At 42.5% G+C, this 287,426-nt stretch overlaps 12 protein-coding genes, 1 long non-coding RNA gene and 2 other non-coding genes across 21 annotated transcripts; 6 read left to right on the forward strand and 9 right to left on the reverse strand.

Annotated features, from left to right (window-relative positions):
- Positions 1–66,818: 66,818 nt before the first annotated feature.
- Positions 66,819–87,770, reverse strand: LOC116353080 (GTP-binding protein Di-Ras1-like). Its single transcript, XM_031786275.1, has 2 exons — positions 87,435–87,770; positions 66,819–70,585 (listed from the first exon to the last, which is right to left on the reverse strand). Exon 2 carries the CDS (start codon positions 70,529–70,531, stop codon positions 69,935–69,937), a length of 597 nt encoding a protein of 198 aa, XP_031642135.1. The 5' UTR covers positions 70,532–70,585; positions 87,435–87,770; the 3' UTR covers positions 66,819–69,934.
- A 1,496-nt stretch (positions 87,771–89,266) lies between these two features.
- On the forward strand, positions 89,267–125,527 carry LOC109902352 (APC regulator of WNT signaling pathway 2). The gene is made up of 15 exons (XM_020498637.2): positions 89,267–89,346; positions 100,184–100,345; positions 103,577–103,667; positions 103,811–104,123; positions 104,317–104,425; positions 104,889–105,002; positions 105,298–105,384; positions 112,931–112,999; positions 113,349–113,736; positions 113,856–113,954; positions 114,089–114,228; positions 114,347–114,424; positions 114,573–114,689; positions 114,824–115,038; positions 116,758–125,527. Exons 2-15 carry the CDS (start codon positions 100,205–100,207, stop codon positions 122,339–122,341), a joined length of 7,545 nt encoding a protein of 2,514 aa, XP_020354226.1. The 5' UTR covers positions 89,267–89,346; positions 100,184–100,204; the 3' UTR covers positions 122,342–125,527.
- On the reverse strand, positions 103,435–104,957 carry LOC116353081 (uncharacterized). The gene is made up of 2 exons (XR_004202411.1): positions 104,867–104,957; positions 103,435–104,111 (listed from the first exon to the last, which is right to left on the reverse strand). It is a non-coding gene; the product is annotated as an uncharacterized LOC116353081 (long non-coding RNA).
- Positions 124,826–139,287, reverse strand: LOC109901529 (receptor expression-enhancing protein 6). 3 transcript variants are annotated; one of them, XM_020497519.2, is made up of 8 exons: positions 138,986–139,274; positions 137,535–137,628; positions 137,255–137,393; positions 136,695–136,863; positions 133,825–133,970; positions 131,209–131,255; positions 126,835–130,488; positions 124,826–126,269 (listed from the first exon to the last, which is right to left on the reverse strand). In XM_020497519.2, the coding sequence occupies exons 1-6, from the start codon at positions 139,116–139,118 to the stop codon at positions 131,211–131,213; spliced, it is 726 nt and encodes a 241-aa protein (XP_020353108.1). In that variant the 5' UTR covers positions 139,119–139,274; the 3' UTR covers positions 124,826–126,269; positions 126,835–130,488; positions 131,209–131,210. The 3 variants fall into 3 exon arrangements, with proteins under 3 accessions (XP_020353108.1, XP_031642137.1, XP_020353109.1); XM_031786277.1 differs by lacking the exon at positions 131,209–131,255 and having other exon boundaries at positions 138,986–139,287; XM_020497520.2 differs by lacking the exons at positions 131,209–131,255; positions 133,825–133,970 and having other exon boundaries at positions 138,986–139,262.
- lg13h19orf25 (linkage group 13 C19orf25 homolog) lies at positions 126,085–126,970 on the reverse strand. Its single transcript, XM_020498638.2, has 2 exons — positions 126,835–126,970; positions 126,085–126,269 (listed from the first exon to the last, which is right to left on the reverse strand). Exons 1-2 carry the CDS (start codon positions 126,968–126,970, stop codon positions 126,085–126,087), a joined length of 321 nt encoding a protein of 106 aa, XP_020354227.2.
- Positions 139,288–142,703: 3,416 nt separating the features above from the next.
- nwd1 (NACHT and WD repeat domain containing 1) lies at positions 142,704–162,093 on the reverse strand. The gene is made up of 20 exons (XM_031786278.1): positions 161,415–162,093; positions 158,002–158,087; positions 157,743–157,859; positions 156,983–157,331; positions 155,380–156,724; positions 154,738–154,941; positions 154,359–154,518; positions 153,342–153,459; positions 153,014–153,178; positions 152,473–152,670; positions 152,159–152,281; positions 151,812–152,017; positions 151,378–151,641; positions 151,134–151,251; positions 149,432–149,580; positions 148,584–148,863; positions 145,836–146,212; positions 145,537–145,713; positions 145,327–145,432; positions 142,704–145,164 (listed from the first exon to the last, which is right to left on the reverse strand). Exons 1-20 carry the CDS (start codon positions 161,521–161,523, stop codon positions 144,857–144,859), a joined length of 4,959 nt encoding a protein of 1,652 aa, XP_031642138.1. The 5' UTR covers positions 161,524–162,093; the 3' UTR covers positions 142,704–144,856.
- Positions 162,094–162,261: 168 nt separating this feature from the next.
- Positions 162,262–182,613, reverse strand: thop1 (thimet oligopeptidase 1). The gene is made up of 14 exons (XM_020498635.2): positions 182,453–182,613; positions 176,396–176,602; positions 175,594–175,742; positions 175,137–175,244; positions 173,231–173,333; positions 172,485–172,642; positions 172,055–172,190; positions 168,644–168,786; positions 165,473–165,699; positions 164,992–165,193; positions 164,399–164,585; positions 164,100–164,228; positions 163,810–163,946; positions 162,262–163,556 (listed from the first exon to the last, which is right to left on the reverse strand). The coding sequence occupies exons 1-14, from the start codon at positions 182,463–182,465 to the stop codon at positions 163,395–163,397; spliced, it is 2,061 nt and encodes a 686-aa protein (XP_020354224.1). The 5' UTR covers positions 182,466–182,613; the 3' UTR covers positions 162,262–163,394.
- LOC116353195 (small nucleolar RNA SNORA16B/SNORA16A family) lies at positions 172,811–172,946 on the reverse strand. Its single transcript, XR_004202563.1, has one exon. It is a non-coding gene; the product is annotated as a small nucleolar RNA SNORA16B/SNORA16A family (small nucleolar RNA).
- Positions 182,120–186,693, forward strand: LOC109902351 (small glutamine-rich tetratricopeptide repeat-containing protein alpha). Of its 2 annotated transcripts, XM_020498636.2 has the most exons (12): positions 182,120–182,691; positions 183,454–183,602; positions 183,728–183,831; positions 183,913–184,003; positions 184,146–184,245; positions 184,421–184,525; positions 184,636–184,771; positions 184,874–184,936; positions 185,156–185,193; positions 185,341–185,526; positions 185,757–185,879; positions 186,003–186,693. In XM_020498636.2, the coding sequence occupies exons 2-11, from the start codon at positions 183,503–183,505 to the stop codon at positions 185,866–185,868; spliced, it is 1,035 nt and encodes a 344-aa protein (XP_020354225.1). In that variant the 5' UTR covers positions 182,120–182,691; positions 183,454–183,502; the 3' UTR covers positions 185,869–185,879; positions 186,003–186,693. The 2 variants fall into 2 exon arrangements, with proteins under 2 accessions (XP_020354225.1, XP_031642139.1); XM_031786279.1 differs by having other exon boundaries at positions 182,559–182,691; positions 183,728–184,003.
- Positions 186,694–188,458: 1,765 nt separating this feature from the next.
- LOC109902349 (zinc transporter ZIP3) lies at positions 188,459–192,105 on the forward strand. The gene is made up of 3 exons (XM_020498632.2): positions 188,459–188,704; positions 189,219–189,558; positions 189,790–192,105. The coding sequence occupies exons 2-3, from the start codon at positions 189,349–189,351 to the stop codon at positions 190,528–190,530; spliced, it is 951 nt and encodes a 316-aa protein (XP_020354221.1). The 5' UTR covers positions 188,459–188,704; positions 189,219–189,348; the 3' UTR covers positions 190,531–192,105.
- Positions 192,106–197,669: 5,564 nt separating this feature from the next.
- On the forward strand, positions 197,670–214,398 carry LOC109902943 (excitatory amino acid transporter 5). The gene is given in 12 exon segments (XM_020499627.2): positions 197,670–197,902; positions 199,963–200,042; positions 200,858–201,073; positions 205,296–205,338; positions 207,382–207,589; positions 209,310–209,409; positions 211,245–211,407; positions 211,409–211,479; positions 212,171–212,365; positions 212,743–212,877; positions 213,106–213,208; positions 213,599–214,398. Coding segments are annotated over 12 exon segments (1,638 nt in total). The 5' UTR covers positions 197,670–197,734; the 3' UTR covers positions 213,755–214,398.
- Positions 214,399–225,314: 10,916 nt separating this feature from the next.
- On the forward strand, positions 225,315–237,366 carry LOC109902348 (hippocampus abundant transcript 1 protein). Of its 2 annotated transcripts, none has more exons than XM_031786280.1 (12): positions 225,315–225,377; positions 228,286–228,381; positions 228,508–228,570; positions 228,662–228,789; positions 228,898–229,012; positions 229,248–229,466; positions 232,934–233,047; positions 233,424–233,495; positions 234,822–234,934; positions 235,045–235,142; positions 235,424–235,590; positions 235,929–237,366. In XM_031786280.1, the coding sequence occupies exons 1-12, from the start codon at positions 225,354–225,356 to the stop codon at positions 236,133–236,135; spliced, it is 1,416 nt and encodes a 471-aa protein (XP_031642140.1). In that variant the 5' UTR covers positions 225,315–225,353; the 3' UTR covers positions 236,136–237,366. The 2 variants fall into 2 exon arrangements, with proteins under 2 accessions (XP_031642140.1, XP_020354220.1); XM_020498631.2 differs by lacking the exon at positions 225,315–225,377 and adding an exon at positions 227,294–227,608.
- Positions 237,367–245,967: 8,601 nt separating this feature from the next.
- Positions 245,968–259,928, reverse strand: LOC109902347 (lipoamide acyltransferase component of branched-chain alpha-keto acid dehydrogenase complex, mitochondrial-like). 2 transcript variants are annotated; one of them, XM_020498630.2, is made up of 11 exons: positions 259,821–259,928; positions 258,349–258,475; positions 258,097–258,172; positions 257,761–257,942; positions 257,429–257,556; positions 257,001–257,253; positions 256,495–256,661; positions 254,625–254,702; positions 249,235–249,426; positions 248,901–248,972; positions 245,968–248,617 (listed from the first exon to the last, which is right to left on the reverse strand). In XM_020498630.2, exons 1-11 carry the CDS (start codon positions 259,863–259,865, stop codon positions 248,450–248,452), a joined length of 1,488 nt encoding a protein of 495 aa, XP_020354219.1. In that variant the 5' UTR covers positions 259,866–259,928; the 3' UTR covers positions 245,968–248,449. The 2 variants fall into 2 exon arrangements, with proteins under 2 accessions (XP_020354219.1, XP_020354218.1); XM_020498629.2 differs by having other exon boundaries at positions 258,349–258,478; positions 259,821–259,926.
- On the reverse strand, positions 248,714–248,852 carry LOC116353204 (small nucleolar RNA SNORD94). The gene has a single exon (XR_004202572.1). It is a non-coding gene; the product is annotated as a small nucleolar RNA SNORD94 (small nucleolar RNA).
- A 13,084-nt stretch (positions 259,929–273,012) lies between the features above and the next one.
- LOC109902345 (RNA 3'-terminal phosphate cyclase) lies at positions 273,013–278,685 on the forward strand. Of its 2 annotated transcripts, none has more exons than XM_020498628.2 (11): positions 273,013–273,965; positions 274,083–274,183; positions 274,701–274,844; positions 275,097–275,220; positions 275,450–275,508; positions 275,597–275,738; positions 276,018–276,139; positions 276,482–276,540; positions 277,709–277,803; positions 278,017–278,121; positions 278,245–278,685. In XM_020498628.2, the coding sequence occupies exons 1-11, from the start codon at positions 273,924–273,926 to the stop codon at positions 278,341–278,343; spliced, it is 1,092 nt and encodes a 363-aa protein (XP_020354217.1). In that variant the 5' UTR covers positions 273,013–273,923; the 3' UTR covers positions 278,344–278,685. The 2 variants fall into 2 exon arrangements, with proteins under 2 accessions (XP_020354217.1, XP_031642142.1); XM_031786282.1 differs by having other exon boundaries at positions 273,486–273,965; positions 277,709–277,825.
- Positions 278,686–287,426: the final 8,741 nt, after the last annotated feature.

Below are 287,426 nucleotides of genomic sequence, written 5' to 3' on the forward strand. Positions count from 1 at the left end.
CTGCATATGGCGCAGGAACCACTGACTCGATGCATTTTCCTATTATCAGGATACCTTCTGGTAACTCTTAAATGGTTAGGACAGCTCATGAGGTGTCCTAAATATCTGTTGACTAGGTCTGACTTTTATGACTAAAGAGGCTTCATGCATAGCTTTTATTTTTATCCATAAGAGTCGGAGGAAAATGCATCTATTCCAATTTCCTACTCTAAGAAGCTCTTATGTTCTTACAATGACTTTAGCCTTAAGATGCTTTTGGGAAACCAGGCCCAGGTATTTCTCCCAATGCAAAGTTTTAATTCTTGACTGTTTTTTTTCTCCAAAGGGGAATAGTGCTAAAATATAAAAGCATATCAACAACCTGAAATTGCCTTCACTATAGTTCATCTCTATTTATTTGGAGGACTCTGAGGAAGTCGTCAGATTCCACTCAGGCTCCCGAGGGGCGCAGCGGTCTAAGGTACTGCATCTCAGTGCTAGAGGCGTCACTACAGTCCCTGGTTCGATTCCAGGCTGTATCACAACCGGCCTTGATTGGGAGTCCCATAGGGCGGAGCACAATTGGCCCAGCATTGTCCGGGTTTGTCTGGGGTAGGCCGTGATTGTAAATAAGAATTTGTTCTTAACTGACTTGCCTAGTTAAATAAAATAAAAATAAAATAAATCAATAGCGAATTGGCTCTTCAAACCTTGCATGACCATCTGTGGACTAGAGACATACAGTATAATGGCAGTGAAAATGTGAAGGAGGCGACTGGAGTGGAGATTGGGGTAGACTCACTGAGTCCCTTCTGTCCTCCACAGCAGCGGAAACGCAAAGCACAGAACCTATCGGAAGCATCCGCTTACTGGTTAACACTGGCTACCGCTCTCGCCCACACATGGAGGAGGAGGAGGAGGGGGAGGGGGAAATGAGGGGAGAAAGAAGGAAGAAGGATGATTGTTAAGCACAGTGGTGATGTGGAGCAGGGTTGGGGATTTTGCCACAGAGATTTAATGAGCAAGCTCCCGGCTGAACCACCACGACGCATGGTCTATTCAAACAAGCTGCACTCCTAACGGAACGAGAGGGAGGTGCTTCCACGACACACACTTGTATTGCTCCTGATGGTCAAACAATGTGCAAACAGCTTTTCATGTCAAAACAGTGGCTCAATACTCGCTGTGTGTTATACAGCTGTAACACAAGCCTTGCAACAAAATGTTTTATAAACCAATGTGCAATTAGGATTGTCTATGCAATCCTTGACCAGGGCTCATATAGGGACTAGGGTGCCATTTGGGACCCGGCCAGACAAAACACTAACGACTGCATATAGAAACAGCTCACAACTGTGAATCTGTTCAGTAGCCATTTAGAATGTGGCACAAACTAGATCTTTTTTTCCAGAATAATATATTAGCTAAAACACCCAGAAAACAGAACAAATGAATGTTACGGTGACCCTAATTCCTAACCATTAAAACCTACCAGGACCTTTTTAGGAACCAAGGACAATTAGCTGGCGACACATGGGTGGGTGTGGGCGAGGGGGGGCAGAAGGCTACACAGCGATAACTCTGCCAAGTAGTGCCAACAGCTGCAGAGATGCTGGCTGTGATAACCGTGTGTGTGCGGTGTGTGTGTGTGTGTGTGCGCGTGTGTATGAGAGAGAGAGAGAGAGAATGACAAACCACATTCCCTCCACTCTGCTGCGACTCTGTCAGTAGAAGTGTGTGACCCAGAGACCGGTGCAACCATATAAGGAGAGAGGAGGAAATTAGACCAGGAAGTGGGAAGTCCTGCTTGTGTGGAGCCACGTGGTTTCCAGTATTCTGATGCGGTCACTGACAAACATGGGCCGACACACACACACACACACACACACACACACACACACACGCACACACACGCACACACATACACAGCAAATAACTGCATCTGAATACCACGCGTAGCTTACGACTGCCAATAAAAACATTTCGCTAAAGTCAATTGCAAGAACAAGACAGCTTCCTTCAACCTTGGACAACCGTTTGGGCAATCAGGTTAATTAGTGCATTTCCAATAATGACACTAAGCACTGTGTTGCAATCTTAACAGTACTGCCATGACGTACAATGTCCGCAATAATTGTAATGCTCACACGATGTGTGCGCGCGCCTGCCAGCCTGCCTGTCCATCTGTGTATGCGAGTGCATACTGTATGTGCATGTCTGTGTGCACGTGTACACACACACACAAATATGTATACAGAGCCAGACACGCACTGTATGCCTGGCTTGGCCTGTCCGTGGTTTGGCTGGAACATAGCAGGGGGCCAGCGTGGCTGGGCTGTGCTCTATAGACCCCTTGTGCATGCAGAGATGACACAGACCAGTCAAGGCAGCCACTGACGTCTCCAATCCCAGAGTCGACGCACCACGGCTGGGCACCCAGCCACCCCGCCTGCCCCTGCTCCAGCACTGACTCCATGCAGCAGACCTTGAGACGGACATACAGTACAGTACTAGATGACCCAGGGTCTACTGACAATAAATGGGACACTACCAGTTCAGTATCTCTTCCTTGTCTATGGTCTTAGTCTTATCACAAGGGCTACAGCATTGGCTGTCATTCATTCAGACTCAAGCCTTTATCCAGGCTTAGGCATAGTTCTCGACGCAACAATTCAGGAAATGTATTTTGACTGAAAACAACATGAATTGGGGTTCATTATCTGTATTTTTGCAGAAGGGTTAACTATGTTTTTGAAGGAGGTACATTCAATTTCCCATTCATTCATTCCCTGAATTACACAGTTGAAGTGAATGGAGCATATCCTGTCCTTCAAATGGGCATTGCCGATGTGTACGTGATAGGTTCCTAAGGAAAATAGGAAATGTCCGTCCCTCTGAATGTTACAGTAAAGATGTCAAGAATCAGGATTGTGTGTGCCCCAGTTTGTTCCTCAGAAGGGAGGCTTGTGTTTGTAAAAGTCAACAAGCTGATAAGATAAGACCTCAGGCCCAGTTCAACAGACTGGCTGCTGGCTAGTTGTCTGCGTTTCTGAGTCAGACAGAGCACTCGTATCATGCTGTGAGAATGTAGGCCTACATTTGAATGGATTAAATCAACAAAACCATATTTGACACCATTTCATTTCTATTCAACAATGATTCTTTCTTACTCGTTCATTTGATTAAATTAGGGCACTTGTCGATACGGTTTTGCCAGGGGGTATCTGTTCTGCTATGTTTGCAGGTGTATGCATGTTCATGCATGGTGTGTGGGGGTTGCTTTGCCAGCATCATTGTGAGTAAACCAGACAGAAAGAACAACATTGACCTTCAAAAGGTAACCTTTTCTCACAGTAAATAATCCACATCGGTAGACCTCAAGTTGAGTCACAATAGAAAGCCTCATGGAATCCCTCTCTCTTTTTTGTCCGGATGAAATATCATCACATTTGAGATCATATTCAGAGATGAGCCGGCAGGCAAAGCCCACTCCTGCCTGCCCACTCACAGCGTCATTCACAGACCGCGCTAGAATCTTCCTCTACGGTGCAGCTGTAGTCAACCACACACACACACACACACACACACACCCATACTCTCTCTCGTTCTCCCACGCGCAAAGCGCCCTCTGGGGGCTGTATAACTTTTGAGATTATAGACACCCCTCTTCACACTCCCACCCCCGCTAATTGTTCTCTTTGACGTACACAGGCGTGCTGGGGTGTGAGGATGACACACAGGCACAGGCTATGCCTAATACCATTGTATTATCACTGTTGAAACCATTGTGTGATTCTGCTTGTGTTCTCAGCCATCTGCTAACACTGTCCTGCTTACCGGCGCAGTATTTCACTCAGTATAGTGCTGAGATAAAGCAATGAACAATCTTTGGAGCTTTCTACCACGTACAATTACTGCTGCACAAGTGACACCTGCACTACAACAGAAATGTAGAAGAAACATTCGATTCATGTATTAACAGCAGCAGAGGTCAACCGAAATAAGTTGTGTTCTGTCCTTACAATTAGCACTTACAACCCTGCACCCAAAGAGAGCATGCGAATCGTTCACCGACACATTAGCAATCTATCAGTCCAAATCCAATGTATACCCGGGGATCACAGCTGCTAATTAGCTTGACAGCTTGTACAGGTTGTGCACGGTCCAAACCAATGACTAAAACAAACAAGTCTCAGCTGTCTTCATCTCCTCAATTGCTGACTTAAATCAGGGGGGGGGGGGGGGGGCAAAAGACACTCACTCTGATCATGCCTTTCTCTGTCGTTGCTCATCATGCTGTCCCGTGTGCTTTCTTGCTCTCCGACGTAGCCTGTGTCACCTTCCGCCAGGCCAGAGGTTTACAGGTAAACACGACCTGTGCAACGCTGATATGGATCCTGATTGCACCTGATGGAGGGAACTTATATTAATGAAGACACATATAGGCATACTGTGCATACTGTACATATATTAAACAATATGGCCATTATGAACACGCAACAATCAATGAGAAAAAAAAACACAACTACACACACGCCAAGATATACAAGATACTGTACAAGAAATCATGAATTACCGTGCAATAAAAACAGCTCTGTACTGAGTTACTGTACTGTAAAAACAGTTATGTACTGAGTTACTGTACTGTAAAAACAGTTATGTACTGAGTTACTGTATTGTAAAAACAGTTATGTACTGAGTTACTGTACTGTAAAAACAGTTATGTACTGAGTTACTGTACTGTAAAAACAGTTATGTACTGAGTTACTGTACTCTAAAAACAGCTCTGTACTGAGTTACTGTACTGTAAAAACAGTTATGTACTGAGTTACTGTACTGTAAAAACAGTTATGTACTGAGTTACTGTACTGTAAAAACAGTTATGTACTGAGTTACTGTACTCTAAAAACAGCTCTGTACTGAGTTACTGTACTCTAACAACAGTTATGTACTGAGTTACTGTACTGTAAAAACAGTTATGTACTGAGTTACTGTACTCTAAAAACAGCTCTGTACTGAGTTACTGTACTGTAAAAACAGTTATGTACTGAGTTACTGTACTCTAAAAACAGCTCTGTACTGAGTTACTGTACTGTAAAAACAGTTATGTACTGAGTTACTGTACTGTAAAAACAGTTATGTACTGAGTTACTGTACTGTAAAAACAGCTCTGTACTGAGTTACTGTACTGTAAAAACAGTTATGTACTGAGTTACTGTACTGTAAAAACAGTTATGTACTGAGTTACTGTACTCTAAAAACAGCTCTGTACTGAGTTACTGTACTGTAAAAACAGTTATGTACTGAGTTACTGTACTGTAAAAACAGCTCTGTACTGAGTTACTGTACTGTACCCCTGAGACACCCCCAGGGAGTAGGGTAACAGCCAGGGTCCCCATTGTACCGCACCACTGGAGCAATTGGGGTTAAGTGCCTTGCTCCAGGGCACAGGGACAGATTTTTCACCTTGTGGGCTCTGTGATTCGAACGATCTTTCAGTTACTGTCCCAATGCTCTAAACTCAAGGCTCCCTGGGGACAGCTCACGAGAACCGTGGCTAGGGTGACAATGTCAGCCGAATGCCCGTGTGGAAATAGGAATGCAACATGAGCGATAAGGGAGGAAGAAAACGAGCACGGTCTCAGCATACAGCAGCTCTAGCCTAAGAACAACAACCACCGGTAGAGAGAGAGAGGGAAAGCCCAACTGAGGCAGGCTCAGGGCTGGTGTGTATGTGTGTGTGTGGTCTTTCACGTGTGATATGATGAAAACTCACTTCTACACACAGACACACACACACACAGTTCTGTACTGAGTTACACTGACCACACACACATTTGCAATAGATTGTGCAATAATAGTCCAGTTGCAGAAGTCATGGAGCGTGTGTGTGTAAATAGGATGATTGTAATGTCCGGGGCTTCAACCAGTAACCTGGCTACTGGTCCACCTAACCTATAACCTCTATCCTCCTGGCTGTTGGCCGACTCGTAAAACGAGCCTGCTCTAGTCCTTTACTAATGCTAACTGCTACTCCAGTGATAGCATCTTTAGAATATTATTACCACACAACAGAAGTCCCTTGCTCTGTTTTCGCACCTGTCAAGCATCATCTTGTGGTCATTCTTATAGTAAGGGGGGGGGGGGGATTCCAGAAAATGGCATTGGGACTTTAAGTAACTCTCCCTTTTTGACTCAAACCGTGGAGCTAAACATCTGTCCAGTTCTACTCGCCCTTCTTTTCAAATAAACACCTTGCACCTTGAGCCTGAGGGGATTTCCATGGTCTGTATGCTGGAAATCACACTGTCTTGGTCTGACAGAATCAGAAAGTGGATAGAAGGTCTTTTTTTTCTTCTTCTATGTGTGCAATTAATCAATGAGAGCTTCATTTCAATCAAAAAATCTTTTAGAAATGTAAGGTCTATGTTAAATTAACAATTTATATTAAATGAACAATCTCAACTCAAAGTGTGCAGAGAAAGTGTAGAGTCTTCAGACCATGGTGCAAATTACAAGGGAGCCAGGGGGGACTCAGCTCCCCTGAATGAGACATTAGCTCCCCTAAATGCAACATAAGTCAAACTTTTGGAGGGTTTCCTAAATAATGCCAATTTCAACTATTCGCCTATTTGTTTCAAATGCAGTGGTAAATCTGTTTTACAGTAGTAGTACATTTGAGTAGTAGTAAATATCACAGCACTTTGTGACATCGGCTGATGTAAGAAGGGCTTTATAAATACATTTGATTGATTGAGTGGTCTCCAAGTACCTCTTGAAGAATATTGTTGTTTAAGGGTTACTTCCAATTTGGCTCAGTCTCGCTCTCCCTCGCCCTATCTCCCTCTCCCTCGCCCTCTCTCGCTCTCCCTCGCCCTCTCTCGCTCTCCCTTCCCGCCAGTTCAGAGCGGGAGAAAAGACACACACTCTTCAACCTTTTCCCTCCACAGCCCTCCCTCTCTTTCTGTTTCCCTCCCCCTCTCTCTCCCTCCCTCCCCATCTCCCCATCTTAAGTGCTCAACTTCTATTACCAGCCCATGTCAATACAGTCCCACTCCCTCAGATCATTACAAGTCAATATCACTGCCTCAGTGGCTCCTCTCAAGCCTGAAGACACACTCAAATGTCCACTGTGTCTGTTTTATTGCTGTTGAATCACTCCGTGCCCCCAATACGGGGGTATAACAGATCCCGAGCTCCAATACAGTTGTAATATCGGTGATTCAGGGCCACAATTTTGCCGATAGGAATTTACTCACAGCCGCTGACGTCTTTTCAGACTCGAGTGCACAGTGATTCAACTAAGAGAAAGCCTTAAAGGTCCCAGCTGACCAGGAGGGAGCCACAGTATGATTGTGTTGTAGCTCACCGTTCCTTCTACATATTATCTGATATCTGTTTCAGATGGAACTTTTTCATGTTGGGCTCATTCTTTCATCATAAATGCTAGTTACAATGAAATTGTTATTTTTTAAAATTATTATTATATATATTTTTTGTTACAGTGAAATTATGAACAGTTTATCAATAGATTGATGTTTCCTGTTATGCCTAATGGGATTCTACCAGTCTGTAAAAAAAGTGTTTGCTAGTGGTATTTCCCATGAAATGGTTTCTCTGAAAATACAACTAAAATGAGACGTTAACCTTTTCATGAAACTCGCATTCATACCATGAAACTCGCATTCATGGGTTCAAGAGCATCACACAAAATGCTGCAACATACAATGTCAGCACAGTGTTGAGTTTTTTTGTATTAAAGCAGTTAGGCCACCTCCCCGCTCCCCAAGGAAATACAGAACTGATGGTGGCTGGTACGTGAGCTGGACGTGTGTGTGTGTGTGTGTGTGTGTGAGTGTGTGTGTGTGTGTGTGTCTATACATGAGGTTGCAGATAACGCTTCTGTCCAACATTGATGACATCAGAGAGGGACTTTGGGTCGGAGCTGCTGACGTCATTATGCGCTCACTGTCATACTCAGAGAAGAGGAGGTGGGCGTGTGTGTGTTTGTGTGAACGAGAGAGAGAGTCACACCTGGGGCAGAGAGAGATACATATTGAGTAAGATGGTGAGGAAGATGCAGGGGAGAGACAGAGACAAAAATGAGAGAATGGTAGAAAAATAGTGCAAGAGAGTCAGGATGCCAAGTACCTCCAGGCCATGCATGACTCTTACTCCTACAGTCAGTTCAAATGACCATTGACTTATGTGACCTGCTGGGCCCCTGGGGGTAAGGCTGATCTGTGGTCAGTATGGATGAGCAGCCATATGAACCATATGAATGGGAGACATGGCTGCAATTTGAATTCAGTCAGTGGCTTTAATCACCCCTTCACTATATCAGAGAGAGAGAGAGAGAGTGTTCTGGGCAGCTTAGAGTTGTTACCCTGGCAACAGACCTCTGCCTATCCAATGCATTTTAAGAATTGCATAATATGTGTGTGTGTGTCTATGTGTAGAAGTGAGTTTTCATCATATCACACGTGAAAGACCACACACACAAATACCCATATCTTACTTAAATTATTTTGTATTCTTCTATTATATTTTTGCTACATTTGTATCCTCTTTTATTGTTTTTTTAACTCTATAATTCACTTAAAGTAAAGCTCTATAACTTTTTATAATTTCAGCCAGTAGTTTTAAAAGGGATGCGCACCATTTTACAAATGGTGCCGAAGAACATGGCTGACGTTTTACATTCTCCCAACCAATTGTGCTATTTTGTTAGTTTTTTTGTGTAACTTATTTTTTATCTTATCGTGTACATAATGTTGCTGTTGCCGTCTCTTATGACAGGAAAGAACGTCTGGACATCAGAACAGCGATTACTCACCGCGGACTGGAAGAAACATTTTCCGAGTCCAACGAGAAGGATATCCTGCTTTCACTGGAACAGGCCCAGATCCTTTTGCGTGAAGAAAAGACGCAGGAAAAGGGGCTGCAGATCGTGCAGCCTTCTGAGAATCCACAGGCGAGCGAGTAAACTCCTACTGCCATCCGTTCTTCTTGCTAATGTGCAATCATTGGAAAATAAAATTCATGACCTACGATTAAGATTATCCTACCAACGGGACATCAAAAACTGTAACATATTATGTTTCACAGAGACGTGGCTGAACGACGATACAGACAATATAGAGCTATTTTCCATGACCCGCAGAACAGAGGCGCTACCTCTGGTAAGACGAGGGGTGGGAGTGTGTGTCTATTTGTCAATAACAGCTGGTGCGCGATGTCTAATATTGAAGAAGACTCAAGGTTTTGCTCACCTGAGGTAGAGTACCTTATGATAAGCAGATGACCACACTATCTACCAAGAGAGTTATCATCTATATTATTCGTAGCCGTCTATTTACCACCACAGAACGAAGCTGGCACTAAGACCGCTCTCAACCAACTCTATAAGGCCATAACCAAAGAAGAAAATGCTCACCCAGAAATGGCGCTCCTAGTGGCCGGGGATTTTAATGCAGGCAAACTTCAATCTGTTTTACCACATTTTTACCAGCATGTCACATGTGCAACCAGAGAGAAAAAAATCCTAGACCACCTTTACTCCACACACAGAGATGCATACAAAGCTCTCCTCTGCCCTCCATTTGGCAAATCTGACCATAATTCTATCCTCCTGATTCCTGCTTACAAGCAAAACCTAAAGCAGGATGTACCAGTGACTCGCTCAATACGGAAGTGGTTAGATGATGCGGATGGTACACTACAGGACTGTTTTGCTAGCACAAACTGGAATATGTTCAGGGATTCCTCCAATGGCATTGAGGAGTACACCACCTCATCGACGTGCATCGACAATGTCGTCCCCACAGTGACTGTACGTACATGCATGACAGCATCAGCTGTTCTGGATGACTGTGTGATAATGCTTTCGGTAGTTGATGTCAACAAAACCTATAAACAGGTCAACATTCACAAAGCCGCTGGGCCACCAGGACGTGTACTCAAAGCATGCGTGGACCAACTGTCAAGTGTCTTCACTGACATTTTCAACCTCTCCCTGACCGAGTCTGTAATATCTACATGTTTCAAGCAGACCACCATAGTCCCTGTGCCCAAGGAAGCGAAGGTAACCTGCCTAAATGACTACCGAACTGTGGCATTCACGTCGGTAGCCATGAAGTGTTTTGAAAGGCTGGTCATGGCTCATATCAACAGCATCCTCCCGGACACCCTAGACCCACACCAACAGAGCCACACCCGCCCAAACAGATCCACAGATGACGCAATCTCAATCGCACTCCACACTGCAATTTCTCACCTGGGCAAAAGGAACACCTACTGTATGTGAGAATGCTGTTCATTGACTACAGCTCAGAGTTCAACACTATAGTGCCCACGAAGCTCATCACTAAGCTAAGGACTCTGGGACTAAACACCCTCCTCTGCAAATGGATCCTGGACTTCCTGATGGGCCGCCCCCAGGTGGTAAGGGTAGGCAACAACACATCTTCCACGCTGATCCTTAACACTGGGGCCCCTCAGGGGTGTGTACTTAGTCCCCTCCTGTATTCCCTGTTCACCCACGACTACGTGGCCAAGCACGACTCCAACACCATCATTAAGTTAGCTGACAACACAACAGTGGTAGGCCTGATCTCCGACAACGATGAGATGGCCTATAGGGAGGAGGTCAGAGAACTGGCAGTGTGGTGCCAGGACAACAACCTCTCCCTCAATGTGAGCAAGAGAAAGGAGCTGATCGTAGACTACAGGAAAAGGCGGGCCGAACAGGGCCCCATTAACATCGACGGGGCTGTAGTGGAGCGGTTCGAGAGTTTCAAGTTCCTTGGTGTCCACATCACCAACGAACTATCATGGTCCAAACATACCAAGACAGTCGTGAAGAGGGCACGACAAAACCTTTTCCCCCTCAGGAGACTGAAAATATTTGGCATGGGTCCCTGACTCGATACCGGTGCCCCTTATAATATAGCCTCGTTATTATTATTCTTATTGTGTGACTTTTCATTTTAGTCTACTTGTTAAATATTTTCTTAATTCTTCTTGAACTGCATTGCTGTTTAAGGGCTTGTATGTAAGCATTTCACGGTAAAGTCTACACTTGTTGTATTCGGCGCATGTGACTAATAAAGTTTGATTTGAGAGTTTGTGTTTACTCCTCGTTTTGTGTGTACTACATCATCCAATTTGTATAAGTTACGTTGTTTTTTTAAGGGGTGGGGTGGGTTGCAATTTGTATTATATGTTACGAATCCAATTAGTACAAGTAACTCATTTGTTGTGCTTAACTCTAACTCTGTCTGTTAGATATTTAACAAAGAACATTATGCACATCTGCAATATATACTTCCGAGTGTGTTTACTCTAACAAGACTGCATCCTTAATGACTTTTCAATTGCTGTTGCAGTGTCCAGAGGTGATCCTGCAAGTAAGCATTTTGTTGCGCTGCATACTCCCCCGTATATTGTGTGATATGAATAATAAACAAGCTTTAACTAGAGGGCTGCTGGTTCATGATTTCAGGTACAATCCACTGCTGTGCCACTGTGCCCTTGAGAAAGGCACTTAAACCCCACAGCTAGGGCGATGCAAGAAGCAAAGTCCTGCCTCATTCCACACACAAACTGGCGTTGCATGAATCAAAAATGCATCCATTGTAAGAGAAGAATGCCTCAGCAGAATAGGACGACTGCATACGGCGGAATATACACCAAAGTGTCTTTATTCTAAACAATATTCTAACCCTTGTTAGAATAAACACACTCGGAAGTATATATTGCAGATGTGCATAATGTTCTTTGTTAAATATCTAACAGACAGAGTTAAGAGTTAGGAGTGCAGTAGGCAAAACTAACACACAAAAAATATCAAGAGGGATCATGACATCTTGTGCTCTATGGAATGGGCAACTGTGGGTAGGTACTGACTCATTATTCCAATGGGAGACCTTTAAACTGGGCCTGCAATCCATAATGACTAGTATTGTTGGCTACAGTTGGGTTGTGCACAGTTCACTCCTCCTCTCCTCCCCTTCTCTCCCCTATACAATTGCTCTACCCCTCTGCTCTTTTTCACCCTGGCTCTCTGCAAAGAGTAGATGAGTCACACTGCCTGCCCCTGAGAGGGGTGTCCTCCTTGACACTTCATCACTGACTGAACACATGAGTGAATACACACACACACACACACACACACACACACACACACACACACACACACACACACACACACACACACACACACACACACACACACACACACACACACACACACACACACTCTCTACTTCTTTCCGGCAATCCCCTTTCACCCTCTCTTGCCCTTTCCCTCCACATTATTCTCTCTATCCTGCCTCTCCCCTCTCTTTTACCTCGACCAGCACTGCTCTCCCTTTCTATCTTTCTTTCTTTCTTTCTTTCTTTCTTTCTTTCTTTCTTTCTTTCTTTCTTTCTTTCTTTCTTCTTTCTTTCTTTCTCTCTCTCTTTCTTTCTATTTCTTTTCTTCTTGCTCTTTGAATGCCAGACGTGCACTCCAGTGAGACGTCCTTCTCATCAAGGTTATGGATGGGTTACTGTGTGAGTTTTTATTCCCCTTAAAACAGCAGCTTCAGTTGTGACTAAGAACAATAATCTGTGGCCTACTCTGTAACTTAACCTGTTTCTGTTTCTACTCTGGGCATTAGGACCTACGTGTCATTTGTACTTATTCTGTGCATGAATTGTATTGTGTACACACATCCAGATGCTCAGCTCGTTTGTGTGGTTTTGGGAGAGGTTCTCGGGAATATTAATGTGGACAGGTTGAGGTTATCGGGACAGTATTATGCCCAGTTTTAAATAATTCCATAACAAAATTAGGCTGTAATGATGAGAGCATACAACTATTGACTATGAAAGTGTGCTGTTTTCTGCTGACTTAGACAGCTCGTGTCATAAAGCAGGTTGGATGATTTGCATACAGGGAGGGTCCGGGGAATCTGGTCACAATGCAGACGCAGTGGGCGGATAAGAGACACCTTTTATTACCATGTGTAGACGCAACAAATCTCGATCACATACTGATCGGATCATCTTGATCGGATGACGTCAACCGCATGTTAATGTAAGGTGTGACCACGGCTTCTGAAGCTTCTGCACTAATTAAGGGCCAAAGGTGAGGAAGTGATAGGTGACCTGTTACCTTTGAACTCCTGTAAATGGATGATTCAGGTGGAGAATTATCGCACCAAAACACTACCCTGTCCTATAGCTAATTGAGGTCTTCTTCATTCAAAAGCATTTCAGAGAACCATTTCAATCTAGTCTTATGAATGATGAGAAAAATAGTAGTTGATTGCATAGATGTAACACATTTCGCTGGGTCTCAAAGCACTTTACCTTGCAACAGAGGAACTATCCTTGTTCACTACAAAGGCACGCCATTTTTAACATTTTAAATATCTAATTCTGTTTCCTACTGAATATGGGTGTGCATTGTGATCTTTCAGGGAGGCCAACATTTGTAGTGGTTATCTAATGACAAATGAAGGGAGAGGAGGTTGAGATTGTTTGACTTGCACACATTCTGTTCTGATATTGATAATGGTCACATGATGGGGGCAATGACTTCATTCTACGTCCTGGATTGTTTGCTCTTAGTAGCCTATAAAAGGAGACAGTGATAAATGCTAATTATCAATCCATTAAAGACACATTAGCTTGGAGACCTATGAGAAAGACCAGGCGAAGGGAATCTGGGACACACTAGATTGTTTTGAAAAGAGCAAAATATGTCAAACCAACCAGTGTCTGTGGTGTATCACAGCTACTTTAAGCAACATAACTTAATCATGAATAAGGAAGAGAGAGTCAAATGTGAATTGCTTAGCTATATAAATAGGACAGGGAAACACAAGTTAAGTATATTAATTAATTATTCATTGCACTTACAGAAGATAAGCACCATTATCATTGCAAAATTAGCATCACCATTCAATTGGGCACTCCGTACCACCACACACAACAAGTCTCTCAGAAGGCAGCATAAGGTTTTTCAACAGAAGAGTCTGCAACTCCCATCAAGACAGACCAGCATTTCTCACACTTTTAGAAGTTTATTCAGCATCATTTAGTCTAAGGAGTTTTCACACCTCTGCCCTGGAAGAGGCCAACACAACCGTTCACACACCACATCCAACCCCCTTCTAACCTCCTTCTCCCTGTGCCCCTACTCTGACCTCTCTGGCACCCCCCCACCAGCTGCCCAGGTGTAAACATTTTGCACCTCTTCGCTCACTGAAGAATTTACCAGGGCAGACATGCCTTTTTTCTCGTCCTGGGAAAACCCAACTTTAGTTTAACTGAACTTACAAAGGCAAAACAATATTGTCTGAAACAACAGCTTGACAACAACTTGAAAGAAAAGTGACTTTAGCTGAAATAATCTAAATCCCTCATTACATTTTGTATGTTAGGCATTTAGCAGTAGCTCTTGTGCAGCGGCTATTTAGCTTGTATGAAAACAGGTCTGCTATTAATGCATTGGCTAAATCCAGCTAAAACATTTAAGTAGAATGGTTCTAGAAGCGCAAGTGATTAACACAAGGAGTAAATTCAACATTAGGCATCCACATATGTCTGCCCGGCCGGGGCGTATATGTGGATTAGCTTGAAGGAAACAACTAGCGAATTAGCGTTAGCACTGATTAGCATTAGCATTAATATGCTCATTAGGTGATGATATATAGATGACTCTGACACTCTTGAATCCACTAAGGTTAAAGGCAGTAGAAATCCAATTGAGCCTCAAGGAGGGTACGCTAGCCATGCTACAAGGCCCAGGAGTTACACTAGCTAACATGTTGTGTGCACTGCAAAACTGTGAAGAGAAGTTAGGAAACTAGCCAGACCAGTCATTGCGGAGGGTTGTTGTGTTCTTGTGAATATTTTTCATAATTCATAGACATTGTTACGTTTCTCAAATGCCGAAAATCCAGTGTTTTTATATCAAAGCGTTTTGTTATATTTTAGTATTCTGTTATGTATATAAAGTGTAATATTGGGATGCAAACTCAAAACTGAATACATTTCAACTCTATATCTGACATGGTACAGGTGTCTTTTATTTAAAGACCATAACAATGCATGTGAGGTGTATACTTTTGTTTTAAAGTAGATTTGTTTAAGACTACCAAGAAACCCTCTGTGTGACCCTTTTACTGCAGTAAAAGGTTAGAAGCTACAGTGCCTTGCGAAAGTATTCGGCCCCCTTGAACTTTGCGACCTTTTGCCACATTTCAGGCTTCAAACATAAAGATATAAAACTGTATTTTTTGTGAAGAATCAACAACAAGTGGGACACAATCATGAAGTGGAACGACATTTATTGGATATTTCAAAAAAAATAATAATAAATCAAAAACTGAAAAATTGGGCGTACAAAATTATTCAGCCCCTTTACTTTCAGTGCAGCAAACTCTCTCCAGAAGTTCAGTGAGGATCTCTGAATGATCCAATGTTGACCTAAATGACTAATGATGATAAATACAATCCACCTGTGTGTAATCAAGTCTCCGTATAAATGCACCTGCAATGTGATAGTCTCAGTGGTCCGTTAAAAGCGCAGAGAGCATCATGAAGAACAAGGAACACACCAGGCAGGTCCGAGATACTGTTGTGAAGAAGTTTAAAGCCGGATTTGGATACAAAAAGATTTCCCAAGCTTTAAACATCCCAAGGAGCACTGTGCAAGCGATAATATTGAAATGAAAGGAGTATCAGACCACTGCAAATCTACCAAGACCTGGCCGTCCCTCTAAACTTTCAGCTCATACAAGGAGAAGACTGATCAGAGATGCAGCCAAGAGGCCCATGATCACTCTGGATGAACTGCAGAGATCTACAGCTGAGGTGGGAGACTCTGTCCATAGGACAACAATCAGTCGTATATTGCACAAATCTGGCCTTTATGGAAGAGGCTTGGCTCTCTCATTCGTCCCAGGCTTTTGGGAGGGAGGGTTGACAATGAGCTGGATGTAAGTAATGTTCCCATGAATGCATAAGAATGCATATTCCTACTGTATGCATTCAACCTCCATTCATCTATGCCAGAAGTGACAGCAACAACACCCAAATGACACCATTCTAATTTCCTGACAATGAGCCACGCAAGTGGCAACATGTATTGCATCGGTTATCAAAGCCATCGTTGGTGAGATAATTTTCTGAATATATAGGGGGCACGTAAGGACTAACGTCGGACTAATACACAGAAGAAAAAAAAGTAAGCTAGTAACATTAAAGAGAATGCCGACTCCTTTCATCCAGAGCAGTGGTTCCCAAACTTTTTATGGTCCCGTACCACTTCAAACATTCAACCTCCAGCTGTACCCCCTCTAGCATCAGGGTCAGTGCACTCTCAAATGTTGTTTATTGCCATCATTGTAAACCTGCCACACACACACACGTACGATACATTTATTAAATATAAGAACGAGTATGAGTTTTTGTCACAACCCGACTAGTGACAAGAGCTCTTATAGGACCAGGGCACAAATAATAATATCATAATAATCAATCATTTTGCTCTTTATTTAGCCATCTTACATATAACAATAATCCAGTTGTTTGCACATTTGGCATTGTCTGTAAGCTTGAGTTAATTTGCACACAAAAAAATCATACAATGATCGAAAGACCTGTGTGTTGTCTTTGTTAATGCAGACAGAGAAGAGCTCCAACTTCTTAATCATAACCTCAATTTTGTCCCCCACATTGAATATAGTTGCAGAGTCCCTGTAATCCTAGATTCAGATCATTCAGGCAACAAAAAACATCACCCAGATAGGCCAGTCGTGTGAGAAACTCGTCATCATGCAAGCGATCAGACAAGTGAAAATGGTCAATAAGGAAAACTTTAAGCTCGTCTCTCAATTTAAAAAAAAGTGTCAATACTTTGCTCTTTGATAACCAGAGCATTTCTGTGTTGTAAAAGCGTTACATGGTGGCTGCCCATATCATTGCATAATACTTTAACAAAGTTAACCATTTTCACTGTAGTGTCCAAAACGTATTTCAAGCTGTCAGGCATTCCCTTGGCAGTAAGAGGCTCTCGTGGATGCTGCAGTGTACCCAAGTGGCGTCGGGAGCAACTGCTTGCACGCGCGTTACCACTCCACCTTGTCTCCCTGTCATGGCTTTAGCGCCATCAGTACAGATACCAACACATCTTAACCACCAAAGTCCATTTGATGTCACAAAGCTGTCCAGTACTTTAAAAATATCCTCTCCAGTTGTCCTGGTTTCCAGTGGTTTGCAGAAGAGGATGTCTTCCTTAATTGACCCCCCATAAACGTAACGGACATATACCAGGAGCTGTTCCAGGCCCGCCACGTCTGTTGACTCATCCAGCTGTAACACATAGAATTAACTGGCTTGTATGTGAAGCAGTAATTGTTTCAAAACATCTCCTGCCGTGTCACTGATGCGTCATGAAACAGTGTTGTTTGATGAAGACATTTTCTGTATAGTTTTTTAGGCCTTTTCCCCCAGCATTGTCCCAGCCATATCTGTGGCAGCAGGAATAATTAAGTCCTCCATAATAGTATGGGGCTTGCCTGACCTAGCCACTCGGTAGCTCACCATATAAGACACTTCTAGCTCCTTCTTATTAATGGTATATGTTGCTTTTATATGTCTCACTCTCAAAAGTCATCGTAATTCTCGCTCAAAAAACTCCCGTAGCTTATTTTTCAAATTGGCATGTTTTGTTTCTAAATGTCTGCACAAGAGTAAACTTTCATTGTGAGATAGTACTTTTGCATATATAACACTGTGCCTGAGGAAAGGCACTACTCCCAATATAATTGAGCCTCAAATCAATGTTGTTCTCATCATGTTTGCGCCTCTTCGATGATCCAACGTCCCTGTCTGGTTTTTGGTGCTTTCCCGGGTAATGGGGCAGTAGCTATTTGGCTGCATCAGATTCACAACTGTCAGTGTCCATGCTAGCTAGAGCTAGCAACAAATGTAGAATTACTGATGCTAGCATTGGATGTGCTTGTGGAAGCAGAACAACTTGTGTCGTCGACAGGTGCAGGTGTAGTAATGCTGGTAGTAGCAGTACTACCAGTAGAGCTGGTATGTGTCTCTATGGATGCGGGCCTTACTTTTTATAAACCATTTATCAATTTTCGAGCAAACGGAATGAGCAGCAGTTACGTTTGGCTACATACACATTAGTGGTTAATGTGATTAGATGTGATTTATTTGACTAGGTTACCTGTATTTGACATTGGGTTGTTATTTCGCTGAACACTAGATGGTTTAATTTGATTATTGGCAGTGAAACGAAGCTACTCAGGCGAGAAAAAAAAACATCACCCAAATGTATAGCCCCGTTGGAAAAGCTAAATGGACTGTTTGAAAATGTTTTAACATTTTATTTGGCGTACCCCAGATTGGGAATAGTAGGTTAGTAGGTGAACAGCTAAAATGTCACGTTACAAAGATGTCTGCAGTGACAGTTAATTAAGCAATAATGCCTAAGAAACCACAAATTATCGTTTCATTCGGATTGTTCTTATGATTCGATGTTGACGTCAATAAATAATGATTTAATAAATATCCAATAGGCCTACATAGGCAACAACTATTATGGTTGGCGAGTTTGATCTAACCAAGCTAGTAGGTGATGTTAATAGTGACGTTTTCGTTGATGGCACATGAGTGGAAGAACTGTCCATGGTCCTGGCACTGTTTGGTGACAGCCAGTGTTTTCCTCCTCTTTGCTGGCATGGGAGAGATCGCATTTGTAAAATGATACATTGTTGGACAGGTCTTAGAGGTAGACAGGTATGTAATATACAACCCCCAACTGTTGCAAACCAGATAATAGCATGAAAATGTGTAGATGCTCTTTTCCCGTTGCGGGGAGAAACATTAAACACGTCATGGTATTTTGCAGGAGTTGATGACCCACAACTCCAGCATATCAACCAATCAGCATCCAGGATCCAAACAACCTGTTTTATAATGAGTAACAACCTCCATGCAATATCATACCGATTCCTCACTGATAATGCATGTGGAGCCAAATCATACAGGGATATTGAAATGATTTCTGCAACAGTTTTACTGAAAACTTTCCACAATGAGGAGCCTAAAGAGAAAGGTCATGTTGATATATATATGATCTGCTGTATTTTATTTAATATTCGGGCATCTCGGGAAATATCTTTCTGGGGAGATAAACACTTCAATGCTCTCAGGGTCCACCACTCTTCTGAAGTCTTTCTTTTGTTTGTGTTCTTTTGTGAGAACATCTCGTACACAGGGGCACTTGAGGGGCCTTGAACATACATAGATACCCCCTGAGCTTCTGCACATTTCTTGAACCTACGGTACAAGTCCTCGACACGCACACCACGTTTGTTCAAATTGGTGAGAAAAGATTTCACGGAAAACAGGGCGATAAAAAAGCAAGGGCTTTCAGAGTTCAAGATGATAAAATACGAATCCTTGTGGATGAAGATATCATTTGAATACTAACTTTGAAGCGGTCTTTGGGTAACGTAAAAAAGTGCCATTTACAGAATATGAAGTTCCAAAAATATGAACCTATAAGCAGACCACCTCCACCACTAATGGGAGGCCATGAAAGGCCATGCTTTAAATATCAGAGCAAAACCCCTGGCGACTCCACTGTACAAATACCAGTCTGGCTGGAAACTCTGGAGCCCGCGGGACAGTGATGCACAGACAGCAGTATTATTGGCTAACACCAACGACGACAACCGTCAGGCAAGCAGGCAGTTGTCAAATGTGGCACTATATTTACACACACACACACACACACACACACACACACACACACACACACACACACACACTCACACACACACACACACACACACACACACACACACACACACACACACACACACACACACACACACACACACACACACACACAGGGCTAGTGGTAAGGCCTGCTGACTTGCGACCATGTTCGCGCCCGGGTGAAGTGCACGCTGATGGTTTCCAGCTGTAAGCTTGAAACAGTGATCTACTGTATAAATGACAGTGCTGAATAATTCATGGCACAGTCTTAAACCTCAGGCTTTGTAGTGGTAGCTGGACTTTTATCAAACTCTAAATGTTTCGGTGTGAGTTTGACCCTCCCCTCTTTCACTCCCGTTTAATTGGGGCATGGAGCAGGCAGTACCACACACACACACACACACACACACACACACACACACACACACACACACACACAGTGACCCCCCCCCCCCCCCCCCCCCCCCAGTGTGTGTGTTTGTGCATGTACCCGTGGTACATATGTGTTTGTGTACGGAAGAGAGTGTGTCTGTGCAAATAAGGGCAGAGAACACCATGTTAGCTAATGTGTCATCTGGGAATGCTTGGGGACAAACAGCTCTGTTCCATTGTTGATTGATGGGGACATGATTGCTGCCAGGAAATTTCGACAGGTACATAAACATGAAGGAAGTTAACAAAACTACTACACTATAACTACACTTATCCAGGCCACCAAAGTGAATTGAGTGTTGTTGGTAGAGATCAGAAAAAATCTGAATGAACTGAAACTTGAGTACACAGGGTTTTGTTGTCATCAACAACATCAGGGGGTATGAACACAGGCATACTCCTACCCACACACCCACACACACACCTGGTCTGCAGGGGAACCAAGTTTTCAGCAAGTACGGTCAGCTCACCCAGAGTTCACCATAGGGGATGGGGGAGGGGTGTCCGTTCCTGTGGCTAGTCCTGGGAAAAGTGCCTGCACCCTGGCTAGAGGGCGTCAAAATCAACCAGCCAGAGGCCCCCCTGCCTCCAGGGAGCGGACCCCTCAGAATTTCACACCTCCAACTCTGGGTCATGGGAGAGCCAGGGGAACACTACAGACCACCGTGACATCAGGAACTAACCAGGGCCTGTCTGAGAGAAGAAATGAAGTGCACTAACCTGACCTGAATCAGAGTGGAGGGAGCGAGTGGGTGGGAGGGAGCAAAGGAGGAGCTAAAAAGGAAGTGAATGATGGAGGGAACGTAGGAGGAGAGATGGAGGAAGGAAGGGAGAGGGGTGCAGGGGGGATATTCTACTAATGATGGAAGTGGGGGTTAGGGCACCCCACCCAAGGAGGGGACAGTGGGGGGGGGGGGTTGAAGTGTGGGAACCAGCACCCCTCGAAGGAGGAGGGTGAAGCTTGACACGGAGGCCTGAGAAGAGACACGGCTTCTTGTTGATCTAGCTGATAGAGGCTATTAAGGCTGGTAGACGGATTTATGAGCAGGCGGGGCTGGACAGGCTTGATTGGGCTTGGCTGGGAAGGACCCCTGGTCTTCTCATCTCAGAGAAACATAGAGAGGTACACACAAGACACAGCAGGTTCAAGCTACTAGGGGTTTTTCCCCAAGTTCACTGGTGTAGATTATAGATGTTTAGGGTATCTCTGGGTGACATTTTCTGTTGGCTTGAATGCTCAAAAAAGAAGGCATTACTCACAATCCTTTTCATCGGGATTAATCATCAAAACCTCTCAATTTACCATGTCACAGAAATGGTGGCACTGAAATGGTGGTGATAATTTACGCAGTAAATAGTGCAGTAAATAGTGAAGTAAATAGTGGATAAACCATAGGCGATGTGCACAATACAATCGTGAACTGCAATATTCCAAACTCATTTTCCCTTCCCCTCTTTTTAAATGTGATGGTTGTTTTCACACAGAAAGGTTGAATAAGAACACATTCTCTGAGGGCGCTTATAGGTGGCCATAATAAAGCAGTCCGTTTCACCAGTAACTGTTACAGACACGGTGTTCTGCATGCCAGAACTCTTTTCAGTTCCACTTGGCATCACCATATGCCAGCTAAGTGGTGCCCACGCTTTGGGAGTGCCAGGCAGGCACCGTAAAGGAGAGTTGACCCCTGTGCCATGGCCGTAGGTGGGCAGGAAGGCCAGGCGGTGAGACGTGGTGCTCTATGTGCCGAGAGAGGGTGGGAAGGAAGTCAAAGACAAGCACACCCTGTACAGAATGTTCCTATAAAGGCTCCCAGATAAAGTAGCACCTGATACGAGCCTATGAGACTGTGGGTGTGGGTGTGGGTGTGCGTGCGTGCGTGAGTGTACATGAGAGCATCAATCGAAAGTGGGTCAGAAGTGACTAATGACCAGCCTGCATATAATTCTAGATCCATCTAAAAATAAAAGCCAATAAATGAGTCCTCGTGGAAATGAGATGCCCCTCTGACAGCTGAGCTGAGGTCAGTTTGGCCAGTCTTGGCTTGGGAGAGGAAGGTCGGTGGGGGAGGGTGGTCTGATTTGAAGTAAGTCTGTACACAGAGCCAGCCTCTGTGTGAAAGACTTTCCCAGAACCATCCAACATTGAACATAGAAAAATAGCTGTAAAATCCTGACTTTCTTCAAAAAGGGAGGAGAGTAAGTACAGACAGACAGACCAACTTGGACTCATTGGTAGACGTAACATAGTTAAAGTATATTCAACAACCCCAATTAGTATAATAAGTTAGGTTTTGCATGGTATGTATTAATTGTGGATGTCCATCATCCATTTGGTATGACATGTTACGAATTACAATTCGTACGAATTACAATTTGTTGTTGCTAACATTAGCTAGGTGGCTAATGCTAACATTAGCAAGGCTAGGGGTTAGGGTTAGGAGTTAGGTTAAAGGGTTATGGTTAGCTAACATGCTATGCAGTCCCTGATGAGATTCGAACTTGCAACCTTTGCGTTACGAGACGTTCGCCCTTTGGGTTGCCGCATATCGACCCAGCAAAACCACCCTACTTTCGTTTCGCCTTAAGAAATCTTCTGTCTTATGTAACCAAATTAACTCATTTGAGCATTTCGGGATTTACATTTACTATGTTACGTCTAGTCTATGAGACCAGGCTGGACAAACACAGACAGACAGGCAAGCACACACACAGAAGGGAAGTTGAGTGACGAAAGATTCAAAGATGAGTAAAAACTACTGGAATTCTCCTTACCATGAAACTCCCTGTGGGTCAGGGAGCAGATTTACCGGTTGATACCACCCTCTAACCGACAACATAATTTCCCTCATTTTTTACCCTCCCTTTCTCCCTCTCCCTCCCTCAAACCCCGCCTTTTACAACCTTCCCTCCTTCCCTCTCGGTCTTGTTCTAAGCTCTCTTTTCCTCCTCCCATCACCTCTCTCCCCCCTTTCCCTCTCTCACTGCCTGCCCAGTCCCAGCAGACCTTGCCCTAGCTGGCAGTGTTATGCCGCTCTGGACTTCCCGCGCCTTGCCTTTCCCGCTCCTGACGCTCTGGTGTCAGGTTTCCTTTCAGTGTCTAACGACTCACGTGGTTGGCCGTGCCGGCCAAACGGACGTTTGGAACGAGACAGGAATGAATGACGGGAGGGGAAAGGACTCGTGGAGCCAAGAGGCTAAGCGTCTCCACCGCTAATATAACTGTCAGGAAGGCCACACTTGTTAAAGTTCAAGGCCACGCCTGAGAAAGAACAAAACAAGTAAAGCCCGCCTGACAGAAGTTATCAGATCCAATACACCAGTCGCATACCACAAAACCTTAGTCTTCTGCTCAGGGGAATGCTAGCACCACTATCAGTACCTGAATTCCGGCATCATCATATAGTCAACGAGATTCCACTTGCTATGACATGGGAAACGCTGCGCATTGTTGAATCTGCACTCTTCTCGTCACAAGACCAAAATAACATTCACAGTTTCAATGAAATGTCATGCAGCGTAATGACATTTGCCTCCAGCATTTTTTTCTCCAGCCAGGGTTGATTCTTGACTGCTATTTCCAGTATTCTCTCTCTACCTTCTGTCCCCCAAATCTGACCACCGCATCAGCGCTTTTATCGAGCCTGACTACAGTACTAGTCTGGCTAGCTGCCATCCGTTCTTTCCTGAAATACTTAACTTACAACTATTCCAGTCCAATGCAGCAGCCATTCTTTGGACAGGAGGTGGTCGCATTCCATTCTCATTGGACAATTCAAACGGCTCAAAACAAGTTGGCTTGCAGCTGAACAAGACAATGCAGACCCTTTTTTTATGGTGACTGACTGACTTTGTCTTTCCGAACATCATTCCAACATTACTACTCAGCGTCAGTGACATCATGTCACACTTTGCTAATAGCACAGGCTAAATGTCGTTGCTTCCTTGGTGTGCTAGGGCAGATGAGTGGGAAATGCTGCGTATGACTTCCTTCTGACATTCTATTCAAACCTTGCTAGGTGTGCAAGATAGCGAACTGAATTGACGAATCGGTGCTTTGTAAGCAGGACGGCCATATTGTTCTTTAGGTGGCACTGTAGATTTTATATTTTAGTTTGATTCTGGAGATACTCTGCTGTATACTATGTCAACCAACATCATGTGCATATACAGTATAATGTCACTGCTTCTCGCTCTCAGAGCTTGTATGGATGCAGTGAAATCTCTTCCATACATGTTTTCCTTAGATGGACAATAACTTGACATAACATATAAGCAGACATGATAGCTGATGCTGGGTTTTCAGTATGGTTATGGACTAACCCCAAAGTATATAGACGAATCCTGCAATGGCAACACTACGATGGTTCAAGTCCCTAGGCTTCCTAGATTAGTTGAACGATACTGCTTGGAAGTGCATAAGCTGTACTTTTTCACCCAAACCCACGGGGGGGGGGGGGGGGGGGGGGGGCTGTGTACATAGGAGAGGCATGCACAGATCAAGTTCAACCAGCCCCTCCATCCGCGGGAGCCAGGTAAGCGTTCCGCTCAGAATACGGCTCAACACGTGGCATGTAAAAGAAAGAGAGGGAAAGAAACAAGTGTAGCCTGAAGCGGCTGGGGAGAGGATGTGAATGCAGCCTGCCTGACACCCTCTGGCTCACAACGTCCTCACATTCCCGCCAATAGAACACTGGGAATGCACACGCAGTGCCTGTGTGGACCCCAGGGCTTGTCAACAGACTCGCTCCATTAGAAACCACCACCACAATCCAAATGACGGTGCCTGGAGCAGGGACACACAGTTCTCTTGCTGATGCACTTAACAATAACGGCTGGAATGCATGCAATTCTTAAACAGGGTCGTGTCTCTCGAGATTTCCCAGAGATATAAATAACAGTATATCTGTTCATTTACAGTACATCCCCAGGAAGAATGACGCCTTTTTCTATATAGTCATTTTCACATTTTCATACTTTTATAGAATGTTTGGGAATGACGTAGAGTAAGGCATTTGTGAAAATTCTACATCGATATAGAGTGGGAAAGCGGCCGTGAGGTTGGACAATTAATAGACAATGCAGTAAATAAAACCTAATAAAAATGTGTCAATCTTGTCCAAGGACGGGATGCTACACAGACCGGATGCTACACAGACCGGTGCGCCATAGCCAATCAGAGCAACTGTAGGCCTATAAGCCATTTGCCACAAGGGCCTTGCCATAATACACTTAGACCTGGGCAGTGTGTTTATAGGCAGTAGCAACAGCGCAACTTTAGACCATTACAATGCATTCGCCAAAAGCCACAAAATGCACCTGAATTGATTTCTGCAAATATATAAATACCACAGGAGTCCTCTTACATTTGGGAACTTACAGCCCTATTGATCAAACAAGCGTGAAAAGGTAGGCTCTCTCTCCCTCTCTAAGATCAACAACTAATGTTAGCCAGAGCGATATGAGTTAATATCAAGCGAGGCAAGAGTAGATAAACCCTCAAACTTTTTCAGTTGTATAGTGAACACAAATATAAACACAACATGTAAAGTGTTAGTCCCACGTTTCGTGGGCTGAAATAAAAGATCCCAAAAATGTTCCATACACACCAAAGGCTTATTCCTCTCACATTTTGTTCAGAAATGTGTTTACATCTCTGTTAGTGAGCATTTCTCCTTTGTCAAGATAATCCATCCACCTGACAGGTGTGGCATAATAAGAAGCTGATTAAACAGCATGCTCATTACACAGGTGCACCTTGTGCTGGGGACAATAAAATGCACAGTTTTGTCACACAACACAATGCCACAGACCTCTCTGTGAGGGAGTGTGCAGTTGGCATGCTGACTGCAGGAATTTTACCAGAGCTGTTGAGTGAGAATGTAATTTAATTGCTCTACCATAAAACGTTTTAGAGAATTTGGCAATACGTCCAACCGGCCTCACAACTGTAGATAACGTGTAACCATGCCAGCCCAGGACCTCCACATCCGGCATCTTCACCTGTGGGATTGTCTGAGACCAGCCAACCAAGACAGCTGATAAAACTGTGGTTTTGCACAACCAAATGATTTCTGCACAAACTGTCAGAAACCGACTCAGGGAAGCTCATCTATGTGCTCGTCGTCCTCACCAGGGTCTTGACCTAACTGCAGTTCGGCATCGTAACTGACTTCAACAGGCAAATGCTCACCTTCGATGGCACGCTGGAGAAGTGTGCTCTTCACGGATGAATCCCGATTTCAACTGCACCCTGGCAGACAGGGTGTGTGGCATCATGTGGGCAAGTGGTTTGCTGATGCCAATGATGTAAAGAGCGTGCCCCATAATGGAGGTGGGGTTATGGTATGGGAAGGCATAAGCTACGGACAACGAACACAATTACATTTTATCAATGGCAATTTGAATGCACAGAGATGCCATGACGATATCCTGAGGTCCATTGTCATGCCATTCATCCGCCGTCATCACCTCATGTTTCAGCATGATAATGCACAGCCCCATGTCGCAAGGATCTCTACACAATTCCTGGAAGATGACAATGTCCCAGTTCTTCCATGGCCTGCTATCGTATTTCAAGGTAAGGCCCAAATGCAGACTGTGTCGAACTAACAATTATTTACTACAGCAACAGGCGCAGGCAAACGACAGGTCAAGGCAGGCAGGGGTCGATAATCCAGAGTAGTGGGGCAAAGATACAGGATGGCAGGCAGGGTAAGGACGGGCAGAAAAGGTCATACAAAAACAGGAACAATCAAGAGACAGGAACAGAGGGGAAAACACTGAAAGGCTTGACGAAACAGGAGACAGGAGACAAAGGGCTGTGAGACATGGGTTTAACCCTGGGTGGATAGCCATACCTTCTGCCTGAGGATCCGGGGTCCGATGGAGATCTGCTTGTCTTTTTTTTTTATATATATTTTTTTTACCCCTTTTTCTCCCCAATTTCGTAGTGTCCAATTGTTGTAGTAGCTACTATCTTGTCTCATCGCTACAACTCCCGTACGGGCTCGGGAGAGACGAAGGTTGAAAGTCATGCGTCCTCCGATACACAACCCAACCAAGCCGCACTGCTTCTTAACACAGCACGCATCCAACCCGGAAGCCAGCCGCACCAATGTGTCAGAGAAAACACCTTGGTTAGCGCGCACCGTCCCCGGCCCGCCACAGGAGTCGCTGGTGCGCGATGAGACAAGGACATCCCTACCGACCAAGCCCTCCCTAACCCAGACGACGCTAGGCCAATTGTGCGTCATCCCACGGACCTCCCGGTCGCGGCCGGTTATGACAGAGCCTGGGCGCGAACCCGTACAGCGCCCTTAACCACTGCGGTACCCGGGAGTCGCAATCTGCTTGTCATTGATACCTGGGAAGTGGAATTAAGGAGGGCCGACTGGTCTCTCCTCCAGGTACAACGACAGCGACAGACAAACATCTGGGCAGAAAGTATGCCGATCTCTTCCTCCAGCTCAGGGAAGACTGGGGTGTAACCCAGAAGAAAGGCTGGCCGATGACCCAATGAGGGTGCTGAACGCCTTCCAGAACCTGGATGAGAACTGAGGACCCCGGTTGGAGATCATGTCCATGGGCAGTCCATGGACTCGGAAGACGTGCTGCACCATAAGCTGGGCCGTCTCCTTGGCCGAGGGTAGCTTGGGAAGAGGAATGAAGTGGGCGGCTTTGGAAAACCGTTTGACCACAGTCAGGATGGGAGTGTTGCACTCAGACGGGGGGAGACCCGTGACAAAATCCTGGGATATGTGGGACCAGGGACGTTGAGGGACAGGCAGTGGTTGCAGAAGACCAGCCGGACTTGCTGAGGAGTCTTGTTCTGAGCACAAACCGTGCAGGTGGCAACAAACGTGGCGACATCTGGAACCATAGTAGGACACCAAAAGCGTTGTCGCACGAAGGCCAGGGTTCGATAGAAGCCCGGGTGGCAGGCAAGCCTGGAGGAATGGGCCAACTCCAGAACCTCGGAGTGGACAGCGCAGAAACACCCGGTTATCTGCCCCCCCCCCCCATCACCAGGCATGAAAGATGGTTTCGGAGTCCAGGGTGGCTATAGCGGCGAGACAGGGCATCCGGCTTGACGTTCTTGGACCCAGGCCAGTTAGAGAGGGAAAAGTTTAACCGGGCCCATCTCGCTTGCCAGGAGTTAAGGCGCTTGGCAGTGCAGAACTAGTTTTTGTGGTCTGCCCACACAATGAACAGATGTTCCGCCCCTTCCAGCCCTTCCAGCCAGTGCCTCTATTCCTCCAATGCCATCTTCACCGCAAGAAGCTCTCGATTCCCCACATCCCCTCTCTGTGACGTTGAGGCGGTGGGAGAATATGGAGCAGGGATGCAGCTTAAGGTCCACGGCAGAACGTTGGGTCAGGACATCCCTCACTCCGACATCCGAAGCATCGGCCTCCACCACAAACTGACAGGAAGGGTCAGGATGAACAAAGATAAGAGCAGTGGTGAAGCGGTGTTTGAGGTCCCGGAACACCTGGTTATTGGCACGTGGAGCACGTGTTATTGGGGGGAGCGGGAGAAGACAAGGACGTCATCAATGAACTGGTTCAACACGTCGCGGAGAACATCCTTTACTAGTGCCTGGGGCGTTGGTGAGGCCAAAAGGCAACACCAGATACACCAGATACTTCAGCCAACGTTTGGACCCCCTCCATAAGACCAGGAAGCAATTCCTTGTGCCTACTGATGGTGGCTCCTTGGGAGGAGATGGTGTTGCGCAGCTGGCCCGGGTCTGCGGGGTCAGTCAGCCAGTTCGTAGTACCACATTCCAAGGTAAGACCTTTCTTTTTAAAGGTATCTGTGACCAATAGATGCATATCTGTATTCCCAGTCATGTGAAATCCATAGATTAGGGCCTAATGAATGTATTTCAGTTGACTGATTTCCTTATTGTAACTCAGTACACTTTAACTCAGTAATTTAAAAAAAATGGTTTCATGTTGCATTTATATTTTTGTTCAGTGTAGCTATAAAAGGTCAATGTTTTTACTCTCAGTACTGTTTAAATTAGCTACTATTTGAGTATATTTTCATTAAAGTAACAGTACTTATACTTAAGTAAGATATTTCAGTACTCTTTCCACCCCTGACCTTGAGAATTCAACCCTGTGGGGATCTTCAAGTACCATTGACTTCAAGAAGAAGATGAGTCAAGGGCCTATACCCGGCCAAAATGGGTCTGGTACAGCCTATATATCAACATAATTTAAAAGCATGGTTTGGCCTTTTGGCATATTTAACACTGGTATGGGAGAACACTTTTGAGAACAGCCATTATGATGACACTAAGCTGTCATTGTAATGATGCATCTATTAAGATACCTAAATATGAGCTCTTGCATAGCATGACTGCACTATAGATATGCTATGGATATATTTCATTAACCTTTTAATAATCAGACACAAAAGAGATTTTGTAATACCTTTTTATCAAAAAGATAGGAATCAAAAATATTGGTACCCGTTTTCACTACCTCAACTTGCGAGGATCACGTCACTGAACCTTCTTCTAAAATGTTTTATGAGATTGGAGACGACATTGGGAGGAATCTTAATCATAATCAGACACCTTATCAATAGCTACAGCTCATGGTCCTCCTGGAATCAGAAGACCCAAGCTTTGCAGGCTAGCTCAACCAGCATCAAAGCCACTCCAAGCACTGGAGCCGAGGGAACTAGCCTTAGCCTAACAGCTATGCTAATGCTACACAGGATACTATGAGCTTAGTCAAAAATTAGACAAGAGCACTGGCTCAACTGAGTCTAGCCAATTCATGTCAACACACTAAAATGTTTGCTTGGCTTAGCATTAGCTCAGCTATTTTACTGCCACTAGTTTACTGCTATTCATTAAAACAAATGATGAGAGTTATGGTTCTCAGGAATTAGACTCTCACACACATGCAATGTGACACGTTCTGGGCATTTATCTAAATAGCATGCCTTATATATGTGTGTGTAGATGCAGCTAAGTAGGGTACATCCTCATCAATATCAGTACGACTCCTTACATGCAAATGGCTTGAGATTGTCATGAGTTATAAATGAAAGCATATAGATATGCAAAGCATGTAAAATCAGCTTGTATTTGTTTGAATTAGGATTGGATTTGAATTGGGATTGGATATATTACACTGAAAACTGGAGTTAGCCCCATATCAAGGTGAACTGTATTCCTCACAAAGGATGACGATGCACATTTGGCCAAAACGTTAGCACGCTGACTAACAGGTATGCCTAGCAACTCAGAAAGGAAACCGGAGCTGATAAGTGCAGCAGGAAGCAAATGAAATAGAAGAAATGGTTTATTCTGATGCAATTGGACACACACCCCTCTTACAGTAAAGCTAATAGTGAATTGCCTTCTGTAGAAGGGAGGGTGTACTTCCAGGAACTGATACTGTTTGCTGGAGTGTTGTTGCATAAGACCATATTTTTTTCTCTTGCAACCCAGTCTATGATTTGTCATGTCCACAGTCAGTTTCAGCGGCGGAGTGGAAAAATACTGCTGTACGAGGACAAACAAACTCTGGCTTTTGTATATACATTTTATAATCAGAGTAACTACAGAGAAATAACCAATGTAATTACGCTGGGCTACAATAGAGCAGAAAGAGAGAGGGGATCCCTGTGAGAGTGGTGTGTGTGTTCTGCAGGGAAGCATTGTTTGGCTCAGCAGATACCTAATATATATGACTCTCTACCTGTGTGGTTGTGTGGAGTGGGAGAGAGTGGGAGTGCGAGAGAGTGCGTGTGTAGGTGTGTGTGAGTGTGCGCGTGGTAGCGATTCAAATTTTTTATATTTTTTTAAACGAAAGGTTAGATTACACATGTTGCTTGCCTCTCTCAAACACACACTGACCGACAAGCGTGGGTGGAAGTGCGTGCGGAGAACAGAGAGAGCCGTGCAAAAGGGTAGAGAGAGTAGGAGGAGGGAGAGGAGACGGTATCTGTTGCCTCATCCTGTATTCATATTAATCCATCGTATCCATTATAACACAAGGCGAAGGATGAAAGTGTCCAGTGCATCTGTGAAGAATCTTACTCACGGCAATCCAGCATGTCGAATAAAAACAAAGACCTTGACTGATAGCAGAGAGAAACACGGCCTCATCCACGTCGACAGCACCACAGTGGAGACGGTCAAAAGGTCCTCGGAGTCCACATCACTGCGGACCTGAAAATGTTCCCTCCACACTTACATTGTGGTAAAGAAGGTGCAACAGCACCTCTTTCACCTCAGGAGGCTGAATAAATGTGGCTTGGCCCCTTAAGTCCCTCAAAAACCTCTACAGATGCCCCATCGATAAAATTCTGTCAGGCTCTATCACCGACTAGTACGACAACTCTGGCGCCTGCAGCCGCAGGGCTTTCCAGAGGGTGGTGCAGTCAGTCCAACGCGCCCCCGGGGTCACACCGCTTGCCCTCCAGGACATCTACTGCGCCCGGTGTCACAGGAAGGCCAACAAGATCATCAAGGACTTCAGCGACCCGAGCCACGGCATGTTCACCCCACTACCATCTAGAAGGAAAAGGCAGTACAGGTGCATCAAAGTTAGGACAGAGAGATTGAAATAAAGCTTCTATATTCAGGCCATCAGACTGTTGAACATCACTAGCCGCCTACCACCCGGTACTCTACCCTGCACCTTAGAGACGGCTTCCCTATGTACATGGAGTCATTGAACACTGGTCACTTTAATCATGTTTACATACTATTTTACCCACTTCACATGTACATACTGTATTCTAGTAATGGCTCATCCTATATAACTACTGCTGTACACACCTTTTCTATTCATATACAGTCCATATTGTCTATGCACACTATTTATTTAATATATATTATATATATTCCGGACTGTGACTATTTCTTATTTTTGGGGGTTAATGTATTGGCTAGATACTACTGCACTGTTGGAGCTCTAGACATAATCATTTGTCTGCACCTGCGATAACATCTGCAAACCTGTGTACGCGACCAATACAATACAATTTTATTTGATATTTTTTGTGATGATGTAGGAAAATGCTTGCCGACATATACGGTAAACAAGTAGAGTCAGAATGTTCAACTTAAAAGTCGCGGAGTCATCTCCTCACCCAGGTGGGGAGGGAGGAAGGTGATATAGGTCAGAGCATTCCAAGGTAAACAACCCTGGTAGTATCACTACCCAGACTATGAGGCAACTCAAGTGCAATGCACCAGAATCTGCCCTCAGCAACAGCTAGCGAATGAAAGGGGTTTCTCACTTAACCACACAGAAGAGTAATGGGTTTTTCCCCCTGAGAGAGCAAGAGCAGGATAACTTTTCTCCATCTGTCCCTTTCTGTAGTGATGTGACTGTGCAGCTTATTAACTGCTGCCCTCACCCTTTCCAATTCGCTCTCTCTGTGTTAATGTTGGTGTGCTGCTCAGCAGCTGCTACTTTACAGTTTTTAATGCTTGTTTGTTTAACCTGAGTGAGTGGTTAAAATTAAAAAAGGGTTGTTTGAAAGTACATCTCGTTCTCCCTCTCTCCTGGGGGAGGGATGTGTTTCCAAGAAGGGGCGATAGGGGAGTGTACACCCTATGCAGTCTGCGTGCCCTCATTTCCATGAGGCCAGCCAGCGGTGGTAGTATGTGTGGTTCAAGTCAATTGAACGGGGAGGCAGCCAGCCAGCGAGCCTAGTATGTGTGAAAGGGAAAACAACATGCATCAATATGTGAGGAATCTAGACAGTACCCAGCTTGCACAAATCATCCTGAGAGCTTTCTTAGAGCTTGGTTGACCGATGGGTATTTTGCAAACGACCTTCCTACAACTTTCTGGGAATGGTGCAGGATAGTTGCATGGCTTTTGAACATTCTCCGCATACTTAAGGAACTTCACAAAAAAACATGATTCTCTTGGTATTTCATTCCTTTAACAGAATGTTTCCTAAGTTCAAACATGGTTACAATTATTAATAATGTTGGTATGTTCTAGGAATGTTCTCCAACTGGTTTGACATTGGGGAATGTTCTCAAATGATTCATAACGTTAAGAAACAATGTTCTTCTGTGGGAATTTCAGTACTTTTGTGTAACGTTTCCTACAGGTTTTACTCGTGGTTCTATTTAAAATCTCCGGCAAGCACGTAACCTTCTGGTAACATACGTCTCTTAGAGCGTGTTTGTCATTTGGTTATTTTGCATACAACTTTCTCAAAACAGTCTTGGAAGGTTGCAGGATACCCAGCTAGCATATAACGTTCTGAGAACCACATGTTTCTTAGCTGGCAATTTCAGTACTTCAGCATAAGGTTTTCTACAGGTTTCCTCACGGCTCTATTTAGTCATGTTCTCAGAACTTTCCATCAATTTTTTTTTCTTAAACACAAGAAAACATTAGTAACATTGTAAGAATGGTATTTAAAAACGTAAACATTCCGTTCTCAGCATCAACCAAATCAAATCAAATCAAATCACATTTTATTTGTCACATACACATGGTTAGCAGATGTTAATGCGAGTGTAGCGAAATGCTTGTGCTTCTAGTTCCGACAATGCAGTAATAACCAACAAGTAATCTAACTAACAATTCCAAAACTACTGTCTTATACACACAAGTGTAAGGGGATAAAAAATATGTACATAAAGATATATGAATGAGTGATGGTACAGAGCGGCATAGGCAAGATACAGTAGAACTCTCTATAAGGAGTGTGCTCAGGTGTGTTGGCCACGCCCACTAATGGGCCACACTGGAGCTTGTTTCCTTTGAAATGGAGTCTGTTTGAACAGACAAATGAACAGCTTTGTATGAGTAAAAAAACCATGGCATGCTAGCTCCATCCTGGTGGTGCATGGATAGAAAACAGAATATCATAGGTCAGAATCTCACTGATGCTGTGGCCCAATAAAAATATAGATGTGTTTGCATGATTAATGCCTAAGCAAATTAATTTCCATGTGTCCTATCTTTGTTTGGAGTTCAAAACAGTTGTATGTATGCTAGCCAAGTTTTTAAAGGTCTTATTGAAATATTCAGTGAAAGTTTTAAGGACGTTATTCAAAAACCTCCAAATAACCTTCACATTTTGTTCAAAACATTCACAACATTTATTGCACATTCTCAGAACGTTTTTCAAATGACCTTCACCAACCTCGAATTTCCATTCTCAGAACGTTAAGAAAACCTCCCAGGAAAACTTTCAGGGAACCATAGTCAGGCTTAGTTCCCAGAACCAATGGGAATCCAAAAACATACAACCCCACACCTTCCAAGGAACCAAATGTGCTAGCCCGGGTAGCTAAAGTCTCATCGCTAACCAGGCATCTCCTTCACTCTCTCTCTCTCTCTCTGGGGGGGATTGTTTCCTGTGGTGGGATTCTAGACGGGGCCCCAAACCGTCTGTTAGTTGCCCCCGTTGAGTCACAGTCTACGGGTGAACTGATGTAATAGGGCAGGAATCCGGCCCATACACTGCCAGTCTAGACAGCCTGGCCCGCTCCCTCAACCTGAAGTGGAAAACAATAGTCTGGGAAACAAGCTCGGCCAGGGGGTTGCCATTTTGTGGTGTTATATCGCCCCCCTGTGGCTGCTAGGTGTATTATGTTGGATGACCTCAGTTCTTGCAAAAACAGGTGGAATCATAAAACAGTCAAATGAAAATCACCAATCATACTATAGAAATACAGATATATTCCCCCTTTGTGGTTATGCATATTTTACAGTATTTATAGTAACATTTGCCTTTTAAGGGAAAACCCACAATAATCCACCCTCCATCGCTCCTTAATTAAGGGGCAGCAGGTAGCCTCGTGGTTAGAGTGCTGGGCCAGTAAGTGAAAGGTTGGTGGATCGATTCCCCGAGCTGACAAGGTAAAAATCTGCCATTCTACCCCTGAACAAGGCAGTTAACCCACTGTTCCTAGGCTGTCACTGTAAATAAGAATTTGTTCTTAATTAATTGACTTGCCTAGTTAAAAAACTCCAAAGACCTTTAAAATGCCTATATAAATGTCAGTAGCTGTGCATTCTGATGAGTCATTGTGACCATTATCCTGCAGCATCTGACTGGAACAGAGCTCTTACTGCAAAGAGAGCATCTCCAGGTAATGCTTTCATTAACACCTAACAGCTAGCCCTCCTCCCTAACAGCCTACTGGAAAATTGATAACCCACATGTACAGTGCACACACACACTTCCTGGAAACTCAGAGCTGTCGGGAGAGGGGAGGGTTACGATGCTGGAATTTCCTCACACTCTTCCCTGCAATGCAATTGCAGCATCACGGGAGATAGCAGTGCACCATAGTGGAGTAAGCTGATAGGATGGACCCATCTTGTGGCTGGCCAATCCCTGTGCAGTGCACAAACAATCAGAGAGCAGCCGATAGAATCCAAATCGGAAAAGGGTAAGGAGTTTCCCGGTTATTGATGTTACTGCAGAAAATGCTGTGTGTTCTGCAGAGGCGGTGTTTGAGTTGAGGTGACAGATCAATATCTGTGTGTGTGTGTACTACGCAAGTATGTTTGTGTAGGTGTGCATGTGGGACTGTTATCACTGATAACAGTCTTGTTTTTTGTTTTGTGTTCCAGTACTAGTAGGGGCAATTACAGTAAATAAAAGTCAGCCTCTGCCAAACAAACCAACAGAGGAAAGCACTAAATGACAAAGCACTGGGCTGGATTTCAGGAAGAGTTGGGCAAATAAGAGGACAGAAAGAACAGTCCACGGCTCACCAATTTGGGTTGGTGTCAAATTACAAATTAAAATGAGGGGTGAAATCCTCATAGATAGATAAATGCATTTGTAAATGATTGAAATGGTTGAATTTAAATCAAATTGGCCTCGACTAAGGTCACAAACAAAGGTATAAAGGGGCAGCAGGTAGCCTAGTGGTTAGAGTGTTGGGCCAGTAACCGAAAGGTTGACGGATCGAATCCCTGAGCTGACAAGGTAAGAATATGTAGTTCTGAACAGGGCTGTTAACCCACTGTTCCCCAGTAGGCCGTCATTGTAAAAGATAATTCGTTCTCAACTGACTTGCCTCATTAAATTGTAAAAAATAAACAAACAATCAGATTTTTGGACAATGCATAGGCCAAATACAACAGCGCAATGCATTGGAAAACTGGCCTAAGCCATTTGGATGGAAATGGTGTTAAGGTGTAGTCACCTCCGGCATGTGTACACAAAGTCAGAGGGCCTGCCTTTTACAGGTGGGGCTCCCGAAAGAAAAGTCTGGTATATAGCCTCTCCCACCCCCTAACCACACCAGCCCACCTCAGGAAAAAGACAGTGGGCCACCAACCGACAGGGCAGGAGAGCACTTGCTTTGTGAGAAAGAGACAAAGAGGTAGAGGGCCAGAGTATAGTGAGAGGTAGGAGAAGGGGTGTTTTTCATCCCCACCTCTCTGTTGTTTTTGAGGACTATCACGGGCTATAGGAAAATGGAGAACCTGCTGTGAATTGTTCCAAACAATTCCAAAAAACTTTAGTGCTGGGGACATGTGATGGTGTCCTAAAAGAGTTGTAATATTTATTTGTACATTCATCCATTTTCAATGTTTATGGCAATGGAATGCATCATCAATGCAGAACTCTTCCAACATAACTGGACAGTGGAGATGAACTTGTATTTTTTCTGCTGCTTTTCTGGACTAGTCTCGGAAAGTGTCACATAAAATGTGGGTTTTGAACAGCCTGCTAGTTTAAAAATGAGCAAATACGAGTTATGCAATAAGACAGAGGTGCTGTGTCTGACGTTGGAACTGAACTCTGTTGCCATGATACCACAGCCACATCAACACATTCTGAAAAAGGGGCACCTAGGCTTATACAGTAGCCTTAAGTGGTTGGCTTTAATCCCAGAGCCTCCCACAAACATTTTAAGGGAAAAAACACACAATAAAACATTTCTCTGACAGAAATCTTTGCCACACGTTGGGGTTTCTATGGTGAAAGCAACAACAAATTCATTTGCAGGGTTTGCAGTGGTCTCCCAAAATGACACAAAAAAACCTTTAAGAGTTTCCTCCACACTAAACTCTCCACAAGAGATAAACTCTGAGGTTGGTGGTATGACTCATTTTGCACACAGCAAACGTGACCTGCATAGTCAGCGGACAGCCATATATTCCTATCATGACCAGAAATACTACACTTTTTCCTCAGCAAAAGCCTCCTTTTTGGGGAGAAACCCCAATTTGCTAAATCAATTTCTGGGAATAGTGGAACACCCCACGGTACCAGTTCGGTACCAGTTGATGCCCTGGTGCGACTTCTGGCCAGCGATGGCGAGTGTGTATTGTGACCCTGAAGCATCTAGACACGTGTGCGGGGTGGGGGTGGGGGGGGGGGGGGGTCATGTTCACAGTTATCTGACCAGGCAGCAGCAGCCATACTGACGTCGGTGCAAGTCAAGGAGGAAATGGAAAAACACATCATGTACCTAATGGTCAATTCTTCTGAGGACAGACAAACAGCTCTTTGCTACCATTTATGACGAAGATGTTATCAGACAATGTTTTATCACTCCCATACATTTTGACCTTGTACTCCGTAAAAATGTATAAAAATAAACTACTACGTTAGTGTGTACATACATGTTACACACACACACACACACACACACACACACACACACACACACACACACACACACACACACACACACACACACACACACACACACACACACACACACACACACACACACACACACACACACACACACCAAAGCTAGAACACTCCAGAACACCAGCTTAGATTACTTACACTACAGCCAATCATCACAAACAAATAAACAAACATGGGTGTCTGTCCGGTCTGTCTGTCTTCATGACTCAGCACCGATCCACTAACACGCTGAGCATCGTGTCACTACAGGACACAGGACACTCAACAACACATCAGAAAACCTTGAGCAAGAGTCTAACAGGCTACATCAGCAAGTTCCCAACTGCCGAGAGAGAGAGAGAGAGAGAGAGAGAGAGAGAAAAAGAGACAGAAAGAGAAACAGAGGGAGAGCGAGAATGAGAAAGAGAGGCTGACATGCTCCAGACCTCCACCTTTGACATCATCCTCCATAAATTTCCTGGTTCCCTCCCCCTGAGTGACGATCAGCGTGCGCACAGCAACAACAACTCGAATGACAGGCCTCTCTCACAAGTTACATACGTAATCTTCATCAAGGCCTGTTCCAAGCTCAAAACCTATTACAGAGACCAACTGGATGTGCAGATTTTTATTCCAGACATGCAATAACACAGCCGTTAGGAGGTAATAGAGGTCTATGCGGCTGATTAGTCGAATCAGAGCAAGAATGGAACAAAATCCTGCACAACGAGTTGCGGTCCTTGAGGAGGACTCCGCGTTACAGTAAAAGGTTGTAAAGGTCAGCAAAGGTCAAGAAACTCTTCCCTTTTATTGTGCCTTAGACCACTGCACCACTCAGGAGGCAAGAACGTTGTTTCTTAATTAACCTTCTCGAAACAATTTCAGAACATCCCTTTAAATAGAACCATGAGGAAACATGTAGGAAACGTTATGCTGAAGCACTGAAATTCTCACAGAACTACTGTATTTTAGAACATTCCCAATGTCAAATCAGTTGGAGAACGTTCCTAGAACATTGGCAAAATTGAAATGAAATGTAACCACGTTTGAACTTCTGGTAAAGTAATGAAATAAGTAGAAAATGACATTTTTTTGGTCAAGTTTCTTTAATGTGCTGAGAACATTCCAAAGCCAAGCATGTATTTATGCCAATTAATCATAGCACAACCATGCTCTCACCAAGCTCCAAGAAGCATTTGGTTCTCAGAACGTCACGTGCTAGCTCGGTTGATTTGCATCTCTGTCCTTATACTTTCAAATATTGAAAGTATTTATCTCCTTTTCTTTAGAGTTTACCATAAGAGCAGTGCAAAATAAAGGATTGGCCTTCACCTACATAGCCCTTTGAAACCCACTGAGGAGAGAAGACGCTAAGGGGCCTTTTCAGACAGAGTTTGGAAAGCAGCCTAACCCCCCAGTCTGAGTAGAACTGGAACCCATCATGTTGTAATTGTCTCCGATTGCACACGGCTGCTTCTTACGCCACTACCAAACACTAGATAATGCTGAGCAAAGGTAGTGAGGTCATCTCATCCAGATACACACTTTCTCACAGACACACACAAGCAGTGAGCACACACACACCCAGGGTGGCTAATAGAACAGCTGGCTTCCATTTAGCTCTGGCTTGGCCTCCCTGTACCTCACCCTGGGCCGTTCCACTGTGCCTGGCCCCTGATGGCTCAAAGATGTGGGTAATCTACAACTCCAAAACAGGGGGGGAAACACAATGCAAGACTGTATGTGTGTCACAGAGAGTAGCTCCTTTCTCATCCTGCTGACACACAAAGCCTGCTCTCACAAGTGGAGAAACAATTATGGGTTGTTGATTTTTCTTTGTTGCACTGCTCTGATGCAGATGTGTCTCCCAGACTCCCACAATGCAAAGCCCTCCTGGTGTGGAAAAAGAGAGACACACACATACAGACACAGACAGTGGCGTCATGCCCATTTCAGTGTTGTGGAGTAGTGAACTACATGTAGTTCAACCAGTAATATAGCAACATTTTTCAGTAGCTTGGTGGTAGTTGAACTAAATTAAAATCTTTGTAGTGTTTTCAGTAGTTAATAACGTTTTTGCCATGTAGCGGTGTAGCGAACTACTGGAACTACACACAACGTTTTTTGCTAAAATAAAATACGCAGTGAAGTAGGCAATAATTTCAGACCTGCCTAATTCTCACTTGAAACATATTTTGTATGTGTTTTAAAGGTTAAATTACACATTCTGTTAATATCCGACTCTGATCTGATCTACAATCTGTAGTCTATGACATTTCAGATTTAGATATGATCATTTATCGCAAGGTAGTTTGGATGTAGTGAACTACTTTTTAAAAGTAACTTTAATTAAGGAAACCACATTCTTAAGGAGTTGCTTTAGTGTAGCTTAACTTCCTCCAGTGTGAAGTAATTGGTAGCTTGGTAAACTATATTTTTCAGAGTAGCTTCCTCAACAATGGCCCATTTATCCACTCCACTTGTATGCTAAAAAAACATTGGCGATACTGTTTATTTTATGCCTAATTACCCAATGCATGTTTCAGAAATGTGGAGTTTAGTAGCTGCACTACCTTTGTAGCTATGGCCTGCGTATTTCTGTCTGTAGTATTTTTTCCAGTCTGTGTGATGGATAGCGAGTGCCTTCACTGAAGGGGGGAAATCAGGCACTTGTTGTTTTGTCCTCTTGACAGAACAGCCAGGGCCTAGCCTTGTCTGTATGGCGTGTCCTTGCGTCACACCACCATCAACCGTGCTACCCTACTGTCACCCGAGTAACCGTGCTTGTATTACTGCAACAACAGTTACAGTTCATGAGGAGAAACATCTAAGAAAAATAAAGCCACTTGAAGCCTTCATATTTACTCAAACTGTCCTTACCCTAGGAACTTGCTGTGGACTGGAGCCATGTTTTTAATGCTTTATGTAATGAACATGACAGGGAGGTAAACAAACATAAGCCGATATCTCAATCTGCTTCTGGGAAGCTTTACAGTCCGAGTGGCGGGAGGCTCGTATACTAAGAACAAGTAGAGCAAGTGGAGGAGCACGTATTGTAGACTTAAGCCTCGGGCCTGATGCCAAGACGTCTGAGAACTGTGGTTGTAAAGAACGTCATTCACGACCTCGTAGTTCATCTTGTTCACACCTAGCCGCCACATACAGTAGGATATTGATCACATCAAGACCGTTCGCATGGGGCTAAGGCAATGTAATGGTTATGAGTCATGAATTTGACCCTACTAGAGTTGCCGTAGGAATTGTGACGATTGCATTAGGGCACAATATTCAACATTGAAGTGTTGTAACAAGACAACACTTGAAACAATGTTGACGTCGCCTAATGTCACTCAATTATTCGTTGCAACACATGATAGGGCAAACTGAAACGAAAGCAGACCAGAAAGTTAACGGTCAATGGCATAAAACTGTCATTAATGCGACCCTCTCGTTTCTTGCATTTCCAATCCTAGTCTTAACGGACTTGTGAGAACCATGTATGGGCAACTAAACCCCAATGCTTCAGTTCAGCATTTACAGTAATCATTATCTACCGAGGGATTTCTCTGTGGAAAGAGAGCACTTCCCTGAGCTGGGCTTGTATTTACTGCTTACTGTTTCTTTTGCACCATAAACCCAATTCCCAGGAGTCCAAACCTTGAGCTTTCCCTCAATCAGAACAAACTGTACCGAGCCTCTGAGATAAAACACAACAGCACATCTGCATGGCTGTGTTGTAAGCAGAGGGGGAGAGTCTGTTAAGATGTGAGCTGAAACCGTATGCACTAGCAGGGTTGACATTTTAACATCCAGCCTACTAGTTAGAGTTGAACTGAGTACAGAGTCAGCTGATCCTAGATCTGTGATTGAGGGCAAATCTGCTCGAACCTGCCTTCCTTCCGAGCAAAGCCTGTGTGCTAAGTGTTCATTACCTATAAAGCCATTCCACACACACACACGCACACACACACACACACACACACACACGCACACGCGCACACACACACACACACGCACACACGCACACACACACACACACACACACACACACACACACACACACACACACACACACACACACACACACACACACACACACACACACACACCCACACACACACACACCTCTGAAAGAGCCTGAGTCACTGTATCCTCCCTCTATCACCATCGACACACACATAGGAACTCTTCCTCTTTAATCATTACCACATCCTGGATGAAATGATGTTCTCCTTCAACACAACGGGAGATAAGAGGCTACACTACACAATAGGACACACGTGCATGTGCGTGCGTGTGTGTGCGCGCACTTGTGTGTCTGCACGCTTAAAGGGGAAATCAGCAGTTGCTACATCCATTTTGGGACTTATAAAATGAATGATATGTACCCATGGATTCTTGAAGATATAACTTCAAAAGAGCTGAGTTTAACTGTCGTACCCCATCAGAACCCAAAATATAAGCTTATTTTGCTCCAATGTTTGCAACAAAGTACATGTAAACAAACACTGTATAGTCTCAAAACATGGTTAAACCCATCATTTTGATATCATGGATTGTCAGTCCTTGCAACCATAGCTCTGTCTAATGAATTTGAGAGTGGTTGCATTTCTCCAGCGCCATCCCTCAGCTTTTTATCGAAACAGTAGTGGGACGCCCTTTGTTATTGTTTCAACTGCTGATTGTCCCTTTAAGGTTATATCCTTCCTGTTTGGCCCTGTCCGGGGGTGTCCTCGGATGGGTCCACAGTGTCTCCTGACCCCTCCTGTCTCAGCCTCCAGTATTTATGCTGCAGTAGTTTATGTGTCGGGGGGCTAGGGTCAGTGTGTTATATCTGGAGTACTTCTCCTGTCCTATTCGGTGTCCTATGTGAATCTAAGTGTGCGTTCTCTAATTCTCTCCTTCTCTCTCTCGGAGGACCTGAGCCCTAGGACCATGCCTCAGGATTACCTGACATGATGACTCCTTGCTGTCCCCAGTCCACCTGGCCGTGCTGCTGCTCCAGTTTCAACTGTTCTGCCTTCTTATTATTCGAACATGCTGATCATTTATGAACATTTGAACATCTTGGCCATGTTCTGTTATAATCTCCACCCGGCACAGCCAGAAGAGGACTGGCCACCCCACATATGCTCTCTCTAATTCTCTCTTTTTTTTTTCTCTCTCTCGGAGGACCTGAGCCCTAGGACCATGCCCCAGGACTACCTGACATGATGACTCCTTGCTGTCCCCAGTCCATCTGACTGTGCTGCTGCTCCAGTTTCAACTGTTCTGCCTTCTTATTATATGACCATGCTGGTCATTTATGAACATTTGAACATCTTGGCCATGTTCTGTTATAATCTCCACCCGGCACAGCCAGAAGAGGACTGGCCACCCCACATAGCCTGGTTCCTCTCTAGGTTTCTTCCTAGGTTTTGGCCTTTCTAGGGAGTTTTTCCTAGCCACCGTGCTTCTACACCTGCATTGCTTGCTGTTTGGGGTTTTAGGCTGGGTCTCTGTACAGCACTTTGAGATATCAGCTGATGTACGAAGGGCTATATAAATAAATTTGATTTGATTTTGATTTGATTTAAGTCAAGAGCCCAGGTGTGTGCGAGTTAGGCAATTACCCCTCTCTTCCTGAGCCCACTGGGCCTTTTTTGCCCACCGACACCATGATACCATGTGTTGTGGGATGCGTCAGCTAGACCTGAAAGACTTTATGCAACAGCCGTGGGTCTGAGATGGGTGTTAGCTGGTTAGACACTTAGCGCCCCGCGCTGCACGCTAGTAGGCTAACTGAGAGATATCCGTCCGGATGTCTGTATTGTTTTGAAGTAGCTCCGAAATCAAGTGGGGCCCCTGTAGTGACGACATGATGAGATCACATGGGCAAGGGACAAAGCCCTGGGCATGGGACCAATTACACTCTCCTCTACAGCAACTCCTCTGCTCTCACTTACGCACACATGCGCACACACACAGACACAAACATACACTGACACACACACACACAGGGATATAGGTCAAGGGTCGAGGGCAATAGGCCAAACTACTAACACACTAATCACCAGAGAGTGAGATGTGCCTTACGCCATGAACCAGGAGAGGTTATGAAATTAAGAAGCTTTTGAGGCTGTGTGCAGTGGCTAACTGTGTCATTAATCATAGACTGAGCGAAGATTTACGTAGCGCTGCATGGGAACAGCACAGAAATAATCCCATTACTCTGACTGTGTGCCAGATAATGCTCTCATCATCATCATGCCACGTTTACCATGCACAGCTTCCCTGTCAGAAGACTCGGATACACATGGATCTAGTCTATACCTAATGGAATTAAATTCATTGGGTAATTGCTAAAGTCCATTATTTAGGGTCTTGATCCTAGGCCTGCTATGTCCTAAAAAACAGAGACATTTCAAACAAACATCACATCAGCAAGGCATACCCGACTCGTAGTCGTAGTCAAACACAGCAGAACAGTGGTACTCCGTAGAACATGTAGACAACAGGTTTAGACTCAAAATGACAATGGCACCATCTTGTGGGGGGCAATAAAAAATAATCATAGAGGGCCACGTTGACACAGCACGACTTCTCCCATCAATTTGCATCGCAAATCATTTCAAAAGCAAGTCCGATTTTTTTTTACACCAAGACATACAGTATTTAAGATCATAAAACAAGCCCTGCTTTATTTTACGTCCTAAAGGGGAGCGCAAAAGGTTTGCAACTCTGCGAGCGAACAGAAGCTAGTTTTCAACCACTGATGGATTGCACTCTTACCTGAGAAGCAGATACCAGTCAGCCTGACTAGTATACATCTTCTCGATTCACTTTGCCTAAGGCCACAAGCACTGAGGAAGAATTGGTGGACCACATAAGTAATTAAACGTATTACTAAACCATCCCGTTCAAGGAAGAATTAAATCTCCACTGGTTTATGTTCAGGGTTCAGATCTTCATTTCAGATTCAGAATATACTCTCAACTCTCAGGAATGATGCTTGTTAGTACTATGTCACTGTACTACTACAGCACAGGGCTTGCAGGGCAAGTTTTACAACATAAGGCAAGTACCACAAATGCAGATATTAAACGGCACAGTAATGTAAAAGTGGAAATGTGACAGATCGCCACAATACAGTGTTCTGGCCTGAAAACAAGGTAACCATGACTGAAGGCTCCAACCTGTTATGAAACAGCCCTTAGCCATGGTAAATTGGCCATATACCACACGCCGTCGGGCCTTATTGCTTAAGTAAACCATGCTGAAGTACGGATGCAAAAAACAATAACATAAAGTTACACCATGCTGAAGAGAGTATGGACGCAAACCACAATATCATCATTTCATGTCACAATATGTTATTATGTCATGTCATTCCTATTCAGGGTTGTTGTGCAGTGACATAGGTTAGGATGGCATGACACATATCAGTTTGCAAACAATGTTAAAAAATACAAAATAAATAATTGAGTTAATGAGCCGAATACAAACTTGTTGTCTTTTTTACTTTCTTGAGTAAGGCAGCTTCAAAATGCAGGTGTTTCAGCCTAGCTCAGTGCTATCTGTGGTGGTGGGGCAGCCAGCGGAAAATACAGAGCGTAGGGGTTGATCATGTTCTGTAGTTGCGCCATGACTGGCTCAGTGTTCTGTCACTCATGGGGACATTATGTCACCTCCAAATCTAAAGCTAGAGCTCGAAAATTGAAGCCCCTTGGGTGCTGCCATAGAGTTACATTAGAAGTGCCCATCCAAGAAGGCTCAAGGTCATTGGCCACAGATAAAAGTATGTCAAATCACGTTATATCTACAGTAGCTTGGATTGGACTGATCATGTCAACATTATACTTTCTAAATCTTAGCTAGCAGTCATCATCATGAATCAAGTCGACAATCTACTGGCAAATACCTTTTAATCCTTGTCATATGAAGAGAAATAATGTAGAGAAATGATAGATAAAACGCATCAGTGCTCATCGGCCATTGGACATAAACATTACACAAGTTGTTGGAAATTGCAAATTCAACAATGAGTGGTTTGGAAAGAATCGGTGGCTAATTGCAAGCATGGCAAAACAATCAGTAGCCTGTTATTCAATGGAGTGGGTGTGTGGTCCCAAGTCTGGGTTTAAGGGTCTCTTTTACACGCTTAAAAGGATAAACATTCAACATTGGCCTTGCTGTCAATCAGCGTGACTTCTGCCGTGTTCAAAACAACTGGAAACTTGGAGCTCTGGGAAATCTGACTTCAGCGAGTTCAAGACAACTGGGAACTCAGGAAAAAAGGAGCTCTAACTGGGAAAATATGTTATGAACAGACATTCAACTCGGAATTGTAAGTCGAGCTATGACCTGAAGATCACTGACGTCATCATGATTTGACCTTTTTCCAAGTTTCCAGTTTTCTAGAAAGCACCATAAATCCAGAGAATGCCAGACTTTGATGACAAAATGTGCTCACAATGGACCAGTGTGCCACCTTCCTGTTCAAGTGAGGACAGCACAATGAGGTGAGTACAAAAATGTATTGTATGGTGCTGCATAAATGATGTAACATGCCAGGGAGATATGTATACTGTAGCTAAGTGAATGACATCGCCGAAGTCGCGGATCGGTAGGATGGTCAGTTTTACGAGGGTATGTTTGGCAGCATGAGTGAAGGATGATTTGTTTGCGAAATAGGAAGCCAATTCTAGATTTAACTTTGGATTGGAGATGTTTGATGTGAGTCTGGAAGGAGAGTTTACAGTCTAACCAGACACCTAGGTATTTGTAGTTGTCCACATATTCAGAACCGCCCAGAGTAGTGATGCTGGACGGGCAGGCAGGTGCAGGCAGCGATCGGTTGAAGAGCATGCATTTCGTTTTACTTGTATTTAAGAGCAGTTGGAGGCCACAGAAGGAGAGTTGTAATGACATTGAAGCTCGTCTGGAGGGTTGTTAACACAGTGTCCAAAGAAGGGCCAGAAGTATACAGAATGGTGTCGCCTGCGTAGAGGTGGATCAGAGACTCGTGGAATCATGTCAGCTCTTTACTTTTCAGCAAGGTTCTAAACATTTCAAGGTTTTCTGAACAGCCAATGGGTCACTTTCAGCAGGCACAAAATGAGAGAAAACGGTTTGAATCTTAAGAGTTTTGAGCTAGGAATCAAATCTGAATTTGTCTAATAAGAATCATGTTGATTTGGGCAGTGCCAATGACGTCACCAGACGCGGGCTTTCGTCCTGAATGATTTTGTTTCAGTCCTGAATGATTTTGTTTCAGACCTGAATGATTTTGTCCCAGCCCCGAGTCTTTTGCCCTGCTGGGATCGTGTAAAAATAAACTAGGCTACAGTGCATTACACACTGCAATGAATACTCCAAACACAAGACCCGGTTTGCCCTGCATTTTTAGTTATGCCTGAAATCAACAAGTGTGTGTATGGTGGCACTTTAGGAGGCGGAGTCAAAATTGTTTTCAAAATCATTTTGGATTTGTCCAAAGAAATTCTATTTCGGCGCGTGCGGGTGACTGCTCATTCTCTGAGGGCGAAAGAGCAAAGATGAGAAGGGGGACCGAAGGTAAACTTTGTTAATTTGATGCTCCTATAGATACTTTTGTTAGCCTGTGATGAGATTATGACCTCACAGTAAACCAGATTAGAGTAATTTACATCATTAATGTCACCACGCACTCTGGCTTCTATTTCTGGTCAATTGCGCAGCCCTACTATTATAAACTGAACTTGCCATATGTGCTACATGTACATCTGATTTAGATTTGCACATGATTGTGGCAGGGGTTTACTCACAACTGCGTGTGTTTAACTGTAGTATCCTGCCTGCTTTCCCCATAACACACTTTCGCTGTCCAATGATGTTTATATCCTGTTGCGATGGTGCACTGCGCGGCATTGGATTCAGCTGACCTAGTCCTGCTCAAACCACTATGTTTGCATTGCAGTTTTTATTATTATTTGGGAATAGACAACTGGAAGGGGACTACTGTAGTTGTATCTATTAATCTCTGGATTTCCAATAATCGACAGGGAATATTTCTCTGCTCAGGTTAGTTTTTTTCCATCAGGCTTGTTGATGAAGGCCCCGTTTCCCACCTAAATTCTATAGGGGGCCCTTCGTAGTGGTAATTACATCTAGACATGCTCAGAGCACTAATTGTTGGTATAAATCACTTCAATTAAGACAGAGGAGCTGTAATTACATCAAAAGCTTTTATGGCTACTTGTGGGCCATGTATTATGCATGGGAGATCAAGTAAAATAGGCTGATAATATGTTCTAATGACATGACAGACTTGCTGTTTGTTAGCGCTATCAATGCAGATCCAATAACTTGACATTAACAACTTACTTTATGGCAACAATTGTCCATGGTTCAACTTCTTAGGACCCATGCATTGTATTTGATATGTTACCCATTCTTCAGTCTTACTTCAAATATGTATTTGGTTGTATAGAAGCACATACTATAAATTGTACTAAAGATATAAGGAAGGGAACTAAACACCAAACAGGAGGGATACTTGTTTCACGTTAGGAATCCCATGACATTTATATAGCCCTTCGTACATCAGCTGATATCTCAAAGTGCTGTACAGAAACCCAGCCTAAAACCCCAAACAGCAAGCAATGCAGGTGTAGAAGCACGGTGGCTAGGAAAAACTCCCTAGAAAGGCCAAAACCTAGGAAGAAACCTAGAGAGGAACCAGGCTATGTGGGGTGGCCAGTCCTCTTCTGGCTGTGCCGGGTGGAGATTATAACAGAACATGGCCAAGATGTTCAAATGTTCATAAATGACCAGCATGGTCGAATAATAATAAGGCAGAACAATTGAAACTGGAGCAGCAGCACGGCCAGGTGGACTGGGGACAGCAAGGAGTCATCATGTCAGGTAGTCCTGGGGCATGGTCCTAGGGCTCAGGTCCTCCGAGAGAGAGAAAGAAAGAGAGAAGGAGAGAATTAGAGAACGCACACTTAGATTCACACAGGACACCGAATAGGACAGGAGAAGTACTTCAGATATAACAAACTGACCCTAGCCCCCCGACACAAACTACTGCAGCATAAATACTGGAGGCTGAGACAGGAGGGGTCAGGAGACACTGACTGTTCACATGCTCAGTGGAGATTTTAGCGTGTTAATATTGGTGGGGCAAACAAAAAAAATGGTTTGGGATGCATGCCAGCAAAGCCACTACACAACAAATCACGAAATAATACATGAATTGCTCTATAACGGTGACAAACGGTGCCCATAAACCGTTAGGGCCTACATAAAGCTGTCCCAACACCTTACCACTGGCTATCAAGGGGAACCTTGTCTGGCAGCGAAACAGTTAATTTACTGCCTTTTAAAAAAAACATAGTTGATATGGCTGACTTGCTTAAACAAATGTGTTTTTTACTGACAATTGAGATGTACAAACTATGGCATAAGGGGATGACGAGCGGATAAGAAGAAATCTGTAATTTCGATTAAGACATTAACGAGCGAGCTAGGACGGACAAAGTCAATATTAACTATTTGTTCAGCACTTTTGAAATGTACAGTGACAGAATTCAGAACATGGGCTGTTCTTACAGTATTCTCCCTGTACACCAAGTCAGAACCGTAGGATAAATAAAGGAGGCATATAATCAGACAATGGAAGCTCTTACAATATTCAATGATTACATTTCTCTAAAACAGGCTATAGGGAACATGTGCACCACCTTTAGTAAGATGGCGCCGACCGATATGGCAGATCTGCTTCTAAGCAACTTTGCAGTATTTTTTTTTGCGTGTGTTATTTCTTACATTATTAGCTAGAATTTTTTGGTGTTATTATAAACAGCCGGAAACAACTTTGGGATATCAGAGCGACGGTAACTCACCAGCATTACAACCAGGAATACGACTTTCCCAAATTGGATCATTTGTTTGTACCTCCCAGGGCAATTGAACTTATTTCAGAGGCTGCTCCAAAACACCACCAGCTGAGAAGAGGTATTCGGAGTGGACTTCTAGTCTAACTCAGGAGGCGTTCACACAATCCACCGCTTCAGAGTATATTACTCGCTAATGTACAGTCTCTGGATAATAATGTAGACGCGCTCAGAGTGAGGATCTCCTTCCAGAGAGACATCAGGGATTGTAACGTACTCCGTTTCACAGAAACATGGCTCTGTGGGGTCCCTGTCCATACAGCCATCTGGGTTCTCAGTACATCACACAGACAGGAATAAAGAACTCTCCGGGAAGAAGAAAGGCGGTTGTCACGCCCTGACCTTAGAGATCCTTATTTATTCTCTATGTTTGGTTAGGTCAGGGTGTGACTCGGGTGGGAGAATCTATGTTTTCTATTTCTTTGTTGTTTTTGCCTAGTGTGGTTCCTATTGTTGTCTCTGATTGGGGATCATATATAAGTTGTGATTTTCCGTTTGGGTTTTGTGGGGAGTTATTTTCTGTTTAGCTGTTTTGTTGCATGACAGAACTGTGCGCTTAAATTTTTCTACTTTGTTATTTTGTTGTGGTGTTCAGTTCATTAAAAATCATGAACGCCTACCACGCTGCACCTTGGTCTCCTTCTTCAACCCACGAAAGTCGTTACAGCGGGGGTGTATGATTTGTGATTAATTACTCATGGTGTGATTGTGATAACATACAGAAATTCAAGTCCTTTTGTTCACCCAACTTAGAATACCTCACAATCAAATGCCGACCGTATTACCACCCATGAGAATTATCTTTGGTTGTTCCCAAATTCTCACAGTCGTGTATATTCCCCCTCAAGCCGATACCACTACGGCCCTCAAAGAACTACACTGGACTTTAGGCAAACTGGAAACCACATATCCTGAGGCAGTAGTTATTGTAACAGGGGATTTTAACAAAGCAAATTAGAGAAAAACACTATCGAAGTCTACCAACACATTGACTGTAATACTCGCACTGGTAAAACATTGGACCACTGCTACTCAACTTTTCGAAATGCCTACAAGGTGCTCCACTGGCCTCCCTTCGGCAAATCTGATCACGACTCCATTTTGCTCCTCCCTTCCTATAGGCAGAAACTCAAACAGGAAGTACCTGTGCTAAGGTCTATTCAATTGTCTGACCAATTGGAATCCATGCTTGTTTTGGTAACGTGGACTGGGATATGTTCCGGGTAGCCTCTGAGAATAACATTGAAGAATACACGGTTATGGTGACAGAGTTCATCAGGAAGTGTATAGGAGATTTTGTACCCACTGTGAATATTAAAACCTACCCAAACCAGAAACCGTGGATAGATGGCAGCATTCGCGCACAATTGAAAGCGCAAACCATCGCATTTAACCATGGTATGGTGACTGTGAATATGGATGAATACAAACAGTGTAGTTATTCCCTCCATAATCAATCAAACAGGCAAAATGTCAGTACAGAGACAAAGTGGAGTCGCAATTCAACGGCTCAGACATGAGACGTATGTGGCAGGGTCTACAGACAATCACTGACTACAAAGGGAAAACTAGCCACGTCGCGGACACCGAAGTCTTGCTTCCGGACCAGCTAAACACCTTCTTCGCTCGAATTGAGGATAACACAGTGCCACCAACGTGGCCTGCTACCAAGGACTGGGTTCTCCTTCTACGTGGCCGACGTGAGTAAGACATTGAAGCTTGTTAATCCTCGCAAGGCTGCCGGCCCAGATGGCATCCCTAGCCGCGTCCTCAGAGCATAAGGAAACCAGCTGGCTGGAGTGTTAACAGACATATTCAATCTCTCCCTATCCCAGTCTGCTGTCCCCACTTGCTTCAATATGTCCACTATTGTTCCTGTACCCAAGAAAGCAAATGTCATCATGAAGTGCTTTGAGAGGCTAGTTAAGGATCATATCCCTTTACCTTACCTGACACCATAGACCCACTTCAATTTGCTTACCACCCCAATAGATCCACAGACAATGCAAGCGCCATCGCACTGCACACTGCCCTATCCCATCTGGACAAGAGGAATACCTGTTAGAATGCTGTTAATTTATTATAGCTCAGAATTCAACACCATAGTACCCTCAAAGCTCATCATTAAGCTCGGGGCCCTGGGTCTGAACCCCTCCCTGTGCAACTCGGTCCTGGACCTCTTGACGTGTCGCCCCCACGTGGTGAAGGTAGAAAACAGCACCTCCAGTGCGGTGATCCTCAACACAGGGGCTCCACAAGGGTGCATGCTCAGCCCCCTCCTGTACTCCCTGTTCACCCATGACTGTGTGGCCACGCATGCCTTCAACTCAATCATCAAGTTTGCAAACAACACAACAACAGTAGGCCTGATTACCAACAATGATGAGACATCCTACAGGGAGGGGGTGAGGGCCCTGGGAGAGTGGTGCCAGGAAAATAACCTCTCTCTCAATGTCAAAAAAACAAAGGAGCTGATGATGGACAGCAGAGGGAGCACGCCCCTATCCACATCGACGGGACTGCAGTGGAGGTGGAAAGATTCAAGTTCCTCAGCGTACACATCACCGACGATCTGAAATGGTCTACCCACACAGACAGTGTGGTGAAGAAGGTGCAATAGCGCCTCTTCAACTTCAGGAGGCTGAAAAAATTGGCTTGGCCCCAAAAACCCTCACAAACCTTTACAGATGCACAATTGAGAGCACCCTGTCGGGCTGTATCGCCTCCTGGTATGGCAACTGTCCTGCCCGCTACCGCAGGGCTCTCCAGAGGGTGATGTGGTCTGTACATCGCAACACCAGGGGCAAACTACCTGCCCTCCAGGACACCTACAGCACCCGATGTCACAGGAAGGCCAAAAAGATCGTCAAGGACAACAACCCCCCCGAGCCACGGCCTGTTCACCCCGCTATCTTCCCGAAGGAGAGGTCTGTACAGGTGCATCAATGCTGGGACCGAGAGACTGAAAAGCAGCTTCTATCTCAAGGCCACCAGACTGTTAAATATCCATTACTAGCCGGCTTCCACCCGGTTATGCAACCCTGCACCTTAGATTTGGAATCACTGGCAACTTTAATAATGTTTAAATAATGTTTACATACTGCTTTACTCCTCTCATATGTACAGTGCCTTGCGAAAGTATTCGGCCCCCTTGAACTTTGCGACCTTTTGCCACATTTCAGGCTTCAAACATAAAGATATAAAACTGTATGGGACACAATCATGAAGTGGAACGACATTTATTGGATATTTCAAACTTTTTTAACAAACCAAAAACTGAAAAATTGGGCGTGCAAAATTATTCAGCCCCCTTAAGTTAATACTTTGTAGCGCCACCTTTTGCTGCGATTACAGCTGTAAGTTGCTTGGGGTATGTCTCTATCAGTTTTGCACATCGAGAGACTGAAATTTTTTCCCATTCCTCCTTGCAAAACAGCTCGAGCTCAGTGAGGTTGGATGGAGAGCATTTGTGAACAGCAGTTTTCAGTTCTTTCCACAGATTCTCGATTGGATTCAGGTCTGGACTTTGACTTGGCCATTCTAACACCTGGATATGTTTATTTTTGAACCATTCCATTGTAGATTTTGCTTTATGTTTTGGATCATTGTCTTGTTGGAAGACAAATCTCCGTCCCAGTCTCAGGTCTTTTGCAGACTCCATCAGGTTTTCTTCCAGAATGGTCCTGTATTTGGCTCCATCCATCTTCCCATCAATTTGAACCATCTTCCCTGTCCCTGCTGAAGAAAAGCAGGCCCAAACCATGATTCTGCCACCACCATGTTTGACAGTGGGGATGTGTTGGATAATATCTTCCCCTAAAGTAAACTGGTGTTTTGCCAAAATTATGTAAGTACTACGGTCTAAAGAAAAACATTCAAAATACGTCACCAGAGAGCATGACTTAGCCACAGAGGATCATTAGCTTGTTTTAAAAAATTGCTGTGGATTGTTTCAAATCACAAGTGTGTAAGCCTATGCTTATTTGGGAATTGCGCAATTTGGGCAGCATGAATAGCAATATGTCTAGCTGATTGAGTTGTGGCTGTCAGTGAAAAGATAATGATAATGTGTCCTGAAAATAACAGCAAATGTTGGCATAAGAAGGTGAGTGGCGAAGATATGGCTTGTCTCTCTACAGAATGCATGCACTCAGCTCTCCAGAATGTATGCACTCAGCTCTCCAGAATGTATGCACTCAGCTCTCCAGAATGCATGCACGCACTCAGCTCTCCAGAATGCATGCACTCAGCTCTCCAGAATGCATGCACTCAGCTCTCCAGAATGCGCTCATTGGTCTGCTGACAGTTATTGCGCATTCATTGTTTCATTATGTGAATAGTTAAAAAAAATTAAAAAATCCCCATTACATACATGTATGTTACCAGTAGGCCTAGTAAATATACATACTGCTAATCCACCTTCATTTGGTTACATACATTTCTGTTAATTCATGTATTAATCATAGTCATTTACCGTTTTTCATTCTGGGAGTGGAAACATTGTTTGCAAAGTTCACAATCTGTTACACTTGTGAGAAACAAGTTAATGTAGGTAAACTCCCGTTTGGCAATGTCTGATTTCTGTTTGTCTTAACTCGCCACGTCAACCACTAATAAGAGCTTCTCAGTACATGTTTTCTTCACCTTGCACAGTAAGTCAATGAAGTCTGATACAACTTTGATACAATTTTGCACTTCACTAGCAAGACAGATAGAAAGGGAGGCAGACAGGCGGAGTAGAGAGATTAACGTGATCGAAATTACCTGCATTTCCATTGGGATAATTTTCTGCTGTTTTTATTTGTTGACTTGAGGCCAATGTACTTTACTTAGTTGACATGGAAGTTATAGGCCTACTTCTGCATTGGCCTATAGGCTATCTCTGAGTTCTATGCACTCATTTCTTTAGCCGCCATTGGACCACAGTGTATCAATGTGTCCATATGGCAGAGGCTGGTGCTCTCACCTTAGTTGAAATGTAACTATTAGATTTGTATCATTGAGCTTTTTTAAAATTATTAACCACGTGACAATGATTTTGAAAAACGAAAACGTTATTATTGAATTGAAACGGTTCAATGAAAATGCACATGTAAAAATAATGATAACTGTCATGCTGATCGGCAGAAATGGTAGGATAAATAAGCTTCCCCAAACTTGAAAGCAGTGGCGGTTCTAGCTTGTATGGCTCCCTGGACGAACCCCCCCTTCAGCATACGAAAATAGGACTCATAAATATCAAAAAGAAGTAACAAAGACAAATGTTGATTTGGCACTCGAGCATCAATACATTGCCAATCCCCCAACACTGTCAACCAAGAGTCAAGACTAAACCAATTCACCTTGGTCGTGTGCAGACTGGCTTTATGTTATTCTTAACGATTTCGCACAAACCAGAAAAAAATGAAACTATATATTCACAGTAATGTGAATTAATTGTGGTTTATTTGGTAGCATTTGGTAGTGTGACTGATTTTACTAATTGCATTAGTACTGTACAAAGTTAGAGGTGCGCTCTTTGATGAATTCCCCCATTCCCACTACCTCGGGCTTCCAGTGAGGAGACCTGAGGTCAACCTACCCCTGCCCCCTTCCCCATCTCGTACTTCTGAGTGGGAGACCTTCCCAGGCAGTAGCCTGCCTATCTCACAAACTAGAATCGGGGCGCCCACTCCGACAAGGTTAATGGACCCACAGTCCCACACAGTGACATGATATCATTGACGTGACGTGCAAATGAGCAATAGAAAACCATTTGTGCAAATGTCACCTTTCCACATTTCCTTCCTGGGCGGCTGCCCATGTCGCCTATACCTAAATCCGCCACTGCTTGAAACCCATTAAAAACATGGGTGAATGGGCAAGCGTGTGCACACATAGGAGGTTCCATGGGAAAATGTGCCCGCCTATGGAAATTCATCCTGGCACTGCTGTTCGCTCCCACTTCCAGTCCGTTTACACAAGTGAAGCCTCGGTCACAATACCCATAAGCCTTCAGTTACGTTGCGCCAGATGTCATGCATTTCAATGGGGACTTCCACAACGGAGTGGAAATGCAATGCCCCCTTGCGGTTGAGGGCTCTGTTGCCAACTTTGCTTCGTCTTCAGTCCAGCCAGAGTCCATCGAAGAACAGAAAGTTACCAAACCACAGAATAAGAGTATAATATGTGGTTTTCGGTGATGGCTTTATGGGATAGTTAGCAACTTGTAAAAATAAGTGAGTACTATTTTAATAGTAAAATAGTTTCATAGGTAAATAATACACATTGGTAGCTAAGCCAATATTATATGACTGTTGCCTCCTGTTGAAGTTTATTATGATGGTAATGACGTTTGTTTTTGATTATCATTATTAGGTGGAGGTCGCTAGCTACAATGGTATCTTCAACCTAGCCTAGCTAGCTAGCTGATCTGCAGTGCAAGCTAGCTTGACTTGCTATAAAGTTAGAGAAACTAGTTGAGGAAAAAAGTTTTGGAATGTATGGTCGTAAAGGTCTCCTCCAATGAGCTATGGACATAACCTACAATCTTATTTATTTCCTTACGGTTGCCTATTTTCCGTACAGAGCCATGTACAGGTAAAGGCAGCCTTTATTCAATATTGGAACCCAATCATTTAATTTGAAAAAGTATTTTTCCTATGTGATTAAGCTGACTCCATGTGAACCATTACTAACTACACAACTCTGCAAGCTTTTTTGACAGATTTGGCTTAAGTATTGTGTACTGGAATTTGAAGCAGCCATTTATCATCACATAACAAGTTTCAGTTCAGTGTAGTTGGGAACCTACACAGTAGTAAATAAATGACGGGATAGCTGGTTACTAATTAAAGACTTTACTGGTAAATAGAGAGCATCAACAATTTCCCTTTAGGAAGAGTTCCTATATACTGATGTTCTAGGCTATATATTTTTTCTCCCTCTCCACAGATGTGTTGGCACTCTGAATAAGACACTCAAGGACAGCATCTCTGACCTGTATTGTTGCCATATTATCTTCTCAGTAAAAATGTTACATGCATTTAACATCAGTTCACTTTCCAGGGGTTTTAGCAAAGAGCTATTAAACACTTGACAGAAAGCCCCTGGAACTTCAACTCATCAGTAACCCTCAGTGGTCAAGTAGAACAGAGAAAAGAGAGAAAAGGTGAAAGCATGTCTTTATTTCTCAATTATTTTTGATTTCAGATATTTTTGTGGGCCATATCCAATCAAACCTGGTAAGAGGCTATTTAGATTCTTCATTTACACAACAAATAATGTGAAAGGGAAAAGAGCTCTGAATATATCAACTCGAAGGACCAAGCCACTATAAAAAAATATATCTTGCAGAATCTAAATAAAGACAAATCTATGGTAATATATTTTGATGAAACCCTGGATGCAAAGGCAGACAGATCTTTCCTCTCACGTAATTAACATATTTCAGAGACAAAAAGCCTAACAGGTCAACATGATCTCACCAACAAGTTGAAATGAAACATTTTAATTAGGTGAAAGATATGAGGGAAAAGCAGACAGAATGTGATTTTTTTTTTTATTAAAAGGAAATTGGCGCATAGGAGACTTTGATCAACATGTCTATTACTTTCATGGTCACCTCAATTATAAAGGTTACTTTTAGCCATAAGTGTTGTTCATCCCAAGACTAACCATGGAGAACTCTAAAACCCTGCATTGTTGGTTAAGGTCTCGTAAGTAAGCATTTCACGGTAAGGTCCTGCTGTATTCGGCACACATGACAAATAAAATAGGATTTGACTGATTTGAGAGTGTCCAATTTTGTCAGGGTTGTCCTCTCATGTACCCCAGCTGTTCTATTTTGATGTTACCTACCGTCAGGTGATTAGTGAGGCCAGGTCATTTGACGCAGCACTCCATTACTCTCCTTCTTGGTCAAATAGCCCTTACACAGCCTGGAGGTGTGTTGGGTCATTGTCCTGTAGAATAACACATTATAGTCCCACTAAGTGCAAACCAGATGGGATGGCGTATCGCTGTAGTAGCCATTCTGGTTAAGTGTGTCTTGAATTCGAAATAAGTCGGTGTCACCAGCAAAGGAACCCCCACACCATCACACCTCCTCCATGCTTCACAGTGGGAACCACTCATGCAGAGATAATCAGTTCACCTACTCTGCATCTCAAAGACATGGCGGTTGGAACCAAAAATGTTGAGTCAATTTTGACTCATCAGACCAAAGGACAGATTTCCACGGGTCTAATGTCCATTGCTCATGTTTCTTAGCCCAAGCAAGTCTTCTTTTTGGTGTCCTGATTCACACAGTTTCCTCTGAACAGTTGATGTTGCGATGTGTCTATTACTTGAACTCTGATGCATTTATTTGGGCTGCAATTTCTGAGGCTGGTAACTCTAATGAACTTATCCTCTGCAGAGGTAACTCTGGGTCTTCCTTTCCTGTGGTGGTCCTCATGAGCCAGTTTCATCATGGTGCTTGATGTTTTTTGCGACTGCACTTCTTGACATTTTCCACATTGACTGACTTTCATGTCTTAAATTAACGGACTAATTTCTCTTTGCTTATATGTGCTGTTCTTGCCATATGGACTTGGTCTTTTACCAAATAGGGCTATCTTCTGTATCCCACCCCTACCTTTTAACACAACTGATTGGCTCAAATGCATTAAAGAAAGAAAAGGCACACCTGTTAATTGAAATGCATTCCAGGTGACCTGATGAAGCTGGTTGAGAGAATGCCAAGAGTGTGCAAAGCTGTGATCAAGGCAAAGGGTGGCTACTTTTAAGAATTTCAAATATATTTGGATTTGTTTATCGCTTTTTGCTTACTACATGATTCCATATGTGTTATTTCATAGTTTGTAGAAAATAGTAAAAATAAAGAAAAACCCTTGAATGAGTAGCTGTGTCCAAAATTAATGATGGGGAGGTGAGTCGGAGGCAGGTGAAACGTTGTTAATAAAACAAAACCAAGAACACGACACTAACATAAGGCAGACCGCCAATACACACGAGCAATACCAACTGGTGAGTGAACCTAGGAGAGTGGCATATATAAAGGGGAGGAAATAATGATTCACAGGTGCGCGTAATGATGAGTGACAGGTGTGCTTAATGATGAATCCCAGGACCTGTGGTTAGTACTCTGGCGACGTCGGAGGGGAGGAGCAGGAACAGACATGACACCAAACTTTTGACTGGTACTATATATGTGATGGGATGTATAGACAATATGGACAGTATATGGATAGAATATGTAGTATATCTGAAGAATAGTATACTGTATGTACAGCAATAGTTAAGTATTATAGGCCTTGACTAGAATACAGTATATACATATGAAGTGGGTAAAACAGTATGTAAACATTATTAAAGTGACCAGTGCTCCATGACTATGAACATAGGGCAGCAGCCTCTAAGGTGCATGGTAGAGTAACCGGGTGGTAGACGGCAAGTGACAGGGACTACTGTAAGTTCAGGGCAGGGTACTGGGTGGAGGCCGGCTAGTGGTAACTATTTAACATTCTGATGGCCTGGAGATAAAAGCTGTTTTTCAGTCTCTCAAATCAAATCAAATTTCATTGGTCACAAACACATGGTTAGCAGATGTTAATGCGAGTGTAGCGAAATGCTTGTGCTTTTAGTTCCTACTATGCAGTAACATCTAACAAGTAATCTAACAAATTCACAACAACTACCTTATCCACACAAATGTAAAGGGATGAATAGAATATGTACATATAAATATATGGATGAGCAATGGCATGCGGCATAGGCAAGATACAGTAGATGGTATAGAATACAGTAAATACATATGAGATGAGCAATACAGTTGAAGTCGGAAGTTTACATATACTTAACTTACATATACTTAACATTTTTCAACCACTCCACAAATTTCTTGTTAACAAACTATAGTTTTGGCAAGTCGGTCAGGACATCTACTTTGCGCATGACACAAGTAATTTTTCCAGGAATTGTTTACAGACAGATTATTTCACTTATAATTCACTGTATCACAATTCCAGTGGGTCAGAAGTTTACATACTAAGTAGACTGTGCCTTTAAACAGGGGTGCTCCCTCTGTTGTTTCCTGTAGTCCATGATCATCCCCTTTTGTTTTGTTGATGTTGAGTGAGAAGTTATCTTCCTGACACCACACTCCGAGGGCCCTCACCTCCTCCCTGTAAGCTGTTTCGTCATTGTTGGTAATCAGGCCTACCACTGTAGTGTCTTCTGCAAACTTGATGATTGAGTTGGAAGCGTGCATGGCCACACAGTCATGGTAGAACAGGGAGTATAGGAGAGGGCAGTGTTGAGGATCAGCGGGGTGGAGATGTTGTTTCCTACCTTCACCACCTGGGGGCGGCCTGTGAGAAAGTCCAGGACCCAGTTGCACAGGGCGGGGTTGAGACTCAGGTTCTCGAGCTTAATGATGAGTTTGGAGGGTACTATGGCGTTAAATGCTGAGCTGTAGTCAATGAACAGCATTTTTACAGAGGTATTCCTCTTGTCCAGATGGGATAGGTGAGGTGTGATGGCGATCGTCAGTGGACCTATTGGGGCGGTAAGCAAATTGGAGTGGGTCTAGGGTATCAGGTAGGGTGGAGGTGATATGACCCTTGACTAGTCTCTCAAAGCACTTCATGATGACAGAAGTGAGTGCAATGGGGCGATAGTCATTTTGTTCAGTTATCTTAGCTTTCTTGGGAACAGGAACAATGGTGGCCATCTTGAAGCATGTGGGGACAACAGACTGAGATAGAGATTGGTTGAATATGTCCGTAAATACACCAGCCAGCTGGTCTGTGCATGCTCTGAGGACGCGGCTAGGGATGCCATCTGGGACCGGCAGCCTTGCTAGGGTTAACACGTTTAAAAGTTTTACTCACATTGGCCACGGAGAAGGAGAGCCCAAAGGCTTTCGTAAGCGAGCCGTGTCAGTGACACTGTATTGTCCTCAAAGTGAGCAAAGAAGTTGTTTAATTTGTCTGGGAGCAAGATATCGATGTCCGCGACGGGGTTAGTTTTCTTTTCATAATCCGTGATTGACTGTAGACCCTGCCACATACGTCTCGTGTTTGAGCCGTTAAATTGCGACTCTACTTTGTCTCTATACTGACTCTTTGCTTGTTTGATTGCCTTGAGGAGGGAATAGCTAGACTGTTTGCATTTGGTCATGTTTCCGGTCGCCTTGCCATGATGGTGGTTGTTCGCGCTTTCAGTTTTGCGTGAATGCTGCCATTAATCCACTGTCTCTGGTTAGGGAAGGATTTCATTGTCACAGCGGATACAACATCTCCGATGCACTTGCTAATAAACTCGCTCACCGAGTCAGCGTATACATCAATGTTGTTGTATGACGCTATCCGGATCATATCCCAGTCCATGTGATCGAAGAAATCTTGAAGCGTGGAATCTGATTGGTCAGACCAGCATTGAGCATGGGCGTTTCCAGTTTTAGTTTCTGTCTATAGGCTGGGAGCAACAAAATGGATTCCTGGTCAGATTTGGGTGCGGGAGGGCTTTGTACGCATTGCGGAAGTTCGAGTAGCAGTGATCCAGAATTCTGCCAGCTCGTGTTGCGCATTCGATATGCTGATAGAATTTAGGGAGTATTGATCTTAGGTTAGCTTTGTTAAAGTCCCCAGCTACAATACATGCAGCCTCAGGATGTAAGGTTTCCAGTTAACATAGAGTCCAGTGAAGTTCTTTCAGGGCCGACGAGGTATCTGCTTGGGGGGGATATACACATCTGTGACTATAATCAAAGAGAATTCTCTTGGAAGATAATGCAGTCGGCATTTGATTGTAAGAAGTTCTAGGTCAGGTGAACAAAAGGACTTGAGTTCCTGTATGCTGTTGTGATTACACCATGAGTCGTTAATCACAAGGCATACACCCCCGCCCTTCTTCTTACCAGAGAGATGTTTGTTTCTGTCGGCGCGATGCGTGAAGAAACCGGGTGGCTGTATCGACTCTGACAACGTATCCCGAGTGAGCCACGTTACAGTGAAACAGAGAATGTTACAATCTTTGATGTCTCTCTTGAAGGCAACTCGTGCCCTAATTTCATCCACCTTGTTATCTAGAGATTGGACATTGGTGAGTAATGTGCTAGGAAGCGGTGGACGGTGTGCTCGCCTTCTGAGTCTGACCAGTAGGCCGCTCCGTCTGCCTCTCCTGCGGCGACCACATTGTTTTGGGTTGGCCTCTGGGATAAGATCGCATGTCCAGGGTGGAGGTCCGAACAAAGAATCCGCTTTGGGAAAGACGTATTCTTGGTTGTAATGATGGTAAGTTGACGTCTCTTTTATATTTAATAGTTCTTCCCGGCTGTATGTAATACACTTGAGATATTATGTGCTAACAATGTAAGAAATAGTACAAAAAAACAAATAACCTGAAGCGAAATGACCTGAAGCGAGGCGACCATCTCTGTCTGCGCCATAATCTCTCGGTCCCAGCTTTGATGCACCTGTACTGACCTCGCCTTCTGGATGGTAGCGGAGTGAACAGGCCGGGTGGCTGAGATCCTTGATGATCTTCTTGGCCTTCCTGCGACACTGGGTGCTGTAGATATATTACCCTCTGATGATGATATTGAATCTGATCAGCCAGCCATGAATAAAACTCGCCCCCTGGATCAGATAGCACTTTGACAGCTAATCTACCTGCAAAGAGCCTTAACTATAAAACGGCTTACAAGGCAGTACCCTAATTTATCAGCCTCTGAGGCTGAAATTGAATCTGATCAGCCTGTCAGGAATGGAGTTTACCCACTGTAAATGTAACTATTATCCACAAAAAATGAAGTGTCCTGTAACGGCGTTCTTCGTTTGTTGAAAGAGAGTCGGACCGAAATGCAGCGTGGTGGTTACTCATGTCTTTAATGAAATAAACGACGATACATGAAATAACTAATAAATACAAAAAAACAACAAACGGAACGTGAAACTTATTACAGCCTATCTGGTGAACACTACACAGAGACAGGAACAATCACCCACGAAATACAAAGCGAAACTGAGGCTACCTAAATACGGTTCCCAATCAGAGACAACAAGAAACACCTGACTCTGATCGAGAACCGCCTCAGGCAGCCCAAACCTAACTAGACACACCCCTAATCATAGCAATCCCAATCCTATAAAACCCCAATGCGAAACACAACACGTAAACCCATGTCACACCCTGGCCTGACCAAAATATATAACGAAAACACAAAACACTAAGACCGAGGCGTGACATGTCCCTTATAATTACACACATATCAGTGATGCAAGCTAACAACCAGCATGAATAACAAGCTAGCTTTCGAACTAACAAGACTACTGAGCTAACTAGCTAGCTCACAAGATTAGCCAAGTCTTGGGGGCGGCATGCAGCCTGAGAAACAGAGCTGCATTTCAGGCATAGTTCAGGGCTTGAAAGCCACAAGGCTCCTTGCTGAAGTGGGAATAGTGCATCTGAACAAATTTAATGGATGATGCGTGGTACTTTTGTTATGTCATGATCACAAGAAAATGATCTTGTGATCATGACCAAACAACTTTTGTCATGTAGTGATCGTGAGATAAATAAGTTGTGATCTCGACGTAACGAGTGTACTATTTTCTTATTCATATATCCTCTGTGGACTTCCATACCATTGAGTGCTTTTGACCAAGAAGTGACAGGTTGGCGTGAAATCTCCTCTGTGCTCTATCGGCACCATGGGCAGTGCTCTACATACTAAAGCAATGCCTTTGAAAACCTAGTCTGACTAAGGAATGTATTTTGCCATTCCATACCCTACATTTTTGCTGAAACAACGCTACTGGCTATACCACCAAGGTTTTGAACAAAACCACCAGCTAGATTGTTTCTTACCTTTCTAGAAGATTTGCAGCCTCTTAATGCTCTGTGGAACTTCCTGAGTGATAGATCATTCCATTATCCCTGAAATCTTCTTGTAAGATCCCCTTCAAATGCCAATGGGATTAGTTGAGCTTTCCTCGGGTGTAGCATGCTTCTTCTGTGCTGACTGAACACATTTGTTAAAATGGAAAATTAGTTCTCGCATGTAGCTGTGGACTCCCCACTCATGCGGCCTAGGATTTCATTTTGAATATTGTGCGACGCATATGTGCATTGTGGGGTATGGTGCTAAACACCTTGGCAAGTTCCTTGTTTTTTCAAAGAGTATATTCCATCACAGACAGAAAAACTCCACTACCCTCATCCCCGCTTAACTCTATTGCATCTAATGTCCCCCTCAATGGTTGCTGGTTTGAAACAAGGAACTCAATCATTTCCACAATCGCCGACAAAATACACATGATTTCTTGTCAGCTAACAAGTGTTGACACCAATGTTATCATAGCACTTCAAACTCTTTCTTTCCGCAGTGCATTTTAAATGCTCTTTGCTTGATGCGTGTCTAGCGAATCCTTTGGTACTATTAATAGCATGCTTCAATTTAGAATACCCAGCTCTTTGTGAAGGCCTTGTCTGCGTTAGCATTGGACCCAACAATATTCAGTATCTGCAGTAACCGAGTATTCCAGCCACTCTCTTCCTATTAACCAGCAGCTATTACATGAATACATTTGGACAGAAACTCTGTGGCTAAGTTTGGATTCTAGGCTAACCTGGGCTGGCTCCTCTGTTCTAAGATTGTCAGGAACAGTCGGAGGTGGAAGGTGTTGTGGCGCTATTATCCTGGCAGCGCTTGTGGAAGAGTGAGTAGGCTTTTTACAGCTAGCTAAGAAGCTAGCTAACTGAACTCTGTAGTGGTGGAGAGTGAGGCAGAGTTGAGTGAAGCAGCTTCAACAGTAAACTTGACCCCACCTGGAGGCATATCATGTTATTCACTTAGCCTACCACAGATTAAGCGTTTTCCCCCCCACTTTTTTATGGAAACCCAAATGAGTCCTACATAACCACCCCAGTGGTTTCCATTGCCTCCCAACACAGACACACAGCGGCACGCTCTGTCCATTGTGCTGACACTGTGTAGCGGAGAGACAGATTTTGCTCCAACCTGTCACTCAATCGTTTGAACTTTTTGGAAATAAAACTGAAACTGAGGGGGCACAAGTTTCAACTGAGGGGGGCTAAGCACACTTTTGCCCCATCGTGGAGCCAGGCCCGACTAAAGTCCAGGAATGTTTTTTTAGGTCATAATGACTGTGTTCAGATGGACCTACAAACAGTACCGTTAGGAGGGAGGGGGGACTATTAGTCAATGGAAAAATTATTATTATATTTATTTTTAGGATAATCTCTGTAAAACCTTTTAAATAGAGAGGTGTAAGACCCTCGTAATACATCAGTCAAATAGGATGTATTACAAAAGGAAATGGTAAAATGGTAGTGTACTGGGTAAGATGGGTTAGTCTGTGGCTGTAAATAGCAGTAGAAGAAGTGTCGTTGTTGTGGTAGGGTAAATAATAAGTAATAGGGGGATAAAAAAAAAAAAAATGTTTTTTTTTAAATACGGTTTTGATTTGAACAGTCAAAGCTCCATATTTTGTGCAATCTACAAATGACTGTTTTAGTCACTGCACAGTCATTTTTCAGCAGGAATTGAAGGACTACTCATTTTTAGGGAGAGGGTTTAATGAGGGATCACACAAATGTGAGACATCTCTCCCCCCCAAAAAAATATGACTAGAGTGACAAATAGCAAAAATGGCTGCCAAGCATGACTAAATGAAAAATTATAGCTGATTGTTGATAAATGAAGCACCTTGTTGTATATTATAGATTTTTGTGGAAAAATCTATAATATTGAAAAGTCAAGGTGTCAAGCATCCTAAATCCGTAAAAAGATTACGATAGAAAATTGTAATTGTATATACTACATAGAACAAACATGCCTCTCTCTGATATGTACAATAAGGACTCTCTCGCAGGGCAGGATAATGCTATTTTTGTCATGCCCTGAAAAGGATCTCATCATCTGATCAAATCAAAATAAATAAATACAGAAGTAGCTACATTTAGGTGTTACTCCTCTGTCCATAACATTGTATCTCTGGATGATGGCGTTAATATAAAGCAACACTGAGAAATGTCATGGGGAACATCTCTTCTTGACCCTTCACCAGTCAGAGCACATGGGAGTCAGTCAGGTGTTGCTAATGATAGGCTACGGCAGCCTTGAATCAGGATCTGTCGGTGAAACAGTGACACTCTGTAACCCTGCATACTGTAGTGTACACATTGTCCTCCTGGATAGGCTACTACTATGGTCCATTGGCCGTGTGTAATCCCCTTATAGCTGTCTGTTGGCTTCTTCCTCTCTCTCTTCTGCCCTCTACTTAGTAAGCATCCCGATGGCTGCTCGTACTTGTTCTCTGCAGTGATCAAACACTGTCGCCCTGCAACCTGTCCAATTCTCCGAGCAAATCCCCCCATTGATTTCAGCCCGCTCCTTCCAACCGCCGGACTCGTGGGCTTTTTCGCCGCTAGCCAATCAATGAAGAAGACAGCTTGTTCGGTAGCCATCATCCATCCATCCAGCTGCAGCTGCTGCACAGAACCTCCCTAAGCTTCAATAATGCATGACACGACAAGTCAGTATTCAGACGGAGTAGAATAACATCTACAATGTAATCATGGTGCCGTTATAGCAACACTGTCTGGGAGGAAATAGTGAGTACAGGAATGACAGATGTCATTTTCTTTCTGGGAACTCACTGAATACCAAACAGTCAGGCTGTTGAAAAGATGGGGACATCTATTGGGATGAGGGGTTAGTGTTGGATAAATGTTCTATCCTTCTATTCATATTAGGCAATGAATGAAATGGTACAGCACACCTAAGAACAAGTATTTCTCCAAGTAAAATGATCATGTACTTACTCCTGCAGGACTCATTCTTTAAACTAGTGGTGTAGTGGAGTGTAAAGGCAGTTTACCCACATTTTGCCCACTTTTTACCCACAGTTTGCCCGCCTTTTGGGGAAAAATGCATTGAAAATATAGGGAGAGTTACTTTTCTCACTGCGACTCTGGCAATCAGAGTTTACCTACCCATTTTATTACCACTACATCACTGCTTTAGACCTTGCATGTAACAGTGTGCGTGTAAATTGACCAATTAACAATTATATGTACATTTAGTTGTCTTTATTTGGCAGTTCCTTTATATGATTCAAATTGCAAAGTGAAATGATTCATCCAGAGCACGTCAAAGGGTTTACCAAAAGATCAAATGTCACTGTGCTCCAGATCCTCAAAGTGCAGTCATATTGCTAAAGCAATGCCATGTGATTTCTGGATTGCAACAAATATTCAATAGGGAGGAGAGGCAAAGCAAGACAATATGAGCATAAAATATATTAATTACAGTATATTAACAGAAGATAGGCATATAATGTGATCAACATTGATATACACACCTAATTTAATGATATGAGGGTCCAAATATTTGTGCTATAGAGATTCATTACATTTCTTCAAAAACGTTTACATTTCGAACGTGCTTTGACTGCTTGTTGCTTTTGTGGTTTCTTTGTGCTTTGTTTGGCTAAAGCTCACTTAAATGATGCAAAATGTCAAGTCAACTGGTAGGAAAGGCATTTCAAATGTACAGCAAAATGCAGAGACCACTTGCAGCTATATTTCCTATATTTGTATTACTATACATGCTAACGTTAATTAGCAACCACTGATAGGCCTAACCTGCACCTGTAATATACAGTGCATTCGGAAGATATTCAGAGACTTGAACTTTTTCCACATTTTGTTACGTTACAGCCTTATTCTAAAATTGATATTTATATATTTTCCTCAAATCTACACACAATACCCCATAATGACCGAGCGAAAACAGTTTAGACATTTTAGCAAATGTAATTCAAATGAAAAATATATGATAAATATATTTACATAATTATTCAGACCCTATGCTATGAGACTCAAAATTGAGCTCAGGTGCACCCTGTTTCCATTGATCATCCTTGAGATGTTTATACGACTTGATTGGAGTCCACCTGTGGTAAATTCAATTGATTGGACATGATTTGGAAAGGCACACACCTGTCTATTGTAACAGATGTGAAACAGGTAGCTTAGTTAGCGGTGCGCGCTAAGCTAGCGTTTCACTTCCGTTACAGCACCGCTAACTAAGCTAGCTGTTTCACATCCGTTACACTATATAAGGTCCCACAGTTGACAGAGCAGAAACCAAGCCATGAGGTCGAGGGGATTGTCCGTAGCGCTCGGAGACAGGGTTGTTTAGAAGCACAGATCTAAGGAAGGACACCAAAACATTTCTGCAGCATTGAAGGTCCCCAAGAACACAGTGGCCTCCATCATTCTTAAATGGAAGAAGTTTGGAACCACTGAGAATCTAAGGAGAAGGGCCTTGGTCAGGAAGGTGACCAAGAACCCGATGGTCACTCTGAAGGGGCTCCAGAGTTCCTCTGTGGAGATGGGAGAATCTTCTAGAAGGACAATCATCTCTGCATCACTCCATCAACCAGGCCTTTATGGTGGCCAGACGGAAGCCACTCCTCAGTAAAAGGCACAGCCCGCTTGGAGTTTTCCAAAAGGCACCTAAATACTCTCAGACCATGAGAAACAAGATTCTCTAGTCTGCTGAAACCAATATTGTACTCTTTGGCCTGAATGCCAAACGTTACACCTGGAGGAAATCTGGCGCCATCCTTACGGTGAAGCATGGTGGCGGCAGCATCATGCTGTGGGGATGTTTTTCAGCGGCAGGGACTGGGAGACTAGTCAGGATCGAGGGAAAGATGAACGGAGCAAAGTACAGAGAGAGCCCTGATGAAAACCTGCTCCAGAGCACTCAGGACCTCCGACTGGGGTGAAGGTTCACCTTCTAACAGGACAACAACCCTAAGCACACAGCCAAGACAATGCAGGACTGGCTTCTGGACAAGTTTCTGAATGTCCTTCAGTGGCCCAGCCAGAGCCCGGACTTGAACCCAATCAAACATCTCTGGAGAGACCTGAAAATAGCTGTGCAGCGATGCTCCCCATCCAACCTGACAGAGCTTGAGAGGATCTGCACAAAAGAATGGGAGAAACTCCCCAAATACAGGTGTGCCAAGCTTGTAGCGTCATACCCAAGAAGACTCAAGACTGTAATTGCTCACATAGGTGCTTCAGGTCCAAATAGTTATGTAAATGTGATATTTCAGCTTTTTATTTTCAAGAACTGCTAAAATTTCTAAAAACCTGTTTTAAATGTTTGAATACGGTAGTAATGTAACAAAAGGTGGAAAAAGTCAAGGGGTCTGAAAAATGTCAGAACGCACTGTTTAATGAACAAATAACTTTCCGTCAACAACTCTATTCAATCTGTATCGCCGCAGCGATAGAACGTTTACCGTGAATGCAGTCTCCTCTAACGCAAGAACATTGCCTCTAAATTTCAATTATGCTGTAACGCTGAACTTCCGCTATACAGATTGAATAGAGCCCTTTATTGATGACAATGTCTAGTTCTCAACTCCCATCCAATTACCAGGTAGATACAGAGAGACTGAAGGGCGAAAGTCCAACTTGTGCTTATGAAAATGGACTTGAATTGACGAAAGTCATGTTTCCATTACTTTCACATTAAACTTGATACACTCTCATCTCCCGCAAATCCACCCTATTCCCTTTCACAATCATAAGAGTCAAGTGGCTATCTCATATTAGCAGGAGACAGACAGCTATAGGGAAAAGAGGGTGTACGTGGAGGGAATAATATTGAAATGGGCACTGTGTCAGGAGTTCTCCCTTTTGGTCATTATACCCTGAACAGGATATGAATTCTCAGGGTTCCATATTCTTTCCTTTTTCCCATCACAGCAGAGATGCATCAATATTTGACCTTCTCTTAGAACTTGACTCTTCTATTCGGGCCTTCAGTGGCATACATTTTTTGATGGAGAGGCAAACCTCCAAATCAAAACCAGTGAGACAGACGGGTTGACTGTGCCCTAGGGGCGATTCCTGGTTAATGGTATGAGCAGAGTGGGGGAAAGGTGGAGATGGGGCAGTGGTATAAAGTAAGGGGGGGGGGGGGGGGGGGGGGTTGCCTCTTTCGGGATAACAAAATCCCTCTCAGACGACCCCCACCCCCACCCCAACCTTCCCTCCATTCCTCGATGTGAGTCTTTTCAAGAACGCCCACCCTTTCCACCACCACCACCACCGCTACCCTCCCCAACCTCTGTCTTTCCTCCTAGTGGTCAGGCATCATCTCTCCCTCCCTACATGATGCTGCACTTGCCCTTAAGCTTGTCGGCATGCTTCTGCTTGCCGGAGCGCTTGCCGTCGACGCTCAGACTCATGTTCCTCTTCTTCTCCAGTGTGAGCAGCTCCTGGAAGAGCTCCTTGACGTTGCAGTTCATCTTGGCCGAGGTTTCCATGAAGGCACACTTCCATGCTGTCGCTTGCGCCTCACCCTCCTTGGTCTCCACTTCACGCTGGGTCTCGTCGCTCTTGTTGCCCACCAGCATGACGGGGATGGCGTCCACACTGCCCTTGATGGCCAGCACCTGCTGGTAGATGGGCTTGAGCTCCTCCAGAGACTGGCGGCTGGTGACGGAGTAGACCAGGATGAAGGCGTGGCCCTTGGAGATGGACAGGCGCTGCATGGCGGGGAACTGGTGGCTGCCCGTGGTGTCGGTGATCTGGAGGGTGCACACACTCTTGTCACAGCTGATCACCTGGCGGTAGGTGTCCTCCACGGTGGGGATGTAGGTGTCCCGGAAGGTTCCCTTGACAAAGCGAAGGACCAAGGAGCTCTTGCCCACACCGCCAGCCCCAAACACCACAACACGGTAGTCATTACTCTGCTCCGGCATGTTGGGGGGGGGGGGGGGGGCTTGGGATCCCTGTTGTTATCTGTTTCCTAAGACCTGAGGAAGAGAAGGAAGAGAAGATCAGGAATGGTCATCAAAGGATGGGATCAGAAGCACTATCAGAAAAACATGAATGCCATTCAACTATGTTGATTGGAATTTGCCTTGTAGTTGAAGCTAACCCAGCAGCCAAAGTTGGTTGACATGATGTCATTTCAATCACTTTTGCCAGCTGGGACAAGGCAATAAAAATATCCCCACTACAATCACATTAGAGTGAGATCATACACAATAGCATAATCATGACAAACAGTGAGCTTTATCTCGAGAAATAATACATTTTCTTATCTAAATAGCATCCTCGCTATCTTCTTGTGCACTTGAACAATATCTCAGAGACCCTCGACTGAGATAAACAGTGCAACAAGCTGGTCCCTTTAAAGCCAGGCCTGCCATCATAGATTATCATTAACCTGAACAAGACACAGGAGAGGCAGTTAATTGATGGGCTCTCAGATCTATGAAAGCACAGTGCAGTGGGAAGCAGAGGCCAAGCACATTGTCATCAAAGGTGTGTTTGTGTAGCCTGGGCCCACATCTGTTTGTGCTGTCTTGCCAACTCCTATGTAGATTGTCACGGCAAGCAAAAAAAACACATCTCAGACTAGGCTATTTTTTTTGTGGGGTCCAATGTTCCATGAGGACTGCCTTGCGATAATACCAGAGAGTGGAAAGGTATGGAATACATCGACACAATAGACAGATCCAAATAGCCATTGAAAATGTATTACATGTACCATTGATCTTAATGCTCAGTGGTAATGGATAAAAATGGATGTTAGGAAAAACAATACTATAGCTTCACAGTTGGGGTGTAGTACTGTTGCATTTTCAAATGTGAGCTCAGGTGCATGGCAATGAGAGTAATGGAGATAGTTTGGTAAGCCTTACATATAACCTTACATAGGCTTTAGCTCAGAGGGCTAACACAATCCTGAGGCGACAGATAACCCAGGTTCAATACCCAATCAGTCACATGAGAACACTTTCAGACATGCAAATAAGAATTGCACTGGTGTGTGTGTGCGTGAGCGAGAGAGAGAGAGAGTGTGTGTCATCTGCCATCAACACTATAGTCAGATTGCATTAGGGAGTCATTCATCTTGCTGTGGGTATGGAGGTGGTGGAGAAATAAAGTGTAATGGAAGGGGGCTAAGCCTGGGGAGGGCTGACAGATTGCCATTGAGTGGGAAGATGACTGAGTGAGAGACTAAGAGGAAGAACAGTGCGGATCTAGATTCAAAATGACCAATTCAAGGTTTTGGTTTGGGGATTTGCTCAAACATAGGGACATGGTCAAAAAAGCATTTTGCCAGCTATCTGTCACTTAATCAAGTGATCGCTATCAGTTCTGTGTCGTTAAAAACACAAAGCATCACCAACATAAAGTGTCTTAGTAGGGCGTTGGGCCACCTCGAGCTGCCAGAACAGCTTCAATGCGCCTTGACCTAGATTCTACAAGTGTCTGGAACTCTATTGGAGGGATCCGACACCATTCTTCCACGAGAAATTCCATCATTTGGTGTTTTGTTGATGGTTGTGGAATACGCTTTCTCAAGCGCCGCTCCAGAATTTCCCGTAAGTGCTCAATTGGGTTGAGATCTGATGACTGAGATGGCTAAGGCATAATGGTTTACATCGTTTTTATGCTCATCAAGCCATTCAGTGCCCTGTGGATGGGGACATTGTCTTCCTAGAAGAGACCACTCCCATCAGGATAGAAATGCTTCACCATAGGTTGAAGGTTATCAATCAGAATGGCTGTGTATTTATTGGTGTTTACCTTGCCCTCTAGGGGTTGCGTGGACTTAAACCATGTCAGGAAAATGCACCCCACACCATAACTGAGCAACCAGAGTTCTATGCCGTGCTTATCTTGTGAATATTTATCTTTAAAACCTCTACAGGATCGGTGGGTCCCCCTCGGGACGGTTGAGCTAACGTAGGCTAATGCGATTAGCATGAGGTTCAACTTGAAAAGTTTTTAATAAACCAATTAGGCACATTTGGGCAGTCTTGTTACAAAATGTTGAACAGGAATACAATGGTTCATTGAATCAGTCTAAAACTTTGCACATGCACTGCTGCCATCTAGTGGCCCAAAAATACATTGCACCTGGGCTGGAAGAATACATCATGGCCTTTCTCTTGCATTTCAAAGATGATGGTACAAAAAATATACAAAAAACACATGTTTTTTTCTTTGTATTATCTTTTACCAGATCTAATGTGTTATATTATCCTACATTCATTTCACATTTGCACAAACTACAAAGTGTTTCCTTTCAAATGGTATCAAGAATATGCATATCCTTGCTTCAGGTCCTGAGCTACAGGCAGTTCGATTTGGGTATGTCATTTTAGGCAAAAATTGAAAAAAGGGGTGGAAGAGGTAACAAGCCTGGGCAGGTAGAAACAATATTGTGAAACTCATTACTCTTTATGTTAAAGGGATAATCCATTCCATCTTGACAGGGTTTGAGGTCTGAAAACATCTGAGCAACTTGGATTTTTCAAGCAAAATATCACTTGAATGTACTGTACTTCCAGACCCTGCCATGTTGTTCCCACCTATTAAGTGCCTTCAGATCATTGAGCAGCAGGAGACATATTTCCCTCCGTGGGTATCTGAGCCTTGTGTGTTACAGCCAAAGGATTCCCATGGACCAGACAGATGCTAGCTGGAGCTCTGGCGTTAGTCTCTAGAGTAAAGCTCCTGTGGTACTCCATGCAGAGCATTCTGTTTGAAGTATGTGGGAGCCCTTGGTGTTTCCACAGTAAGAGCAGACACCTCTCTGTGTTCATCTAAAAGAGGTGTTGGTTTCTCTCTCTCTCTCACGTACACTATTTTTATCTTCCTTTCTCTCCCTTCCTCTCTTTCTCCCTCCCTCTCTCTCTCTCTCTCTCTCTCTCTCTCTCTCTCTCTCTCTATTGGAAGTTGGGCTTTGATAAGTACACCACACAGCTCTGTGATCACTGTATTGTTCTCTGAGGAGCTGCCAATGCTTCCCACCAACACCTGGTCCTGTCCAACATATCAAACAACACTCTGATTCATTCATGTTCGAGTAGAGCGGGAGGCCATCGCGTAGCTACAGAGCTCTCCACTGCCTTACTGGGTCAAATATACTTGGCTATCATCATAGACGTCTGAGTACATTTGTTATGTCTTTTGGGTTTCATAACCACGTCTTTATAACAATTAAACGATGATGATGCGGGAGAGAGGAATTCAGTTCCGCCATTTATACAGAACGCGATCGTCTCAACACGTACAACCCAATGATGCTCGGCGGCATAACCCCAAATCACAACGCCTTACCTCCTACATAAATTGTTGAATAACAGACCTGAGAAGGTGACTGTGAGCCTCCAGGGTCATGGTGTCACCCAGTAACAGTTCTGGACCACTCATGACTGGTGGTTCTGTCGGTGTTGCGTTACTCAACAGTAACTGAGCTGTGTGCCTTTTCCAGACAACGTCCTCTGCAGTGTGGACCGTGTACCACACAGGACGAGTCTGAGTAATGACTGTGGCAGGAACCCTTTGAGGTAGTTCCTAGCTAAGGCAGTTTCTCCAAGATTGAAAGCTCTGTCCTTTGCTCTCAGTTCACAATGTTTGACTTGACTCCCCTGTTGACGTCTCCTTTGCGTTCAGAGGTTTGAGTAGGTCGAAGCTTGTGCATAGTTCTTTCTTCATGAGTAGCGATGCAGGCGAGGCTTTGGTGGTTGCATGAGGAGTGTTCCTGTAGGATAGCAGGAAGCTTTTCAAGAGTTGGTGCAGTGTTACTCGAACCGCTTTTAAGGCATGTTTCATGGTCTGAATGAACCTCTCTGCTAGCCTGTTGGTAGATAGATGATACGGTGCGGACCTGCTGTGTTGTATGCCATTCATCTGTAGGAACATAGCCATTTCTTGGGACACTAGCTGCAGTCTTTTGTCGCTAACAAGATGGATTGGCGAACCGACTAAACACTTCTCCAAGCTCCTCGATGGTCTTCTCTTCAGTAGTAGACCTCTGTCCACTTGCTATGAGCGAAGTCTATGTGTATGCGTTGCCACACTTCCTCTGGCCAATTCCACGGATGAAGAGGTGAAAGTTGAGGTACGTTGCAAACCTTCTGACATAGGGAATGTGTTTTTGCTTTCTCCTCAATGCTTCCATCTAGTCCAGGCCACCAGAAGTAGCTAAACCTGCGAAAAGGTTGTCGATGTAGCAGATATTGCTCAGCAGACAACACAAGGTTTAGCGTGACTTTAAAGTCTTCACATATCCTGATTCCACCATCCTTCCTAAAGGAAAACTCTAATCAAAACTATATTTTGGTATTTGTTTCATTAGTCCATTGTTGACATAGTCCCAAAATGTTTTGATTGTCAGCAATCATGTTTTCAAGATATGTACCTTTCAAAATAGGATTTCTGTATTTTGAGTCACATATCTTGCAAACATTCTGACAAGCAAAACATTTTGGGACTATATCAACAATTGATATTTGTTGGGTGGATATAGTTGTTGGGTGGAGTTTTCCTTTAGGGACTGGTAAGATAAGTGTCGCCCATTCACTCACGCTGACCGGCTCCAGTGCTTTGTTCATGACTAAAGTGTCCAAGTCAGCCTAAACTTTTGGTCTGATAGCATAAGGTACTGGTCTTGCTTTTCAGAAACTTTGATTTTCTGACTTGCTTAATGCTAAGATTCACTATGTCTTTCATGCTACCCAGCTCTACATTAAAGAGTCCTCCATGTTTCTTTAAGATGGCGGGTAGGCCTGTGTCTCCATGCGTCATTGTATGTGCTGATGGCCAGTCCAGTGTGATCTCCTCCAGCCACGAGCGTCCCAGTAGTGATGGATAGTCTCTTTTTATTACATAGAGTGGCAGCTTCAGTTTGTCCATTTAACTGAACTGTGACCTCAGGGATGCCTCTTCGCCTGTGTAAGTCCTAAACACGATGTGTACTGGCTGAAGTGGAAGGTGTTTCAGTGTCTTTTCGGAGACTGTGTCTGACACAGAGATACAACCCCTAGTTCCACACTGACTTCAATAGTCTCTTTTGTGTAGCTTCACTCCGTAGCCCACATTACTAGTCTGTCTCTAATGGTGTTATTTAAAACATAATTGAACTCACAGTGCTCTGATTAGTTTCTTTAGCAAACATTTTCACAGATTCTTCCTGATTTCTTCTGTGGAACCTAAACCTTTCAACAACAGTGGCGACCCGTGATTCAGGGCAGGTGAGTCAGAGCCCCACCTGTTTTGAGCCCCACACTTTTTAGCTACATTTTGTGGCTTGCCTGTTTTTTGCATGTTATTTTGGCATTAATCCGTGTCACATCAGTTTGCAAACAATGTAAAAAAGTAAATCAATAATTGAGTTAATAAAGCTGCATACAAACATGGTCTCTTTTTGCTTTATTGAGTAAGGCAGCTCCAAAATACAGGTGTTTCAGCCTAGCTCAGTGCTTTCTGTGGTGGTGGGGCAGCCAGCGGAAAATACGGAGCGTAGGTGTTGGTCATGTTCTCTATTTGCGCCATGATTGGCTCAGTGTTCTGTCACTCATGGGGACACTACGTCACCGCCGAGTCTAAGGATAGAGGGCGAAAATTCAAGCCCCATGGGTGCTGCCATAGAATTACATTAGAAGTGCCCATCCAAGAAGGCTCAAGGTCATTGGCCACAGATAAATTACGTCAAGTCCCGTTATATCTACAGTAGCTTAGATTAGACTGATCACGTCAACATACTTTCTAAATCTTAGCTAGCAGTCATCATCATGAATCAAGTCGACAATCTACTGGCAAATACCTTTTAATCCTTGTCATATGAAGAGGAAAATTGAATAGAAATGATAGATAAAACTTATCGGTACTCATCGGCCATTGGACATAAACATTACACAACAAGATGGAAATCACAAACAGTACAATGAGTGGTTTGGAAGTAATCATTGGCTAACTGCAAGCATTGCAAAGCGATTATTATTCTGCTATTCATTGGAGTGGCTGTATGGTCCCAAGTCTGGATTAAGGGTCTCTTTTCCTCTTTTATTTATTTATTTTATTTCACCTTTATTTAACCAGGTAGGCAAGTTGAGAACAAGTTCTCATTTACAATTGCGACCTGGCCAAGATAAAGCAAAGCAGTTCGACACATACAACGACACAGAGTTACACATGGAGTAAAACAAACATACAGTATAAACAAGTCTATATATGATGTGAGCAAATGAGGTGAAATAAGGGAGGTAAAGGCAAAAAAAAGGCCATGGTGGCAAATGTAAATACAATATAGCAAGTAAAACACTGGAATGGTAGATTTGCAATGGAAGAATGTGCAAAGTAGAAATAAAAATAATGGGGTGCAAAGGAGCAAAATAAATAAATTAATTAAATACAGTAGGGAAAGAGGTAGTTGTTTGGGCTAAATTATAGGTGGGCTATGTACAGGTGCAGTAATCTGTGAGCTGCTCTGACAGTTGGTGCTTAAAGCTAGTGAGGGAGATAAGTGTTTCCAGTTTCAGAGATTTTTGTAGTTCGTTCCAGTCATTGGCAGCAGAGAACTGGAAGGAAAGGCGGCCAAAGAAAGAATTGGTTTTGGGGGTGACTAGAGCGATATACCTGCTGGAGCGTGTGCTACAGGTGGGAGATGCTATGGTGACCAGCGAGCTGAGATGGGGGGGACTTTACCTAGCAGGGTCTTGTAGATGACATGGAGCCAGTGGGTTTGGCGACGAGTATGAAGCGAGGGCCAGCCAACGAGAGCGTACAGGTCGCAATGGTGGGTAGTATATGGGGCTTTGGTGACAAAACGGATTGCACTGTGATAGACTGCATCCAATTTGTTGAGTAGGGTATTGGAGGCTATTTTGTAAATGACATCGCCAAAGTCGAGGATTGGTAGGATGGTCAGTTTTACAAGGGTATGTTTGGCAGCATGAGTGAAGGATGCTTTGTTGCGAAATAGGAAGCCAATTCTAGATTTAACTTTGGATTGGAGATGTTTGATATGGGTCTGGAAGGAGAGTTTACAGTAACCAGACACCTAAGTATTTGTAGTTGTCTACGTATTCTAAGTCAGAGCAGTCCAGAGTAGTGATGTTGGACAGGCGGGTAGGTGCAGGTAGCGATCGGTTGAAGAGCATGCATTTAGTTTTACTTGTATTTAAGAGCAATTGGAGGCCACGGAAGGAGAGTTGTATGGCATTGAAGCTTGCCTGGAGGGTTGTTAACACAGTGTCCAAGGAAGGGCCAGAAGTATACAGAATGGTGTCATCTGCGTAGAGGTGGATCAGAGACTCACCAGCAGCAAGAGCGACCTCATTGATGTATACAGAGAAGAGAGTCGGTCCAAGAATTGAACCCTGTGGCACCCCCATAGAGACTGCCAGAGGTTATAAACATTCAATATTGGCCATGCTGTCAATGAAGCATGATTTGTGCCCCACTCAAAACAACTTAACTCGGAACTGCGTTTTGAATGGTCATCCAACTAGGAATTGGAGGTTGGGAACTTGGACCTCTTTCTAAAGCTACGACTTGAAGATCACAGATGTCATCATGATTCAACCTTATTTTTTCAGAGTTCCCAGTTGTCTTGAAAGCACCATAAATCCAGATAATGACAGACTTTGATGACAACATTTGCCCACCTTCCTGTTCAAGTGAGCACAACATACTAATTGTATGTTGTGTGGTAAGCTGTTAGTAGCCCACGTGCCTCACCCTAATAGTTTGGTCTATTTTGCCCTCTTAATTTTGCCTACTGTTCTGACTTGGTGGTGCACATGTAGCCTATAACCGGTTTTAGAGAAATATAATCATTGAATATTGTAAGAGCTTTCATTGTCTGCTGATATGCCCCCTTTATTTATCCTACAGTTCTGACTTGGTGTACAGGGAGAACACTGTAAGAATGGCACATGTTCTGAATTCTGTCGCTGTACAAGTGCTGAACAAATAGTTTGTGGCAGATGGCAGGGAGAGGTGAGGGGAGTGGTTATTAAGGAGAGATATCTTGCTGCCTGCTGCCTCCACCCCCAAGCCTTATATGGACTTCCTGCCTCAACGAGGCAAGGCTGTGGGTCGTTAAGCCAGGGAGAACTTTGGGATAAAGGATGGAGCAGCCTGCACAAAGGGGCAGAGTAAGGAGAGAACAAAGTGCAATATGAAGATAGAACAATAGCTGTGTGATTACCTGTTGTGACCTGGACAGTGGGACTACCCCCCCTTGTGTACCGGATTGGCTGAGGACCACCCCTGGATTGGTGAATTCCCCCCTTCTTCCCCAGTGTACCAAAATCCCTAATAAACTCCCCATTTGCATTCTATTTATGCTATTGGTGTCAAGCCCTGACCATAGAGAGCCCTTGGGGCTTCTCTGTGGTGTAATAGGTTAGGGCATGACTAGGGGGTGTTTCTAGTTGTGTTTCTATGCTGGTGTGTGTGTGTGTGTGTGTGTGTGTGTGTGGTTCCCAATTGGAGGCAGCTGATGATCGTTGCCTCTAAATGAGGATCATACTTAGTGTCATTTTTCCCACCTGCAATGTGGGATATTGTTTTGTATAGTGCGCTGGTGCATGGTTTGTTATTAAACCTGGTGACGTGGAAACCATTTCATATTTCTCAATAGGCTCCTGATTGTCACTCACTTCAATATTGTCTTCCAGCACAGCAATATTTTCCTCAGTCACGATCTTCATTCACTTCACTCACTGACGTTTCGTCCTCAAGTTTGCCCATTTAACTTTTTTTTTTATTCTAAAGTTTTTCTTCACAGTTGAATTGATGCCCGTTCCATACTGTATTTTCCTGCCTTAATAATTTTTCCCACGGCGACGTCTGCCTCGACTCCTTTTCTGCAGTCCATGATGCTAACTCTCTCTTAGCTAGCTCAACTATGCACTTGTCTCTGCTAGCAATACACTGTGCTAACATTTAGCATAGACTGTAGAATGAAAAATAACTGTTTTAAACTTGTAAAACACAACTTTTTACAGACCGACCAGTTACTGTAGATTCAGACCTACTCGTCTCCAATCTTTTGTAATGCCTTGAGACAGTAATTCAGTTGAACCGTTTATCCAGAATGTGATCATCTCAACACATACAACCCCCATGATGCTATGCGGCACAACCCCACTACACAAATATTTAGTCTTTACAGTATTTTGTGATCTGCTGCCCAATTACTATCCATACATACAGATGTAGGATCTTAATTTGAAACAGTTTGATAAAGAAGGAAAATAATCCTGCAGCAAGAGGAAATGTGGATTATAATTGTAGGGATTGATACATTTTTTTCAGGCAAAATCAAATCTGACATTTTAAAGTGGAAATTATAAAGGTTAGAAGCCTTTTTAAACGTTGAATATACACGTTTCCATTTCCTGCTGTGCAGGAAAATTCTCAGCAACAAGGGTGATCAAATTAAGATCCTACATCTAACTGTTCTTATAAAGATAATGTTTTTTTCAGTTTTGGTTGACGCAAAGAAAGGTTGACCTCATGCTGCTGTGGCAAACAGTGAAAAGCGTTGGTTCTTGCTTATGTTAATGTCCTGTATGAACATCAAAAAACAACTCAATGTTTTGTCAGGTTTGCTATATAATGAAATGGTGCTGGGTCACTCCTAGGGTTTGAGTTATTGTCTGTCAGTTTCCCCCAGTGCCTAATGTACAGCTGTGTCCAGACACTACTGGGTTGGTTATGATGGCCATGTGGAGCGATTGGGTCCCTCATCAGAGAAATTTCCATACTTCCACTCCCATCTATCTGCCTGCGATATCATGCATAGTGACAGCCTGGACACTGCTGCATGTCTGGTGGCCATTTCAAGTGGCGGGGTGATTGTCAGATCATATAGCCCAGGAGGCCACTGTTCAACATTTGGACGGGAACTATAATCCGGTTATAATTCAATTGATTTTTAAAATTATATGTGTCGTTATTGCTTGAGTTCAGGCTTTCAATGGGGAAAGATTGGAAGCCCCTCTTCTGGCATGTGAACCTATGGCTACATTGTCATTTGTGACATGATTTATATGAGGAAACTAACCACGTGGCTTGTTCCCAGTTAGACTAAAAATAGACATCTAATATTGTTTCCCTGACATGTGCTTCGTGTTTAAAAAAAATAAGTACCGTACAAAATAAATCCCTCTGGTCTTAAAGGGAGAGTGTTTGACTCTAGTTATATTGATTTACTGTATGAACAGAGCGTCAAAGTAGCATTTCCAGAAGGAGATTTTGACGCTCATGTTTGACATCAGTCCTTTTCCCCCTCGGTGAGAGACAGATTTAGAAGAGTGGCTAATTGAAGGTCTGGTAATCGATCTAGTCCCCGGATTTGGTCCATGTATGCTCTCCCTCGGTGACAACTGCAAACCACTTGACGACAGCAGACGAGCTGGGCAGGCAGGTGTTCTTGCTGTGTTGGTGTATCTTGCTATTATGTATAGGTGTGTGTGTGCGTGTTCCATCCCTCTGCAGCTCTGGGATTTCTCCGTTGTGTTTTTTCCCCCCACATATCTCTGGGAGTTCTCTGGTTACTGTGGAAACAGGGCCCAGAGGAAAATCTATGACAGAGGAAGAGAGTGTGTGTTGCACGCGTGGGTGCGCACACATAAGGGAGATAGACAAAGGGAGGGGGTAATGACTTTTGTATTTGGGGACGGGGGCATAAACATGTCATCACCCCTGTCAGCATTCAGTTGCCATGGTTACCTTCCCACACCCTTCTATGTCATATCCTTTTTCAGAGAGGTCAACAACACAACAGGAACATTTTTTACGATTTACGCCAAACTCTTTCTCACTAACAGCTTTCTGACATTGACAGATTGGTAATTCCTATGTTTGGACCACTACCGAGATTTGACAACTTGCTAGCCACATTCAGTCTCATCTCTGATTGAAGGCATCTGTAGGCTTGAATAAAGGAGGACTTTGAATTAGTATGCACTACTCTATGTGGTTACTCACACAAGACCATTCAAACATTTGGAGATGGGCCATCTGCACAGACACACAAACACACACAAACACCCACTCAGATCTATTAGAGACATTAAGTGCCATACATACCAGTATTGCCAGAATGGTGTGGAGGATGTAGTAGACAGACCAAAATGTCTGATAAACAACATTATGTCAAGAGAGGGCGATTTTGAGTGTCATGAGAATGGCCTCAAATCTCTTGATTCCTGTGTATTTCAGCAAGGAATAACTGCCAAAACATGGCAACGCACACACACGCACACACACACAGTTTGATATAGGGGGTAGTTCCTCTTTGATGGAAATTAATATGAATTACAGTTGAATTTCCCAAAGAACAAAGACAATGCTGACATGACATACTGTATTATATTGTATGCTATTATTACTACAGATCTCGGGTGTAGGTTTAGCCAAATGTTGCCATACAACACTTAGGTGGTGGCCTTGAGAAAAGTGGGTAGAGGACATGAGAGATGGACTCCTGGCTAGATGTATCCACTGTCTTTTCTCAGTTTGTGTGTGTATGGTTTCTCCTTTTTCAATCGTTGGACAGATTGCTCCACTGGGACTAAGTTTCAATGCTTTTGAAAGCTCCCCTATGATACCCTACTACAGGTTTATAGTGGCAACCACCCCCTGCCCCACAACCCCATGACACGATAGACCCATCTAGAAACATGAACAACGCCTAGTTCCTCCATACCTCTCAATGTTTAGATCTGAAAGGATTGGATATGGTAAAAAAGTCACACATCAAATCAAAATTTAACAGGGGACAAGTAATTGTTATATGATGTAGGCCGTTATTGTAAATAAGAATTTGTTCTTAACTGACTTGCCTGGTTGAATAAAGGTTAAATTAATCAAATTAAATCAGTAAATGGTTAAAACATTCATAGATTCTTAACATCTGGTGACGTCTGAGGAAATGTTTATCTAGTAGATATGATTGTATTTTAGATTGATAATAAAATGTGTTATGGCCCTTGAGAGGCATTCCATGCAGGGGTCATTGATGTGAAGCTGGTTCCCTATTGGCTGGTGGTGATAAAAATGGTTGATAATTCCCTGGACGCTAGTGATCAAGCTGTGACGATTGCCCCACTACTTTCCTAACACATGCTAATGCTAGCAGTTATAGAGTCAGGCTCTTTATCATTCACTTCAAGAGGGTTTCACCATATAAAATGCATTATTTATGCATCTCACATGCTACCATTGCTTCTTGCAATGTAGAAATGTTTGCCTTGAAAATCCCTTTCTGTCTCTCACAATAATTACATTGATTTCCAATATAAAATGTCCAAGTGTAGTATACAAGTTGAAATGATTGATTGTAGTTCTAGCAGTAAGGCTACATCTTTGGAGTGGTCTTTCTAACGTTTTCAGATGAAAAGGTTCCCCTGCTGAACCCTTGAAGAAATTGAGGACCTTTTCATGTTCTAAGAGTGTACTGTGCAAACACTGTATTAACATGTAATTATAACAGTGCTTCAAAGCTATAAGCAAAGAAAATGACATACCTGTATTTGTATTAAACCTCTTGAGTCACCTTTGACAGTGTCACACCCTGACCATAGAAAACCTTCTTATTCTCTATTTTGGTTAGGTCAGGGTGTGACTAGGGTGGGTAATCTAGGTTATCTATTTCTATGTTGGCCTGGTATGATTCCCAATCAAAGGCAGCTGTTGATCGTTGTCTCTGATTGGGGATCATATTTAGGCAGCCATTTCCTCAATGTGTTTTGTGGGATCTTGTTTATGTGTAGTTGCCTGTGAGCATTCCATTGTCTTCACGTTTCGTTCATTTTTATTGTTTTTGTGCGTTTCAGTTAGTAAACATGTGGAAACCATATCACGCTGCACCTTGGTCTGATAATTCTTACGTCGAACGTGACAGAAGATCGGACCAACAGGACCAAGCAGCGTGCCCAGGAGGAGAAGGGATCCTGGACTTGAGAGGAGGTCTTGGATGGGAAGGTATCCTGGACTTGGGAGGAGATCTTGGATGGGAAAGGATCCTGGACTTGGGAGGAAATCATGGCAGGACAGGATAGCATTCCTTGGCGGAAGACACAAGGAGAGAAGGGAGGACAGCGACCACGCCGGAGTTCGCGGCCACAAAAAAAGACCAAAAAAGATCCCTACATTTTTGGGGGTGGGGCACAAGGGGTGGTTGGCGGAGCCGAGGAGTGAACCAGAGCCAGTCTGGGAGAAGAGGGAGAAACTGGAGGAGAGTGAACGGAGAGAGTCCGAGACCGTCAGTGAGTGGATGGAGATATTGGATGAGAAAGAACGGAGAGAGTTGTTGAGTTGGTGGAGGATGCATGACATTTGCCCTAAGGAGCGTGTTATCAGTTTAATGCCACCTGAGTCAGCTCTCCGTACTCGTCATGAGGAGCGTGCTATCAGTCTGGTAAAATCTGTGCCGGCTCCACGCACCAGGTCTCCAGTACGCCTTCCCAGCCCTGTAAATCCTGTGCCAGCTCTCCAAACTCACAGGACGTACTGGTCCGGTACCGGTACCATTTGTGCCGGCTCTACGCACCAGGTCTCCAGTGCACCTCCACGGCCCAGTGTGTCATCGTTCCAGTACAATTGATGCCGGCTATACGCACCAGGTCTCCAGTGCGCATTCACAGCCCAGTACGTCCTGTGCCAGCTCCACGCACTAGGCCTCCAGTGCGCTTCCCCAGTCCGGTATGTCCTGTAGCAGCTCCTCTCACCCGCCCTGAAGTGCGTGTCACCTGTGCCGGCTCCATGCACCAGGCCTCCAGTGCGCCTCCCCAGTCTGGTACGTCCTGTATCAACTCCCCGCACTCTCCCTGACGTGCGTGTCACCAATCCGGTACCACCTGTGCTGGCTCCACGCACTAGGCCTCCAGTGCATATTCACAGTCTAGAGTTTCCGGCGACGGTTCCAGAGCTTCCGGCGACGGTTCTCAGTTCAAAGCTTCCGCCGGCATTTTCCAGTCCAGAGCTTCCGGTGACAGTTCCTAGTCCGGAACCTCCAGCGACGGTCCACGGTCCGGAGCTTCCAGGCAAGGCATCCAGTCCTGCTCCAGGGCAGGAGCCTTCCTCTGCGCCGGTGTCCAGTCCAAACACGGCATCCAGTCCAGCTCCATGGCCGGAGTCTTCTGCGCCGGTGTCCAGTCCAAACACGGCATCCAGTCCAGCTCCATGGCCGGAGTCTTCTGCGCCGGTGCTCAGTCCAGACACTGCGTCCAGTCCCGCCTTGACCATAGAGAGCCTTCTTATTCTCTATTTTGGTTAGGTCAGGGCGTGACTAGGGTGGGTAATCTAGGTTATCTATTCCTATGTTGGCCTGGTATGGTTCCCAATCAGAGGCAGTTGTTGATCGTTGTCTCTGTTTGGGGATCATATTTAGGCAGCCATTTCTTCAATGTGTTTTGTGGGATCTTGTTTATGTGTAGTTGCCTGTGAGCATTCCATTATCTTCACGATTTGTTCATTCTTTGTTGTTTTTGTGCAATTCAGTTAATAAACATATGGAAACCATATCACGCTGCACCTTGGTCTGATAATTCTTACGACAAACGTGACAGGCAGCAATTACAGATGTGAGCCTTTCTGGGTAAGTCTCTAAGAGCTTTCCACACCTGGCTTGAGCAACATTTGCCCATTTATTATTTTCTAAATTCTTCAAGCTCTGTCAAATTGGTTGTTGATCATTGCTAATCAACCATGTTCAGGTCTTGCCATAGGTCTCCAAGCAGATTTAAGTCAAAACTGTAACTAGGCCACTCAGGAACGTTCACCGTCTTCTACATTCACTGTCTTCTTAGTAAGCAACTTCAGTGTCGATTTGGCCTTGTGTTTTAGGTTATTGTACTGCTGAAAGGTGAATTTATCTCCCAGTGTCTGGTGGAAAGCAGACTGAACCATGTTTTCCTCTAGGATGTTGCCGGTGCTTAGCTCCAATCTGTTTCGTTTTTATCCTAAAAACTCTCCAGTACTTAATAATGATTACAAGCATACTCCTAACATGATGCAGCCACCACTATGCTTGAAAATATGGAGATTGGTACTCAGTAACGTATCGTATTGGATTTGCCCCAAACATAACGCTTTGTATTCAGGACAAAATGTTATATTGCTTTGCCACATTTCTTGCAGTATTACTTTAGTGCCTTGTTGCAAACATGAGGCATGTTTTGGAATATTTTATTTGGTACAGGCTTCCTTCTTTTCACTCTATCAATTAGCTTAGTTGGTTATTGTGGAGTAACTAAAATGTTGTTGAGCCATCTTCTGTTTTCTCCTATCCCAGCCATTAAACTTTGTAACTGTTTTAAAGTCAACATCCCTGAGCGGCTTCCTTCCTCTCCGTCAGCTGAGTTAGGAAGTACGCCTGTACCATAGTAGTGACTGGGTGTATTGATACACCATCCAAAGTGTAATTAGTAACTTCACCGTGCTCAAAGGGATTTTCAATGTTTGAATTTTGTATTTTTACCCATCTACCAATAGCTGCCCCTTGAGAGACATTGGAAAACATTTCTGGTCTTTGTGGTTGAATCTGTGTTTGAAGTAGCCATTCAAAAATCATGTTAAACAGTATTATTGCACACAGAGTGAGTCCATGCAACGTATTATGTGACTTGTTAAGCCCATTTATTTAGACTTGCCATAACAAACGGGTTGAATACTTATCGACTCAAAACATTTCAGCTTTTCATTTTTAATTAATTTGTAAAAATATAATTCCACTAAGACATTATGGGGTATTGTGTGTGTAGGCCAGTGACAAAAAAAATCTATATCTAATACATTTTAAATACAGGCTGTAACACAACAACATTTTAAAAAAGTCAATAGGTGTGAATACTTTCTGAATGTACTGTAAACCTCGTCGAATATATGCAGACATTATAGCCCACAAACATAAACGTATTATGTACGTCACAACATTCTTATACAACAAAGACGTGGGTATACTACAGAGTAGCTTACGTCAAAGCAGCATTGCTCAGGCTTGCCCCCTTCTATGCCATGCCCACGCAAATAACGAAGTGTCAGTCTCCCACGAATTTTTAGAAGACTGACATAATTGCTACCGCGCATCTTGGATAATTACACAGGAATTTGACTTAACGGGCTCGCGATACCGATTTAACGGCATTAAATCAAAACATCAATCACTCTTTCCCTGGCATAATGCTTGGCGGCGACATCCACACTGTTGGATGAATGAACGAAACATTGATGTTTTGAGTCCCACACACGCTTTTAGGCTACACAAACACACTCCATATTGTAGCACATCCCATATGGATGACCATATCCTACTATAGCAGCGACATGCCTATATAACCGCACCATGGTCAACTATGGGAAGTCCGAAATGAAATATCATTCCAAACCCTATAGAGAAAATAAGATTATCAGTGCAAAGTGTATTGTGTGGTTTACTTTGAGAAAGAAATGCAGAGTTTCGAGTCCTGTATACCACAAACACACATTTGAAAGCAAAGGTGGTTGTCGCTCAGACCCTAATCAGACGCACCTGAGTATTTATTTATTTATTTCATAAAGAGGGTATGTTAACCCACACTTGTCTAGAAAGCGTCGCTACAGTGTCTCATCCTATGTGTCTCATCCTATGTCTCATCCTCACTCATCCAGGTTGGATATTATCACACAGTAAAGGACTGGCCTCACTATTATTGCTGTCAAATGTAACCTAAGGCAAGTATACATTTCCACCAAATACTGATGAACAATGGAGAGAATGATGAATGAGTCAGTAGTCTAGATGAGTGAGGGAATGAAAAGTGAATGAATGGATGAACGTGTTGAGTTGAAATGAACCGAACTTACCTCAAGTTTACTTTCCCAGATCCGTTGTGATGATGCGGATTTAAATATGCCCGCATTCAAGTAAATACATTGACGCTAGAGTTCTTCTATAGCAATAACATTTTACAATATACGTGATGTGTTGATGTAGCCAGGTCCTCCCCTTTTCACTGCAGCTCGCTCTCTCTGTTTTTCTGATTTAAACCCCTTGATGCCAAAGATAGGAGGTGCTTTCCTTTCTATTCAGTCGCTCATCGAATACTGACGCAAGCGAATGGGCAGTTATAGAAAAATCGTGCGCTTTTGACACTCCTTATCCTGCTTTTGCTGAAGATGTGTGCGCTTCCTCCATCATTCAGCTACGCCTCTGAGACACGCCTCTCATTCGGCTCCGTCTTTATCTTGATCTTTTTTTTTCAATTGTTGTTTTCAACACCTAATATGATTGCTGAATTTAATAATGTGGGTTGTTTTTGATCGTTTTTTTTTCTCTCACTCGTCGATTATTAGATTATAGCCTGTTTGTGAAACCAATCCGTTTATTTTGGAGAGAAGCTGGAATAGTATCATGTCAATCAAAAAATATATGATTGCTTTTGATTAGATCGGGTTCTTCCAGTCAGTCCATGTGATATACTGTTACATGCAGTGCTTTGGGCTTACATAATTTGTGTCATTGAGTAGATGCTATTTTCTGATGTTAAATAGCATACGGGCTCCCCGGCGTGCTAGTCCATATAGCTTCTTGAATCTGTGTAGACTTACTGTAGGCTATATGTAGAATGTCATGTATCCTAGGGCTAGGCTACACCTCATTTTCAGTTTTTACCCCTTGTTTCAAACTCAAATTCACACATGAAATGTCAAAAGAATATAACTTTTTTTTTTTTTACTTGTCAATACCTCAAACTTTGTTAGCAAGATGCAAGAGCCACCATAAACTGTATTGTGAGGTACGTCATGGACTTCTCACAAATTTGCCACATTAGTGTCAGGAGAGTAATGGCGCCACTGTCTGGCCATTAAAAATGTTCCCACAAACGCATTCCCACTTCCCAGCCAACCTTTCTTTGGTGCAGCTGACACAATAGATGAGCTTTTGTCTCGCTCCAGTGGTAAACTGAGAAACTCCAAGAGTGAGACGACACCCACCTCCATAACAATGGGCCATTGGTTAACCAATGATGAATGGGGTCATGCGCACTTCTTTAATGTTTATCTTCACTGTGTTCGGCCAGGTGAATTAATAAGAATAAATAATACCTGGGAGGCAAAGTACACTGGGGATCTGTCCGTTCAGCATCTCGCCACCCTGGCCAGCAACCTCTGAAAAGGCAGCAGCGCCATCCACCTGTTCAGCACCATGGACAACAGCCCATGGCAAGCCTGTAGCAGAACACGTCAAAACGACCGAGCCTTGAATCAATAAAAGTGTGCACAGTATTATAATTCACAGATGCACACATTATAGGTGGGTACAAAATCTGACGTCTGTTTGCTTGTCCCGCACTTCCACGTACACGTTTTTTAAGTTAAAGTTAAAGTTCAGGCTTTGCTGACCATTCTTTACGCCGGACGTCTGAACTAAATCATTTTAACCCATATGGCTATGTTTACTGCATTCATGCTTTGTAGAGTTTCTAAAGTTTCCATTGAATGCAGCTGATGCAATACATTAAGAAATAGACATTGGCTAGAGGTCAAACGTATTTCAAAAATAGTTATAATACCTTCTATATTCAACATTTGCCTGCCAAGAGAAATAAAGATATTTTTATGTGGAATTGAGAGAGAGAGAGAGAGAGAGGCTGTGATATGTGACATCAGACTATAGCGTCACAGCACGCAGCTAGTGGTGAATTCAGCATCCATCCCACAGAGTCCGCGCTCTCATTCCACGCCCTACTGAAATCAACACGGCTCGGGAAATGAGGTAAGAATCCAACACAATTGTAACGCTTAGAATTGTCTTACATGACAACATTTTAAATCTACGATAATTTTTTATATTATTTCTATCTACGATGCTGCATATTAGATTGGTTGTGTCGCGAGCTGCACGGAGGGAGAGTGGTCCTGATGTGAATAGAATGTTAAACAGGCAAATGCATGAAAGTGGGTTTGTTCAAGATATACATGACGCTTTTTTAATTGAATAGATTTTATGTTCAATCTTTTGGAGCCCCAATTGTCCAATGTATTTGGATAGTGTAGGCTATAGGTTAGTAGCCTAATACCTGAAAATGTATGGGGTTGTAGTGGGCAAGGTCGATTTGAAATAGGTAGGCTTATCCAGGTAACTTAATTTGATGGGTTATCCTAAAGGGTAAGTGGCAGGCTATGTATCAAACAGATAACCAACCCTCCATTTGAAGTCAATAAATCGTGGACATATTTTGCATTGAAATTGATTCGTGCATGTCGGTGCATTTTGTTCGACGGTGGCCTATTTGGAAGGTGAATCATTGACGTCGTCAATGGAAGAAAACGAGACCATCGCTGTTGTGTGATGTCCTCCTTCATAGATGCAGTTTATTTTCCGTACAGCTAGTTGGAGCCTTTTTTATAAAGTTGTCAGGCTAAGCAATAGTGGACTAACATTCATAACCTACGCTGGTTGATGAGAAGGAGGCTTCATTGTCCGTCATTGTTTTTAGCCTATGGATTACACAATGTATCGCGTTTACATTAGAATGCTTGCACACACATTTTCATGAAGTATCATTTTTGTCATTTGTTTGAATCAATCACCTGAACCTCATCAGGGTAAAATATAATTGATTGTGACATTTCTGGGCAAAATATCCCACCGTATAAGAAAATAGATAGGGTATGTGAAGAAGCAAAGCAAGTAGACACATAGAGCTAAATATGACAGGCTTCATATAACACATGAAACATGGGGATTAAACCCAGCAGCAGAAAATGATATAGCATCATTGATCTTATTCTCACACACACACACACACACGCAAAGCAATGGTAACCAGTGCAGATCCTACTCTAATGAGTCTCTTAGGGACTGGCCACTCACTGTGCCCATGGCTTTGATTTATACCTTGAGTGGCTTCAATCATACAACTACCGGGTGTGGCTGTGCCCTATTAGGTTTATTACCATCTGTGTAGGCCTATGTCTCCTATCAGGTCTTCACACCAACATCCAGGAATCCAATATTACTATTTCCCTCACCGTTTTCACTTCCTCGTTGCAGTTGGCTAAACTGTCCAGGGGAACTGAACTGGACCACAGAGAGAACTGCCAGGTCTGGAATCTTGGGCCTGGAATCTTCCAAGAGCTTTGGGCCAGTAACCGAAATGTCGCTGGTTCAAATCTCAGAGCAGACTAGGTGAAAAATACACCAATGTGCCCTTGAGCAAGGCACTTAACTCAAATTGCTCCTGTAAGTTGCACTGAATAACATTGTCTGCTAAATGACTAAAATGTAAATGTAATCCCCAGGCCTGAAAATCCCAACAAAATGGAAAGCGCTTATGTAATATTACATAACGTGATGATTTTTTTAGGGAAGGGATGGGCTACTAACTGACACGCCAGATATTGTGGAGGAAAACAGCTGAGCCCTGATGTCGTTGGCATCACTATTTATTCTGTATATGGATGTCTATGGACAACGACAAGCCTTGAATTGAGATTCAATAAGGTTGACAGGTCAATTTGCTTTAACCAAGAGAGCGTTAATTGGCCTGCCTCCCATAACTTCACATCATTCTCTAGTCCTGAGAAGAAGGGAGAAGGGCTTTACTGACAGGTCCAAAACATTTTACATCATATTTGAAGGGAGATTAGGATAGATCTATCTTGAACCTTTCATGAGCGGTCTATGTGAATTGACATTGGCAACCACGCCCAGAGAATAAGTACGAAGGATTGTCAGCATTTGTCTTTGTATGACTTTGTTATTGAGGGAAGCATTTGCCAGTCTAGTGTAGCTGTGATATATTTGTTTTCCTAATGATGTGTGTTTTGTCTTGACGCACTCAAGGGAATATCCAAGTTTAGCAATGTCGGCAGATTACAAATGTATAACACCTAATCAGAGAGATTTCTATTTTCTGACTATTTTGACAGTCGGTTACAGAACCTCAGATCAAATGCATGTCTATGGTTCTCTCTTCAATGTCACTGATAGGGAAGAACCCCTGTCATCTACATTGAGGAAACAACCATATAGACATGCGTTTGACATGCATTTGCCAGTTTCCCTTTAAAAATAAATATCCAACTTTTCCAATGATTGGGAGGCAGGAATGATCATTTATTTTGTTTTCCTCCTCTGCTTCGTCTCTCCTACAGCTAAGGGCCTTATTTCCATTATCACTGAAAGCCTTCTTTCCTCTAATGGATGCTGAAATGCTGCTCCTGTTGCTGCTTCAGATACAATCTCTGAGGCAGTGCCTTTCAGCTCTGAGCCAAAGTTATTGACAGAATTAGCTGAAGTGAACTAATGCCTGCCCTACTCACCATTTGAATGCTCGTCACTCAGAATGCAAATGGCAGATCTCTTATCCACAGAGGATATAGTGGGATGATGTTAACCTCTGTCACTAGAACAATGGGAAATGTCCTCCGTTCTACCTATGGAAGCCTACCACCTCTTTGCATTGTACATCGCTAACCTCCTCCTCTCTTGACTCATCCTTACTGTATTAGTTGCTATGGGAGACCCACTTAGGTTAAAGATCATAGCGTTAGTCCATCATTTGTCTGACATTTGGACCCATGAATGGTTTAGAACCTGTAGATGGCTATAGCTAGCGAAAGCCTTTCCCTTCATGATGTAAGCCTGTATACACAAAGGGCCAACGGCAGGTCACTAACAGGTCTTCTTGAGTTGTTTTTACCACACGCATATCATCCTTTACATCTAGCATCCACGTAATTGATGAAAACAAAATGTTGCGGTCACTTTTGAAGGACGTGTCCCCAGAGAGACGGATCATTTTGTGTCTGGGTCATTTGAGAACTTCGGCACAGAGTTAAAGACTGTCGATGAGAGGCTTTTTGGCAAGTGAATTCTAGTCAACTCCAATGCTAACACCGTATTGATTCCTCACTTAATGAACATGTACAGAATAGTCAGTCCCAGCTGTGACAAGCTGATGGAAACACTCTAGCTCTCACAGTCCAGTCCCTAGGCTGGGATGGCCATTTAGTTCCAGACTAGCAATGATCTGTGCTGTTAGCATTAGCTGTAACGTTAGCAATGAGCTAGCTAGGTAGGTCTACTGACTACATGTATGTTGTGTTAGACCCCGAAAACTCGATATACATCTACAAATAAGGCTGCTCTGTCTTATTTTCCCATGCAAGGACAGCTTTGGATGTGTCCAATTGCCATGAAAGACGCTATTTTGAAAGAAGAAAAAATATCGGTGTCTGGAAACCTCACCATTAGGAAATTTACATTTTGATCAGATTGCAGGACTTCCTCGCCCGTTCGCAATATCTGAATAATTGATGTTCTGGATTTCATTTTGGATGAGCGTCTACAGTAGATGCTCCTCCTACCTGGCTCACTCTAAGAATATTGGTATGACAGTATATTACCTGGCCTTTTGACCCCATAAGCTCTGTCACTGTCAGTATGGGCTGGTCTGACCCCATGCTCAATCCATGGAAGTGGGTTTCTCCATTAATGAAAGATGGCGGTGAGGTGACGCATTTCTCATGAGATGGGAAATGCCCTTTAATGCTGTGTCGTGTCATTTAGGAACTCACTTTCATTCAACACCTCTGTGTTTCACTGTATATTTCTGACCAAAGGGACCATAATAATAGCTAGGAATAAACAACCACGGCACTGCTGCATTGTTGATCCGTAGACTATATTATTTCATTGCACTTTATACTAGAAAAAGACTTATCGACGGTTTAGGCACTTATCAACACCTTGAATGCACCTGAGCTACTGCCCTACTGTGAGAGCATTGTACGTCTTTCAGCGACACCTACTACAGCACAATACGATTGATTCCACCGAATAGTGCACAAAGAACGAGACAGTCTGGTTGAGGAGAGGGAGATCCTCAGAGGCTCGCCATCTTCACGGGTAGGTGCCGTTGCCATGGTAACCAGACGGTCTTGGAGGGAAAGGGTGGTGGAGGAAGAAATAATGCAGCAGTGTTGGTCGGGGGGAGAATCCTAGCTGTATGCTACTCGTGTTCTTTGTTCTGGCCTCACACTCTGCGCAGCCATTCATGGCCTACTTTCACTGTACAGAATGAGCTGCGGACCGTTGGACTGTATCGAAATGACTCACCCTGTAAAGAATGTAATGATAACCTAATGATAGGGTAAAAAATAAACATATTATGATGATCATGATAATACAAATCTATTACTTACCTACTGTTTTTTTGGACTGAACTACATTTAGAAACTCAGTAATGTTAGAAAATTAGTAGCCTATTATTATTTGATATTTATAATATGGTTATTGTTAATGAATATGTATTCAAATTATTATTATTATTATTTATTTTTTATTAGTAGAATTAGTATTAATATTACAGCATCCTTGCTATTAGTGGCTAAGTATTTAAACATATGACCATAATTATGACAAACAAGATGGGAGAGGCAACAAAAAGCTTATTTGGCTCCTACAAACCCTCATGGACCTCTAAACTTATTAAGTCCTTGACTGTTTCAGCACAACAAGACAACACTCAGAAACCATGATGTCTGCTTGTTTCTTGTCAAACCCAGAACCCCCTTTTCCCCTTTTTTATGCCCACACAGCCTTTGAGTCATCGTCCATCGTCAGGGGACAGTGCTCTTGATTAGCCTTTTTGTTTCGCCTGACTTAGTTCGCTGACTTCACAAGTGCCAGTTGCAGCCAGTGGATGTGGCTCAGACCTTTGGCTCCTATTGTGTTTGCATGACTGGCGAGAGAGAGAGCCTGTAGTACAGAGCTGACTAGCTAATCACAGCACGGCTCGTCCACAGCCCACTGCTGCTGAAGGGCATTTATGCTCTAGCATGGCTAATGTTCAGCCTGACCTTATAGGCGTGGAACAAGGCTTTGTTTGCGTTTTTGTTTGTTTACATTGTCTAAATATGGCTATTACTTCATCCTAAACATAGTTATTATGAAATCTGAAAATGGCCATATATCAGTTATATCATCTTGCCACATTTCTCTATAAAGTGTAGGTGTGTAGTGTGTTACTCACAGTAGAGGAGTCGAAGATAGCCTCCCGGGCCAAGGGTTGTGTAAACTCTGGTTACTGCATATACACTATATATACAAAAGTATGTGTAAAACCCGTCAAATTAGTAGATTTGGCTATTTCAGCCTCACCCGTTGCTGACCGGTGTATAAAATCAAGCACACAGCCATAAAATCTCCATAGACAAACATTGGCAGTAGAATGGCCTTACTGAAGAGCTCAGTGACTTTTAACGTGGCACCGTCATAGGATGCCACCTTTCCAACAAGTCAATTCGCCAAATGTCTGCACTGCTAGAGCTGCCCCGGTCTACTGTACATGCTGTGAAGTGGAAGCGTCTAGGAGCAACAACAGCTCAGCCACAAAGTGGTAGGCCACATAACCTCACAGTGCGGGGCTGCCTCAGTTGCAACACTCACTACCGAGTTCCAAACTGCCTCTGAAAGCAACGTCAGCACAATAACTGTTGGTCGGGAGCTTCATGAAATGGGTTTCCATGGTCGAGCTGCCGCACACAAGCTTAAGATCACCATGCGCAATACCAAGCATTGGCTGGAGTTGTGTAAAGCTCGCCGCCATTGGACTCTGGTGCAGTGGAAACACGTTCTCTGGAGTTATGAATCACACTTCACCATCTGGCAGTCCAATGGACAAATCTTTGTTTGGCAGATGCCAGGAAAACACTACCTGCCCCAATGCATAGTGCCAAATGTAAAGTTTGGTGGAGGAGGAATAATGGTCTGGGGATGTTTTTCATAGTTTGGGCTAGGCCCCTTAGTTCCAGTGAAGGGAAATCTTAACGCTACAGCATACAATGACATTCTAGATGATTCTGTGCTTCCAACTTTGTGTCAACAGTTTGGGGAAGGCCCTTTGCTGTTTCAGCATGACAATGCCCCCCATGCACAAAGCAAGGTCCATACAGAAATGGTTTGTCGAGATGGTTGTGGAAGAATTTGACTGTCCTGCACAGAACCCTGACCTCAACCCCATCGAACGCCTTTGGGATGAATTGGAACGCCGACTGCAAGCCAGGCCTAATCGCCCATCATAGGTAGCCGACCTCACTAATCTTCTTGCAGCTAGCTGAATGGAAACAAGTCCCTGCAGCAATGTTCCAACATCTAGTGGAAGTGAAGTGCACCAGAAGTGCGGAGGCTGTTATAGCAGCAAAATTGGGACCAACTCCATATTAATGCCCATGATTTTGGAATCAGATGTTTGACGAGCACGTGTCCAGATACTTCTGATGATGTAGTGTTTTTAGTCACTCACTGATAGAAATAAACAGTGATTCAACATCAGATTGTGGTTTTGAATGGAAACTGCACAAGCCAGTTGTGAAGTACGCAGCACATCATGTCAATAGCATTCCATTTGGCTGGTATTCATAGACTTTCACTATATGAATTGCTTTCTTAACCATGCACAATAGGGATGTGCCGTCCAACATAACTACAGAATGGAGAATATAATATAGAGTTGTTTGGCTCTGCTACATCGATTACTCCTACCCCCTATTACCCCTTCTGATTGGTTCGGCCTTTATTCATCTCATCCTCACTTTTACCACCTTTTCCAGAGCGTGAAAGGGGATTGGCTGTTTCCATAGAAACAGTCTCGAACTGTTAGCACTCCGTTGACAGGCTCGCTAACACTCACACGGCTTCGTCTGAATTCTATTCCTCTGGGGGACAATTTCCTCACAGATTACCCAGCATGCATTGTGGCCCCACCAGCAGCAAATGGGACACAACAGAAAGAGCCATGTTGGGGATAAAAAGAGAGCGAGGAAAAAATGCAAGAGAAATAGCCATCACCTGACATAAATATGTCACTGCAATTAATGCTTTTGCCACAAGGGCAATTAAGATGGAAGGACGTTGCGATAACGTTGTACCGTGAGCCAGCTCATGAATATATTCCTTTGATGGAAGAAACCTAATTGGAAAAATCAACCAGCTCTATTGAATTCCCTTAGGACCACAATCCAACACGCCCCCTCAGTACCTACTCCCTATCCAGCATTGCTCGAGCATCAGTGGCTGGCCTTCAACAACAGACTGCCACACTGCCTTCAATGCTGTCCGGCAGAATAACGAATGTGTTTCATGTCCTCCACTTTGAAATGATAAAGAGCTGTGTGTTCAAGGCATTGGTGTTGATGTGTCCCCATATGTCCACAGCCATTAGATGGACACGCTAAGGCTGCTTTGTGTAGGCTGGATGCATATCATCACCCGCCTAATTGCAGTAACATAATACGTTGCTTATCAGTACATGTGGACACAGATAACAATGTGTGAGAGAATGTGACTCGCTGATGGAAACATTTGGAAAAATACCACCACTCTCATTGCTCCAACCCATTGGATATTCAGTATTGATTTGTGAGTCTGTATTTGAGTTACATTGATTTTTCCAAGCTTGTGGATGTCCTTTGCATAACACTCTGGCCTGACATTCACTTTAAATGAACATTACGTAATTGCTCAGTTTGCTTGTTGAGAGAGAAATGATGGGATTTGACTTTAGCGGAATAAGGCAACAGAGTACACAGACAGGACAACAAAAGAATGGACCGAATTCAATCAAACCCACACTTTGGAAAAATAATTGTTGCAATCAAAATGAGCTTTTTTCTGTTTCACCAATAAGTATTGTACAATTAATCACATACACATGTGCATTGATGTTGCGTAATAACAATTATATTTTTCTCAATGCAAATCAGATTGAGTTTGAGTATATGCCAGTCCTCTATTTTCTACTAAAAACATTTCAACACGTTTAATCCAATACTACATCAGCCCTATCTCCTCCATTTTGTTCCACTGTGAATACCCTAAAGGGGTGAAAGACAGACACAAGGTAATGAAATGCAGCACTATTCCAGCGGAGGGTTTGCCGCACTGACATTGCCTGTCTGCCCCCAGAGCACCGTGGTCCATAGTCGCAGACGCCCTCCTCCGGTAATATCGAAGTGGGCTGGATTGCACCTCCCCCTTATCAACGCTACTGCTGCGGGAAGGGAATCTCATCACTAGGGCTAACAAAGACTGGCCGAGGTCCTTTAGCAATTCAGATAGCTGCACTGTGCAGGAATGAACGTTTGTTCGAGTGAAATGAAGTGTCATCAAAACCCATTGAAATTCATTTGAATAAGACTTGTCTTTTTTTGTATGTCTCGGTTTGTATTCATGTGGGGATTTGATGACGAGTAATTCTTCAAGTAATATTTCTAACTATTAATTACCCCCCAAAAATGTATGCATTTCAATTCTGCGTTACCTTTCATTTCTTTGTTAAAAATAGCAACCATTGTAATAGAGCAGACGATTGCTCTTGCTCTCTCTGAAAAGCAAACATCCTCAAGTAGTCAAAATGTCTCACCACTTGTCGTGCAAGTCTTACATATAAAAATTATGTGTCAAATTACAGACCCAGGAGAATCACTGTTGCAGTTGTTGTCATGAAGAGCAGGAAGGCTTTAATAATGTAGATCTGTCACTGCCGTCGGAGTCTCCATAAAAAGCAGAGCGAATGACTGCTTCAGGCATTATGCACAAATGCGTACTGGCTTCATTTGGTTTCATTGATGTCAAGGTGACTGGGGATGAAATTGTGAATTTGATTTGCTTCTATATAATTGCATCAAAGCCACCAGTAGTGAGATTGGAGTCAAATTCGATTTATTGTACCATATATTTATGAAACACTTCCACTCCTTCAAACCTCAGAAAATGGCTCCCTGCAGCCCATTTATCAAAACGGCTGCATTGTTTTTCCTCACTGACAACATTTCTTATCTAGTAACAAATTATCAAATAACATGTGCAGGTGTAGGATCTTAATCTGATCACTCTTTTGTTGCAGAACATTTCCTGCACCACAGGAAATGCAGATAAGCTTTATGATTTACATAAATTCCCTGAAAACCCACACTAACACACGGTTATATTAACAGTATTGCACCTTTCATGTAACCTAATTTTAATAAACTAATAGCTTAACCACTGCTCAAGTAACATTATGGGAGAAACGTTCAAATCCTGTTGCTGCAGGATTACTTTACTGTGAAAATACTGGTCAAATTAAGATCCTACATCTGTAGCACAGACAACTTATGAGATACAATGTGATGTATACACAAATGATGCACAAAAGTTTCAAATGATCAGCAACTATAATAAATACTGTATGCTGCAATGTCATTTTGATATGGTTTTATATTCAACTGCTGTAACCAGCGGTATCAAATACCATAATATTATCCAATATCCATAACAACCATAGACTCTAAAACCAGATTAAAGCGTTGCTTAAACAAACTGCAGAGCACATTGCCAATATTGAATGGCCACACTGAGAGTGAATTCAGGCTCGGCCAAGCACAAAGATTGATCAAAACCGAGCTAAACTTGATTTGACAGATGATTAGGTTCTCTGTGTACCATCTGCTGCCAACCTTACACTGCAGAGAGGAGAGAGAAGGGATGTAGCCGGAGGAGCCCTTTGCATGTTCTACATTGTTTATATCGACATTGCCGCTCAAAAGTTTGGGGTCACTTAGAAATGTCCTTGTTTTTGAAAGAAAATCCTTTTTTTTGTCCATTTTAAAATAGCATAAAATTGATTAACAATGTCTACACTGTATTTATTGATGTTGTAAATGACAATTTTTTATGGAATATCTACATAGGTGTACAGAGGCCTATTATCAGCAACCATCACTCCTGTGTTCCAATGGCACGTTGTGTTAGCTAATCCAAGTTTATAATTTTAAAAGGCTAATGGATCATTAGAGAACCATTTTGCAATTATGTTAGCACAGCTGAAAACTGTTCTGATTAATGAAGCAATAAAACTGTCCTTCTTTAGACTAGTTGAGTATCTGGAGCATCAGCATTTGTAGGTTCAATTACAGAGTCAAAATGGCTAGAAACAAATAACTTTCTTCTGAAACTCATCAGTCTATTCTTGTTCTGAGAAATGAAGGCTATTCCATGCGAGAAATTTCCAAGAAACTGAAGATCTCGTACAACGCTGTGTTCTACTCCCTTCTAACCAGAATAGAAAGAGGAGTGGGAGGCCCTGGGGCAGAACTGAGCAAGAGAACAAGTACATCAGAGTGTCTAGTTTGAGAAACAGACGCCTCACAAGTACTCAACTGGCAGCTTCATTAAATAATACACGCAAAACACCAGTCTCAACGTCAACGGTGAAGAGGCGACTCCGACTCACATTAACAATGCCTGCACTGTATTTCTGATCAATTTGATGCTATTTTAATGGACAAAAAATGTGCTGTTCTTTCAAGAACAAGGACATTTCTAAGTGACCCCAAAATTGTTGCGGTAGTGTACGTATGGAGGAGCCCTGAGCATCTCTTTTTATCTATGTGCTGTATAAGTATCAATTGGGAAATAAAACAGGCAGTTTTCCTATAAATGATTCTGCAAAGACAATGCAATAACCTTATAATAAGAAATGCATGATATGCCAGAGTTTGCCAAGAAGCTAACCTCCACACCACACTAACCTTCAATCTCACTTGTTTCTCCTTCCGTGCAGGGACCACAACACTGCCTGAAGATGGCAAACTCCACGGCTTCCTATGACCAGCTGGTCTACCAGGTGGAAGCTCTCCGCCAGGAGAACTCCCATCTGCGTAGAGAGCTGGAGGACAACTCCAACCACCTGTCTAAGCTCGAGAACGAGACCACCGACATGAAGGTGAGAGAGGGCAAAGGGATGACCCCAGGGCTATGGGGGAAATAATAATAGGATAGGATTCGAGTGTTGATTTGATGTCGCAAAGGTGGAAGTTCAACCATTGCATTGACCTTATAGTTTGTTGTTTCGTTGCATATAGACCAAAGATTTTAAAACGTTTAAGACACAGATGATTAAGTGTTGCTAAGATAAAGTGTTGCTTTGATATCTAAAAGACAATGTTTTCATTTTGGAATGTATCTATGCCTACAGATGTAGGATCTTAATTTGATCACCATGTTGCAGGAGAAATGTCAAACCAAGTGTATTTGAGGATTTAAAAAGGCTTCTGATGTTAGTCATTTCCACATTGAAATTTCAGACGATTCTCCCTTACCAAAAATGTATCAACCACTACAAAAATGTCCATGAATTATAATCCACATAATTCACATTTCCTGTTGCTGCAAGATTATTCTCCTGCAGTAGCAAACAGGCTCAAATTAAGATGTAGGATCCTTCCCTCTATTTTGTCAAGTCGTGGCTAATAGCATAATTGAGATACAGATAGGACGTATTCCAATTCAAAATCCACTCAGTTCTGCCAAAGATGGTTATAGTTCAGCCCCAATTCTGGAGGATGCTGTAGACTTCATGTAACTCCTTCACTAGTGACCCAGTTTCCGTCCTGAGTGACTGGAGATGCTAATGCTTCATGGCTAGCATCCCTAGCCTAGATAGATGAGGCACTGGGCCACACTTGAATCATTCCTCTTTCTGCACGGATCCATCCGGTTGTCTTTGTTACAGTAATGATGCCAGCAGGGATTGAGACAAGCCGCTGAGGAAGAAGGAAATCATTAGACCATTCAGCCCATAAGATGTTTTCTCATTATAGATTTTTTTTGCTGTTTGAAATCCCTGCGTGTCTGACCGGATAGTCCTTTTTTCCCCCCTCTGTGGCCAATCCTCTCCCTGGATTCCAGGAAAGAATCCGCTTCAAGTTTCTGTCACACCATGTGTCATTGCAAGGATGGTTTGCTGTTTGGTATTCGTCTGTCAATCGACAAAACGGTTGGCCTTTATAGACATTCATCATAATATGATATCTGTGTGGATTAATATGATCGGGATCAGATGGAGATTAAATGGCACACCCCGACTGTGTACCATTTCATCTCCTGCAGAACATTGCAGAGTCCTTGCGTTACCTCGGGAATAAATCAGCTCTATTCTGCATAATCACCCAGCTCTTATCACTGTTACTCCAAATCAAACTGTGTTATTTGGAAAATGATTTCCTTCTTCAAAAGACAGAGAGGAACTGCAGCGCCAGCTGTGCCACCAGAGACTCTGGGTTCGCGCCCAGTCTCTGTCGCAGCCGGCCGCAACCGTGAGGTCCGTGGGGCAACGCACAATTGGCCTAGTGTCGTCCGGGTTAGGGAGGGTTTGGCCGGTAGGGATATCTTTGTCTCATCGCGCCCCAGCGACTCCTGTGGCGGGCCGGGTGCAGTGCACGCTAACCAAGGTCGCCTGGTGCACTGTGTTTCCTCCGACACACTGGTGCGGCTGGCTTCCGGGTTGGATGCGCGCTGTGTTAAGAAGCAGTGCTGATTGGTTGGGTTGTGTTTCGGAGGACACATGACTTTCGACCTTCGTCACTTCCGAGCCCGTACCGGAGTTGTAGCGATGAGACAAGATAGTAACTACTAACAATTGGATACCACGAAATTGGGGAGAAAAAAGGGAGTTGTAACGGCGTTCTTCGTTTGTTGAAAGAGAGTCGGACCGAAATGCAGCGTGGTGGTTACTCATGTCTTTAATGAAGGAAAAGTGATGATACATGAAATAACGAAATAAATACAAAAAACAACAAACGGAACGTGAAACTTATTACAGCCTATCTGGTGAAACTACACAGAGACAGGAACAATCACCCACACAAGACAAAGCGAAACTCAGGCTACCTAAATACGGTTCCCAATCAGAGGCAACGAGAATCACCTGACAGCTGATTGAGAACCGCCTCAGGCAGCCAAGCCTATACAACACCCCTAATCAGCCGCGATCCCAAATACTACAAACCCCAATACGAAATACAACACGTAAACCCATGTCACACCCTGGCCTGACCAAAATATATAACGAAAACACAAAAACCTAAGACCAAGGCGTGACAGGAGTGAAATAAATATATATATATTTTTAAATAAAAAAAGACAGCGGAAAACTGATGAAAGAGATAGTAGGGACTTCTGCCTTGGCATATTTTATTCACAGGGAGGAATAGACCTATTGGTTCTCTACTGGCTCTGAATAGAGATTTGTATTCCCAACGATGTGCCATCATTTGAAAATGGAGAGAAGAAACCATAGACCCATTTGATTGCTTTGTCGTGCTACTTCTGACCCAATAGACCCTCTCAATGTCAGGGGAGTTTGGATTACTGGTAGAATTAAGGACCATCCCAAGAGGGGTGGAATCGGGCTTTCCATTGTGCTTTAGAGTGGCATTAGCCTAAATTCTGTGTACTGTGGACTACCACTAAAACACTGTGCACCTGATTCTGAGAGGCATGAGCAGAAAGGTCAAAACACGTAACATAATCTGGTTATTAAAAAAAGCCCCACTCATCCTTCTTTCATAGTGAATTATTTCAAATCAGAATTGACGAAATGAACAACAAAACATACCCGAAATACGATTTCTCCGGTTCCATAGCTGCAGCCAGCAAACATCAATCATGGTCGTGATAGTTCTCAATCTGAAACTGTAATCGTAGATGCCAACCCCAATGCACGTGGGTTTGTCCCACAACTCCTCTGGCACATGTGCCCAGATGCTGAGCACAGCTGGATAATCCCCAGCTAAAGCCTTTAAATTCCTGAGGTCGGCTTTAGCTATCAGCAGAAAACCAAGATTCTCTGTAGAGAGCTCACACTGCCGGATACTGGTGGCAAACAGACCAAACCGTCCATCTGAAGAAGAAAAAAAATGTATATTTTCCAGTAAGAGGACATTCATTCGAAGAAAGGCTGGGATTTCAGGCAAGCTGCTATGATATGCCATCTTACGAGAGGATAAAAAGGAGCGGAACAGGAGGCATATACAGTGTTTTCATTGCTTGGTTTATTTCACCTCTAGGTCATCAGAGACCCAGCAGGTTGTGACTCTTTTTTGGGTGTTTTACTGTGGCCACAACAGCAATTTGAAGTTGACACAGTAATTATGATTTGCTTTCTTCACTCTAGGGGGTATTGAAGGGCCTGCAGAATAAACTGGAGCTGGAGGCTGGCACTTTGGCCTCCTCAGGGAGGACTGATGTGCTGGATCAGCTCAAAGGTACATCTGATGTAGTTTTCCATCTATTTTCTCCCATTTTAATGTCTGTCTTGCATTAAACTGATATTGTACACAGCTCATTCAATAATAGGACATTTCAATGGTTCATAAAAATAAAAAATCTCTCTCTCTTTCTCTCTCAGAGTTGCACATGGACCTGACCAACTACTATGAGCTGAAGTACCAGCCGCACAATCTGCGCGTCCTGCCAGACAGTCTAGCCAGTCTGGCAGCTCAGTCGAGTGACATGGACGATCGTCTGGCCTGCTTGCCTCCCTCCTCCTCCAGAGCCAGGAGCCCCCTACGGCCTTCATCCCGCCAGAGCTCCTCTCTGTCAGGGGAGGGCACGGCCATGCATCCTGGACACACCCACCTCATGGATGGAGCCCTGGCCAAAGCCATGCTGGGAGACGGACGTATCACGGCCCAGCATCTGGAAGACCTCTACAAAGAGAGGTAAGCACCATTTTTCAATCAGATGCATGCATTACTTGTGATACTACCTTAAACATCATCATTCACTGTAAATCTGCAGTCCCCCCCCCCCCCCCCCCCCCCACATTAAAAAAGGTGAGGCACTATGAATCCCCAGTGATGTTGCGGATGGTAGTCTGTGTGTTAAAGGTTTGTGTGGCTGTGTGTGTTCCAGGGCTATGCTGGTGAGTGAGATCGACAAGGAGGAGAGGGAGCGTCACTGGTACTACAGCCAGCTCCAGGGCCTGTCTCAGCGGCTGAACCAACTGCCACGCATCGACACAGTGAGAGCAAACTCAATATACTTTAAAATGCGTAAAACAAAATTGAAACTGTGTAGAAATTATAATGGACCTACATTCATACAGTTTCTTGACTGTGTCCAGCTCGTTAATAATCAGCTAAATGAAAGCTAAACAGTCAGGGAGCATTTGAAAATTCCAAAACCGATGGATAGAGGACTACTTTTTGACAATTTTGACAGCGAGGAAATATAACAAATTTTCAGTGCGGTGCTCCAGACCTTGTTGAAGACCGAATGCGGCCCCTGGGGAAGAATGAGTTTGACACCCCTGGTTTACATAGATATACACAACAACAAAAAATTGTTGGTATGCTTATTGTCATGAAATCAACTCATTATTGTTTAAACAGGTGTGCAGGTGAGATTCAAACTAGCAACCATTTTGTTTCAAAATTGATTCTTGTGTTGCGTGGGAACTAACCTCCTCTTCCTTATTGTCATAGTTCTCCATACAGATGGACCTCATTCGGCAGCAGCTGGAGTTCGAGGCGCAGCAGTTGCGTTCTGTCATGGAGGAACGCTTCGGAACCAGCGATGAAATGGTCCAGCGGACTCAGGTAAGGAGAAGGACTCTCTGCCAAGTCTGTCTCTGGAAGGGCAACACAGACAGTGACATTTGGCAGCTGTTGTCAATGCGTTCACTTACATTATTGAGTGTGGTACTTCTTCCTGAATCGTGTTTGGGATGCAACAGATGGCCCAGTTTGCCCTGCATGTCCACACACAGTTGACATGTAAAAACCGCAGAAATTAAAAACTGTGCTGTTATGGAGGGTGTTGTACAAAAATGTCTGTGGCGACCAAAGACTATCGCTCTCTCTCTTGCTCATCCCTCTCTGTCTCCCCTCGCAGATCCGTGTGGCTCGTCTGGAACAGCTAGAGAAAGAGCTACAGGAGGCGCAGGAGTCCAGAGGCACCCAGGAAAAGAACCTGTGTGAGGTGAAATAAACAGCACACACGCACAGACACACACACACACACTTGAGATAAAGGTAAAACAAAGGGGCCTAGTGTCGACTGTCCAACAGAGGCAGCACAGATGAATTGGTTTTCTGAAGTATGTACATAAGACTTCAACTGCACAGGCCATTATGAACAGTCAATACACACAACGATTGAGGTGCTGTAGATAATCCTGTGTTCTGTTTTCACAAAATGATTTTGTACTGTAAAACATGAAAGATGACAAGGATTAGTTTCCCTCAGATGTGATTGATTTCACGTTGTCCCCCGCCTCTCGGGCATCTGTCGGTGAATTTTAAATCATATTGTCAGTTTTCCTCGTCCTGTGACTGGTTTAATATTTCCCTCTCTAATTCCTCTCCTGTGTCTTGTCAGCACCGCGCTGCATGTTTTATCGGTGCTATGCGATCACTATAGGGGGCCGGTACACAAACAGGCGCAGTGCCACGCCGCTGCCTTCAACATCGACACGTGCTGAAACTGAGTGATGTTTGATGTGTCTTCTAGAAACATCTTTATTGATGATTTTTTTGAGAGTACACAGGCACACCACCATATTGGATTTTAAAATAAATGTTTCATGCTGTGCGGTGGCGCAGGCAGAAATCTGTTGATGGCAGGGCCAGAAAAGAAATGTGGGTTGGGCAAAATTTGGGCACTCAAGTCCTCATTAAATGATCATAAAAGCATAGCCGACCTTATACCCTACTGTAATGGACCGCACACAACAAACCATAGAACATAATGCCCTTATGTAACAGTAATGATTGCAATAGACTTGGTAACCTCTCACTGGCTCAGATACCAGGAGATGCTAGGCTAGGCTAGGCGGCCACAAATGTAAGCATTTAACACTAGGAAAGCCGAGAGCGTCATATTGACTAAAAACAAATGTACTTTTTTAAATTGCTTTGCCATTTTTAAACTTATGCACCCCCCCATGCTTGACATTTCCTAAATAAGTCTAACACACTATCGTTGTTAAAATCTTAATATCACAAACAGAATTTGTGTTAGCAGTTTAAAAAGAGGACACGTCTTTTTTTTTTCATGCCCATCAAACCTGTGAAGCTGATGATGATCCGTCAATACTACACCTAACTATATCGAAACTAATTGCACATGCAACAATCGAGTTGGCCCAAAGACCAGATTAAATTGACAATAGTCTGATGGGTAAGAATATTATCAATTGTTAAAATGTATATGAAGAATGTAATGAACCATGCAGCTTGGAATTGACACAGAGGCAGGGAAATGAAACAGAGTGCCAAAAAGGGGTCTTTGCAAATGATCCTACAGTCGCAAGCAGGTAAGATGTTTTGATGTCTATATAGTAACAGAAAGAGCAGACAGTTAGAATGTTGATTTTCAAAAGACACGTCATTGGCCCGAAGGGGATGTCCAACGAGGCCTGTTTAGTGTTAATCACTGGCACGGAGGCCAATCAAAGTAGATCCGGTTTGCATTAGACATCATCAAAGGAAACTTAAATAATAGCCTAGTAGTATGCTAATACACATAATACTAGGCCATAGCCTATATAGAGTAAAACAGTGGTCACCAACCTTTTCTTAACCGAGGTCACTTTATGAGTCAAAATTGCAGAGTGCAATTATCTGCTGGGCGCGGAAGTGTGCCTACAATGTATTGTTTGATATCAATGAAATTATCAATAGCCTATAGGGCCTAACTACAGGGCAGTTTTAACACTGGTAATAGGTCAGTTGTTATAGCTAGGCTATATGATAACACTGGTAATAGGTCAGTTGTTATAGTTAGGCTATATGATAACACTGGTAATAGGTCAGTTGTTATAGCTAAGCTGTATGATAACACTGGTAAAAGGTCAGTTGTTATAGCCTATTACTTGTGAGGCACATCGGAGCATGAAATAACTTGTCTGTTTGTTTTTTTTTTTCAATCTTTTTTTATTTCACTGGACTGATGGTCATGTTTCAGCGAAGGGCGCGTTCATGATTTCTGAAAGTGTTGCATAAAAAGTGGTGGTGATCAGTGTCTCTGAATGTACCAAAACTGTCTTTAAGGCCCTCCGATTAGATCAATGCAATCAGTGATTGATCTAGAGGGTAGAGGCCCTTCATGGCTAAATCACTGATATCAAATAACTTGACAAATGCTCCAACAATCTCGTCTATACACGGCCCCTTGAAAAAAATCTCATAGTGAGCTTCGTTTGGCCATTTTACTTGTTTACTTTACAGGTTGGCTATAAGTCTTAGCTAGCTAACGGTGAGTAGCCTACAAAGTGTAGCATAGCCTACACAGCGATTGCTACTGGCGGAAATCTCACGATACATGGCCCTATTCATTCTTTCCTTTACACGGATCAGTCGTCCTGGTCCCTTTGCAGAAAAACAGCCCCAAAGCATGATGTTTCCACCCCCATGCTTCACAGTAGGTATGATGTTCTTTGGATGCAACTCAGCATTCTTTGTCCTCCAAACACGACGAGTTGAGTTTTTACCAAAAAGTTGTATTTTGGTTTCATCTGACCGTATGACATTCTCCCAATCTTCTTCTGGATCATCCAAATGCTCTTTAGCAAACTTCAGACGGGCCTGGACATGTGTCCCCCTGCTTAAGCCAGTACGTCTGGCACTGCAGGATTTGAGTCCCTGGTGGCGTAGTGTGTTACTGATGGTAGGCTTTGTTACTTTGGTCCCAGCTCTCTGCAGGTCCCCCCGTGTGGTTCTGGGATTTTTGCCCGCCGTTCTTGTGATCATTTTGACCCCACGGGGTGAGATCTTGCGTAGAGCCCCAGATCGAGGGAGATTATCAGTGGTCTTGTATGTCTTCCATTTCCTAATAATTGCTCCCACAGTTGATTTCTTCAAACCAAGCTGCTTACCTATTGCAGATTCAGTCTTCCCAGCCTGGTGCAGGTCTACAATTTTGTTTCTGGTGTCCTTTGACAGCTCTTTGGTCTTGGCCATAGTGGAGTTTGGAGTGTGACTGTTTGAGGTTGTGGACATGTGTCTTTTATACTGATAACAAGTTCAAACAGGTGCCATTAATACAGGTAACGAGTGGAGGACAGAGGAGCCTCTTAAAGAAGAAGTTACAGGTCTGTGAGAGCCAGAAATCTTGCTTGTTTGTAGGTGACCATAATTTGCAAATAAATTCATTTTTTTTCTCATTTTGTCTGTCATAGTTGAAGTGTACCTATGATGAAAATTACAGGCCTCTCTCATCTTTTTAAGTGGGAGAACTTGCACAATTGGTGGCTGACTAAATACTTTTTTGCCCCACTGTATCTTCATATATTGATTCACATAATCAGTTATTTGTCATTTTACTTGAGGGGGTTCCACTTTGGGTTAATTAATTATGAACTAGTTTAAATAAATCATTGTAGACAATTCGATTGAGGCAATTTCATAATTGATCAGATTCAACCTGGGCAAACCTTTTGGCCTAGAAAAACAGGGATAAACAAAAAGAGATCTGTTGGTTAACCAAAACAATATATTGTACATTTTATGAAGTGACAGTTTGATTGGGCCTTCGTACTATTCTGTTATCAATTCAAACTAAAATTCTAATACAGAATCACCTGTTTTACATAAGTATATTTTATTAGTATTTACTGTATATGCCAATGATGTTTATTCCATCCTATATGGTTTTTATGAGGGGTTGATGCTTGAACATATGATTCTAATAAGGACAGTGCACTGTGACTGTATAGAGAATACCTATTATACAGTGGGATCTAATCCTGTAGAGTGTGGAATGCTGTTATCCTGTAATATACTGAAAATCCACTTTTATATTAACCTTGAGCTGACTGAGCTTAGCTGCTGCACTGCGCAGCAGGCCCAGCCGCATCTCTCTCTCTATCCCTCTCACCTTGTGTCGCTCCCTGGCTATGCTCTCCAGTGCTGCCATGCTGCTATGCAGAATGCAGGCTTTACCCCTCTTTAGCTCGGCTCCAATTGGTCGCTCCTCACAGAAAGTATAGAGTTGCTTAGGGACTACAAACTTGGCAAAGAAGGGAGGTGTTACCTGGGTCCCAGACTGGCCCGTCTGTGTTTCTGTCTGTGGGTGCTCTATAGGAGAATAGCAACGATCTCTATAGTGCCAGGCTGCAGGGAGAAATAAATAAAAGGGGCTACAACAAAGATTTCTTAATGTCCAACAAGCTTTCTCTGCCCTTAACCTTGTTCTGAATACCTCCAAAACAAAGATCATGTGGTTTGGTAAGAATGCCCCTCTCCCCACCGGTGTGATTACTACCTCTGAGGGTTTAGAGCTTGAGGTAGTCACCTCATTATAGTACTTAGGAGTATGATTAGACAGTACACTGTCCTTCTCTCAGCACATATCAAAGCTGTAGGCTAAGGTCAAATCTAGACTTGGTTTCCTCTATCGTAATTGCTCCTCTTTCAAACTAACCCTGATTCAGATGACCATCCTACCCATTCTAGATTACAGAAAAGTAATTTATAGATCGGCAGGTAAGGGTGCTCTCGAGCAGCCACCAGATTTGCCACCAATGCTCCTTATAGGACACATCACTGCACTCTATACGCCTCTGTAAACTGGTCATCTCTGTATACCCATCGCAAGACCCACTGGTCGATGCTTATTTATAAAACTCTTAGGCCTCACTCCCTCCATCTGAGATACCTACTGCAGCCCTCATCCTCCACATACAACACTCGTTCTGCCAGTCACATTCGGTTAAAGGTCCCCAAAGCACACACATCCCTGGGTCGCTCCTCTTTTCAGTTCGCTGCAGCTAGCAACTGGAACGAGCTGCAAAAAACACTCAAACTGGACAGTTTTATCTCAATCTCTTCATTCAAAGACTTAGACACTCTTACTGACAGTTTTGGCTGCTTCTTGTGATGTATTGTTGTCTCCACCTTGCCCTTTGTGCTGTTGTCTGTGCCCCATAATGTTGGTACCATGTTGTGCTTCTGCCATGTTGTTATTGCTACCATATTGTTGTCATGTTGTGTTGCTGCCATGCTATGTTGTCGTCTTAGGTCTCTCTTTATGTAGTGCTGTGTTGTCTCTCTTGTCGTGATGTGTGTTTTGTCCTATATTTTTATTCCAGCCCTCGTCCCCGCAGGAGGGCTTTTGGTAGGCCGTCATTGTAACTGACTTGCCTAGTTTTTTTTATTTTTATACAATAGACACATTGTTCCATGTTTTTCAGGGCTATTGTCATCCATCTTGTAGCAGACAGCAGGTTCCTGGTCAATACATTGTAAGCGATTGATTATGTATTTGAACTGCGACAATTAATGGGGTAAAAGCTACTGCAGATTCAATCCATCAAAACACAGACACATTTAGCATGGTTGTCTTGTTATTGGCGAGAACACTTTATTGCTTACAACATGGAGCTATTCAGACAAGCATATGTCTATAGCCCTCCCCCTTTGTCTGAGAGTGAGTCTTTGGTGTGATCAGGCACAGGCTCTCTCACACACACACCCTGCAGCACCAAGGGTTACCATGGTGATGGGTTGGGAGGATAAAAGAGTGGATAGATATTCTCTGATGATTTGTGATGTAGCCAATTGGTATGTTGAATGTAAATGGAGTGTATCTGTATGCTTGGAGTGTGCAGCTGGTACCTGATGAAGAGTATGTCTGTCTGCAGGGCCAAGATATTATAGAGTTGAAATTAAATTAGCTGAAATTAAATGTATTTATACAGTGCCTTCAGAAAGTATTCACACCCCTTTGTCCACATTTTGTTGTTTTACAGCCTGAATATAAAATGGATTACATTGAGATTTTTTGTCTCTGGCCTACACACAATGTTTTTGACATTTTTACTAATTAAAATTAAAAGCTGAAATTGAGTCAATAAGTATTCAACCCCTTATTTATGGCCAGCCTTAAGTTCAGGAGTAAAAATATGTTTAACAAGTCACAATACGTTGCATGGACTTTGTGCAATAAGTGTTTAACATGATTTTTTAAATCATTACCTCCTATGTACCCCACGCATACAATTCTCTGTAAGGTTCATTAGTCGAGCTGTAAAGGAGTGTGTAACTGGCTGCAGGGAAGTCAGGCGCAGGAGAGCAGAAATGGGAAGCAAACGGAGCCCTTTATTGAGGTGAACAAAACACACACGGATTACAATAACCCGGCGCAAACCAGCCTGGAGTACACATACATTTACATATGACAATTCCACACACAGACATGGGGGGAAACAGAGGGTTATATGCAAGGCGAGTAATGAGGGAATGCAAACCAGGTGTGTGGGAAAACAAGACAAAACAAATGGAAAATGAAAGGTGGATTGGCAATGGCTAGAAGACCGGTGACGTCGACCACCGAACACCGCCCGAACAAGGAGAGGGACTGACCTCGGCGGAAGTCGTGACACGAGCAGTGAATTTTAAACACAGATTCAACCACAAAGACCAGTGAGGTTTTCCAATGGTCGCAAAGAAAGGCACCTAGAATAAGCAGATATTGAATATCCATTTGAGCATGGTGAAGTTATTAATTACTCTTTGGATAGTGTATCAATACTTCCCGTCACTACAAAGATACAGGCGTCCTTCCTAACTCAGTTACCCGAGAGGAAGGAAACAGATCAGGGATTTTAAAACAGTTATAGAGTTTAATATTGTAGTTACTCCACAATAAAAACCTAATTGACAAGAATGAAGCCTGTACAGAATAAAAAATATTCCAAAACATACATTCTGTTTGCAACAAGGCACTAAAGCAGCATTTCACAGACTTGTAATTGTTAAGTACTAGAACGTTTTTCAGGATAAAAAATGAATTAAATAGAAAATCTGGTGCCATCTGCTTTCCACCAGACACTGGGAGATTAATTCACCTTTCAGTAGGACAATAACCAAAAACACAAGGCCAAATCTACACTGGAGTGTCTTACTAAGAAGACAGTGACTGTTCCTGAGTGGCCGAGTTACAGTTTTGACTTAAATCTACTTGAAAATCTATGGCAAGACCTGAAAATGTTTGTCTAGTAATTTGACAAAGTTTGAAGAATTTTAGAGACTTACCCAGAAAGAATAACAGCCGTAATCCCTGCCAAATGTACTTCTACAAAGTATTAACTCAGGGTGTGAATCCTTATGTAAATAATATATTTATTTTTGTATTTTTACATTTTAAATAAATGTTTAATTATGGGGTATTGTGTGTAGATGGGTGAGAATTTAATCAATTTTAAATTCAAGTTGTAACATCAAAATGTGGAATAAGTCAAAGGTTATGAATCATTTCGGAAGGCACTGTAGCTGTTAGTGGTCTATTGACAATAACATCTCACTCTGCTTTTTGACGCTGACTCCTAAATACTTAGGATTGAACAGAAAATGTAGAACATTTGTTTATTAACTTGTATGAAATTCCAATGATCTACCAATGCCAGCAGCTGCATACAGTTCTTATTTATTTAGGCCTACCTATCAGGTTCATTAAAAATCCTACAATGTGATTTTCTGGAGCATTTTAAAACCATGCCATTTCCTATCCCTTTCTGTATTTGCAGATCTCAAGCTGTGACACAGAAAATGCGTCGTCTTCTTCTGCGATTGATGCACAAGGAGATGGAAGCAAAGTAAGGGCACCATTACATATTTAGTATGATGAATGCCAGTTCAGATCTACAATGCAGTTTACATTACTGGCTTTGCATTATCTAGATGAATATTTGTTTAGGTGGACAATAATGGTCCCATTGCCCTGCCATGTGTAGCAAAAGTGGAGCTTACATGCATATGATACTATCCATCCACCATTTTCCGATTCAGTGGTCATGCATGCCAATGTTATAATATCAAACATTCTTCTCAAGTCGTTGTTGTAAAATATTGTAGTAAAATACAAGTATTTAAAATACAAAAGTCAAAATGAAGGTGAATTAAATACGTACTCACCACGGCCATTTTGTATTTGATCTGGATTAGGTGGAGATGGTGTTCTGGCTGCTCTCCATGTTGGCCAACCGGGACAGGGAGGAGATGTCCCGCACTCTGCTGACCATGTCCAGCTCCCAAGACAGCTGCATCGCCATGCGCAAGTCAGGCTGTGTACCCCTGCTGGTGCAGATCCTTCACGACGGCCCAGGGGGCACCGGAGAGGCGGATGGAAGTACAGGGTGCAGCCGGGAGGCCCGATCCAGAGCCAGCGCTGCCCTGCACAACATAGTGTACTCCCAGCCAGACGAGGGCCAAGCCCGGCGGGAGATGAGGGTGCTGCACGTGCTGGAGCAGATCCGCTCGCACTGTGACAGCGGCTGGGACTGGATCGAGAGCCACGTGGGGAGGCCCTCCCCCGGAGGTACTACAACCACAGGTTAGTAGTGGAGGGAAGCAGGATTATTTTGGGCGATTAATACCATCTCTATAGCACACTGTGGATTATACTGTGAATGTGAAAGTAATTCCAGCTGTACTTGTCTGTGTTGTATTCAGACATCCCTGAGACATTGGAGCCCCAGATCTGCCAGGCCATGTGTGCTGTCATGAAGCTCTCCTTTGAGGAGGAATACCGACAAGCCATGAATGAACTAGGTTAGTGAACAACATGTCAATGGGAAATATACTTCCATCAAAGATGATAAAGCATAACCTTACTGACAAATATTATATGTGAATGAAGTGATTGTTCAGTTTGTGATGTGCATGGCTGGTGTGTCTCTGTTTAGGGGGGTTGCAGGTAGTCGCAGAGCTAATGCACTTGGACCAGGAGCTGTACGGAATGAAGAACGATCCCATCAATATGGCGCTTCGACGCTACGCAGGCATGGCGCTGACAAACCTCACGTTCGGAGATGTCGTCAACAAGGTAATGTATCATGAGAAAAGCATTAAAAAAACTGAGAGGGATACATATTTATCCCAATTGTTAAGAATATTTTTTTATTCAAGATAAATGACTCCTGTCTGACCTCTCTTGTACACAGGCCACTCTCTGCACAAAGAAAAGCTGCCTGCAGGCCATTGTTGCCCAACTTGCATCTGATAGTGAGGAACTACATCAGGTACAACATGGTTACTACTATCCTAACTACTTGAGAGTGTTTTATTTTTTGTCAACATTTCAGAACCACGAGACATTACTCTTTTCAGTTTCAGTGGTTTAAGTCAATGTTTCCATGGCTAAAGAGATATCTATTTTTCCCCTCACAGGTAGTGTCTAGTATTCTGAGAAATCTGTCATGGCGTGCAGACATCAACAGCAAGAGGGTCCTTAGGGACATAGGGAGTGTAACAGGATTGATAACCTGTGCTCTTCAAGCCACAAAAGTAAGATCACACCGAGATAATGTCATCGATGCATGGTGGCAATTGTAACCAAAGCAATAACCAAAGGAAACAATGGCAAAATATCTGCACAATTCTAATCTCTAATGCAATGTAAATGTAAAATCCCATTTTAGGAATCCACGTTGAAAAGCCTCCTCAGCGCTCTGTGGAACCTGTCAGCACACAGTCCTGAGAACAAGGTAGCCATTTGCTCAGTAGATGGGGCTCTGGGCTTCTTGGTCAGCACCCTCACCTACAGATGTCAGACCAACTCACTGGCAATCATCGAGAGTGGAGGTGGCATCCTGCGCAATGTTTCCAGTCTTGTGGCCACACGGGATGATTACAGGTATTTACTTGAATTGAATTCTACTGTATATCAGTGCAACAGTTTAATAATTGCCATACAGTTGAAGTCGGAAGTTTACATACACCTTAGCCAAATACATTTAAACTCAGTTTTTCACAATTCCTGACATTTAATCGCAGTAAAAATTCCCTGTCTTAGGTCAGTTAGGATCACCACTTTATTTTAAGAATGTGAAATGTCAGAATAATAGTAGAGAGAATGATTTATTTTAGCTTTTATTTCTTTCATCACATTCCCAGTGAGTCAGAAGTTGACATACATACCATTAGTATTGCATTGCCTTAAAATTGTTTAAAAACTTGGGTCAAACGTTTCGGGTAGCCTTCCAAAAGCTTCCCACAATAAGTTGGGTGAATTTTGGCCCATTCCTCCTGACAGAGCTGGTGTAACTGAGTCAGGATTGTAAGACCTCCTTGCTCGCACACGCTTTTTCAGTTCTGCCCAAACATTTTCTATGGGATTGAGGTCAGGGCTTTGTGATGGCCACTCCCAATACCTTGACTTTGTTGTCCTTAAGCCATAACTTTGGAAGTATGCTTGGGGTCATTGTCCATTTGGAAGACCCATTTTGCGACCAAGCTTTAAGTTCCTGACTGATGTCTTGAGATGTTGCTTCAATATACCCACATAATTTCCCTTCTTCCTGATGCCATCTATTTTGTGAAATGCATCAGTCCCTCCTGCAGCAAAGCACACCCACAACATGATGCTGCCATCCCCGTGCTTCACGGTTGTGATGGTGTTCTTCGTCTTGCAAGCCTCCCCCTTTTTCCTCCAAAGATAACGATGGTCATTATGGCCAAACAGTTCTATTTTTGTTTCATCAGACCAGAGGACATTTCCCCAAAGTACGATCTTTGTCCCCACATGCAGTTGCAAACCGTAGTCTTGCTTTTTTAATGGCAGTGGCTTCTGCCTTGCTGAGCGGCTTTTCAGGTTACGTCAATATAGGACTCGTTTTACTGTGGATGTAGATACTTTTTTACCCGTTTCCTCCAGCCTCTTCACAAGGTCCTTTGCTGTTGTTCTGGGATTGATTTGCACTTTTCGCACCAAAGTACGTTCATCTCTAGGACACTGAACACGTCTCCTTCCTGAGCGGTATGACGGCTGCATGGTCCCATGGTGTTTATACTTGCGTACTGTTGTTTGTACAGATGAACGTGGCATTTGGAAATTTCTCCCAAGGATGAACCAGACTTGTGGAGTTCTCCAATTTTTTTCTGAGGTCTTGGCTGATTTCTTTTGATTTTCCCATGATGTCAAGCAAAGAGGCACTGAGTTTGAAGGTAGGCCTTGAAATACATCCACAGGTACACCTCCAATTGACTCAAATGATGTCAATTAGCCTATCAGAAGCTTCTAAAGCCATGACATCTTTTTCTGGAATTTTCCAAGCTGCTTAAAGGCACATTCTACTTAGTGTATGTAAACTTCTGACCCACTGGAATTGTGATACAGTGAATTATATGTGAAATAATCTGTCTGTAAACAATTGTTCGAAAAATGTACTTGTGTCATGCACAAAGTAGATGTCCTAACCGCCTTGCCAAAACTATAATTTGTTAACAAGACATTTGTGGAGTGGTTGGACAATTAGTTTTAATGACTCCAACCTGAGTGTATGTAAACTTCCGACTTCAACTGTAAATAACCACAACATTTATTCTAATACGTTTTTTCTCTCTTTCAATTCAGGCAAATCCTCAGGGACCACAACTGCCTCCAAACGCTGCTTCAGCACCTGCGCTCTCACAGCCTGACGATTGTGAGCAACGCTTGTGGGACCCTCTGGAACCTCTCTGCCCGCAGTCCCAAGGACCAGGAGCTGCTGTGGGACCTGGGAGCAGTCAGCATGCTGCGCAACCTCATCCACTCCAAGCACAAAATGATAGCCATGGGAAGTGCCGCAGCTTTACGGAACCTGCTCACAAATCGGCCCCTCAAGTATAAGGATGCTGCGGTCATATCCCCTGGTTCCTGCATGCCCTCGCTCTACATGAGGAAGCAGAAAGCACTGGAGGCTGAGCTAGATGCAAAGCACCTTGCTGAAACATTTGATTCCATTGAAAAACAAAGCAGCCCCAAGCATCCAAGCATTAACAAGCCGCTGCGGCATATCGAGAGCCTGGCAAAGGATTATGCATCTGACTCAGGCTGCTTTGATGATGATGAGGCCCCTAATGTCTCCAGTAGTCTGGATACAGGGAGTTTCTCCATGCTCTCCATGTTCCTGACCAATTCCAACTTTCTTCAAAACCAGCCTCGCAAGAAGGACAGTGAACCGGAGAGAGACGTGGAGCCACCACAGACAGAGGATAAGAGGCCCGCGCCTCCAGAAGACGAGGTGTCTGTTGCAGCAGGAAAATTAGCAAAAAAGATCACCAACACTGTGGCCAAGATTGATAAGCTTGTGGAGGACATTACCATGCATACATCTTCGGAGGACAGCTTCAGCCTTAGCTCAGAGGACCATTTTGCAGACTGGCCTTATGGATCAGATGAACTCCACGAGGCCCGGGCCAAGTCATGCTCCCCCTGCCGCCTCTCTGATACCAGCAACTTTGCACACAGAGAACGTCTAAACAGAGCCTATGCTCTCTTACGTCTCAAAACCACCCATGCAAGTTTGTCCACTGACAGTCTCAACAGTGGCAGTACCAGTGATGGCTATTGTGGTAGCAAGGACCAGATTAGGCCCTCAGCGAGGTCAGCAACAGCTCAAAGACGACCTAACAAGCTTGATCTTAAGGTGGCCCATCAAGAATATCTTAACATCAGAGCTCATGTTCTCAATGCGACAAGTCCGATTGATGTGCCAGAGAGAGATTCTGTGGACAACAAAGAGGTTCAATTGCTTGAACTAAATAGCACAGAAACCGAGAAGAGCCAAGAGCTGCCCCCACAAACACCAGCTAGTGCATCAACTAAACTTTCCTCTGATGTCAGCATGACTTCCATAAAGCTGTCCCCTTCCTACCAACATGTCCCTCTAATTCAAAGTGTCTCCAAGTTTGGTGTTGCAAAAAGTGCCATCAATGTGCAGGCAGCTCAAGCAATGAGGAGACTAGCCTGGGTCCCAACTGTGATGACTGGAGGGAGTTTAGCCAAGTTTTCTCCAATGAGCTCTGCTAGAAGTCCAACCATTGGCCCAATGGAGACACTGCAGAAGTATTCAGTGGAGAACACCCCAATCTGTTTCTCCCGTTGCAGTTCCCTGTCCTCCCTCTCCTCTGGTGATGGAGCTCTTGACGGACAGAGTCAAAGTGAAAATGAGTTGGAGAGTGACTCATCACTTGAGATCATTGAAATGGAAGATGGGGATCTGGTCAATAGGGAGGAGGAGAATGAGACTCTGGAGGATTTAAGTGATAGCCAACTGCTAGTCACTGATTCAAAAACCTGTCTGAGCATTGGGTCTGATCCTATTGAAATTCCCTGCCCCACCAAACGTGAAAAGGTGTTCCTCAGGGGTCTATCACCAGGCATACTTGAGGACAGATCACCTTCAAGTTCATCAGAGAATTACATCCATGAGACCCCACTTGTGATGAGCCGTTGTAGCTCGGTCAGCTCACTGGGTAGCTTTGAGTCTCATTCAATTGCCAGCTCCATACTTAGTGATCCATGCAGCGGAATGATCAGTGGAACCATAAGTCCAAGTGATCTTCCTGACAGTCCAGGGCAAACCATGCCCCCCAGTCGAAGCAAAACCCCATGCTTTGCTGAATCAAATGGACCAGAAACCCAAAATGCTGGGACAGCAGGGCAGTGGGAAAGCAGCTTGCGCAAGTTCATGGAAGTTGCAGACTTTAAGGAAAGGATCAACTTACCTCCAGATTTGGAGACCATGATCTATTTTACAGTAGAAAAACCCACAGAGAACTTTTCATGTGCCTCCAGCTTGAGTGCTCTACCTCTTCATGAGCACTACATTCAGAAGGATGTGGAACTGAAATTGACTCCCTTACTCCAGCAAAAGGACAACAATCCATCATTCCCAAGGGCTCATGGAGATAGAGATGACAATGAGCATCCTTCTTTTATGGACCAAGGGGAGAGATATAGTGAGGGCAATTCAGATGATGATATAGAAATTCTCAAAGAATGCATCAATTCAGCAATGCCCTCCAAGTTCAGGAAAGTAATGCCCTCCTTGATCTCCACCTTACCCACCCATGTTCTAAACTCACAAACCCGAAAACCTATACCTGTTTATATGATGGTTCCTAGCAATGCCAATCAAATGTGCTCAGGGAGAAGGATTGTGATGCAACAAAAGGACTTATATCTTGATGATTCATCATACACTGATTCTGCCGAGGGCACCCCTGTCAACTTTTCCAGCACGACATCGTTAAGTGACGAAACACTTCAGTACCCAGTGAGGGACAAGGGGGCAAAAGATTGGAGGGTTAGAAGTATGAACAAACAGGAATTGTTGGATCAAGAGGCAAAGAGAATTGAAGACCTTCGGGTTTTCTCGCACTTCCACAAACCCACTAAAATGACCAGTCAGCCTGACATACCAGTCAATCAAATGAGCAGGTCAATCAAACATGTCATTCCCACTCAAAGAGTACTGATGCAGAGCAAAGAAGTTGCTGATAGAGTGGCTAATCAGAGAAACCGTGATCAATCACCCAATCAACAAAGACAAAAGCAGGGACAGGTCCTGACAAGGAAACTGGATCTACCTATCATAAAGCAAAACACAGAAGGGAACCAAAATCAGAGAGCACTAGAGAGAAATAAGGCTTTTCAGTCCATGCCCCATCCAACACCTACAGGGGAAGCCATTTACTGCTTGAATGATGACCAGACAGACAAAGAGGAGGGAGTGATGAAAAGGACAGGGAGAAAACAGATGAGAGAGTCCAGCAGAAACACTCTCTCCCGAAGTATGACTAATATTGGTCGGATTGACAATTCCCAGACAAGACCCAAAGGCTTTAATAGGATCAAGCACAAACTAATCATGGAGGAAACACCCCCATGTTACTCTCTTAGTTCATCTCTTAGCTCTTTGAGTGATGCAGAATTTGAGGAACACCAATCAAAATCCCAGCAAGTATGGGTGAAAAACAAACACAACAAGATATCTAACCAGGTCCAACAAACAAGACCAATGCACATCCACAATCAGTATGAGGAACAAAGCTCACCAAGCTCAGTCAGTATGGATTCAGAGGATGATCTTCTGCAAAAATGCATAACATCTGCAATGCCCAAGCAGAGGAAGAAGCTATCTGCAAGAAAGAAAGCAGAGAAGAAGCAGAAACAAAGAAATGACATGCAGAAAGTGTCCGGTGGATGGAACAACGAACAAGACTTTGACAGTGACGATATAGCATCTGATAAAGACTCAGACCTCAACAGTGTTGAATGGAGAGTAATACAAGAAGGAGCTAATTCTGTTGTCACAAGGTTACAAGCATCAAAGTCTCAAGAACATTCCTCTGAAGAGACTGAATCTGTCCTCTCATTCATGTCTGGATCTAGCTTTACGCCTAAAGAAAAGAAGATATTTAAAGACAAAAAAGCAAACAAACCACTGGACTTTAACCAACGTAAACCAGTTCCAAATCTACCAGTGGTCTTCAGAGGTAGAACAGTGACATACACGCCTAAGAAAGAGACAAATCTTTCGCAAAGGCCGCCTCCTAATAAAGAATCCCCCAAAACAGATGCTCCAAAGAATCCAAACCTTGCACAACAGAGGTCAAAGAGTCTCCACCGTTTGGGACAACCCCTGGACTCCACACAGTGGTGTTTGCCGAAAAGAAGCTCAACCCCACCTCCGAGGATACCAAAGAGCTCATCCTCTGGATCATCTCAAAGCTCTACTCCATCGAGACAGTCACAGAAGAAAATAATCTCCCCCTCACAAACAAGTAAATCTGTTCCCCAAAAAGATAACACACCAGCAAGTAGTCCACCTGAAAGGAAGGGACGTTCCACTGTTCCTTCAAATCAGAGCCCAATACCTCCAGGACACAAAACACAGAAGTCACCCGTCCGAATACCCTTCATGCAGAATGCAGCAAGACAGTCCAGAACTCTATCGCCATTGGTAACCAACCAACCCACAAGTATCAGCAGACAAAACAGTCAGGTGGCTGGAAAAATAATCCCTCCAGCCAATCGTTTTGACTTAGTCCGCATGACATCTACCCATTCAAGCAGCAGCGAGTCTGACCGCAATGGGTTCCTGAGGCAATTGACCTTTATCAAGGAATCAAAGACAAGGATGAGACGTGACATTTCGTCCTCACGCTCTGTGCCTACCTCGCAGCACGCATCGCCCAGAAAAGCAATTCCAGGTGCTCCTGCAGTCTTCCTATGCTCATCTCGATGCCAAGAGCTAAAGGCAGTTGCTCAGGGACCAAGAAGAATGCAAGGAAAGGGCCCCGGGCAAAGGCAAGAGCCAAGGCAGGAGCAGGGGCTTCAAAGGCAGACTGTGACTCTGTCCAGAGCCTGCTCTAGTGACCGAGACCTCTCAACGAGGTGTCCAGCCAGGAGAACCAGCTCAGAGAGTCCCTGCAGGGTGCCTCCGAGAAACGTCTCCGCAACCAAGCAACAGGCAAGAGACAACATCAAGCGCCATTCCTCATCGCCCAGCATAAACATACTAAGCAGAGTAACCAGCCGCTCCTCCCTCCGCTCCTCATCCTCCGACTCAAGTGGGCGAGCCAAGAGTGAGGACGATACAAAGAAGAAGCAGCAGAGAACTGGATCACACCTCAATGACAGAGTCACCTGGAGGAGGATTCGGGATGAGGATGTGCCTCAAATCTTGAAGAGCACTCTGCCATCTACTGCATTGCCTCTGTTGCCTGTTCCTGAAGGGCCAAAACCAAAACCACCGGCACTGCCAAGGAAACTGCCGACCATTTTACTAAAGTCAAGAAAGACGAGCGACGCTACAGTCCAAACAGAGGATTTCTCGTCCAACAAGACCAACTCAAGCACCTCTCCAACTGTTGAGACAGCTCCAATCATCTCAGAGGAGGCAGCGAGACTAGCCCTCCTTAGAAAGATCAGCATTGGCTCCGTCCAAGATGGAGACTCTGATGGATCCCTAAAGAGTTACAGCACAGCATCCTCTGGAAACGCTGTGGAAACTCACACAGGCGGCGTCGGCCATTTCCGTCAGAGCTCCCCCAGCAAGGCAGTTCGGGTCACCCCATTCAACTACATACCCAGCCCCATGGCCTGCTGCCTGCAAGATGCACAGAGCCAAGCAATCAATGAGAAGTCATGTGAAAAATCTGAAGCCTAGTACCTACTACGTAGTACCGTATGTAATTCTGTACAATTGAGATGAGAAAAATCCTACTGTGTTCCTGATTGAAACTAACACAAATTCTTGTGTATATCAATCCTTTTACCTCGGGTATTGAACCTTCTTTTTCCTCACTGCATCAGAAACATGTCTTCAAAAAAGAACACTCGTCATTTCAAATCATCTGATCCCACATGTCATTCATACAAGTTGGATGTATGCATTAAGACAGGACTTCTTTGGATAGAATAACACTATCCTATATTTAGAGAGGAGTTACAGGGAGTAGCCTAATCTCGTACAAAATGCACATTTTTGTACTTTTTGTATTTGTATATAAACCATTGCTTGTTAGAAGATTAGTGTAGACATGACAACATAGGAAAAAAATACAATTGTCTGTGGATTTCAAGACATACAGCACCATCATCAAAAGGAAGGAACAACCATTATTGAAAAACAATATGCAAATCATTGAGTGAAAACCCAGCTGGAAGACTTGTGTGTTTTTGAAAAGGTACTACTGTGGCTCCAAACTCATTTGAAAAAGACTGTTGAAATACATCAAAATATGGACATAATATTATGTAAAGTATTTACTATGTACCCACATGTTACTGCTTTGCCTTCGCCACACTATTTACTACTGAGGATACCACACTGTTAGCCTTCACTTTAGAACCACTGCAGGAATTATTATTGCCAATAGTTAACGTTAAATAATCAGCACTGCTGGAACACTATGTTAACTGTATTCTGTTTTAGAAGCGGTATTGTAAATGCATGCAGACCAATGTTCCCTCAACTGAGCGCATGCGCAGCCGTGCACCTCCTCCAGGACTGCCACGCAGAAAAAAAGCCAGATGGCTCAGAGATTCAAGAGTTTGAACTTCACTGAGTTCACATTATATATAGCAACATTTTCTGTGATCGAATCAACATTATATCAGGCCATGTTTAATGCAACAAAACGAAACAAATCCATCTTTGCAAGATTTTGTCTGTTATTTTGTTGTAGGCAGAGCCAGATCGCAACGGAGAAGAATTATATTTGCGGGTGTAGCCCACGATCTGAATGCAAGTGAATGCGCTTTTCAGATCAGAGCCGCGCGTGTAGACATTTGTTGATATTCTTTGCTAGATAGCGAGTTATTATCCCAGTTATAGATAAGTATAGGTCAGCAATGGGGAGTTACTGCTTCATATAATAGCACAAAACGTGTAGGCTACATTTCAAGCTCGTTGAAAAGCCAGTCAGGTCTTAATTAAAGGGGCAGTGTTGTATTTTGAGACAGGCGTGAATATGCACATAAACCAATAGGAAGAGGGGTAGCCTACATTGTCTAATTCGCTGTATGGTAATAATAATTTATTGAATTTTGTAAAGTGGTTTCTTGCATCATATAATACTATACAATGCAATTTGTTTTACCCATGGTGTTACAGAATACGTTTAAAAAAATAATGAATTAATGTCAAGCCCTTCATAATGTAAAAACGTTTTTAAAAGACTCATGCAATGTAGGCCTGCATTGAACACCACATATAGGCTACTGTAGGCTATTTCATAGAAATCAAAAGCCACTTCCATGTGAATGTTATGGGATTTGCTCCATTCTTTTGTTGGTAGGCCTACATTATGCTACAATAGCCACAATAGCCTATTGGTTACTGTCTAAAACTGTAAACACGCCGGAAGTTGGACAAAATTCTCACAACATTCAAGTTTCCGTTCACAAGACCTCAAATTTGATTTGCGTAGCGCACCCAAAAAATTGAGGGAACATTGGTGCAGACATGCAGTAGAACTCTATAAGCTTCCCAGTGAGCAAAAACAACTCTGTGTTGCTCCTTACAGCATGCTAAATACACCTGTATTACACCTGTTAATATTGTAGATGTTGAACTAAAATTAACTTCTCCTCAGTGGCATTCTTCCTTATTTAAAAAGACCAACATAAAATAACCAGCCATGGAAACAAACATGCATTTCTTGTCCATCTCCATTCTGGATCAAGTGGCAGTGAGAATATGCCATGCTCATTGATTCTAATTGTAGATGAACAGTCTGAATGACTGTATTTCAACATAATAGCTGTAAATGCCTTTGTCTATTGAATGCTATGACATATGTGTTCGCCTCTAGAATCACTTAAAGTAATCAGAAAGCAGGTACTGTACAATATGGTGTGATGGTGGATGATGGTCATTAAGAAACAACTGTTGGGTTCTACACAAGAGTACACATACAGAAATTATTCTGTAGAAATATTTACAGAAAGGTGTTAATATCCGCTTAAACGTCTTGCTGTCAGTAGTGATAGGTCAACGAACTCAAGCATAAAGACCTTAGAAATAAAAATGCATATTCTCTGTAGTTGTAACATCACCTGTTCATATGTTCTCTTAAGAGATGTAACCAAGACAAATCGATCGAGAGAAGTGCTTGACAGAAATGAAACTAATCTGGCGTGATTTCCATGGAATTTAAGAGCTGTTTATTCTCATTTAATGTACAATGTTAAATTGAGTCAGGTAACATTTCCAAAGCATTTGAGTAATGCAATTAACCAAGCCCCTTTGTCACAATTGCCATTGATAATGTATAAACAGCCCTTAAAGACTAGTAGTGACAATGGAGTACATAGGAAAGTTGTCAAAGATCAAGACAGTATTCTTTAAATCTTTTGTAAAGGTTCTTACAACGGAAATGTTGTATAATGTATGTTACGAATCAGATTAAAAGATCCAAGGTTGTACACCATGAACGTCATAGACCTTGTTTATACCTGGCATTAAATTACGTAAAGTTAGATTCAATGCTTGAAAGCACCGGAAAGTTTTGTGAACGAGTCTAGTGAAATTCCCTCCCAAGGTGGAATAGAAAGCCGATTTGGATCAGCCATGACTCGGGAACTGGAATACTGTATTAGCAATTAGGTATCCTGTGAGATCAGTGTCATTTTGATATTACTCACTTTGCTTCAACTAGGATAGGCTAAATTAAGTTGGACCATGGGGTGAAAGGAAAGAAGGATTATAGCAGATCAGATATGGGGTAGAAGAAATCTCATGCCATGTATAAACAGGGCCACAGGCAAATGGTACCATGTGATATAGGCCAAGGAATGAAAGTCATCATAATACATTTTCTCATCAAATAAATTGTGGACGTGTATCATTTTCCTGGCTGACTTAAAGCTTCATTTGACTTTTTCTTGAATATATCAAAGCAATATAATATGAGCTTTCAATTATAATCGACTAAACATGCATTCATGCCAATGAAACGTGGACATAGACTGACAGTTTTCTGAGCTAATTAAGAAACAAATATATACTCTACACTGACATGTACTTGATCATTGCATTAACTATATAATGACCTTTAAGTTAAAATATAACATTCATATGAGCCGTAGCCTGACTCCTGCACATGTCAGTGTTATTGAACATTAAAAAGTTATTTGTTCACAAATAATTATTTTATTGTCATTACAGAACATGTAGACAACTAATTTGCTTTAACATTTCGCGAAAAGTCACACCAATTTATGGAGACACATTTAAACTCCAATGAGTCTGAACAACAATCTGTTGTGTCCAATTTCTATTTTCTGCTATGAGACCCTCTGCGAGATTGAGGTGGCATGACTCAAGGAAGCCAAGTTAATTCCTGATGAATCTGTTTAAACTGAGGTAATGTGCTCCCCCAGCCCTGAGGTGTGAGGGAAGACTGGTCAGAGGGCTCTCCCTTTGACCCCGGCCACACTCTTCTCCAACTGCTCTTTGGCCACCCACAGTTCCTCCCTCTGCTGCACAAGTTCACCTCTAACCTCCTGAAGCCGCTCATTCATCTCCAAGTACCTGCGGCTCTGAAGGTACTTTGTCTCTGCTTCATTGTCTGAGGACCCCCTCTTGGTATCTGTGGAAAGGGACAACATCCAGTTTAGTTCTACAGTTTGGTAACATATATGCTATCTAATCAAGAAGACCATTTGCTGAAAGATCAACATTACATTAGGTGAAATAAAGTGAAAGTGTCTGTTTGAATTCACAGTAATAAGGCAGGCTACCATGGCAATGAACAGGATACTTAAAGGTAGACTCAGCGATTTGATGTAGATGCAGAAAGTAAACCGTCGGCACATTTCCGAAACAACTGTGAAGCACGAGGTTCAACCTTTCCTCGCGGTTTTGGTGCTACTCGTGGCAACGTAATTTCGCTGAGCCTACCTTTAATGACTTGCCATCTGTTTGACTGATGAACTGGAGTGTTTTCATTAGTAGGATTCTTTGCCGTTTAGGAACTAACCGGAAGCAAACAGAGCAAACGAAACGGGAAGTGACCTAACCGAATTTGTCCTATAGAAACTCGTTTTTGTTGCAAAACGATTTACGTTTGGAGTAAACTGTTTCCATTGTAAAATATTTTGCAACGGAATCAGACGAATGAATACAACCCTGATTCATAGGCGCATAGTGCGTACCTTGGTTGCCATCTTCCAGGACGTTGAAGACTGGATCATTCGAAAAGGCTCTGTTGATGTCCTCAAGAATTTGCTCCACAGTGGGCGGATCTGGTCGACTTGGAAGTACCACTCGCTTCTTATTTTTGGCACCCATGCTGATATTCATTCTGCAGAGCGTACTATATGGAATAATGATACCGTGGAATATTATGTCTATACATGTAGCTACGAAACAGTTTGCATCAGAGTCGTGTTGTCTGATTTCCTAAGCAAGCCAATGGTGTTGCGGGGTCTTCTAAACGTACCACTTCTCTGTTGGTAGTTAACTGAATACTTTCTACCGTGCAATTTCACCAAGCTGTCGGGCAAACGTCGCTAACTCTACATACAACATAATTTGAAACAATATTCATAGCTAGCTACAAAGGTAGAGGCTAAACAACGGATTGTGCGTGGAGCTGAAGTTGACACGTCATTCGTGTGAGACGGACACGTCATTGCTCATATATATATATATATATATATATATATATATATATATATATATATAATTTTACCTTGTTCGCTGTATTTTTAATACTATGTTTTTAGCAAGAAAAAAATTAATTCATAATAATACATTCAATTGTATATATTGCCCTGGTGCAATTTAGAAGTTGAACCAATCATGACGACTAGAGCACTTTCCTCTAAAATGCTTTTGCCGAGTTCAGGCGCTAGTCGGAACTAGGAAATGTCGGACATTTCCGAATGTCTAGTTCTGACAAGCAAATGCCGCGTTCAAAACTCTCGTACTGCCGACTTCATTGCGGGCAAAACAACTGGGAACTCAGAAAGAAACAAGCTCCGACTGGAAAACATCGATTTGAACGGTCTTTCAACTCGGGAACTCGGGCTCTTTCTAGAGCTCATTTTATTTTATATAATGTAGAACACTCTGTATACATACAAGAAGTACATACATAGACAATGATAACATGCTAGGGGGTACAACAAATTACAGATTATACAAAGACCTTAAAACAATCCATATGTGTGCTTCTTTTAACAACTTTCTTAGAAGAATGTGGAATGGTCTTATTGTACTGCTCGAATTCCTTATAGTAAACACGGAAGTGTTTTTTTTTATTAGTGAATTTACATTTATGAATATGACATTTTGCCATTAGCACAATTATATTTGAGGTCAAATTGTTTTAATCTTTATTATGGTTAAGGAAACCGAGCAGCACATTCACCCATAACAAACAAAAGTAATCAAGAATATTAACAATTATAAAACTGAATATCTTTCCGTAATTGTTTTACATGTAGACAATGCCAAAGTAAATGTGAAACTGTTTCTGGATGCTCAAAACAAAAGTAGAATCAATGTTAATGTCTTTTTTTTGAGTTTCTTCGGGTAATGATTCGCAGGGTAATACTTATGGATCATTCTGAAAGAGACCTATTTGACCTTGTTAACGAGCAAGTATTTATGTGGTAATAACCAGACTTTTTTCCAACAGATATTAGTGACCAATGTATTCCAGTAACTTGTGACATAAGGAATGAAGACAATATCCCTTTGAAATAAAGCACGTATAGATCTGTTGTTCTGAGGGAGGAAGGAGAAACATATTTTCCCTATTGAAGAGAACTGGATTAAGCGAGGGTAGGTCATGAAGGTGAGGTCTGGCTACACCTCTAAATAACATGAGCGTTCCAGATGGAATAGCATCAAAGACTATGGCGAACTCTCTAGGTGTTACAGGGATATTGTAACGAGATAAAAATTCCTCATAATTGAGTGACAATCTTTCTGCATTAAAAAGTTGACTCACCAGCAGGTTATGATAATTGAACCAGTTCTTAAAAAATAAAGACTTGTTTCTATACAAAATGTCCTTATTGAAACAAATGAAATACCTATGCGGGGAACAATTATGGTTATATATTAATGACCACGCTAAGAATACTTCTCTATGAAAAGCAGATAATTTTGTGTAACCGATGTGAAATGGCTAGCTAGTTAACCTGAAGTAGTTGTTCCCCTTGCCCTGCAAAGGCCATGGCTAATGTGGAGAGATGGGTAACGATGCTTTGAGGGTGGCTGTTGTTGATTTAGGTCCCTGGGGCGAGGAGAGGGACGGAAGCAAAACTGTTACATTTGCAGGAGTCTTATCAATGTTACAGTTACAAAGTAACATAAAATTGAGGCCACCAAAATGGGAGAAGATATAATGATGGATGAAATTCCAATTTGAAGTTGGATTCTTTAAAAAATGTTTAGCCCAATTTATCTTAAGTATTATTCAAAGTAGGAAAATCTTTAAAAAATTGAGACCACCATATTCATACGAGTTCATAACGACAGATTTCCTAATATGTGTACAATTTTTCCAGATGAAGTTGAAAAGCACCTGGTCAACCGTTTTACCTATTTTGTTGTCAAGATATAGGGACTGGGCTGCATAAGTAAGTGTGGAGATACCTTCAGAAAGCAATACTCGACCTATCAAGGATAAATCCCTCTGAAACCAATGATTAAACTTCTTTTTGTTTTTTTCATCTAATGAGCATCTTTCCTGTTGATCCTTCGATATGGTAATCCCAAGGTATGTTACTTTTCCCTTGACTGGAATATTGCATATAGAGGTTATCACACAGTCTTTAACAGCAAACAATTCACACAATTATTTTTAGAGCTCTGACTCATCGACCGAAAGATCACTGACGTCATGATTTGTCTCGTATTTTTCAGAGTTCCCAGTTGCTTTGAATGCAGCATTAGTTCCTATGATCCATGCCAAAGAATCAGTGATCATCATAATGACAAGCAATACACTGAATAAGAAGAGGACACTTTTATTGATACACAAGGTACAACTTACTTTACGTCCTTTTGAGAGTACAACATATGTACATGTATAATAAAAGGAATAAAGGACTGTTTTTGAAATAACTTAATTACCTAACTCATGACGTACCATTTATTACCCTTTCTCCTTCAACTTAAATGATTGGTTAAATACACAGTACTAGTATTTACCATTGGACAATATCACTAGGATTCCAAGACCCAATGCATTTCTAACTTACAGTAGAGGTATGTGTCAATTTCATTTTCATATGGCCTAGATCTGACTATACAAAACTGTTACAAGACACAAAGAGAGAAAAACATGTCCAAAAAGAAACAAAGAACAACGGTGAAAACTAAAGCAATGAAGTCCAAGACCAGAACACTGTGGGCTATTGTTGAAGCATTGAGCCCACACACTCCTGCAGACAAGGACACTGCATTGATTGTAAACCAAAGACCAGTTTAAATTCAGTTACTCTAATCAGGTGATGATAAGGTCAAAATATCAGACATTGCATACCATTCAACTAACCACCCACAACCTTCAAGATGTGAAGTGTTTTTCAGTTGCAATGGTTTTGGTCGATATAAAGCAGAATTTTACCTTGGTTATGTTTTTTTCCTGTCCCGTTACCTGTCTGTGTAATGGTATCTCAATCTCTGTCAGACTTGTGTCATTGTTTTCCAATCATAAGTATTAGTGGTTCAGCAGTTTGCAATTCAACATGGAAACCCGAAGTCTTTCCTGTGAACCTGGCATGGTTTGGTTTGCTGTCATCAGTACCATCACTGAGACTTGTCTTGGTGGGATGCCTCTACCTGTTGGTCTGTAAAGATAATGAAATACACTTGCTCAAAGTTCACTCATAGTTGCTCATATTTCACTCGTAGTTGCTCATAGTTCACCAAATAAAATGTAAGACACTCAAAGTAGTTATGTCAAAATGACATGAAATATAGGCAAATGAAAGAAATATGGGCACAGTATACACTCCCCTTCATATGTTTTTGGACAGTGAAGATACCGTTTCAAATTTGGTTCTATACTCCACCATTTTGGATTTGAGATCAAATGTTTCACATGACTCCCCAGTTGAGGAAGTCATATGTATTTGGACAATTTCACATAAAGAGGCAATCTGCAGTTGCTACATATATTTTTGGACTTATAAATGAATATGTTCCCATTGATCCTTGAAGAAATGTACAACGTTTGTGTCCCTGTCCAAATACATATGGAGGGGAGTGTACAGGAAGTAGATGGTGCCCATATCTTTCTCATTCATTTGGGAAACCGGCATAGCTGGATCTACACAACAAATGGCATGGGGCATGAACTCATACGACGCGAGACGAATTTGGAAGTCTAAAACCATCTGACAACCTTTAGTAATTAACTATTCCTTTAGGAGGTTAGAGCACTTGGTTAATGCAAATAGCAATCTGTGCCACCAGATTCAGCCACTGCCCACAAAACCTTGTGGTTGACCGGGTGAATACAGTGAGTGATACTGTATACACACACAGTGTGACTGTGTGACACTTACCATTAGTCTACAGTGGGTTCAGTGTAGATCAACTCATTGATAATTTTCTGAATAGACATGGAATAGGAACAGACAAGACAGTGAGGAATAATTACTTTCAAAAGAGCTTCACAACCATATTACGAAAGGGAAGCACAAAGCAGCGGGAAGCATACATTTAGAATCATTGAAATATTGGCAAATTGGCTGATGGTCGACTACCTCTTTTCACAGTTCAGGTAATGCCTGCTGTAGTGGGCCTTGATTTGTTTTTAAACCTGAGGAGGGAAGCCTAGCAGAATCTTTAATCCAGCCATGTGTTCTTCTCACAAGTCGGATTTGCTGACTTACATCCTCGTTTTCATTCTTGAGAAAACAGACTTTGCCATCTGTTGCTGTGCTAAAATCTCTGACAAAACATTTTGAAAGCTTATTTTGTGTTGAGGCTGTGCTATCTACTGCATTTCCTCCAACAACAGTCCCAAAATTAAACAATAGACCCAGATTCCAAGCTTGCAGAAAGTGACTACGTGAAAAATAACTAATGGCAGCTTTATCAGTATCCATTGTCTACAGATTGCAGTGGAGTGGGATTAGTTAGTTAGCACCCATTAACTTCCACATGACTGTACAGAGTATCAGTTTAGGAATGATCCCACCAACAACATTTACCAGCCAGAGGAGGGAAAATAGTGGTCCACGATGTGGACTAGAGGCTTGACACATGCTCCATAAAATACATATCTGTATTCTATTTTGATGACATGCATTTCAATAGTGTTGGCACTTTCAATCACACTGTGTTGTCATCTTCTGTTGTTCAATTAAAACATTGAATTATTTCTGACAAATAATAGCAATCAAATGAGATATTAAAACTAAGAGTTGATACTAGCTACTAGAATGAAGGAGTGGTTTCTTAGAGGCTACAACAGGGGTTACAGTGCCTTCGGAAATTATTCACACCTCTTGACTTGTTCCACATGTTGTGTTACAACCTGAATTTAAAATGGATTAAATATAGATTTTGTCATCGCTGGCTTACACACAATACCCCATAATGTCAAAGTGGAATTATATTTCTCAAAATGTTTACAAATAAGAAAAAATGAAAAGTTGAAATGTCTTGAGTCAATAAGTATTCAACCCCTTTTGTTGAATATCCCTTAGAGCATGGTGAAGTTATTAATTACACTTTGGATGGTGTATCAATACACCCAGTCACAACAAAGATACAGGCGTCCTTCCTAACTCGGTTGCGGGAGAAGAAGGAAACAGCTCAGGAATTTCACCATGAGGATGGATCAACAACATTGTAGTTCTTCCACAATACTAACCTAATTGACAGAGTGAAAAGAAGGAAGCCTGTACAGAATAAAAATATTCCAAAGCATGTATCCTGTTTGCAACAAGGCACTAAAGTAACGCTGCAAAAGATGTGGCAAAGCAATTCACTTTTTGTCCTGAATACAAAGTATTATGTTTGGGGCACTCTCCATATTTTCAAGCATAGTTGTGGCAAAATCCTAGAGGAAACCTGGTTCAGTCTGCTTTCCAACAGACACTGGGAAAGGAAAGGACAATAACCTAAAACACAAGGCCAGTTTCTTACCAATAAGACAGGGAATCAAATCATATGAAATCAATGAATGTTTCTGAGTGGCCGAGTTACAGTTTTGACTTAAATCTACTTGAAAATCTACAGCAAGACCTGAAAATGGTTGTTTAGCAATGGTCAACAACCAATCTGACAGAGCTTGAATGATTTTTTCAAAGAATAATGGGCAAATGTTGCAAAATCCAGGTATGGAAAGCTCTTAGAGACATGCAGTACCAGTCAAAAGTTTGGACACACCTACTCATCCAAGTTGTTTTTGCAGCACCCCCTGAAAAATATTTTTTTAAAGGAATAAAAAAAATACAAATCTATATATTAGTAGTGCTCTGGGCCTTTACTAGTCCTGTGTTAGCAGAACGATATAGGTGTCTGTAGCATGGGTTAAAAAAAAAGTGCAGCACTCCCAAACATCTTCCCGCTGCTATGGAAACATACCCAGAAAGACTCACAGCTGTAATCGCTGCCAAAGGTGCTTCTATAAAGAATTGGGGCGGCAGGTAGCCTTGAGGTTAAGAGCTTTGGGCCCGTAAACGAAAGGTCACTGATTCAAATTCCTGAGCGGACTAGGTAAAACATCTGCCTAACTGCCCTTGAGCAAGGCACTTAACCCTAATTGCTTTTGTAAGTCACCCTGTTAAATGTTTAAAATGTTAAATGTATATTAAATGAGATATCGCTGTATTTCATTTTCTATACATTTGCAAAAATGTCTAAAAACATGTCTTCACTTTGTCATTATGGGGTGTGTGTAGATGGGTTAGAAATTTTTTTTTTTAAACCCATGTTTAATTCAGGCTGTTACACAACAAAATGTGGAATAAGTCAAGGGGTATGAATAATTTCGGAAGGCACTATATAGACAACACATACTCTAGGGAAACAACACACAGCTAACATGCAAACAAGCTAATAGTGAGACTATATTAGCTTAGCTGGAGCAGTGTTAGGCACTAACTAATGGCAAAGGAAATCAAGTGATAAAGAGTTTGTTACAGAAATAAAGAGTTTGTTTTACATACAGCTGATTCTGATGTGCTGAGTAAGGCTTTGGCCCCTGATGCATCTGATGTACTGGGTAAGCCTTTGGCCCCTGATGTGCTGGGTAAGCCTTTGGCCCCTGATGCTTGTGGTACTATAGTCTTGTTTTTCACCAGTGATTGAAGGACTGAGGGCAGACAGGAAAGAGAGAAAGAGACAGGCCCCATGCAAACAAAGGTATATGAAGGTTGCTTCTGAAACAAGTAAGCGATCTGTGCACATGAAATTGCAAAAGCAGTTGGAAAGGATGTATACAAACAATCAAGGCTGAAACACACATGCATGTGCACACACAAACAGACACACACACAAAGTGTATCTCAGTTTTTCCTGAAACTTAAATGGATAGCAATATTTAGGCTCATTTGTTTATTCTGAATACTTTGCATTCTTTCACAGGTTGAAAATAGCTACCTCTATATCAGCTGACCTGGTTCCTGCCATCCTTCTGTCTACCTTTTATAAGCTGTCTAGGACCTCAGTTGACATCATTAATCCCTGCTGGACCATTTGCCAGCTTATGAAATCCATCACTGGTGTGACCTCATAGCCAACAGCACATTAAATATATCCTCATTGTTTTCTCAATAGATGCAGTAAAGAGTTCAAAGGAACTCAACCAAAACAATGGAAATGACATGGAAACGTGTGGGGGAAAGATCCTGAATATCCTCATTGCCCCCAGCAAAATTAGCCTACATTTAGGCTATTGATTATATGTACATTTCACACTACGTTGAGGTAAAAATCGGGGTATATTGTTTGTATGGATGTCAACCCCGATACATGTCCATGTCATCGTCACCAATCAACTGCATTAGTTGAAAACAACTGAATACCACCACCCATATCTGTATGCTAGCTATGCTACCAGCTTATACGAACAGGCGTTAGCATTTAGCAGTCACTTCTTCTAAACCTGAAAAGGGACAACTTCTAAATGGTATGCAGCGAAAACAGAGAAATATATCCTAATCGAACTTTAGTAATCGCATTGTGTGCCTGTTACAATACATCAATCATGACAGATTTGACCAATATCCACTTTGTTAGATCAGATTGGCTGAATCTGCACCAACACGGCATCCTTCTTCTATCCCCCACGGCCTGCACTCCATTGACCTCTTTACCGCATCTATATGGGTGCAGTGTTACACACAGCTCTCTAATAGGATTTATACTGTGAAATACCAAGCCATTTAGGGACTTCAGAGGGAAATGAGCTATGTAGCTAAATCAGGTACAACATTTATTGGGCATGCTTTTGAATGTACTGACCGCAAAATGATATAATCCGTTTCCACTGCCATCGATTGCTACAGTGCATTTGAAAAGTATTCAGGCCACTTGAATTCTTCCACATTTGTTACGTTAGTTTTATTCAAAAATGTATACAATCATTTTTTCCCCTCATAAATCTACACACAATAAATACACCATAATGACAAAGCAAAAACAGGTTTTTAGAAATGTTTGCAAATGTATTAAAAATAAGAAACTGAAATATCACATTTACCATAAGTATTCAGACCCTTTACTCAGTACTTTGTTGAAGCACCTTTTGCAGCGATTACAGCCTCGAGTCTTCTTGGGTATGACGCTAAGCATTAAGCATCTCTCTGTACTTTGCTCCATTAATCTTTCCCTCGATCCTGACTAATCTCCCACTCCCTGCCGCTGAAAAACATCCCCACAGAATGATGCTGCCACCAGCACGCTTCACTGTAGGGATGGTGTCAGGAGTTCAATCTTGGTTTCATCAGACAAGAGAATCTTGTTTCTCAAGCTCTGAAAGTTCTTTAGGTGTCTTTTGTCAAACTCCAAGTGGTCTGTCATGTGCCTTTTACTGAGGAGTGGCTTCTGTCTGGCCACTCTACCATAAAGGCCTGATTAGTAGAGTGCTGCAGAGATGGTTGTCCTTCTGGAAGGTTCTCCCATCTCCACAGAGGAACTCTGGAGTTCTGTCAGAATAAACATTGGGTTCTTGGTCACCTCCCTGACCAAGGCTGTTCTCACCCGAGTGCTCAGTTTGGCCGGGTGGCCAGCTCTAGGAAGAGTCTTGGTGATTGCAAACTTCTTCCATTTAAGAATTATGGAGGCCACTGTGTTCTTAGGGACCCTTCAATGCTGCAGATATTTTTTGGTACCCTTCCCCAGAGCTGTGCCTCAACACAATCCTGTCTTGGAGCTCTACGGACAATTCCTTCGACCTCATTGCTTGGTTTTTGATCTGACATGCACTGTCAGCTGTGAGACCTTATATAGACAGGTGTGTGGCTTTCCAAATCATGTCCAATCAATTGAATTTACCACAGGTGGACTCCAAACAAGTTGTAGAAACATCTCAAGGATGATCAATGAAAACATGATGCACCTGAGTTTAATTTCAAGTCTCAAAGCAAAGGGTCTGAATACTTATGTAAATAAGGTATTTATGTAAAAAAAAAAAAACATCTAAAATAAAATAAAAAGATAATTTGCAAAAAAAAATGATCATTTGCAAAAACCTGTTTTCAATTTGTCATTATAGGGTATTGTGTGTAGATTGATTAGGATTTTTATTTATTTAATACATTTTAGAATAAGGGTGGGATGTAACAAAATGTGGAAAGGGGAAGGGGTTTGAATACTTTCCGAATGCACCGTACATTCTCCAAACATGCTTACAAGAAGATTTTGGACACTGGTAAATAACCTACTAACATATTATTTATTTTAAAACAGTTTGGAGGAAATGACAACACCCTAGGGAAGTCGAAAATAAGATAATACTTCACTTTAAGGTGTACATGAAATGCATTGGGGCTAGGAGCTAGCTGTTTCTGGACTGGGCCATCAGGGGCCTCTGTACCTTCTCTGGTGACGGACTCGGCTGCATTCATGGCCTTCCCGCTGAGGTCATTAACCATGCTGTCCACGGTGGCCTCGTGCTTGAGGAAGAAGGGCCGCACCACCCGGTTGTACAGAATCTGAGAGCCGTTCCACGTGACGGGGGCCATGCACCACAACAAGAACAGGCACTGGCAAAGAGGGTGGGAAAAAACAAGAACATGATTGACACATGTTGAAGGGCAGCACATACTGCCGTAACCACATAAGCAAAGCATGACACCTCCATGAGCCAAAATAAAGCATAAATACAGGTGTTTGATCACAGGTATTTCACAGCATACCACAAATGTATTGACATGTACTTATGAATGTTTATGTATAGCTATCTTATAATAGCTTGTTAATTGCTTATTAAGTGTTATATGCGGCTATATTTCGTAGCCTATAGTGATTTTGAATTATATTGTAACTGTAAGGTCAGTGGTTGGTCACAATGAGTGAGTTGAAGCAGTTTTCAGTTTGCTTAGAATGTAAGGCACACAGTCTGTCTGTGTGATACACATCTGATTATCACCTTACCTTGAAAGCATAGTAGAAAGGAAACCAATAGAGGAAGATGTCAGAGAAGAATTCCGCCAAACTGAAGATTCCGTAGACGACCCAATAGGTCAGCCATTTTGTGTCATCTTCTTTGTTTGTGCTCTCGATGGCTTTGATTCTACATGGAAGAGTGGAAACAGTACCCGACATTACATAGCCCTAATTGAGGTAAGGTACCACAAAATAACACAAAATGGCAACACATAAACGGTCTAGCTTAAAACATGTAACTTTAAAGCTAGTTTGCTACCGTTCTTACGAGTAATATGCAGGATACACAAATCCAATCATGTTACAGAGGAGGGAGGCGCCATAGCCGTATACCAAATACAGTCCCGTCAGAGACACGGCACCTGTCGATAACACAAGACACATGACGAGGTCAAGCGTTATACTGCACAAAGATGCTAATCAAGCAGTGCACTGCTACTTCATGAGAATGTACGTAGTCTTAGGGAAATTGTGAGAGGAGTCTCAAATGCTGCTGTTGACTGATAGTGAAGGATTTACAGAACTTTAGAATGTCATGCAAAATGCATAATTGTCTTGGTAGCAACACAAAACTGATTTCATAATTCTGGGGAAATACATTTTTTATAAATAGAGATGGAGGGAGAGAGAGAGAGAGAGAGAGAGAGAGAGAGAGAGAGAGAGAGAGAGAGAGAGAGAGAGAGAATGTCTGGTAACAGCTGCAGAAGAAACATTTAAGAAATTAGAACTTGAGAATTGTCCAATCTACAAAAGGATGTGTTTGCCAGTGATGATATACTTACATCGGCCTACTCTCATATTTAGGTCTACAGGTGACTACAGTTGTTCTATGGAATTGTTGATTCCTTGTTAAGCTCTACACTCAGAGACAACTTTCTAGTCTCGTGCATGCTTGTAGCTATTCATTCCTTGTTGAATAAAGCAGTATTGAGAATTTGCTGGAAGAAATTGTGGGTTCATGGAAGTATGTGGGTATCATTGGGCACCAGGCACGGGTAATTACATCATCACAAATGAACCCATGGCACAAGGGCACATGGCTCCCTATGGTGGTGCTGTCTAGGGCTAATACCAACATGTGACATGGAACAGTATTACAGTAAGTGAAACCCACTGGCATGGACGCACTCCTGGCCCATGCCTTGCCAAAGTCCTCTGGAGGGTGACAATGAATTATTCAACATAACGGACAGTCTGAAACTACCAAGACATGGCACTGTGGTTGGATTTGTGACAGTGAAGTATCTGAAGGAAGTTTGGTTGTTTTTTGTTTACATACAGTAATAGCCGTAGTATTTTCAATTATAATACTGCACCATTCAAATATGTATGTTCCTAAAAATCTAATGGAAATAATCTTTCATTACAATATTATTAGGTAGATCTAATATTTATAATGTATACAATGTAGGTAGAGGTACATATGAAGAGTGTGCGTCTAAAGAAACACACCTGTTGGTCAATACCAAACTGTGCGCCATAGCATAACCTACTTATAAGCCTTCCAATTGGCTGCAGTTCGTGTTCACAGCAAGGACTACAAGTGTGCCGCGCATTCGACGAATGTTGGCTTCCAATGAATCAATGGCTTACAGGAATCCATCTTTGACATAATGGTATTTAAACATCTACATCAAATTAACATGATTTGTTAACACAACCTAAATTAACATGACAAACAAATTTGTCCTCCGAATAGGCTACACAACAATTACATACCTAGGGCAATAATTTTTTTCTTGATTCCCGTTTTCTCCTCCAGTTTTCCAAGGAAATCTGTAACCATGTTTTTCTCATTTAGAAATTTATCTGCGCGATCTCGAAGTTTGTTAAGTACTTCTGAGATACCCATGGTGACGGGTTACAGAGTTCGGAGTTTCTTAAGGCCAAATTCTAAAAATAAACATATAAATAAACTATATTTTCCCTGTGGAAATCTGAGTCCTCGCGCAGTTCAAATCCGCTGACGGGACAGGTTTCGTCTCCTTAATCCGTTTTGCTGGAGAGTCCCTCTGTGCGTCATTTGGCGGTGGAGAGGGAATGGTCAAGGATCATGACAGGCTAGAAGGAAACCAATAGGAATACAGATTATAATTATCTGAAGTTGTACAGTGCCATAATCCAACAGGTGTTTATCTGCTACACTGTATTAATTTCAATAGGTAAAACAGCCTATATGGGTTCTGCCTATAATTTGTCTATATTTCTAACGGGAATAATGTGTTGCTGTGTGGAATGTATTAGGATACCCAGCAGGTGTCAGTGTACGCGCATTCTTAGTGATCCCTCCAGGAGTGTAATGAAGTTGCCCTTAGACAATGATCTAAGGTCAGTTTGCATTCACACAAATTGTTACGTTTAGGGGACGGTACACTTACGCCTCCCGAGTAGCGCAGCGGTCTACCAGAGGCGTCACTACAGACCCAGGTTCGATCCCGGGCTGTGTTACGACCGGCCGTGATCGGGAGTCCCATAGGGCCGCACACAATTGTCCCAGTGTAGTCCGGGTTAGGAAACAAATAGGAGGAATACAGGTTACACGACGTCAGTTAGGGGAGGGTTTGGCCGGGGGTCTTTACAAGAAGGCCGTCATTGAACTTGCCTAGTTAATCAAATAAAAGCCAGTGCCTAATGGCAACTTTAAATGGTTTTACACAGACTAGTATCAAACTTTGCTTTGGCCGGGGTCTTGAAAGCACAGTAGGCACGGTGATTTGAGCTATCCGATTGGCCAGGGCAGTATGCGCACTCGATTTAGCCACAGATCTCCCGGTCGGCAGGGTAGGCGGAGTTTGTCATTTCAGATTTCGGATAAGTGAAATGGTTAAAAAAGGGAACACATACCCGGTGCGTAGGGCTTCTGAATCAAGTGCACTTAGTGTCAAGAGCTCAACACAAATACAAAAAAAGGAGTGCAGGCTTTTATCATTGGTTTTTGTACAGAAATGTTTGATGATCCACAAGGAATGCCTTGAACATCTACCAGTCGATCGCGATCGGCCGGTTGGTGACCACTGCATTAACATATGATGACAAAATATAACAACAAGCCTGATGTGTCCATTGATTATTCTGTGAATGACAGCCCACCTACACGGAATTCAAAATGATTGGCTATTCTAAATGATTACTTTCATCAGTCACAAGCCACTAGTGGAGTTATAATGGACATACTGTAATACAAGTTTGTAAACATAACTGCATGCTGTACATATGACAATGATTTTAACATTCCTTTTCCCAGGCATCCAGTGCTGTTCTTATAGCAGTAGGAATCTATGCCAAGGTTGCCAAAGAGAAAAGTCAGGCATCAATCTAAATAATAGGTAGTGAAATGTATATTTTCAATGGCAAAATAAACTCAATGATGGGCGACTATTAATTAGGTGTGTGTGTTTTGCCAAAGATGTGGACACTGATGACTGACCCAGCAATCTTGCTGATCATCATTGCCACAATGTTTAGATTCACCTTCTTTGGGTGTTTTGGATCATTGCACAATCTGTCACGTTCATCTGAATGGACTAAGGCACAGCGTACTTAGAGTTCCACATGTTTAATAAATATGAAACTCAATACAGAAGAAAATGAAACGGGACGTTCTGGGCTGCTCACAGGCAGCTACACAAAAACAAGATCCCACAAAAAAACAGTGGGAAAAGGCTGCCTAAATATGATCCCCAATCAGAGACAACGATAGACAGCTGCTTGGGAACCATACCAGGCCAACATAGAAATGAAAAAACTAGACTACCCACCCTTATCACACCCTGACCTAACCAAAATAGACAATAAAAAGGATCTCTAAGGTCAGGGCATGACTCAATCGAAGCTGCCTACTGAAGACAGTAGCTGAGCTCCTTGCTTGTTACCATTGTTTACAATATCACTGTGACTTAGGCATACGTACAATATTGCTTTCTGTATATTGGAAAGCCATAGATAGATTATGGTAAATAGTAGTACCTGTAATTATCTCAACACTGTAGTTGTCTTTATGGTGATTGCAGAAAGTAAGTAATAGCATCATGTCTTGCAACTATCCTAGCCTACTACAAGGTTGAAATATCATTTCTGTTGTCAGTTTTTAGGGATATTGGCTGGCAATCCTCCTGCAGATTGCAGCTGCAGGGCTTGGTTTCCTATTCACTGACAAGGTAATGTTCGGACCCTGAATGCCGGTATTTTGCTGAGAATTGCATCCCCTGCAAAGCCAAAGCAGAATTGAATTCTCTGCATGCCACCATTTTAGAATAAAGGTTTCACCAAAATTAAACTAATTTGCTTGTAGGTATCAGAGATCACTGAGATGTTCTCTGGTGTTCTTTCAGGTTTTGGAGAGGACTGAAAAGTTGATGAAAAGGCAATCGGGATGATTTGGACTTGAAACATGTTATTGACTTTGTTCTGAAACAGGTTAATTACACTGGTTCAGTTGGTTGGAGCATGGTGCTGGCCATATAAATAGAATTACTAGAATTGTGGATTTGATTTCGTTATGGGCCTCATATACAGAGTATTTGTGTATTGGTGTGTTTGGATGAAAGAGTCTGCTAAATGAAAACATGACTATATTATAACATGATCATTAAATGGGGAGAGGGGCATCACATGAATCATTAATAATGTACTAATTACTAAAGAATTACAGTATATAAATGACCTTTGGGAACAACCTTTGCTATGAAAATGAAATGAGAAGAAATAGACCACAACACTACGCACTGCATACTGACAGAAAAGTGGACAGCGGACTGCTGAAATACTTCCTGTATTGGCAGAATCCAAGAGCAATTTAGCACAACCTACTATCATAAAACAGAATGACAGAACTGCAGTGAAGCAACTCAATCTAAAAGTGGAAATGTTTATTCACTATAATTCTTGAGTTGGCTTTGTATCAGAATCAGGGGTTTTAGAGCCAGGCCGGAACAAAATCCTGCACACCCAACAGTCATGCTCACAAATGTTATATCCACGGTATTTCCACAGTGTTCAACACCATGTGTGGCTATGAGGCCCAGAGTATGGAGCGGAGTTCGACAGGGGGCGAGCGTGTACACCACTGGCTGCCTGGATAAGGTTGTGTGGTGGGGGAGACAGAACCTCTTCTTAATGGGGGGGTGATTACCGTGGGTCTGCTCTGTTTAGAGGTAAGACATGGCTCAGTAGTTCACATTTGAATTAGATTGGGGAAAAACATGTTTAGTTTGCTTGGCTGGATATCCTAAACATAGTCGATCACGTGCAGATCAGACAAGTGCAAATCCCTTTCGAGTGAAATAGCAGTCCCAAATTAAATATATTTGTTTTTACTTGCTCTGGATGTCTTTATGCCCCAGTTAAGGCAACAAATGTCATTTTCAAGTCATTAGGAATCAATTGCATGTAGATTTTTAGTGAATTGTCAGCTGCAGATGGGCCCCCAAAAAAACACAATTAGATTAGCTCTCCAATAATATATTTAATCACATTTCAAGATATAAGTTCAGTTGAGAACAAGCAGAAACCCATAGGAAGCTACACAAGTCACAGAGAACAGGAAGGCAATGCTTGACATTGGAAAAGCTCTAATGAGCTAGTGTTCACGGAGTGGATGAACATGTTGATTAAAACGTTGCATGAGATCGTGTTAGCAAAGAGGCTGGAGAAAAATAACACAGACTCGAGTCTTGTGTTTCTTTAAGGACACTTAAAATAATCATGACCATGAAAAAGCATATAATTTAAATATGTATTTGTGTTTTGCATTTGTGTTTTTTTTGTGTAATATAATATAATGTAATATATTTTAAAGATGAATTTTGGGGGGGAAATTGTCTATACAAAAAAAGAAAGGCAATGCTCTCTAAATAAACAGAAAGACGGTGCTTTCAAAAGGACTTGAAAATATGAGTGATTGTACAGCATGTTTGTAGAATGCCCAACCTTATTTCTTATCATGTACCAAGTTTTTGTGTCTTTTTCTTGCAAGCCGTGTATAAAGAAGGTCCAACAGAGGGGAAAACAAGATGGTGAAAGAGAGCCTTCCTTCACTAGAGAAAGACTAGACAGCAATGTTTGGTGCCCTGCTTCCTGGGACTTCAATAATAAATGAGAGGGCCCTCCTCTTGGTCCATTGGAGTTGTTTAGCAACAACTTTGAACAAAAGTAGTCTGTACGCACTGTGAATCTCTGTACTTTAATGTAAAAAGATTGTTCAAGAGAGCGCCGGAAGGCAAAGACATTAACTATTTAATATATGATTTCCAACAACAGGAAATGTCAGAATATTTTATTTTAGCATTCTACAAAATATGAACCTTTCTACACAGAGTGTAAAAAACATTAGGAACACCTTCCTAATATTGAGACACACCCCCTTTTGCCCTCAGAACAGCCTCAATTTGTCGAGGCATGGACTCTACAAGGTGCCGGAAGCATTCCACAGGGAATGGCCCATGTTGACTCCAATGCTTCCCACAGTTGTGTCAAGTTGGCTGGATGTCCTTTGGGTGGTGGACCATTCTCGATACACACAGGAAACGTTGCAGTTCTTGACCCCCTCACACAAGTGAGCTTGGCACCTACTTCCATACCCCGTTCAAAGGCAAGACAATCTTTTGTTTTGCCAATTCACCCTCAATGGCACACATACACAATCCATGTCTCAATTGTCTCAAGGCTTAAAAATCCTTATATAACCTCTCTCCTCCCCTTCATCTACACTGATTTAAGTGTGTGAAGGAATATTTTATGGTTTGTGCTTTTCTAAGAACCAATTTGACGGATTGATCGTGCCTGGGAGGTATCCTCACAATCAGTATAAGCAATTTGGCAGTATGCCCAGAACATTGCTTTGAGAACTGAAAGGGGTATCTCGGTTTCAAGGTCTTAGCTTGGCGAGAAGAAGCCTTGTGAGGTATTGGTTGGTCACATGCATGAACCAAACGTTAATGATGAATGAATTATGAATAAGCTAAATCATGCAAATACAACTATAAGAGAACTAACGGGACTGCCCCGGCAGATCTCCCGAACAACGTGTACTATTGTGCATTAAGTTGGTTGGAACCTCTCCAGCTTACTGATAATAAAGAATTAGTCATTTAATGTTTGACTGAGTCCCTGGTGGTAATTTCCATGACAAGTGGATTTAGCAAGTGACATCAATAAGGAATCATAGCTTTCACCTGGATTAACCTGGTCAGTCTATGTCATGGAAGGAGCAGGTGTTCCTAACGTTTTGTACACTCTGTGTACATGTGTGCTTTGTACAGGAACTAGCCCTTAAATGTTCTGCATATTGATGCTTTTATACATAATCACGGCATTTTGTAACAGTTTGTATATTTGTCATCTCTACGTGTCATGTGATGAACATGTGCGAACACAAATTCCTACATTTCACAGAATGTTTTATAATAAGTAGTGTGCATAGCTGATTTAAAGCAAGTGAATTGAGCTGACAGACATAGCCCCTATTTTCATATAATTCAGTGTGGGAAACTGAAGTCAACTTACTGTATACAGTAGCAGCACACCTTAGAACCGTATATGACGCTAGATCTCTACAATTGACACTATGTCTGTTATGTTATGTCAGTTTCCTTACAACAGTTGGCATGAGTGAGAGGGTTTGCTCTTGAGCATCAGGGCCATGAAGTTAAACTGAGCAGGATTGTACTCAGGGATCTCTGTGATGACGCTGTGAGGGCTGTCTGCACTCTTCTGCCGGGACGTGACCCTGTAGTGTGCGTTGACGTTCCGGAGTGGGTTGTATTCCGGACAGACGCCATCCGGACAGCGGAATCCTTCCTTGATGACGTAGCCCAGCTGAGAGATTGCCACAAAGCCATTCCTGTAGGTCAACATTTTGGTGACAGGAGCGTAGACGTACTGGACGAATAACAGACTCCCTGGGACAAAAAAAATGATACACAATATGTAGTGTTCATTTGTGTATACCAATATGGGTTTGATATATGGTTTGAAATAGTAGCGAGCAACATTTATTTCTAATAGTAGTAAACAAACCATGTAAAATTCTAAAAGAAAACTCAAATGTAGTGAGCACATACCACTAGCAACATCCCAGACTTTAATAGTTCTATCCTGTGAGCCAGTGAAGACGTGCTTGTCACTCTCAGAGAACGCTGCACAGAGAACCCCTTCAAACAAGAACCCCTGTATTTCAAAAGGTACAAACACATTTATGTCAATGAGTCAATCTGAGGTGTGTCTGAAAAATAGATTTTCCCTGACTAGACCGTTGACCTTTAACCTCTGACCTTGTACTCCATGGTGTGATCCAGCACCAGGGGGGTCAGCCCCCACAGCCTCTGCACGGCGTCCTCTGAGCCCACCAGGGCGTGCGTCCCCCAGTTGCTGGTCGTCACGCAGTTGACCCTGCTGCGGTGGCCATCCAGGGTGGCGGTTGAGGCGGACTTGAAGTCGTACATGGTGACCTTATATTAATAAGGAGACAGGACACAATGCTAGCTTCAGCAACATCTTTACTAAGTTAAAACTAAATATCTTGTAGGCCTACAGAGCATTATGGGTAACGTCGGCCAATGATGCTACAGACCTCCCCGCAGGCCGTTCCGTACAGCAGCCTACAGTCTGGGAGCAGGGCCATGGAGGAGACGGGCGAGTGGAGCAGGGAGAGGGAAAACCTCGCGGAGGGCCCCTCCACGCTGGGGAAACTGTCCCTGGCTGTGATCTCGAACAGACACACTGAGTCCTCGTAGGCCACGGCCATGTGCTTCTCCTGGCCGCCAATGGCCATGCAGCGCACCGTTGGCAGGGTCTCAGGAGGTGGGATGCACAGGGTCTCTTTGGGGAAGGCTAGGGGATAGATGAGGACCGTGCCAGTCGTGAGGCCACAGAAGAGAAGTTTCTTGTTCTGGGCCAGCTCTAGGCAACACACCTCAGCAGAGACGGCCATGGTGTCAGCGGAAGAGCCTGAGACAAACAGGAGGGAGATTCTCTTTAACAGACCCCCATTGTCAAATACAAGCAAATATTCTCCATGTTGCATGTGGATATTGAAAACATACAATGAGACATGTCCGTTAGCCCCTCTAGGTTCACATTATACACTCACATTTGTAACATTATTTCTTATTCTTTCTCTATGATAAATACAGTGGGGAGAACAAGTATTTGATACACTGCCGATTTTGCAGGATTTCCTAATAACAAAGCATGTCATTTTTATCATAGGTACACTTCTTGCTATTCTTTCCTTTTTTTTACCCCTTTTTCTCCCCAATTTCGTGGTATCCAATTGTTAGTAGCTACTATCTTTTCTCATCGCTACAACTCCCGTATGGGCTCGGGAGAGACGAAGGTTGAAAGTCATGCGTCCTCCGATACACAACCCAACCAAGCCGCACTGCTTCTTAACACAGCGCGCATCCAACCCGGAAGCCAGCCGCACCAATGTGTCGGAGGAAACACAGTGCACCTGGCAACCTTGGTTAGCGTGCACTGCACCCGGCCCGCCACAGGAGTCGCTGGTGCGCGATGAGACAAGGATATCCCTACCGGCCAAACCCTCCCTAACCCGGACGACGCTAGGCCAATTGTGCGTCGCCCCACGGACCTCCCGGTCGCGGCCGGTTACGATAGAGTCTGGGCGCGAACCCAGTGTCTCTGGTGGCACAGCTGGCGCTGCAGTACAGCGCCCTTAACCACTGCGCCACCCGGGAGGCCTATCATAGGTACACTTCAACTGTGAGAGACGGAATCTAAAACAAAAATCCTAAAAATCACATTGTATGATTTTTAAGTAATTAATTTGCATTTTATTGCATGACATAAATATTTGATCACCTACCAACCAGTAAGAATTCCAGCTCTCACAGACCTGTTAGTTTTTCTTTAAGAAGCCCTCCTGTTCTCCACTCATTACCTGTATTAACTGCACCTGTTTGAACTCGTTACCTGTATAAAAGACATCTGTCCACACACTCAATCAAACAGACTCCAACCTCTCCACAATGGCCAAGACCAGAGAGCTGTGTAAGGACATCAGGGATAAAATTGTAGACCTGCACAAGGATGGGATGGGCTACAGGACAATAGGCAAGCAGCTTGGTGAGAAGGCAACAACTGTTTGCGCAATTATTAGAAATGGAAGAAGTTCAAGATGACGGTCAATCACCCTCGGTCTGGGGCTCCATGCAAGATCTCACCTCTTGGGGCATCAATGGTCATAAGGAAGGTGAGGGATCAGCCCAGAACTACACGGCAGGACCTGGTCAATGACCTGAACAAGCTGGGACCACAGTCTCGAAGAAAACCATTAGTAACACACTACGCCGTCATGGATTACAATCCTGCAACGCACGCAAGGTCCCCCTGCTCAAGCCAGCTCATGTCCAGGCACGTCTGAAGTTTTCCAATGACCATCTGGATGATCCAGAGGAGGAATGGAAGAAGGTCATGTGGTCTGATGAGACAAAAACAGCGCTTTTTGGTCTAAACTCCACTCGCCGTGTTTGGAGGAAGAAGAAGGATGAGTACAACCCCAAGAACACTATCCCAACCGTGAAGCATGGAGGTGGAAACATCGTTCTTTGGGGATGCTTTTCTGCAAAGGGGACAGGACGACGGCACCGTATTGAGAGGAGGATGGATGGGGCCATGTATCGCGAGATCTTGGCCACAACCTCCTTCCCTCAGTAAGAGCCTTGAAGATGGGTCGTGGCTGGGTCTTCCAGCATGACAACGACCCAAAACACACAGCCAGGGCAACTAAGGAGTGGCTCCATAAGAAGCATCTCAAGGTCCTGGAGTGGCCTAGCCAGTCTCCAGACCTGAACCCAATAGAAAATCTTTGGAGGGAGCTGAAAGTCCGTATTGCCCAGCGACAGCCCTGAAACGTGAAGGATCTGGAGAAGGTCCATATGGAGGAGTGGGCCAAAATCCCTGCTGCAGTGTGTGCAAACTTGGTCAAGAACTACAGGAAACATATGATCTCTGTAATTGCAAACAAAGGTTTCTGTACCAAATATTAAGTTCTGCTTTTCTGATGTATCAAATACTTATGTCATGCAATAAAATGCTAATTCATTACTTAAAAATCATACAATGTGATTTCCGGATTTTTGTTTTAGATTCCGTCTCTCACAGTTGAAGTGTACCTATGATAAAAATTACAGACCTCTACATGTTTTGTAAGTAGGAAAACCTACAAAAACCGTCAGTGTATCAAATACTTGTTCTCCCCACTGTATATCCCTATGAACTTTTGTTTGACAATAAGTAAGTTGACAAAAAGTAGGTCATATTTTTCACCCAAACATAAAGTGCACATATGTATTTTTACCTGTGTGACAATTCCATGTAATCACTTCTTTCTGGCCTACGTTTCTAACATAGTACACCGTGTCGCCATCTTTAGTGAGGGCAACCTGAGGGCACCCGGCTGGAATGCAGCAATTGGGTCTCTGCTGAGGGTTGTTGGGTGAGGGCAGATGCCACAGCTTCAGGTAGTAGGCTGAGGAGGAGGCGGAGACGACAGTGCCCTCATACAGAGCCAGAGTGGTGACAGGGGCATCCATGCCAAGGAAACAGTCAAGGAGGTTTCCCGTGGTCATAGACCACACCTGTAAAAAGCAGAGCGGATCAATGTTAGCCTGGTCCCAGATCTGTTTGTGCTGTCTTGCCAACTAGTAGGTGCCGGGAGCACCGGTTCATGTCAAGAACTGCAACGCTACTGTGTTTTTCATGTTCAACAGTTTCCCGTGTGTATCACGAATGATCCACCACCCAAAGACATCCAGCCAACTTCACACAACTGTGGGAAGCATTGGCAGTGCAACTCAATACACTCAGTGTATATTTGGGGCACAATTTAGAAACGTAGGATATCACAAGGCCACATTATCTAGGGATGTTTCATCAAAGTTGTAGCTATACCAATGACAATGGCAGTTGGCAAAAACACACAAACAGATCTGGGATCAAGATAAGACATTTGGATCAAAGTTCGTCATTGGGAACAAGTGACTTCTTTGAATAAGTCCAGTATGTGACTTGCCATCTATATCCTCTATATTGCCATCTATATCAATGCCATCTATTATCAGTAATAATCAATAACTACAGAACAGTCTAGAAACAAGTTGTATACAAGTGCATCATTTTCATGGGTACCAATTAACCAATACTGACCCGTATAGTCTGGTCCTCAGAGCCCGAGACGACCACTCTGCTGTCGCCCGACACACAGGCACACAACACCGTGTCCTCGTGGTGCAGATCCAGGAAGCTCTGGACACAGTCTGACTCTCTATGGAAAAGGACCAGTGTCCTCTCACAGCCTGTAATGATATGAATATTACTGTATATAATAGTCATTTGCCAGACACTTTTCCAGTTAGCACATTCAGTATATGTGGCCTAGCCTGGTCCCAGATCTGTTTGTGCGGTCTTGCTAAATCCTATAGTCAAGAAGTCAGCAAGACAACATGAACTGATCTAGGACCAGGCTATACAGTGCACTCGGAGAGTATTCAAACAAATGGACTTTTTCCACATTTTGTTATGTTACAGCCTTATTCTAAAATGGATTAAATATGTTTTTTCCCTCATCAATCTACACACAACACCCCATAATGACAAAGCGAAAAACGGGTTTTTAGACAATTTTGCTGATTTATAAAAAAACAGAAATACCTTATTTACATAAGTATTCAGACCCTTTGCTATGAGACTCGAAATTGAGCTCAAGTGCATCCTGTTTCCATTGATCATCCTTGAGACGTTTCTACAACTTGATTGGAGTCCACCTGTGGTAAATTAAATTAATTGGACATGTCTTGGAAAGTCACACACCTGTCTATATAAGATCCCACAGCTGACAGTGCATGTCAGAGCAAAAACCAAGCCATGAGGTCGAAGGAATTGTCCGTAGAGCTCCGAGACAGGATTGTGTCAAGGCGCAGGTCTTGGGAAGGGTACCCAAACATGTCTGCAGCTTTGAAGGGTCCCCAAGAACACAGCGACCTCCATCATTCTTAATTGGAAGAAGCTTGGAACCACCAAGACTCTTCCTAGAGCTGTCTGCCCAGCCAAACTGAGCAATCGGGGGAGAAGGGCCTTGTTCAGTTTGATGACCAAGAACCTGATGATCAATCTGAAAGAGCTCCTGAGTTCCTCTGTGGAAATGGGAGAATCTTTCAGAAGGACAACCATCTCTGCAACACTCCACCAATCAGGCCTTTATGGTAGAGTGGCCAGACAGAAGCCACTCCTCAGTAAAAGGCACGTTTGCCAAAAAGCACCTAAAGGACACTGACCATGAGAAACAATATTCTCTGGTCTGATGAAACCAAGATTGAACTCTTCGGCCTGAATACCCAGTGTCATGTCTGGAGGAAACCTGGCACCATCCCTACGGTGAAGCATGGTGGTGGCAGCATCATGTTGTGGGGATGTTTTTCAGCAGCAGGGACTGGGAGACTAGTCACGATCAAGGGAAAGATGAATGGAGCAAAGTACAGAGAGATCCTCGATGGAAACCTGCTCCAGAGTGTTTAGGATTTCAGACTGGGGCGGAGGTTCACCTTCCAACAGGACAACGACCCTAAGCACACAGCCACACATTTACAAACATTTACAAAAAACTGTTTTTGTTTTGTCATTATGGTGTAGTGTGTAAATCGATGAGGGAAAAAAACTATTTAAATACATTTTAGAATAAGGCTGTATTGTATCAAAATGTGGAATAAGTAAAGGGGTCTGAATACTTACCGAATGCACTGTATGTGGCCCATATGGGAATGAAACGTGAAAGACACAGAGGTAGGCTACATAGTGTCAATGCCATTCATGGGGTTCCTCCTAAAGTCCTCCTGTACTGTAGTACTGCTACCTGCCAAAAGTATCCTTTCGTCATCTGAGGCGGAGAGGAAGGTTGCACAGACTGGAAGCTCTGTGACTGTCTGTCTCAGAGTCCACTGTGACTGTCTGCCCTGTACCGTGCTGGAAACCTATAAATGACAGATGGTCGAACAGAATGCGATGAGAAACCAATTATGCCATTAAAATCAGAAATAGAGTCTATCTAATAGAAAATTGAATCATCCTCCTCCAGGACATGTTTTGACAATCTGTACCTGATAGAGGAAGCCCTCCTTGGATGCTATAAGTAGTCTGCCATTTCTTTGCAGTGTAAGGGTTGCCGTCAGGGTCAAACTATGTGAAGATTTTTCCAAATGTATCTGCGCTGTCTTGTCCTCGGCGGATGGGTGGGAAAATGTGACAAGTCCTCCGTCTGAGAGGGAGACGACCATTCCGTTCAAAAATCCAAGAATAATGGAGACACCGGTATCTTTGACTTGGAAGAGTAGTTCTGTTGTGTTAAGATGCCATACTTTCACCTGCAGGTAAAGCAGAAGCGTTACAGATTATAATATTTTTGGGGAGTACATACTGTAAATATAAAAAAGGTTGGTTAACAGAATGATTGAAAAGGTGCATTTGAAGGAAAACTCCTCAAAGAAAATGTATTTGATAGAAGACAATTAACCCCTTCACATGTATGTCATACCTGGCCTCCAGAGTGAGTGAAGACAAGCGCCCTCTCCTCAGACACATGGATGTGTGTGGTGGAAGGTAAGGAGTTAATGGACACCGCCTCCTGGGTACAGTACAGCTGCCTGCCACTCAACAGGCTCCACTTCCTCAGACTCCCGTCAGCAGCCAATGAGAGACAGTGAGCGCCGCTGTCAATCACTCTCACTGATAGCACCTTAGCTGAAGAGCATAAATAAGTAGACACACAGAGAAATCATTTGCAAGAATAAGCAGAATGTGGATACGCTTGACAGTGATTAATTACAAACTCAAATACCTTTCCTTAGAAATACACGCACACACACACACCCTGGCCCTCACCTGTGTGTCCCACTAAGGTTTGGATGACCTCTAGATCATTGAGGTCCCAGGCAATCACCTTCCCGTCCTCTGAGCCTGCCAGCAGGATCCCTCTCTCTGGGCAAATATCCAGAGCTGTGACCCCTTCAAACAGACAAGACAAGAAGCTGTTCTTAAGCACAGATGTAAGATCAGCTTACCCATGCCATATCCTAACTTTAACCATTGGAGATGTGAAATACAGACTGACATTAGATCAGCATCTGCTGGCTACTTCATCCTACTCCTGGGCTCAATTGAAATGAACAGGCAACTCCTGCACTATGTGTACAAACCTTTCTGGAAACCAGCAAGCGTCGTCTTTAGCGCTCCCCCTGGAGGCTGGAGGAAGGTGCACTTGGGGACAAGGATGGGGTCGGGACAGCACGAGAGCCAGTCGTGACACTGGCAGCAGAGTCGTCCTATCAGTGAAGGGTACATCTCAGCGAAGGAGTGGAGCCTGGCCAAGACCTCTGTGTAGAAGAGGGGGGGGTCTTTGGAGAGGAAACATAGTATTAGAACAGAGTGAGATAGTTGGTGAAACAGTGTGAAGAGAAGGCTCTCCTGATACAGTATCACCCAACCACCCACCCATCCAAGTATAATGTCAATATTTCTGGTTCAAGCCAGAGGGACGAGAGTCATCAATAACCTATCCTACAGTTAGCACTCTTTTGATCTATGAATTTTTTTGGTTGTTGTTGCATCGCTCGTAAATATGTGAAATAGTGATCCAGCTACTTTACCTGAAACCGGGCAGATTTAAACCCAACAGAACGTGCATTAATTGAACATGTAACACTCGACTACGATACCACCCCCCCTGACCCATCTGACCCATCTGTCCATCTAGAAAGTCCAGGGTGGGCTTGAGGAGAATGAAAGTTTCTCGGATCAGTTGAGTCTCAGGGCAGTCCATGAGCTTGGTGCAGAGGGTCAGGTCCTCAATGACACTGGCCACGCCACAGGTCAGAGTCTTACAGTACAGCCACTCACTACTGCCTGTGGGGCAAAGAGTCGCAGCTTAAAGGTAGACTTCGTAATATGACATCATCATACACAGTAAGACAACTTCCTGTCATCAACAATAAGAGAATTCAAATCAGCCAAGCCTGTCTACCAGTATTGGCTCTTCCCACCATTGACTTTTGCACTGTGGCCTTACCTATGACCTCCTGGCGCAGCTCCTCCCAGAGGCCTGCGTGGAGGAGGTGGTAGGGCAGCTCCTGCAGCTTTTTGACATTTGCCACTCCTTCAGCGAACCACAGAGGCTGAGGGGGCACCTTGGCAACATGCCAGGGGAGAGAGTAGACAGGTGTACGTTAATGATTCAACACAACACAACTAACCCGCGGAAACATTTTCACTATGGAAACACGTCCGGTTAGCTTCAAGGTAGTATCAAAAGCAACCGTCCATTTCATTAAATGAAAAACATGTCCTCTTGTGCATCTCTATCAATTGTTCTTCCTTAATTTCAGTTCTTATTTACTGTGATATTTTTTTGTGTATTGTGCTCCCTCTAAAAAAAGGCCCTGAGGGTCAGAGACCTTTATCCAGCTCAAATGGACCACACACACACACACACACATCGCACAGAACGTTGATCTACTATTCATCTGCCGTTTGTTCGTGGAAGTCTGTTTTAGTTGACCACCCTGGTGGACGTCTGTCTGACTGCAGACATGTTCGCGTGATTCAACCGCTAAAATCCTTTTGCACTTGGTTTGCAAATCATGGCCGTCACTCTTTTGAGGTGCTAAGGCCTTGTTTGCGTGGCGCTACAGAGGGCGGTGCGGACAGCTCAGTACATCACTGGGGCCGAGCTCCCTGCCATCCTGGACCTCTACATCAGGCGGTGTAAAAAAGAAGGCCAGGAAAATTGTTAATGATTCCAGCCACTCAAGCCATAGACTGTTCTCTCTGCTTCCGCAAGGCAAGCGGTACCGGTGAATCAAGTCTGACACCAACAGGCTCCTGAACAGCTTCTATCCCCCAAGCAATAAGGCTGCTAAATAGCTAACAAAATGGCTACAAGGACTATCTGAGTTGACCCTTGTATTTTACACTGTAATGACTAGAGGAGTACACCGATTATTATTGAAAACACATCTAAGGGTTCTTTGAGGTGCCATTCTATGTCATCATAGGAAACTGAACTGAAATCCCATCATTCTGTTACCTTGCGGTCAGCGTCCAATGTGGTCGTCAGTGGGGGTAGGAGGACAGCTTTGAATCGGCCTTGGCTCCAGCTACCCAAGAAGTACTCAGCAAGGACCCTGTGTCTGTCAGCCTGCTGCTCTGACCTCTGGTACCTCTCTCGCACAGTTTCAGTCAACAGCCTATTACCATATTAAATTGCACAGACAAAGTACAGGATTGGAAGTTCTGCCATAAGCAGATCAATACAAGAAGTATTGTCTACTACTGGACTGGAAGCATGCTCAATGGAAAATGTACATTATTAAAATAGAGTTTTAGCAAAAACAATTGGCTTAATCTGGGTTTGGAACCCCAGCCCCTAAACCTGTTGGGCTTAGATATATAGAGAGGATCTTTACTTGTGGTGGAAGTCGAGCACCGTGACGCCATTGGCCTGTCCCTCCACGAGGAGTTCTCCCAAGTCGTGCCTGAGGCGCACCCACAGTAGAGGGGGGAGGCGGATGAGGGAGTGGTTGGGGGGAAGCCAGTACTGGTAGACTTCAGCCAGGACATTGTCATCAAGGGACAAGATATCACGCAGCTCTGCCTCTGATAGACTACCCCTGGAGAACAGAATGAGTAATAATCATTTGGAAAAGAAATCATTATAAATAGAAGGATGGATTTTTCCGTGTCTAACCCCAATGTATGATAAGGGGGGGGGGGGGGTACGGCAGCTTTTGATCTGGGAATTTGTCATGTGGATTGTCTGTAGGTTAAAGTATGACTGGCTTGATATTCCAGTGGTCTATTGATTGAAATATCAATGTTGTATTGTCGGTTAATGCACCAGGTGTGTGTGGGCGTGTGTATGTGCGTCACAGGTGGCTGGTGGCACCTTAATTGTGGAGGATGTGCTCATAATAATGTCTTGAATGGAAATAAATGGAATCAAACACATCAAACACAAGTGTTTGATATCATTCAATTATTATTGAGCCGTCCTCCCCTCACAAGCCTCCTGTGGACTGTGCATCTGTGTGTGTACACGAACACCTCACCTAGCAGAAACAATATATCCCAAAGCTGCGCCAACCAGTTGCTTCCCATGCCTCTCCTCAAGGGTCTGGAGTAGCTGTGACATCACTTCCTGTGCACTACTGCTCAGGGCCAGGTCAGTCACGGGTGTATAGGACGCCCATCGCCTGGCCATGTCCAGCAGTAGCTTCAGATGCAGAGGATTTCCACTCAGCTGAAAGCTACACAGTACCACTTCACACTGTTCTGGAGTCAGACTTCGTTGCGCTTCCCTCATGTAGGCATTCATGATCTCTCTACCCTGGTCACATGATAGGGGTTCTACTTCAAAGAAATTTCCCGGCACCTCGACTGTTCTCCGAAGGTTAGCCAAAACTGGAGAGCCCGTATCTGCGGTGGACACCACCAAATGGACATTGGGGGGGATGTCTTTGGGTAGCCAGTGGAGGTTCTGGCCCTGGGTGGCGGAGGACAATTGGTCCAAGGAGTCTAGTATCAGAAGAAGTGTGTCTCCTCGCTCCGACACCTCAGCTAGAAGGCCATGGAAAAACCTCACCAGGTCCTCACTCGTGTGTGCTGTTATTGGGGTGGGAGGTGACAAACTGAACACAGAGCAGATCTGGAAACAGACACTCTGGAGGACACGGCCCAGGTCGGAGCTCTCTGCCGACGTCCCCAGCAACCTGAGCACCACCACAGCCCTGGGGTCCAGGAGGCCACGCATCTCCTGTGCCAGCTTGCAGAGCAGCGTTGTCTTGCCCACACCTGGTGGCCCATGCACCACCAGGGGCGTGTGGCAGGTGTTGGTGTGCTCCCACATGGCCAGGCAGATCTTCCCAAGGAGCCCCTCCCTGCCGCGAAATACGCCTGAACACTTCCCGGCACTCAAAGCCATGTGGTGACTAAGCTCCTGGAGCAGCCAACCACTGTCCTCTTCCCTCTTTCTCTGACTTGCATCTCCTCCTCTTGCCCCATTCGTCCTCACTTCACCAGCCTCCACTGATGAACCAGCACCAACCCTCCTGGCAATGCGGGCCTTCGTCTGGGACACGAGCTGCTCGCAGAGGCTTTCCAGGTACTGGGCATGCTCCTTGCAGCTGGGCTCGATGGCTCCCTTGCACAACTCCACACTGTGCAGGTTGAGCATGCCCGGCGAGGCAGCGAAGAGACGCGACTTGAGGCCCGAGAGGAGTTCCTGAGCCTCGGTATCCAGCAGGCCATCAGCCGTCACATCCATGTACTGGGCCAGCCGCTTCGGGCCGTCCTTCTTACGCAAGTGAGGTAGCTCCCGCACGAAGAGGATGGCGGAGGGCTCGCTCTCGTCCCCATCTGGAATTCGCAGACCCTCCTCTATCTCATGCTCCGCCACTATGGAGGAGGGAGAACACCAGAAAATGGGTTGATTGGTTCTACAAAATGTGGATTTTCTACAATAAGTTACAGCTAATGAGCAAATAAGCTACCAAGTCATTGCGAATAAATAGTAGTTTAAGTGGAAATGTAACTAGAAAGCCACCAAGACTGAATCTAGCAACACTTGTCTACACATCACAAGGCAGAACATAACAGGTTTTTAGCTTGCTCCTATTCTAACATGACTGGTCCAAGACATTGGCAAGCTCTGACCAGATTTGAAGAACTGGTGTTTTTGTTCAACCGTTATATCCCCGTCTTTTTCAGCCTGCACGGCCGCAGTGCGTAGGAGCTGCAATAATCGAGCCTCTGTGTAGCGCCAGGAAATGACACTGTCATCCTGCAGCGGCCTTCTCTCAGGCTGAAGGTCATTGTAGTGGGGCAACAGAGTTGTGATTGGCTGAAGAACGTAGACAGGCGGAACAGCATTGTTGTCTTTCCTGAACCATTGGTGGAGAAGCCCCACCTGGTCCTGTGGTAGCTTGGACAGCAGCACCTCAAATTGTTTTCCTGGGAGGACACGGGGGATAGGGCGGTGGCCATACCGGTTCCCCAGCAGAGCCTTGAGAACAAGGGAGACATATCGAATCAAATTAAATTAAAACACATTACACCCTGCTGGAATTATATATTTCAAGAACCATTGAATTCAAGGAAAAGAAGAGCCAATTAACATTTGTGCAGGGTTCTCCAACTCCTGTCCTGGCGAGCTAGTGGGTGTGCAGGTTTTTGATCCAGCACAGCAGACAGCACTTACATCCCACTGGGTACACTGGTTGAATCAACATTGTTTGCGCATCATTTCAATGGAATTACATTGAACCAATGTGGAACAAACGTTGGGATACAGGTTTCAAATTATCAGTTTTCAGTCTGGGTTATTTCATGTCATGGGTTAGAAGAAAAGCCTGTAGCTCTCCAGGTTCGGGAGTTGGACCCCTGTGCTAGAGGAACAGTATTGAACAACACTTACAATGAAACTTGGTCCTACGGATACTTTCCTGCAAGCCTCGATTTCCTGAAGACACAGTTCTGTGGTCATGTGGTCCACAGCAATTGCATCCTGGAGACCCCATCTCATATCCACAACCTTCAGGGATAAAGAACTAAATACAGAAGGTCCTCCAACAACACTAACATCACACTTCTCCGAATAATGATCTCCGAATTCATATGAAATTAGAATTAATTGGCATGTGTCCGATGGCGGCCCGTAATGTACTGCTACTCACCTCAAACACTAAGCCCAGACTCTGACAAAAAGCTTGAAGTTCAGGATAAGTTTTGTCCAATAAGGCATTTCTTTCACTGCTCATATCTGCCAACGGTCACATCAGGTCAGAAAACACACCAGGTTTTCAGTGTTACCCAAAACTAAACACAAGGATATTCACCGAAAGATTAAAAATTAGCAGGGGCGCAACTTTCACTGGGGACAGGATCCCACATTCTGAAATTTCATCCCCCCCACCCCAGTTTACTTGGAATGTGATACAAAACGAGGCAACGGTGTGCTTCAGGACCATGCGGACACCTCTGAGCAGTCGGGTAGATTGTTATGTCCTCCCAACTTCTAAAACCAAAGTTGCGCCCCTGCAAATTCGGGATATGATTCTTTCAAAACAGATATAATGGCTGGGCCGTTGTAGTGATGATGTAGCATCTGCTAAATAAGGAATAATCACATCTCTGATAAATTCAGTTGCAGCCAAATATATTGGCACCATTGCACTTTTCTTAAATAATTCATTATTTATTTTAAAATAAGTTGCCATCGAAAAAAACTGTCTCCACATTTGTTATTGGATTTTCAACATTGCAGAACCAATTGTATTTTGTAAACTTAAGTTTTAATTTAGAAAATAGAGACAAATGCATGGACAAAGTTATTGGCACTCCGGAGCTTGGTTGCACAGCCTTTGGCCTAGATAACTGCCAACCAAATGCTTTTATGGAGCTACTAATGAGATTGCTGCACCATTCTACTGGCATATTTCCCCACTTTCAGCAGCAAAGTTCTTTTAATTCTTCAATGTTTGAGGGATACCCTCCAACTGCTGTTTTCAGCTCTCACCATAAGTTATGGACGTGATACGTCTTCGAAATACGGGTGTGGCTATGATTCGTAAATTGAAAGCAGACCACTACCTGAAATCTACTTCAGGTAATTCAAATAATCCATCCAAATTTTTGGCAAGTAGTGAATGGTTTGGAGTGCAAAAAAGATACACAAGCTTCCAAAACAATTGTTGGAAGACACACAGATTGTAACTGAGAGAACCTCCATTGTGAAAGCCTTACATCAGCATTTTCTAGATGCAGGCAGTTTATTTGAAAAGGTCAAAGGTATAATTGAGCCCCCTATGAATTTACCTGACACCCCTGTGCTCTCCATCGCCAGGTTCCCTTTTCATCCTTCTCTGTTTCAGAAGTGTGTAAAGCCCTGAAATAAATTGATAGAAAAAAAATCCCCTGGCCCTGATGATCTAGACCCTAGTTTCCTACACCTAGCTGCAGGCATCATTGCTCCCCCTTAGCATGTATTTTTAACCTTATGCTTGATGTTAAGGAAATCCCCAAGTTATGGAAATCTGCTTTTGTACTGCCTCTCCTGAAAGGTGGAGATCCTTCGCTACTTGACAACTATCGACCCATATAAAATGTGTCTGCACTGTCTAAGGTATTGCCGTCTTTAGTAGGCAGCTGAAGGCCTACCTCCAAGAAAATAACATCTTAATCATCTTGCAATCAGGCTTTAGATCTGGCCACAGCACTGTTTCAGCAACACTGAAGGTTTTAAATGACATCCACTGTGCTCTTGACAAGAAGTTACATTGTGTGTCTTTATTAATTTGTCAAAGGCATTTGACACTGTGGACCATGCTGTGTTAGTGCAAAGGTTAAAATGTTGTGGAATTACTGGTCATGGTCTAGATTGGTTTATAAATTCCCTATCAAATCGTAGACAATGTGTAATGGCGGATGGTTGTAAATCTGAGTCCAAAGAGTTGCGCTCAGGTGTTCTGCAAGGTTCTATTTTTGGCCCACTGTTGTTCATTTTGTATATCAACAACATTGGGGATTATATTGAAACAGCAGATGCTCAGTTTATGCAGATGATACTGTTCTTTATTCAAGTGATAGTAGTTTACCTTTAGCTTTTGAAAATGCCCAAAGAGCATTTAACATCATACAACAGAATCTGTATGATTTAAAGCTGGTTCTGAATTCAGGTAAAACAAAATGACTGGTATTTTAAAATGCCAGGCATGTTAATAATCATGTCATTGCTACATTGCCTGGGCATACTATAGAGCAAGTCAAAGTGTACAAACATTTGGGTGTGTGGGTTGATGACAAGCTGAGCTTCACTGTTCATGTGGAGAACTTGATAAGGAAGCTCAAGCTGAGAATAGGTTTTTATTACCGGCATAAGGGCTGTTTTTCTCTGGAGGCCAAGGATTCAGTATATCATGCGGTCTTCAGGTTCATTACGAATCAAAAACATCTTACACATCATTGTGATCTCTACAGCGCTGTTGGCTCGTCGTCATTGACCTTGCTTAAACACTGGTATACACTGATATATAAGGTCATATTGGGTAAGATAATATTTTCTCTGTTCTTTTTTAATCAGGTCGGTAAATAAATATAAATTACGGTCCCATTCTCATTTGCTTTTAACAGTACAAAGAATTAGAACAGGTTTTGGTAGAAATAGTTTTAGTTACTCAGGTCCTGGCACTCTCTCCTGAACATGGAAACATATGATTATCTAGTCTTGTTGGTGGAGTTTATATGTAAATATCATAGAAGAGTGTAATTGTCTTTAGGACAACAGTTTTTTAGTCAAGACATTTGTGTGTTTTTTAACGTAACATGTAATTGTTGTACTGTATGTGTGTCTATAGTTTTGTTTCATGTTGTGACAGTGTATGCTTTGTTCCCCCTGCTGCTATTGGACCAGGTCCCTCTTGAAAAATAGATGTTATCTCAATGAGGAAAAAACCTGTACAAGTAAAACCTTAAAATAATAAATAATAATCATCATCTGATCCGGACTCTTCGATGGTCACTCCAGAGCAGTCCCGTGTTTCATAATAAACCATCTCATAGGGTGCACACATCAAAAATGGTTCAAAGAGAGATGCTGGACTGTTCTGGTGTGGCCAGATCTGAATCACATCCATAAATTATAGCAAGAGCTGAACACAGCAGTTGGTGGAGGGTACCCCTCAAATATGGAAGAATCCGTGGAAAGGTGCAGCAAGCTCATTGATGGCTACAAGAAGAGTTTGTCTGAAGTTATCTTGGCCAAAGGCTGTGCAACCAAATACTAGCTCCAGGGTGCCAATCATTTTGTCAATGCCATGTGTCTTCATTTTCTATTTTAAGTTTACAAAAATAAAACTGGTTATGCAATGTTGAAAATCCAATAAGGTGTGGGGACCAAAGGTTTTCTTCAATTTCAACTTATTTTAGGAGAAATAGGAAATTATTTATGTTCAAGGGTGCCAATATATTTGGCCGCAACTGTATATGCCTTGTGTTATAACGCAGGGCTGAGCCCATGTTACAATGAAAATACTGAACCCATACCATTATGAAAATACTGAGCCCAATGCCATCATGAAAATACACCCACCTGTAAATGTGGAGCTGACAAAGACTCGGACCACGTTGGACCTGAGCTTCAGTCCTTCAGTTGCCTGGCCTTTGAGAACCTCCATGAGTGCTCCTCTTGGCGATGCCATGGTCCTCCTCACCTAGCACTGTCCCAGGCTAAAACCTCCCTCTCATCTCACAATGACCCGCAATAATTGCTCAGCTTCCAAAAGTCATCAGAGAAGCATGTGAGCAGACTTATCTATTCTGACTGTAAGCATGTACTTGTGTTACAGTTTTTAGATCATTATTTAAGCATCCAATCCAATTGCCACTTGTTCCTTGTGCTTCATGTTGCAAAGTGAAATTAGATGCGAGATACACACCTGAATGTTTTTTCCCCCTCTCCCGTTGAATCCTATTTGTCATATCCTTGGAGATCAAGCTCTCCAAGACAACCTTGGGCCCTGTTCAAATACTTTCAAATTGCACCCTTCGTTCCTCTTTTCCTTGAGGTAATCACCGGTGTAACACTAGCGGGTAGGTGAAAGCCAAGGTTTCTCTAAAATAGCTCTCCCCCACCCAGTCAGTGATTGCATTGAGGGGAGGAAGGTAGGATGCCCTTTCAAAGTATTGGAGCAGGGCCTTTGTTTACGAATGGTGCCTTCCTGGGACTGGAAGTCCCTTAGGGTAAGGAAAGGAGAAGAGGGAGTTGGCTGTTGCCTTGCAGCTGAGGCTCACCTTTAATGACATGGGGGAGAAGGGGCAAGACTAATAGAGTGTTTTAATATACAGTCATTGGTTTCAACTTATCAGACTGTAGCATTCACCAAGCACTTTTAGGAGCCGACGGGCTTGATGCCACTAAACAAATCAATTATCAGAAATCTCAGAAACGGAGCTTTTATTTTATCGTGGGAACACTTAAGAATATTCTGCAACACAAGGGTAGCTTTGGATTATACTTAAGCATAACATTTATTTAATGCTTCATGAAGCTTTTCTGAAATATCCCATTATTTATACTTAATAGAAATAAGATATTTCAGAAAAGCTTCATACAGAAGTATAACCTGGTTATAGTTGCTTGCCTCTCAAATAAGTTAGAGATCTGAGATATTGTATTAATGTACTTAATTTTCAGAATGATTAGGCATTCCAGCTCATTACCCTGACCATACATCATGATGTTTGTTCCCCAGTACTGTACTACCCTTAAGCTGATTTGACACGGGCTCCATTTTACCAAACGAAATCCTCAGAACACGACAGGAAAATCCCTGGAGTTCATTTGATCATCAGGGTATTTAACTACAGAGCTTATAAAGTGAGTCAAGCCTGAGTTTGCCTCTGGCTAGGACTGGCAACAACATCTGCGACAATATTCCTGGAAGTGCAAGTTAAAAAAAACACCTAACAAAAACACCTAACAAAATCTTTGTAATACGAGGTTATACTTCATTTGGAATGTACTACTGCTATACAACCACGATGACTAGCGTTGTAACAGCTTTATGGCAGCGAGTGTACTTCAAGGCTACAGACTCATTCTCAGGGGAGTTAGTCTTATGTAATACTAATGAGACACAGTATTACGCCTTGTTTCACCAGAAAGGATACTGAATCTATATGATACTGGCTGCATATCAGGGCCTCAAACATGCGGCCTAAGACCCAAATGCGGCCTAAGAGCTGTTTTAATGCGGCCCGTGAACGTCTTAGTATAAAATTAACAAAATAAGTTTGAAACCCCTTAAGAGCTACTTATTATGAGAAAACTGACAGAAGGTGACAAATGGGTCAAGTCAATTCTTAATGTATTTTGTTCAACCTTACTTGCATACAATAGTTTAAAACATAAAAAAAAAAAACTTAAAAAAAACACAGCACAAAAGGGTGAAATAGCATGCATCAATTCTTGTTTTCATTGTTTTTTCTAGAACATGTATGTCCCTTGTGCCCGTGTCCTAAGTGTATGATTGGTTGGGGTGGGCGTTTACACTGAGCTGGTTCTGATTGGTCAACAGGCACATGGAGTGTCTGCCTCCAGCTCTACCGTTAATCCTTTGCTCAGAAGGAAAGCTTCTTGCTTTGGCTCCCTCCCGAGGAAGTTCTTGAGCATAATTTCAGCGTCCTCCGAGCCTCCGGGCTTTAGGATACAGTTTCTGTAGTCCTGCCCCACCTAGAAGAGATGGAAATGTATTTCATCAGCATCAAGCAGATGACCATTGAAGCTGACAACAATGACATTTTTGCCATGGTGAAATCATTTGGAGTTCAAAAAGGCCAGTCAAACTACATGGCTCCAGTTCTGGAGGGCTGCAGGCAGTCACTGCTCACTAGCATCAAGAACCAACGACGCCTGATACCAACTACTTGATAAGAGCGGAAGGTCAGGTGTAAAAACAGCATTGTAAATAACTAGCTGTGCCAACCTTGGGGTTCATGATGCCCTCCTGCTTGAAGCGGGCGTAGAACATGTCCATGGAGTAGACCTCGCTCCAGAGGTAACCGTAGTACTGGGCATCGTAACCACCTGCCAGGTGGCCAAATGTGGCTGGCATGTTGGTTCCTATGGGCACAATGGCGAAGAAAAAAAAAAGGATTTGTTAAAAACGGACAATAACTAAAGGAGTTGGCAAGACTGCACAAACAGATCTGGGAACAGGCTACCAAACTACAGCTGTGATAGTGCTATGGCCCATTGGTTGAGGTTGTCTCTGACCTGAGGATGCAGGCACGCCCAGTATCTCCTGGCTCAGCCGGGCGTACTCCTCGGCCGGGTCCAGCCCATTCTTGGTGTGTAAGGCCTGGTCCATTTTGGCCAGTACGATCTGACGCAGGTTAAACAGACCTGCATGGGAGGGAGAGGGTTAACACACTGAAGCATCTTAACCCAGTAGCTCTTCAGGAGTCGTGTTGGTGACCACTGCCCAGTAACCTAAACACCGGCACTGGTGTAAAAGGTGTTATTAAGCTGGGTGTTCTATGAAAGAGCCAGGGTGTTGTTTCATGGTGACCCACCCGTGTTGGCCAAGCGGGACTTCATGAGTTTGTCCAGCAGGTCGTCAGGGATTGGGGCACCCGTCTTGTAGTGTTTGGACATGCGCTGCAGGGGCTCCTTCTCCCACACCCAGTTTTCCAGCATCTGGGACGGTGCCTCCACAAAGTCCCGCTCCACGTGTGTCCCGCTGAACATGGCAAAGTCCGCCTTGGAGCAGCAGAGGTGGAGAGACACATGCATCTGTTAATCCCCGCATCCTGTGGTAGAACTACTGTTAGACATCAAACTGGACAGGAAAGGGGAGGGATATATTATTTTGGTGTTCATATAGGTTTGATTCCATTTTCTATACCATATTAAATATAGATTTTATAGTGAATGGTCATTGATGGAGTACACTGTGCTCTCAGGTATTAAAACTGGAAAAAAGTCACTGCTTACAAACGTGTTTTAGGTTGATTTTACAGGTATTAAATAGCCAATGACGTATTGAGAGCAGGAAATATATTAACCATCACACTAAAATGCCTTTACTCAGTCAAACATTAATTTCAGTGCTTAGGAATTACACAACAATGTATACTCTATAGTAGCAATGACACCACACACACACCTTAGCGCAGAGCTGGTGCATGACGTGGCCAAACTCGTGGAAGTAGGTCTCCACCTCGTCGTGCTGCAGCAGGGAGGGGGCGTCGGCCGTGGGCTTGCTGAAGTTGGCCACCATGGCCGCCACCGCCATCTGCCGGGTCCCGTCCGACAGCAGACAGCCGGGCTGCAGGCCAAAGCAGGCCGCGTGGCCGTACTTCCCCTCGCTGGGAAGGGTTATACACAACCACCATGACTGGCTAAACATTTTTATTTTATTGTCTCCCCCATAATGTGGAGAAGGAAAAGGTGGACTCTTCTCTGTTTCAATTGCTGTAGACAAATTCAGAGCAATGAAATAAAGACTTTCCCCCCCAAAAACTATTAAAATCCTCATTTAAAAAAAGATGGTTATATCAAAACAATCATCATACATAACTAATTGTATGCGGCCATCTTTAAAATCCTCTGCCCTTTTCAATCTCTTCCGTTTTCCTCCGACTCACCGTGGGAAGAGGTCCAGGTAGAACTGGCCCACCACCGTGCCCGTGGTGCGGTCCTTGACGGAGTAGAGGGTGACGTCGTCGTGCCACACGGGGGCGCCCCCCTCCACCAGGTCAAAGGTGAGGTTCAGCAACTCCTGGTAGATGTCCAGCAGGCCCCGGGTCACAACCTCCATGGGGAAGTACTCCTTCAGCTGGTTCTGGTCCACCGCGTATTGGGTCTCCTCCACCTACAAGGGGGAAGAGCAAAGGACAGATTCAATTCATCACTTCAAAACATTATCCCTTCAGGGGCAAATATAGACCACACAGCCCACTGGGTCATCTCTAACACTGCAGTGAAAAACACAGAGCTATGATTTTTATTTGAAGTATGTTATATATTTTGAGTAGGGATTAATTGATTGATGCTCAACGTTAAATTGCAATCTTCCTACCATCATATCTAAGCTAATATGACACCAACGTCGATGAAACTTTGCAAATAAACGTGAAAGTACACAACACACTCGACACACACACACTCGACATGATCCGTTCAGCCGTTACGGAGAAACACATGCCGGATTTTTCACAAAGTGGTTAGCATTAGCATAATTGCCCAAACCTAGCTCAAATTCTAGACGTCGGATTAAAACAAGACTACAGCATCCATAAAATGACCATCAGACTTGGTTTTATTTGGACGGAATAAGTTGAGATGCAACCCGCTTGTACATCGTACAATTTATCACTCTCACATGTCCAATTAGAACCAACGATGTGACACCTTTTTGAAGCATTTCCAACACACACTGGGAGACAAATTCACCTTTCAGCAGTACAATAACCTAAAATACAAGACAAATATACACTGCAGAGTCACTTACCAAGATGACATTGAGTGTTCCTGAGTGGTCTAGTTACAGTTTTGACTTAAATTTACTTGAAAATCTATGGTAAGACTTGAAAATAACAATGATCACCAACCAAAGTGACAGCGCTTGAAGAATTTTTTAAAAAGTGCAAATATTGTACAATCCAGGTGTGCGACTTACCCAGGAAGACTCAAAGCTGTAAATCGCTGCCAAAAGGTGATTCTAACATGTATTGACTCAGGGGTGTGAATGCTTATGTAAATTATATATTTCTGTATTTCATTTCCAAAAAATGTAATCCATTTTGAATTCAGGCTGCAAAGCAACAAAATCTGGATTAAGGGGTATGAATACTTTCTGAAGGCACTGTAAATATCATGGCAGTTTTTTTTTTTTTAAGATATAGGCATATTGTAATTTTGTTTTATTGTAGCGTGACCATCTTACTACAATATTTTAATTTTTATAAATACAAACATAATATTAAGCTGCATATTAAATATGACAAGAGGTAATGAACTGGCCATTGATCAGAACAGCAAATGATAAAACAGGACCATATTTGCAAAACAAGTGGTTCTGAGTTTATGTCAATATTGCACAGATTAGATAATGGTTACAGAAATCAGGAAGGCAGAAAGGCTCTAAAGACCTCTATATCTATATGAATGACTCTGTCCAACACAACCTGTTGTTATGTTAAGCACCTACGGAGAAAAGAAAAGGATCCGATTCCCCCCTCAATGACATACGGTGCATTCGGAAAGTATTCAGACCCTTTTTCCATATTTTGTTACAGCCAAAACTGATTCAATTGTTTTTTTCCCCCTCATCAATCTACACACCATACCCTATAATGACAAAGCACATTTTTTTTGTTTTTTTAGAAATGTTTAGAAATGTATTAAAACATAAAAAAACAGAAATACCTTATTTACATAAGTATTCAGACCCTTTGCTAAGAGACTCGAAATTGAGCTCAAGTGCATCCAGTTTCCATTGATCATCCTTGAGATGTTTCTACAACTTGATTAGAGTACACCTGTGGTGAAGTCAATTGATTGGACATACTTTAGAAAGGCACACACACCAGTCTATATAAGGTCCCACTGCTGACAATGCATGTCAGAACAAAAACCAAGCCATGAGGTCGAAGGAATTGAGCTCTGAGACGGGATTGTGTCGAGGCACAGATCAGGGGAAAGGTTCCAAAAAGATTCTGCAGCATTGAAGGTCCCCAAAAACACACTGGCCTGAATCATTCTTAAATGGAAGAAGTTTGGAACCACCAAGACTCTTTCTAGAGCTGGCCGTCTGGAAGGTTCACCTTCCAACAGGACAACGACCTTAAGCACACAGCCAAGACTACACAGGAGTGGCATTGGGACAAGTCTCTGAATGACCTTGAGTGGCCCAGCCAGAGCCCGGACTTGAACCTGATTGAACAGCTGAAAACAGCTGTGCAGCGATGCTCCCCATCCAATCTGACAGAGCTTGAGAGGATATGCAGAGAAGAATGGGAGAAACACACCAAATACTGGAGTGCCAAGCTTGCAGCGTCATACCCAAGAAGACTCGAGGCTGTAATCGCTGCCAAAGGGGCTTCAACAAAGTACTGAATAAAGGGTCTGAATACATATGTAAACATTAATCCGTTTTATTTTATTTTATTGTAAATTTGCAAAAATGTCTATAAACCTGTTTTGGCTTTGTTATTATGGGGTATTACGTGTAGATTAATGAGGGAAAACTAATTTAATCCTTTGTAGAATAAGGCTGTAACATACATTTTTTTAATAAAATTTTTTAAGTCAAGGGGTCTGAATACTTCCCGAAAACATTTTATATTGCTAAAATAAAGCTTTAAATAAACAAAAAAAACAGGCAAGCACCACATACATTACGACAAGACAAAAAAGCTCATGTGATCAAGCCTAATGGTCTTTTTAATTATAAAAGCAAAGCTGACTTACATATCATTTACAAAAAGCAGCTTGAAAAGGGTAGTGGAATGGGATAATGTCTTAGTTTGGGTTGGGAAGAACGCAATACATGATCTTGCATGCGGAACTTCCTTTCTTTTTTGGGCTTCAGACCAATCCCTGCTTCTCACATTAAACCGTTTTGTGTTTTTAATAAATATAGGCTTTGCACATACTGGTATAGCAATTATGTAATACAACAGCAGAATAACCTTTGCATTCTGCAACTCTGACATCCCCCCATGACAATGTATTTATGGGTGTTAAAAAAAAATACTGTTGGGTCCCCAGAAAAACAGAGCTGCAGACATTTGTCGTTTTTACCTATGGCCTACCTGGGTCATGAAGTAACGTGTGTCCCAGGCGTATAACTCGCCCTTGAAGGGCAGGCCCCTCTTCTGGCACTCCTCCTTCTTCAGCTTGAGGATGACATGGCGCTCCTCCTCCCCCAGGGGCTTCAGCTTACGGGCCAGTTCCTCTGGAGAAAAGGAAGATGACCTTATTGTCAAATGTACCCAAAGGAAATGTGTCTTCTGCTTTATCCCAATCCCTCCCAAACACAGAGAGAGACACACACACACACACACACACACACACACACACACACATTGGAGCAGAGACGTGAGGGGTGGAAACCGTGTGTGTGTGAGGTTTTTTGTCTGGATCCAAATGGACTTTAGGTTGCATGCGGGGGGGCATAGCAGTGTGTGGTCAATGGCAGTCACCGACTGAACATTTTAGAGGCCCTATTGGCCGCAGAGACAAAATGTTGCTGTTTTAAAGGAATACTCCCGAGATTTTGGCAATGAGGCCCTTTATCTATTTCCCGAGTCAGATGAACACGTGGACACCATTTTTATGTCTCTGCATGCAGTTTGTGGCATTGATATGAGTCAAACATTTATTCTAGTGTCATAAAGTAAGTCTCGTCCAAAACAGAGTTTTGTAAGTGCGTTCGTCACAACTTACTTGAGGGTTGGGTATGAATTACTTACATGCCCACTTTTGCCAATGATGCCCAATTGAGACAATGCGTTGTGGTCAGCACCCAGTTGCCATGTGAAATTACTGGACAATGTTGTCAAGTCTGTATATGGGTGCAACGCACGCACATTTCGCTCAACAAATAGGAGTGAAAATGGGCTCCCATTAAATTGGTGCAAACTTCCAATGCATTTAAACAATATGGCCAGGAATGGATTATATCTGTTGAAATGCTTTGGAAGTTTGCTAGCTAAGTACAAGATAGATGGTACTACCTAGCTAGTAGCTACCTTTGGCTGTACAACATAATGCTAGCGAGCCAGGGTTAATTTTCTAAATTACTTCCCTACTATGGCCTATTTATTGCCTTACCTCCTCACGCCATTTGTACACACTGTATATATACTTTTTTTTTTTGTAAGTGCTGTTATTGTGAAGTGGAAATGTCTAGGAGCAACAACAGCTCAGCTGCTAAGTGGTAGGCCACACAAACTAAAAGAACGGGACCAGAGAGTGCTGAAGCATGTAAAAATAGTCTCTCCTCGATTGCAACACTCACTACAGAGTTCCAAACTGCCTTTGGAAGCAACGTCAACACAATAACTGTTAGTCGAGAGCTCCATGAAATGAGTTTCCATGGCCGAACAGCCGCACACAAGCCTAAGATCAACATGCGCAATGCCAAGCGCCGGCTGGAGTGATGTTAAGCTTGCCGTCATTGGACTCTGGAAATGCGTTCTCTGGAGTGATGAATCATGCTTCACCATCTGACAGTCTGATGGACTAATATGAGTTTGACGGATGCCAGAAGAACGCTACCTGCCCCAATGCATAGTGCCAACTGTAAAGTTTGGTGGAGAAGGAATAATGGTCTGGGGCTGTTTTTTTATGGTTCAGGCTAGGTCCCTTAGTTCCAATGAAGGAAAATCTTAAAGCTACAGCATACAATGACATTCTAGACTATACTGTGCTTCCAACGTTGTGGCAAAAGTTTAGGGAAGGCCCTTTCCTGTTTCAGCATGACAATGCTCACGTACACAAAGCGAGGTCCATACAGAAATGGTTGTTCGAGATCGGTCCGAAAGAACTTGACTTGCCTGCACAGAGCCCTGACCTCAACTCCATCGAACACCTTTGGGATGAATTGGAACGCCGACTACGAGCCAGGCCTAATTGCCCAACATCAGTGCCCGACCTCACTAATGCTCTTATGGCTGAATGGAAGCAAGTCACTGCAGCAATGTCACCGCCTTCCCAGAAGAGTGGTGGCTGTTATAGCAGCAAAGGGGGGAACAACTCCATAATAATGTCCATGATTTTGGAATGAGATGTTCTACGTGCACGTGTCCACATAGTGTATGTGTAGGCATACAGTCTTCATAAGCACATCAATATGACATTTACAGCATTAAAAGTTTTTATAAATGTATCTACACTCAAGCTGGGCGATGTTTCCACGTGTCCACACATGCAGCCTAGGGTTATTAGTAATTCTGGGAATTGTCCCAAGGGAAAGATGTAACAGCGGACATAAGGAGAATAGAGGCGAGACAAAACTAGCCAGTTATAGAATACTGTGTTGTAGGACAGCTGAGCCGACTCCGGACAGGTCATTCAACTCGCAGTTGATACTATTTCCATGGTATCAAGTCTTTACATGACACAATGAAACTAAGTTGCAAGCTACTTTTGTTGCAAGGTGTTGTAGAACTAGTGCCTTATGAAACACATTCCAGGCACTGGCTCTTGCTATCAACGCCATAACTGATTTGACAGAGAAATCAGCTAGCCAGCTGCTGTCAGCTTGGCTAAACACAAGGTCAGCGAAGGCTTAGTCAACACATAGAACTGAATTAGCAGAACATCTTGAGATGTCGAGTCAGTCAGGAGGAGAGAAGTCCTCATCTTCAAATGAAATGGCAAAGACATGAAACACACACATCAAACCACGCCCCCAAGGCAACTCTTGATTGGCTTCAGTCATGGCCGCTAAAAGCATTTCTTAACGACCAAGCTTCAAAATGAGGCCAAATCAGGAAGCTCAGTTGCTCTTTAAAGCTAATTCCCTGCAATTCTACACATTTTGCCATGGGGCTGATAGCTTTAAAACGGCAATATATGCTAATTTCCTGCAATTCTACACTTTTTGCTATGGCTTAGGCTGTGTTCTTATGCTATCGGAGTGACTCAAACATAACAAAAACAATGGGGGCCCCATGCCATGACAAAAATAACCCTGAATGTACCATTTTGCTGATTGTTAGTTCTCAAAGATGATCTTATTTATAAAAAACATATATATATATATTAAAAAATTAAAAAATAGGTCCATTATCTTTTCTACATGGTTTACACTGAAAACGTTTTTCCATCCTGAAAATTATGAAACATTTAAATTTTTTAAAAACACTTAGGGTCGCTGGCCTAATACTTTTTTATGCAGAAGAAAACATGTGTGTGAACTGCTGTCATTCCATTTTTGCAATGTGAACCACTTTGTGTTGTAGCAGTTGTGTTTGTTAATGCATAGTTGAGTGTGAGCAATGCCCTTAACAAATACAATATGACATCAATACTTTTACTAAAACGGAACAGGGTGGTTACGGCCAGGGGGGGTCAGGGCAGTATAGTGAAGCAGCTGAAGCACTACATTGTTTCTGATACAACTGACAGCAGCTAAGAATAGTTAAATATACACTGGTCAGTTGGAAGTGCAACAACCTTTCAGATAGTTGTACCCCATCTCGATCAGTAACACCCACCTAGGAAGCCGGCCACCTTCTTGCCAGACTTGGCCATGTTCATCTCCAGGACAAAGTCAGCGTGGGTGGTGAAACCCAGCAGGGAGCTCTTCTGGGCTCTCAACTGCACTAACTCCTTCAGGATGGTAGAGTTCTTCTACACCAGGGTAAAAGACAGAGGGTGAGGGCTGAAATTCATTCCAGGGGACCATTTTAAGTAACTTTACAGGTTATCCTTGGTCCTTTACAGGTTATCCTCCTTGGTGCTCAGAGAAAAAAAAACACAACTGTTGTCTATTATCAATTTTGGCCGACATAAACGTAAACGTTCATTTCGGGCAGCAGTTAAGACTTTCTTTGAGTTTCTCAGGGGCTCAGCGATTTTCTCTAGACAACGCTCTCCCAGTACAGGATAGGATCTCGGTCTCACACAAAACAGACAACGGCTCACCTCTTTGCACCGAGAGTTGAAGGCCTCCTCCAGCTTCTTGCGGGTCTCGGGGATGAAGCACTTCTTCATGGTGGGGAAGTAGTGGGGGTACTTGAGGGTGATTTTCAGCTTGTCCCCATCCTTCTCCAGCGAGCTCAGGAAGTCCTCAGGGAGACCGCCTAAAGTGCATCGTCAGACATGTCACAAGTCCTACTTATGGATTTACTTTCAATGTTAGTGATTTTTTATTCTTCTTTTTTTTAAGCAATCAAATTAGAAACCTGAAAACACATTAGATCTTTCATATAGCTAAGAATGAAACGTTGAAATTCTACAACAGTTTCCATAAGTGTCCTTCCCCTTAATGTTGCGGAATCAGTTAAGGTCGAACAACACAGCAACTGTCGTAGGAAGTTAGGTTTTTTGCATCCTTTTGATGGTGACTGCTACAAGAGAACAGAGACGGGTTCGATAGGAGCCTGGGAGCTTATAGCTTGTAAAGAGCCAGGTTGGGATGAATTTCACTTGAGGACACTGACTCAATTCAGTAGATAGTATACTGAAATTCAAATTCAGAGGGCCATCTATTTTTAATGAAGATATTTTAACAAATTGGAATTGATACCAATACTATTGAGTAATATTTAGTTACTATTAATGGATAGTACACATTATTGCCATTAGTGGATAGTACACATTATTACTATGAGCAAAGGTCCAACAACAGAAATGGGGTCTCAGAACAGGCCGCGTGAACATGGTCTCACCCAGCTCCTCTCTGGTGAAAGTCAGACTAGTGGTGTCTTCGTTCAGGTGCTTGTTGAAGTCAATGCACAGGTTGCTCAGCTTCTTCTTGATCCTCTTGACTTCCTGTTTGGATTAGATAGATAAAGTCAATAAGTTGACAACAATGAACCTACTGTAGATCAGAGTATAACACGAGTCATTCCACCTCAAAAAACACAAGAAAGAAGATTGACACCCACCATCTCAGATTGTTCTGAAATTTGTTGGGAACAGATAAGATTAGCATTCCTGAAACATTGTTTCAAGATAATTTGAACTGAGAGAAATCAAGCTTAAATCGACTGCATCCAAAATTGGCCATTTCAATATATAGGATTCATATACTATTCAACAAATATAGTATATGAAACCTCTTATTGATTAAGACGTAATCCAAAACCTACGGACCACCCCAAAGGCAAGTATACAGTATTAATTTTGTATGTTTGACAAGTAGTATGAATCTGCGGCTTATATTATTCTTTATTCATTCTATGTAATGTATTCAGTGAATTTGGTGGATTTTCCTCCGCTGTTCAGAAAAATTAGCAATTGAAGTCACTTGCATCCCCCCCCATAAATTAGAGTGAAAATACCAGATTTTTCTCACTAGATGCTGCTGTTACTGCCACACACTTTTATCCATGTTGCTGGTCTCTTGTGTTTCTTAAATGGATCACGAAAATGCTCGTGCAACTTTGGGTAGACAATCAATAGTTTTTGCTCATGGTGAAAATAAATAGTGTGGTCATCCTCACAAACCAAGGCAGTCCTCAATGAAAGCAATTCAGTTGGTCTCTTAGCAACCCAACTCCTCTCAAATAATCCAACAAATGGCAGCTCTCTGAGAGGGTTATCCCTATGGTGCAATTCTCATATGAAGACTTTTCCTACAAGTCCAAAAATGTGATGGAGAAATGGGCTAGTGACTAAAATGTGACATCCCTAATAAAATAATACAATTATAAACCATTACAGAGCAGTCTTTTGTCTTTCAATAAAAATGGTTAGAAAACATTTCTATGTTGTTTGACTAGTGACATTTAACATTAAACCCAACCCAATACCATTACAAAACAATATACAGTGTGTATTTGGGACTTTTACCATTAGAGACTATAACATTGAAACCATAAGAACTGCTGTTAGTTTGCTTGTTCACCAGAAATGTTGAATCCAGACATTTTTGGAAGGGAATAAACTAAACATACATTGTCTGTTTCCTGGACACAGGTTAAGCCTAAGAGGTGTATGTTTGAATTGCTTTCATTGAGGACTGGCTTGAATTGTATGGATGACCAAACCTTTTATTTTCATCATGGGCAAAAGTTACTCGTTTTCTACCCAAATTTGCAAAAGGGTCCATTTAATAAACACAAGAAATCAGCTATATGGATAAAAGGGTGTGGCAGTAACAGCAGAAAGAGCTGCATCCATGGTCAAAAGTGGTACTTTCACATTCATTTATGGGGGGAAAATACAAGCCTTCAAAATGGCTAATTTCTCTGACCAGGGGGGAAAAACGTCACCAACTTCACTGAGAATACATGACATAGTATGAATAAACAATACACCAAGCCACAGTTTCATACTACCTGTCAAACATAGAGAACTGATACTGTATACTGGATACTTCAAAGACTCTTAAAATTCTAAATCAAACAGCTAAATGACCCTTGGTATCACCTTAAAAAGTGGTGAGGTCCAAATCGGATGTTGGGTATTACATTTAATGAATATTATATGAATCCTATGAATTGAAAAGGCCAATTTGGGGTCATTTCTAAGAGATACCATTTGAAATGAAATGGAACAATCCACTTGGAAATGAGCGTGGCCGTGATATCCATCAAGGTCACTTCCTTTGAAAACGGTAAAGTCTCTTACATCCTGTGTTTCTTTGGGCAGGTGGAGACCATTCCTTTGGCCCAGCTTGATCAGCCTCTCCATGTACCTCTTGGATTCCTGAGTAAGCGTGTCACCGTCAACCTTGCGCTGTGAGAGGTTAAAAGCAGAACTCAGCCAATGAGAATGATACTCCACGCAACCTTTACATAGCCATGGGATAATTCTGAAGACAACATGAGGCAAGAGCATGTAAAAACATACAGGCTATAGAGATCTTCCTAGGTACAGCTCAATAGGTCAAAGTGGATCACCTTTTCCTCTCCTTTATTAGTACTAATATAATGAAGTGGGAAGATGAAAGCACATCCACTGCGTGCATTTTCAGATCAGTGTAGATGAAGAATAAGGAGATGAGGAGGAAGCAACTACAGACTATTGACATCTTATCTACGGACTATTGGGACCTTCCATATTGATCTCACACGGCCCTCCTCACCTCCAGCGCCACGATCCTCTGGTAGACGTCCTCCCTCATGCTCATCTCCACATCAAACTCCGACAGCTTCTTGTCGGCGTCGGTGCTGGCCGTGCGCACGTCCTTGGAGGAGGACACATGCTGGGGGAAGTCCAGCATGTTGCGGTCAACTGGAATAACGTGTCAAAATGTAAAAGTGAGCAGTTATTATGAGTGTCATTTTCATTGTACGTGATGCTATGTATCATGAGGATTATATATCATGCTTTTTCAGTGGTCAAAGTGCTTTCATACTGAAATGGGGGGGGGGGGGGCTCAATCCATTACCAATGTGTAGCACGCACCAACAGTTTATTAAAACCAGTCTAAACTGACCATTGTCAGCTTGAAACATAGGCTTAGGTTTTGTAGATTATTTCATCACTACACACAGTCTTAACAAAAGGCCTAAAATTATGAAAAGCAGTAAGGCGATGATAAAAACAAGCTCTTTTGGATTAGGTCATTTGCTGCCTTGAGTCTATAAAAGGCTACAACTGACTGATTTTTAACATGTAGAGTCCAGTGTCCACTGCCTATTGTGGGGAGCTTTGGCTTGCCAGCTAGTTTTTATGTAAAAAGTGCTGATTTGTCTATACCATTGCATACCTCTTTCGTGCCAACTCAGACATTTTCCCAATCGCTTTCAAGGCCAGTGGAGTAGATGCTAGTTGTGGTTGCTATGGACTGAACCCGCTACACATCATAACCTATTCATTTCAATCCACTGTGGTCATACAGGAAAGGGGTTGAAGAAATTATGCTATTTTGGAGTCACACCCACCTGTGTACTCCACCTCCACATCAGCGAGAGCCTTCAGGGTGTTCTCATAGGAAACACTGGCCAGGTCCAGGGCCCCGACACAGTCATATACCTTTTTGGTCTTGGCAATAACCTCATCCGAGAGCTGATTGATTTGCTCGGGGGTCAGGTCCCAGTGCAGGCGGTTGTCAGCACAGACTGGTGCACCAGTGCCAGATGCCATCTCTTCTGTTGGGTGAAAGAAAGGTTGGACATGAGTTGGATGGTTCGTCTTGGAAAAGGCCTACTTCTAAAGTGTATGAGGAAATGTTTTGTTTCACTATGCAGGAGATGAGTCATGGCATTCAATGGCATGTGGTATGAACTAGGTAGAGTTTCAGTATTGTTCATGTGATTCGAAGATACTGTGGCAGGTGTACTATCAGAAGTACAGTCGTGGCAGAAAGTTTTGAGAATGACACAAATAATACATTTTCACAAAGTTTGCTGCTTCAGTGTCTTTAGATATCTTTGTAAGATGTTACTATAGAATAGTGAAGTATAATTACAAGCATTTCATAAGTGTCAAAGGCTTTTATTGACAATTACATGAAGTTTTCAAGACCTATGCAATCTGCCCTGGCATGCTGTCAATTAACTTCTGGGCCACATAATTCTTATTATCACATAATAATTCTTGCATAATCAATGCTTGGAGTTTGTCGGAATTTGTGGCTTTTTGTTTGTCCACCCGCCACTTGAGGATTGACCACATGTTCTCAATGCGATTAAGGTCTGGGGAGTTTCCTGGCCATGGACCCAAAGTATCGATGTTTTGTTCCCCGAGCCACTTAGATATCACTTTTGCCTTCTGGCAAAGTGCTCCATCATGCTGGAAAATGCATTGTTTGTCACCAAACTGTTCCTGGATGGTTGGGAGAAGTTGCTCTCTGAGGATGTGGCTGTGTTCTTAGGCAAAATTGTGAGTGAGCCCACTCCCTTGGCTGAGAAGCAACCCCACACATGAACGGTCTCAGGATGCTTTACTGTTGGCATGACACAGGACTGATGGTAGAGCTCACCTGGTCTTCTCTGGACAAGATTTTTTCCGGATTCAATCTTACTGGCAGCCCAAGAAGCTCTTTTTGTGCAAAGCAATGATGACGGCACGTATTTCCTTGCAGGTAACCATGGTTGACAGAGGAAGAACAATGATTCCAAGCACCACCCTCCTTTTGAGGCTTCCAGTCTGTTATTTCAACTCAATCAGCATGACAGAGTGATCTCCAGTCTTGTCCTCGTCAACACTCACACCGGTGTTAACGAGAGAATCACTGACATGATGTCAGCTGGTCCTTTTGTGGCAGGGCTGAAATGCAGGGGAAATGTTTTTGGGGGATTCAGTTCATTTGCAATTAATTGCAATTCATCTGATCACTCTTCATAACATTCTGGAGTATATGCAAATTGTCATCATACAAACTGAGGCAGCAGACTTTGTAAAAATGAATATTTGTGTAATGCTGAAAACTTTTGGCCACGACTGTACAGAGCCATTCCACTCGTGGTGCTGTTGCACCCAATTGAAACCTCGTGTTGTCAGTTCTAGCTTTCAGCTTGCTCGTGTACAGTTGAAATTCTGTGTTACCTGTTGGGTAATTATATTCTGTTGCATCCTGTGGTGGATTCAAGGACGTCCCAGGGACTCATCTGGACTAAGTTAAATGGTGAGTTCTCACTCTGTTGTTCGAAAGACCTCTTTGGTACAGCCTCTCTCATAGTTAGTTTGGCTACCCGTTACGAAAACAGAAGAGAACGTTGGGTTATGGATGTAACCTTGGTTCTCTCAGAAGAATAACAGGTCGCCAATCTTTCATGTCGTTCCTCCACCTCTGTGGGGCTTGAGTGAAGTAATGGACAGTGTGTCACACCACGCCTTTTATATTAACAGGTCACGTGGGTACAGTAAGGGTGTGGCGTGACTGTAAACATCTTTGATATTAAGCATCTCAAACACATCGCGTGAAGGGGAAGGAGTTCCCATAGGTCGTCAGGCGACCTACTTCTCTACTCAGAGAACCAAGGTTACATCTTTAACCCAAAGTTTTGTACCACTGATTTTGTCACAAGTGGCTGAGATGTGCAGGACTTAAAATGTAGAGTTAATGAAATGGCACAGGAAAGTTTGAGGCAGTCTCTATAAAAGGTTGCTGGCCACACAACAATAAATGGATTTGACAGTCAAACTATCACTTAAAGATGCACTATGCAGTAATTGCTCTGCCATTTCCTGGTTGTTCAAATTCTAATAGTTCGCCTGATTTCAGATTGTGACAAATCAAGCTAGTGTAGAGAATCAATGTACCATCTAAATCACTGTAAAATATATTTTCAATAAACAAAAATATCATATTTTCAGCTGTTTGAAGCTGGTGAACAAAACCTTAAGTAAAAGAAGCAAAAACAAAACTTAAGATAGGAATAGTGCACATAGAAACAGATCTACCTCTTCTTAGACTTGCTTTAAATGAGAAGGAGATCTAAACATACATTTTAGAGGTTGACTGATTATGATTTTTCAATGCCGATACCGATTATTTAATAAGGACCAAAAAAGCTGATACCGATTAATCGGCCAATTTTTAAAAAATAATGTATTTGTAATAATGACAATTACAACAATACTGAATGAGCTTATTTTAACTTAATATAATACATCAATAAAATCTATTTAGCCTCAAATAAAATGAAACATGTCCAATTTGGTTTAAATAATACAAAAACAAAGTGTTGGAGAAGAAAGTAAAAGTGCAATATGTGCAATGTAAAAAAGCTAATGTTTAAGTTCCTTGCTCAGAACATTAGAACATATGAAACCTTTTAACAGTCTTCAATATTCCCAGGTAAGCAGTTTTAGGTTGTAGGAATTATAGGACAATTTCTCTCTATACGATTTGTATTTCATATACCTTTGACTATTGGATGTTCATATAGGCACTTTAGTATTGCCAGTGTAACAGTATAGCTTCCGTCCCTCTCCTCGCCAATTCCTGGGCTCGAACCAGGAACACATCGACAACAGCCACCCTCGAAGCAGCGTTACCCATCGCTCCACAAAAGCTGCGGCCCTTGCAGAGCAAGGGGAACAACCACTCAAAGTCTCAGAGCGAGTGACGTTTAAAACGCTATTAGTGCGCACCCCGCTAACTAGCTAGCCATTTAACATTGGTTACACCAGCCTAATCTCGGGAGTTGATAGGTTTGAAGTCATAAACAGCTCAATACTTGAAGTACAACGAAGAGCTGCTGGCAAAACGCACGAAAGTGCTGTTTGAATGAATGCTTACGAGCCTGCTGGTGCAGGTGCTACCACCGCTCAGTCAGAATGCTCTATCAAATCATAGACTTAGTTATAACATAATAACACACAGAAATACGAGCCTTAGGTCATTAATATGGTCGAATCCGGAAACTAACATTGAAAACAAGACGTTTATTCTTTCAGTGAAATACCGAACCGTTCTGTATTTTATCTAACGGGTGGCATCCATAAGTCATAATTACGTAAAATTCTGGCAAATTAGGTGGCCCAAACTGTTCCATATACACTGACTCTGCGTGCAATGAACGCAAGAGAAGTGACATGATTTCACCTGGTTAATATTGCCTGCTAACCTGGATTTCTTTTAGCAAAATATGCAGGTTTAAAAATATATACTTCTGTGTATTGATTTTAAGAAAGGCATTGATGTCTATGGTTAGGTAGTGCTTTTTTCGCAAATGCGCTTTTATTAAATCATCCCCCTTTGTTAGGAAGAAATAGTCTTCACAGAGTTCGCAACGAACCAGGTTAGAAGGCAATATTAACTAAATATGCAGGTTTAAAAATATATACTTGTGTATTAATTTTAAGAAAGGCATTGATGTTTATGGTTAGGTACACATTGGAGCAAGACAGTCCTACGCACCACATCGATTATATGCAACCCAGGACACGCTAGATAAACTAGTAATATCATCAACCATGTTTAGTTAACTAGTGATTATGATTGATTGTTTTGGTCGACCTCTAATATATTTCTATGTGAATTTGATAGGGTCACCCAAAAAGTTTCATATTGCAGCTTCAAATAGCAGCCAACCATTGTCACTGTTGATATACTATGCCACGTCATGATTGGTTTAAGTTTACTAACAGACAAAGTTAACAATCGTGGGAGAAGTGCCTTGGTCAGAGAGGTGACCAAGAACCCGATGGTCACTCTGACAGAGCTCCAGAGTCCCTCTGTGGAGATGGGAGAATCTTCCAGAAGGACAACTATCTCTGCAGCACTCCACCAATCAGGTCTTTATGGTAGAGTGGCCAGACGGCCGTCACTCCTCAGTAAAAAGGCACATGACAACCCGCTTGGAAACAAGATTCTCTGGTCTGATGAAACCAAGATTTAACTTTTTGGCCTCAATGCCAAGCTTCACGTCTGGAGGAAACCTGGCACCATCCCTACGGTGAAGCAAGGTGGTGTCAGCATCATGCTGTGGGGATGTTTTTCAGCGGCAGGGACTGGGAGACCAGTCAGGATTGAGGGAAAGATGAACGAAGCAAAGTACAGAGAGATTCTTGATGAAAACCTGCTCAGGACCTCAGACTGGGGCGAAGGTTCATCTTCCAACAGGACAACGACCATAAGCACACAGCCAAGACAATGTAGGAGTGGCTTCGGGACAAGTTTTTGAATGTCCTTGAGTGGCCCAGCCAGAGCCTGACTTGAACCCGATCAAACATCTCTGGAAAGACCTGAAAATAGCTGTGCAAAAACGCTTCCCATTCAACCTGACGGAGCGTGAGAGGATCTGCAGAGAAGGATGGGAGAAACTCCCCAAATACAGGTGTGCCAAGCTTGTAGCGTCATACCCAAGAATACTTGAGGCTGTAATCACTCCCAAAGGTTCTTTAAGAAAGTACTGATTAAAGGGTCTGAATACTTATGTAAATTTTATATTTCAGGGGGTTTTAAATGATAAATTAGCAAACATTTAAAAAAAAAAACATTTCATTCTGGGGTATTGTGTGTAGATTGAGGTAATAAAAAAAAATGTAAATACATTTTAGAATAAGGCTAAGGTAACAAAATATGGAATAAGTCAAGGGGTCGGAATACTTTCTGAAGGAACTGTAAGTGATTCATTGCCACTTGTTAAAACGAGTTTTTAGTGCTTGTGCCGATTATAAGGGTCTCCTCAATAAATGTTTTTTTTTTACACGTAATACTATTGTTGTATGAGCAGATAAACATAACATTTGCTATGTTTTCATTATAATCACGAACTGTTTCTGCATATTGGTTAGGACGCCGTTAACTCTGTTTTGACATTGGACTATTTATCAAAATGTCTTGTCAACAGGAAGCAGCAACGGAATAATTTTGATTCTTTCTGTTTTAGTCATATAAAATTGAACTTTCAACCTTAATTTCAAATGGTAACTGCAACTCCAAAAACGTGCTGCGATTGGTTTATTTTGATGATATACCAGAAATCACCAAAAAGGGTTTGCCCTGCCTTCTAATGGCCCCTATAATTAAACATAATGTTCAAATGTGAGTCGTTTGAAGACTCACGCAGTTCCTCTCTGCTTACCCCATGTCAAAATAAAGGTCCCCCACAGCACAAGTGCTTTTTTTGTGCAGGTATAGCGCACGTTCGGGACTTTTATTTTGACAGTGAGCGGGAAAGGAAGTGAGTCTACAACAGACCCACGTTTGGATAGTCTGATTTATGTTTTATTAGACGTTTATGTCAATACCCCCCGGCCCAGCATAAGAACCAACCCTATAGACAATCGGCAAAGTTGAACTTTACTTGTATTTGACATCTGCCTTCCGGTGGACTATTCCGTCATTTTGTCAACTAATTCCTAGTAAAACTAGTGTGTAACGTTAAATACTAGCTAACGTTGCTAAAAAGCAGGTAGCTAACGTTACTAGCTAGGTAGCATTCAGAAAACCAAGCACAGACGTATTAATATGCATAACTTTGAGTTTGTATTCATTTGGAAATGAAGTGTTAGGAAAGACTAACATGGATTCATTTTGTACTCACCTGTTGGTGCCATCTTCCAGAAAACCAAGTAGCAACGTTTTCAGAGCGCTTTGCAGTCAGTTTGCGATAAAGCGACTGTAGTGCGGGCATGCTTCAGCTACGTAAGTGATGACGTCTAACCCTTGCGACGAAGTCAACACCTTTTTTGCTATCATCACCAGACCTATCAGCAGAGATACCTTTCTAATATCTCTGGCACCACCAGCTACTGCAAGAAGCACCTGAAGCAAAGGCAACTGGTAAGGCTCATTTTTGCTAGCTAACATATGTTGTGTGCCATAACGTATCGTTTTTTAAACCACACGTCAATGTCAACGAAAGTCGAGTAAATCGAGGTAAAGTGCTCCAAGTATTTTGTTATTGGCGTCATGGCAGTAAAGCTAATGTGCTAAGTACGCTAGATAACTAACATTATTTAGCTACAAGCAGCTAGATAGCCCTAGCTAAGATATCCATGTAGTTAAGCTTAATCATTTCTCATGCAAAACTAGACACCTAACGTGAACGAATACACGGTCGGAGTATTTTCACATGGTAGGCCAACTGTTAGCTCTGTTAGCCTTATTAGCTAACAGCAGCCGACCGTAAGCAACTTGCTAGAACATTCTAGCTAGCTCGCGACGTCTTGTCAAGTTATCAAACTTGCTAGCTAGTTATTAGCCTAGGATTAAGAAGCTATCTAATCAGATGACATGGTAACATATAGGTTTATTTGTTATAATACCGGTATGTGTAAATGTTACTGTTTTAGCTACCTACAATCTATCCCAATCAGTTTACAATGGAGATTTTTTATTTATTTTACCTTTTATTTAACTAGGCAAGTCAGTCAAGAAAAACATCTTAACTACCTGTTCAGGGGCAGAAAGACAGATTTGTACCTTGTCAGCTCAGGGATTTGAACTTGCAACCTTTATGTTACTAGTCCAACGCTCTAACCACTAGGCTACCCTGCCTCCCGGTGTACCAACAACATCATATTCTCTTCTATTCTTCTTCAGGGTCCCTCACAATACACTTTCTACTAAGGGGTTTGGACCTCAATCCAAAATGACTGACACAAAGCGTCTTGCCTTCTCCATCATTCACTTTCTTCATGATCAACTGGGCTCTGGGAGTCTATCATCAGATGCTCAGGAAAGTTTAGAAGGTAAGCTTGAGTTGGGAAGCCAAGATTCAGTAAAAGGAGATGGACTCCTAGCCCATGTTGGAAGATGGTCAGGGACTCAACTGTGTCCAGTCATTGCCATTTCTCAACATCTGATGCTTTCCCAGTTGCAGTCCAATGCCTGGAGACCGCCTTCAATGTCTCGACCGACGACCAGACCCTAGCTGTCACTCAAACGCTACCAGAGATTTTTGCCTCTGCGACATTGAAGGTACATTTAAGACATCCGCTTTATATGAAGGTGAATATGTGGTCAATAGTTTGTCTCAAATGTGTTGACTGTCTGTTGCAGCATCCAAACACCCTCCATGTGAATATAAACACAGCCACAGATTCCCCCACTGAGGAGGAAGAGGCAGAGGCTGAGCGACTCAAAACTGATGGTAGGACCTTCCCTGTAAATAGTTTGTACATTACTCAGTCTTCAATATCAGCTCTCTTCAAATGGGTCTATGGTTAAGCTGTTACATTCTATAAAGCCTATACATTCTTCTGGCAAATAATTGTATATGTTTTTCACGGTAGGGAATGATCAAATGAGGGTTGAGAACTATGGGGCAGCTGTGGAATTCTACTCAAAGGCTATTGCCATAAATCCCCAGAATGGAGTTTACTACTGCAACAGGTATTGACCAACAAACTCCTGAACTTGGAGGATAATGTGACAATTATTTACACATTAGGTATATCCAAGTGTACATTGTCAATTTTCAAGCATGTATGGAGTTTGTCAAGCAATGAAAATTAATTCACATTTGTTTTTGTAAGGTACTGCTAATTGTATGGTTTGCTTTTGCTAGGGCTGCTGCATACAGCAAACTAGGCAACTACGCTGGAGCAGTGCAGGACTGTGAACTTGCCATTGGCATTGACCCAAACTACAGCAAAGCGTATGGAAGAATGGGGTATGTTAGACACTAGTGTTCAATATTACAGTGGACATGGGCCAGTGTGTTGCTGATTTGTTATTGACTGATGGTTGACTTACATTGACTTCAACGTCCCATGCTTCCAGTTTGGCTCTAGCCAGTTTAAACAAACACACAGAAGCTGTAAGTTATTACAAAAAAGCCCTGGAGTTGGACCCAGAGAACGACACCTACAAATCCAACCTGAAAATAGCAGAGCAGAAAATGGAGACTCCAAGCCCAGTAAGTTGATAACATCTCAGCCACTATGGAAAATGCATATCATCAGGAAGCATGTGGAATGAATCATTGTTGATCATGTTGTTCTTAAATTATCTCTTTCAGACAGGGGGAGTGGGAGGAGTTGATCTGGCTGGGTTGCTCAGTAACCCTGGTTTCATGAACATGGTGAGTTCCAATTAACAAAAATTGGCCCTTTCAAATGAGATACTAGGAACAACCAGGCTGATCCACTATACTACTATAATGCTGTGTGCATGACAAATGGTAAACTCTGAAAATGCTACTTGTAAACTGTAAGCAACAAGTTGTGTGCATTCAGGTGCCTTGGTTTACCAAAGAGTAGAACTAGTATTTATATTAATTGTTACGGCTGCTTTATCCTAGGCATCTGGTTTGATGAACAACCCACAAGTACAGCAACTGTAAGTTATCCATTTATTTTCTATAACATACTCTCTTTTTAGATGTAGCACAAGGACTTTGTAAATGCACTCTGAGATTCCATACTTGGGAACTAGCTTTGAGTTTAATGCATGTAGAATATACCACCTTTCTTGTCTGTTGTACAGGATGTCGGGGATGATGTCAGGGGCTTACGGGCCAATGGGACCTCCAGCAGCGTCTGGAGTAGGGCCAGGGCCTGGCTTAGGTGCAGGACCAGGGCCTGTACCAGGGTTAGGGTTGGGAGCCGGACCGGCAGCAGGAGTTGGAGTAGGGGGAGCGGGTCCGGGTGACATCTCTGGTCTCATCCAAGCGTAAGTCGACTACTAGCTCTACTCAGTCTGTGCCAAATATGACTTGTGTATTGTATTATTTGTTATTACATTAGGCTATATTATTGTATGTTATACCAATGACATCAGTGATAGACATGAAAGCATTTGACATGTGAGAGTATTAATAAAATCCATTAATGTATGACCTTTTTGTGACTTGTACTTGGTAACTGCCATTCCATCACCTCGCTGTAACCATGTCCATTTAGGGGCCAACAATTTGCGCAGCAGATGCAACAGCAGAACCCAGAGTTAATTGAACAGCTGAGGAGTCAAATTCGCAGCCGGCCGTCTAGCGCTAGCAACGATGAGCAACCTTGACCCTCAGACGGGTAAGATGAACATTTTAAAATGACATTTGATGGGTTGGTCCATGTATCGTAGAGTTGTTTTTCTTTTGTACAAACTGCTCATGTAGCTAATCCTAAAATGGTCTGCTCTTTGTTTTTTTACAGAGAGATTTGTGTGTGGAAAAGTGAAGACTGCCTGTGTCCTTTTTTTTGTAATTTGTATTATTCTCGCAACTCCGGGGACAAAAAGCTTTTCTTCACTGAGTAATTATTGCATGTGCAGCCCCTCCCTCCCCTCCAAGGAAACCAGTCAGTGAAACTTTGATCAAATTTGATAAACCCACTGTCAACAGATATCTAGTCTGAAGTGTATGGATTGAGTGGATCTGTTATACTCCAATCTGCAATGTCATGCCAGTATAGCACTTGGTTTAACTGTTTAATGTTACTAATCCTTGCCAGTGAACTGAATCACTACACCCCCAGTGGACTAAATGCAGTTGCATCACTTGAACTTTGTCATTTCAGGTGCACAACAGATTATTGTGATATATTTCAGCAGCCACCTTAATTTGAGAAGCATCTATTTGTACAGAGATATACTGGTAGGCAGAGATGGCATGTAGAGTACTGTCAACATTATGGGAATTAAATGGACGATTTCAAATAGGACCTTTTATGGTTGTTGACTTGTCTAGTGTAATCCAGGAGTTGTTTCAGCATTTTTCTTGAGTTGCACGATAACACCTACAGTCCACTTTTTCTTATTTTGTTATGAGAAATTTGTTTTTTCTAACAACATGGGTGGCTGTCTGTTTTTGTTCCCAATCTTTGATTAAATCACACTGGTAACTTAGCCTAACATGTTTACTTGATTGTAAACCTATTGTTTATTTCAACTCAGGAAGTGAGTTGAAATTCAATTCATGAATATATTTTCTAAATGGAATTGAATTCATCAATTGAAGTTCAATTCTTTCTTTGAGTTGACTGAAGATTGAATTGATGCCAAGTACCCTATGTGCACTGAAACATACATTTTTAAAAACTGCATTGCATGGTGAGATTGATACATTTAGGAACGCTGAAGGACATGCGCACATCCAGGTAATTTCCACAAGTGCTGGAGTTGTAGGCATCTCATGGAAAACACTGCTCATGCTTCCATGTGATATTTAGAACAATATTTTGACCCTTAGGTCTTCATATCCCAGATGGGGGTGGAGGGTCCTATATATAGAGGCAGTACTCAGTGACATCACTTCCTGAATCCAGGGGGAAAACATGGATCAAAATATATGATCATATACCAGGAATGTGATAAACATGTACAGTAATATACATATATTCAATTTGGACATTTTGAAACTATAAAAAAATGTTTTGCCTCCTGAGCAGCAGTGTGCGGATTTCTGTTTTCCATTGATATATTTAGCAAAAAAAAAATATTTTCAGGGGCTTGGCATTAATTTTCAGGAACTCGCTCAAATGGAGACTTTTTAACAATTATTTTTATTTTTTATTAACAACAAATCAATACATAAAGCACATGAGGGAACACGAGCATACATAGATTACAAACAATGGACAATCGTGCTAGGGGGTACAATATCACATTACAATTACACAAGGACCTTAAGGGACATGCATATATTTACAATTCTAACAGCTTTTTTGTTAGTAGAGCATTTAACCAAAAAAGATGCACAACTGTTTCTGGGTGGTCATTACAAAAGGAGCAATTTGAGTTGATGTTTTCCTTAAACTTCTTCATATAGTGGTTGGCAGGATAATATTTATGAATAATTTTAAAGGAAACTTCCTTAATTTTGTTAACAAGTAGGTATGTGTGTGGCAACATCCAAACTTTTTTCCAACAGATATTATCAATAAATCCATTCCAATAAGGCATGACATAAGGTATAGATACAACATCCTGCTGAAACAAGGATCGTATTGCTCTGTTGTTGAATGGACCAAAAGAGAAACAAATCTTTCCTACTGATGAGTCAACAGGGTCAATAGAAGGTAGGCTCTGAGGGTCAGGTCTTGACATGTTCCTGAATAACATAGCAACACCTGAGGGAATGGCATCTAAAACAATTGCAAAATCTTTAGGTGTTACAGGGACCGTGTAAAGTGATAAGAATTCTTTATAACTGAGTAAAAGACCCTCTGCATTTACCAGTTGGCTCACCAATAGGATATTATTTCTGAACCAATATTCTAAAAACAGAGGTATTTTTATACAATATATATCCCGATTATTCCATATATAATATCTGTGTGGAGAAAAATTGTGTTTATAAATTAAGGACCATGACAAGAAAACCTGCCGATGAAAAGCACAAAATTTCACTGGAACTTTGTCAATATTATAATTGCAAAACAACATGAAGTTAAGGCCACCAAAAGTAGAGAAGACATGACGAGGAATAAAATTCCAGATAGAAGTGGGTCTTCTTAGGAATTGTTTTATCCAATTGATCTTGAAAGTATTATTTAAAGTAGTAAAATTCAGTCCACCATTCTCATAAGTGTTCATTACAACAGTTTTCCTAATGTAATGGGTACGGTTTCTCCAAAGAAAGTTGAAAAGCATCTGGTCTATCTCCTTGCTTATTTTACGGTCAAGATATAAAGATAGAGCACCATATGTTAGTCTAGAGATACCTTCAGCCTTGGTTATTAGGACTCTACCTTTTAAAGATAAGTCCGCTCAAATGGAGACTTCTGTTTACAAAAGCGTTCAACGAAACGTCATCACATAATGATATGCTCTCCACCAATCAAACGTTTACGTCGTGTGAACACGAAGTGTCACCAGAACAAGGAATGAAGCTGAGACGGGAAGGTGTACTACAGAGGTATTTCATATTTCTCATCAAAAAGCTCGATAGAAACTAGCTATAGTCATTGTATTATTATTTAGTCGTGTACAATTTAGCTGCTGACAAAGATTGCAACGTGATCCAAATTATTATTAATTATACCGACTGTAACATCCACTTAGAAAGCTGTGTTTTATCAACGGGTTGCTCAGATAATGGACTTATCGTTATGTTGCCGTGAGTGCAATGTTAGCTAGCTAAATTAGCAACAATCTCGCATGTTGATTGTATCATGGTAACGTTACATGCTGTCGGATATGTACATATCTATACTTGTGCAGTCTTAAAGATTGTGCTTTGCATCATTCAAGATTACACATCTAGCTAGTACTCTCAGCTGTGATGAGATGTAATCAATTCAAACCAGTCGAGGTGGTCATAGCTTAGCTATCTGTTCTAGTTTGTAACGGACTGTCACTACAGATACATCTCACAGTTGACCTAGTTAGTTTGTTTGCACATATTTAACTGTTTATTTTATCATTTGTAGTTGATGTCACAGCCTCTCGGACCAGGACCAGCATGACAAGAGACATCTCTGTTTCTGACAGAAAATAGGAGAAGAGGCTTTGAGGGTTATGTGCCACTCATATTACTGAGCGATACCATATCTGGACATTATGGAGCTTGTAGTGGCCAAGGTCCTTTGCCTTCTGGGAGTGTTTTCCCTCATGTTGGCTGGGATTCTTCTCCCAGTGCGACTCATGATTCAGGTGGACTATGAAAAAGCCCCAAGGTACAGGAAGGCTCTTGCACTCTGCAATTCTTTTGGAGGGGGTGTATTTCTGGCCACTTGCTTCAATGCTCTTTTGCCTGCCGTACGAGACAAGGTAAGTAGCTATGTCTTGAAAATATTAGATTTTGTAGAGGAAAAAGTTGATTGGTTTATAAAACCTCCCATAATCATGTCATCTCAGAAGTAGTTTGGAAGACCGAAGCCGTGTTGAGAAGCCCCCAAAAATGTATTCTGACAATACGTGAAAGCCTCAACTTCTTTGCTGTTGTAGAATAGAAGTAGAATGTTTATGCTGATGTTCATTTACTGGGTGTCTCTGCCTTAGGTGGATGAGGTCCTTAAACTGGTGAATATCACCACAGACTACCCACTAGCAGAGACCATGATGATGCTGGGCTTCTTCCTCACAGTGTTCGTGGAGCAGGCAGTGCTCACCTTCAAGAAGGAGAAGCCATCTTTCATTGACCTGGAAACTTTCAACGCAAGGGGCTCAGAGGCTGGTAGCGACTCTGAGTACGACGCTCCATTCATCTCCCCCACCCGGGGCTCCCCTGTGAGCCGCAACCACCACGGGCATCACCATGGACACCTCAGCCCCACCGAGCTGGCCAGAGCTGGGCCTCTACGGCTGGCCAGCCTGGTCCTGGCTCTCTCTGCCCATTCTGTGTTTGAGGGACTGGCGCTGGGCCTCCAGGAGGACGGGGCCAAGCTTGGAAGCCTCTTCCTGGGGGTGGGCATCCACGAGACCCTGGCTGCCGTGGCTCTTGGGGTGAGTGTTGCCAAAGCTTCTTTGCCCATGAGGGATGCCATCAAACTGGGTGTGACGGTCAGTCTCATGATACCCATTGGCATCGGACTGGGCATGTGCATCAATAGTGCCCAGAACCTGGCAGGCAGTATTGCATCGGTGGTGCTCCAAGGCCTGGCTGCTGGTACTTTCCTCTTTGTCACCTTCTTTGAGATCCTGTCTCGGGAGCTAGAGGATAAACATGACAGACTGCTTAAGGTGCTCTTTCTCATACTGGGCTATGGAGTTCTAGCAGGCCTAATGTTCATCAAATGGTGATGGAAGGAAGAAGCCTTTTAATGCAATCAGTTGTCTGATTATCACACTGACCACAATTTGTATTGTGTGCACATAGGCACTACAAAAGTAAATGTTTTTTATTTGGTAAAGGGGAACAGTAAATCAAGTATCGTAATTTTTTTCTTTGCACTGGAACATGTTTGCTTACCAAGTCAGGCTATGTTACTGTGTTAGTTTCTGCCATAGGGAATACATGCTCCTGACATTGATTAGTAATGGTAAAGCTAGTCACTTTGATAGTATATGTTTCCAGAGACCAGATGAAAACAGATGTCAAGAGATCCAGAAAACAAATTTATAGCATTTATAGTAAAGACTCATTTTGGTAGTGAAGTGAACGACTTGTAACATAAAGGAAACCTTTATTGAAGAAAATGTGCTGCGTGCAGTGATATGTAACTGATATTAGCATATTGATGTTTGTGGTTGAAGGATATAATGGTGGTTAGTATGAAGTGGTTCATATTGTCTCCTGTCTGGTCTATGTACCTGCTGTTTCCATGATCAGTAAGCCATGTGTTAAAATATGTGCATATTTCAATGTACCATTGTCAAATGTAAACAGTTTTGATTTGTTTTTGTCTGTTGGGGTAAGTGTTTCCTAGAATGAATAGCCCAATAAGGAGTTGAGAAAAAAATTGTGCAAATCGTTCATTGATTTCAAGTCAGAATACCTTCCTAATTGTGTAATTTTAGTTGGATACTTTAGCCTTTTTACAATTATTACCCTAACTCCCTAATCAAATAAGAATCAATTCACTGGAAACCGTTTGTGTAGCCTGGTGTATGGTCCTGATATTTGTCACGTTGAGATTATATCAATGGTTTCCTTTTTCAAGATGTTATTTTTAGGTTTATGTTAACAGGGAGTCACATTGAGACCCATGTCTCTCTATATGAATTATGGGGTACAGATATGATATCAGCAGTAGAGGCTGTCTATGTTTGTTTTTTATTTGTCTTTTCCACAGTTAGTTTTGACAGATCATTTTACACAGCTTAGAGGAATTCCATTTTCACCTAAATATGTTTCTTTTTTTTTTACTTGTGAAAAATGTTTTGCTCCTGATGTGAATGTGTAGAACTTAACATGTTTTGCAGAATACACTTACTGGAGGAAGCCTACTGTAAAAGGTACATTTGTAAAGCACAACCCTTATTGTGCTCCCTAAAATCTACATAAGATCAGTTGTTCAAATGTATTGTAGGTCAGTTTGTGCTTTTAGGGTCTTAAAACAAAAGGAAACTTTCATTATTGTGAAAATAGTTTTAATGCAAAATATATATATTCAGTGGCAACCAGCTTTCCTTTATATAATTAACAGTGAAATGCCAATAAGTTCTGACTTCTATTACAACATGGGGTTGGTGATGGTTAAATTATTTATTTATATTAGATAATAGCAGACCTTCAATGAAAAACATTTGTCACAACATTGCAAACAGTTAACTCATACTATTTTTATATATATATACCGTGTGTTACATGTTTTGGCGGTGAGGTTTTCCATTTGAATTTGATTGAATTGAGCATTAAAGAAAACCTTACTCACACCATGGCTGGACATCTTTTCCTTTATCATATTTGGTTCATGTTTTAGAAACATGTCGCAATCAGATGAACAGTACCACAAACTGTTTTGACCTTGGATGGCATAGGCGTGATTTCAAAATTTTAGCTCTGTTTTTCGAAAGGAAATGCCCAAATACGTACACTTAGTGTACAAAACATAAAAAACAGCTTCCCCTCCCCCCTTTGCCCACAGAGCCTCAATTCGTCGACAGAATCGACAAGGTGTTGAATGCCTTCCATAGGGATGCTAGTCATTGTGTCCCACAGTTGTGTCAAGTTTGCTTGATGTCCTACGGTGGTGGACCATTCTTGATGATACACACAAGAAACTGTTGTGTGAAAAAACCCAGCAGCGGTGCAGTTCTTGACACAAACCAGTGTGCCTGGCACCTACTACCATACCCCGTTCAAAGGCACTTGAATATTTTGTTTTGCCCATTCGCCCTTTGAATGGCACACATATACAAACCACATCTCTTGGCTTAAAAATCCTTGTTTAACCTGTCTCCTCCCTTTTCATCTACATTGATTGGAGTCGATTTAACAAGTGACATAAATAATGGATCATAAGATTTGACCTGGATTCATATGGTTAGTCTATGTAGTGGAAAGAGCACTTGTTCTTACTGTTTTGTGAACTCAAATGTATATTTAGATGTGATTTCCTCCATTCCAGTTGGTGAACTAGCAACTGGCCAAACCATTGCGTCTAACCTGTAGTGCAACCTAACTATTTACGTTCACACCTTCAATAACATATTCCAAATGGCTCTCTTCCAAGTAAGGAGATGTCAGGATGTAGCCGGTGTATTTGGTATTTTATTAGGTTGCCCATTAGCTGTTGCAAAAGCAGCAGCTACTCTTCCTTGGGGGCCTCATGAAACATGACATTACAGAACTAGGCAAGAACAGCTCTGTGATAACTAGAATTGACAGTTTTACAGTAGGATCATTTACAAAGATAGTTTGGGCCCTCCGTTAAATATGTCTACAGGGTCAAAGGTCTGGGTTTGAGACAATGCCCTGTTCAGCATGTCAAAAGTTAACCTTGGGTCTTACCGAAGGTTCTGAGTATTCCCCTAGGTAAATGGTTCCTAAGTAAACCATGGGAACAGTAAACACTGATTCAAATATACTAATGTAACAGATACAGTGGGGTCTGAAATTATTGACACCCTTGATAACAATGAGCAAAATTCACTCAAATAAATTATTCAAATACTGAGCTGTATTGTAAGCTCCAAAAAATTGGGAAATTAGATTCTCTTACACTAATGCAATTGATCAGAGAAATCGATTTTGTTAAACAAGTAATAATTATTTTCTCAATGGCAAGGGTCAGAATTATTGACACCCCTGTTTTCAATACCTCACCTTGCGAGAATAACCGCACTGAGCCTTTTTCAAAAATGTGTTATGGGTTGGAGAACACATTGGGAGGTATCTTAGATGATTCCTCCATACAGAATCCTTCCAGGTCCTTAGTCTGTGCTTATGGACTGCTCTCTTCAATTCAAACCACAGTATTTACATTTGTAATTTAGCAGACTCTTTTATCCAGAGCGACTTACAGGAGCAATTACGATTAGGTGCCTTGCTCAAGTGCACATTGGCAGCTTTTTCACGTATTCTGCTCGGGGATTCAAACCAGCAACCTTTCAGTTACTTGCCCAACGCTCTTAACCGCTAGGCTACCTGCAGCTCCTTTTTCAATAGATTTCAAGTGCGGTGACTGAGGTGGCCAATTAACCATTTCTTTGTGGGTTTTGATGTGTGCTTTGGGGTTATTGTCTTGCTTGGAATATAACCTTGCAGCCAATTTTCAGCAACCTGTTTTTTAGCTAAAATGTCCTGGTACAGGGTAAAGTTCATGATGCTGTTGACCTTTACGGGGGAATTCAACCAAATTACAAATTCGCATCACCATATTAATACTGCAAGTCATCATCAGTCACTGATTCTCCAGGTCCATACATTCTATCCATGAGATATTGTTTACTCCACTCCTCATAACTTAATGCAAATGTGGCTGTATCGATCGGCAACAGGAAATATTACTGCTGTCCTGTGCTGGACCAAAGTATACCAAAATGCGTGCATTTGACAATAAATACTGTCACTTAGTTGCACTCAGCTGAAGATAGAGCCCATGTAGACTACATTCTAGGGGTCCATGAGATTAGGTAAATGTATAGCTAAATTGGATAAAGCATCCCTTTTTAAACTTAATATTGCTTGATTCTGTCAGTATAGGACAATGCCAACAGAATATGAAATGTATTAACATTAGGATGTTATAATATGTTAATCGAATGTTATATTAGGTTAATTATTGTGTAGCGTTTGTAGATAATAAAGATACAGTGCCTAGTGTAAGTCTACACTCCCCTTGCACAGTCTTCACGTTTTCTGCCTTAAAATTAAACCTAAAAAGGATGACATTTTTTTCCTAATCGACACAACCTACTCCATATTTTTAAAGTGAAAGAAAATGATAGTTTCATACACAAAAAAATGAAGTTGTCTTGATTGCGTATGTCTTCACACCCCAGAGTTATTACTTGGTGGAAACACCTTTGTAAGCCATTTCAGTTGTGAAAAAGATTCTTCCAATTTTGCACAACTCTTAGGGCAACATTATTATATCCATTGTTTTTGGCTTAGCTCCTTTCAAATTTCTTTTGATCTTGACAAACTCCCCTGTCCTTGCCGGAGACAAGCATACCTACAACATGAGGGTTTCACTCTGTGTTGTATTGGATTTGACCCAAACCTGTAGTTTTTAATTTAGGCAAAAAAGTTCATTTCTTTGCTGTGTTGTCTTGCAGTATTACTTAACGGCCTTGTTGCAAACAGAATGCTTGATTTGGAGTGGATTTCATAAAACAGGCTTCCTTCTTTTCACTTTGTCATACAGGCCAGTAATGTGGAGTTTATGCAATGTTGTTGATCCTCTGTTTTTTCAAGTATTGTTATGGCAGCATCATGTTATGGGAATGCTTGTCACCGGAAGGGACTGGGGAGTTTGTCAGGTTCAAAATAAACATAAAAGGAGCTAAGCCGGTTCTGTGTAGATCGGTAAGGGGAAACAATCAAATATAATATTTTTTTAGATTTAAATTTAAGGTAGCAGAATGTGAAGACTGCAAAGGCTGTGTAGACATTCACTAGTGACTGTAACTGTAAATCCACAGACAACATTCAGAGACACATTAAGATCTTGAATTAAATACCTTTTGCCACACATCAAGGTGAAAAGATGGAACAGCCACCTTCCAGGCCTCTCAAACCCGTTTTCAGTTGCCTTTTCCATCACTTACCTGTTGGCTGACCTTTCCACTTATTGACACACCAAATATATGTTCCTCACAGTCATTTCCGTTCCCTTCTCTCCCTCACCTTTGACAATTGGGCTCAATACTCAAATGCATCCAGCTTCTAATAGGATTTGACTGGATTGCAGCCGTGCATTTGTTTTGTTAACTAGAACAAAATTACAATCAAACCTTATGAGATTGACCTTAAGAAATATTAATCTACTGATTCTTAAAAGTTCGAGATGGGGTCAGTTCCATTGGGATCCATTTCATCTCAGTTGATAAATTCGATTTGAATCACAATTTGGATCAAATATGGCCCTGGTACAGAATTGTTAAGTTTTCGCTGTGTATGTAAGATGTAGTTTTCTTTGATAAGAGGCTACTACAATGACAACTTCGAATTGGAGCAAATTTGGAGTGAAGCTGGCAGGTCTGGAACCATGAGGGACCTCATACAGTAGCGGGGGCGTCATGCACCCCAAATATCTGAGGGGGCACAAAGTACGTGAAGATGGCTGGAGGGTGGCTATGCCACTCGACTGTAAATTGTAGGTTTTTAGCATCCTAACCCTAACACCTGAATCAGTTTTTTCCTGCAATCTAGAGTCATTAAGCCAATAGTTTTTATTTTTTTCTGCATATCTAAGATCTTGAGCTGTCTGTATCCTCCTGACTCCCCAATTTTCAATCTTGTCTCATCCCTGCAACTCCCCAACGGGCTCGGGAGAGGCGAAGGTGGAGTCATGCGTCCCCCGAAACATGACCCACCTAACCGCGTTCCTTAACACCTGTCAGCTTAACCCAGCACCAATGTGTCGGAGGAACCACCGTTCAACTGGCGACCGGGGTCAGCCCGCAGGCACCTGGCCCGCCACAAGGAGTCAGTAGAGCGCGGATGAGCCCTAACCCGGACGACACTGGGCCAATTGTGCACTGTCCTATGGCACTCCTGGCCACGGCTGGTTGTGGCACAGCCCGGGAAATGAACCCAGGTCTGCAGTAACACCTCTAGCACTGCATGCGATGAGGTGCCTTAGACCACTGCGCCACTCTGGTTCTTTTTTTAAAGAAACTAAATATGCTTCTCTGAATCTTTGCTCAAATCTGGGTCAAATATTGAAAGGAACTTGAGTCTTATTCAGTACATTTAGTTATTGCTTGCTTTTCTGAAGTCGACCAACCTCGCAATAATGCATCCCAGCTAAGATAGTTAGACAAGCTAGCTACTCTAACTTGATTGATAGCCTTAAATGGCTTCTTGGTAGTTAGTTATGAGGTTGGGAACCTATCTGGGCTAGCTAAAGCCAACTTCCTAAAATTGGTGGCTAGTAGTATTACGTTTGACCAATGACAATAGAGGACATAGAGCCTGTATTGAAGTAAATCTAGCCATGACGACGATCAGGAGCCATTTGCAAACAAGGGGAAATCTCATTAAGCTGTGAAGTTAGCGTGGCATGGGAGCCTTCTGCAATCTAAGAATAGCAGGTTCATTCGAGAGACATCAGCATAAAGGCTGTTCAAACAGCAAAAAAAAGAGGCCAGATGGTGGTGAAAGGGTTGTGAGAACCATGGACCAATCTCAGCTCTATGCTGCTTTCCACCAGGTAATGTTCTGGATAAGTTGGGACGGGCTTCATGTCATCCTTGAATCCTTTTACACTATTACTACATGAAATCCATGATTCATGGGGATGTCAAACCTTTTCCCTCAGTAGCCTATAACTCGTCCAAGAAAGTTCAAGGTTTTGCGAAAAGCAAGGTTGAAGCAGTTGACCCGGTGGACTACCCAGAACAGCTAGAAGAGTATGAATCCTCGGTTTTTAGCCTAGTTTTTCCACTGTGCTTCTGCTTCCACCTCTGCTTGCTCTTTGCGGTCTAGGCTGTGTTAACGTGGGAGCACTTTGTGACAACTGCTGATGTAAAAGGGGCTTTAATAAATAAATGTGATGATGGATTGAGATGACAAGATATAAACAATGAAGTTCAAAAGCATGGCAGCCTGCTACCTAACAACAAATACTTGTTAGATGTTGTTACATGTTTGTAAGCCTCTTAGTTCCACATTCCCCCTAATTGTGGGCTTTGGCTGGCTGGCATTAACTCTGCACAAGCCGCGATGGCTTAATCCCCATGTAAGCTAAATTAATTGCACCCTCCAGAAGAAGTTGACTGTCTTCCCAGTGAAGGACTTGGCACTATGGAGGAGCTACTACTGCCCACAGATGGCAAGGAAACACGATACAACAATAGTACGTATTCTCCAAGAGGGGACTCTGGGGGGAAACCCATGTACGAACGCGTCAAGACATTTTTACATGGGACTTTCATCGTTGACTTGAAACAGTGGCTGAGGGAGTACCTGAAGCTCAACGGCTTGCTGACACTCTCGGTTTTTGCCGTGTTGGCCGGCTGTCTCCTGGGGTTCATGTTGAGAGGGAGCCATCTCTCTACCCAGGTACGTGGCTCTTTATCACAAAGTCAGACGCATGTGCAAATGCTGCTTGATTATTTGAAGTGTTTGCATTGGAGAACATCAACCGGCAGACGTAATGGACCATTGAGAGAAGCTTCTAGTGCCAGTCTGCCATGTCCATGTGTCTCCCTTGGCAGTGTGTACATTTCTGTGTTTGACCATCTCTCACTCTTTTCGGATGAGGCGGATCCGTGAAAGTGTTCCACTTAAAACGCCCGATAGAGCTCCTGTTTGCATTGGAGAACATCAACCGGCAGACGTAATGGACCATTGAGAGAGGCTTCTAGTGCACGACACCATCAGCAAATGATGGGACTGGAACCTGAAAAGTGGTGTGCGTTAATTGTTATAGCAACAGAGAGCCAGTGCACAGCTAGAAGAGCAGCCCTGGTAGCATGCATTCATCCTCTTGATTGAATACGTGGTTGTTAGGGAAGGAGTTAATGACCTCTACTCAGCAACGTGTTTCAGTCCTTGAGAGGAAAGTTCTCCGCTGATGCAAATGTAGCACTTTCAACGCATTTTGTGGCAGAATAAATTCTAATCTAGGCCATTGATGGTGAACCGATTACTGGCTTCAGGAAAAGAAATGCAAGCATATTGTTGGAGAGCAACAGTAGACACCTAGAGAGTTATAGGCCATCTGTGGTGCTCATAAGGTAAAGAAGGATAGGTATCGTATGCCCACATTATCACGCCCTTCCTGTCCACTTTTACATGAAAACAAAAGGAATGTGATGTTCAGAACAGTAGAGAGTTGAGGTCAATCCAAGCTCAGTCCTGTCAGGAGAAGGGGATTATTTGATCTCAGACTGAGACTTGGCTTGCCAAAGCAAACATGGCCTAAAGTGTGCTCGATAATCACAGGTGTGTGAGGTGACGCATGACCCAAAGCTGATGTTTGTAAGTGAGAGGAGGTTTAACCTGAGGAAATTACTGTATGAGTTACTACCAAGAACTACACTCAACAAAAATATAAACACAACATGTAAAGTGCTGGTCCCATGTGCTGAATAAAGTATCCCAGAAATGTTCCATACACACAAAAAGCTTATTTCTCTCACATTTTGTGGACACATTTGTTTACTGTACATCCCTGTTAGTGAGCATTTTATCCTTTGTCAAGATAATCCATCCATCTGACAGGTGTGGTATATCAAGAAGCTGATTAAACTCCATGATCATTACACAGATGCACCTTGTGCTGGGGACAATAAAAGGCCACTAAAATGTGCAGTTTTGTCACACAACATAATGCCACAGATGTCTCAAGTTTTGAGGGAGCATGCAATTGGTATGCTGACTGCAGGAATGTCCACCAGCGCTGTTGCCAGAGAACGCCATTTTAAAGAATGTCCAACCGGCCTTAAAACCGAAGACCACGTGTAACCACGCCAGCTCAGAACATCCACATCCAGCTTCTTCACCTGCGGGATCGTCAGAGGGGGGAGGGGCAGTATTTCTGTCTGTAATAAAGCTCTTTTGTAGGGGAAAACAGATTCTGATTGGCTGAGCCTGGCTGTCAAGTGGGTGGGCCCCAATCTGAACCAGATTGAATCAACCAATATTATTCAAAGTTATTTCTTTACGATTTTGATAACCAAGAACAACCTTTTACCTTTTCACAAGGGGTGAATCTGAAAAGCCTTTTCCCCAATTTCCCTTCTCAAAACATTGAAGGAGAAAGAGCATTGGAGGAGAAGGAACCTTCTCCGACCTCCTTTTGGTGGTTTGAGAAGGAATCTAGGAGAGAGGACACGAGGAATCAAGCAAAAGGCTTTTGACATTCACCCAAGTGTGTGCTGATGGGCACTTTTTTTCTAGAAGAAAGGAATACTTGAAACAAAAATATCTGTCCAACTATTATAACAGGTCTCCTGTGGAAAGAGACAAAGTTTTGGAATGTGTTTCAAGGTGGCCTTTTTTTCAACAATCATCCTCCTCAAATGTGTTAAGTCACCAGCTGCCACTGCTTTGGAGTGAGTGCTTCATCCCTACTTACATTAAATAACATGAATGTTTCTTCTGACTTCCCCTTCCAGGCTAAGATTTATTTTTCATTCCCTGGAGAACTTCTCATGAGAGTGCTCAAAATGCTGATCCTCCCCCTCATCACGTCCAGGTAAACATCTTTAACGTCAACTTCTTTCCAGTAATATGGTTGCATATTCAACCAGCAATAGAGTAATAAAAGTATAATTTGACATTCACTGAGAATTCCTCTATTGTTGATTGTATATACTTCACACACCACAAAAAAGAGCCAGCCTCAAAAGTGACTTTTGAGAAAAGTGCATAAACACACTCAATGATAGTCGCTACCCCCTATAGACAGGTAATGACATCACATCTTCATTCAAGTTGAATGGGGCTTAAAACATTACCACTAAACAAGACTTTAGAAACCAGATTTCAGTATATTCCATATGGTCGACATAACATGACAGGTTCCAGTTATATTACAACTGTCAGATAGTATATAGCCTCTGCCAATTCCCCAAAAACCAGATATTCCGGTTTTCAGGGGAAATGGAAACAAGGCGACGCTCCATTTTAACTCCTCCTCCACATTTACTGGATTGGTTGAACAGTTCAGAAGAGAACCTCCCCCCACAGTTTTTTTTTATTCTTGTCAATACCCGTATGTAAGGGATAGTTTCAGGCATTTAGTTTATGCCTGCTATATGTTTGGTTAGGTAGTATAGGAAGTAGTGCTGACAACAAACACAAAAAAGGCGTCCTTCTGCCACTTCAATAGAAATGTTCAATAGATTTCACTTAGATCCACATTCTCCTTAGTTTCCTTCAATCACTCACTAGAATGGAACCATATGTGGGTACCAATTTAGGCACCTGAGCAATTATTGGGTCATTTTTATTGCATGTTTTCATTATTTCATCCTAACCAATCCTCTCTCTTTTTTTCTCTCTCTACAGTTTAATGTCAGGCCTGTCGTCTATGGAGTCCAAAGCCTGTTGTCGTGTGGGTGTTCTCACTGTGACCTACTACCTGTGGACCACCTTCATTGCGGTGGTGGTGGGTATCCTGCTGGTGATCATCATCAAGCCCGGGGTGGGCACTGAGATGGAGAGCAACAGGCTAGGAGGAGGGCCCGTCATGACTTCTGCTGATGCCTTGCTAGATCTCATTAGGTGAGTGACCAATAACGAAAAACCAGAAGCAAAACTGAAGTGTGAATTCTACTAAAAATATCAAAGGGACGTAAAAGGCACTCATTAGTGGAATGGCCCTGCTACAGTGCATTTGGAAAGTATTCAGACCCCTTCTATTTTTATACATTTTGTTACATTACAGCCTTATTCTAAAATTGATTAAATAAGAATACAATTCTCATCAATCTACACACCATACCCCATAATGACAAAGCAAAAACAGGTTTTAAGACATTTTTTCCAATTTATAAAAATAAAAAACAGAAATGTATTCAGACCTTTTGCTATGAGACTCGAAATTGAGCTCAGTAGCATCCTGTTCCCATTGATCATCCTTGAGATGTTTCTACAACTTGATGGGAGTACACCTGTGGTAATATCAATTGATTGGACATAATTTGGAAAAGCACACACCTATATATAAGGTCCCACTGTTGACAGTGCATGTCAGAGCAAAAATCAAGCCATGAGGTCGAAGGAATTGTCCGTAGAGCTCCGAGACAGGATTGTGTCGAGGCACAGATCTGGTGAAGGGTAACAAAACATTTCTGCAGCATTGAAGGTCCCCAAGAACACAGTGGCCTCCATCATTCCTAGATGGAAGAAGTTTGGAACCACCAAGACTCTTCCTAGAGCTGGCCACCCGGCCAAATTGTGCAATCGGGGGAGAAGGGCCTTGGTTAGGGAGGTGACCAAGAACCCGATGGTCACTCTGACAAAGCTCCAGAGTTCCTCTGTGGAGATGGGAGAACCTTCCAGAAGGACAACCACCTCTGCAGCGCTCCACCAACCAGGGACTGGGAGACTAGTCAGGATCGAGGGAAAGATGGACGGAGCAAAGGACAGAGGGATCCTTGATGAAAACCTGCACCAGAGCACACAGGACCTCAGACTGGGGTGAAGGTTCACCTTCTAACAGGACAACGACCCTAAGCACACAGCCAAGACCACACAGGAGTGGCTTCGAGACAAGTCTCTGAATGTCCTTGAGTGGCCCAGCCAGAGCCCAGACTTGAACCCAATCGAACATCTCTGGAGAGACCTGAAAATAGCTTTGCAGCAAAGCTCTCCTCCAACCTGATCGAGCTTGAGAGGATCTGCAGAGAAGAATGGGAGAAACTCCCCAAATACAGGTGCGCCAATGTAAATGTGATATTTTTTATTTTATACATTTGCAAACAGTTCTGAAAACCTGTTTTTGCTTTCTCATTATGGAGTATTGTGTGTAGATTGATGAGGAAAACCAAACAATTTAATCCATTTTAGAATAAGGCTGTAACGTAGTCCTGCATTAGCGGACCAATGTATCCCTATGTAGCGCGGGCAAAAGTCACAGCACCCTCAACCCCAAACATCGTCCCCTTTATGGTAGAGTGGCCAGATGGAAGGCACTCCTCAGTCAGACTCCAGATATTGATTTCCAGAAAGTGCTTTCAGGAGTAAGTTGGATTTGTTACAGCAGTGTGTCTTGAATGAAGGGAGTTGAGACTAGATTTAGAAGCCGGCAGTCCTGTGGCATGGCCCCATTCAGTGCTGGCGGCAAATCTAGCACCCACAACCAGACTGCCAGTTTCTACAGTGAGCTCCACTGTATTGGGACAGTGCCAATTGTGTTGTTGTTGTTTTGGCTCTGTACTCCAGCATTTGAAGTGATATCATGACTACAAGGTTAAAGAGGAGACTGTCAGCTTTAACTTCAGCGTATTTTCATCCATATCTGGTAAACCGTTTAGAAACTACATAGTCCATTTTACTGTGCCAAAAGTATTGGGACAAATTCACTTACATGTATATTAGAGTAGTAAAAACTTAAGTATTTGGTCCCATATTCATAGCACGCAATGACTACGTCAAGCTTGTGACTCTGCAAATTTGTTAGATGCATTTGCCGTTTGTTTTGGTTGTGTTTCAGATTATTTTGTGCCCAATAGAAATTAATTGTCAATAATGTATTGTGTCATTTTGGAGTCACTTTTATTTAATTTATTTTATTTTTACTTAATTTAATATGTTTCTTAAACACTTCTACATTCATGTGGATGCTACCACGATTACTGATAATCCAGAATGAATCATGAATAATGATGAGTGCAAAAGTTAGAGGCATAAATGCCGTTCATTTCTATTAGGAACAAAATGATCTGAAACACAATCAAAACGAATAGCAAATGGATCCAAGTTGGTAGAGTCACAAGCTTGATGTAGTCATTGCGTGCTAGGATTATGGGACCAAATACTAAACTTTTGACTAATTTAATACACATATAAGTGAATTTGTCCCAATACTTTTGGTCCTCTAAAACGGGGGGGGGGGGGGGGGACTATGTACAAAAAGTGCCGTAATTTCTAAACTGTTCACCTGATAATGATGAAAATGTCAAACTCATCAAACTCATATCTAAAGACAGTCCAAATCACAGTGGGTTTTGAATGTTCTGAAATAACCCAAAAAAATGGGAGCTGCGTTATTGGCTTTCACTGTAATACAAGACATGCTGAAGTCCAAGCCTATATCTTAAAGTGAGATCTATTGTTTGGGTGTTTATCAAAATGTTTATTTTCCTCATTAAAATTAAGAACTTCAGTAGACATTCCAGTCCAAATACCTACTTCTGGTAATTATTCAATAAAAAAAAAAATGTAAATGAATACAAAATAAATAAATATGATAAAGACATGTAACTTCAAAGCGTTTTTTCCCCTGTTTAAAAAAAAATCGAATTAGGATATATTGACTCCAGTCCTGTTAAGTACAGTACTATAGGCCTGATAGGCATGCTACGACCTATTGTTGTCTATGCTTGGTAGTCCTACGCAGTAGCAACAACTATCTCAGGAGGTTGGGACACACACACACACACACACACACAATCCAGTAAACTGATAGGGGTGATGAACGTTTTTTTTAGTTGTCCAAAAGGGATGATTTACAGATGAACCCAGTCATGAATAGTGGGGATACAAATGATCTTCGTGGAGGATTGCTTCACCGGCACACGTCAGGAGGGCTTCTGGCTCGTGCCTGTCTGAAAGTACTTCCCTCTTTTAAGGGCCCTCGCAGGATTCGTCTGCCCTCTTCATCCACTTATTAACTCGACCTCTGACACTACAGAGTAAAGAGAGGAATAGAGGAGAGCCAGAGTAAAAACTGATAACGTAGGGGGCAAATTGCCTCTACTGTGTTCACTGATCTAAAACGAAGACACTTCACAAGTTCTTCATTTCTTTGCAGATGTCACGTTCTGACCTTAGTTCCTTTGTTTTGTCTTTGCATGGTCAGGGTGTGAGTTGGGGTGGGCAGTCTATGTTGGTTTTTGTGTTCGGCCTACTATGGTTCTCAATCAGAGGCAGGTGTCGTTAGTTGTCTCTGATTGAGAATCATACTTTGGTAGCCTTTTTCCACCTGGGTTTCGTGGGTGTTTATTTTCTGTTCAGTGTTTTTTCCAGCACCATTCAGGACTATTTGTTTGTCGTTTCATTTATTGTTTCAGTGTTCAATTACTTTATTAAAGAATATGGACACTTACCACGCTGCACCTTGGTCCTCACCTCCTTCCAACTACGACGACGCTCATTACAGCAGAGGCATAGTAATTGTTTGGCCCATGCAAATACTTTAAACCTTAAAATACTTCAATTCATAAAATATGTTTTGTATTGTCAAATAGCTGCACTTTATGCAGACATACATCAAAAGGTGTATTCATCACTTCTATACATTCTGTGGAATACACATCAATGATTAGACTGCAGGGGACCACTTTCCTTTGCATGGCTCACAAATGGCTCACAAATTACTGTGACAATAGCCTCGCTACTTTTATAGCCTCGCTACTGTATATAGCCTGTCTTTTTACTGTTTTATTTCTTTACCTACCTATTGTTCACCTAACACCTTTTTTTGCACTATTGGTTAGAGCCTGTACGTATGCATTTTACTGTAAGGTCTACCACACCTGTTCTATTCGGCGCACGTGACAAATAAACTGATTTGATTTGATTTGATTCAAAAGGTTGAAAAAGCATGTTATTCATGATCATACTTATCAAGTTGGAATTATTATGATTCCCTCTTATACGGTAATAATTACACTTGACCTTACAAATACTGATCAGGAATGAATGGCCATGCGTTTTACCCTGACTGTATGCACCAACATATCAACATGCTAAGCTAAATCATAACATTATCTTTTTACAGGAATATGGTTCCTTCCAATCTTATTGAGGCGACATTTCAACAGGTAACACCAGACCAATGCTAATGTACAGTATGACACATTAGAGAGTGACTTCAGAAAGTATTCACACCCCTTGACTTTTTCCACATTTTGTTGTGCTACAGCCTGAATTTTAAATATATGAAATAAAGATTTTGTGTCACCTTACCCCATAATGTCAAAGTGGAATTGTGTTTTTAGACATTTTTACAAATTCATTCAAAATGAAAAGTTGAAATGTCTTTAGTCAATAAGTAATTCAATCCCTTTGTTAATAGAGCAATACAACCGACATGTACATGATTGTGAGAGTCTCACTTTTCCACAGAGTGTGTTAGTGTGTATCCCAAACTGTTCGTACGCTGCACACAGAAGTAGGCAGAAGTGGCTGGACCAACTTCAGATGAGTTCCATGACTCTTGTGGGGGTCGTAGAGCAAAACAGAGAACACCCACCACCGTGTTCGTGAGAATTTGTAGGCCAAACAGTTCGGACGCTACAGACTTTAAGTGAGAAAACAGGTTTTAGGGAAGTATCATGGTCTGACAAACACCGTAGATGCGGAAGGGTGATATCGGCAAATGCGATGGATTGAGCCCATGTCAGATATCGATAGTTTATTTTTAATTAGGTTAATTAGGTTTCCGCGGGGACGTGGAAATTGTACGCTAACTGTTAATATGAATTTTGGATGATTACCTCGTCGCTGTACCCCAAACATAAAATGATCTGTAAGGTCCCTCAGTTAAGCAGTGAATTTCAAACACAGATTCAACTACAAAGACCAGGGAGGTTTTCCAATGCCTCGCAAAGAAGGGCACCTATAGGTAGATAGGTACAAAATTAAATGAAAAGCAGCCATTGAATATCACTTTGAGTATGCTGAAGTTGTTAATTACACTTTGGGTAGTGCATCAATAAACCCAGTCACTACAAAGATACAGGTGTTTTTCCTAACTCAGTTGCCGGTAAGGAAGGAAACCTTTAATGGCTGTGATAGGAGAAAACTGAGGATGGGTCAACAACATTGTAGTTACTCCACAATGCTAACCCAAATGACAGTGTGAAAAGAAGGAAGCCTCCACAGAATAACAAGTATTCCAAAACATGCATCCTATTTGTAATAAGGCACTAAAGTAAAACTGCAAAAGATGTGGCAAAGAAATTAACTTTATATCCTGAATATAAAGCGTTATGTTTTGGGAAAATCCAACAATACACATCACTGTTCACTCTTCATATTTTCAAGCATGGAGGTGGCTGCATCATGTTATGGATATGCTTGTAATTGGCAAGGACTAGGGAGATTTTTAAGATAAAAAGAAACCGAATAGAGCTAAGCGCAGGCAAAATTATAGAGGAAAAGCTTTTTCAGTGTGCTTTCCAACAGACACTGATAGACAAATTCACCTTTTAGCAGGACAATAACCTAAAATACAAGGTCAAATATACATAGGAGTTGCTTACTAAGACGTCATTGAATGTTCTTGAGTGTCCTAGTTACAGTTTTGACTTAAATCGTCTTGAAAGCCTATGACAAGACTTGAAAATGGCAGTCTAGCAATGATCAACAACCAACTTGACAGAGCTTGAAGAATTATTTAAAGAATCATTTGCAAATATTGTACAATTTAGGTGTGCAAAGCTCTTAGAGACTTACCTCTCAAAGACTCAAAGCTGTAATCGCTGCAAAATGTGATTCTAACATGTATTGACTCAGGGGTGTGAATACTTATGTAAATGAGATATTTCTGTATTTAATTTTCAATAAATTTGCAAACATTTCTAAAAACTGGTTTTCACTTTGTTATGGGGTATTGTGTAGATGGGTGAGATTTTTGATTAATTTAATCCATTTTGAATTCAAGTTGTAACACAAGAAAATGTGCAACACGTCAAGGGGTATGAATACTTTCTATAGGCACTGTACCATTGTTTATTTAATAATATACCAGACATAGAAGACCTTCCATTGCTAGTGATTAACAAGTCAAGACAAATCCCTACAGCTCATGGCTACTGTACTTTAAATCACCTTCCTCATCTGCAATGTTCTTATTGACCCAGTACAAAACCGATCTGGTCCGTATCCTGAAAGTCCCCAGAGTCACAGTACAGCCCAACTTTGTGTACATCATGCCTGACGATAGTGGCCCCACTGGTCGGACGGTGTTCCTGGAGCTAACTCCACCCCCTGAGATTCACTACAAGACCAGAGCTGGCAGCAGCCAACAGATGAACGTGCTGGGGATTGTCATCTTCTCTGCCACCATGGGTAAAGACAATTTATCTTTTATTTTTTCTTCTTTTCTGTATCAATGCTCCAGTTGAAGTCGGAAGCTTACATACACCTTAGCCAACTACATTTAAACTCAGTTTTTCACAATTCCTAACATTTAATCCTAGTAAAAATTCCCTGTCTTAGGTCAGTTAGGATCACCACTTTATTTTAAGAATGTGAACATGTCAGAATAATAGTAGAGAGAATGATTTATTTCAGCTTTTATTTCTTTAATCACATTCCCAGTGGGTCAGAAGTTTACGTACAATCAATTAGTATTTGGTAGCATTGCCTTTAAATTGTTTAACTTGGGTCAAATGTTTTGGGTAGCCTTCCACAAGCTTCCCACAATAAGTTGGGTGAATTTTGGCCCATTCCTCCTGACAGAACTGGTGTAACTGAGTCAGGTGCTCCTTGCTCGCACACGCTTTTTCAGTTTTGCCCACAAATCTTCTATAGGATTGAGATCAGGGCTTTGTGATGGCCACTCCAGTACCTTGACTGTGTTGTCCTTAAGTCATTTTACCACAACTTTGGAAGTATGCTTGGGGTCATTGTCCATTTGGAAGACCCATTTGCGACCAAGCTTTAACTTCCTGATTGATGTCTTGAGATGTGCTTCAATATATCCACATAATTTTACTTCCTCATGATGCCATCTATTTTGTGAAGTTCACCAGTCCCTCCTACAGCAAAGCGCCCCCACAACATGATGCTGCCACCCCCATGCTTCACGGTTGGGATGTTGTTCTTCGGCTTGTAAGCCTCCCCCTTTTTCCTCCAAACATAATGATGGTCATTATGACCAAACAGTTCTATTTTTGTTTCATCAGACTAGAGGATATTTCTCCAAAAAGTAAGATCTTTGTCCCCATGTGCAGTTGCAAACTGTTGTCTGGCTTTTTTATGGCGGTTTTGGAGCAGTGGCTTCTTCCTTGCTGAGTGGCCTTTCAGGTTTTGTCGAATTAGGACTCGTTTTACTGTGGATATAGATACTTTTGTACCTGTTTCCTCCCACATCTTCACAAGGTCCTTTGCTGTTGTCCTGGGATTGATTTGCACTTTTCGCACCAAAGTACGTTCATCTCCAGGAGATAGAACGCGCCTCCTTCCTGAGCGGTATGACAGCTGCGTGGTCCCATGGTGTTTATACTTGCGTACTATTGTTTGTATAGATGAACGTGGTACCTTCAGGCGTTTGGAAATTAGCTCCCAAGGATGAACCAGACTTGTGGAGGTCTACAATTGTTTTTCTGAGATCTTGGCTGATTTCTTTTGATTTCCCCATGAAGCAAAGAGGCACTGAGTTTGAAGGTAGGCCTTGAAATACATCCACAGGTTCACCTCCAATTGACTCATGTCAATTAGCCTATCAGAAGCTTCTAAAGCCATGACATCATTTTCTGGAATTTTACTTGTTGTTTAAAGGCACAGTCAACTTAGTGTATGTGAACTTCTGACCCACTGGAATTGTGATACAGTGAATTTATAAGTGATATAATCTGTCTGTAAACAATTGTTGGAAAAATGACTTGTGTCATGCACAAAGTAGATGTACTAACCGACTTGCCAAAGCTATAGTTTGTTAACAAGAAATTTGTGGAGTGGTTGAAAAACTAGTTTTAATGACTCCAACCTAAGTCTATGTAAACTTCCGACTTCAACTGTATATATATCCATCTCTATCTAAATTATTTTAATTTGTCTTTTTTAGGGCTGTTACTGGGGAAAATAGGCGAGAGAGGAGCACCACTAGTTCACTTGTGTCAGTGTATCAACGAATGTGTCATGAAAATCATCAACACTGCTGTTTGGTAAGTGGGGGACGAGCGTTATCAATAGTTTACATTATCATGGTTCCACTGGCTCAGTGGGTTAGAGAATGGCAACACCAGGTTTGTGGATGTGATGTCCATTCAGTGTGACTTTCTGAGGTTACGACCTGTACACGGGCATGTGGTGAGAATGGGGTCATTGTCTTGTGGTCAAGCTTTGGTGGAGAAGTCAGGCGACGATCTTGCTTCGTTCCACCCAGCAGCGAACTGCACATGCCAAGGATTAGTCAAGCAGGAGTAGCTCACCCTGTGCTCAGGGTCAACAGTGACTTATCCCAGGGGCCTCTGGCACCACCAGGGCAGAATGACTGCCCCCTCTCATTGAAGCCACAGCGGTTCAAGGCCGACCGTGGTACTGCAGGCATTGTTTGCAGAAAACAGGATCCCCATTATAGTGACTAGAAAAAATTACAATCTTTGGGGTCAATCTTTGGGTAAAATCGAATACAACCATGGTACCAATAATTGATAATTTAGTTGCTAATGGCAGCTTGCAGTACCCCAGTCGGCCTTCAACTTGAGTAACTCAATGAGAGGGAAAAAGCACTAAAGCTAGCCTGCAGCTAGCCTGCAGAGTATTTCAAACTGTGCCGTCACTAGTTACCACAGCCACAAAGTCAGAATTATGGCTAAACCCTGCCTATTTCTAAAATGCATCTTCTTAAAAATGTGATTTTAAACCTAACCTTAACCACAATGTTTAACCCTAAGCTTAAATTAGAACTATTAAGCAACAAAATAAATCATGACTTTTATGATATAGCCTGTTTTGTACTTTGTGGTTGTGGTAACTAGAGACAACAATATTATGTCTCCATGAGACGCCACCTAAACAATTTCACTTGGCTTAAATGCGCTATTGAGTCTTCACATAAGAGTGAATGGTGTCATGTGATCGATGGCTTTGTCAATTTATATATATATACAGTCATTAGGCACATTGCATGCAGCTCAGGTTTACCTGAAACTGTCCCGGCCATATTGTACGATGTCACTTACCACAGAGATTCTGCTGATATAGGACCGACCTCAAAGACTTGAATGGCTCTTGGCTCTGACATGTTTTTAGCGGCAGGAATAAACTCACGTGACACAACAGGGCAATTTTAGTTTTCTTTTGTTTGTGAATACAGTTTTGAGATTTCGTCAATACATAGCATTATTTCAATTACAATTTGTTTATTTTTATTCTGTTTTACTGTGTGGAAACGGCTCATTAGGAAAAACACATTTGACCTGTAGGTAACTGACAAAATAATGGAAACACTTGAGTAAATGAGGGATACAAAGTATATTGAAAGCAGGTGCTTCCACACAGGTGTGGTTTCTGAGTTAATTAACCAGTTAACATCCCTTCATGTTTAGGGTGTATAAAAGGTATAAAAATGCTGTTTTGTCTATCATGGCTATGACCCCATAGGATGACAGTGCCCCAGGCCACGAGTGGTCACTGAATGGTTTGATGAGCATTTAAACGATATTAACCATATGCCATGGCCACCTCCGTCACCAACTCTTAACCCAATTGAACCCTTATGGGAGATTCTTTAATAGTGCCTGAGATATCCTTTTCCACCACCATCAACAAAACACCAAATGATGGAATTTCTTGTGGAAGAATGGTGTTACATCCGTCCAATAGAATCTATGCTAAGGTGCATTGAAGCTATTCTGGCTCATGGTGGCCCAACCCCCTATTAAGACACTTTATGTTGGGAGTTTCTTTATTTTGGCAGTTACATGTAGGTTGTATAGAAAGTCTTTGGAGGTGTTTCTTGAACAACAGTGAAACACAGTTCTTCCTTTCCGGACAGGTATTTTCCATTTGGGATCATATTCCTCGTAGCTGGAAAAATCCTGGACATGCAGGACCCATCTACTCTTGGGAAGAAGCTGGGCTGGTACACCATCACTGTTCTGGCTGGGCTTTTTGTCCACGGCCTCATCCTCCTCCCCTTCTTCTACCTCATCCTGACTCGGAAAAAACCCTTTCACTTTCATCAGAGGCCTGCTTCAAGCCTTGGTCATAGCACTGGCCACCTCCTCAAGGTCTGTCTGTGTCCTATTTTCTCATTAAACAATTATCTTTTTCACTGTCCTGGAGGTTGCTGCAGTGTGCAGGGCTGCAGTGTGCAACCAACAACCTGGGTTGGGGTCAATTCCTTTCTTAATTCAGTCAGTTCAGCAGGAAGTGAATTGACATTAAACTCATGTTGAATCGGAAATGTACTTTTTTCAATTTGTGAATCGAATTTCAGTTCACGCCCTGATTTGAAATTAAAGTAACCCCCCCCCCCCATTCAGCTGAGTCATATAACACCGGATTAATTTGATTCAGGTGTGTTAGTGCAGGGTTGGGACAAAAGCTTGCAAACACTGTGGCCCTCCAGGACCAGGTGTGAAGAACACTATCCCAGAGGGTTCCTTATAAACATTGTAATGTTTGATTGATCATCTCCAGTTTCAAACACTTTCTTTGAAACTCATAAAACTTACTCAAATGCATCTGCATCATGTTGCTATTGATCCACACTATGGTGTTTAGAGGTGAACAGTCAAGCACAGAAAAAAGAGAATAATAGCCTAAATGTACAACAACAACAAAAAAGCATGAAAGCTGATTGCTGTAATTAAGTAGTGTAAATGAAACTATTCCAAATGGAGGAAAACAAACAATAATATATCCAGAGGATATCAGTTAGAATGGTCCCTTAACTCAACTCTCTCTCTCTCTCTTAAGTTCTGCTACTCTGCCCATTACTATGAAGTGTTTGCTGGAGAACTGCAATGTGGATCGGCAGATAGCACGCTTCGTGCTGCCTGTGGGCGCCACCATTAACATGGACGGAACAGCTCTTTACGAAGCCGTGGCGGCCATCTTTATCGCCCAGGTCAACGATTATGAGCTGGACTTTAGCCAGCTGGTCACCATTAGGTATGTATGGGGATTCAAATCACTCCAATTCTCATGTAAACCTTCTCATAAAGCTACCCAGTCCATATACTGGGGGGAACTTTGAGTCCTAACTCAAAAGCAGTAACCGGTCTGTGTAGTCTACCATGACAGTCTTGGTTTCTGGGTGCCAGGACTATAACCATTTCACAAAAAGTAACATCCTGATATGACCAGTTTCACACAACTACATGGGAATGTCACTGTACAACATTAATGTGATGTTTTTCATGATGAGATTTGGTCACTGTTTTTGAACTTTTTAAAGGGTATAGCTCATATCATATTATCAATGGCAGGACAATATTGTAATGCACCTATTTAGCGGAGTAATTGATTGTGTTGGTCTCTGTTCAAAGTATAACAGCTACAGCAGCCAGCATAGGTGCTGCTGGGATCCCCCAGGCCGGCCTCGTCACCATGGTGATTGTGCTGACATCAGTGGGTCTGCCACCTGATGACATCACTCTCATTGTGTCCATCGACTGGGTACTGTAAGTTCACTATGACAACAATTAGTCATATTCAATATCTACATAATGGAACATATACCATACCACATATTAATAGTGACTGAAACGACAGATCATTTTATGGTTAAAAAGTGAATTCATTCATATGTCAAAGGAAATCTTAAATTGTTTCTGCATTCAAGAAGCAAACGTTTTTTGGTTGGAGTGAGAGGCTGACCTCTGTAGCTTTTGTATTCCCTGTCCTCTCAGGGACAGATTCCGAACCATGATCAACGTGCTGGGAGACGCCCTGGCAGTAGGAATCATCGGCCACTTATGTCGGAAAGACTTTCCTCGCAGACCTACTGGCAAGGTAGGCAGCTGTCACTGTCTAGCCGCAACCACATCATAACAATTGAGTTATAGTCTTAAGCTCCTGTCGAACTGTTTTCTTGTGAGGTATCAGAGGCCCTGCACATAATAATGATTGTCTTTAATTGATTAAATGTGTCTGCCAGCCAGGGTTACACATTTAACAATCTGAAATCAATATGTCATGTGAATCTAGACCTCAATGTCTGCACAGTTTGTCACTTATTACAGAGATACTGATAAGTGTGTGTGTGTGTGTGTGTGTGTGTGTGTGTGTGTGTGTGTGTGTGTGTGTGTGTGTGTGTGTGTGTGTGTGTGTGTGTGTGTGTGTGTGTGTGTGTGTGTGTGTGTGTGTGTGTGTGTGTGTGTGTGTGTGTGTGTTCCTCCCTAGTCACAACCTTCATATGGCACACAGAACTCTCACAACATGCAGAACGGTGTTCCTATGACCGAGCTGCCTCTGCACAAGCAGGACTGCTGCTATGATGTGATGGGGGCCACAGTCAAGGAGAGGCCTACCATCTACTACAACATCTGTCAAGTTTAACTCCTGGAAAGACATAAACCTCGAATGATGGACAACTTTGGTGCACTTTTCCCCTACTCGTGCCATGAAACGGTACTGAAAGAACCTGCTCCTGCTTTGGTGCACTTTTCGCTTTGTCGGTGAAACTGTAATGGACAAATCAGTGTTTTCCACAAAGTCCTTTTATTTAAAAAATTAAAAGTTAAACAGTGATGAGTTAGGAATCGCCCAAATGTACTACTACGATCTTGTCTATGTGGTATTGACTCTTGCTATTAACTTGAGTCGTCCAACGTGCTGTGGATTCACTGGATGTTTTTTTCTCACTGTTCCTCACCCTGGTCTCTATGGTCCATGTGACAGTCATAATAACAGCATGCAGGTATACATTTTGAACAACTTGTTTGGCTTAAAAAAAATTGCATGCAAAGGAAGTAGGTCATACTGGACATTCTGGATCAATGGCAATAAACTAATTTCACTCAACTTCGTCTTCTATTTAATGCGCCTAACATTTATTGGCAGTTTCAACAATCTAAAGGGAAAGTACAGGGGGGGAAATGTTGTTTAATTCGTCTGATGATCTTTTTTTGTATGTGACCCTGCTTTTCTAGTATTCAAAAACCTAAATGTAATGTTGCCTTAAATAAAAAATGTCACTTGTCCGCAAGATTAAGTCATTTATCTACACAGACACCAACCATTTTGTTTTCCAATGCACACAGACAAACTACCATACCATTCTTCCCTCAATCATAGCAACATAGTACTCAAGGAATTACGTTGTTTCTTCAGATTCATTTATTGTGGTTATTTGAAAAATCATTTGTTTGTTTGTTTTAAGTTGCTTGATTTCTGGTGTATCTATATGTTGTAATCAAATGCAACGTCATGGATGTGAGTTCCTTTCAGTGATTAATCCAGTTAGTTAGGACATGAGGAAGCCATGAGCATGAAGCCCTTGGACGGCAGGCACACGCATGTGCCTCCGGTGTTAGTGAGAGATTAAATCACGGTGAAGACTTGGACAAAGAAGAAGGATTTACGGGGGAGGGTCTTTTGGCTTTAAGTGCTTGAGATTACAGTGCTTGAGTTGACAGTGCCTTTGTCATCCACAAGGACATTACTGACCTACTAGCCATTTGGGTATGGACGATAAACTTGTTGTAAATGGCATGCTTTTGACCGGTTTGCAAATCTTGTTTGGTTATCTAATAAGGCTGAGGGTTGCCTAAAACTGTCTCAGATTGACCTATCATGTAGGCATAAAAGCTTCCCTCCTACTTTTTTTATTAGTTTTATTTCCCCTTGTAACGGTTGTCGTCTTAATCTTCTGAGGAGGACTAGGAAATATCGGACCAATATGCAGCGTGGTACGTGTTCATAATTACTATAATAGAACACTGAAAAAATACAAACAGATAAGCATTTCTTCAAAATTATTTTGTTGAAAAGCAATTTAAACTCTGAGAAAATAAGCTAATTGATTGCACCCAAATTTCCCATTTGAATTGATATGATATTCATATAATATTCATACCCAACATACTCAAATACCTCATACCCCTGCGCATTGTACTGGTACTCCCTGATTGTACCTCCATTCTTGTGTACTTTATTCCTCGTGTTATTATTTGTCTTTTTAGTATTATTTTATCGTTGATTAGGGCTCGTAAGCAAGCATTTCACAGTAAAGTCTACACCTGTTGTATTTGGCGCATGTGATTAATAAAGTTTGATTTGAACCTAACAACATAACAATGGCTCAGATGTGTAAATGGTGAAAAGCCACCCATGGACTCCCCATAACCCACACCAAACTTACCCCAAAGGTCAGTATACAGTATCAGTTCTCTATGTTTGACAAGTAGTATGAAGCTGCGGTTAGGAGTATTGTTTATGCATACTATGTCATGTATTCTCAGGGAATTTGGGGATGTTTTTGTTCCCCTGTTCAGAGAAGTCGCTTGCATTTTCTTCTATAAATGAGTGTTATCCACATTGCTGGTGTCCTGTGTTTATTAAATGGACCCTTTTGCAACTGAGTAGAAAGCCCAATAGCTTTTGCGCATGATGAAAATAAAGGATACTGCCATCCTTTCAATTCAAGCCTGTCCTCAATGAAACCACCAATGGGGAGTGGTCGGGCTCACTTGGACATTCCATTGGCCCAGCTACAAATCGTTTTAAAAACCTGTTCTAGCTGTGTGTGTACAATCAAATGCATTTATAAAGCCCTTCTTACATCAGCTGATGTCACAAACTGTACTGTACTTTCTGTACTGCACAGAAACCCAGCCTAAAACACCAAACAGCAAGCAATGCTGTATAAATCGCTTTAAAAATTGGTGCTTCTATCACCAAAGTTACAATCCAAAAACATATCTGCCCCACAATATTGCTAAGCTTCCAACATTCTAATGTCAATATGGGTGATTTACAATGAACAGTTGTTTACTTAACTAGGTAAGTCAGTTAAGAACACATTCTTATTTACAATGACGGCCAAACCCTAACAACACATACCAATTGTGCACCGTCCTATGGGACTCCCTATCACAGCTGGTTGTTATACAGCCTGGAACTGAACCAGGATTTCTAGTGATACCTCTAGCCCTGATATGCAGTGCCTTAGACCACTGCGCCACTCGGGATCATCTAGTTGTAGCTGGTGCTTTCAAAGTTGGTTATATTATATATCATTTGAAAGGTAATGTCATGACTGTTCAGAAACACTTGTCAAACAAAGTTTCAAATGAACAGTGTTTCCTTTCTAAAGCAATTTATACTGGTAATTCTGATACAGTATGTACCCTAGAAGTCAAAGATCTATTGACCTGAACATACTGAAAACGTGTCTGATGGATAGCTGGGAATCTAACTTTGATGGTTAGTTGAACTGAATAGAAATTAAGAGCGGGCTGGCATGGTTGAGAGCTTTACTTTATGTACAGATTGGTTTCATACAACCGCTCTCAACCACCAGCTCCAAAAGTATTGGGACACTAACCTCGCTTCCATACACAGCTTTTATGTGAGTAAAGTCATACAGTATAAAAAAACAACTATCACATTTTTTTTTTTTTACCTTTATTTAACTAGGCAAATCAGTTAAGAACAAATTCTTATTTTCAATGACGGCCTACCGGGGAACAGTGGGTTAACTGCCTTGTTCAGGGGCAGAAGGACAGATGTTTTACCTTGTCAGGTCGGGGATTCGATTTTGTAACCTTTGGGTTACACTCTAACCACTAGGCTACCTGCCGCCCCTGTAATGGAAACTGGAAGTTTCAATACAATTGTAGAAATGCAGACAGATCACTTTGACATGGTGGAATCTTGTTGTGTGGGTAAAATTAATTAAGTGAGAAATGGGGTTGGAAACACCTTTATGCGCAAATATTGATAGAACAACCATCATATAAAAGTAAACTTGGAGTCACCGGAAGACATGGTGTGTGTTCCTCCCACTACAAACTCTGGGAGCCATGCCGCTCATTAGGCTACAGATTAAATAAATTACGATGAACTTCACAGGGTGGTGAAAGTGCACGTGATCTTGATGCCTATTCAAGGGTCTTATTCTGGTGACATGATGATTGATGCTTGAATGCAGTTTGACAAATACACATATTCTTATCTATAATAATCTCATCGTGTAGACTAGCCTATCTGCACTGTCTCTGCGAGCTGTTGCCTAGAGTGCACATGCCAAGTCCAGAGTAGGCACATTTGCTATTTACCGCAACAGCTTTTATAACAAATCTATAGGTAGAGTTGAAATGGCGATGGAATTTTAGATTTTTATTCAGTACATGAAAACTTAAGGGAAAAGTTACATTTTCAGGACTACGTTGTCACGCGCTGATTTTTATCTGCAACAAGACAGCTAGGTGGAAACACACCACTGGTGGGAAAAGGCATGTGTTTTCTTTACATGGATTTTTGAATATTGGTATGAAAATCTCCCGCTAATTGGTTGGAAACCTAGCTACAGAATTTTTTTGTTGTTGTTTTGGCTCTGCACTCCACCACTTTGGATTTGAAATGATACAATGACTGAGTTTAAAGTGCAGACTGTCAGTTTTAATTTGAGGGTATTTTCATTCATGTTGGGTGAACCATTTAGAAAGCTCATACATATATATATTTTTACCTTTATTTAACTAGGCAAGTCAGTTAAGAACAAATTGTTATTTTCAATGACGGTTCTACAGGAGAACAGTGGGTTAACTACCTTGTTCAGGGGCAGAACGACAGATTTGTACCATGTCAGCTCAGGGATTCGAAACTTGTGAACAGGGTGCTCCGTGGTGGCGGTGGGGTTAAGCTACAGACAACGACCATAAGCTACGGACAACGAACACAATTGCATTTTATTGATGGCAATTTGTTTGCACAGAGATACCGTGACAAGATCCTGTGGCTCATTTTCGTGCCATTCATCCGCTGCCATCAACTTGTGTTTCAGCAATATAATGCACGACCACATGTTGCAAGGATCTGTACACAATTCCTGGAAGCTGAAAATGTCCCAGTTCTTCTATGGCCTGCATACCCACCAGGCATGTCACCCATTGAGCATGTTTGGGTATGCTCTGGATCGACATGTACGACAGTGTGTCCCAGTTCCCACCAATATCCAGCAACTTCGCACAGCTATTGAAGAGGAGTAGGACATCATTCCACAGGTCACAATCAACAGCCTGATCAACTCTATGTGAACGAGATGTGTCTGATTGAGGCAAATGTTGGTCACAACAGTTACCGACTGGTTTTCTGATCCACGCCCCTAAATTTTTTAAGGTATCTGTGACCAACAGATGCATATCTGTATTCCAAGTCATATGAAATCCATAGATTAGGGGCTAATGAATTTACACAACCAAAAGTATGTGGACACCTGCTCGTCGATCATCTCATTCCAAAATCATGGGCATTAATATGGAGTTGGTCCCCCCTTTGCTGCAATAACAGCCTCCACTCTTCTGGGAAGGCTTTCCTCTAGATGTTGGAACATTGCTGTGGGGACTTGCTTCCTTATTCCACAAGAGCATTAGTGGGGTCCGGCACTGATATTGTGTTATTAAGCTTGGGGTCGCAGTCGGTGTTCCAATTCAACCCAAGCTGTTCGATGGGGTTGAGGTCAGGGTTCTGTGCAGGCCAGTCAAGTTCTTCCAAACCAATCTCAACAAACCATTTCTGTATGGACCTTGCTCTGTGCACGTGGGCATTGTCATGCTGAAACAGCAAAGGGCCTTGCCACAAACTGCTGCCACAAAGTTGGAAGCATAGAATCATCTAGAATGTCATTGTATTAAGATTTCCCTTCATTGGAACTAAGTGGCCTAGCACAAACCATGAAAAACAGCCCAAGACCATTATTCCTCCTCCACCAAACTTTACAGTTGTCCCTATGCATTGGGGTAGGTAGCGTTTTCCTGGCATCCATGAAACCCAGATTCGTCCGTCAGACTGCCAGATGTTGAAGCGTGAATCGTCACGCCAGAGAACACGTTTCCACTGCAGAATCCAAAGACAGCAAGCTTTACACTACTCCAGCCAACGCGTGGCATTGCACATGGTGATCTTAGGCTTGTGTGCGGCTGTTCAGCCATGGAAACCCATTTCATGAAGCTCCTGAAGAACGGTTATTGTGCTGACGTTGCTCCCAGAGGTTGTTTGGAACTCAGTAGTGAGTGTTGCAATCGAGGACAGACCATTTTTACGTGCTACGCGCTTCAGCACTCGCCAGTCATGTTTTGTGCGCTTGTGTGGCGGCCTACTACTTTGCGGCTGGCCGTTGTTGCTCCTAGATGTTTCCGCTTCACAATATCAGCACTTACAGTTGACCGGGGCACCTCTAGCAGGGCAGAAATTTGACAAACTGACTTGTTGGAAAGGTGGCATCCTATGACGGTGCCCCCTTGAAAGTCACTGAGCTTTTCAGTAAAGCTAATGTTCCTCTTTGGAGATTGCATGGCTGTGTGCTCAATTTTATACACCTGTCTGCAACGGGTGTGGCTGAAATAGCCAAATCCACAAATTTGAAAGGTTGTCCATATACTTTTGTGTATATGTAGTGTATCTACACAGTGTAAAACACAATAAGCATGAGGGATCTACAACAGAAAATAGCCTAGTAGCACCCCAGAAAAAAACAAATCGCTAATAATCATGCTAAATTGTAATGTCTTCCGGATGGCAATGTTAATGCTAGCGCTAACGCTAGCGAGAGTATGCAAGCTAGCATACAGACACCATTTGGCTCCAAACAACAAGACACCAAATATGGTGATGAGTGGAAGCCTAGTTGCCAGCAGTTGGAGAAGCTAGAGCGAGATGAATTTTGAACCAGACTCTGCACATTTTCGAATGAATGAAACATTTGATCTCAATACAACTTTTCCCAAATTTGGAATCTGTTACGAACAGAATGGACACATTTTGGGGTAGACTTGAACCTTTGCCAAAGTTGATAAAATATTGCATTGTTTAGAAGGAGTACAACAAGTAGGTGTTCCCTGACGCAATAAAAAACAAATGTTATTTGTCACATGCCTCGTAGACCAGCCGTGTAGACTAAGAGTGAAACGCTTACTTATGGGTGATTTTCCAACAATACAGAGTTAAAGATAATATAAAAATTAAACAGAAATAGTTGACACGAGGATTAAATACACAGTAAATAATGAATACAAATAAAAAGTAAAAATAACATGGCTATACACAGGGAGTAGAAAATGACATGGCTATATATAGGGAGTCAATGTGCAGGGGTACGAGGTAATTGAGGTAACTATGTACTGTACATATAGGTAGGGATAAAGTGACAAGGCAACATAATAGATAATAGACAGTAGCAGCAGCAAAAAAAGGGTCAATGTACAGTGCCTTGCGAAAGTATTCGGCCCCCTTGAACTTTGCGACCTTTTGCCACATTTCAGGCTTCAAACATAAAGATATAAAACTGTATTTTTTTGTGAAGAATCACCAACAAGTGGGACACAATCATGAAGTGGAACGACATTTATTGGATATTTCAAACCTTTTTAACAAATCAAAAACTGAAAAATTGGGCGTGCAAAATTGTTCAGCCCCTTTACTTTCAGTGCAGCAAACTCTCTCCAGAAGTTCAGTGAGGATCTCTGAATGATCCAATGTTGACCTAAATGACTAATGATGATAAATACAATCCACCTGTGTGTAATCAAGTCTCCGTATAAATTCACCTGCACTGTGATAGTCTCAGAGGTCCGTTAAAAACGCAGAGAGCATCATGAAGAACAAGGAACACACCAGGCAGGTCCGAGATACTGTTGTGAAGAAGTTTAAAGCCGGATTTGGATACAAAAAGATTTCCCAAGCTTTAAACATCCCAAGGAGCACTGTGCAAGCGATAATATTGAAATGGAAGGAGTATCAGACCACTGCAAATCTACCAAGACCTGGCCGTCCCTCTAAACTTTCAGCTCATACAAGGAGAAGACTGATCAGAGATGCAGCCAAGAGGCCCATGATCACTCTGGATGAACTGCAGAGATCTACAGCTGAGGTGGGAGACTCTGTCCATAGGACAACAATCAGTCGTATATTGCACAAATCTGGCCTTTATGGAAGAGTGGCAAGAAGAAAGCCATTTCTTAAAGATATCCATAAAAAGTGTCATTTAAAGTTTGCCACAAGCCACCTGGGAGACACACCAAACATGTGGAAGAAGGTGCTCTGGTCAGATGAAACCAAAATTTAACTTTTTGGCAACAATGCAAAACGTTATGTTTGGCGTAAAAGCAACACAGCTCATCACCCTGAACACACCATCCCCACTGTCAAACATGGTGGTGGCAGCATCATGGTTTGGGCCTGCTTTTCTTCAGCAGGGACAGGGAAGATGGTTAAAATTGATGGGAAGATGGATGGAGCCAAATACAGGACCATTCTGGAAGAAAACCTGATGGAGTCTGCAAAAGACCTGAGACTGGGACGGAGATGTGTCTTCCAACAAGACAATGATCCAAAACATAAAGCAAAATCTACAATGGAATGGTTCAAAAATAAACATATCCAGGTGTTAGAATGGCCAAGTCAAAGTCCAGACCTGAATCCAATCGAGAATCTGTGGAAAGAGCTGAAAACTGCTGTTCACAAATGCTCTCCATCCAACCTCACTGAGCTCGAGCTGTTTTGCAAGGAGGAATGGGAAAAATTCAGTCTCTCGATGTGCAAAACTGATAGAGACATACCCCAAGCGACTTACAGCTGTAATCGCAGCAAAAGGTGGCGCTACAAAGTATTAACTTAAGGGGGCTGAATAATTTTGCACGCCCAATTTTTCTGTTTTTTAATTTGTTAAAAAAGTTTGAAATAGCCAATAAATGTCGTTCCACTTCATGATTGTGTCCCACTTGTTGTTGATTCTTCACAAAAAAATACAGTTTTATATCTTTATGTTTGAAGCCTGAAATGTGGCAAAAGGTCGCAAAGTTCAAGGGGGCCGAATACTTTCGCAAGGCACTGTACATAGTCCGGGTAGCCATTTGATTAGCTACTTAGCAATCTTGTTTAGAAATCTTATGGCTTAGGGGTAGAAGCTGTTCAGGGTCCTGTTGGGTCCAGACTTGGTGCATTGGTACCACTTGCTGTGTGGTATCAGATGGAACAGTCTGGCTTGGGTAGCTGGAGTCTTTGACAATATTTAGTGCCTTCCACTGACACCACCTGATATAGAGGTCCTGGATGGCAGGGAGCGTAGCCCAGTGATGTACTGGGCCATACGTACTGATATCTGTAGCGGCTTGTGGTCCGATGCCAAGCAGTTGCCTTAGCAAGTGCAGCTGTATAATTTTTTAAGGATCTGAGGCCCCAATTGTCTCAAGGCTTAAAAATCCTTCTTTTACCTGTCTCCTCCCATTCATCTAAACTGATTGGAGTGTATTTAACAGGTGACATCAATAAGGGATCATAGCATTTACCTAGATTCACCTGGTCAGTTTATGTCATGGAAAGAGCATTTGTTTTGTACACTCAGTGTGTCTATGTCTGTGTAGGTATGGACCTGAGTGAGTGCATGTGTGCTAAGGTGCGGTGAATCAGAGCAGGTGGTCAGTCCAGTTCAAGTGTTCAGCAGTCTGATGGATTTTAGATAGAAACTGTCTCTGAGCCTGTTGGTATCAGACCTCATGCTCCGATACGTCTAACCGACGGTAAGGGAGAGAACAACTCGTGGCTGGGGTGTGTGGGGTCCTTGATGGTGCTGCGTGCCTTCCTAGGCACCGTTTCGAGTAGATGTTCTGGATGACCTTTATATACAGTGCCTTGCGAAAGTATTCGGCCCCCTTGAACTTTGCGACCTTTTGCCACATTTCAGGCTTCAAACATAAAGATATAAAACTGTATTTTTTGTGAAGAATCAACAACAAGTGGGACACAATCATGAAGTGGAACGACATTTATTGGATATTTCAAACTTTTTTAACAATCAAAAACTGAAAAATTGGGCGTGCAAAATTATTCAGCCCCCTTAAGTTAATACTTTGTAGCGCCACCTTTTGCTGCGATTACAGCTGTAAGTCGCTTGGGGTATGTCTCTATCAGTTTTGCACATCGAGAGACTGAATTTTTTCCCCATTCCTCCTTGCAAAACAGCTCGAGCTCAGTGAGGTTGGATGGAGAGCATTTTTGAACAGCAGTTTTCAGTTCTTTCCACAGATTCTCGATTGGATTCAGGTCTGGACTTTGACTTGGCCATTCTAACACCTGGATATGTTTATTTTTGAACCATTCCATTGTAGATTTTGCTTGTATGAGCTGAAAGTTTAGAGGGACGGCCAGGTCTTGGTAGATTTGCAGTGGTCTGATACTCCATCCATTTCAATATTATCGCTTGCACAGTGCTCCTTGGGATGTTTAAAGCTTGGGAAATCTTTTTGTATCCAAATCCGGCTTTAAACTTCTTCACAACAGTATCTCGGACCTGCCTGGTGTGTTCCTTGTTCTTCATGATGCTCTCTGCGCTTTTAACGGACCTCTGAGACTATCACAGTGCAGGTGCATTTATACGGAGACTTGATTACACACAGGTGGATTGTATTTATCATCATTAGTCATTTAGGTCAACATTGGATCATTCAGAGATCCTCACTGAACTTCTGGAGAGAGTTTGCAGCACTGAAAGTAAAGGGGCTGAATAATTTTGCACGCCCAATTTTTCAGTTTTTGATTTGTTAAAAAAGTTAGAAATATCCAATAAATGTCGTTCCACTTCATGATTGTGTCCCACTTGTTGTTGATTCTTCACAAAAAAATACTGTTTTATATCTTTATGTTTGAAGCCTGAAATGTGGCAAAAGGTTGCAAAGTTCAAGGGGGCCGAATACTTTCGCAAGGCACTGTAATCTCATCATTATATACAGTATCTCTGATAAGTGTAAATTAGTTAGTAGGTGAATGGAGGAGTGTCCTCGCCTCCTCAATAGCCTTCTCCCAGCAAGGAAGCACAAGAGTATCCTACCTAAGTCCTTTGGAAGAGTTTTGAAATACGCCACACCCCCTTTGAATCAGCTGTTGTTTACTCAGAGAAAAGCACACACTTTATTTAAAAACATTATGCTACTTATCCTTTTATCTATAAATGTCACAACTAGCTGAATGTCTTTTTACAACTTTACACATTTCATTTGGGATTCCACCGCTGTAAATGTAATTTGCATGAGTGAGTCTCATTTCATACATTTGTTTCCACATTTCCTCTCCTCCCCTCCCCGGGTTATCTTTGACATTTTTCAATAGGAGGCGAGGAGAGGACGGAAGATGAAGTTGAGCATACCATTTGAGAATCTCCCATTTAAAGGGCAGCAGCCATACTGACAGTGTTCCCCAACCCCTCTCTGTTTTTTAACTGGTCGTTCAGAACAGCACCGATTTTGTTTAATTGAAAGTTAAACACTGTTTTTTTCATACTGAACGCAGCTCAGGCTGAAGTGCATTGGCAGGTCACTGAAACAGTTACTTGCTGCCTTTTCCACATGCCAGGACAAAACGGCTCTGTTTTACTGCAATCAGACTTTTTTTAATACTGCATCTGTCAGAGGTCTGGGCTTTTGGGATAGGTGGTACATCTCTCGTTTCTGGACTGCTGGATCATCAGATGCCTTGAGATGCATCCACCTGCAGTCTCGGAGGCAAGCCGCCAGTCACTAAAACCTGCCTGTCACTAAACGTATTATTCTGTACGTAAATCCGTGCCACTCCATTTAGCATTATAGAGTATGTTACGTTATGTTGGCCAAAACTTGTCCACACTTAGCTACCTTTCGTCATTTCATTATTTTGGGGCTCATAACCAATGATGATACTAGCAAAGAGGATTTAGATAACTTAGTGTGAAAACTCTGTGATACAAGCACATTTCACAGGTGAGACTTTTTTTGATTGTTGATTTTTTGATAATGGCAGCCTTCAATTGGATCATTATTTTCCAGCTCTCCAGGTAGCTGGCTAAAAGGTGTGCATTTTTACTATGTGACTTTTTGCATGTGTGTGTGTGTGTGTGCTCACAGACTGTTCTCTCTCCCCAGTGCCAGTGGTGAGGCGTCCATGGAGAGTCCATCCTCTACCAACAATGAGCCCATCTCCAGCTCTGCTAGTTAGTACAGCTGTCACACACGTGGACACATCATTCTCTAACACATACACACCCTCTCTGCATCTTGTATCTATCTCATAGTCTCTTTCATGGCCTCTCCCAAACGCACACATTCTCTTTCACGGTCTGTCTAATGTATTTTTCCTCTGTTTTTCTGTTCCTGTCTTTCTATCTCTACCTCCTGATACTCATTATCTCTCCTTCTGTCTCCTCTTCTCCTCTGACATCAGTAGTAGTATGCAGCTCAAAGTAGTAGCATGCATCTGGCCACCCCATGCCAATGTTTTAAGAGGCTTAGGCCAGCAATCTAAATGCCTGATCAAGGGAGCGTTATCCATGGTTTTTAGACTGTACTTTTAATTTTCCAACTTAACAACATTGTAATTTTTCTTTGTTATTCCCAGTGCTATGTCAATAGTTTTGTCAAGAGGTGGCCCCAATCCCGTTGGATGACAGTCCCCCATCCCATTTACACCCCCCCATCCCATTTACACCCCCCTATCCCATTTACACCCCCCAATAGATCCCTCCCTGTAGATCCCTACTCTGTTTATCATATATATATATGTGCGGCATCAGGATATTTATATCCTGATGCCTAGTCACCTTACCCCTATACATATCTAACCCTACCACTCTACTATCCCTGCACATTGTAAATATATTTATTGGCACTGACCCTGCAACTGACCCTGTATATAGCTTACCTACTTTCTCGTGTGTTTTTGTTCTACTTGACTTTTTAAAAAAAAGTATTGTACTACTGATATTGATCATTGCATTGTTGGGATTGCACAAAGAAGAAAGGCATTTCACTGTACATGTGAACGTGACAATGAGAACCTGATTATCTTTCTGAATTTTGTTAATGCTACAACCCTTCCATTTTTCATACACAGTTAACTTTGTATATCACATTTTTGTTTATGCTGAATAATTTCAAATTGCCTATTCAGTCTTATCAGTATGCACAGTTGAGATTGCTCTCAGGTACGGTCCGGTACATCCTGTTCAAATATAACCCAAACACAACTATTGACTTATTAGGTCAGAGCCACAGTATGTCATTTCTGTCACTTGTTGTATCATACTATGGATTCTGTCCTATCACTCTAGGCAGAAATGACTCTTGATTGTCGTGTAACTAGTATACACATCATGCATTGCTTTATTCAATTTGTTCTAAGTATTTGTATGTGTGAAATCAAGATGTAGGATACTGTACATCCTACAATTCGTATTTTATTGTATGACCGCAGCTCAATTGGTAGCCCAATGTAATCTAGCGTAAGGTATCATATCATACTAAAGCAGTCAAACTTAATGTATTATAAATGGGCCAAAGCTGGTGCAATCAAGACTTTGGATACTATACGTCTTACAATTTGTATTATATTGTACGACAGCTATTCCATCAATAGCCTAATGTAATGTAACCTAACATAAGGTAGCATATCATACTAAATGGCGTGGCACGGATTTACGTACAGAATAATATATTTAGTGACAGATACTACTGCACTGTTGGAGCTAGGAACACTAAGCATTTCGCTACACCCGCAATAACGTCGGCTAAATATGTGTATGTGACTAATAACATTTGATTTGATTTGACAGGCGGGTTTTAGGGACAGGAGGCTCGACTCCAGAGCTGCAGCTTGATACTAGGATAGGATGTATAGGATATAGTATAGTATGCATTCAGGGCCTTTCAGGAGGATCCTGTGATACCTATGGGGTCTTTGTTCGTTGACGGTTCTAGAGTGAGGGGGAATACTGTAGTGCTTAATACATGAGAGTAAAGTAGAAATGTAATGCAGACACGGTCCGCAGATTTTTCTACTATCCTCTAATTCAATGTATACTGAGATGTAGTAACTGTTCTAAAAAGAAGTCATACCAGTACCCGTCCAAGCAGGTACACGGATGTCAGAAAGAATATCGTATGATGTGACGTCATTACGTTTTAACAATGTTTTTGCAAAGATGGCGGTGGTTGAGTGAATGGGACGAAACAGCCCTTTTAGTTTGAAAAATAGATTTATTCTAAGGTATTTCAGTTTATTTTCCGACAATCTGATTTAAATAGTTTATTTTCTGAAATTCCTTAATAAATAGATTCTTATTAAACGAAGAACTAGAATGGTAATATGACACAGAGCAAAAAGAAGAAACGGGCGAATCGCAGTCTCCTGCTGGCGAAAAAAATTATTATCAAGGATGGAGGAACGGTGAGTTTCCACCTAAATGACAGTATTTGCCATCGTATTTCTTGAGATTAACTAGCAGCATGTGGTATGTCTACAATATGTCACATTTCGCGAGCTAGCTAGCTCCTGCTTGCTAGCGTCCGGGAAGTTCATCATATGCCTCTTCATAGTCCTCTCAAAAACAACATAGCTAACGTTAGCTAGTTGGCTGGCTAGCACCAGATGTGTGACATATTGTAGACTAGCTAGCTAGCATATCAGTATCTTTGACAGTAATTTAGCTAGATGCCATCTGGGATGGACAAGTATTAGCTAGCTGACTAGCTAGGGAAGTAACTTTAAACACTATTGTTAAAAAGGTGGCTAGGCTAATAGAGTTCCATGGGCAAGCTTTCTAGCTAGCCGTTTGTTTAGTTCGATGATGTTATAGTTATTCAGCAATATGGTAACTAGCTAAATTCCTAACGTTGCTTACTGAAATCAGCAACAACTAAAGTGAAATTTGCCAAGACTGCAACACCGCTACTGGCTCTAGTGTCAATTATGAATGTTGTGTAAGCAGGAAGATGCCCCACTGTGTATTATGGTGACTTATTGCTGAGTTGACCTTTTAATATATCTTCTTTGAAAGTAAGACAGTTGAGTATTACTTGTTTCTTGTTGACACACTTACATAGTTATTCCACTCTGTTCACCAGGCACAAGGTTTTGGAGCTCCCAGCGTGTACCATGCTGTAATTGTCATCTTTTTGGAATTTTTTGCCTGGGGCCTGCTTACAGCACCCACTTTGGTGGTATGTTGTCTTGTTTATGACCTATTATTTAATACAGTATGATTTGTTGGCTGCTGATGAAACGATGTTGAAGACCTTCTCCAATTTACAGTATCCACTCTCTGTTCCTGTCCCCTTCCAATCCAGGTCCTACATGAGACGTTCCCGAAGCATACGTTTCTGATGAATGGCTTGATCCAGGGGGTAAAGGTATGGTGTTTGAACATGTGCTATTATTTTGAACAGTTATCTTTCAATTCTGTTACAATTTTTTTGGGGGGTGTGTCTTGTTGTATTACAGGGTCTGCTGTCTTTCCTGAGTGCTCCGCTGATTGGTGCCCTGTCTGATGTGTGGGGTCGGAAGTCTTTTCTCCTGCTCACCGTTTTCTTCACCTGCGCTCCCATTCCACTGATGAAGATAAGCCCGTGGTACGATGGGTCCCAACCTGAGAGAGTTCATAGTTACTGAGATCACCATTTTAAAAGCTGAATCAAGTGTATTATTAACTGAGTGCCATATCCTGCCTCGGGTTTCAGGTGGTACTTTGCAGTTATCTCGGTGTCCGGTGTGTTCGCTGTTACATTCTCTGTGGTCTTTGCCTATGTGGCTGACATCACGCAGGAGCATGAGCGCAGCATGGCCTATGGACTGGTGTGTATTGAACATTACCTACACAGTTTCTTCTAATCTTGTTTACCACAGCACCTTTTTTGATTGAGGGATTTGTGGTTCATTGCTAAAATAGTACATCATTCAGAACCTATTTGCAGATTTGTCCCTCAAAGCAGAAATTATGCGCAAAAAAAATGTGAAACTACAATTTCATTCAAAGAGTAGTAGTAGCAGAGCTTGGCAGTAGTAAACCTCGTCTACTCTTGTTCGTTAGGTGTCGGCCACCTTTGCTGCTAGCCTGGTGACGAGCCCGGCCATTGGCGCCTACTTGGGCCGTGTGTACGGGGACGGCCTGGTGGTGGTGCTGGCCTCGGCCATCGCTATGCTGGACATCTGCTTTATCCTGGTGGCCGTGCCTGAGTCTCTGCCTGAGAAGATGAGGCCAGCGTCCTGGGGGGCTCCCATCTCCTGGGAACAAGCCGACCCCTTTGCTGTGAGTACCTGTCCACCTCTAAAGGCTCAGTCAGTTGGTGTTATTATTTTGTGTAGCCATTATTAGTGTGCTTTCAGAACGCAAAATGATAAACCTCTTGAAAATGTGTGCTTCAGTTTGGCACTATGATCAGTGGTAGCAGCTAGAAATTTGGTGGGTCGGTTGCATCACAGTCCTGACTGCTGACGTTGGGGTCATTTAGAAATCCAAAAAAGGTTATAGGGGTAATGTGTGTCTGTTTTCATGGGACAATGGTATCAACGGAATTGGGGGCGGGGGGGTGCCCCCCCCCCCCCCCCCCCCGACTGACGCCCATGGTTCCCCTTAGGGAAACATAGCATATGTTTTTGTGTTGACACTTTCAACTAGCTACTCATGTTACAAGTAGTCCTCTTCAGTCTTCCCATTTCCCTACAATAGCTCTATCACTTAAGCTACTGTTTTCATTCAAGTTCATAGAAGAACAAGACCACCTGATGTTGTATGCACCAACTTGTTTGGTACAGGCCATGTTAGTGTTACCTCGTCTTTAATTTATGCGCACTGTTTTCATAATTCCTCTATAGTAGGCTTTCAGCGAGTGGCGGTGGTTCTAATTGCACATTGGCACCAACGGTGCCCAAAACAGTGCAGGAATAGTACACAAAAAATATATATTTGATAAACACAATTGGATTTACCCAGCATAAGGAACAAACTTTCATGCCGCATTTAGACCAGGATGTGGTCTTTGTCAGCCAAACCTGAACTTCCCCTAAGGTGGGTTGTTTGAAGGAGCCACGGTGGTGTGTGTAAAAGGGGGAGGGAGTTCAACAGGCTGTTAGACAGACGCCAAATAGGGGAACAATTAACCTTTCATAATCCTCTATTGCTGAGGGGCTGTACAACAACAGTTAAAGCTACATGGCACAGTGTACAGCAGCTACTCATAGCACAGCGAAACAGGTCTTCCTCAGGCAATGTTGAGGGGGAAGGCTGACGTGTCGCTGAAATACATCAACATCACATGATATAGCAATGATGATTGCAGGGTACTTACAGTGTCTTCAGAAAGTTTTCACACCCCTTGACTTTTTCCATATTTTCTTATTACAGCCTGAATTTAAAATGGATTCAATTGAGATTTTCTTTGGTCACTGTCCTACACATAATGTCAAAGTGGAATTATGTTTTTTATTTATTTACATTTTTGCTAAAATGTTAAGATGCAATATGTAGAACTTGCTCCACCATTTCCTGGTTGTTAAAATTCGAATAGTTTGTCTAATTTCAGTTTGTGACAAAACAAGTAGTCATTGTGTAGATAATCATTGTAGATCTACCGCTTCTTAGATTTATAACACAGATTTCTATGTGAATTTGGTCGGGTCGCCCCAAAAATGACATATTGTAGCTGAAATGTCTTGAGTCAATAACTATTCAACCCCTTTTCTTATGGCAAGCCTAAATAGGTTAAGGAGTAAAAATGTGCTTAAGTCAAATGATAAGTTGCATGGACTCTGTGTGCAATGATAGTGTTTAACATGACTACCTCATATCTGTACCCCACACATACAATTATCTGTAAGGTCCCTCAGTCGAGCAGTGAATTTCAAACACAGATTCAACCACAAAGACCAGGGGGAGTTTCAAGTGCCTCGCAAAGAAGAGCACCTATTGGTAGATCAGTAAAAGCAGACATTGATTATCCATTTGAGCATGGTGAAGTTGTTAATCTTTGGATGGTGTATCAATACACCCAGTCACTTCAAAGATACAGGCGTCAGGGATTTCACCATGAGGCCAATGGTGACTTAAAAAAACACTTCGAGTTTAACGACTGTGATAGGAGAAAACTGAGGATGAATCAACAACATTGTAGTTACTCCACAATACTAACCTAATTAGAATGAAAAGAAGGAAGCCTGTACAGAATATGCATCCTGTTTTCGACAATGCACAGAAGTGATACTGGGAAAGAATGTGGCCGAGTTAGAGTTATGACTTAAATCTGCTTGAAAATCTATGGCAAGACCTTAAAATGGTTGTCTAGCAATGATCAAAAACCAATTTGACAGAGCTTGAAGAATATTGAAAAGAAGAATGGGCAAATGTTGCTCAATCCAGGTGTGGAAAGCTCTTAAAGAGCTTACAGTCAGAAAGACTGTAATTGCTGCCAAAGGTACTACAAAGTATTGACTCAGGGGTGTAAATAATTATGTAAATGAGATATTTCTGTATTTCATTTTCCAAAAAATTGCTACAAATTCGAAAAACATGTTTTCACTTTGTCATTGTGGGGTATTGCATCAATATAATCAATTTTGAATTCAGGCTGTAACACAACAAAATGTGGAATAAGTCTATGGGTATGTATAGTTTCTCAAGGCACTGCGAAGATAATATCAAGATTGTGTTAATAAATGTGTGTTATGATGATCGATCCAGGGAAATAAGCATCATCACACGATTGACCTACAAAACTTAAGCTAAAGGAGTATTTATTTTGAGTCCGAGTGAAGTCTCTCTTTTTTTTGCTCTTAACACAATCATCACGATTGACGCTGTATAACGCTGAAGGCCCAAGTCACTGATATTATAGCATAACAATACAGTATGGGGGTGTTTGTAGGTCAAGGGTTCCCGAACGTTGGTCCCCAGTGCCACCTTTTTCACATTAAACCCCCCCCCCCCCCCCCCCCCTTTATTTATTTATTATTGTTTATTAAGGTGGCCTATATTAAATACAACAGCAGCTTGACATTGTTTAATTTGAGAGACCTAAGAAAAGTGTTGTTTTGAAGCTACTTTCCTGCAATTCTACATAGTTTAACAAGACTCATGAGGTAGACTATTTAAAAATGATAGTAATGGATAAGGAAAATATTGGTTTATTATAATGTATATGAACCCTCAATGTAATTATACATAATATAATTTTTCCCGTAAAGTGATTCGATCAGTTGATAGCAACAGTCACGCATTGTATAAGATTACTTCCCAAGCACTTTAGAAGGTCGTAGCTCAGCTTATGAATGTCATGGAGACAAACCAACGATATTCCGACGTGCACCATAATTGCATCTTACTCTTGCATTTCACCACTTGATTATATCCTAAAGCATCATGGATTTATGAGTAGTTTTAGATTTGTATAAACAAATAGCAAATTGTTCAAAAAGTACCCCCCCCCCCAATCAAGGAAGGTCCCGCACACCGCCACGAAACGTTGGCTCCCCATGTGTGGGGGGGACCCCTGTTGTAGGTGGTTATGTGTTGGTGTAATTCTAGGTCTCCTGACTCTCCGACGCAGACCACAGCTGTTTTGTAACTCTACTTCTCTAGTTTGCTCTCTTGGGTTGAGACCCAGTTCTCACAATAGGCCTCCTTTCCGACCAGGAGGAGTGGTTGGGTGTTCTTGCACATCATATCGTTAACACTTGTCATCACCTACCGTCCTCCTAACCCCTTTTTCTTTCTGTCTCCAGTCTCTAAGGAAAGTGGGCCAGGATTCCACTGTGCTGCTCATCTGTATAACAGTGTTCCTGTCCTATCTCCCTGAGGCTGGCCAGTACTCCAGCTTCTTCCTCTACTTACGACAGGTCGGCTATGTATACTGTCAAATACATAAACGGACGTGTAAGATGCGTGTCAGATGTCAGGCCATCCCCCTATTTCCATTATCGATGTAACTGAGGTCAAGTCCCCTTCATAGTCAGTATATCATTTGGTAGAGTTGTCGAGGGATTTTGACTATGTAGCTCATTCAAAGTATACAACCAAGTTATCATATTTTGCTTGGACCCCTGCTGTTTGCTGCTCACAGCTAGGCCTGTATGTATGTGTATATATATATATATGTATATATATATATATATATATATATATATATATATATATATATATATCCTTGATGATAGGCATACTCATTTAGTTTCACTGGCAGTACGATCACATTTTCGCTCTCCCTTTTTTCAGATTATGGGATTTTCACCTGAAAATGTTGCAGCTTTCATAGCTGTTCTAGGACTGCTTTCAATCATTGCACAGGTTAGTTGTCATTAACTATCATTACATTAATTATATTTATGTTATATATAAATAATCACACACACACAAAAGTATTTGGACACCCCTTCAAATTAGTAGATTTGGCTATTTCAGCCACACCTGTTGCTGACAGGTGTATAGAATCAAGCACACAGCCATGCAATCGCCATAGACAAACATTGGCAGTAGAATGGCCTTACTGAAGAGCTCAGTGACAATCAACGTGGCACCGTCATAGGATGCCACCTTTCCAACAAGTCAGTTTGTCAAATTTCTACCCTGCTAGAGCTGCTGTTATTGTGAAGTGGTAATGTCTAGGAGCAACAACGGCTCAGCCGCAAAGTGGTAGGCCACTCAAACCGAGCACTGTAGCACGTAAACATAGTCTTTCCTCGATTGCAACACTCACTACCGAGTTCCAAACTGCCTCTGGAAGCAACGTCAGCACAAGAACTGTTGGTCGGGAGCTTCATGAAGTGGGTTTCCATGGCCATGCAGCCGCACACAAGCCTAAGATCACCATGCGCAATGCCAAGTGTCGGCTGGAGTGGTGTAAAGCTTGCCGCCATTGTACTCTGGAGCAGTGGAAACTCGTTTTCTGGAGTGATGAATCACGCCTCACCATCTGGCAGTCTGACGGACGAATTTGGGTTTGGCGGATGCCAGGAGAACACTACCTGCCCCAATAAATAGTTCCAACTGTAAAGTTTGGTGGAGGAGGAATAAGGGTCTGGGGCTGTTTTTCATAGGTCGGGCTAGGCCCCTTAGTTCCAGTGAAGGGAAATCTTAACGCTACAGCATACAATGACATTCTAGATGATTCTGTGCTTCCAACTTTGTGAAGGCCCTTTGCTGTTTCAGCATGACAATACCCCCCGTGCACAAAGTGAGGTCCATACAGAAATGGTTTGTTGAGATCGGTGTGGAAGAACTTGACTGGTTTGTACAGAGCCCTGACCTCAACTCAATTTAACACCTTTGGGATGAATTGGAACGCCGACTGTGAAGCCAGGCCTAATCGGCCAACATCAGTGGCCGGTTCTTGAGCAAGTCCCTGCAGCAATGTTCCAACATCTAGTGGAAGGCCTTCCCAGAAGAGTGGAGGCTGTTACAATATATTAATGCCCATGATTTTGGAATGAGATGTTAGACAAGCAGGTGTCCACATACTTTTGGTCATTTAGTATATATCTATATAGTTATTCCATTCTCTGCCATGTTATAACGACCTTTGGTTTGGCCATATAATAAGGACTTTCATTATAGGCATTATGAACATTCCAATAAAGTGTTTCTAATTATGTTATTTTTTGTTCCCTTTGTAAGACTGTAATATTGAGTTTACTCATGCGTTCCATCGGGAATAAGAACACCATCTTGCTCGGCCTTGGGTTCCAGATACTGCAGCTCGCCTGGTATGGGTTTGGCTCCGAGCCATGGTAAGCTTTTTCAAGGCGACTCAAACCATTGAACGCATCTGATGATTCAGTTCAGTGATAGATACTCTTTACAGTGATAGATACTCTTTAAAGTGACTATCTCTCTACAGGATGATGTGGGCAGCAGGGGCTGTAGCAGCCATGTCAAGCATCACTTTCCCAGCAATCAGTGCGTTGGTTTCTCGCACCGCTGAGCCAGACCAACAAGGTTTGTACTTAGTTATAACTTTATTTTGCAACTTTCTCTGATTTGTCTTTTGGCAGGGTCATAAATGCAAATGAGAAATGGTTCTGTGAAAGGGGCAGTTAATCAAAATGACTTATTTTTTTCCTTACCTTGAAACCAGTCAATGCTTAGCCATAGACCACTTTTCAAGGTAAGGAAATAAATATGTACTTTTGAAGAACTATCCCTTTAACTTACCTTGTGAATTAAAAGTTGAATAAAATCCAACTAATACGAAAATTATTTTGGCGCTCATCCCACAGGGGTGGGCCAGGGGATGGTGACAGGGATCCGGGGTCTGTGTAACGGCCTGGGGCCGGCGCTCTACGGCTTCATCTTCTACATCTTCCACGTGGAGCTAGATGCTCCCCCAGACGGCAGCCAGGACACACCGGTCCACACTCAACCCCACCTTCAGCACCTCCCACAGGTTAGCCCCCAGCCCCAAACTTTTCTCCTCCTCCTCATAGTTTTGATACGCAGCCTGAACCCGACGAGGCTTGAATTTGGTTGGAGTTCAACAGCCAGCATACCTCCTCAAAAGTGACCAAGCAGTTCAACAAGGCTCTATCGCTGTCTTAAAAGTGGCTATCATTATTTAGGCACTATGCAATCTTAGAGGTTTGTGGCCACTATTTAACGTTAACTAGTTACCAAGTATTTACATGACTGTTTTTGAATATGCTTTGTACAAGTGTAACCCTAATTTAAGCATTTTCCTAATTTAGTCAAATTCTCTTGTTCCTTTTTATTCCCCCCTCTCCTCAGACGTCCATCATTCCTGGCCCACCCTTTCTCTTCGGAGCATGCTCAGTGCTGCTAGCACTCTTGGTGGCCCTTTTCATACCAGAGCACCCCCACCTGGGCCCCCGGCCTGGCAGCTGGAAGAAGCACAGCTCGCCCCACGGGCACCCCCACAGCCCACAGCCACCCGGGGAGGCCAAAGAGCCCCTACTGCAGGACACAAATGTGTAACACAGACCTGGCTACTCGGGCCTGACTCCCCCCTCTTCAAAACCACACAAAGCAAGAGAGCTCATGTGTAGGTGTAGTAAACAATCAAAAAGCTATATTAAGAGTTACCACTATATATGTATACATAGGAGTATGGTTTTTTATTAGAAAGTTCTATCCAAAGGCACTATTTGCAATGGCTTATATTTATTCATTTTTTTGTTTTTCCTCAAACTTTTACTTTTTGTTTTTCTTCAACCGTTGTTTTGATGATATTGGACAGGGCAATGCTCAACTCAGGGACATACCTGTTGGGCTGTTTCTGAACACAGTGTGTTCCACAATCAGAAGAGGGAGTCTCTGCACAAAAAACAACAACCTAGAAAGAAAAAGCAGCATCAAAAAGACTGGTTAGTCCTCTAGAGTTGGGCCTTCAGCTTTACGGAACTGTGTGTGAGAAAAATGACAATGCGGGGCTGAATCGGAAATCCAGTTGAAATTTCCCCCAGATCTTTGCATAAAACAGCCTTAATCCACAAACTAACCACGGAATGTGAAGACGCGATGGACTTGGAATGGTACAGCTGAATTTTTAAAGCACCTTTGTTTTGTCGCTTATATCAAACTGCTGCCTATATGAATTCCTACTACCACTTCTTCAGACTGACTGGTGCCTCAATTGGGGTGGGATACTTTTTGGCGGGACCACAAGGAGATATCGTATCAACCCCTGCTTACTCTTTGACATCACAGAATGTGACAGATTGGCTTGATATTTTGTCTTTTATTTTCATTTTGTTCATGTACACGGCCAAGTTCCTGACATGTATGGATCGTACAGTTACAGAAAATGATCATACAAGAAGGGTTTGCCTTTAAAAAATATCTAATTTACACGAAGGACACCCTATGTCAGACAACACGTTGCATAGTTACGGAATCCATAGATCCATCTCGTGGCCTTCTAAAAACCTTTTCACTTGTACAAACAAAATATGTTCTCGTTTTAACTTGCTTATTGACCAAATACCAAAAGTACATATTGAATCATGAAAGTGTGCTCTAGCTATTTATGAGTTGGTGTTCTGTAAAACAGCAATTTCTTGAAATACTGTATGCAGTTTTTTTCTTTTCCATGTATTGTCATTGTTTTGCTGCCTTTTATTTTCAATATTACATTTGTTGACTGACCTTGTAAATATACAGTAAGTATACAACCATGCATTTCAATAAAGTGGAATATTTTGATGGATTTATGGTTGGGAAACTTAGGTAAAGGGAACATTGATCTAAATCCAAACATGAGATACCAGTATGATGAATCTTGAAGTCAATGCATTTTAGGGTTCCACCCGCAGCCTTTTATTGTACACTATCTGATAGGGTACACACTTATCAATATAATTTAGCATGTTTTGCTGTGTTGGGCAGCAGGCTGTAATTGACGACAGGTGAGATGGACACATTGCTGGCAGTTATTTCACCAAGAAAAAGTTCAATGTCACGCTATATTTCTAGTTTGTCTTCAAATGGTTCTGTAAGCTTGATTTGGCAATGCAACTATTTGAGATTCACAAGATGCAACTTCTGTTTCAAGATGACAAACCAACAGATTTAATTGCAGTTGATCAGAGGCTTGACCACTGACATTTTCGGAAAACAAAACTTCAATATACATATATGTATATATTCATATACCCATAGGTACAGTTTTTATACAGAAAAACACTTCAGTAGCAATCATATCCTGACATTCAAGTGGAGCAATAACCATAGTAAAGGTGTTAAGACTGTTCATCAATGAGCTGGTGATTCCTCATTAACCATTGAAATGGGTAACTTCTCAAATGGCAGCTTTTCCTGGGAAACACTATTAAGAATGTTTTCACACTGGCTCAAGTGTCATTTGGACCAGGGCTTGAGTATTTTAAAAATTGTATTTAACCAGGAAGGGCTCATTGAGATTTGAAATCTCATTTTCAAGAGATTCCTGGCCAAGATAGGCAAAACCAAGTCATAACACAATTACAGACAGACAGGAACAACTACAGGTAATCTAGTAAAAAAAACATAGAATTCACAGGAGCAGAACAAAATATCCAGAGATGGTTGTCCATCTGCAAGGTTCTCCCATCTCCACAGAAGAACTCTGGAGCTCTGTCAGAATGACCATCGGGTTTTGGTCACTTTCCTGACCAAAGCCTTTCTCCCCGGATTGCTCAGTTGGGCCAGGCGGTTAGCTCTAGGAAGAGTCTTGGTGGTTCATTTTGATGAAACATGGTGAAACCCCAAAATTGCCTACCCTGGAAGCCTGTGTTTCAGACATAAGTGGATGGCTGCAAATATTGCTTGTTCTAGGTCCTAAGAAACAAAGAGATCTTCTGTTGAATCTGACAATTAATCTTGATGGTTGTACAGTCGTCTCAAAAAAAACTGAAGGACCTCGGCGTTACTCTGGACCCTGATCTCTCTTTTGACGAACATATCAAGACTGTTTCAAGGACAGCTTTTTTTCCATCTACGTAACATTGCAAAAATCTGAAACTTTCTGTCCAAAAATGCAGAAAAATTAATCCATGCTTTGTTACTTCTAGGTTAGACTACTGCAATGCTCTACTTTCCGGCTACCCGGATAAAGCACTAAATAAACTTCAGTTAGTGCTAAACACGGCTGCTAGAATCTTGACTAGAAACAAAAAGAATTGATCACATTACTCCAGTGCTAGCCTCCACACTGGCTTCCTGTTAAGGCAAGGGCTGATTTCAAGGTTATACTGCTAACCTACAAAGCATTACATGGGCTTGCTCCTACCTATCTTTCCGATTTGGTCCTGCCGTACAGGCCTTTCTAATCGACCTGGCCGGGGTATCCTGGAAGGATATTGATCTCATCCCATCAGTTGAGGATGCCTGGATATTTTTTTTAAATGACTTCCTAACCATCTTAAATAAACATGCCCCATTCAAGAAATTTAGAACCAGGAACAGATATAGCCCTTGGTTCTCCCCAGACCTGACTGCCCTTAACCAACACAAAAACATCCTATGGCGTTCTGCATTAGCATCGAACAGCCCCCGTGATATGCAGCTGTTCAGGGAAGCTAGAAACCATTATACACAGGCAGTTAGAAAAGCCAAGGCTAGCTTTTTCAAGCAGAAATTTGCTTCCTGCAACACTAACTCTAAAAAGTTATGGGACACTGTAAAGTCCATGGAGAATAAGAACACCTCCTCCCAGCTGCCCACTGCACTGAAGATAGGAAACGCTGTCACCACTGATAAATCCACCATAATTGAGAATTTCAATAAGCATTTTTCTACGGCTGGCCATGCTTTCCACCTGGCTACTCCTACCCCGGTCAACAGCACTGCACCCCCCACAGCAACTCGCCCAAGCCTTCCCCATTTCTCCTCCCAAATCCTTTCAACTGATGTTCTGAAAGAGCTGCAAAATCTGGACCCCTACAAATCAGCCGGGCTAGACAATCTGGACCCTTTCTTTCTAAAATTATCTGCCGAAATTGTTGCCACCCCTATTACTAGCCTGTTCAACCTCTCTTTCGTGTCGTCTGAGATTCCCAAAGATTGGAAAGCAGCTGCGGTCATCCCCCTCTTCAAAGGGGGGGACACTCTTGACCCAAACTGCTACAGACCTATATCTATCCTAACATGCCTTTCTAAGGTCTTCGAAAGCCAAGTCAACAAACAGATTACCGACCATTTCGAATCTCACCATACCTTCTCTGCTATGCAATCTGGTTTCAGAGCTGGTCATGGGTGCACCTCAGCCACGCTCAAGGTCCTAAACGATATCTTAACCGCCATCGATAAGAAACATTACTGTGTAGCCGTATTCATTGATCTGGCCAAGGCTTTCGACTCTGTCAATCACCACATCCTCATCGGCAGACTCGACAGCCTTGGTTTCTCAAATGATTGCCTCGCCTGGTTCACCAACTACTTCTCTGATAGAGTTCAGTGTGTCAAATCGGAGGGTCTGCTGTCCGGACCTCTGGCAGTCTCTATGGGGGTGCCACAGGGTTCAATTCTTGGACTGACTCTCTTCTCTGTATACATCAATGAGGTCGCTCTTGCTGCTGGTGAGTCTCTGATCCACCTCTACGCAGACGACACCATTCTGTATACTTCTGGCCCTTCTTTGGACACTGTGTTAACAACCCTCCAGGCAAGCTTCAATGCCATACAACTCTCCTTCCGTGGCCTCCAATTGCTCTTAAATACAAGTAAAACTAAATGCATGCTCTTCAACCGATCGCTACCTGCACCTACCCGCCTGTCCAACATCACTACTCTGGACGGCTCTGACTTAGAATACGTGGACAACTACAAATACTTAGGTGTCTGGTTAGACTGTAAACTCTCCTTCCAGACCCATGTCAAACATCTCCAATCCAAAGTTAAATCTAGAATTGGCTTCCTATTTCGCAACAAAGCATCCTTCACTCATGCTGCCAAACATACCCTTGTAAAACTGACCATCCTACCAATCCTCGACTTTGGCGATGTCATTTACAAAATAGTCTCCAATACCCTACTCAACAAATTGGATGCAGTCTATCACAGTGAAATCCGTTTTGTCACCAAAGCCCCATATACTACCCACCATCTCGTTGGCTGGCCCTCGCTTCATACTCGTCGCCAAACCCACTGGCTCCATGTTATCTACAAGACCCTGCTAGGTAAAGTCCCCCCTTATCTCAGCTCGCTGGTCACCATAGCATCTCCCACCTGTAGCACACGCTCCAGCAGGTATATCTCTCTAGTCACCCCAAAACCAATTCTTTCTTTGGCTGCCTCTCCTTCCAGTTCTCTGCTGCCAATGACTGGAACGAACTACAAAAATCTCTGAAACTGGAAACACTTATCTCCCTCACTAGCTTTAAGCACCAACTGTCAGAGCAGCTCACAGATTACTGCACCTGTACATAGCCCACCTATAATTTTGCCCAAACAACTACCTCTTTCCCTACTGTATTTAATTAATTAATTTTGCTCCTTTGCACCCCATTATTTTTATTTCTACTTTGCACATTCTTCCATTGCAAATCTACCATTCCAGTGTTTTACTTGCTATATTGTATTTACTTTGCCACCATGGCCTTTTTTTGCCTTTACCTCCCTTATCTCACCTCATTTGCTCACATCGTATATAGACTTGTTTATACTGTATTATTGACTGTATGTTTGTTTTACTCCATGTGTAACTCTGTGTCGTTGTATGTGTCGAACTGCTTTGCTTTATCTTGGCCAGGTCGCAATTGTAAATGAGAACTTGTTCTCAACTTGTCTACCTGGTTAAATAAAGGTGACATAAAAATAAATAAACATACCTACACGTACACTACGGTCACAAGACGCTGGCCTCCTTACTGTCCCTAGAATTTCTAAGCAAACAGCAGGAGGCAGGGCGTTCTCCTATAGAGCTCCATTTTTATGGAATGGTCTGCCTACCCATGTGATAGACGCAGACTCGGTCTCAACCTTTAAGTCTTTACTGAAGACTCATCTCTTCAGTAGGTCATAGGATTTTAGAGAGGAATGGAAAATTCGATATAGGCCGATAGTTTTTATATTTTCTGGGTCAAGGTTTGGCTTTTTCAAGAGAGTCTTTATTACTGCCACTTTTAGTGAGTTTGGTGAACATCCGGTGGATAGAGAGCAGTTTATTATGTTCACCATAGGAGGGCCAAGCACAGGAAGCAGCTCTTTCAGTAGTTTAGTTGGAATAGGGTCCAGTATGCAGCTTGAAGGTTTAGAGGCCATGATTATTTTCATCATTGTGTCAAGAGATATAGTACTAAAACACTTGAGTGTCTCCCTTGATCCTAGGTCCTGGCAGAGTTGTGCAGACTCAGGACAACTGAGCTTTGGAGGAATATGCAGATTTAAAGAGGAGTCCATCATTTGCTTTCTAATGATCATGATCTTTTCCTCAAAGAAGTTCATGAATTTATTAATGCTGAAGTGAAAGCCATCCTCTCTTGGGGAAGGCTGCTTTTTAGTTAGCTTTGCGACAGTATCAAAAATAAATTTAGGATTGTTCTTATTTTCCTCAATTAAGTTGGAAAAATAGGATGATCGAGCAGCAGTGAGGGCTCTTCGATACTGCACGGTACCGTCTTTCCAAGCTAGTCGGAAGACTTCCAGTTTGGTGTGGCGCCATTTCCGTTCCAATTTTTTGGAAGCTTGCTTCAGAGCTAGGGTATTTTCTGTATACCAGGGAGCTAGTTTCTTATGACAAATGTTTTTTGTTTTTAGGGGTGCGACTGCATCTAGGGTATTGCCCAAAGTTAAATTGAGTTCCTCAGTTAGGTGGTTAACTGATTTTTGTTCTCTGACATCCTTGGGTAGGCAGAGGGAGTCTGGAAGGGCATCAAGGAATCTTTGGGTTGTCTGAGAATTTGTAGCACAACTTTTGATGCTCCTTGGTTGGGGTCTGAGCAGATTATTTGTTGCGATTCCAAACGTAATAAAATGGTGGTCCAATAGTTCAGGATTATGAGGAAAAACATTAAGATCCACAACATTTATTCCGTGGGACAAAACTAGGTCCAGAATATGACTGTGGCAGTGAGTAGGTCCAGAGACATGTTGGACAAAACCCACTGAGTCGATGATGGCTCCGAAAGCCTTTTGAAGTGGGTCTGTGGACTTTTCCATGTGAATATTAAAGTCACCAAAAATTTGAATATTAACTGCTATGACTACAAGGTCCAATAGGAATTCAGGGAACTCAGTGAGGAACACTGTATATGACCCAGGAGGCCTGTAAACAGTAGCTATAAAAAGTGATTGGGTAGGCTGCATAGATTTCATGACGAGAAGCTCAAAAGACGAAAACGTCATATTTTTTGATGTAAATTGAAATTTGCTATCGTAAATGTTAGCAATAATGTCTAATGTGATGTAACAAAATGTGGAAGAAGTCAAGGGGTCTGAATACCTTCCGAAGGCACAGGATCTTACATTCCAGGGTACTTACATTCCATGTTAATGTTTTAACCTGTGCTCTTTTTCCAAGTATTTATTAAAAGGGATCGTTATCAAGCCACTTGATTGGTTTGCCAAAAATGTAGTTTGTTGGTTGTTTAAAAAAATCACTTGCCACGTTTTACTCGCAATTACACTCGATACTCTGGGTTGGATTAAATGCAGAAGACACATTTCAGTCAAAGGCATTCAGTTGTACAACTGACTAGGTATACCCCTTTCCCTTACATATCTATTCAATTTAACCCTGGAATCTAAAGAAATTCCAAAGATCTGGAAATCAGCATTTGTCCTAGGATATTTTTCAATCCATTTTAGAATAAGGCTGTAATGTAACAAAATGTGGAAAACTCTGACTCTGGGGAAGTGGATAAAGGTCTTCATTGCCAAAATCCTGAAGTATCCCGTTAAGCCTATTGGGTTTTGAACCTATGGGTATTCAATATTCCATAAAATTATCAAGGATAAACATCATTCACCTACCTACAGTCATGGCCAAAAGCTTTGAGAATGACTCAAATATAAATTTCCACAAGGTTTGCTGTGTCTTTAGATATTTTTGTCAGATGTTACTATGGAATACTGAAGTATAATTACAAGCATTTCATACGTGTCAAAGGCTTTTATTGACAATTACATGAAGTTGATGCAAAGTCAATATTTGCAGTGTTGACAATTATTTTTCAAGACCTCTGCAATCCGCCCTGGCATGCTGTCAATTAACTTCTGGACCACATCCTGACTGATGGCAGCCCATTCTTGCATAATCAATGCTTGGAGTTTGTCAGAATTTGTGGGTTTTTGTTTGTCCACCCACCTCTTGAGGATTGACCACAAGTTCTCAATGGGATTAAGGTCTGGGGAGTTTACTGGCCATGGACCCAAAATATTGATGTTTTGTTCCCCGAGCCACTTAGTTATCACTTTTGCCTCATGGCAAGGTTTGTCACCAAACTGTTCCTGGATGGTTGGGAGAAGTTGCTCTCGGAGGATGTGTTGGTACCATTCTTTATTCATGGCTGTGTTCATAGGCAAAACTGTGAGTGAGCCCACTCCCTTGGCTGAGAAGCAGTCCCACACATGAATGGTCTCAGGATGCTTTACTGTTGGCATGACACAGGTAGAGCTCGGACAAGCCTTTTTCCGGATGCAGTCCAATCCCTGAACCTTTTGCAGCAATATCCTTGCCGGTGAAGCCCTTTTTGTGCAAAGCAATGATAACGGCATGTGTTTCCTTGCAGGTAACCATGGTTGACAGAGGAAGAACAATGATTCCAAGCACCACCCTCCTTTTGAAGCTTCCAGTCTGTTATTCGAACTCAATCAGCATGACAGAGTGATCTCCAGCCTTGTCCTCGTCAACACTCACACCTGTATTAACGAGATAATCAATGACATGATGTCAGCTGGTCCTTTTGTGGCAGGGCTGAAATGCAGTGGAAATGTTTTTGGGGGGATTCAGTTCATTTGCATGGCAAAGAGGGACTTTGCAATTAATTGCAATTCATCTGATCACGCTTCATAACATACTGGAGTATATGCAAATTGCCATCATACAAACTGAGGCAGCAGACTTTGTGAACATTAATATTTGTGTCATTCTCAAAACTTTTGGCCACGACTGTACACCGGCCCTTTGACCTTGTTGCTTCTGCATATCTTGTTTAGTTTTCTTAATTCTAGTCTCCCAAGGGACTTGATAGAGATGACGGTGCCACTGCCACCCCGGTCATGGTGACCCTGATCAAATGCAGCTCCCAAAACAGTTTTAACTCAAAACAGGACTGGAGTCTGCCTACTCACTCCTTCCTCAATTAGACAGGTGGGGCTTGACAAGGACAGAGGCAGGAACATATCTGCTTAGATTTCTTCACTGCAGAAGGAAACACATTGGTCCTCATAATGATTGACAACATGATTAGCCTTTTTTCAATTTGGACCTCAATTCTTATTCGTTATCAAGCCAAACTGCATGTAGTAAGTAACTTTCACATAATTGACCAAAAGGATTAAATACATCTCACTCCAAATCGACTGTAAAGTTCATGGAAGCACCAACACAGTTAATGTATATGTTCAAAACAGATGGGAGCACAGCTGCAGTAGTCCTGTAACAAACCGTCAAATCCTGTTGCCGGGCGGTCGCAGCCAAATTAAATAGTACCTTCTAAATTGCACTAATTTGCATGAAGTAAACCCATGTGCTAAATTCCCTCGACATATCCCTCTTTGTGTATGTTATTGTATTGATGGAATAGCTTCTTTGCTTTGAAAATCTTGTAACAGAGTAGCAATAGAGCTCATAGCTTGTCAGTAGTGTTCCTAGATGAAACGTGACTCCGGAGGTTTCATTTTAGTCAGGGGTGGAACACTGAAAATAGTGGTGGTGGTCACAAGCTAAACTTGCCACATGGACAACACATACCTTCAGAAGACAGTAGGAAGAATTGTGTGAAATAGGGGTGGAAACTGTTCCAATGGTCACGCAACGTTTGTCCTCTGTTCAATGGGGTGGGAAATTAGAAGCATTTTAGGACCAGCTCTATTCATTCCAAGTCCTGGAGACAAAAACATTGAGCAATCGTCAATGGAAAGATGGTTACTCAGTTAACAAAATATTTTAAATGAACTTTAGGGCTATATAATACAGACCTTATATTTAACCATTAAAAGAATTCCCATGGGAAAAATGACTGGGAATTTCCAACATGAACCTGTATCTCTCCCATACTTCCAGGCGAAGACAATTATTTAGCGTCTATAGACTGAAGGCTTTATTTTGCCAAACTAGTGAGTGTCAGAATTCTTGGGGAACATAACCCACAACACTCAGCAAAGCCAATACATCTTTACACCTCAAATTTATTAAAACTTGTTTTCAGGATCCACACAATATCAGAAACGGTGATTAAGTCAGACAGGCATTTCTCACACACCTTCAAATAGTACAATCTCCCTAAAATACAGAGACCACAGTACGCATTCCCAAAACCCTACACTAAGGTTATGTTTGGATACTCATACTAACCGCACTATTTGTGACATAAATTGAGTAGGTAGTATACGGTATGTTAGTATGGGTATTTGAACAAAGCTTAAGTGTTCACTTCCACCCATAACTTAATATTTTCCTTTATTTTTTTTTATTTTTTTTTACATCAAACAGCAAGAAAAGCAGCAACTTCGTAACACAAATTGATCAAAATAACAATTGGGGAACCATTGGAGTGTTTTATCCAATAGCTGCTGACATCATACAGTGCCTTCAGAAAGTATTCATACCCCTTGACTTTTTCCACATTTTGTTGTGTTACAGCCTGAATTTAAAATTGATCAAATTGAGAATTGTTATCACTGGCCTACACACAATACACACCCATAATGTCAAAAGTTTTTTTACAAATTAAAATTGAAAAGCTGAAATATCTTGAGTCGATAAGTATTCAACCCCCCTTTTTTTATGGCAATCCTAAATTCAGGTGTAAAAATGTACTGAACAAGTCACATAAGTTACATGGACTCATTGTGTGCAAATATCATGTTTAACATGTTTAACCTCATCTCTGTACTCCACACATACAGATAATTGTAAGGTCCCTCAGTCAAGAAGTGAATTTAAAATGATTTCAACCAAAACACCTGGGAGGTTTTCCAATACCTCACAAAGAAGGGCACCCATTGTTGGATGGGTAAAAACAAAAAGCAGACATTGAATATCCCTTTGAACATGAAGTTATTAATTACACTTTTGATGGTGTATCAATACACCCAGTCACTACAAAGATACAGGTGTCCTTCCTAACGCAGTTGCCGGAGAGGAAGGAAACCACTCAGGAATTTCATCATGAACCCAACGGTGACTTTAAAACAGTTAGAGTTTAATGGCTTTGACAGGAGAAAACTGGAGATGGCTCAACATTGTAGTTATTACTCCACAATAATAACCTAAATGACAGAGTGAAAGGGAAGCCTGTACCGAATAAATCATTTTCAAAACATGCCTCCTGTTTGCAACAAGGCACAAAAGTAATACTGCAAAAGATGTGGCAAAGTATTTAACTTTTTGTCCTGAATACAAAGTGTTGTGTTTGGGGCAAATTCAATGCAACACATTACTGACTACCACTCTCCATATTTTCAGGAGGCTGCATCATGTTCTGCTTGTAATTGTTAAGGACAGAAGTTTTTCAGGATAAAAATAAAATGGTGCTCAGCACAGGCAAAATACTAGAGGAAAACATGGTTGAGTCTGCTTTCCACCACACACAGGATAACCTAAAACACAAGGCCAATATCTACACTGGAGTTGCTTACCATGAAGACCGTAAATGTTCCCGAGTGGTCAAGTTAGTTTTGACTTAAATCTACTTGAAAATCTATGGCAAGACCTGAAAATGGTTGTCGAGCTTTGATCAACAACCAATTTGAGTTTGGAGAATTTTGACAAGTATAATGGGCAAATGTTGCACAATGCTGGTGTGGAAAGCTCTTAGAGACTTACCCAGAAAGATTAACAGCTGAAATTCCTGCCAAAAGGTTGCTACAAAGTATTGACTCAATGGTGTGAATACTTACGTAAATTAGATCTGTATTTCATTTTCAATACATTTGCAAAGCATTCTAAAAACCTGTTTTCACTTTGTCATAGTAGGGTATTGAATCAATTTAATCCATTTTGAATTCAGGCTGTAACACAACAAAATGTGGAATAAGTCAAGGGGTATGAATACTTTCTGAAGGCACTGTAGCTGATATGAACACTAACAAGCGCATGTTGTGCAATGGTGCTTTCCATAGGGAATCACTAAACCGCACACTCTTGAAAATAGCTTTCTAGCATTGATGAGGGAATGTGTGGGGCTGTAAGAAAACAAAAAGGTGCAAAGACATTTTTACAGGGTTATACAGTATTTCAGAAATACAACAACAGGTTTACTAAAAAAAAAAGTTTGTTTTCCAACATTCTGCTCTTCAGGAGAAAGCGCTACTGTTCATACCCATCCTATGTCAGTAAGGCAACCAGAAGAGAGCAATCAAACTAAGGCCACACACAAAGATAAAAACAGCCAGCAACTAGAGATTAGTTTCACAACGTTGAGTAGTAAGGGAACTTGTGGTGTCCGTGGCGTGCGCAGCCATCCATGTTCGGAGGAAGAAAGGTTTGGAAGGCCAAGGGGTCAGGAGCAGTATGGTGACCAGTAACACCCAGTCAAAGTGACTACCCAAAGAGTCAGAGTACAGTAGACCAACTTCACATCATCATGGGGGCTGGTTTAGCGTCGCTGGGCTTGCGTCCAGGGGATGCAGGCCAGGGTACCGCATGCTCATTTCAGATCCAGGACCATAGAGGCCGGGTTCTCCAAGTAGTCCCTCCACAGGTTGGAAAACCGCGCCATGGTGGCCCCGTCGATGATCCGGTGGTCTGCCGACCAGCTGACGTTCATGACGTGAGCTTTCACCACCTCGTCCCTCGAGTTAAACCTTGGCAGGACCTGGAAGGGGCATAAACATGTCAGGAGATGATTATTCATAAATCAATCCAGACATCCATAACTATCAAATATAAATGTAAGTCCAGACAATGTCGTGAGGCTCAGTCAGGCGTCTGTATCGTGTTGACACCTCCCAGTCAGCTGGCCACATGCCCACTAAGCTGAGAACTAGCGCCAACACTCAGCTCCCATTATCAGCTGAGGTCCGTACCCCTGCGCCACTCATCATAGCCAGCATTGACAACATAACTGATAATGTTAAAGTAATATAATTTTCACAAACCTGGATCTTTCCAAGAGCGCCAATCGCCACCTCAGGAGGCAGAATTACTGGCTTTGCATAAGTGCCTCCAATCTGATTCAATGGAAAACACAAATACATGACATGTAAAGACTGAACAAGCGGCTTAAGCAAGCATAGGTCCCAAATAATGCAGCCGCTAGCTGTCAATTACTATTCAAGTTAGCATTAGATGGCTACTAAAAAATGCAAACACGGCTTTTAATTATGAAAACGTCAATATTATAAAATATATATAAATCTGTTTGACTTATCAGTATCACTTTAAGCTCATCCTCCTAGCCACTAGTCCCCCTCCCTCCCCCGCCCCACTCACCGAGCCAATGTTGGAGAGGGTGAAGGTGCCTCCTGTGAGGTCGGCCGTGCCCAGCTGGCCCGTGGCGCCCAGGGTCTGCATGCGGTTGAGCTCCACTGCGATCTCAAACACACTCAGCAACTGCACATTCTTCACATTGGGTACCAGCAGGCCCTGGCTCGTGTCCATAGCCAGACCAATATTGTGGGATGCCTGGTGGAGGAGGAGGAGACATATCAGCACATCTCAGAACCAGCTCAGGTTCTCAATCACTTTGAAGAAAGGATGAGCGAAATGTCATGTTCTTGAGTCATTCTAGTTCTACGTCCAGCATTCTGCTCACTGTGAGCAAGTACCCCATCTATTTGAATATACACTACATGACCAAATGTATGTGGACACCTACTCGTCAATCATCTCATTCCAAAACCATGGGCATTAATATAGAGAGTTGGTCCCCCCCTTTGCTGCTATAACAGCCACCACTCTTCTGGGAAGGCTTTCCACTAGATGTTGGAACATTGCTGCGGGGACTTCATCCACAAAAGCATTAGTGAGGTTGGGCACTAATGTTGGGGCCATTAGACCTGGCTTCACAGTCGGCGTTCCAATTGGTGTGGGGGGGGGGTAGCGGACAACAAATTCACGGAGAATACATTACATAGGATGGAGAAACAATTCTCAGAGCTGCAGCTTTTAACTACTTGTTAAACATAGAACGGATACTATATACTCGTTGTTGGGGTGGTCCGTGGATGGCTTTATACCATTTCTATGGATCCCTCATGTCCTACTCGTTGTTAGAAAAAAGAAAGAAAGTTTGGTCCAAATCGGATGTTAGGTACAATTTAGGTATAATTTATTGAATATTATGAATCCTATAATTATATTTTTTTTTTTAAATAGCCAACCCTTTAAATAACACCCGAGACGTTGCCAGACCCCTGGTTGAGTTGCCGCGTACACAGCTAGATAACCACACTGAATCGCTGAAGGGTTAACAGTGACATGTACAGGGTTGCAGGTGTCATTGCAGAGTACAGTGAAAATCATAAGCTCTGACATGCAGGACTAAGTGGAAATAAAATGACAATGCTAATAAATAAAAAAAATGATAGAACTATATTCACATAACTGTAGCAGTGATTAATACATGTCTATTAGGGTGGAGGCAGAGTATAGACTTGAGGCGGTGGGGGGGACCAAGTGAAATAAAAACAAAAATAAGAAAACAAAAAAACACTAGAAAACAAAGTAGAAATCGGCGCTTGAGGCGAGGCGCCCTCATTAGCTTGCTGCTACATGCCAGGGAGATAGCGTCTCTCCCACTGGATTGTGGAGGCTGCTTAGAGAGCGCCCTGCCACAAGATGCATTAGCAAAACAGACAAAAAAGTTGGTTGGATATCCCGGGTCCGTTCAATGTACGTGCGTAAAGAAGGCCCCCGGACACAGGGCATGCAAACTGTTGCTCATCAGAAACAAATGGAGGCGAAAAATTGAAAATAGCTTAAACATTTTATTTTTAAAGGACCTGTAGGACATAGCCATTACTTTCGGGGCGAAGACTAAATTTGGACACGACGTCACCTCAGAATGGCCTTGGGCGAACTAAGTACCGGAAGGGTGTATGGATGACTTGGGAGGTCCCCAACATGTTTAGCCGAGGCTAAAGCCACAAGAAAGGAGATGTCACAGGAGAAGATCTTCAGATCCAGACTCAGTCATTCAAAAGAAGGCCTCTCACAGAGCATCCAAAACCAAATCCCTAGTGGGCGCAATAGGTTGAGAATCCGTCATCTAATTCCTAGGAATGAAAAGTGTTGAGCCGGGGAAAGACAGCTCATTTTGGGGTTCATTTGAACCAGAGACCGTGTGTTGGACAATAGCATGGTTGTGTCCAACCCTGATTGTTCCCTCAACTCTGCTTCCAACCACCAACTGCCTACAGGCCCATAACCTGTATCACTAGACACCTCATTAGGGACTAGTGAACTACAGACAGGAAGCAGCAATGAATCCCAGTAATGCACAACCTATGGGAAGGGTGCCCCCTTGTGGAATCATCATAGGGTTTGGTTTCAATACTTCAAACCAAATATCGGTCCAGGTAGTCACAAAAATAGATGGGGGGTTGGTTTAAAATGGTGATTTTAATGAATGGAGCGGATTTGGAGCGGCAGTTTAAGAGAGCGGTTGGAAAGGACGTGGAGCGTTCAATAAACATAATCTAGAAGAACTGTAAAAAGGGATATCATTTGTGTTTTGGAAGCAAGTGCTTTCATAAATGCATGACGCGTGCCTCGTTTCACAGGAGCATTATAAAAATAAGCCTCAACTCAATGAACCAGCCTTAACGAATTGCGTTTACTTACATATCGAGTATGATTGTCCAACAACAGTTTTATAATTTATTCATTTTGTGACCACCTAGTGTCCTCTTTCCACTGCTGTGGTGCTGAATCGCAGTGAGAATGGTGAGTGGGCCGGGCCTGCCCGGTCATGCCTAGAAGGAATCCAGCTTTTGTCAAATTAAGATCAAGTTCAATTTTAGCTAACACAAACCCTGTTCCTAAGCTTAACCTAAATCTCCTAAACTGCTACAAAAAGTCAAATCTGACATTCAATTTGACAAATGCTGGATCCCTTCTAGCCATGACCGGCTGGCCCTGGTGTTCATAGACAGCCATGTTTTGTTATTTTTTTACTCCTAATTAAAATGTTCATGCCTAGGCTAAATTAAATTAGAGACCGGAAAACAGCTGTGTTTCGTTCTTTATTTATTTCAAATGTTCATACAAATAGCCTATTGGACAGGTCGCTCGCAAATTATATAAATATACTTTGTGTTTTATTACTGTGTAGGTGACTTGTTCAAGGCTAAATGTTTATTTTTTAAATGATAATTATGATTTCTAGCAGGGATGAAGACTCAACGGTTAATATTTAGCTTTTCAATAAACATCTGGTATAAGAACATTGTTCTACTTTTACAGGCTAATTTCTATTCTGAATCATGTAGAAACCAAATCATTTTTTATTCTTCAAAGAAGCCACCCTTTCCCTTGATGATAGCTTTGCACACTCTTAGCATTCCCTCAACCGGCTTCAAGAGGTACTCGTCGAGTAGCCTCCCGTAACTGGTGATAGAGCGCGCAAGAACCGTGTTGATTGTGGGCAGCCACCCAGGCATTTAAGACATTTGCTCTGACCAAAGACTCAATCCATCTCCGCATCCTACAACTGAAAACTGATTCTAGTCCTGTCAAAAATGTTCCCTGTATGTCCTGATCCCGCAACAGTTCCATAACCCCAGAATTTTCCTGTCCCGTGATCATTTTTATGTGCAGAAATCAGAAATAACTTCCTCCGTTAGCTGCTCGTCTGTCCCCCGTTCTGGATACAGAATCACTTTAGTGGAAACCAAGACTGTTCTCAGGGCAGGCCTGGTTGTAGCTATATAGTGCCTTCAGAAAGTATTTACACCCCTTGACTTTTTCCACATTTTGTTGTTACAGCCTGATTTAAAAATGGATTCAATTGAGATTTGTCGTCACTGGTCTACACACAATACCCCATAATGTCAAAGTGGAATTATATATTTTTCAAAATGTTGAAAAATTAAAAGCTGAAATGTTTAAGTCATTAAGTATTCAACCCCTTTTATGACAAGTGGAAATAAATTCAGGAGTAAACGTGTGCTTAACAAGTCACATAAGTTGCATGGACTCACTATGTGCAATAATAGTGTTTAACATGATTTTTAAAATGACTACACCAGCGCTGTACCCCACACAATTATATTTCATCTACTGGTAGATGAAAATAAATATATTAAAAAATAAACTACATTTAAATATTGGTGAAGTTATTAATTACACTTTGGATGGTGTACACCCAGTCACTACAAAGATACAGGCGTCCTTCCTAACTCAGTTGCCAGAAAGGAAGGAAACTGTTTAGGGATATTACCATGAGGCCAATGGTGACTTCAAAACAGTTAAGAGTTTAATGGCTGTGATAACCACATTGAGATTTTCTACTTACCCAGATGGAAAGTGACCTAATGCATTCAAGCGAAAAATCGACATCATCAGCGACTCGGAGCAGTTATTGTGGGGGTTAACTGCTTGCTCAAGGGCAGAACGGACGATTTTCTTCCCACCTCGCCGGCTCTGGGATTCGAACAAGCAAATTATTATTTTTTTGAGTTTTCACCCCTTTTTCTCCCCAATTTCGTGGTATCCAATTGTTAGTAGCTACTATCTTGTCTCATTGCTACAAATCCCGTACGGGCTCGGGAGAGACGAAGGTTGAAAGTCATGCGTCCTCCGATACACAACCCAACCAAGCCGCACTGCTTCTTAACACAGCGCGCATCCAACCCGGAAGCCAGCCGCACCAATGTGTCGGAGGAAACACCGTGCACCTGGCAACCTTGGTTAGCGTGCACTGCGCTTGGCCTGCCACAGGAGTCGCTGGTGCGAGATGAGACAAGGATATCCCTACCGGCCAAACCCTCCCTAACCCGGACGACGCTAGGCCAATTGTGCGTCGCCCCACGGACCTCCCGGTCACGGCCGGTTACAACAGAGCCTGGGCGCGAACCCAGAGTCTCTGGTGGCACAACTGGCGCTGCAGTACAGCGCCCTTAACCACTGCGCCACCCAGGAGGCCGAACAAGCAACCTTTCAGTCTAATTAACTCATGACGTGCAACTATGTATTCCTCCACTTGCATCGGAGGTCAAGTGACTGGCTACAACTGGAGCGAGGAAATTACCATTTATTGTTTTCTTGGTTTTTATTAAGCAAATTATATATTAGGCTTCACTCCAGAACTTCACTACCATTCTTGTTCCCGTGTCAACCTCTAACTTACACAAAGACAACAAACCTGAGTATCTCTTTATTCATTTGGGCATGGTTATGAACCCAAACCCGGCTTAGCCGTCGTCATCTAGGTCGCATTTTTAGCAATCTTAACTCATTGCTATAGCCAGGCCAAACAATCCGAAGAATAACACATTTTTTGTGATTAGGAAACTATAAGAACCATACAAAGTCCAGCACACAACATCCAGGGGTGAGCACGCTCTACCACAAAGGGGCAGTTTAGTTGGCGCAATGTGAGACAGTCTCGTGTTCAAATTGTTTGTTTTAGTAGCGTGAATCGTTCCTGTCTACACCAAGATGAAGAGCGGAATAATGGAAAGAATTCATTCTAGCCTCACACTTGTGGAAGGCGGGGCTTCCAGAGAGGAAAGGATTTTATTGGCCTTGTCAGGAGTGATTTTAGATTTTCAACAGAAGTTGAGAGAGTGTGACTCCCCATAGTATGTTGTACCAAAGTTGACTGACTGAAAGGGAAGCAATGTTTCCCCAACACCATCCCCCCCTTCCTGCAGCCTTACCTTGTAGGTGATGTTCTGAACAGCCTCGTCCACCGAGGCGTTGAGGATAGGGAAATGGAGAAGGCCCAGGGAAGCAGCCTGCTCAAACAGAGAAGATCATGATTATCTTCAAATTACATTTTATTTGTCACATGCGCCGAATACAACAGGTGTAGGCCTTACCGTGTAACGCTTACTTACAAGACCTTAACCAACAATGCAGTTAGAGTGAAGACAAGTTTTTTATTTTAAATAAACTAAAGTAAAAATAATAATAGCGAGGCTATATACAGGGGGTACTGGTACGGAGTCAGTGTGCAGGGAAAAAGGTTAGTCGAGGTAATTTGTACATGTAAGTAGGGGTAAAGTCACTATGCATTGATAAACAGCGAGTAGCAGCAGTGTAAAAACGTGTGTCAACGCAAATAATCCGGTTGGCCATTTGATTAATTGTTCAGGAGTCTTACGGCTTTGGGGTAGAAGCTGTTAAGGAGCCTTTTGGACCTAGATTTGGAACTCCGGTACTGCTTGCCGAGAACAGTCTATGACTTGGGTGACTAGAGTCTTTGACAATTTTTTGGGCCTTCCTCTGACACCGCCTAGCATTATAGGTCCTGGATGCAGGAAGCTTGGCCCCAGTGATGTACTGGGCCGCACGCACTACCCTCTGTAGCACCTTACGGTCGGATGCAGAACTGTTGCCATACCAGCCGGTGATGCAACCGGTCAGGATGCTCTCGATGGTGCAGCTGTATAACTGAGGATTTGGGGACCCATGCCAAATCTTTTCAGTCTCCTGAGGGGGAAAAGGCATTGTCGTGCCCTCTTCAAGACTTTCTTGGTGTGTTTGGACCATGATAGTTTGTTAGTGATGGGGACATCAAGGAACTTGAAAATCTCAACCTGCTCCACTACAACCCCATCGATGTGATGCTCGGGCCCTCCTTTTCCTGTAGTCCACATTCAGCTCCTTTGTCTTAAGCACATTGAAGGAGTTGTTGTCCTGGCACCACACTGCCAGGTCTCTGACCTCCTCCCTATAGGCGGTCTCATCATTGTCGGTGATCAGGCCTACCACTGTTGTGACGTCAGCAAATGTAATGTTGGTGTTGGAGTCGTGCTTGGCCACACAGTCGTGGGAGAACAGGGAATACACAAGGGGCCAACGTGTTGAGGATCACTGTAGCAGATGTGTTGTTGCCTACCCTTACCACCTGGGGACGGCCCGTCAGGAAGTCCAGGATCCAGTTGCAGAGGGAGGTGTTTAGTCCCAGGATCCTTAGCTTAGTGATGAGCTTTGTGGGCACTACAGTGTAGAACGCTGAGCTGTAGTCAATGAACAGCATTCTCACATAAGGTTACTTTTGTCCAGGTGGGAAAGGACAGTGTGGAGTGCGATTGAGATTGCGTCATCTGTGGATCTGTTGGGGCGATATGCAAACTGGAGTGGGTCTAGGGTTTCCGGGATGATGGCGCTGATGTAAGCCGTGACCAGCCTTTCAAAGCACTTCATGGCTACCGACGTGAGTGCTAAGGGGCGTTAAGTCAATTACCTTCGCTTTCATGGGCACAGGAACTATGGTGTGATCCAAACCGCAGCAAGCAGGATATTTACCCAAATCCTCTGGCATAGTAATTCAGGTATGACGTGCAATGATTATTTCATGACACCCCTGTAATAATGAAGTTTCTGTGCAGGACATTATAACACTTCCGTCACATAACACAAGCTGCTACCTCTGTCATAACAAGAGTACATGAGCTGACATTTCAACGTCATAACGAACACATCTTATAAGGTGTTCCCCATGCATTTTGGCAATAGTGTCACTGATACTAGACATGTCACCTCACAACTTCATATTACATCATGTCAGGAGTCAAAGGTCACCTTGATGAAGAAGGGCATGTAGCTGAGCTTGACACCGCGAGCCTCTGACAGGCCCTTCAGCTCCTTGCGCAACTGCACCAGCCTCGTCAAATCCACTTCATCTTTATAACCAAAGTGGGGGATCTTCAAAGCTGCAGTCATGGTCTTCACCATTGCTTTGTGGAAACCTGGTCGTTCAGAAGAACACATTGGAAAAAAGGGATATGTTTTGATAAAACCAGTACTATATTGCTAAGTTACCACCTGTCCCGTCAGGTCACTCTAGACTGTTACAAACAAAGCCAGAAGGAAGTTGTTTGGAACCTGGACTGAACCTAGATTGGGAATTTAAATACAGTGACTAGCTTTTTGAAACACGTTCAAAACATCACTGCTACTCTAATTATAATAGACTATATTTAACCTGTCTAGCTAATACTATGGGTTATTCTCTGAATCAGAAATGTATCCCAGAAAGCAAACACATTTATTGGAACCATTAACCATCTCTGTAAAGCTCCCTCTACCTTTCAGGGGCTCAGTGATGTCCTTGCCCGTGAAGACGGGCCTTGAGACGACAGGGAGCTGGACACTTGGTGTGGGCTTCATCTTGGGCATGGAGGCCGAGGAGGGGGCGGATGCTGCGGGAGGGGGTGGCTGGATCTCATGGAATGGGGTCGGGGGTAAGATGGCCCCTGTCTGTTTGGCCAGGAAGTTGAGGATGTCCTCTTTGAGGATCCGTCCGTCTCTCCCGGTACCGACCACTTCACTCAGCTTGATCTAAGGAGGAATGGAAAGTAGGCGGCAAAGAGGTAAATAGACAATCATCACAAAAGCCTAGACACCCAGTAGTTGGCCATTTCAGGTTTAAATGGGTGGTGCTAAATCTTGTGCTGTAGTGCCATCTTGCAGTGAATGCATGCTTGCATGTGTCAGTCTTTTAATAGCAACTCACATTGTTCTCCATGGCTAAACGACGGACTGCAGGTGTGGCCTGGGTCTTGTGTCCCTTGATTTCCTGGTGTGTGTGCTCATCGTTTGACATCGCCGGGGTCTCCACAACATCCTCCTCATGGACCACCTCTGAAAGATCGACCAAAGTCACTATTCCCACCTTCCAACAGAAGGCAACGTTGTTTTAAACTTAGATAATTTGGTGTTCCAAAATGTTTTTATTTATTATTATAAACGTGACCCAAGTTTCAGTTCTATTGTCTAAACATTTGATACATAAAAAGTTGGGAGATTCCCATTACGCCATTGTTGGTGCTTTGGCGGCATACCTACCCGGACCGGGCTCTGTCTCGATATCCACCAGGGGTGTGCCCACTAAGGCTGTGGCATCAACCTCATAGTAGAGCTTTTTAATGACACCGTCATAGCGACTTGTGATGGTGACAGATGCCTTGTCACTCTGTACCTCACAGATGCTGTCAAACTGGGAGACTTTGTCTCCTTCCTTCACATACCTATGGAAACAGAAAGACAACCTTAACATCTTTCTCTTGGAGTAGCTATGCTTAGTAATCATTGAACTTGTGTGGCCTCTAGTGGCAACTCTTTTAACAAAACATAATTCATATACAGCTTTGTATGTTGCTGTACTATATTTTGAAAACATACCATTCCTTCACCGTCACCTCCATGATGCCCTCGCCAATATCTGAGAGTTTGAATGGCAGAATTGGTCCTGATGTGACTAAAGAAAGCAAATGATCATTAAAAATTAAACATCCATTCTTTAACCTATAACTTCCACATAGCCTTTCGTGCATTTAAGATTGTTTAGTTTACTTTCTGTATGGAGTGTACACTGTCAGCAGTAGCATCTTCCTCATTCCACATCCCTGTGCGCCGATTCCGAAGCCTACTTACCATAACTGGTGTGGAAAAACCTAGAGCTGCACAGCTGAGGGATGAAGACAGTGTGGGGATGACGGGTATAGTCTGGTCGGCCAGTTTGGACCCTGGAGCAGCAACGCTTGTACCGATGTGCCAAGAGCTGCTTTGATAAACGAGAAATAGATCCATGTCATGATCAGTCATTAGATGGGGTCGCGTTTCAGGAATAGGCTTTGGATACTTCTATACCATTTCAGCATCTAAAGATATAGCTAGCATGACTTCGTAGCTTTCAACAGTTGACTAGCTGCAGAGCAAGTTTAGTTTAACAATCTAATGTTACACACACACAGTACCAATCAAAAGTTGACACCTCATTCAACAGTTTCTTTATTTTTACTATTTTCTACATTGTAGAATAATAGTTAGGATATCAAAACTATGAAATAACACATATGGAATCATGTATTAACCAAAATGAAGTGTTACACAAATCTAAATATATTTTATATTTGTGATTCTTCAAAGTAGCACACGCTGTATATAGGCTCTTTTTTTATATTGTGTTATTGACTCTATGCTTGTTGATTCCATGTAACTCTGTCGTTTGTGTCGCACTGCTTTGCTTTATCTTGGCCAGGTCGCAGTTGTAAATGAGAACTTGTTCTCAACTAGTTTACCTGGTTAAATAAAGGTGCATAAAAATATCAATGAGAAAGACTCTTTCAAATAACAAAGAAACTGCTACAGTAAGTGTTGCACAAATCCATTCGCAGTGTATGCCGCCAGTTGACGAACTACACTTCCTCCCCAGTTAAGTTTACACACAGGTGTTCGGAGAACGCTAAATAGCCAATTAGCACAGGTGGCCGCCTGTCTTCCGTAAACAAAGGTTGTAATATAACAGAGATTGGCGTGTGGAAACCCTATCACAAACGCTAACCCTATAAAAAGTGTGTCGTAATTTAACCTTTTGATTTTAGAAATATATTTGTCGCTGATATGAAAAATACGTAACTTGATTCCAAAACCATACCGCAAGCGATGCGTTTTAACGTTCAGAACGAGCGTAGAAAATCTTAACAAAATATTACAGTACTATCGTCAGGCGATAAAGGTAACGTTAGTTACAGTGGTCTATGAATGGGTTAGGGATGACATTGTATTGGCATTCAAGTTCAATTCTTTCAGACACACAGTGTCAACAGTTTAAGTCAAATAAATAGTTGACTATCTGGGTAGTCGTAACCAACAGATAGCAATTATTCATAGCAATTATTCATAACTACAAAACAATTAGGAAAAATTGTCTATTTCAATCCCACTTCACTGTAACAGACTCGAATTAGCTTGTTTGCTAGTCAGGCTAGCAGCTGCATGGGAAGGGTCTCTATATTGATGTACAGTAGCAGTATTTAAAAAATGTATGATCCTTGTGCATCATCAACTATCTCGCAAAGCTTTCACGTCGGTATACACATCTGGAAAAACTTTAACAAACCTACCAAGCGTCTCATAAATGTGAATGAGCCTCTGGTAACTGCCGCCATCTTTGTTTCTCTTCGTCCGGATCCAACGCACGCCCCTTTCAATGGCCAATCAGAGATCAGTCACTATAGAGATGTTGCTGCGTTCGTAGGCCAGTCGGAACTAGGAAACACGTGCCATGCTCAAACAGTTAGCAAGTCAGAATATCCGGGTTTCCTAGTTTCAACGGGGTTGTGAACGCGGCATAAATGCACTATATGAGTCAGACATACTTTTGAGGAGATGGGGAACAAGTACCCCTGACTGAGAAGAAATAATATTTCCTGTTGGGTGGGAAAGGTGTCACATTGGTCCAGGTCAGACAGGTAAAATGGTAGAAGTGGATGCTGAGTTCGAATCAAGCAGCACGCTGAACAAAGTTGGTGAAGATGCATGTCCTGAAGGGACAACAGTAGTTTCGAAAACTGGAGCAAAAATGAAATTGTCTGAAATTGAAGTGGAGGAAACGTCTATGAATGATAATGAATCGCTTCTTGTTGAGTAAGAATGCATGTCTGGGAAACCCATTTGAGGTGTCAAATGGTGACGTACACGCTGGGAAAAGTGGAGTGTGTCAGTGACCAGGAGTGGTCTTATTTTGATTCATTGTATTTCTGAAGAACAAAGGGAGATTGAATGGGTGAATGGAGAAAAATAATAATGTCTGTTCCACTTGTCGCTACCATGAGCCGTCTTCCCCATTTAAGGTGCAACCAACCTCCTATGCTACTCGTGTGAAGCGTGGTTATCTAAGACACGCTGTAAGAGCTTTAGTCTCCAAACCACTGCAGTGTAAGAACTGTAAAGGATTTGTTTCAAGTGTGGGCAGACGGAGGGAGTATACTGAAGAACGGTGTGTAGAAGAAAAACGGTGTTGCAGTTGTGGGGATCATGATCCTGAGTTCCTGGAATGCCCGGTAAGGGTGAATGAGATTGAGGTGGCAAAATAATTGAGAAAACAAGTGATGCTCGTGAAGATATGGTAGTGGATGCACCACATGCTGAAATAACTGTTTGCTGCAAGTCAAAAGATATCCCGTGTGTTAAAAATGTGGGTTTTGTGGCATTCATTGCCACAATTCTAAACTGTACAACTCAAGCCTCAGAAGAAACTGGACATTGTGGGTTGCGCAGAAAAATTGTTGGGACTTGTAAACGTTTTACTGGCGCTGGAAGACGCCTGAGCCTGTGTAGTGATCAAATCGGTTTATTTTAAAATAGTAAAGTTGTTTGGTTTATTTTATTTTGGTCGTCTATACAATAGAAGTGGAGGGAAACTCGTATTAACGTGTGTACTTTGACCATGCGTCGTCAATGGACCGCGCGATGCATTCTGGACTTTTCTGGGACAAGAAAAGCTCTCCTTCAAGCGATGAATGAGTCAATTGGGCGCTAGCTCAAAAACCCAACATTAGCATGAATTTCGTCAACATTACACATCTTTTCCGAGATAATTAATAGGTTATCTGTTATATCGTATAGCTGGGGAATCGTGACTACGTACTTTCAAGGAAAATCTGCACGTTTCTCGACTCATACCCTGATTTTGAGACGGGATTTCGTGACGATTAGTTTAGCAACCGCGTGACGTAGCATGACAACGGGAACGCGATTGGTCGACAATCTGCTGTGAGGCGTTACAGGATCTTCAATTCATTGCCTAATGGAATTCCGATGTTCGCCTTTCTCTGGTTTTCATGTGTAGGGTGACCACATCTCCCGGATTGTGCAGGACAGTCTTGTGTTTTTGCCCTTTGTTTCGCAATCAAGTCCCGCATTTTATCAACAAATTCAAACACCGCTAATACCAAATATATATATATATATATTTTATAATATGTTCCGTATTTCAGTCAGACATTCCAACCTATCTCTTGGAGTCATGTTGCGCTTATGAAATATATATAAGGATGTGGTAGCCTAAGCCGACTGGTGACAATGCCGCTGAGAGTAGTTAGGGGGTAGGGGTGCTGTATATGTTTTCGCCAAAGGGGGCTCTCCATGCTCATTAGTTTCTCATTCAACATACACTACATGACCAAAAGTATGTGGACGCCTGCTCATTACAAAATCATGGACATAGAGCTGGCAGCAAGCCTATAGGTCTGCTGTTATAACCAGTAAAGGCCACTTTACCAGTCTTGGGTAGCGGAATTACTTTGGCTTCCATCCAGGCCTGAGGACAAAGACTTTCCTTTAGGCTCAGATTAAATATATGACAGATAGGAGTGGCTATAGAGTCAGCTACCATCCTCAGTAGCTCTCCATCTAAGTTGTCAATTGCAGGAGGTTCGTCATTATTGATTGATAATAATAATCTTTCCACCTCTCCCACATTAACTTTACAAAATTCTAACTTGTAATGCTTTTCTTCCATAATTTTTTTTTTTATGCATGAATACGATGGTTCGTTGTTGGTATTTCCTGCCTAAGTTTGCCTACTTTGCCAATGAAGTAATCATAAAAATAATTGGCAGCATCAAATTGGTTTTGTGATGAGTAAGCCATCTGATTTGTTGGAAGATGGAGTTAAATGTGTCTTTCTGCCCATAATTTCATTTAAAGTACTCCAATGGTTTTTTCCCATCTTTATATCATTGATCTTGTCTTCATAATACAGTTTCTTATTTTTGTTGAGTTTAGTCACATCATTTCTCAATTTGCAGTAAGTCAGCCAGTCAGATATGTAACCAGACTTATTAGCCACTCCTTTTGCCCCATCTTTCAACCATCCAGTTTTTCAATTCCTCATCAATCCATGGAGCCGTAACAGTTCTAACAGTCAGTTTCTTAACAGGTGCATGTTTATCAATGATTGGAAGAAGCAATTTCATAAATTCATCAAGTGCAGCATCTCAATGCTCCTTATTAATCACATCAGGCCAACAAATATTTTTAACATGAGTCACAGCTAAATCTTTTGTATGATCTCTTATACACTATTTTAGGCCCAGCTGTTGGAGCTTTGGCTTTCCTGGATATAGCCACTATATTGTGATCACTGCATCCAATGGGGACAGATACAGCTTTAGAACAAAGTTCTACAGTATTAGTAAAAATGGGATCGATACATGTGCATGGTCTTGTTCCTGTAGTGTTTGTAAACACCCTGGTAGGTTGATTAATAACCTGAACCAGATTACAGGCACTGGTTACAGTAATAAGCTTCCTCTTGAGTGGACAGCTTGATGAAAACCAGTCAATATTCAGGTCCCCAAGAAAGTAGACCTCTCTGTTTACATCACATAATTTCATGAGCCTTATTTCTAAGGCTACACATATGAATATGTGCTATTTTCAGCCCTTTCCTGGGTAGCTTATCAGAGATAGACATAATATAGAGAAGAGCAAACAAAGCAAGATTTTAAAAATCTACATTCAGCAGTCCATTAATCAATTGGTGTGTGTGTGTGTGTGTTCTGCGGGGTTGAAGCAACAAACCAATAGGCTTGGCTTGCTCATCCCTTCCAGTCTTCTGTGAGGACGGGTGGAAAATGAGCCTGTCATACAGATGTAAGCAATGTCTCCACGCACTCTGGCAGCTTTCATGGCTGGGATAAGTTATTTCCTCTTCTGGCGCACAGCTTCCGGATAGTCCTCATTGAGGAAGATATACGTTCCTCTCAAGTTAGTGGCTCGTTCCAGAACATCTATCGTGTCCTTGAACCTCAGGAACTTGACCACTATCGGCCTGGGCTTGTCATCTGGGCCGGTGGTGAGTTTTCCAGTCCTGTGGCCGCTCTCCACCTAAATCTTCCCGTGGTCCATCTTCAATTTCTCAGAGATAATTTCCCTCACTTTGTCCTCAGACTCTGTCCAGGTCTCATGTGGAGATTCTGCATGGAGGCATTGTCAGGCTGAAACAGTAAAGGACCTTCCTCAAACTGTTGCCACAAAGTTGGAAGCACAGAATCGTCTAGAATGTCATTGAATGCTGTAGCATTAAGATTTCCCTTCACTGCAACTAAGGTGCCTAGCTAGAACCATGAAAAATAGCTCCAGACCATTATTCCTCCTCCACCAAACATGTCAGTATGCATTGGGGCAGGTAGTGTTCTCCTGGAATCCGCCAAACCAAGATTCGTCCATCGGACTGCCAGATGGTGAAGCGTGATTCATCACTCCAGGAAGTCCAATGGCGGCGAGCTTTACACCATTCCAGCCGACGCTTGGCATTGCGCATGGTGATCTTAGGCTTGTGTACGGCTGCTCAGCAATGGAAACCTATTTCATGAAGCTCCCAACAAACATTTCTTGTGCAGATGTTGCTTCCAGAGGCAGTTTGGAACTCTGTAGTGAGTGTTGCAACCGAGGACAGACAATTTTTTACGTGCTTCTTCAGCACTCAGCTGTCTAGTTCTGTGGCTTGTGTGGCCTATCACATCCTGGCTGAGCCGGTGTTGCTCCTAGAAGTTTCCTCTTCACAATAACAGCACAGTTGACCGGGGCAGCTCTAGCAGGGCAGAAATTTGACAGACTGACTTGTTGGAAAGCTGGCATCCTATGACGGTGCCACATTGAAAGTCACTGAGCTCTTCAGTAAGGCCATTCTACAGGCAATGTTTGTCTGTGGAGATTGCATGGCTGTGTGCTCGATTTTATACACCTGTCAGCAACGGGTGTGGCTGAAATAGCCGAATCTACTAATTTGAAAGGTTGTCCACATACTTTTGTATATATAGTGTATTTGCTGCTACTTCATTTAAAAGTCCCTTCCAGTGGAGTCTGTTGAGGGGAGAACGGCTCATAATAATGGTCGCAACAGAGCAAATGGAATGGCATCAAACACCTGGAAACTATGTATTTGATACCGTTACACTGATTCTGCTCCAGCCATTAAGGTGCCACCAACCTCCTGTGTTTAATACACATATAATTGAATTTGTCCCAATATCTTTTCTCCCCTAAAATGGGGGGGGGGGGAGACTATGTACAAAATGTGCTGTAATTTCTAAACGGTCCACCTGGAAATCATGTGTTTGATGTACAGTACCAGTCAGAAGTTTGGACAGACCTACTCATTCAAGGGTTTTTCTTTATTTTTATAGTAAAAATAAAAACCCTGGGTGTGTCCAGACTTGTATATATACATATTAGCTAAACAAGTGGGGCTCAAAACAGCCCCACCTGCCCTGAATGATGGGTCGCCACTGTCCAAGACATTGATTCAGCTTTGATCTAAACTATACTAAAGGAGCACCATTGTAAGAAGTGGCGGAGGTGCTACGACACCCCTGCAGTCTATGCACCTAATGAGCAATTGACGTGCATCCAGCCTAATCCTTTGCCTGTGCAAAATTTGGCAATGCAGAAACGGGAGAGCACAAAATCTGGGAATATTTGGCCTAGGAACATTTTCTGGTTGGTCTCAGGGAATGTAAGACAGTTAGGAAGGGTGCACTGGAGGTTGGTGGCACCTTATTTGGGGAGAACAGGCTTGTGGTAAGGACTGGAGCGGAATCAGTGAAATGGTATCAAATACAGTACCAGTCAAAAGTTTGGACACAGTTACTCATTCAATGGTTTTTCTGTATTTTGCTATTTTCTACACTGTAGAATAATAGTGAAGACATCAAAACTATGAAATAACACATATGGAATCATGTAGTAACCAAAAAAGTGTTAAACAAATCTAAATATATTTGAGATTATTCAAAGTAGCCACCCTTTGCCTTGATTACAGCTTTGCAAACTCTTGGCATTCTCTCAACCAACTTCATGAGGTATTCACCTGGAATGCTTTTAAATTAGCAGGTTTGCCTTCTTAAAAGTCAATTTGTGGAATTTCTTTCCTTCTTAATGCGTTTTAGCCAATTAGTTGTGTTGTGACAAGGTAGGGGTAGTATACAGAAGATAGCCCTATTTCGTGAAATACCATGTCTTGTGGCAAGAACAGAGGATAAGTTCATTAGAGTTACCAGCATTAGAAATTGCAGCCCAAATAAATGCTTCATAGAGTTCAAGTAACAGACACATCTCAACATCAACTGTTCAGAGGAGACAGCTTGAATCAGGCCTTCATGGTCGAATTGCGGCAAAGAAACCACTACTAAAGGACAACAATAATAAGAAGAGACTTGCTTGGGCCAAGAAACACGACTAATGGACATTAGACTGGTGTAAATCTGTTTTTTGGTCTGATGAGTCCCAATTTGAGACTTTTGGTTCCAAGCGCTGTGTCTTTGTGAGACGCAGAGTAGGTGAATGGATGATCTCCCCATGTGTGGTTCCCACCATGATGCATGGAGGAGGAGGTGTGATGGTACTTTGCTGGTGACACTGTCAGTGATTTATTTACAATTCAAGGCACACTTAACCAGCATGGCTACCACATCATTCTGCAGCGATACGCCATCCCATCTGGTTTGCGCTTTGTGGGACTATCATTTGTTTTTCAACAGGACAATGACCCAACACACCTCCAGGCTGTATAAGGGCTATTTGACCAAGAAAGAGAGTGATGGAGTGCTGCATCAGATGACCTGGTCTCCACAATCACTTGACCTCAACCCAATTGAGATGGTTTGGGATGAGTTGGACTGCAGAGTGAAGGAAAAGCAGCCAACAAGTGCTCAGCATGTGGGAACTCCTTCAAGCCTGGAAAAGCATTCCAGGTGAAGCTGGTTGAGAGAATGCCAAGAGTGTGCCAAGCTATCATAAAGGGTGGTTACTTTGAAGAATCTAATCTAAGTAAAATGTTTGTTTCATTCTTTTTTGTTTACTACATTGTATATTAATTATACTGTCATAGCCTAAATGAAAAACTCATAATACTTTTATTTCCCTTTTGACCCACATTTTAACCCTATAGACAAGTAGGGGAAATCCAGAATATAGAAAGTGTCACTTATACACAAGCCACATGCAGGAACCAATGGGATGCTCGAGGAGGGGCGTTCTTGCTGATTCATGAATGCACACATGCAGGAACATCCAAATTGAGGGCCGCAATCACACATTATTGGAGAGGTCCGGACATTCGGAATTCAATCAGGGTCTCAACTTACTGTGAGAATGCTGTTCATAGATTACTGATCAGCGTTCAATACCATAGTCTCCTTCAAGCTCATCACCAAGCTAGGGACCCTGGGACTGAACCCCTTCCTCTCTGTCTAGTAGGGCTGAGCGTTTAGTGCTTTTTGAGGTTGGTTCGGTTTGATTATTAAAAAATAATCACTGTTTTTCGATTATTCTTTAAAACATTAAATGCACTCTGCATTATGTGGGTTGAATGCTGTACAAACACTGAATAAAAGTCCCATGATGGTAGTGGCTGCCCATTACTGCTTATCACTTACTTTTTATTTATCATTTATTCACTTTACTTGAATAAAATATGTTTTATTTGATCACTTTATTATTTCCTTCCAAGTCATCATCTCATCTCTATAGAGCTGTTGCCTATGTTGTCTGACAAAATGACTATTTTAGTATGTCTTCAAAGTAAATAAGGCATACATTTATGACTGTTGAGAACCAACTACCAATCACTTAGATCATGTATTTTCAGGCTTGCAAAGCAACGGCTTTCTATCCCTCTCTATCGTGCATGCTCTTTTCTCTCAGTCTCGATGTCTGCTCCACACAGACCGGACAAGTTTAAGTGGCCGCACAATGGATTATGGTCATTGTAGTTAATTACCATGTTTTCATGTAGAATATTGGCCTGTTGGAACCTACAACTTCCTACTACATTGCACATTTCAGGCTCTACAGAAACTGCTCATCGAGCTCACATAAAAAAATGAACGAACTGGAATAATTAATAATTTAATTTAACCAACTTCGGTCAATTAGTTATTTAAAAAATGAAAAATAACCAACATTTCGGTTAATTGCCCAGCACTAGCAACTAGATCCTGTACTTCCTGACAGGCTGGTCCCAGGTGGTGAGGGTATGGGATGTGTGCTTAGGTCCATCTTGTACTCCCTGTTCACTCACGACTGCTGGTCCATGCACGACTCCAACACCATCATCAAGTTTGCTGGCGACACAACGGTGATAGGCCTGATCACCGACGGCGATGAGACCGTGCACAGGAAGGAGGTCAGAGACTTAGCAATGTGGTGCCAGGACAACAACGTCTCCCTCAATATCAGTAAAACCAGAGAGCTGATCATGGACCATAGGAGAAAGAGGGGAGATCACACCCCCATCCACATCGACTGGGCCGTTGTGGAGCGGGTCAAGAGTTCTTTGGCATCCACATCACCAAGGACCTAACATGGTCCACACACACCCGCACAGTCGTGAAAATGGAACCTCCTCCCCATTTAGGAGGCTGAAAAGATTTGGCAGTGACCCTCAGATACTCAAAATGTTATACAGCTGCACCATTGAGAGCATCTTGGTATAGCAAATGCTTGGTATGACAAATGCACCGCCCTCGACCGCAAAGCACTATAGGGGGTGGTGTGGAAAGCCCAGTACATCACTGGGGCCGAGCTCCCTGCCATCCAGGTCCTGTCAGAGGAAGGCCCGAAGAAATGGCCAAAAACTCCAGCCACCCAAGCCATAAACTGTTCACTCTGCTTAAAGTCCGGCAAATGGTACGGGAGAATCAGCTCTCGGACCAACAGGCTCCAAGACTACTTCTACCCCCAAGCCTTAGCCAGACTTCTAAATAATCAATTAATTGTACCCAACTGATCTGCACTGACCCTACACACACTCACTAGACTAAACAGTACACACTATATACACACTCACTCACACATAACATTTACACACATTCACATACAGGTACACCACATACGCACACACATTTGAGTTAGAATAGCAGAATACACAAGGTGCAATTTCGAAATGTGGTTGGGCATCAGCAGTTTTCCTCTTCTAATGTCACTCAATGACAGTCACTCAATTAGCCCATGTCAACAAAAAAAAAAATTGATTGGTAAATTAGCTGGCTAGACAAACACTAAACTATCTAAACTTGTACAGTCGTGGCCAAAAGTGTTGAGAATGACACAAATATTCATTTTCACAAAGTCTGCTGTCTCAGTTTGTATGATGGCAATTTGCATATGCTCCAGAATCTTATGAAGAGTGATCAGGTGAATTGCAATTAATTGCAAAGTCCCTCTTTGCCATGCAAATGAACTGAATCCCCCAAAAACATTTCCACTGCATTTCAGCCCTGCTACAAAAGGACCAGCTGACATCATGTTAGTGATTCTCTCGTTATCACGGGTGTGAGTGTTGATGAGCACAAGGCTAGGGATCACTTTGTCATGCTAATTGAGTTTGAATAACAGACTTGAAGCTTCAAAAGGAGCGTGGTGCTTGGAATTATTGTTCTTCCTCTGTCAACCATGGTTACCTGGAAGGAAACACGTGCTGTCATCATTGCTTTGCAAAAAAAGGGCTTCACAGGCAAGGATATTGCTGCCAGTAAGATTGCACCTAAATCAACAATTTATCAGATCATCAAGAACTTCAAGGAGAGCAGTTCAATTGTTGTGAAGAAGGCTTCAGGGCGCCCAAGAAAGTGCAGCAAGCGCCAGGACCGTCTCCTAAAGTTGATTCAGCTGCGGGATCGGGGCACCACCAGTACAGAGCTTGCTCAGGAATGGCAGCAGGCAGGTGTGAGTGCATCTGCACGCACAGTGAGGCAAAGACTTTTGGAGGATGGCCTGGTGTCAAGAAGGGCAGCAAAGAAGCCACTTCTCTCCAGGAAAAACATCAGGGGCAGACTGATATTCTGCAAAAGGTACAGGGATTGGGCTGCTGAGGACTGGGGTCCTTTTCTCTGATGAATCCCCTTTCCGATTGTTTGGGGCATCCTGAAAAAATCTTGTCCGGAGAAGACCAGGTGACCTCTACTATCAGTCCTGTGTCATGCCAACAGTAAAGCATCCTGAGACCGTTCATGTGTGGGGTTGCTTCTCAGCCAAGGGAGTGGGCTCACTCACAATTTTGTCTCAGAACACAGCCATGAATAAAGAATGGTACCAACACATCCTCCGAGAGCAACTTCTCCCAACCATCCAGGAACAGTTTGGTGACGATCAATGCCTTTTCCAGCATGATGGAGCACATTGCCATAAGGCAAAAGTGATAACTAAGTGGCTCGGGGAACAAAACATCGATATTTTGGGTCCATGGCCAGGAAACTCCCCAGACCTTAATCCCATTGAGAACTTGTGGTCAATCCTCAAGAGGTGGGTGGACAAACAAAACCCACAAATTATGACAAACTCCAAGCATTGATTATGCAAGAATGCGCTGCCATCAATCAGGATGTGAACCAGAAGTTCATTGATAGCATGCCAGGGCAGATTGCAGAGGTCTTGAAAAAGAAGGGTCAACACAGCAAATATTGACTCTTTGCATCAACTTCATGTAATTGTCAATAAAAGCCTTTGACACTTATGAAATGCTTGTAATTATACTTCAGTATTCCATAATAACATCTGACAAAAATATCTAAAGACACTGAAGCAGCAAACTTTGTGAAAATTTATATTTGTGTCATTTTCAAAACTTTTGGCCACGACTGTAGTAATCATGGCCGAATTACAGACCAGGCACACAGTGCCCGTGCCCAGGTGCCCTGACCTCCAGGGGGCCCCCATTCATTTCATTAATCACTCTCGCTCAGATATCATATTAACAATGTGAAAAAAACTGTTTGCATGTTCTTTACAAAGAGGGCAACAGATGCTACTGAACCAGATGTCTTTGTGTCAGGGGAGAAGCTACAGGTGGTATCTGATTTTAAGTACCTCGGCATCATACTTGATTCCAACATCTCTTTTAAAAAGCATACAAAAAAATTCATTCAGATAACCAAATTCAACCTAGCTAATTTCAGATTTATATGAAATTGTTTGACTACAGAGGTAGCAAAACTGTACTTCAAATCTATGATACTCCCCCACTTAACATACTGCTTGACTAGTTGGGCCCAAGCTTGCTGTACAACATTAAAACCTATTCAGTCTGTCTACAAACAGGCTCTCAAAGTGCTTGATAGGAAGCCCAATAGCCATCATCACTGTTACATCCTCAGAAAGCATGAGCTCCTGAGTTGGGAAAATCTTGTGCAATACACCGAAGCATGTCTTCTATTCAAGATCCTAAATGGCCTGGTTCCCCCTCCACTCAGTATTTTTGTTAAACAGAAAACCCAAACATATGGCAGCAGATCCACAAGGTCCACCATGAGAGGTGACTTTATAGTTCCCTTAAGGAAAAGCAACTTTAGTAAATCTGCTTTCTCTGTGAGAGCTTCCCATGTCTGGAATACACTGCCATCAAACACACATAACTGCACCACCTATCACACTTTCACAAAATGTATGAATACATGGCTAAAGGTCAATCAGATTTGTGATCATAATCCCTAGCTGTGTATTGTCGCTTTCCATGTTGTCTGTCATCTGTAGCTTGTGAGGTGTGGAAACACTTTGTTGCTTTTATGAATTTTGACTTGCTGCTTTTTGTTCTATGTTGCTCTGTCTGTATGCTATGTCTTGCTTGTCCTATGTTGCTCTGCGTGTGCTCACTGCTCAATGATTGTCTATATTGTAATTGTTTTTATTAACCTGCCCAGGGACTGCGGTTGAAAATTAGCCGGCTGGCTAAAACCGGCACTTTTGCTGAAACGTTGATTAATGTGTACTGTCCCTGTAAAAATAAAATAAACTCAAACAATTGTTTTATTTTTGATTAAATGTACTGATGATGGATGTACTGTTGCTTGTATGCGTTGTATGTGTGGGCTTACGGTGTCTGTCTCCCTGATTTGGCTACTAGGTTGCTATCTTCCCACGACCCTTGCGGGACAGTGGTGCTTGTCAAGTGGGAGCGAAGGACACCGGTGTTGTTGCCGTTCATACCCTCCACATTGAGTAGACGGTATGTATCCAAAGAATAACATTTTTAAAAAGGTGACATCCAAATTGGTTTTCAATATAAGTTATTTCTTGTGTAGGCTGCTATCCCACTTGAAATAAAATTCTGTGATGGAATAAATTGCCACGTGAGCTACTGCCTGTGACACCGTGATACAGCTGCCCAGTGGGAAGCACCTCAGGTTGGCAGGCACCTTGATACAACACCTGTGCAATGGTCAACATGTTAGCTACAGCCGGTGACATCCTGATACAGCTGCCCTGTGGGAAGCATCTCAGGTCAGTAAGCAGCTCTATACAACACTGGTGCACTAGTCATTTGCACTGGCAAATTCCATATACCCACTCCCATCAACACACTGACTCACCCATACTCCGGTCGCCATATTGGGCTGCAGCTACCCATACTTGCACCACAGATAAAACAGTGCCCTCTGTAATTATTGGGACAGTGAAGCATTTGTTCTTCTCTTGGCTCTACACTCCACAAGTTTGGATTTGAAATTAAACATTTACTTTGAAGTTAAAGTGCATGTCAGTTTTAATTTAAGTGTATTTTCATCCACATCAGGTAAACCATATAAAAAGTACAAGCACTTTCTGTACATAGTGTCAACATTACAATAACGGGAGGTTAGCATTTGGGGGGGGTGATATTTTTTGAGAGGAAGTCAATTGATAGGAAGTGGGAGAAGATAGAGCTCGATGAAACTTGGCCAACATTCTTCTAATTTTGTTATTGATGAAACATTCGATCTTAAAACAGTTTTCCGTTCCCAAAACGGTAATGTTACGAACAGAGTGCACTAAGATTTGTAGACTTTACCCTTTCAAAAGTTTACATTTTTGTTTTTTTGTTTAGAAGGGCAAGGGCAAACTGTGTTATTGCACACAAGCGTTTCACAGTAGGCGTTCCTAACGGAAATATGCAAATACATGCTAGAACGCTAGCTCGTGTTAGCCCTGCCCACCTCCTTACTTTTTCTGCCCACTCTGCTTAATTTGCTCCCATTGGAAATGACACCTTGTGGTCTGTCTTGGGTTAGTTATCAAAATCTTTGCTTGCACCGAGTGGCGAATCAAATTCATTTGATTGGAGTTATTGGACTAGTGGTCCACTAGTATATTCAGACTGGGCTACAAATCCGTAAATCGAGTCAAAATAACCAACTTGATTTGCCACTTACCTTGGCTGTTGATTCACCTAGAACGTTTGGTTACGCTTTATTTGACAATACATTAATAACTAATTCCCTACATAACATTGTCACACACAGTACAACAACCGCACGTTGATAATTCCGATATGTCACTTTGCGATGAGATAATTTGGTGCCACTTTTTTCTGGGACTCCATAAAAACACGCCACTTCATTACAAGTGACTTTTCACTAACCCTTTCCCTAACCTTAACCTATAGCTCCTAACCTGATACGTTAATTATCCTAACCTGCGACGAAAAAAATCGTAGCTGTATGGAAGTGGCTTGTTTTTCGGGAATCTCCTTTTTCCTAGGCTTTTTTTCCAGCCGTGGCTAGAAGGGATCCAGCTTTTGACAAATTACGGTCAAAAGTGTATTATTTTTTAGCACTTTTGCTAACCCAAACTCTTTTCCTAGCCTTAACGTAGCAGGTTATGATAATTAGGTTAAGGCTAGAAAAATGGTTAGCTAAAATGCAAGAACAAAACAACAACTTTTGACCTTAATTTGACTAAAACTGGAACCCTTCTAGCCATCACCCTTTCCCCCCCACTACCAAGTTTGAACAGGGAGAGTGGGGTTCATTGCGTTGCTGATCACGAGTGCGCATGTGCTAACTATCAACAGACTCAAGAGTAGCAGCTCTGTGGTAGCAGCCTATGCTGAGCAATATATTCCATGGACATTTTTGAATAACATGTGAACATCCCAGTTCAAATATAACCCGTTTTTGGGACCATTGTGGATGTAACTTTTTTCTCAGTGATAAGAAATTGCGTTAATTGATTAGGCCTAAGTACTACCGCACTGCGCAGTGACTGTTGGGGGAAGTTCGCGGTTGGACTTGCTGTATTGTCTGCCCCAGACACCGCCGAGTGTCTTCTACAAGCGCTGTCCAAGGCTACTTCAGAGCAGACCATCCACATTGGCGTGTTTTCGCATCATTAAAGACCGCAATAATACATTTCTTAGAGCGGTGAAGTCATTGAAAAGTATAAATATTTGTCTTATTTTTTCAAAAATGGCCGCAGCAGTGGAAATGGACGGAAGTATAATGGAGGGTGTGAGTATTTCACACGATTAAAATACACTTTCTACTACATATTTTATAAAAATAGTTTGACAGTAAACTTAGGATATGTATTTACTGTGTACATTGTCATGTTTTGTCCTCTTTCAGGGCGGGCAAATTTTGAGAGTAACCGCCGCACTGAGTTGCATCAACGGCGCATCCATCAGAATACACAAAATCCGCGCAGGTAGAAGTACACCAGGATTAAGGTAATTAATTTAATAAATATTTGCCATACTATTATAGAGAGTATGTATAACAACAAAAGCCACATGTCATTACTAATAAATGAAAGCTTAACTCTAGTCGCAGTCTATAGCCCTGGGGCGATCCCCGGCGACGCCAGACAGAAGTTTAGTGAATCAGAAAACAAAGCAAAGTTGGTCTAAAGGACCTTTCTTTTCAAAGTAGATGTAGCATTAACGTACGTCTCCGACAAACAATTAATAACGGTTTTACAGCCTTTATTTGTAACTGTCTAATTTGTTTTATGTTGAACGGCAGATGCCCTCGTTACATTTTTCATGTGATCCTTTGTTGGTTAATGCGTTAGCACATGGCTGTTCACTTATTCCTATCAACAACTGAACTAGCCTACTCAACTTTCCCTTCATCGCCTATGTTATTCTGCACAGATAATATCAAAGCCTACTTATTTTTTATAGTGAAATAAGACGTTTGTTTCTTTCATTGTTAACCCGCCACCCCCCTTCCCCTTTTCACAAGACCACAACATCTGTCAGGGTTGGAGTTGGTGAGAGACATTTGTTGTGGAAATCTAGAGGGTGGCACAGTGGGATCTACTGAAGTCACACTCACCCCTGGGAAAATAAAGGCTGGGAAGCACACCGCAGACCCCCAAACAGCAGGGTAAATCATGTCAGGCTGCTTCTCCGTTCTTCCAAACTACACATTCAAATAGAGTATGGATGGGACAGACAGTTTGTGTTAAAAATCTTGTAGTTACTATCAACCTGGCATATTTTATAGTCGTAGAAACACTATCCAAAATAATATCTAGAGGTCTCTATAGAATTCAATACTTTAATTTCACCAAACAAATAGGAAAAAACGTACTACATTAGTCTCCATCGAACTCGTACTTCTGTGTCACTCTGCCAGGAGTGTTGGGCTGCTGCTGCAGGTCTCTCTACCCTGTGCCCTGTATGCTGACGGACCCTCGGAGCTATGTCTGAAGGGGGGCACCAACGCAGACATGGCCCCGCAGATTGACTACACCATAAAGGTATGGTTAACCTAACCTGTGTTTGTAGAGGTGCCAGTGGGTGTAATGGCGGCTTGTCTTCCTGGGAAATCATGAATTGGACTTCTCTCAAGTTATATACCCTGTGTCTATAGATAAACCGCGGATGACCGCTTGGTATATGACTGTCACTCAACATCCTCTTATTTGCCATTCTCCTATTGTTGTTAATGCCATTGGAAATACTTTAATACATACAAATGTCTTCCAGGTATTCAAGCCCATCGTGGAGAAGTTTGGAGTACATTTTGACTGTGATTTGAGAATGAGGTTCGTATCCCTTCCCATGTTGGAGAATTGTTGGTGGGATAATACTGCCTGGCCCCCCAAAAAATGACTGTTCTTCTGTCTCGAATAGGGGCTACTACCCCAAAGGTGGAGGTGAGGTGGTGGCCAAGGTAAACCCGGTGAGTGAGTTGAGCCCCGTCACCATGACCGAACGAGGGACCATCACCAAGATATATGGCAGGTCCTTTGTTGCTGGGGTGCTACCCTATAAGGTACAGTACAAAGGAATGGCTTTGTGTTAGAATTGCCTAGGAATTTTACATTAAGTTAATGTTTTACCTGTGTAATAATATACTACTCTAGTAATGGAGTTGATTGGTTTTCATCCTTATTCCACCTGTGTACTTACAAACAATGAATTAGATGTTTCTGGACAGGTGAAATTTATGCCACGGAGCAGTTCTTTCCACCGATACATGTGCTATCCTCTATGCACGTGGGAGAAAAATATGAACTACATTTTGAGTGAGCTCGTACTTGTTTTCCTCCAGCTCGCCAAGGACATGGCAACGACGGCGACAAGAGTTATCAGGAGAGAGATAAAGGACCTATACATAAACATCCAAACGCTGCAGGAGAAGGACATGGCCTGTGGGAGCGGCAACGGCATCATGTGAGCTTATACCTGACGGTTTACCGTTCCGTGAACCCTCCGGCTGTAAACACTATCAAAAGATGCCAATACCCGTATGACCTCAGTAAACCTGTATCAGTCACTATGCCAATGTTTTTGGAGATGATACTTGTCAAACCACTTGCACTAGTAGAGGGTGTATTGATGGCGTCATCTGAAAAATCATTCATAAGTAGACTGGTGGCTTGCATAATGTTGTGTCCCTAGTTTGGTGGATAGACGAGAAGTTTTTTTTTTTTTTTTTTACTGCCATGAGTGATCTGCCGTCTTAAATGCTTTGCAGTTCTACCTCATTTTTGACATGCTGTCTATCCTCACCAGAATCATCGCAGAGTCTTCCACGGGCTGTATATTTGCAGGGTCAGCTCTTGGGAAGAAAGGTGAGAAATCCACTGTTCTTGTGCTTGCTTGCAGCTTGGTCTGTGAAGTGTACAGTACACTATGTACCACTAGTCGGCAACATCCGACAGAGAATGCCTAGCATGTCTATGCTAGGATGTGAAACTGTAAAATCTGATTGGATGATGAGTGAAGTAGGCCACCCACATGAACATTTCTAAGGCCATACAGGGTAAGTTGTCAACGGTGGAGAAATTGGAAAATATTGAGAAAAGGGAAAATCTTGCTCATTGTATTTTGTTTGGCAGTAGTGGCTACTATTTTTAAATTGCCATCAGCAGATGCATCCGTAGGTCGTTTTAAAAAGTTTTATTTTTTTTAGATTGTCTGTTTCTACAACAACACAGTTTGTTCTCTTGGGAGCGGAGTTAGGAGGTGTATGCAGTGCACCTGTTAAGGGAAACAAATGACTCAAACCTCTCTTGCACACACTGATAACCTCTGGGCCAGTATTCATAAAGCTTAGAGTAAAGGCGTTGGCATGCTTTGAGCTCAGCTAGGCGAACCGAACGAGTGTGCTCACATACTCCCTTAGGCAATATTACTGTTTGTCCGTTTTGAGATGCAGTAGCCAGTATACACTTCCTGAAAATAGTCAGAATTAATCTAAGATAACGGGGGGAAAATATGTCGGTTAATTTTTGACGTTTTTGCAGAGGAGATCTTAGTCGTGCAATTTTACAGTAAACTAAGATGTTTGGTGCAGTATTTCACAATGAAAAAATGTGAATGAAAATGAGTTCTCTCGTTGAATGACAAATGCTTTATTGAATAATCCCTGCTGTGGACTAATCGGGGGGGGGGGGGGGGGGGGGGCGTAGTCATCGGCTTGCCTCGAGGGAAAATGTGTGCCCGAACAGACAAAAACCATTACCGAAGTCCAAAGCTAACAAAAATGTCACAAAATGTTGTCATAATATATGCGCAATATCTTCCGAACTGTTTTGTCTGGGAAGCATGCAGACGCCGTAAGAGGCCTGCTGATCTGGGATCAGTTTTGCAGTTTAGATTATAATGAAAAAAATTACAGGGGGTGGGGGGGCTGATCCTAGATCCCACTTCTGCTCTATTAGACACCAAAAATACAGACCCAGATCTAAAAAATATATTTTTTAAATTGACAACTAATGCTTTTCTCCTATGCCTCAGGTGTGTATGCAGACAAAGTGGGCTTCGAGGCTGCAGAGATGCTGCTCAGGAATATAAGGCACAACGGCTGTGTGGATGAGTTTCTCCAGGACCAGGTTAGCAATGACACACACACAGGTATTTTACAACGCAATGTTAGGTGTCCTCCTGTAAGTGATCTATACTAATTGTAAGTAACGTGAACTTCCAAGTCCAAGTTGAATAGGTGCTTGACCCCTGTCTTTGCGTTACTCTCCATCTAACAGCAGCCGCTTGAACTTACTCTATTTAGAGTCATACTGAACTCTTTGTCTTACACTTTCTGGCAGCTAATCCTCTTCATGGCCTTGGCGAATGGCACCTCCAGAATCCGCACTGGCCCAGTCACCCAACACACACAGACTGCCATCCATGTGGCAGAGCAGCTCACCCAGGTGGGTCCCAAAAATGTTTTCATTTATTTCCGAAGACGTGCATTTGTTAATTGTCAATGGTTTATAAACTTTTTTTATAAAACCAGTCAACTTTTTAATAGAAAGTGTTTTTCTTATTCCCAGGCTAAGTTTACAGTGACCAAGGCAGAAGATGAGAATGCCAGCAATGACACCTACATCATCGAATGCCAAGGAGTGGGTGTCACCAACCCTCATTTCTAGCCACGCCCATGTGTTGTCTCCCCACCCCTTTTATGTTGACATCTCCATCTGCAGTCGTGGATAGAAGAGGCACTGGAGAGACTTGAGGACTCATAGCCGATACACTACTGTGACGTCACTGAATAGTCTGACGCTGCTTCTATTTATATTATGATTTATGGCCCTTGTGGCTCGATATTCAAGCAAATTAATTATTGGTTTAGAAACATACAGCCACATGAGTTGGTCATCGTTGTCCTTTTCCCCCTATTGCATTAACTATCATTACCCTCTTAGCTTGTATAACTCAGGGTATTAATGCCTTACACTGTTATAATAAAAACCTTCGATTTCTGCGTGGAAGTGGTGTATGTTTCAGTTGTTTGTTGAAGCGCCTTATAGTGCATACTGGTTTTTACGACAAAAATATTTTCATGTTCTTTGTCCCTAGTTTATCATTTTAGTTCCATGCTGCTGTCCTTTCTTAGGTCAATTAATTATGTATTTGTTGATGGTCACTAAGGTAATGCAGACTAGACTGCAGAGGTTTGTTGGCTACTGTATTAAATACAAATTTGGAGATTTGCCACTTTTTTGTAAGTATTTACAAATAAAATTCCTTCCCAGAACAGGATATGATTTTGAAAAACATATTTTTCACACCTGGATATGTTGAAATATGTAGCTAGAAGTTAGTCATCAGTGATGACTCATAAAAAATAATTGCCCCCTTTTCTATAAAATGTTGTGATATCAAATTGTTATTTTGTCTCATCGCTACAACTCCCCAACTGGCTCAGGAGAGGCGGAGGTCGAGTCATGTATCCTCCGAACCACGCTTCTTGACACCCGCCCGCTTAACCTGGGAAGCCAGCCCCACCAATGTGTCGGAGAAAACACCCGTTCAACTGATGACCGAAGTCAGGCTGCATGCGCCCGGCCTGCCACAAGGACTCTAGCGCAAGATGAGCCAAGTAAAGTCCCCCGGCCAAACTCTCCCCTAATCAGGACAACACCCGGCCAATTGTGCACCACCCTATGGGACTCCCGGTCACGGCTGTTGTGACATAGCCTGGGATCCAACCCGGGTCTGTAGTGACACCTCAAGCACTGCGATGCCGTGTCTTAGACCACTGTGCCACTCTAGAGGTGCGACTCATCACTCTTAGTCTGTCATAATGCAAAATTTATTTGTGATTCAAACAAATATTTTAAGGACAGATTGGCAACAATTTAACTCCAGTAAATAACTTGTTCCAAAAATCTTATTAGATGTGCTTGAGAGTAATTACATAGACATCGCATGGAGTTGCCTGTCTGAGATTAATAACTATCTAGCTGACCCAGTTTGATAGCATGGTCTTGTTATACTTGCCACCCAATGATTTAACAGCAAGAAGAACCCTTTGGCACAACACATGTTGAGGTGCTTAGGCTGCGTTTACCAAGCAGCCCAATTCTGATTTTTCTTTCTCTATTTGAATCACCAATCACATCAGATTTTTTTAATTTTTATATCTGATGTGATTGGTCAAAACACCAGTGGGTCTTAGTGGGTAAAATATCAGAATTGGGCTGCCTGTGTAAACACAGTCATATTGATCTTATTCAAGATAACTAGCAGAAATAGTTGCAGGTTTGTCTGACTGGAAAGCATGCAGTCTACACTTCCAGTGAAGTGTAGACCTGTGGAAAACCTTATGTAACTACTCCTGGCAAAGCAGACTTTTTTTTCCCTTCCCAGCTGCTGCAACTTGACAGAACCTTTTCAACAAGCTCTGAGTAACGAGAAGGTAAACTATTGTATGTCTTAGCTTTGCTCATTGGTTATGAATGTGTGAGGGCTTAAGGGTTTACGGCAAGGTTTGTTGCTCAGCTCCTTTTGTGGCCTGTTCTAACCGCTTTGACTCACCACCCCCAGATGCAGGGACAATAGAGGGGAAAGAATGGGTCTAGCCCATGTGAATGACTATGCAGATCTCATTGGTGAGGAGGTTGTGACCACTGAGCGTTATTCAATCTCTAGTTATTCACAACAGTCATGTGCATCTGTTGCTTATAGAAGTCACCAACTCCCTAATTTTACACTCTTGTGTTTTAGATTGAAAACCATGCCATTGTTATTGTAAGCTCACATACTGAGTTGTATACCGATTTACAGTACATCATAAAACACCCTCTCAAGAAAACTCCCTTGGTCTAATACTCCTATTGCTAGATGGTTCTTTAGAATATACTGTGCAGATTAGAGGCATGTACAACCATTCCCTTTTTTGAATTCCTTGTTGAGTAGTGCAGGTAAGCCTTCTCCCTACAGCTACATGTTCACTTGTCCTGTTGTTCCGTGATGTCAGATGGGCAGAGTATCAGGTCGTCTCCACATGACCCCAAATACAAACAAGACTCCTCAATGCATGGTGTGTGAAATAATACACAGCACAGCACAGCACAGCACTGCAATTCAATGAAAAATGACCAGCATTTATAGAGCAGATCGATATCTATCTACAGAGAGGAAATAACAAATTAGCAGCTGATAAATCTGAGAGAAACTTGAAATTCACACCGTGGCTGCGTTGGAACAGGAGCACCATGTGAGGGCCAATCACGTTGCAGTAACCTGAGGCGGTTACCTGACCCCACCATCCCTAGCTTTGCATTCCTCCGGCACACTCAGAGGTACAGTACTCACTCTATCGTTTGGTAAACATCGACTTGATCATATTCTGGGGTTGGAAGGGGCACAGTGATCCACAGAGTTGTCGCTGAGGCCACCGGTGGCCCCCAAACCTTCCCTTTTGCTGTACTCCAATGTAGGCATGTCAGACGTCGTGTCCTGGAGGGCCCAAGAGCACAGTGACTGGAGCCAACCTGCAGTCGCAGCAGCAGCACCTCAGCAGGTCTGGATCTCTCTAATAGCAGGTGAGCTGGATCGATGGAAAACATATATCTCATTGCTGCCAGATGTGCTTACCTAAATAAAGTAAGCAAAAAACCCAGAGTACGCACATAGACTCAATACGTTGAAGTCATTTTAATGAAATTACGATGAACCAACATGGAATAGACGTTGAATTGGGTGTGCATGATGGGTGTGCATGATTGGTGTGCCCAGTGGGTGTGCATGATGGCAATAAAACGTTTTTTGCAACAGTATAACTTTAGTCCGAGGGACCAAGGGAGCGAATTCGGTTCATAGCCCTGACTTGATGATCCCAAGTCCAGCAGACAACATCTTAGCCATTACTCCAAGAGGTACGAACTTCTTGACGAGATTGCAAAGTAGGTGTTTGGCTAAGGTCGCTACAATATTATCTTAAGTTTCAGTTGCTCAACCTAGATATTTATTTATTGCTATATACTGTAGTCCATTGGCCAGAGGGCCAAATTTCACATAATTGTCCACTTTGGGGTGACAAAGTCTAATGATGATTTTCATTAAGGTCCATGTCTGTGGGTTATATTTTGGTATGATAACCACTTATAGGAGGTAGCTAAATGTAGTTTCACTGCATTACATGTTATGACCCCTTTCCGGATATTGAGCATGTGAAATTAAATGTTGTTTTATAAGGGAACAATCTTCTCATACTAAAGCAATTCATATATCATTTACTTCATTATACACAACACAAATTAAGGTATGAAACAATTGGATTGGTAATGACATCTCTATCCTCCTGAGACCCGTGATGATGATTATTATTAAATGTTTGGGGTGAAGAAAAAAAAACATGTTACCAAGAAAGAAATTAGAACAAATATTGTTATTTATCTTTTATTGCAAGTGCAAAATTGTCCTCTGTAGTGGTCATTGGGATCTAAATATGAAAATAAATATAACATTAAAATCAATGGGGACAGAAGGTGAAAAACAGTTGTGGTATCCGGGTGTCCACTACAGAGGACATTTCTTGATAAGCTCTTATTTATTGTGAAAAAAAGTATTACACAGTCCTGACAACTCCCTTAACTATTCCTGAGATATTCACTAACCAGAAAGAATTTGAATGTCAAATTCACAAAAATTATAATTACACACACTTCTTTTCAAATGTCCACCGCATGTGCTAATTTTGACCGCAGCCATTTTTTTAAGAACCAGGAAGATGAAGTTGTCAAGGTCGCACCCCCACACATGATATCATTGAAAAGCCTAGAATGTCCTCTTAAAGGGACAACAGGACTTTTTAAATGTTTTAATTTCACCTTTATTTAACCAGGTAGACTAGTTGAGAACAAGTTGTAATTTGCAACTGCGACCTGGCCAAGATAAAGCAAAGCAGCCGACAGAAACAACACAGAGTTACATGGAATAAACAAAACATAGTCAATAATACAGTAGAACAAAATGCCTTAATACAGTGACTGTATGGCCTCAGAGTTACGGACCAAGAACTGATGTTCACTAGATAGGAAAAAAATGAATTGCTGGGTCTCAAGAGGCTATGGGCCCTTTAAAAAAGAAAAGCTGCACACTCTAGGAGCAATCATTTATTTCCAATGTTTCGACAGCCAAGCTGTTTTCATCAGGGTAAAATCTCTATTGGCCCACCTTGGGGTTTCAAAGGCCATACATGGGGGTGCATCAAGATAGAATGGGCTGTAATGGGTGGCGTTCTATAAACACATGGTACCCCAGCTGATAACTACACCAAATGTCATACAGCTACACTGAACAAAAATATAAACGCAACAATTTCAAAGATTCTACTGAGTTACAGTTCATATAAGGAAAGCAGTCAATTGAAGTAAATTCATTATGCCCTGGCCTATGGATTTCATATGACTGGGAATACAGATATGCATCTTTTGGTCACAGATACCTTGAACAAAAAAAAGGTATGGTCGTGGACATGAAAATCTGTCAGTATCTGGTGTGACCATCATTTGTGCAACACATCTCCTTCGCATAGTGTTGATCAGGCTGTTGATTGTGGCCTGTGGAATGTTGTCCCACTCCTCTTCAATTGCTGTGTGAAGTTGCTGGATATTGGCGGGAACTGGAACACTCTGTCGTACATGTCACTCCAGAGCATCCCAAACATGCTCAATTGGTGACATGTCTGGTGAGTATGCAGGCCATGGAAGAACTGGGACATTTTCAACTTCCAGGAATTGTGGACAGATCCTTGTGACATGGGACCGTGCATTTTCATGCTATAACACGAGGTGATGGTGGCTGAAGTATGACACGTCAATGGGTCTCAGGATCCCGTCACGATATCTCTATGCATTCAAATTTCCATCGACAAAATGCAATTGTGTTCATTGTTCAAAGCACGCAGATGAACTATCCTGAGACGGCTTTTGACAGTTTGTCCAAACCCACAATTTCATCAGCTGTTTGGGTGGCTAGGCTCAGACTATCCCGCAGGTGAATAAGTTGGATGTGGAGGTTCTGGGCTGACGTGGTTACACGTGGTATGCAGTTGTGAGGCCAGTTGGACAGCCAAATTCTCTAAAATGACATTGGAGGCAAAACTAATGTACATTTTTCTACCATAAGAGAAATTGACATTAAATCAAATCAAATCAAATCAAATGGACAGGAGAAGTACTCCAGATATAACAAACTGACCCTAGCCCCCCGACACATAAACTACTGCAGCATAAATACTGGAGGCTGAGACAGGAGGGGTCAGGAGAGAAATTATCTGGCAACAGCTCTGGTGGACATTCCTGCAGTCAGTATGCCTATTGCATGCTCCCTCAAAACTGTGGCATTCTGTAGTGTGACAAAACTGCACAACTTAGTGGCCTTTTATTGTCCCCAGCACAAGGTGTACCTGTGTAATGATCATGTTGTGGAATCATCGTCTTGATATGTCACACCTGTCACGTGGATGTATTATCTTGGCAAAGGAGAAATGCTCACTAACAGGGAAAAAAATAAGCGTTTTGTGCATATGGAACATTACTTGGATCTTTTATTTCAGCTCATGAAACATGGTACCAACACTTTACAGTTTGAGTTTATATTTTTGTTCAGGGCATATAGATTTAGTCTATATTCAGTCCCAGCGGCCCATTTTCAAAATGCCCAAGCATGTCTGTTATATGTGGGTGATTCCTCACAAAACTAGAACAAAACAGGACCATGATTTTGGGGATTTTCACAATTGTATCCATAGAAGGGTCCTTTGGAGGAAGGATTGTTGACATATATTTGACATTTGAATCTTAAAACATAATTGAGAAATCATTCATTGACATTGGAACATTTGACATTTTGGGCTTACTCAGGCCTCCTTTAATAAGACAGCATATAGTTTCATCTGTCGGTGCTACAGAGCAAATATTGGTGTCATGTGAAGCTTTACCACTTGCTCTAATATGAATAGTGTTTTGATTTCAATAACAATTTCTTATATTAATTTATCATTATTGATAAATATTAACATTAATATTGAAAACATGCTGTTTTTGATATGGCAATAGTTTATATACAGTACCAGTGAACAGTTTGGACACACCTACTCCTTCCAGGGTTTTTCTTAATTTTTTAAAAACTTTAAAACTTAAAAAAAAAATCTAAATTGTAGAATAATAGTGAAGACATCAAAACTATGAAATAACACATGAAATCACGTAGTATCCAAAAAAGTGTTAAACAAATCAAAATATATTTAATATTTGAGATTCTTCAAAGTAGCCATCCTTTGCCTTGATGACAGCTTTGCACACTTTTGTCATATACACTGCATTCTAACACACTGCCGGTAATGAGGGCATCAACTCACATAGCTAGTGAAGTATTAAAGCTTCAGCCTTTATAGATGATGTCTAGTTCCACTATTTATGGAGAAATTGTATATTTTAGTTTAGGGCTTCTGCAATATGTAATGGTTAGTGGCTGCTGAGGGTTGTCGAGGGCATCAGCAATAGTCCAATTGCTGAAAAGTTGGCTTTTTTTCTAATCACCAATTGCATAACTTCAATTAAATGTGTATTTGAACCACTGAACTAATGGCTACAAAATGATTAGGTAACATATCTCATTATATAACATGTAAGGTTGAAGGTTACAGAGCATCGTTTTAAGGTGGTCAGGGACAGAAGAGCTTATGAATCACCAATGTTCCTTTTGTGTTTACCTAAATCTTTGCATTATCACGCTGAGACAACTCAACAGATGCCAGAGCACACCTTTCCATTTGGAAACTTGGTTATTCACCAGCAGTTTTCCTCTTGTTATATGTCACTCACTGACAAGTCACTCAATTAGCCCATGTCAGTTAACATTTTTTAAATTGGTTACTTAGTCTAGCCAGCGATCTTAACTTGTAGTAATCATGGCCGAATTACAGACCGGGCACGTGCCCAGAGGCCCTGATCTCCAGGGAAACCCCAATGAATTTTGTTAGTCACTCTCATTCAGATATCATATTAACATGGCATAAGTTATGGCAAAATGTGTAGAATTGCAGGAAATTAGCTGTAAAACAACAACAAAAAGTTATGTAAAGCAAACATATTTATTTACCTTTTGTTAAAGAAGCACTTTCAAACTTTAAAAAAATAATTTCAGCCAGTAGTTTTGAAAGAGGTGCTCAGGAGCCAAAAGTTGTCCCTGTTTTTTTTGTGTACTATGTCATCAAATTGTGCAAGCTGATTCCGGTCATCAGTCGAGCGGTGTTTCCTCTGACACATTGGTGCATCTGACATTAGGGTTAAGAGAGCAGTGTGATAAGAAGTAGGCGGACAGGCGTGTCATGTGTCGGAGGACTCTAGAGCAGTGGAAACTCGTTCTCTGGAGTGATGAATTCACCATCTGGCAGTCCAATGGCCGAATCCAGGAGAAGGCTAACAGAGGAGAAGGCGGATGCCAGGAGAATGCTACCTGCCCGAATGCATAGTGTCCACTGTAAAGTTTGGTGGAGGAGGAATAATGGTTTAGGGCTGTTTTTCATGCTTCGGGCTAGGCCCCTTAGTTCCAGTGAAGGGAAATCTTACGCTACAGAATACAATTACGTTCTAGACGATTCTGTGCTTCCAACGTTGTAGCAACAGTTTGGGGAAGGCCTTTTCTTGTTTCAGCATGACAATGCCTCCCCACACAAAGCGAGGTCCATACAGAAATGGTTTGTACAGAGTGGTGTGGAAGAACTTGACTGGCCTGCACAAAGCCCTGACCTCAACTTCATTGAACACTTTTTGGATGAATTGGAATGCCGACTGTGAGCCAGGCCTGATCACCAGACCTCACTAAAGTTCTTGTGGATGAATGGAAGCAAGTCCCCACAGCAATGTTCCAACATCTAGTGGAAAGCCTTCCCAGGAGAGTGGTGGCTGTTATAGCAGCAAAGGTGGGGACCAACTCCATATTAATGCCCACGATTTTGTAATGAGATGTTCGACGAGCAGGTGTCCACTTACTTTTGGTCATATAGTGTATGTAGAATGCTCTATTGTTGTTTAATAGTCATTTTCAATTAGTATGCGAACATTCTAATTTGTGTCAACATTATTTTATCAGCCAGCAAACATTCTATTGTAGCTACAACATATACAGTATAAATGTGTGAAAAACATAGAAAGCTACTTTGTTGGAGAGGTTATCATATCAATTTGGTCAGGGGCTTGTGGGGAACAATTTCATACGATTAACCCTTTGCTACCCAAAAGTGTACAAATCTTTCTGCTTGACATGGACCAATAGTTCTGGGTGGTTTATATAGCATTTTATAAACTGGGTGGCTCGAGCTCTGAATGCTGATTAGCTGAAAACCATGGTATATCAGACCGTATACCATGGGTATGACAAAACATGAATTATGTTGGTAACCAGTGGTCTAAAGTACTTAATTAAGTAAAAATACTTTAAAGTACTACTTAAGTAGTTTTTTGGGGTACCTGTACTTTACTATTTCTATTTTTGACAATTTTTACTTTTACTTCACTACATTCCTAAAGAAAATTCTGTACTTTTTACTCCATACATTTTCCCTGACACCCAAAAGTACTTGTAACATTTTGCATGCTTAGCAGGACAGAAAATGGTCCGATTCGCACACTTATCAAGAGAACATCCCTGGTCATCCCTACTGACTCTGATATGGCTGACTAACTAAACACAAATGCCATGTTTGTAAATGATGTCT

This window comes from Oncorhynchus kisutch, linkage group LG13 (assembly GCF_002021735.2).
Source record: "Oncorhynchus kisutch isolate 150728-3 linkage group LG13, Okis_V2, whole genome shotgun sequence".
NCBI classification, from domain to species: Eukaryota; Metazoa; Chordata; class Actinopteri; order Salmoniformes; family Salmonidae; genus Oncorhynchus; species Oncorhynchus kisutch.

Excerpts from the sequence above, each read along its gene's own strand:
- LOC109902347 (XM_020498629.2), bottom strand. The coding sequence starts at position 259,865 with ATGGCGGCAGTTACCAGAGGCTCATTCACATTTATGAGACGCTTG. Across the intron at positions 257,943-258,096 it reads GAGGTGACGGTGAAGGAATG|GTATGTGAAGGAAGGAGACA; the intron begins GTATGTTTTCAA and ends CTGTTTCCATAG. Across the intron at positions 257,557-257,760 it reads CGAGACAGAGCCCGGTCCGG|AGGTGGTCCATGAGGAGGAT; the intron begins GTAGGTATGCCG and ends TCGATCTTTCAG.
- lg13h19orf25 (XM_020498638.2), bottom strand. The coding sequence starts at position 126,970 with ATGGGTGCCAAAAATAAGAAGCGAGTGGTACTTCCAAGTCGACCAGAT. Across the intron at positions 126,270-126,834 it reads CCTGGAAGATGGCAACCAAG|ATACCAAGAGGGGGTCCTCA; the intron begins GTACGCACTATG and ends CCCTTTCCACAG.
- LOC109902348 (XM_020498631.2), top strand. The coding sequence starts at position 227,528 with ATGACACAGAGCAAAAAGAAGAAACGGGCGAATCGCAGTCTCCTGCTG. Across the intron at positions 228,382-228,507 it reads TTACAGCACCCACTTTGGTG|GTCCTACATGAGACGTTCCC; the intron begins GTATGTTGTCTT and ends CTTCCAATCCAG. Across the intron at positions 228,790-228,897 it reads CTGATGAAGATAAGCCCGTG|GTGGTACTTTGCAGTTATCT; the intron begins GTACGATGGGTC and ends CTCGGGTTTCAG.
- LOC116353080 (XM_031786275.1), bottom strand. The coding sequence starts at position 70,531 with ATGCCGGAGCAGAGTAATGACTACCGTGTTGTGGTGTTTGGGGCTGGC.
- LOC109902351 (XM_031786279.1), top strand. The coding sequence starts at position 183,503 with ATGACTGACACAAAGCGTCTTGCCTTCTCCATCATTCACTTTCTTCAT. Across the intron at positions 184,004-184,145 it reads TGAGCGACTCAAAACTGATG|GGAATGATCAAATGAGGGTT; the intron begins GTAGGACCTTCC and ends TTTTCACGGTAG. Across the intron at positions 185,194-185,340 it reads AACCCACAAGTACAGCAACT|GATGTCGGGGATGATGTCAG; the intron begins GTAAGTTATCCA and ends TCTGTTGTACAG.
- LOC109902345 (XM_020498628.2), top strand. The coding sequence starts at position 273,924 with ATGGCCGCAGCAGTGGAAATGGACGGAAGTATAATGGAGGGT. Across the intron at positions 274,184-274,700 it reads AGAAGTACACCAGGATTAAG|ACCACAACATCTGTCAGGGT; the intron begins GTAATTAATTTA and ends CCTTTTCACAAG. Across the intron at positions 276,541-277,708 it reads GTCAGCTCTTGGGAAGAAAG|GTGTGTATGCAGACAAAGTG; the intron begins GTGAGAAATCCA and ends CCTATGCCTCAG.
- LOC109902352 (XM_020498637.2), top strand. The coding sequence starts at position 100,205 with ATGGCAAACTCCACGGCTTCCTATGACCAGCTGGTCTACCAGGTGGAA. Across the intron at positions 100,346-103,576 it reads ACGAGACCACCGACATGAAG|GGGGTATTGAAGGGCCTGCA; the intron begins GTGAGAGAGGGC and ends TCTTCACTCTAG. Across the intron at positions 103,668-103,810 it reads TGTGCTGGATCAGCTCAAAG|AGTTGCACATGGACCTGACC; the intron begins GTACATCTGATG and ends TTTCTCTCTCAG.
- LOC109902349 (XM_020498632.2), top strand. The coding sequence starts at position 189,349 with ATGGAGCTTGTAGTGGCCAAGGTCCTTTGCCTTCTGGGAGTGTTTTCC. Across the intron at positions 189,559-189,789 it reads TGCCTGCCGTACGAGACAAG|GTGGATGAGGTCCTTAAACT; the intron begins GTAAGTAGCTAT and ends TCTCTGCCTTAG.
- LOC109901529 (XM_020497519.2), bottom strand. The coding sequence starts at position 139,118 with ATGGGTATCTCAGAAGTACTTAACAAACTTCGAGATCGCGCAGATAAA. Across the intron at positions 137,629-138,985 it reads GAAAAAAATTATTGCCCTAG|GTGCCGTGTCTCTGACGGGA; the intron begins GTATGTAATTGT and ends TGTTATCGACAG. Across the intron at positions 131,256-133,824 it reads TCAGCACATCAGAATCAGCT|AAAATTATCAATGAGTTGAT; the intron begins GTATGTAAAACA and ends ATGTCTATTCAG.
- thop1 (XM_020498635.2), bottom strand. Across the intron at positions 175,245-175,593 it reads AGAGGATCGTGGCGCTGGAG|CGCAAGGTTGACGGTGACAC; the intron begins GTGAGGAGGGCC and ends AACCTCTCACAG. Across the intron at positions 163,557-163,809 it reads AGGGCATCATGAACCCCAAG|GTGGGGCAGGACTACAGAAA; the intron begins GTTGGCACAGCT and ends CATCTCTTCTAG.
- nwd1 (XM_031786278.1), bottom strand. The coding sequence starts at position 161,523 with ATGGCATCGCCAAGAGGAGCACTCATGGAGGTTCTCAAAGGCCAGGCA. Across the intron at positions 152,282-152,472 it reads GCTTGCTGGTTTCCAGAAAG|GGGTCACAGCTCTGGATATT; the intron begins GTTTGTACACAT and ends GTCTGTTTGAAG. Across the intron at positions 145,714-145,835 it reads ACGGAACGGCCTGCGGGGAG|GTCACCATGTACGACTTCAA; the intron begins GTCTGTAGCATC and ends TATTAATATAAG.